This window comes from Oncorhynchus mykiss, chromosome 13 (genome assembly GCF_013265735.2).
Source record: "Oncorhynchus mykiss isolate Arlee chromosome 13, USDA_OmykA_1.1, whole genome shotgun sequence".
Classification (NCBI taxonomy): Eukaryota; Metazoa; Chordata; class Actinopteri; order Salmoniformes; family Salmonidae; genus Oncorhynchus; species Oncorhynchus mykiss.
In genome coordinates, this window is record NC_048577.1 from 53,327,467 (window position 1) to 53,582,466 (window position 255,000).

Here is a 255,000-nt window from a genome sequence, read left to right on the forward strand (position 1 = left end):
TCTGTGAGGTGTGGAAGCTATAAGACAAAGAGGCGGATAAAAAAGAGATCGAAAGCTGAAATTAAAGAAAGAGCAGACAGAGAGAGAGATTTGAGAGACCAAGAGAGAGCAGTGGATGAGAGAGTGAGAAAGCATAGTGAAAGAGAAGTGAAAGAGACAGAGAGATGATTTTCAGTCAGAGAGCGTCCCGGCCTCTTCAGCATTCCACAAGTTCACTTCCCTGGCGTGAATATTTGCTTATGGAATAGCCAAGCTAGCCTGCAAGTTTCCCTTAAAAGGCTTATGTTCCTACAGTTGGAAATGAGATGACTACTAGAGAGGGGAGAGAGAGAGAGAGAGAGAGAGAGAGAGAGACAGACAGACAGACAGACAGACAGACAGACAGACAGACAGACAGACAGACAGAGAGAGAGAGAGAGAGAGAGAGAGAGAGACAGAGAGAGAGAGAGAGAGAGAGAGAGAGACAGAGAGAGAGAGAGAGAGCGAGACAGACAGACAGACAGACAGACAGACAGACAGACAGACAGACAGACAGACAGACAGACAGACAGACAGACAGACAGAGAGAGAGAGAGAGATAGAGCGAGAGGAAATATCAATTATGGGGGAATGAAAGATAGAGGGAGATAAGGTGAGAGGGTGAGAAAATGAAAGGGAAATAAGGAGAGAGGGTGAGAAGGAGAACGGGAGATAAGGAGAGAGGGTGAGAAGGAGAAAGGGAGATAAGGAGAGAGGGTGAGAAGGAGGGTGAGAGAAAGAGACTGACACAAAAAGAGAGAGACAGAAAGAAAGTGGGAGAGAGAGAGAGCTGTGAAAAGCAAAAGGAAAACACTTTCTTCCAAGGTGATTATTGCCCAAGCCTCTACAGTAGCTACTGGCTAATACGTGGGCCGTAGCATTTTAGATAGTCACTAATAGCCCTGCTGACTGACTGATGCTTCCTGCTAGCTGTGACCCAGCATTCTAGTGGGCCTAACAGTCAGCCGACTACACCACCAATTATCATCGTTAAAATGTTATTTATATTTATTATGATGTTACATCTTGACCAGGGATCCCCCATCTTAAATTTAAAATTTAAAATAAGAATATGTGATCTTCATATTTGATCATAATGAGTGTTTAGTCACATTGTCCACAAACTGTTTAACATTCCAATGTGCATCTGGTTCATTTTATATGAATAGAAATTGGGGAGCTTGAAACTTTATAAAGTTTATGAGCCTCTCTGGTTGTGGTTTATGGCTGTTGGTTGTCGAGGTATGAGGCTGGTTGCCGTGTTTAATTAATGCGAAGGTATAAGAGTGCTGTGGGTGGAGGGATGAGGGAGAGGGGTATGAGGCGGGAGAAGAGGTTTAGAGGAAGAGGGGAGAGAGAGATGAGGTGGGAGGAGAGGGGAGAGGGAGAGGGAGAGGGGTATGAGGCGGGAGAAGAGGTTTAGAGGAAGAGGGGAGAGAGAGATGAGGTGGGAGGAGAGGGGAGAGGGAGAGGGAGAGGGGTATGAGGCGGGAGGAGAGGTTTAGAGGAAGAGGGGAGAGGGAGATGAGGTGGGAGGAGAGGGGAGGGGAGAGGGAGAGGGAGAGGGAGAGGGAGAGGGAGAGGGAGAGGGAGAGGGAGATGAGGTGGGAGGAGAGGGGAGAGGGGAGAGGGAGAGGGAGATGAGGTGGGAGGAGAGGGGAGAGGGAGAGGGAGATGAGGTGGGAGGAGAGGGGAGAGGGAGAGGGAGATGAGGTGGGAGGAGAGGTTTAGAGGAAGAGGGGAGAGGGAGATGAGGTGGGAGGAGAGGGGAGAGGGAGAGGGAGAGGGAGAGGGAGAGGGAGAGGGGGAATCTGTCTGAGAGCACTGACGGCAAATAGAACAACATCACTCATATTGATTCTATATCGCTGGTAGAAGTTGCAAAGATCTATGATCACCTTACCATCATCAAATCCCATCCTTAACCATGAAAGTTCAATTGAAAACTGTCCTTAAATCAGTGTTCAGCTCACTCACTTTGCAGCCCGGGAGGCTGGTGTGCTCCTCCAGTACAGTATAGGACACGTTTACCTTCACAGTGCTTTCAGTGTATTTAATCAATACAACTACAGCTTTTCACGTAATGTGGCAGTATTCGGTTTGATATTAAGTAACGCCATCTGTGTTTTATTTGAATTCATTTCTGTTGGCTTTAGAAAACTCAGCTCTCGTATTTTCAGTTTAGCCGTACTCATACGCTTCATGCAGTTTTACAACCTCTCTTGGTAACAGGGGTATTGGAGGTATTTGGGATCAAACATTTATCAAACATTTATGGAGGATGACTGGAGGATGACTGGAAGAGAGGAGTGCCTCCATGCTAAAAGCTCAACATCTGTATGTCCAAATAAGATGGTGAGTAATGCGTTTTTGAATTCAGTCACATATTTAAAAAATGTATGGGGTCATCTACTGTAAGAAGGGTCAAATTTGATTGGGTGTTTGGATTTTTTCGTAAGTGGAATTGACCATTCTCAACACTTAGATAAAGATTTAGCCTATTTTCCTCGTCATCAAAGCTTAAAACCGCAACACTTTGAGGGTGAAACATCTTACAGATCCTTAATCTATCAAAAAGCTGTTTCTATGTAACAGGCTGAATACAATTTTTTTCAAAGCAGGTAAAGAGTTAAAATCCTAAAATCAAATCAAATTTTATTTGTCACGTGCTCTGAATACAACCATACCGTGAAATGCGTACTTACAAGCCCTTAACCAACATTTCAAAATTTTTCAAAAGTAAGAAAAATGTGCTCAATAAACTAAAGGAAAAATAGTAACATAACAAAATAACAATAACTCGACTATATACAAGGGGTAACGATACCGAGTCAATGTGCAGGGGTACGAGGTAAATTAGATATGTACAGCACCAGTCAAAAGTTTGGAAACACCTACTAATTCAAGGGTTTTACTTTAGCCTTAAACAGAATTGCTCATGAAGGAGAAATACAATACAATATGTAGCTGCAGTTTTGGCCATAACACCTTACTCTGCCATTTTCAAAACAACAGTATAAGTGCTGCTGTAACCAGGCGTGGGTATCAGAAGTTCTCCCTCTCTCTCTGTCTCTCTCTCTCTCCACCCTACACTTCAGTGCCCACAACGGGCCACACTCATTGGAATGTTTATGCCCAGCCAGCTCTCCTGTATTAAAAGGGCATTGTGTAGCATGCCAACAGGACACAGGGGGGTTAGGTGAGAGATCAGGCCTCTACAGAGACTGGGGAGGGACATAATAATGTCATAATGCCTAAGCCTAACTTTAACCCTAACCTTAACCTTAACCACACTGCTAACCATAATGCCTAACCCTAACCTTAACCACACTGCTAACCATAATGCCTAACCCTAACCTTAACCACACTGCTAACCATAATGCCTAACCCTAACGTTAACCACACTGCTAATCATAATGCCTAACCCTAACCTTAAATTAAGACCAAAAAGCTCATTTTTTAATGAGTTTTACAATATAGACAATTTTAACATTGCAGATGGCCTATCTAAGAGGAAATCGCTCAGTTCTGCCTCGAGGACAAGACTCATGACAATAAATGTCAACCTGCAACCTGCACAAAACACTTTAGATAACAGTGCCATGGTATGGACTTTAGACACAGTACTACCATTATAGAGACCAATCCAAGGATTTTCTAGCAGGGTTGAAAAGCTAATAGCAATTGGGTAGTAACAATTTTGTTTTGGTATGTAGAAGTAAGACGATATACACTGCTCAAAAAAGTAAAGGGAACACTAAAATAACACATCCTAGATCTGAATGAATGAAATATTCTTATTAAATACTTTTTTCTTTACATAGTTGAATGTGCTGACAACAAAATCACATAAAAATTATCAATGGAAATCAAATTTATCAACCCATGGAGGTCTGGATTTGGAGTCACACTCAAAATTAAAGTGGAAAACCACACTACAGGCTGATCCAACTTTGATGTAATATCCTTAAAACAAGTCAAAATGAGGCTCAGTCGTGTGTGTGGCCTCCACATGCCTGTATGACCTCCCTACAACGCCTGGGCATGCTCCTGATGAGGTGGCGGATGGTCTCCTGAGGGATCTCCTCCAGGACCTGGACTAAAGCATCCGCCAACTCCTGGACAGTCTGTGGTGCAACAAACGTTGGTGGATAGAGCGAGACATGATGTCCCAGATGTGCTCAATTGGATTCAGGTCTGGGGAACGGGCGGGCTAGTCCATAGCATCAATGCCTTCCTCTTGCAGGAACTGCTGACACACTCCAGCCACATGAGGTCTAGCATTGTCTTGCATTAGGAGGAACCCAGGGCCAACCGCACCAGCATATGGTCTCACAAGGGGTCTGAGGATCTCATCTTGGTACCTAATGACAGTCAGGCTACCTCTGGCGAGCACATGGAGGGCTGTGCGGCCCCCCAAAGAAATGCCACCCCACACCATGACTGACCCACCGCCAAACCGGTCATGCTGGAGGATGTTGCAGGCAGCAGAACGTTCTCCACGGCGTCTCCAGACTCTGTCACGTCTGTCACGTGCTCAGTGTGAACCTGCTTTCATCTGTGAAGAGCACAGGGCGCCAGTGGCGAATTCTCTGGCAAATGCCAAACTGGGCTGTAAGCACAACCCCCACCTGTGGACGTCGGGCCCTCATACCACCCTCATGGAGTCTGTTTCTGACCGTTTGAGCAGACACATGCACATTTGTGGCCTGCTGGAGGTCATTTTGCAGGGCTCTGGCAGTGCTCCTCCTTGCACAAAGGCGTAGGTAGCGGTCCTGCTGCTGGGTTGTTGCCCTCCTACGGCCTTCTCCACGTCTCCTGATGTACTGGCCTGTCTCCTGGTAGCGCCTCCATGCTCTGGACACTACGCTGACAGACACAGCAAACCTTCTTGCCACAGCTCGCATTGATGTGCCATCCTGGATGAGCTGCACTACCTGAGCCACTTGTGTGGGTTGTAGACTCCGTCTCATGCTACCACTAGAGTGAAAGCACCGCCAGCATTCAAAAGTGACCAAAACATGAGCCAGGAAGCATAGGAACTGAGAAGTGATCTGTGGTCTCCACCTGCAGAACCACTCCTTTATTGGGGGTGTCTTGCTAATTGCCTATATTTTCCACATGTTGTCTATTACATTTGCACAACAGCATGTGAAATTTATTGTCAATCAGTGTTGCTTCCTAAGTGGACAGTTTGATTTCACAGAAGTGTGATTGACTTGGAGTTACATTGTGTTGTCTTAAGTGTTCCCTTTATTTTTTTGAGCAGTGTATTTGTCTGTGGATATATCCAATCCAGTATGGATAAAGAATATATGCAATACATTTTTTCGTTCTCATGAAAGTGACTGCCGTGTCATGAGAAAAGGTGTCTATACAAGTGTGTATGCTCAAGTAAATGGAACTCCTTTTTTAGAGTGAAAGCTTGTCAAACACTTGTCTACACACACACACACACACACACACACACACACACACACACACACACACACACACACACACACACACACACACACACACACACACACACACACACACACACACACACACACACACACACACACACACACACACACACACACACACACACACACACACACACAATGTCTTGTACAACTAACCTTGTGGACAAGGTGTCTATACAAGGTCTATACAAAGGTGTCTATACAAGTGCTCAAGTAAATGGAACTCCTTATTTAGAGTGGAAGCTTGTCAAACACTTCCACCTACGATTCATAGCTCTGCACACACACACACACACACACACACACACACATAACTCCAAGGCTTTATGGGTTTGATTGTAATGTAATTACACTGTCCATTCCACTCCATGGTTACTGTTTTATAATTTCACTCCAACGTCATCATTATCTCTCTGTGTCATTGTGATTAGATATCACATTTCCTCAACACTCCTATTATACACAGATACAGTTCCATGCAATCTAATTTCCCTCATCATTATGCATGACCTGTGTGTTGGGTCTGTGAACGTGTGATTGTGTTACCTTGTGATAGTGTCCAAATGTATCACATGAAACTGGATCTGAGAGGGCTTAACGGTGTTCTGGTTCAGTGGTTCAGAGCCTCTGGACCATATCCTCTATGGGGGTGCCACAGGGTTCAATTCTTGGGCCGACTCTTTTTTCTGTATATATCAACGATGTCGCTCTTGCTGCGGGTGATTCCTTGATCCACCTCTATGCAGACGACACCATTCTGTACACATCTGGCCCTTCTTTGGACACTGTGTTAACAAACCTCCAAACGAGCTTCAATGCCATACAACACTCCTTCCATGGCCTCCAACTGCTCTTAAATGCTGGTAAAACTAAATGCATGCTCTTCAACTGATCGCTGCCCGCACCCGCCTGCCGGACTAGCGTCACTACTTTGGACAGTTCTGACAGTTCTGACTCCTTCACTCACTGCCAAACATACACTCGTAAAACTGACTATCCTATCGATTCTCGATATCAGCGATGTCATTTACAAAATAGCCTCCAACACTACTCAGTAAATTGGATGCAGTCTATCACAGTGCCATCCACTTTGTCCCCAAAGCCCCCCACCATTGCTACCTGTATGCTCTCATCGGCTGGCCCCCGTTACATATTCGTCTCCAGGTCATCTACAAGTCTTTGGTAGGTAAAGCTCCACCATATCTCAGCTCACTGGTCACCATAACAATAACATAACCCATAGCACATATATCTCACTGGTCATCCCCAAAGCCAACACCCCCTTTGGCCGCCTTTCCTTGTAGTTCTCTGCTGCTAATGACTGGAACAAATTGCAAAAATCGCTGAAGTTGGAGACTTATATCTCCCTCACTAACTTTAAACATCAGCTATCTGAGCAGCTTACTGATCGCTGCAGCTGTACACAGTCCATCTGTAAATAGCCCATCCAACTATCTCCCTCATTCCCATACTGTTTTAATTAACTTATTTCTGCTATTTTGCACACCAGTATTTCTACTTGCACATCATCATCTGCACATCGATCCCTCCAGTGTTAATTTGCTAAATTGTAATTACTTCGCTACTATGGCCTATTTATTGCCTTACCTCCTTACCTCCTTCACAAAGCCACTTCCTTTCAAGGACTAAGGGAAGTCTCATAAAATAAAAACATACCCACTGGTGTGTTCGTTAACTCAAAAGTGGCATTCCTCCCAACCCACGATACATAACTGCTTCACCCATCAGCCAGCAAAGTGAATGATATTTCCTAGCGCTCTCGCTCACTGTCACCGAGAACATGAATTACTAGAACTGCTGTTGGCCACAGATCATGGTTTCCAACCCCACCCCGATACATTAGAATATATGAGTCATCCCAATACATTAGCAGATATGAGTCACCCCGATACATTAGAAGATATGAGTCACCCCGATACATTAGAAGATATGAGTCACCCCGATACATTAGAAGATATGAGTCACCCCGATACATTAGAAGATATGAGTCACCCCGATACATTAGAAGATATGAGTCACCCCGATACATTAGCAGATATGAGTCACCCGATACATCAGCAGATATGAGTCACCCGATACATTAGCAGATATGAGTCACCCCGATACATTAGACGATATGAGTCACCCCAATACATTAGAAGATATGAGTCACCCCGATACATTAGAAGATATGAGTCACCCCGATACATTAGAAGATATGAGTCACCCCGATACATTAGAAGATATGAGTCACCCCGATACATTCGCAGATATGAGTCACCCCGATACATTAGCAGATATCGATTCACCCCGATACGATACATTAGAAGATTTGATTCACCCCAATACATTTAGAGATGTATGCATCTGCACTGGTACTGGCGTCAAAGGCGTGTTCCAAATGGCACCCCATTACCTTCATAGTGCACTACTTTCCCCAATAGGGACCTTGTCAAAAGCAGTGTACTACATAGGGAATAGTATGCAATTTGGGATGTACCCAAAAAGTTCAGAAGGAGGGTGAGGAGGGTCCTAGGAAGCAGAGGGAGGGAGCCCTGCTGTATTTCACATGTCAGGGCGTGCTGGAAGAAAGAAGACTATCATTTAGTGGAATATTTACGAGCCGCAGGGTTCACGTCTCTGGGGAGGGAACCTAATAAATTGGAGTTTCAGAGGAGATTGTATCTCAATGAGCTCAAGAAGCTGTCGGTGGTTTTGTCTGAAAGTGGATGTGTTGGGGCTTGTGTTAGAGTGGTGGTGCTGGTGGTGGAGATACGCAGAGGTGGAAGACTACTTGGAATAGTTTGGTTCTAGTGAAGTAATTGTTGTTCAAGGAATCTGAAAGACAATACAGAGAAATTCTTGAGAGAGGGAGTGGAGCAAAGAGAAAGAGCGAGAGGGAGTTGTATTTTCTCTGTCTTATCACAAAGTCCACACTGAATCAGAGCATGTCCAGCCAAGTCTCTAACATGTCTCCACATGTCAATGCAACCAATAATGAGTCATTTGGGAGAGTTTGCATACTGTACCATACAGAACATTGATTACAATATGCTATACATGCGTACGGACATACAAACATGCATGTGTATTGGAATATAATTCTCAGTGGATGGGGAAAATGTGTGTAAAATCCAAATTCTCACTGGGAAAGCTTTGTAAGCTATATTGTATTTTATTTCTTTATTTGGCATGAAATATTCCGTTTTAATATGTGGCCTCTTATAGCCATTTCTCAGGGAGAGCTCTTTACTGCTAGAGATCTAGCAACACACGCAGGAATTCTCTACTGCTGAGCTAGACATGGTGCTACTGACAACACTATGGAATGAATAGAATAAAACAGAGAAATGTTAATAAAAAGATTTGACAGGACAATCAGCTGTCATTTCTATCAACCTCACAGAATGGTGAGGGATACAGGGTATATCAGTGGTGGCTGTTGGCACCTTAAATACGGAGGACGGCTCATAGTAATGGCTGGAAAGGAATAAATGGAATGGTCTCAAACACATAAAACATTTGGTTTCCATGTTGTTTGATACAATTCCATTCCAGAAATTATTATGAGACATCCTCCCGTCACCAGCCTCCTCTGGTGTATATGTGATCTGTGTGAAAGAGACATACAGTTGAAATCGGAAGTTTACATACACGTAGGTTGGAGTCATTAAAACTCATTTTTCAACCACTCCACAAATTTCTTGTTAACAAACTATAGTTTTGGCAAGTCGGTTAGGACATCTACTTTGTGCATGACACAAGTCGTTTTTCTAACAATTGTTTACAGACAGATTATTTCACCTATTATTCATTGTATCACAATTCCAGTGGATCAGAAGTTTACATACACTTAGTTGACTGTGCCTTTTTAAACAGCTTGGAAAATTCCAGAAAATGATGTCATGGCTTTAGAAGTTTCTGATAGGCTAATTGACATTATTCGAGTCAATTGGAGGTGTACCTGTGGATGTATTTCAAGGCCTACCTTCAAACTCAGTACCTCTTTGCTTGACATCATGGGAAAATCAAAAGAAATCAGCCAAGACCTCAAAAAATAATTTTAGTCTGGTTCATCTTTGGGAGCAATTTCTAAATGCCTGAAGGTACCATGTTCACCTATACAAACAATAGTACGCAAGCATAAACACCATGGGACCATGCAGCCGTCATACCGCTCAGGAAGGAGACGCGTTCTGTCTCCTAGAGATTAACATAATTTGGTGCGAAAAGTGCAAATCAATCCCAGAACAACAGCAAAGGACCTTGTGAAGATGCTAGAGGAAACAGGTACAAAAATATCTATATCCACAGTAAAATGAGTCCTATATTGACATAACCTGAAAAGCCGCTCAGCAAGGAAGAAGCCCCTGCTCCAAAACAGCCATAAAAAAAGCCAGACTACGGTTTGCAACTGCACATGGGGACAAAGATCAATACATTTTGGAGAAATGTTGTCTGGTTTGATGAAACAAAAATGGAACTGTTCGGTCATAATGACCATCGTTATGTTTGGAGGAAAAAGGGGGAGGTTTGCAAGCCGAAGAACCTCCCAAACATGAAGCACGGGATGCCAACATCATGTTGTGGGGGTGCTTTGCTGCAGGAGGGACTGGTGCACTTCACAAAATAGATGGCGTCATGAGGAATGGAAAATTATGTGGATATATTAAACAACATCTCAAGACATCAGTCAGGAATTTAAAGCTTGGTCACAAATGGGTCTTCCAAATGGACAATGACCCCAAGCATACTTCCAAAGCAAAATGGCTTAAGGACAACAAAGTCAAGGTATTGGAGTGGCCATCACATAGCCCTGACCTCAATCCCATATTCAATTTGTGGGCAGAACTGAAAAAGCATGTGCGAGCAAGGAGGCCTACAAACCAGCTCTGTCAGGGGGAATGGGACAAAATTCACCCAACTTATGGGAAGCTTGTGGAAAGCTACCTGGATGTGTGACCCAATTAAACAATTTAAAGGCAACGCTACCAAATACTAATTGAGAGTAAGTAAACTTCTGACCCACTGGGAATGTGATGAAAGAAATAAAAGCTGAAATAAATCATTCTCTCTACTATTATTCTGACATTTCACATTCGTACAATAAAGTGGTGATCCTAACTGACCTAAGACAGGGAAGCTTTACTTGGATTAAATGTCAGGAATTGTGATAAACTGAGTTTAAATGTATTTGGCTAAGGTGTATGTAAACTTCTGACTTCAACTGTATACACATAGTACAGTATGTACTTGTCCATATCAACACACACACACACACACACACACACACACACACACACATTTGCACTCACATACGCCACATAACATTTGAACAACAAAACTCCATGTACGTTCCATATTCATTTTCTACAATCATCACATTCAATCAAATGTATTTATAAAACCTTTTTTACATCAGCACAAAGTGCTTATACAGAAACCCAGGCTAAAACCCCAGAGAGCAAGCAATGCAGACGTACAGTAGAAGCACGAGGCAGGAACCTAGGAAGAAACCTAGAGAGGAACCAGGCTCTGAGGGTTGGTCAGTCCTCATCTGGCTGTGCCGTGTGGAGATTAAAGCACATGGCCATTAAGGCCAGATTGATGTTCAAGCTGTACAACCATTTGTAGATGACCTACAGGGTAAAATAATAATCACAGTGGTTATAGAGGGTGCAACAGGTCAGGAGCTCAGGAATAAATGTCAGTTGTTTTTTCAGAGCGAAGCATTCTGAGGTTGAGACAGTAGGTGCGGTAGAGAGAGAAAAAGGGAAAGGGAGAGAGAGGGGTGGAGACAGAGAAAGAGAGAGAGTGAGGGGAGAGGGTCGAAACAGCAGGTCTGGGACAGGTAGCACGTCCGGTGAACAGGTCAGGGTTCCATAGCCACAGGCAGAACATCAGAAACTGGATCAGCAGCACGACTAGGTGGACTGGAGACAGGGAGAGCCAGGAGCCGTCAGGCCAGGTAATCCTGAGGCATGGTCCTAGGGCTCAGGTCCCCAGAGAAAGAGAGAGAGAGATAGAGAGATAGAGAGGGAGAGAGATGGGAGAATTAGAGGTAGCATACCTAAGATCACACAGGACACCAGATAAGACAGCAGAACACTAGCCCCCAGCACATAAACTGTTGCAGTATAGATACTAGAGACTGAAACAGCCTTCAGAAAACTCTGAGCCCACCTGAACTCTCTTTACACACTCCCATTAATACTTTCTGACAAGGCTTCACGTCCCTGATGCTGTATGAAGGTTGTCATGGGAACAACAAGGAGAAGGGGCAAGGGAGTCTACTCACAGTGACAGAGATTGGCCAGGATTAAAACTCATCAGACAGTTGTGGCTTTGGCATGTTGATTGTCTCTCTCTCAAAACAAAACAGTGTTAATCTTTGTCAGGTCACATGGCCCGTAGCTTCCACAAAACAGTGGCATATACATCCAAGCCTGAGTTACCTAGTTCTCTCTTGCTGTAGTAGTGAGAATGATGTATAGTTCTCTCCTGTAGTAGTGAGAATGATGTATAGTTCTCTCCTGTAGTAGTGAGAATGATGTATAGTAAGGGGTAAAAAGTCTTACGGTAAATGATTTGCAGACTCAGGGGTTCTGCTCTCATGTCTGCCTCCCTGTAAGAGATTTATCACACAGTCTCACCACAAGTACACTACACAGCACTCAACACTACACACATCATACCATAGGCCATATAGACAGAGACAGAGACAGAGACAGAGACAGAGACAGAGAGAGAGAGAGAGAGAGAGAGAGAGAGAGATTGTGTTAGGGATAAGATTGTTTGCATGTGTGTTTCTCTATGTGTGTCTGTGCTCACATTTGGGTCCACCTTCCACGTGTATTTGTATGAAATTCAGAAGCCAGGGATATCAGGCCTCCTGTATGAGCTTAGAGCCAAACAGATTCTGATACCGTCTTTCTCTTAAATCCTTGTACGTATTTTTAGGCTAAGCAGTTGCCTCAGCTTTTTAGTCTGCATATATTGAATTGCATTTTCCAATATGATCCAAGCCTGTGTTGAAAAAATATATGTAGTCAGCAATGTTCTGCATTCCTTGGAGTCGGATATGTATATAATATCTCCCAAACAGCACACGGTTGCATGGGAGGGACGGTTAGAATGAACTCTTCATTGCTCTACGGTGTTTGCGTGCGGGTGTGTACTTTCGCTTTTTCAGTTGAGCCCTGCAGCATTGAATGTATGAACTTCATACCCCATTCCAGGGGTAATGCAGACTAGCAGATGTTACCTCAAAGCAGTGTCACTATGACACAACCACACCATAATAGACATGAGAGGGTGAACGTGTTCTATATTACTGAGTGTGACAGAGAAAGGGTAAGAAATAAGCAGAGAGAAACTCATAGAGAACACAAAAACAGAGACTCATTTTACTCAAGAACATGTTATGAAGAGAGAGAGATAGAGAGAGTCACACTCAGTCCATCATGACATAGAGAAAGTAAGAAAACGATAGACATCGTGATAGAGAAAGAGTCACAACCTCAGTCCATCATGACAGAGAAAGTAAGAGAACGAGAGACATCGTGATAGAGAGAGAGTCACAACCTCAGTCCATCATGACAGAGAAAGTAAGAGAACGAGAGACATCGTGATAGAGAGGGAGTCACAACCTCAGTCCAATCCATACATTAACATTCCAGCCACATCCCTAGGTGTTGACATGTCAGTGTGACACTGGGTTGGCTGGGCGTCTCCTGCTGCATGTCAACCCTACCCTGTCTGTCAGGGCTAATGGCTGGTGACCTCAGGCCTGCTGATATCCCTTATCTCTGCCTACTAATGATATGACGTCAGCCCATTCCATCGTGCAGACTGTAGCATAGTGACTGCCATATCTCTATTACCATGCCACACATCGCATCCACTGGCAGACTACTCATACTGTAAACAACACATTGTGTTCTCACTCCTTGTAGGCCCTATATGGAAAGTCAAGTTGCCCGTGTCTGCAAAGTAGCCCAATACAAACAGACGTAGGTTACAGTTGAGGGTTCTGAGGGTGATACATGCACACACTCATGCACACCTTCAAATAAAAGAGGAAGCCCACACCTCTAACACTTGACTGTTTTCCAGATGGACACTTCAGGACTCCTATTGTTGAGGAAAAACAAACTGTTGGTCACTTCAGTACACACCTCATACATGTCAGAACATTTAGGGTTGGTGATTTATAATTTAGGATATATATTAATAATAATCTGTATGTTTTTCTGGTGCACCTTAAATGAGCTACAGTATACCATTAATGCTCATATAGCTATTTTGGCCTTCTTATTTTGGGAATCTGCATTTTTGCATTTTGTGTCACTGCCTGGTACAGCAACTGCTCGGCCTCTGACCGCAAGGCACTACAGAGGGTAGTGCGTATGGCCCAGTACATCACTGGGGCTCAGCAGCCTGCCATCTAGGACCTCTACACCAGGCGGTGTCAGAGGAAGGCCCTAAAAATCACCCATCACCCACCCCTGTCATAGACTGTTCTCTCTACTACCGCAGCAGGGTAGCCTAGTGGTTAGAGCATTGGACTAGTAACCGGAAGGTTGCAAGTTCAAACCACCGAGCTGACAAGGTACAAATCTGTCGTTCTGCCCCTGAACAGGCAGTTAACCCACTGTTCCTAGGCCGTCATTGAAAATAAGGATTTGTTCTTAACTGACTTGCCTAGTTAAATAAAGGTAAAATAAATAAAAACCGCATGGCAAGTGGTACCGGAGCGCCAAGTCTAAGACCAAAAGGCTTCTCAACAGCTTTTACCAACAAGCGATAAGACTCCTGAACAGCTAATCAAATGGCTACCCAGACCATTTGCATTGTGTGCCCTCTCTTACGCTACTGCTGCTCTCTGTTTATCATATATGCATAGTCACTTTAGCCATATCTACATGTACATACTACCTCAATCAGCCTGACTAACCGGTGCCTGTATATAGCCTTGCTACTGTTATAGCCTCGCTACTGTATATAGCCTCGCTACTGTATATAGCCTCGCTACTGTATATAGCCTCGCTACTGTTATAGCCTCGCTACTGTATATAGCCTCGCTACTGTTATAGCCTCGCTACTGTATAAAGCCTCGCTACTGTTATAGCCTCGCTACTGTATATAGCCTCGCTACTGTATATAGCCTCGCTACTGTTATAGCCTCGCTACTGTATATAGCCTTGCTACTGTTATAGCCTCGTTACTGTTATAGCCTCGCTACTGTTATAGCCTCGCTACTGTATATAGCCTCGCTACTGTTATAGCCTCGCTACTGGTATAGCCTCGCTACTGTATATAGCCTCGTTACTGTTATAGCCTCGTTACTGTTATAGCCTCGCTACTGTATATAGCCTCACTACTGTTATAGCCTCGCTACTGTATATAGCCTCGCTACTGTATATAGCCTCGCTACTGTTATAGCCTCGCTACTGTATATAGCCTCGCTACTGTTATAGCCTCGCTACTGTATATAGCCTCGCTACTGTTATAGCCTCGCTACTGTTATAGCCTCGCTACTGTATATAGCCTCGCTACTGTTATAGCCTCGCTACTGTATATAGCCTCGCTACTGTTATAGCCTCGCTACTGTTATAGCCTCGCTACTGTTATAGCCTCGCTACTGTTATAGCCTCGCTACTGTTATAGCCTCGCTACTGTATATAGCCTCGCTACTGTATATAGCCTCGCTACTGTATATAGCCTCGCTACTGTTATAGCCTCGCTACTGTATATAGCCTCGCTACTGTTATAGCCTCGCTACTGTATAAAGCCTCGCTACTGTTATAGCCTCGCTACTGTATATAGCCTCGCTACTGTATATAGCCTCGCTACTGTTATAGCCTCGCTACTGTATATAGCCTTGCTACTGTTATAGCCTCGTTACTGTTATAGCCTCGCTACTGTTATAGCCTCGCTACTGTATATAGCCTCGCTACTGTTATAGCCTCGCTACTGGTATAGCCTCGCTACTGTATATAGCCTCGTTACTGTTATAGCCTCGTTACTGTTATAGCCTCGCTACTGTATATAGCCTCACTACTGTTATAGCCTCGCTACTGTATATAGCCTCGCTACTGTATATAGCCTCGCTACTGTTATAGCCTCGCTACTGTATATAGCCTCGCTACTGTTATAGCCTCGCTACTGTATATAGCCTCGCTACTGTTATAGCCTCGCTACTGTTATAGCCTCGCTACTGTATATAGCCTCGCTACTGTTATAGCCTCGCTACTGTATATAGCCTCGCTACTGTTATAGCCTCGCTACTGTTATAGCCTCGCTACTGTTATAGCCTCGCTACTGTTATAGCCTCGCTACTGTTATAGCCTCGCTACTGTTATAGCCTCGCTACTGTATATAGCCTCGCTACTGTTATAGCCTCGCTACTGTATATAGCCTCGCTACTGTTATAGCCTCGCTACTGTTATAGCCTCGCTACTGTTATAGCCTCGCTACTGTTATAGCCTCGCTACTGTTATAGCCTCGCTACTGTTATAGCCTCACTACTGTTATAGCCTTGTTACTGTTATAGCCTCGCTACTGTTATTTTTCACTGTCTTTTTTACTGTTGTTTCTATTTCTTTAGTTATCTATTGTTCACCTAATACTTTTTTTAAAGTGCACTGTTGGTTAGAGCCTGTAAGTAAGCATTTCACTGTAAGGTCTACCCACACCTGTTGTATTCGGCGCACGTGACAAATAAACTTTGATTTGATTACAAGGTGTCAACTTGTTCCTTTTTTCACATCTCATAGCTTCCCTCAAAAACAGTTACAGTTAGGACTGAGTGTCTGTAACTGTGAGATTATTTGATTTGCTTTATCTCGTGCCCACATGCTGCCAAGATGTTTTCCTGTGAACACAATTTATGTGAACACAATTTCTGTGAACATGAATTCTGTGAACACAGTAAAATAATAGACGGCCTCAGTATAGAAGTCGCAGTCAAGGACAGAGAGATCCTCATAGCTGTAAAATATGTTATCTACATTTTAATGAATCATCTCATCATCATGCATCATTAAACAGATCTTTTGGAAGAACCCACACCATCTATTAAATTACATTTCTCCAGTGGCCCATTTAATCAGAATCACGTGTGGGCGTTCACAACTGGTGATTGTGTAAAAGATGCGGTGCTTAGGCTCTATTATTAGCCGCATTGTCTCATCAGTTGTATAGAAAGACACTCCATAAACCATGTATAGGTAGAATGTGTAGACTAATATATACAGCACGTATTCTGTATCTATAGAATGTCTATGTATATATTAGTGAGTAACACTTTCATGGTCTCAGGTTGTACATCCTTTAAACAGGACCACCCACACTGACTGGGTCCCCTCTCCAAATTTAGGCCTGTTTTCACAATCCACTTCTCCCCTACACCCCCCTCTGCCCCTCTTTCTCCACTTCCCACCATAGCTCGCACTCAAGGTGTTATCGAGCTTGAGTTAGCTTGCCCCCAAGGCTGACAGATTTTTAACCCACGAGGGTAACATCTTTTTGGGGTTGGAACTAATCAGTAGCTCACCACTCACACACACACACACACACACACACACACACACACACACACACACACACACACACACACACACACACACACACACACACACACACACACACACACACACACACACACACACACACACACACACACACACACACACATCTACCCCTGACAGGACTCTGCTGGAATGGCACCACAGGCCTCCTCAGTGGCCTGGAGAAAGGCCATCCGTTCATGGGGTTTGTGATCATACACCTTCCACCGCCATGCTGAAAACAACTGCTCAGTGGGGTTTAGAACTGGGGAATATGGTGGAAGATAGTGAACTGTAAACCTGGGATGGTCATGGAACCAGTTGCAGATCTGAGCAGCCAGATGGAAACGTGTCCCAAATTAGAACATACATTTGCTGCTCAGGATCACCTGGCCTGCTCTGCTCTGGCTGAAAAGGTGTTCAGGAAATTAAGGAGATGGGCATTGTTGTATGGTCCAAGGGTGGCATGGCAGTGGAGAACACCATTGAGGCTCATATGGTGACATTTCCCCAGCGCTGGCCAGGTACAGTACCTCAATAATGGCGCGTTGACCAATGATCTTCCTTCCTCTCCTCCTCATCTTTCCTAAATTGAATCCTCATCTATGAATACGAGTTCCTGGGAGATGGGACTTCCATCCAACTCCATGATTCTCTGAAAGGACAGTAAATACTGTAATTGCTGTATAGTAAAGTTCACTGGCAACATCTCTAATGTTTCAAGAGTGTAGTACTACTACATTGCTTACTTGCACACCGTTTATCCTTCACTCTGGGAATTCCTTTCAAATGGGACTCTGTAGATGTGCTTCATCTGGAGATGGTGTTTCTGAAGGATGGAGGCTGTGGTTGATAAGCTCCCTCTGATGTTATGGAAGATGGCACGGTTTTCAATAACCTAACCTAGAGAATTGTGTGTTGTGTTTTGCCAAATGTTTGTTATACAATTGCAATCTGAGTGTAAAACATGGGCCAGTAGTAATGTAGATCTGGTGTCTGGTTCTGCTAAATGAGTTAAAAGTGTGGGTCATTGTGCCTCGTGGGCCAGTTTTAGTGTGTAAACAATTGGGCAAAAACGTTTAAGAAAAAAACTCTCCGTAAACGGTCGTGCCGTTTATATATACTCACACACGTCTGAGAGGGTGCTGAAAGGAACAGGAGGAAGCGTTCATGTCACCTCCTCATCAAAGGGTAATGACAGACAAAACAAAGGGGGTGAGATGCACACGAGGAAACACACAAAGAACCAACACACAGACATACACAAAGATACACATAATGCTCTACAGCTTGGCAGAGTAATGGAGAATGTGATGTAACAGAGTCAGTATTTCCCCCTGGCTGAGGCTTCAAGGGTCGTCAGTGTGATCAGAGTGAGGGGGCGATGGTGGGCAGGCCATGTTGCTGGGGAAAGGTCAGGGGAGCTTTAGGTCCAGTGGGAGAGAGGGATGGGGGAGAGGGAATGTGGATGGGACAGAGGAGGGGAGAGATGGAAAGAGGTAGGCAGGTTGGGGACAGGAGAGAGGGAGAAAAGAAAAGGTTGGGGAGAGGAGAGCAGAGAGAGGAAGGTTTGTGGGGAAAAGAGGGTAGAGAAGAAGAACCATAGGGTAGAACTGAGAAAAGGGTAAAGGGTGAATTGAGAAAGGTGGGAGCAAAAGGAATGAGAGATAAGTTGACAACACTGTCCACCCCCCTCCTCTCCTCTCACCCACTGCCCAGCAGTTGGTCAGGTTTCTGAGGGACAGGTGACGTTGGGTGAGTGTTTACTGGACATGTGACGCACACCAGAGCAGAGGGAATGTGTGGTACAACAAATGAGACGAGGGGGAGAAGAAGAGAGAGAGAAACAGAGACAGACAGACAGACAGACAGACAGACAGACAGAAGGGAAAGAGTTAAGCGAGAGAGTGAGAACAGCAGGCAGTGTGTGTTTGTCATCTGTGTAACAGTAGCCGGGGCTAAGGGGCCAAGGGGGATCTATAAAGAAGAGAAGGAGTGTTATATTACCCATGTTCCCCTGCTGCCCCCAGCTACCGTCACGCTCCACTAGGTGCTGATGTCACTCACTCACGTCCCAACACTCAGACACACACATTAAGACACGGATGCATGCACATAGTTACGAACGCACACACACACACACACAAGGACCCAGAATCAGACCCACATGCACGAATGTACTTACTGACATACTGTACACACACACACACCCCAGCTAGCAATGAGGAATTGGCCCAGAAGTGGCGCTCTTCCGGGGGGCTGGAACTGATTGAATTGCCCCGGAATGGCCTTTGATGGGGAGAACATCCACAACCTAGAGGACGTCCTCAAAATGAATGACTGCCCAGAATCGGCCCAAGTACATCAGGTCTTTTCCATCTGCCGGAATTCAGCAGACTTTTCTTTTGCATCTTACCAGAATCACCCCAGAAGCACCCCGATGCAATTTTAAATAAATGTATACAAAATTACCCGATTTAGTATTGAAATATTACTATTATACATTATATACATACACATTATACCCATTGACAAAAAAATGTTGAATACATGTACCCCCTTTTCGTCATATCCAATTGTCTTGAAGACAGGTTTCCTTCTCATCACCCGGAGAACACATCCCCACAGTGAAGCGTGGTGGCAGCATCATGCTGTGGGCATGTTTTTCATCGGCAGGGACTGGGAAACTGGTCAGAATTGAAGGAATGGACGGAGCTAAATACAGGGAAATTCTTGAGGGAAACCTGTTTCAGTCATCAAGAGATTTGAGATTGGGACAGAGGTTCACCTTCCAGCAGGACAATGACCCTTAGCATGCTGCTAAAGCAACACTCGAGTGGTTTAAGGGGAAACATTTAAATGTCTTGGAATGGCCTAGTCAAATCCCAGACCTCAATCCAATTGAGAATCTGTGGAATGACTTAAAGATTTCTGTACACCAGCGGAACCCATCCAACTTGAAGAAGCTGGAGAAGTTTTGCCTAGAAGAATGGGCAAAAATACCATTGGCTAGTTTAGTTTAGGTTTTTTTTCTTATTTCATGTTTGTCTCACAATAAAAAATAGGTTGAATCTTCAAAGTCATAGGCATGTTGTGTAAATCAAATGATACAACCCCCCCCCCCCTCAAAAAACAAAATATATTTTAATTCCAGTTTGTAACGCAACAAAATAGGAAAAATGCCAAGGGGGGTGAATACTTTCGCAAGCCACTGTAGATAGACAGGTGCCTTTCCAAATCATGTCCAATCAATTGAATTTACCACAGGTTGACTACAATCAAGTGTAGAAACATCTCAAGGATGATGAATGGAAACAGGATGCACCTGAGCTCAATTTTGAGTCTCATAGCAAAGGGTCTGAATTCTTATGTAAATAAGGTATTTTTTTTTAGCTAAATTTTTAATTGAATCTATTTTATAATAAGGCTGTAATTTAGGTGGTCTGAATACTTTCCGAATGCACTGTAATACTGTAGTTTTTACTGTAGTATTCTCCAGTATACTACAACATGCAATAGTAAGTATTACCCATGATTGAGGGATACTACAGTGTGTAGTATAGTATCCTATAGTATACTACAGTTTAGAATTCTCTAGTAAGTACTGTGGTATTCTATAGTAAACTAGTATTTTTTTCATGTGGGCAACTCACTCTCACATATTCACAATCCAACGCCCTCACATCCCTTTTATCCCCACACACACAGGTCTCCTACACTCTGATGCTCATCACCTATTCAATAACACTTACTCCCTCCTTCACATACTCACTAAACCACTCTCTCACTAACTCACCTATTCACTTCTTCATTCACCCACTCTCTTGTGTATAACCCCCTAGTCCTGTCTTCTGCTTCACTCACCTCCTCATACTCTCCTAGCTATCACACTCCCTAGGGCACATGAGAAACACTGCTTAGAGATAGGATAAAAAGATAGAGGGAATAGTCTGAGACAGAGAGTTGGAGAGAGAGACAGAGAGAGGGAGTAAGAGAGAGAAAACTATACATACCTTGGCCTAAACATCAGCGCCACAGGTAACTTCCACAAAGCTGTGAACGATCTGAGAGACAAGGCAAGAAGGGCATTCTATGCCATCAAAAGAAACATAAATTTCAACATACCAATTAGGATTTGGCTAAAAATACTTGAATCAGTCATAGAGCCCATTGCCCTTTATGGTTGTGAGGTCTGGGGTCCGCTCACCAACCAAGACTTCACAAAATGGGACAAACACCAAATTGAGACTCTGCACGCAGAATTCTGCAAAAATATCCTCCGTGTACAACGTAGAACACCAAATAATGCATGCAGAGCAGAATTAGGCCGATACCCACTAATTATCAAAATCCAGAAAAGAGCCGTTAAATTCTACAACCACCTAAAAGGAAGTGATTCACAAACCTTCCATAACAAAGCCATCACCTACAGAGAGATGAACCTGGAGAAGAGTCCCCTAAGCAAGCTGGTCCTGGGGCTCTGTTCACAAACACAAACACACCCTACAGAGCCCCAGGACAACAGCACAATTAGACCCAACCAAATCATGAGAAAACAAAAAGATAATTACTTGACACATTGGAAAGAATTAACAAAAAAACAGAGCAAACTAGAATGCTATTTGGCCCTAAACAGAGAGTACACAGCGGCAGAATACCTGACCACTGTGACTGACCCAAAATTAAGGAAAGCTTTGACTATGTACAGACTCAGTGAGCATAGCCTTGCTATTGAGAAAGGCCGCCGTAGGCAGACATGGCTCTCAAGAGAAGACATGCTATGTGCTCACTGCCCACAAAATGAGGTGGAAACTGAGCTGCACTTCCTAACTCCTGCCCAATGTATGACCATATTAGAGAGACATATTTCCCTCAGATTACACAGATCCACAAAGAATTCGAAAACAAATCCAAATTTGAAAAACTCCCATATCTACTGGGTGAAATTCCACAGTGTGCCATCACAGCAGCAAGATTTGTGACCTGTTGCCACGAGAAAAGGGCAACCAGTGAAGAACACACACCATTGTAAATACAACCCATATTTATGCTTATTTATTTTATCTTGTGTCCTTTAACCATTTGTACATTGTTAAAACACTGTATATATATATATATATAATATGACATTTGTAATGTCTTTACTGTTTTGAAACCTCTGTATGTGTAATGTTTACTGTTAATTTTTGTTGTTTTTCACTTTATATTTTCACTTTGTATGTTGTCTACCTCACTTGCTTTGGCAATGTTAACACATGTTTCCCATGCCAATAAAGCCCTTGAATTGAATTGAATTGAATTGAGAGTTATAGAGAGAGCGACAGAGAGAGGGAAAGACGGGGAGAGAGAGCGATAGAGTGAGAGATGGAGAGAGGGAGAAAGAGAGAGGGGGGAGTGAGAGAGATAGAGAGGAGTGAGAGAGAAAGAGAGAGAGAGAGAGAGATGGCGAGAGAGACAGAAAGAGAGAGAGAGAAAGAGAGAGTGAGAGACAGAGAGAGAAGGAGTAAAAGAGAGAGATGGAGAGAGGAGTGAGAGAAAAAGAGAGACAGAGAGAGATGGAGAGAGAGAAACATACAACCTATATTTATGTTGATTTATTTTCCCTTTCGCACTTGAACTATTTGCACATCGTTACAACACTGTATATATATAATATGACATTTGAAATGTCTTTATTCTTTTGTAACTTCTGTGAGTGTAATGTTTACTGTACATTTTTATTGTTTATTTCACTTTTATTTATTATCTATTTCACTTGCTTTGGCAATGTAAACATACGTTTCCCATGCTAATAAAGCCTTTGAATTGAAAGAGAGAGACGAAGAGAGAGAGAGGGAAACACAGTTCCATGTTCTCCTGCTCAGAAAACATGAAAAAGTGGGCCACAGAACAACACCCCCAATGCATACACCTAGACAGATAGATAGGACTGACAGGACTGTGCATTAAACCCAGCATAGATATAGAAGGAACCAGTCTCTCTCCACTGCACCCATATGGACATGACCTCCCTCACTCACGGAGCACATGGTGTTACGCTGAATACCATCCCCCTCTCAACCCCTCAGCGCTTCTGTCACACTCTACAAATAACTCACACAGGGTCCCCAGATACAGCCACACCCCCCTAGCATTGTTTATATGCTCTCACAACTTCTCATTGGTCGATACAGAGATGTCAATCATTGTTTACCTGCTCTCATGACCTTTTATTGATCGATATGGACTTGTCAATCATGTCCAAGCCCCGCCCAGTCCTGTGTTTTCTGTTTATTTGTGTGCGTTGTGTGTCTCCTGACAGTGCTGTAATGTGCTGTACTGTGCTGCGCTGGCTAGGAAAATGCCTACTGCAGCCGTGACTGTGAAATACTGCACGCTTCCACGGGCGGACAAGGGCACACACTCCTCATTCAGGGGCTTTAAATCACACAGCACTGGAGGAGGTACACACACAACATAAACACGTGAGTGCTCACATCCCCACTGCAGAATAGGTGAGAGGGTGATTTTTATGGTCCTGTTGTCCTCCTGTCCTCGTTAATGGTCAGCCCCTCCCTGCATCTGAACATCCTGTACCCAGAAACACAGAGAGTGAGGGTCAGTAATTGAAGAGAGGGAATCAGTCACTGCTGGACTGAACTGGACATGGGTGTCCATGAATTCCTCTATAGGGGCCAGAGTTCAAAACATGGTTGTATGTGTGTGTTTTGTGTCTGGTCAGGCTCTGTGGAGTAGACAGTGTTAAATGTCTGGCGGGACACGTGAGCATCTTTACATACATTAACAACAATAGCTGTGGCTGAACAGTTTGTGGAGAGACAAAGTTGGGAGACATTTTGTGCATGTGCTCACACAGAATTACGTAGGCATGCTCGCACACACAGGCTGCTGTACATACACAGGAAGTTCTCTCTCTCTCCTCTTCTCCTTCCTGTCATCTGCCCAGCCTCTCCCCTTTCCTATCTCCTTTAAAATCATCCCCTCACCCAATCTATTTTCCTATTCCATCTCCCCCCTCTCATTTTCTCATCTACCCTCTCTCACCATCTCTCTCTCTCTGACCTGGCTATTTGCCCTGTGACACTCCCCTCTCTGGCAGTAGGGCCAAGTCCCTCTTCTGTCACTACATATCATCACCCTCTCTCTTCTCACTTGGTTCTCACTTTTCACCCCTCCAACCCTCATCTGACTCCCTCATCCTTAGGGCTCAGTGAGAGATAGAGTTATGCTGGTTTCGAGGCAGGGTTAGACAGACAGATGGGATGGATGGTTGGACTAGAGAAAGGCACAGGCACCAGAGCCTCATCCCACCCTCTGTCTGAGACCACTAGACAGACAGGAAGAGAGAGACAGAGAGAAATGGAAAACACAGAGAGAACAGCTGGTCTGGTAATGTAATACTGTAGCCGAGTCTAACTCCATGTACTGGGAGATAGGGTAGGATAGACTGGGCTAGTCTGTGAGATAGGGGAGGATAGACTGGGCTAGTCTGGGAGATAGGGGAGGATAGACTGGGCTAGTCTGGGAGATAGGGGAGGATAGACTGGGCTAGTCTACCCCTTGACTGCTGTAACAACAGCCTACCACAGAGCACCATATTACCTAGTACACAGGATCTCTTTCTCTATCTCTGTATGTCCCACCGGAACAGTCTCTTTTTCTCTCTCGCCTCCCCCATCTCCCTCTGTGTAACGTGTGTGGGAGACGATCCGTGAGATCCACCTGATAACCAAGTATACCGTTACCCTGCTGCTGCTGTGGAGTCATCACCTGGAGAGCAGTTGGACCTACAGGCAGAAGAAGAAGGAGAGGAAGGAGAGGGAGGGAAAGAGATGAGGGGGTGGAACACAAAAACACAGATGTATCTACATAAACACTAGCTATAGCTGGCATGCCAGAGGTGTTCTGACTGTGTACCATAACTGTCTCTCTCTTCATAAACAGCATTAAAACGATGCAGACCAGGCTATTGGACGTCATAGGTGTTTTCCTAACAGAGTACCATCATCCCTCTGAGGCTGAACGAATGGCAACAGTAGCAGTAGCTCGCTTGGCTACATAACAGACTCAGAATCCCATCTCTGGTTATGCGTGACATCAGACACCCAAGCACGTCAGCATGCGTGTACATATGTCCGTAGGATAGACTGGGCACAGCCCCTGCATGGCTTATGAGAGGAGTTGGGTGGAGTAGGAGGTGGGGTAAAATTACATCATAATACAATTTCATGGAAGTCGTTTTTTAAGGTGCTGTAGCCCTTGACTGTGTGCAGAATAATGTTGCCCCCTACTGGCAGAGAATGGGACATGCATGGCACTAAGCTCTTAAAAATGTTAATGCTACATTGAATGCTGCTAATGGATTTGTGCCACTCATCTATCCATTTTTACTCCACTTTTTACAACACATTTGTCTCATTGAGATAAAAGTGAGAATGTATTGTTTTTACATGTAACTTCTGTATTTGAAATAGGTTATCACTAGGTTTAAGGTCACATTATAATTCATAATATATTAAGGGAAAGGGGGATACCTACCGGTAGTCAATTGTACAACTGAATGTCTTGAACTGAAATGTGTCTTCTGCATTTAACCCCTCTGAATCAGATATGTAGTATTTCTGTGTGATGTTATGCTTCCTGGCTGTCACCTGTGGAATGCATTGACGCACAACTGCTATGTTGACTTATAAATGTCAATCAAACAATCAATAAATGAATCAATCAGCTGAATCAATAAATCAACCGTCATGAATTCCCCATGAAATTGAGTTTAATAGATTGTTAAAAATAAGGCTATGATGCTGTTTTAGCAAACATTTACCAGGAGAAACCACAGTTATGGCCATACGGCTTTAGGGGCCCAGAGAAAGGCCTGGTACATACTACAGACCATCCTCTGGAGATACACACACGCACGCACGCGCACACACACACCCACACACTCAAATGCAAGCCACACACACATGCAGACATCTACCCACCCAAAACGGTGGCAGTTAACAAGGATTTGAACCAAACAATACTTAGCAGTGTTCTTTAAAAAAAACATGCATAGCTTGGTACCATGAATGTGTAGTTGTCCTGATCAGTCCACAGACGTTACAGGACTGTTTAGCGTTGATCCTTGTGTATTTTCCAGTTTCTATTGACCATGGTTTCATTTTATGGCACCATTATTACTGATCACTTTGAATATTCTCCTAGTATGTTTATTCATGTAGAAAGTTACATTCTGAACCACCGAGGCTCAATAAGAAAAATAAATACTGGAATGGCTACAACACGATGTGAACGTTATTTCTTCTGAATTGGAAAATAAATAGGCCGAGGCCTAACCAATCCCAACCCAGTTTTTTTTCCTTCAAATATATAAAAATGAAACACTTGTCTATTGGTTTTTCTGCTTTCGGATAACAGACACCATCAAAATACAGATTCATTTATAGAAGTGTCTCACAGACAACAAGTACAAAGAGCACAAAATCAAAAGTAAAAAAAGTTATTTGAATGCATTTGTAAAAACACAAAAACAAATGAAACACAAAGCAAACTTAGTTCTGTGTGGACAACGCAAAGCAAACTTAGTTCTGTGTGGACAACGCAAAGCAGACTTAGTTCTGTGTGGACAATGCTTTTTAAGGTGCAACGTAAACACTTACGCTCATTAATAAATTCCCTGTGAAATATACCATTTATCAGAGATGAAACCTTAAAAAATATATATTCATCATCAAATCATTGCTATTATGACTTTACTTAAAACCCCCAGAGAAGATGCAAATGGATAATTAGATAGATAGATACGAATGACATGTAATATTATTTTCATACTTCATTTTTTTTGTCCTTTGGTAACTGGGTACACCTTGACAGAAATAAATAGTCCGTTACACCCTTTTCCCCTAAAATAGTTAGCACATTTTTAGTATAAGTGAACATTACCACGGACGGGTGTTCTACTTCAAGCGGCCTACATTATGTTTAAAAGTGCCAGGGAGATCTAGCATGAGGGAAGACCCTAAATTGCAGCAGGAGCACATTTCCCCAAAATGGCGGAACAGAGAGTTTGGCCCAAAATGGCAGAGCAAGCAGACCTTTGGACGGAGATACAGTACAAGACTTCCCCATGCAGGCTGATACTAACTTCGACACCGTTACAATACTTCAAAGTGGATCTTTTCTCCCCGATTACTTCAAGAAAGTGAGGAAATAAGAAAGGCTTTTTAAAGTTTTGGAACATTACATCTCACAGTCCGTTCTACACACAGAGGTGCCCAAACATTGCTCACATTACCAACACCACAAAGGTAGCAAAAATAAATCTGTTTTGTTCAAAGGTTACGATCTAAAATGCTCGACACGGTAAAGGCGACAGTGAACCCACACACATACAGTCCCATATCAGAACTTTACAACATAAGATATCAATTCAGTGCAAAACACCTTAACCATTCCCTTTTGTCTTCTGCTTCTAAACATACAATACTGATGTTCCCTTATTCAGTGTCATCTTAAATCAATATAATGCAGTTCCTCATCTTTGTTGACTGTACTGTTATTTTAATTATTTGTTCATCCTGTGCCATTATTGTACGTGCAGTAAATATCATATAAGAAGTTTGCCTCACAGGAAAATGACGTTATTTGATTCTTATTGAACTATAGGAAGTACGTAGCACCGACACATGATGGTACAGTACATATGTAATAACCTGGCATAATAAGTCTGTCCCTTTAGAGTAACTGTCCAGTGTTTCCACATTTCAATGAAATATGACCTATAGTTAATGACAATATGAGTGAAATAGTTTTCCTAGTTTTAAAAATGTAAGTATGTAAAAAATAAATAAAAGCAGCTTTTCTATGGAATGGTGTGGACTTACCCCAACAACAGAATGGTGTGGACTTAACCCAACAACAGAATGGTGTGGACTTAACCCAACAACAGAATGGTGTGGACTTACCCCAACAACAGAATGGTGTGGACTTACCCCAACAACAGAATGGTGTGGACTTACCCCAACAACAGAATGGTGTGGACTTAACCCAACAACAGAATGGTGTGGACTTAACCCAACAACAGAATGGTGTGGACTTAACCCAACAACAGAATGGTTTGGACTTAACCCAACAACAGAATGGTGTGGACTTAACCCAACAACAGAATGGTGTGGACTTAACCCAACAACAGAATGGTGTGGACTTACCCCAACAACAGAATGGTGTGGACTTAACCCAACAACAGAATGGTGTGGACTTAACCCAACAACATAATGGTGTGGACTTAACCCAACAACAGAATGGTGTGGACTTACCCCAACAACAGAATGGTGTGGACTTAACCCAACAACAGAATGGTGTGGAGGTACCCCAACAACAGAATGGTGTGGACTTACCCCAACAACAGAATGGTGTGGAGGTACCCCAACAACAGAATGGTGTGGACTTACCCCAACAACAGAATGGTGTGGACTTACCCCAACAACAGAATGGTGTGGACTTAACCCAACAACAGAATGGTGTGGACTTACCCCAACAACAGAATGGTGTGGACTTACCCCAACAACAGAATGGTGTGGACTTACCCCAACAACAGAATGGTGTGGAGGTACCCCAACAACAGAATGGTGTGGACTTACCCCAACAACAGAATGGTGTGGACTTACCCCAACAACAGAATGGTGTGGAGGTACCCCAACAACAGAATGGTGTGGAGGTACCCCAACAACAGAATGGTGTGGACTTAACCCAACAACAGAATGGTTTGGACTTAACCCAACAACAGAATGGTGTGGAGGTACCCCAACAACAGAATGGTGTGGACTTACCCCAACAACAGAATGGTGTGGACTTACCCCAACAACAGAATGGTGTGGACTTAACCCAACAACAGAATGGTGTGGACTTAACCCAACAACAGAATGGTGTGGAGGTACCCCAACAACAGAATGGTGTGGAGGTACCCCAACAACAGAATGGTGTGGAGGTACCCCAACAACAGAATGGTGTGGACTTAACCCAACAACAGAATGGTTTGGACTTAACCCAACAACAGAATGGTGTGGAGGTACCCCAACAACAGAATGGTGTGGACTTACCCCAACAACAGAATGGTGTGGACTTACCCCAACAACAGAATGGTGTGGACTTAACCCAACAACAGAATGGTGTGGACTTAACCCAACAACAGAATGGTGTGGAGGTACCCCAACAACAGAATGGTGTGGAGGTACCCCAACAACAGAATGGTGTGGACTTACCCCAACAACAGAATGGTGTGGACTTACCCCAACAACAGAATGGTGTGGACTTACCCCAACAACAGAATGGTGTGGACTTACCCCAACAACAGAATGGTGTGGACTTACCCCAACAACAGAATGGTGTGGACTTACCCCAACAACAGAATGGTGTGGACTTAACCCAACAACAGAATGGTGTGGACTTAACCCAACAACAGAATGGTGTGGACTTACCCCAACAACAGAATGGTGTGGACTTACCCCAACAACAGAATGGTGTGGACTTAACCCAACAACAGAATGGTGTGGACTTACCCCAACAACAGAATGGTGTGGACTTACCCCAACAACAGAATGGTGTGGACTTACCCCAACAACAGAATGGTGTGGACTTAACCCAACAACAGAATGGTGTGGACTTAACCCAACAACAGAATGGTGTGGAGGTACCCCAACAACAGAATGGTGTGGAGGTACCCCAACAACAGAATGGTGTGGACTTACCCCAACAACAGAATGGTGTGGACTTACCCCAACAACAGAATGGTGTGGACTTACCCCAACAACAGAATTGTGTGGACTTACCCCAACAACAGAATGGTGTGGACTTACCCCAACAACAGAATGGTGTGGACTTACCCCAACAACAGAATGGTGTGGACTTAACCCAACAACAGAATGGTGTGGACTTAACCCAACAACAGAATGGTGTGGACTTAACCCAACAACAGAATGGTGTGGACTTAACCCAACAACAGAATGGTGTGGACTTAACCCAACAACAGAATGGTGTGGAGGTACCCCAACAACAGAATGGTGTGGACTTAACCCAACAAAAGAATGGTGTGGACTTACCCCAACAACAGAATGGTGTGGACTTACCCCAACAACAGAATGGTTTGGACTTAACCCAACAACAGAATGGTGTGGACTTAACCCAACAACAGAATGGTGTGGACTTAACCCAACAACAGAATGGTGTGGACTTACCCCAACAACAGAATGGTGTGGACTTACCCCAACAACAGAATGGTTTGGACTTAACCCAACAACAGAATGGTGTGGACTTACCCCAACAACAGAATGGTGTGGACTTAACCCAACAACAGAATGGTGTGGACTTAACCCAACAACAGAATGGTGTGGACTTACCCCAACAACAGAATGGTGTGGAGGTACCCCAACAACAGAATGGTGTGGACTTAACCCAACAACAGAATGGTGTGGACTTACCCCAACAACAGAATGGTGTGGACTTAACCCAACAACAGAATGGTGTGGACTTAACCCAACAACAGAATGGTGTGGACTTAACCCAACAACAGAATGGTGTGGACTTACCCCAACAACAGAATGGTGTGGACTTAACCCAACAACAGAATGGTGTGGACTTAACCCAACAACAGAATGGTGTGGACTTACCCCAACAACAGAATGGTGTGGACTTAACCCAACAACAGAATGGTGTGGACTTAACCCAACAACAGAATGGTGTGGACTTAACCCAACAACAGAATGGTGTGGACTTAACCCAACAACAGAATGGTGTGGACTTAACCCAACAACAGAATGGTGTGGACTTAACCCAACAACAGAATGGTGTGGACTTAACCCAACAACAGAATGGTGTGGACTTACCCCAACAACAGAATGGTGTGGGCATATACCGGTCATTAAAACTATTTATGTGAGTAGACCGCTGATTGGCCAGCTCATCCTCCTCAGGAGGATGACATCATCCTCAATGAGGAAAAGCAAGCATTTTTGAAACGGTCTGTTTGAGATACAAGTTTGAGGTGGAGGATTTGAAGTGTCAACAATATTATTTGAGTATGAGTTAACAGAATACAAACTTCTAAAAGTGAGATTTTCACTGGACAGTTACTTTAAAACACTGAGCTGCCTTTATACCGCAGTCGACTTCTAGAATGTGCTGCAGATATCTGGAGCAAGTGAAAACAACGGTTTGAAAAGGGCCCGGTGAAGTGCACTGCACTTAAAATGAGTGCACTTATCTATCCCATGTGCACTTATCAGGAGTTGACTTCACTGCTTCACTTTAACCTGGCAAACATTAGGCCCCAAATTCATGGATACATTTAAAACAGACACTAAAAGAATCCTTAGCAACAATGTAGTCATCCACAGTAGTAATAATAATATCAATAATAACAACTTAAAACCTAAGGGAGGGGCATGCGGGGGGGTTGTGCGACCGAGTAGTGATGTGGCAGTCTGTGATTGGCTCACTCCTGGCAGGAAGTGACTTGCCAGACGATGATGTGGCTGCGTTCTGGTTTGGCGGGGGTGGCCTGCTTCATGGTGGGCTCCGATAGGCTGCCATCCACCTCTCCTACATCATCACCTGTTGAGGAGAGATACGTCATATAATGTCATACCCACACACACACACACACACACACACACACACACACACACACACACACACACACACACACACACACGCACACACACACACACACACTCACCCATTCTGAAGTCGATGTAGCCTTCTCCTCCACTCATGACCAGGAAGGTTTTGGCAGGTTCAGAGGTCGCCATGTCAGACGATTCAGAGGCGGGGTCATCCGACCCAGAATCCCCTCCGGGCCCGGGGGACGGGATCACCTGACCTGGAACAGGAAGTTAAGTATTGAGTACTTCCTCGGTCAAGTTCAGGAAGAAAACTGAATGAAACAGGTAGGAAGGGACTGCCTGCGCAGAATAATTTTTATTTTCTGTTGCAAAATGTAGCACACCCTAATGATCACTACCCCTTGCTACTTACCTGGGACGGCTGCAAAGAACTTGACTGCATCTCTGTGTCCGTGGAAACACAGCTGTGCCTGTGCCATGGAACAGTAGGGCACGAAGCTGCCTGGCAAAGTGCTCTCCGTGCCCTCCTCACTGAACACCCGCACGGCACCGCCAGGGCGATTTGGCACTGCACCCGCTGTCTTGTTGGCTACAACGTCACAACAACAACAAGACAACTATAGAGTTAAAAACAAAACCTATAGAGTAATGATGTCAGGAAAAACTCCTGGCCTTAAATTAAGCATTTCTTAACTGTAATGTTTTGCGAAGTGAATCCATTTAGCTTGTTATCCATCCATAGCAAGCGGCACACTGCAAAGCCTCCATTATAAACTGGATGTTCGATCCCTGAATGCTGATGGACTGACAGCCATGGTATATCAGATCGTATACCACGAGTATGACAAAAATGTTTATTTGTACTGCTCTAATTACGTTGGTAACCAGTTTATAATAGCAAAAAGGCACCTTGGGTGTTTGTGGTATAGGTCCAATATACCACGGCTAAGGGCTGTGCCTAAGAACAGCAAGGCCATCCTGAAAACACATACAGTAGACCCAAAGCCAAGGTCACGCTGTAAACATGCTACACATGGAAAGGAAGGAGTCGTTATGAAATGAATGAATGGAGTGAAACATTTAGAAACAACACAGACAAGTTAAAACTAAAAGACATCAACAGAGCGACAATGACTGTGACTGCCCTGCCCTGCACAGACAATGAAGCAGTCAGTTGGGTCTGTTTGTTTGTCTAGCCGCATAGAGAGAAGCAGAAAACTAACTTAAGGAGAGACCAGAGACCCACTACTAGGATCAGAAACAACAGGCAGGGAGAGACCAGAGACCCACTACTAGGATCAGAAACAACAGGCAGGGAGAGACCAGAGACCCACTACTAGGATCAGAAACAACAGGCAGGGAGAGACCAGAGACCCACTACCAGGATCAGAAACAACAGGCAGGGAGAGACCAGAACTGACCAAAGAGCACAAACCAGGCCCAAATACACGGAGAGGAGGATAGAGAGAGAGAAGGGTAGAGAGAAAAGAGGAGAAGATGCAGCTATATGGAACTGACTAGGAATAGAAGCACTAGAGATAGAAAGGGCAAGACAGCAGGACAGAGGAGGAGGGACAGAGGGAGAGAAACAGAGTAGTAAAGAAAGGGAGAAGTCTGGTTAAGCTTGCTGTGTGATGGAGACTCACCCCTGAGGCCCCTCAGTAAGACTCCATGCTGAGGAGGACCTATAGCTTCAGTGAAAGAGGGAGGAGAGGAGGAGGGATATATGGAGCAGCGGAGGAGTAGAGAGTCTATGAATACCCACTCTCTCCTTTACAGACAGCTAATTGGAGCTGTTTCATTCACTGTATGAGTGTTAATTCAGCAGGTTGGTATTTATTGGGATGACTCATGTACTGAGGCAGCTCAGCAGGATAGCCACTAGCTGGCACAGCCACAGACATTAAACCCTAACTGTAACCACACTGCTAACCTTATGCCTAACCTTCAATTAAGACCAAAAAGCTCATTTCTGATAATGACTTTGTACAATATAGCCAATTTTGACTTTGCAGCTGGCCCATCAAGTGGAAATCGCTCAATAAACGTCAACCTGCATGAATGAATGGGCCAAGTTAAAGTAGATAAACCTTTTCACCATCCAACAACTTTATACAGTGGCTTAAAAAATATTTGTTGATCGTTGCGTTGTTATAAAACATGGTATTTTGAGGGACGTGAACATTTTCAAGGGGCAAGGAACAATGATTGAGGGAAGGTGAGGAGAGGAGGCCATCTTAGATGACTGAGATGTAGCTGGTATGGACTTACCTTCTGACAGCGGGATGGAGATGATGACACCATTTCCTGTTCCGACCCACAGACGGCTACAGGATATCATGAGGGCTGTGATCCTGACGAAGGAGAAGCCCAGTTTACCCGTACCTAGAGAAGGGGAGAGAAGAGAGGACAGGGTCATAACACTGCTTAAACTCATGCTAAATTGACAGTGTTACAGGGTAACAATGTACACTGAGTGTACAAAACACTTCCCATGACAGACTGACCGGGTGAATCCAGGTGAAATCTAGGATCCATTATTCATGTTAAATCCACTTCAATCAGCGTAGACGAAGTGGAAGAGACCGTTTAAAGAAGGATTTTTAAGCCTTGAGACAATTGAGACATGGATTGTGTTTGTGTGCCATTCAGAGGGTGAATGGGCAAGACAAAATATATAAGCATGGTACTGTTTTGATGATGTGTTTGATGTGTTTTTCGATTTCATTTGCATTGATGTCAGAGTGGTTAGAGGGACAATAGAGCCCTGAGTACCAGACCATTAGCGACCTGACGGTCGTTAGCGAGTTGGGTGCTACTGTACCAACGCATGTCCAGAGTGCATAAGAGAAGATTACTGTGAATCAACGGTCATGTGGAATTTGACCGAGGCCATGACTCATGACGCCGGTGTGGTAATACAGTAACTGCAACAGCCCTAAGCACAATCATTCACGTATTCCCCATGCATTCTATTGAAACAAAGTTATTTTTCATCTACCATCCTAAAACTCCTCTGCTTTGTCAATGTCAATACTTCATGGCAATAAAGTTGTATTGATTTAAACAGTGAGTCAATGTACAGTACCCAGCATCTTGGAGACGTAGGGCTCTATGTCGACATCCTGGAGGTGCTGGTAGGTGTGGGCGTGGAACAGTCTGAGGGTGGAGTCCAGGCGGATGGATACCCAGATCCCATCTCCCACCCAGGCCAGCTGACGCACCTGACTCTCCTTCCGGGGGTGGGCGTCAAACAACTTCTACACAGGAGGAAATAGAGAAAGTAGCATTATAACCATGTTAAACCACACTATATCACTATCAGATATTGCACAGACATCATGGGCCGATATACAGTGTATATTCTATTTGATTGTGGTTGTACTGTTGAGAGAATACATAAATGTTAGATCACAAGAAACATAAGACAATGAGATCTCAAAGGACAAAGTGGGCTGGAGTTATTCTAACCTATGTGGAATAAGTCACCAAAGGGCCTTTATCAATTTCATGGATGAAAGTCTTAAAAGTAGAACTACGACAATTAGAGCAACAAAACATCTTCAAACCAAAAGGGAGATTATACAATAACTTTAAGTGTCATTTTGTGAAACTTCCTTTTGGGTGTTTTGGAAAAGACTTCTAACAGCTGTGGGGAAAGTCATAAGGATTCCCATTTATCTAGCACTTTTCTGAAACACAAATCGCTTTACACTGTCCCCTCTTCTACCATCAGAAGGTTTCCAGTATAAACCACGTCAGATGATGTACCTCTATCCTCATGGCCCTGGGTTGGATGACGTAGATCTTGTTCCTGTAGCCACACCACACCTTGTCATGCACCACTGTCATACAGCGGATAGAGTGGTGCGGCCGGCCCAGGTCTAGTAGGTGGTAGTTGGTCAGATCCCACTGTCCCTCTGCATAGGGAGAAACACACACAAACTATATGCTTGTGACACAAAATGGCTGCCAAGCCGTTTTACTCCAGGGAGCATCACAATACAGGTTAACGTTTATTAGAGTCTGGTCCTGGAGGCAGAACTGAGTGATTTCCGCTAGATAGGACAGCTGTAAAGTCACAATTGTCTATATTGTAAAAATTCATATAAACACACATTTGCGTTTGGGTCTTAATTTAAGGTTAGGGTTAGGCATTAGGGTTAGCAGTGTGGTTACGGTTATGGTTAGGTTTAAATGAATTTTGTATTACTTTGTGGCTGGGCCAGCTAGAAGATTTATTACAAAAACGCTAACCTGCATCACAATATGGCTTGAATCAATGCATCCTTACCCAGGCCTCTGTGGAATATAGCCAACGTGCCATCAGCCAAGGCAACCAGGACTCTTCCTCTCACATGCCTGCAGACAGAGAGCACACATAGACATGTCTGGTGAGATATACATGGCCTGAATACTCAGTACAAGACATGTCTGGTGAGATATACATGGCCTGAATACTCAGTACAAGACATGTCTGGTGAGATATACATGGCCTGAATACTCACTACAAGACATGTCTGGTGAGATATACATGGTCTGAATACTCACTACAAGACATGTCTGGTGAGATATACATGGCCTGAATACTCACTACAAGAGATGTCTGGTGAGATATACATGGCCTGAATACTCACTACAAGACATGTCTGGTGAGATATACATGGCCTGAATACTCACTACAAGACATGTCTGGTGAGATATACATGGTCTGAATACTCACTACAAGACATGTCTGGTGAGATATACATGGCCTGAATACTCACTACAAGACATGTCTGGTGAGATATGCATGGCCTGAATACTCACTACAAGACATGTCTGGTGAGATATACATGGCCTGAATACTCACTACAAGAGATGTCTGGTGAGATATACATGGCCTGAATACTCACTACAAGTAGTGTCTGGTGAGATATACATGGCCTGAATACTCACTACAAGACATGTCTGGTGAGATACACATGGCCTGAATACTCACTACAAGACATGTCTGGTGAGATATACATGGCCTGAATACTCACTACAAGTACTGTCTGGTGAGATATGCATGGCCTGAATACTCACTACAAGACATGTCTGGTGAGATATACATGGCCTGAATACTCACTACAAGACATGTCTGGTGAGATATGCATGGCCTGAATACTCACTACAAGACATGTCTGGTGAGATTTACATGGCCTGAATAGTCAGTACAAGTACTGTCTGTCTCTCTTTGAGAACCTTTGTGTGTGAAATAATCAATAAATCATATCAATCATGTAGGGTATCAGTCAAAAGTTTGGACACACCTACTCATTCTTTAATTTGACTATTTTCTACGTAGAATAATAGTTAAGACATCAAAACTACGAAATAACAAATATGGAATCATGCAGTAACCAAAAAAAGTGTTAAACAAATCAAAATAGATTTAATATTTGAAATTCTTCAAAATAACCACTCTTTGCCTTGATGACAGCTTTGCACGCTCTTGGCATTCTCTCAACCAGCTTCATGTGGTAGTAACCTGGAATATATTTCAATCAACAGGCGTGCCTTGTTAAAAGTTAATATGCAGAATTTCTTTCCTTAATGCATTTGAGCCAATCAGTTGTGTTGTGACAAGGCAAGAACAGCTCAAATAAGCAAAGAGAAATGACAGTCCATCATTACTTTAAGACATGAAGGTCGGTCAATCCGCAAAATTTCAAGAACTTTCAAAGTTTCTTCAAGCGCAGTTGCAACAAACACCAAGCACTATGATGAAATGGCTCTTATGAGGACCGCCACAGGAAAGGAAGACCCAGAGTTACCTCTGCTGCAGAGGATAAGTTCATTATAGTAAAATACATTATATCAAAATGACTGTGTGAATTGGCCGAATTGCAGCAAAGAAACCACTACTCAAAGACACCAATAAGAAGAAGAGACTTGTTTGAGCCAAGAAACAAGCGCCAAGGACATTAGACCGGTGGAAATCTGTCCTTTGGTCTGATGAGTCCAAATTTCTGATTTTTGGTTCCAACCTCTGTGTTTTTGTGAGACGCAGAATAGGTGAACGGATGATCACCGCATGTGTAGTTCCCACCGTGAAGCATGGAGGAGGAGGTGTGATGGTGTGGGGGTGCTTTGCTGGTGACAATGTCAGTGATTTTTTTTTAGAATTCAAGCCACACTTAACCAGCATGGCTACCACAGCATTCTGCAGCGATACGCCATCCCATCTGGTTTGCTCTTAGTGGGACTATCATTTGTTTTTCAGCAGGACAATGACCCTAAACACACCTCCAGACTGTGTAAGGGCTACTTGACCAAGAAGGAGAGTGATGGAGTGCTGCATCAGATGACCTGGCCTCCACAATCACCTGACCTCAACCCAATTGAGATGGTTTGGGATGAGTTGGACTGCAGAGTGAAGGAAAAGCAGCCAACAAGTGCTCAGCATTTGTGGGAACTCCTTCAAGACTGTTGGAAAAGAGTCCTCAGAGTACTCACACTATGTTGAGGATGGAGTCCTTTAGCTTGATGGCGTGGAGACACTTCCTCCACCGAGCCACAGACGAGTGCACATACAAACTAGAGAGGGAGGAGACAAGAGAGGAGACAAAGATTAAGAAACACAATCCCCAAATAAATGGGGCTGATTTTCTAAAGATAATTATATGGATCAGGGTGCATAAAAAAAAATTAACAGAGAAATTACAAAAAATGTATAATGCATTTTTCTTTTCTTGACCAAAGAGATTCTACTGTATATTCCATACTCATTTATTTCTGTGTGGCCCTAGTGGCCCCTGGTGACCACTCCCTTGTCCTCACCATCCGTTCTGGGCCCCCAGCCACATGGTGGGCAGGGCGCTGCTCATCCTCTGGACGTCCTCCCCAGCAGGGAGCATGTCGTCGGGAAGAGACGCCTCACCCACCCCATCCTGGTCCCTGGGAGACAGAGAGAAAGAACAGGGCTGGTGAGCTTTAGTGTATCAAACACACATTAATCACTCATGTATAAAACCCAGTGCCTTAAACAAGGGACCAGAGTTGTCCCTGGTCAGGTCACTACTAACTAGTACTAGGTCAGACAGTCTCACCTCTGTGTGTCTGCAGTGGAGGACTCATGGTGACCGGCTCCCAGAGGGTCTGTGAACACGTGTTCTGTGTAGATGCCTGGCTGACTGACGACCAGCCCCTGGTTCTCCTCCCCCTCCTCTGTAGCCTCTGTGGCCTCTTCCGCCGTGGGGACCCCATCCTCTGCAGGACTGGGCTCTCTGGACAGATCCACTGTTGGGTGGAGGTAGGGGGAATTTGTAGAGAGAAAATATTACAGTAAGTATGCATTAGATACAAAAGGATGATTCAGGGTGGAACCCAGGGCATACCCCAGTTTTAATGTGTGTGAAAGTGTGAAAATGCCAACATTAAAAACCCCTCATTCAACTACTCCTGGTTGAATGAAATGGTATAGTTCTGGGCAGGAACAAATGCCTTCAAACCCTGTATCTCTCCAGGACTAGTGATGGAGGTGACCACTGCTATAATGTCCTGAACCGCGGCCAGTTCCTGTGTCTGTGTTACCTGAGCTGTGCTGGGCCGGGAGGTCATTGAGCCCTGCCCCGGCCATCTGGAGGACGGCGGTGGTCCCTTCCGTTGCCAAGGCGCCGTCGCTGCCCGCGGAGCCCAGACTGGCCACGCTGCCTGTCAATGACACGCCATCAACTGGCCCGGACTCCAGGTCCTGGGGTACAGGTAGCTCCTCCCCTGCAGGGTAGTCTGTCTCCAACACACCTGAGAAACAGACATGTGAAAACACACAGAAGTGAGCACACACACACAGTACCGTTTTATTCATTCCATTCAGACGTTACAATGACCCCTTCATCTGATTGAGGGTAACACCAGCCAACACTGACATACACAGACCCATCTTGAGACATTATGAGGAATTTTAATACTATAAATTCCTCATAAACTGTACACAAACATACACACACAAACTACACACAAACATCACACACACACCTGGTATGCTGGCGATGCAGAGGACGTGTGAGTTGCAGGCGTAGAAGCTGTCCAGCAGGTCAGAGGGCTGGTTGGCCTCCAGCACCATGACTTTAGTAGAGGAGTGGGTACTGGTACAGATCCACACCCTGCAGGACATCTCATCCTGCAGGCGCAGCTCCTTCTCCTTCTCCTGGTCACCTTTCTCCTGCTCCTGAAGCAAGGACAGGACAGACTGATCATGAGTAAGGACAGGACAGGCTGATCATGAGCAAGGACAGGACAGACTGATCATGAGTAAGGACAGGACAGACTGATCATGAGTAAGGACATGACAGACTGATCATGAGCAAGGACAGGACAGACTGATCATGAGCTCCATTATACCAGGACTAGTATGTATAAGGGCTAACAATGTTGACTCGACTGAGGCCTGTCATGATGGCTTGAGGCCAGTACTAGTAAATATGAGAGCTTTAACTTGTGTCTGTATGTATTACCATCCAGTCTGCTTTCTCCAGTCATTTACAGTACAAGCTCTCAAAAACAGCATTAAACTGTTTTAAACACACTTATATTGTATAAAGTTCCAGCATACAGTACTTTTGTTGACTGATATACAAGCTCTCTAAAACAGTCAGAAGTTTCCATATACTGTCCTGTGATCCTGATGAGACACCCTCCTTACGTCAAGGTGCTTAAGGTACGGGTACACCCCCCTTGGCCAACATGCTCAAAACACCTCCCCCTTACCTTGTTCTCTGTCTCTAAATGGTCCAGGCTGCTCACAGAGCCCTTCCTGCTCTGTCCTTCCAACATGGACCCTCCCTCTCTGATCTTCCCTCCTGACAGGTTCACACCCGCAGCACACCACAGCTGCAGACATATCAATCAATCAATCAAACAACGTACAATTTATAGAAATTGCATTTAAAAAAGCTCAATACACCACAGGAGGTTAGTGGCACCTTAATTAGGGAGGACGGGAACGTGGTAATGGCTGGAGCGGAATGAGTGGAAAGGTATCAACAACATCAAACACAAAGTTTCCATGTGTTTGATGCCACTCCATTTGCTCCATTCCAGCCATTATTATGAGCCGTCCTCCCCTCAGCAGCCTCCATTGCAAAACATGTATTATACTAGTGTATCACAACTTGGTATTAAAATGTTGCATTGTGCACAATAGTAATGTATGTTTTCACAGATCAAAATGAAGTTAACTTAATCACAGTGTGTGCTGTGCTCACCTTCATAGAAGCATCTTTCTGGTCCAGGGGCCTCAGGTAGACTGGCACAGGTAGATTCTTCTCTTTGTTCTCTGTTGGGCCCCCGTTCACTACCTGAAAGGACACACAAGATGTCATATAACAAATAAAAACTTGGATATGGTTATTATTGCGAACTCTCTCCCTCTCTCTCTCCCTCCCATCCCCTCCTCTCCTACCTTAGATTTGCTGGGTAGACTCCATCCGTGGGCCTGTACCTGTCCATCCTCCTTCTGCATGTGGGCTTTGACCTGTCTGTACTGGGCCCTCTTTTGCTCCCTACGGGACGGAGAGGCGCACGGGTCCATTCTGACAGGGAGACAGGACAAAAAGGGAATTTCATTACAAAAAATTACATTATGGGCCGGTTTGCTGAATCCTGTACTAGAAAGCACTGTCAAATGAGATTCTCCAATGAAAAAGCTTTGAGGTCCAGAAATATGCCCAATATGGGAAACAAGCCCTAGGAGTATATGAACGTTTGTGTAGCATGGTTATGAAGAGTTCTAAAATAGAACAGGTTATGAAGAGTTCTAAAATAGAACAGGTTATGAAGAGTTCTAAAATAGAACAGGTTATGAAGAGTTCTAAAATAGAACAGGTTATGAAGAGTTCTAAAATAGAACAGGTTATGAACAGTTCTAAAATAGAACAGGTTATGAAGAGTTCTAAAATAGAACAGGTTATGAAGAGTTCTAAAATAGAACAGGTTATGAAGAGTTCTAAAATAGAACAGGTTATGAACAGTTCTAAAATAGAACAGTTCTAAAATAGAACAGGTTATGAACAGTTCTAACCATCATAAGTAGTTGACCCACATATCCATGATTCTATTATAAGTGCTGTGTAATACATGGAGTGAATGACCATAGCTCAACATGGCAAAGGTCAAGAGAGGAATAAGGAGAGCTACAACATTACTAACACATGACAGAATGAGTGCTGTGTCACTACTCACTCCTCGTTGAGGAAGTCGAAGGCCTTGGACTTCTCGGTGGGGAACTGGGAGAAGGTGCTGCTCCTCTTCTTCATTCCCCCTCCTGCAGGGGGCATGTACTTCACCTCCCTCCCCTGGGACTCCGCCTTCTTCATCACTGCCGTGCTGGAGGAGGAGGGGCTAAAGAGGCGGCTGAAACTGCGGGGGGGAGAGAGAAACCATAGGGATGCGAAGGGGGGGGGGGGGGGGGGGGGGGGGTTGGTATAGGGAGGCGCAAGGCCGGGGGTCAACCACCAACCAACAGTAAACAGTCACCCACCACCACCACCATCACCTCAAGTATAGTGAAGTGAAGCATTCTGGGGATTTGGGTACGTTGATTAACAAAACCAAGGCCCACCCATCACAATACCACTCGTGGCCCCTTAACTGAACGGGAGTCATACATATTAATATATAGTATTATAAGCCTACATACAGTACACTAGTACTGTATATTAGGACACCTACACCTGTGTATTTCTGTGTTTGTATATACGTTTTGGCATATGTTATCTGAATGTCGATAGCAGATAGTAATCTGAAAGTGTGGGACAGATGGTAATCAAGCAGATAGATTTCAATAGACTGCATAACATGTGATTACAATGAGCTCCACAGGACAGTAAGAGGAAAGAGCCCCATGTTAAGACAGTTAATCACAGTAAAACTCACAGGGATGAAGGAGGACACCTCTGTCAGTTGATCAAAAGAAGCATGCAATTATATTTTTCATTATTTTCTTCATATGTCTACACATCATACTGTAATGGACAGTAGATCTTACAAGAGTGTGCATTAATAAAGAGTTGGACATATTTAAATCTCCGCACTACAACAGGTTATAGGCCTATTGCAGAACGAAGCACTTGTCCATACATTTTCCTGTAAACAAATACAACTTCTGAGAGGACATGAAGGAGGTACAATCAGCTGACATAGACCTCTCCCTCTCAGCAGTCTTTAAGCAGACTAGCAGGACGACATAAGGCAACAGGGTCAGGCGGGGGGGGAGGGCAAGAGAATCACATTGGACTGATTTGTTTGTGGATTGGATGGAAAACATGAAGAGTAGTACACATCCAGGATATGTCTATTGTTCAGGGGACTGTAGCAGACCTGGGTTGAAATACTATTCAAAATCCTTCAAAGACTTTGAACGTTTGCTTTAGGCTGCATGGACTGCCAGGTGGGTGAGATATACGCAGTTGGGAATTGTCTATTGGTTCCGTTGCAATAGGCAAGCTCAATCAAGCAAAGCTAAAGGATTTGATAGGATTTGAAATAGTATTTAAACCCATGGCTAGACTGTAGTTACTGTACCAAGGGGCAAGAGAGGGATGGCTATGATTTTTAAAACATTTACCTAAGACTGAACATTTAATAGCACATCCAAAAAGAAAGAAAACAGGGATGGAATTTCCAGAATGTTAGCATGTTGATAGTGTTGAATACATCATATCAGAAATGTATAGAATTCCTATGAGTTTTTTGGTACAGGTAGTCATTGAAGGAGAAATGCTTACAATTGCCAGATGCTGGATTTCTTCTTCTCAGTCAGGGAAGGGTTTTCTCTGGAGGCTCTGGTAAGACAACACAACATCATGTTAAAGGGTTTTCTCTGGAGGCTCTGGTAAGACAACACAACATCCTGTTAAAGGGTTTTCTCTGGAGGCTCTGGTAAGACAACACAGCATCATGTTAAAGGGTTTTCTCTGGAGGCTCTGGTAAGACAACACAGCATCATGTTAAAGGGTTTTCTCTGGAGGCTCTGGTAAGACAACACAGCATCATGTTAAAGGGTTTTCTCTGGAGGCTCTGGTAAGACAACACAGCATCATGTTAAAGGGTTTTCTCTGGAGGCTCTGGTAAGACAACACAGCATCATGTTAAAGGGTTTTCTCTGGAGGCTCTGGTAAGACAACACAGCATCATGTTAAAGGGTTTTCTCTGGAGGCTCTGGTAAGACAACACAGCATCATGTTAAAGGGTTTTCTCTGGAGGCTCTGGTAAGACAACACAACATCATGTTAAAGGGTTTTCTCTGGAGGCTCTGGTAAGACAACACAGCATCATGTTAAAGGGTTTTCTCTGGAGGCTCTGGTAAGACAACACAGCATCATGTTAAAGGGTTTTCTCTGGAGGCTCTGGTAAGACAACACAGCATCATGTTAAAGGGTTTTCTCTGGAGGCTCTGGTAAGACAACACAGCATCATGTTAAAGGGTTTTCTCTGGAGGCTCTGGTAAGACAACACAGCATCATGTTAAAGGGTTTTCTCTGGAGGCTCTGGTAAGACAACACAGCATCATGTTAAAGGGTTTTCTCTGGAGGCTCTGGTAAGACAACACAGCATCATGTTAAAGGGTTTTCTCTGGAGGCTCTGGTAAGACAACACAACATCATGTTAAAGGGTTTTCTCTGGAGGCTCTGGTAAGACAACACAGCATCATGTTAAAGGGTTTTCTCTGGAGGCTCTGGTAAGACAACACAGCATCATGTTAAAGGGTTTTCTCTGGAGGCTCTGGTAAGACAACACAGCATCATGTTAAAGGGTTTTCTCTGGAGGCTCTGGTAAGACAACACAGCATCATGTTAAAGGGTTTTCTCTGGAGGCTCTGGTAAGACAACACAACATCATGTTAAAGGGTTTTCTCTGGAGGCTCTGGTAAGACAACACAGCATCATGTTAAAGGGTTTTCTCTGGAGGCTCTGGTAAGACAACACAGCATCATGTTAAAGGGTTTTCTCTGGAGGCTCTGGTAAGACAACACAGCATCATGTTAAAGGGTTTTCTCTGGAGGCTCTGGTAAGACAACACAGCATCATGTTAAAGGATTTTCTCTGGAGACTCTGGTAAGACAACACAGCATCATGTTAAAGGGTTTTCTCTGGAGGCTCTGGTAAGACAACACAGCATCATGTTAAAGGGTTTTCTCTGGAGGCTCTGGTAAGACAACACAGCATCATGTTAAAGGGTTTTCTCTGGAGGCTCTGGTAAGACAACACAGCATCATGTTAAAGGGTTTTCTCTGGAGGCTCTGGTAAGACAACACAACATCATGTTAAAGGGTTTTCTCTGGAGGCTCTAGTAAGACAACACAGCATCATGTTAAAGGGTTTTCTCTGGAGGCTCTGGTAAGACAACACAACATCATGTTAAAGGGTTTTCTCTGGAGGCTCTGGTAAGACAACACAGCATCATGTTAAAGGGTTTTCTCTGGAGGCTCTGGTAAGACAACACAACATCATGTTAAAGGGTTTTCTCTGGAGGCTCTGGTAAGACAACACAGCATCATGTTAAAGGGATGTAGATAACTATGTCACTTCTCTGAACTATCCCTTCAACTCATTCATTTAAATTGGTAGAGCAAGGATAGAGCAGACGGATGATTTCAGAGTGGAGTCTCAGAGTGGAGCTTAAAGAGTGTATATGAAAGGGGTTGTGGAGAAGGAAACCCTTCACTAGGCAACATAGTATTATGTTTCATTCTATTTATTAACATTTGATCTCCAAAAATGTTGATTTACTTTTGAACATTATGGAAGTTGTTCTGAAACAATGAACTTTGACGTCACTCTGGGAACCAGTTATAAAGCAATATTACTATAGCAGAGGTCATGGAAACAACTGGAGCATATTACTATAGCAGAGGTCATGGAAACAACTGGAGCATATTACTATAGCAGAGGTCATGGAAACAACTGGAGCATATTACTATAGCAGAGACCATGGAAACAACTGCTGCATATTACTATAGCAGAGGTCATGGAAACAACTGCTGCATATTACTATAGCAGAGGTCATGGAAACAACTGCTGCATATTACTATAGCAGAGGCCATGGAAACAACTGGAGCATATTACTATAGCAGAGACCATGGAAACAACTGGAGCATATTACTATAGCAGAGACCATGGAAACAACTGGAGCATATTACTATAGCAGAGGTCATGGAAACAACTGGAGCATATTACTATAGCAGAGGTCATGGAAACAACTGCTGCATATTACTATAGCAGAGGCCATGGAAACAACTGGAGCATATTACTATAGCAGAGGCCATGGAAACAACTGCTGCATATTACTATAGCAGAGGCCATGGAAACAACTGGAGCATATTACTATAGCAGAGGCCATGGAAACAACTGGAGCATATTACTATAGCAGAGACCATGGAAACAACTGGAGCATATTACTATAGCAGAGGTCATGGAAACAACTGCTGCATATTACTATAGCAGAGGCCATGGAAACAACTGCTGCATATTACTATAGCAGAGACCATGGAAACAACTGCTGCATATTACTATAGCAGAGGTCATGGAAACAACTGGAGCATATTACTATAGCAGAGGCCATGGAAACAACTGGAGCATATTACTATAGCAGAGACCATGGAAACAACTGGAGCATATTACTATAGCAGAGGCCATGGAAACAACTGGAGCATATTACTATAGCAGAGGTCATGGAAACAACTGGAGCATATTACTATAGCAGAGGTCATGGAAACAACTGCTGCATATTACTATAGCAGAGGCCATGGAAACAACTGGAGCATATTACTATAGCAGAGACCATGGAAACAACTGGAGCATATTACTATAGCAGAGGCCATGGAAACAACTGGAGCATATTACTATAGCAGAGGCCATGGAAACAACTGGAGCATATTACTATAGCTGTCACGACTCCGACCGAAGGTGGCTCCCCTTCCCGTTCGGGTGGCGCTCGGCGGTCGTCGTCGCCGGCCTACTAGCTGCCTCTGATTATTTCCTCCCCCTCCCTTATGTGTTCATTGAGTGCACCTGTTTTGAATTCTGTATAATTAGTGAGGCTTTATTTAGTCAGCCGGCCCGCCTGGTTCCTTGTGCGGGATTAATTATTGTGACCTTCTGTGTTGTGTAAACTTGTGTGCACGTCTGTGAGTTACGTGCTTTCCCATTTCGTGGGTCTTTTCTGGACCGTTTAAGTCCCCCTGTTTGGGGCGTTTGTTTTGTTTACGCCCTGTGTTTTCGTGGGGTTGGCTTATGTTCACCGTTGTGGTGCATTAAAATAGCACTCCCCTGAACTCTCTGCTTCCTGCGCCTGACTTCTCACCCACTACACTCAGAACGTTACAATAGCAGAGGTCATGGAAACAACTGGAGCATATTACTATAGCAGAGGCCATGGAAACAACTGGAGCATATTACTATAGCAGAGGCCATGGAAACAACTGGAGCATATTACTATAGCAGAGACCATGGAAACAACTGGAGCATATTACTATAGCAGAGACCATGGAAACAACTGGAGCATATTACTATAGCAGAGGCCATGGAAACAACTGGAGCATATTACTATAGCAGAGGTCATGGAAACAACTGGAGCATATTACTATAGCAGAGGCCATGGAAACAACTGGAGCATATTACTATAGCAGAGGTCATGGAAACAACTGCTGCATATTACTATAGCAGAGACCATGGAAACAACTGGAGCATATTACTATAGCAGAGGTCATGGAAACAACTGCTGCATATTACTATAGCAGAGGTCATGGAAACAACTGGAGCATATTACTATAGCAGAGGCCATGGAAACAACTGGAGCATATTACTATAGCAGAGGCCATGGAAACAACTGGAGCATATTACTATAGCAGAGGCCATGGAAACAACTGCTGCATATTACTATAGCAGAGGTCATGGAAACAACTGCTGCATATTACTATAGCAGAGGTCATGGAAACAACTGGAGCATATTACTATAGCAGAGGCCATGGAAACAACTGGAGCATATTACTATAGCAGAGGCCATGGAAACAACTGGAGCATATTACTATAGCAGAGGCCATGGAAACAACTGGAGCATATTACTATAGCAGAGGTCATGGAAACAACTGGAGCATATTACTATAGCAGAGACCATGGAAACAACTGCTGCATATTACTATAGCAGAGGCCATGGAAACAACTGGAGCATATTACTATAGCAGAGGCCATGGAAACAACTGCTGCATATTACTATAGCAGAGGCCATGGAAACAACTGGAGCATATTACTATAGCAGAGGCCATGGAAACAACTGGAGCATATTACTATAGCAGAGGCCATGGAAACAACTGGAGCATATTACTATAGCAGAGGCCATGGAAACAACTGGAGCATATTACTATAGCAGAGGCCATGGAAACAACTGGAGCATATTACTATAGCAGAGGTCATGGAAACAACTGGAGCATATTACTATAGCAGAGGTCATGGAAACAACTGGAGCATATTACTATAGCAGAGGTCATGGAAACAACTGGAGCATATTACTATAGCAGAGGCCATGGAAACAACTGCTGCATATTACTATAGCAGAGACCATGGAAACAACTGCTGCATATTACTATAGCAGAGACCATGGAAACAACTGCTGCATATTACTATAGCAGAGGCCATGGAAACAACTGCTGCATATTACTATAGCAGAGGCCATGGAAACAACTGGAGCATATTACTATAGCAGAGGCCATGGAAACAACTGGAGCATATTACTATAGCAGAGGCCATGGAAACAACTGCTGCATATTACTATAGCAGAGGCCATGGAAACAACTGCTGCATATTACTATAGCAGAGGTCATGGAAACAACTGGAGCATATTACTATAGCAGAGGCCATGGAAACAACTGCTGCATATTACTATAGCAGAGGTCATGGAAACAACTGGAGCATATTACTATAGCAGAGGCCATGGAAACAACTGCTGCATATTACTATAGCAGAGGTCATGGAAACAACTGCTGCATATTACTATAGCAGAGGTCATGGAAACAACTGGAGCATATTACTATAGCAGAGGTCATGGAAACAACTGGAGCATATTACTATAGCAGAGGCCATGGAAACAACTGCTGCATATTACTATAGCAGAGGTCATGGAAACAACTGCTGCATATTACTATAGCAGAGGCCATGGAAACAACTGCTGCATATTACTATAGCAGAGGTCATGGAAACAACTGGAGCATATTACTATAGCAGAGGCCATGGAAACAACTGGAGCATATTACTATAGCAGAGGCCATGGAAACAACTGCTGCATATTACTATAGCAGAGACCATGGAAACAACTGCTGCATATTACTATAGCAGAGGTCATGGAAACAACTGTGGAAAGGATTTATATGTTGTATCCATAGTCCTTTGCCTATTCCATCATGTAGGTATCTGATTCTAGAAAGATATATATATATTGAGCCTCTCTCTCTCGTTAGCTAGCTGGCTATGGCTATCCAACATCGGAACTCTTCCTTGTCAAGGTAAGCTTTTGGTTTAATAAATGTATTGCCACGGGGCTCACCAGTATAACTGCTAAACTACTTACTGACTGTACACCGTAATGCATGATTGTAGCAGGTTTACTAACACATTAGTTCTGGTAGGTATGTGGACTATGACATTAGCTAACATGGTGACAACAATGTAGGCTTGGTGTAGTGGTTAGCGATCATTTGCGCCTGGGCACAGACAGCTGTTGTGTTGTGCAATGAAGTCCACAAGCGAAGGGAAAAGGTGAGACGAGGAGAGAACATGGATGTGAGAAGGAATCATACAACAAGCAAAGTGATTATGCTGTTTGTATGTGGCTTCTATGAAAGCAAACTGTGTTTGCGGGTGATCAGGGGTGTATTCATTCTGCCGATTCTGTTGAAAAACAAATCTTAAACGGAAGCAAGCGGGAAAAAATGGGGAATGTGAATGACATTTATCCAATATGCTGCAATAGAAATAAGGCCATGCTCATTAAAAATTGTCCTCCCTGATCTTAAATGGCACCGACCGCCACTGACTCAAGTGTATGGGCAGTGGCCTAGTTTCAAGTCTAGCATTCAGATTAAGAGGAAAGTCCTCTTAAAATGTGGAGATATAATTGACCAAATTGTTTAATTGGCCATATTGTTTAAAAATACATGGTTAGCTGAGGGATTGCATTGTATACTGGCTCTATTCGATTCCCTTCAATCCTACTCTCTCCTCTCCTCCTCCTCACCTGATCATCTCTGTCCACCTAACAGCCTCCTGTAATTCCATCAGTCTCTCCTTGTATTGGTTCCTCTCCATGAGGACTCTAGCCATCTCTACCCTGGTGAACCTCTTCCTCTGGGCTGTAGGAACGTCACTCTGGAACACCAGAGAGAGAGGGTGTTTTTAATTGGTCGGACATACAACGCACCAATCACAGTAACAAGCTGAATTTTAAGGAAGGTACATTTTGCAGCAATATCATAAAAATATACATTTAACAGTGATTACAATATAGAAAAGGGCACCACTATAGGACATGAAGAGGTACAGTCACATTATACAGGACAATGTTATACATATGGTAAGAGGCACTCACATCCTCTTCCTCGTTTGGCTTCCCTTTCACCTCCTCCATCTCCACACGCACTCTGGAAAAACAGAAGAATTGGTTCAATCAGGTTCATCAACAATATGCTATGCCATGTGTTCATGTTGACAGTTTACTCTTGGTGATTTCCCTAAAAACAGTCTTATAATTGGGGTGGCCATATTAATATGGTGTGTTGCTGTTGTCAAATCAAATCTGATTTGTCACATGCCCTGAATACAACAGGTGTAGAACTTACATGATCAGTTGTGTGTAGTGTGTTATCGTGTGTTGTTGTTGTTATTCACCCACTTCTTGAGCTCCTCCTCCAGCTCTCTGTTCTTCTCCTCCAGGTTTTTCCTGGTCTGTGTCACAGCGTCTAGTTCCCCCTGCAACACTTCCTTCTCACACGACAGCTCATCCACCCGCGCTATCAGGTCATTCTTCACCACATTCAGAGCGTTCCTACAGGAAACAAGGGGGGAAAGGAATGAATGTGACACCTTACAACACTGCATGCAAGATGTTTGTGTTATGTTGTGCTTCCAGTATATAGTCCGGTATAGTGGGATCTACAAAGCTAAATACATCTAAATATGGAATAGACTTTAGACCAGTTTAAAAGACTAATAACATTTTAATAACTTTGGGGGGTATACATTGAACAAAAATATAAATGCAACATGTAAAGTGTTAGTCCCATGTTTCATGAGCTGAAATAAAAGATCCCAGAAACAAAAATCTTCTTTCTCTAAAATGTTTGTGCTGAAATTTGTTTACATCCCTGTTAGTGAGCATTTCTCCTTTGCCAAGATTGTCCATCCACCTGACAGGTGTGGCATTTCAATAAGCTGATTTCACAGAATGATCATTACACAGGTGCACCTTGTGGTGGGGACAATAAAAGGCCACTCTAAAATGTAATTTCTTGTCACACAACACAATGCCACAGATGTCTCAAATTGAGGGAGTGTGCAATTGCCACGCTGACTGCAGGAATGTCCACCAGAGCTGTTGCCAGAGAATTTCATGTTAATTTCTCTACCATAAGCCACCTCCAACGTTGTTTTAGAGAATTTTGCAGTACAGCCAACTGGCCTCACAGCCGCAGACCATGTGTATGGCATCGCGTGGGCGAGCGGTTTGCTGATGTCGACGTTGTGAACAGAGTGTTCCACGGTGGCGGTGGGGTTATGATATGGGCAGATAACATGATGAGATATTGAGGCCCAATGTCGTGCCATTCATCTGCCGCCATCACCTCACGTTCCAGCATGATAATGCACAGCCCCATGTCGCAAGGCTCTGTACACAATTCCTGGAAGCTGAAAACGTCCCAGTTCTTCTATGGCCTGCATACTCACCAGACATGTCACCCCTTGAGCATGTTTGGGATGCTCTGGATCGATGTGTAGGACAGCGTGTTCCAGTTCCCGCCAATATCCAGAAACTTCGCACAGCCATTGAAGAGGAGTGGGACAACATTCCACAGGCCACAATCAACAGCCTGATCAACTTTATGTGAAGGAGATGTGTCACGCTGCATGAGGCAAATGGTGGTCACACCAGATACTGACTGGTATACTGATCCACGCCCCTACATTTTCTTTAAGGTATCTGTGACCAACGGATGCATTTCTGTATTCCCAGTCGTGTGAAATCCATAGATTAGGACCTAATGAATTTATGGAACTGTAAATCAAATCCTTGAAATTGTTGCATGTTGCGTTTATATTTTTGTTGAGTATAAACGTCAAATAAATCTAAAAGTACACCGATCTCAGTGTGTTTTTCTTACTTTGTCTCCATTAGTTGTGTGTTCTCCGTGATCAGGTTCTCAACCTCACGACCCATACCTGTAAACAAGGAGCAACACCAGCCAGGGGAGAAATTACCTCGTTTTCTGCTTTGTGTTCATACAACTGGAGTTTATAGAACAGCATGTGTAGAAGGCCTGGATAGATTATATTATGTATCAAATAGTTCTTAATCAACTATGAATAAATCAATATTTATGGAGGTGCATTTACTTCAATGGATGAACACATCGTCACATTGACTGACTTTAATATTCATATAGATATAATAAAGAATCAGTCCATTCAGGGTGTTAAATATCTCATAGTGACATATTTCTAAGAAGAACAAAACAGGGACAACCCCAACAGCCACCACACAGAACATGTTACATGTTGCAACAGAGTAGGATGGAGCGAGCGGGTGAGGTCTTACCGAGCAAGCTAAGGTCTGAGAAAACCATGCAATCCAAGTCAGGCAAGAGAACGAGAGAGAGGTGGAGAGAGTGAGACATGAGGTATGTATGAGAAACACAACGGAGGAATGAGAGCTAGGGTACTCCTAACATGCTAGTGGGGAAAGGAATGAGAACTAGGGTACTCCTAACAGGCTAGTGGGGAAAGGAATGAGAGCTAGGGTACTCCTAACATGCTAGTGGGGAAAGGAATGAGAGCTAGGGTACTCCTAACATGCTAGTGAGGAAAGGAATGAGAGCTAGGGTACTCCTAACATGCTAGTGGGGAAAGGAATGAGAGCTAGGGTACTCCTAACAGGCTAGGGGGGAAAGGAATGAGAGCTAGGGTACTCCTAACATGCTAGTGGGGAAAGGAATGAGAACTAGGGTACTTCTAACATGCTAGTGGGGAAAGGAATGAGAACTAGGGTACTCCTAACATGCTAGTGGGGAAAGGAATGAGTTACAGTTCTAGGGTAGAGAGACAGTTGGGAAAGCTTGAGAAGCTATAAAAACAAACACACAGACTAAAACTATTTCAGCTGTATAGTAAAAAAGGTGTTATTAAAGCTGTACGATGAGTTATTCTTCATGCTTATGGTGCATGTTAGACAGAAATCAGTATAACCAAAGCAGTTATATGAAGAACAAACATTTTCCAAATGCATTTAGCCCGTCTAACAGTTTTCATATGTCTGGTTTCATCTTGTGATCAACTTGTGTTTCCACTGTAATGCTAGCGAGGAGCGGGGGTCAAATGCAGGTCAAGGCAGTAGTAGTAGAGCAATGAGCTGAAGATATGAAGTGGTGAGAGGCCAAATGTAGAGCAGGCCAAATGTAGAGCAGGGATGGGCAACTGGTCCTGAAGGGCCACAGTGTATACAGGCAGGCTTTTGTTCCAGCCCAGCATTGAAACACACCAGATTCACAAAGCCTGATAAACTAGCCATGGTTTTCCAATATAGACCATGTTTGCTTTAATTAAGTCAGGTGTGTTAGGGTGGAGCAAAACCCTGCACCCACCACTGCAGATACCCATCCCTGGAATAGAGTTTTTCTCTGAGGGCATAGAGAGAGGTATCGGAGGAGAAATAACAAAGGAGAGGTTTTGAGGTCATAATACACACCAGAGTACTCCACTGGGGTTAGGGACAAGAGCCAGAGGAGAGGACATGACAAGGAGAGAGAGAGGCGGGTTAGACACTGATGGAGCTAACAGCAGAGAATGACTTTCAACTTATACAAGCAGAATTTCTAAATCCAGTTTAGCTTTGTTTTTACCTAACAGCAACGGTTATTTCACTTCAGTGCAACAGCCAGTGTGTATTAGTGAGCTGAATGTAGTACAATAGTGTCCGTTTATTGTCTAACTCAGTGGCCTGCTACTATAGTAATTCATGAGTTAGCATGCATTGAACACAGAAGCAGGAACCACGTAGGGAGGTCACCTGGGTAAACAACACACTCAGACACTCACAAGGGGTTAACACAAGTCATCCCAAAACTAGTTTAACTCCATCTGTCAAGAGACATTCCAAAACGAGTTTAACTTCATCTGTCAAGAGACATATTCTAAAGATACACTTTTAAATGAATCCAATTGTTGAACTTTGTAGTTGACAGTGTCACACAGTTTGTTCGTCCATTTTTTAAAATAGATAAATCTTCCCAGAGGTTGCTGTAATGTTGGGGGAAAATGAATATTGTTTCTTGAAGGTGTCAGGCTTAATTTCTTACAGAATAGCTTATTTAGAAACGGATCCTTGTGTTGTAATTCATTATCACAACGTTACTACAACATTACTAAAATAGCCACAGATCGTTAAAGGTGTTATATTTCATTAGAGTCACTAGTGTTATAACAATGTTACTACAATCCTAAACACTACACATCCTTGGAGGTGTTTTGCTGCTATAGGAAAGAGGTCTTTCCCTCGCTTACCCAGCAGGTCGGCCCCCTCGTCCACGTCTCCGATGACGTCCCCTATGCCTGCAGACGACAGCTCCGCAAACAGAGAGTCTGTGTTGCGGTCAAACGCCATGTTCTCAATGCCAATGCCTCCTTTGGTCGGGGTGCTGCATAGTGGAGGGATTATCAGTTAGCATTTAGCACATTGTACAGGAGTAATACCCAATGGTGATGGTTTTGTAGGGGTTACCTGGATGCTTTGTATCCACTGAGGTCCATGTCCAGTTCAGGGGTGGACTCAATGATGTCATGCACCTCTGAGCTATCCTCGTTCTCTGGCAAACCTACAGGACACATATCATACGGAATAGAATCAAATCAAAGAGACCTTCATTATGTGCTATTAGATCATCAAGAATGGATACAAAGACAAATCTCTCTGTCATCTACCATTATAATACTTGTCGTGAGGACTTAGTTGCAGTATCGTGAGTAACATTTCATACCCACTGATATTGACCTGTTCCCCAGTGCCGCCAGCAACTCCATGCTCTTACTGTTTGGCCCCTCCCCCTCCATGGCGACGTCTGAGGCCGTGGTGGACATGGGAGTGACCGACTTTGAGCCAAGGTCCGACAGCTCGTCCTGCAACCACAACCGATAGGGTCATCATAGAGGTCATAGAGAGGTCAAGAGTCAAAGGTTAACCCTAACCTTGACCTTGACCCATTTTCCTGAACTAGGGCCCAGAGTTTTTCATGGTACGGTCATGTGCGGAGGAAAAACTCCTGCCTCTAGTGCTAGGTACAGTAGAGACAGAACAGGAACTAAGGAACACAGGGACGTCACCATGGTAACAGGTCCGACAGGGGAGACACCACAACACCACAGCTCAGCCTGGCTTAAAGCAATCACACTGGAGCTGGGGACAAAACTAAACAAGCACTAGTTACAGACATTGAGGATACAAGTAGTACAGACAGAAACCCATAGCCTGTGATCCATCAACTTCCATTAAAAATGTATTCTATTATGAGTCAGTTAAGAACAAATTCTTATTTACAATGACGGCCTACACCAGCCAAACCTGGACAATGCTGGGCCAATCGTGTGCCGCCCATTGGGACTCCCAATCACAGCTGGATGTAATTCATTGTAGTGACGCCTCTTGCACTGAGATGCAGTGCCTTAGACCACTGCGCCACTCGGGAGTAAAGATGTTTCATTTTAATATATAACATTTCTTAAAGGTATTTATTTGAAGTGATGGCTTTTTCATTGGGAGAAGCTCTAAAAAACTGAAATTGGTATCCATTATTCTGTACAATAATCAAATATGAATTTGATGGTAGATTATCTATTTTGTGTAGTTTGAGCTCAGGACCAGGAACATGTTGACTGGGACAAGGAAGGGTAGAACACAGTCAACAGCTAATACACACTAATTCACACTTCACATCAGATCACAGGGTTCACATGGACTTCACAAGAGGTCAGAGGTCAACACAGAACATAAACCAATCATGGGCCCAGTGGGGAGTGCCATTCCTCCACTGAGAGACAACAACACAGAACACACACACAACTCAAAGGTCAGCTCATAACAGAAACAAACACAAGGTTAACTATGAATGACAACACAATAATAAGTGAACTAATCTCCAATGTTAAGTCTACATAGAGTACAATAAGATAGAAAACTACAGAGTGGAGTTCTACTGTGTAAAACTACAAAGAGTGTTATAACTACGAAGACTGTTATTTAACTATGGAGAGTGGTATGCATGCTAAAACTGTGAGATAACAACATACTGTGAGACAATTTGCTTCCAAGTTCACGTGAAAACAATGAAACGGAGCTAGGAAAGCAACAGCGTGTGTAAGAAGTACAGCTAGTACCATGCAGTTTGGCAAAATGAAACATAGAAGCTGAATGGAACCACGCCTTCCCCACTCTACAGACCACTGACTGATCAAAACAGCTCATTTTAGGGGGGAAACTAAATGGAGGTGATCATTGACTGTTCCTTTAGCTCACTGAGGAGGATCTATCTAGGATTTGAAGGGAAACCTGACATGGTTGCATTGGGCTCAGGTGGTCTGTGAAGTGAGGGACTTTGAATAATGCGCAAAGAGATGCTGCTTGCTCTGAAAAAATGAAACAGCACACTGAAGACAACTACTAAAGCCCACACACACACACAACATGGGGTCTCCATGGCATGTACAAGCGGGTTGCAGTGACACTTTTCTTCTCCACCACCACAGAGACAACTACCTTGCAGTCGTCTGGGAGAGAATTCCCCCAAGAGATCTGCAGCGTACTGTAACCATCCCTTTTCTCTGGGGGGTCGTCTGTATCCAACTGCTTGGGAAGAGAGATACAATGAAGAGGCGCATTTCTGCAGAAGCACTGAGGCAACACACACTGCCAAGCGTGCGTGTGTGTGTGAGTGTGAGTGTCGGTCTACATTGCTCACAGCTGGTGATGGCTGGCTGAAAGTCAAGGTTATTAGATTCAACATGTGGGAGGTTTTGAGGCGACCCACTAGCCCAGTGACTACCATCTCACCACAGCTGACTGAAGCCTATGAAGTCCAGTCACTGAACCATACAGAAGAACCCTACTTACATAGTCAAGAGTATTATTGTGTCAATGAAGTTTAGGGTTTGAGTTACTCACATACTGACTCTTTGGGTTGAACGCTTATGAGGTCGCCCTTATTTATGGGAGAACCCAAAAACCCTGAACACACTCGAATTACAAACTAAATCTGAAAATACATGTGTTCACATCCTCCATTGGTGGCTGCAAACTCTCTTTTCTATGTTCTTCAGTATGGGTAAGAGACGGGTTATTGCAATGAATGATTCCGATACCATTCTAAAAGTCCAGGCATCAGAAGCAGTGGTAATCTGGTTGAAATGGCACACAGCATTTGGTTCATGGCTGCGAGACATATGTTTGCAGTTTGAATTGACAGCTGGACGAGAGCAGTGCTTAATCAATGGTAGTGAGTGACCGATGGCATTTGTTAATGAACTCAGAGCAGTTCATCTGAAGAGAATACATGTCAGAAAACTATGGTCATGTCAACATGGGGTTTGCACATAACCCCCAACTTGTTCTTATGACATCATTTCAACCAGCTTTGAACGCTGGGACTGAGTATTTCTAGCCTATTTAAAGAAAACCAATACAGTCTAAGAGATCCCACCGTCACTACACTTACAGATCAACAATAGACGATTCCAAAAAGAAAAATCTATTTCTAGGTAGGCCACACCATAAAATGTTATGTAGTAGAACATTTTGACAATCAATACAACTCCTCATTTACAAAGAGTCAAAACATCCAATCACGTGCCGGCCTGCGCTCTCTCTCCCCCAGTGATTGGGTGCCTGCCAGCAGCCTCTCTCCCAGAATGTACCACGGCACAGACCATCTACCCCTCGTCACGGAGACAATGCCCCACTTCTGATCGAAGCGGAGCAGCAGCCGAAATAACACAGGCACCTTTAGGGCATCATCATCACTGAAGAGAAAAACAGATATGTATACAGACTCCATGCAGTAATATTCAAAGTGGTGATGCTTTTTCCTACCGCTTATGTAAAGGAACTGCAAAGCCCCGTTCAGGACGGTACAATAACACACTGTAAGTCTTTGTGACTGTGGGTCTGTGGGGGAGAGTGACGGCATTTGGTATACTACTGAGAATCTCATCCAACGCCAGAGAGCGATGATGTCATTATGTTACCATCTGACAGACATCGAACAGCATGAGGACAAATGACTAAATAAGGAGCCTTCTATCCTGCTAAGTTATGCATATTCATGAAGTTGGCCCTCTCTGAAACATGCAGGAGGGGAGGGTGGTTGTATGAATACACAGAAGCCCCTGTCAGATCCTTCTAGAAGACATCACAGAGGGGTGCCGACTCTCTCCCCTCTCAGAGCCCTTTCCAAAGGCCTCTTCATTAGGCATGCTAAGCGTGCCTAGTCCAAAGCCCTGTACTCTAAGCACATGAGGGGGAGGAAACAATAGGAGGCAGCCACTTTAGACTATTGAGGTGCACCCTTGCTCTCTCACACTGTGCATGATTAGTCCAAAGCCCCCCTTCTTGCAGAAAGAGGCATTTCAAATGTATTTCAACAGGGCCCTATAGCCTCACCCAGGCAGAAATAAACAGACTCATGTTTATTCAAATGTATCGGATCATTAAAATAGACAGTTTCATTTGCCCACTTTTTTTCTAGGCTGTGTCAATCACATCTCTGTGTATCTGTTATCGAGCCGTCCCCATTTCCCACCTTGAGGCTGGCATTGGAGCGCGGATGTTCCAGGTCGTTGAACCTCCAGGCCTCTGCGCCCGGCGTCTCAGACTTGGCCTGGAGGTCAGGGGTCAGAACTGCCCCCCCTCCTGACATGGGGAAGACACCCAGAGACATGGGACGCTCTTTCCTAGAGAGACAGAAGAGGAAGAGGGTCAGTCAGATTATACAGAGGAACATGTTGAGCATGACTGGCTACACTAACTACACTATAAATATATCTGGCCATTCGTGTTGACAACGTTTAAAAAACATTCTGATGAGCTAGTTAAAAAGATAAGACTCAAAGTGGGCTTCTTTTTTAGAAACAGATCTTGCCTCTCCCTAAACAGTAGGAAGCAGGTTGTACAGTCAACTTTACTGCCAGTTGTTGACTATGGTGACACCATTTACCAGAATGCAGCAGCCACTACTCTTAAACCTTTGGATGCCGTCTACCACAGCGCTGTTCGCTTTATCACAGGTGACAGTTTTAATACTCCTCACTGCATCCTGTATCAAAAGGTTGGCTGGTCCTCATTAAAGTCCCATAGATCACTTCACTATTCCCTTTTTGTTTACAAAGCTCTACTAAACAAATTAGGTGAATCCGCCTTCAGTTTCAATGCCCACGATTTTTGGAATAACCTGCAGAACTCCCAGTGTCCTGATTCCCTGGTTCCGCTAGGGCAGTTTAGGAGTCTAATGTTGAATTTGTTAAATAGGAATTGCATTTGTCTTGATTAAATGTCAACATTTACTCAGATGTTGAAGTTGTAGTTTTTTAAATTGTAATCTGTAGTTTTTATAAATGTTTTATTGGAATGTTAATGTTTGGTCTCAATGAGCTCCCCTGGTTAAATAAAACTTTTAAAAATATATACTTTTAGAATGTTCCAAGTCATTAAATTCCACCTGCTATAAATAACAGTTGTTACAATCATCTACAGGTAACTGCCAAAATAAAGGAAACACCAACATAACGTGTCTTAATAGGGTGTTGGGCCACCATGAGAACAGCTTCAATGTGCCGTGACATAGATTCTACAAGTGTCTGGAACTCTATTGGAAGGCTGTGACACCATTCTACCACAAGAAATTCCATCATTTGTTGTTTTGTTGATGGTGGAGGAAATACAGTCTCAGGCTCCGCTTCAGAATCTCCCATAAGCCGTGGTGGAAAAAGTACTCAATTCTCATACTTGAGGAAAAGTACAGATACTTTAATAGAAAACCACTCAAGTGAAACTCACCCAGTAAAATATTACTTGAGATATATATATATATATATATAAAATATACTTAAGTATCAAAAGTAAATGTAGTTGCTAAAATATACTTAAGTGTCAAAGTAAAAGTACAAACAATTTAAAAAATCCTTATATTAAGCAAATCAAACAGCAGTTTTCTTGTTTTTTTTATTCACAGATAGCCAGGGTCACACTCAAACACTCTGACATCATTACAAACAAAGCATGTGTGTTTAGTGAGTCCGCCAGATCAGAGGCAGTAAGGATGACCAGGGATGTTCTCTTGATAAGTGTGCGAATTGGACCATTTTCTGTCCTACTAAGCATTCAAAATGTAAGGAGTACTTTTGAGTGTCAGGGAAAATGTTTGGAGTAAAAAGAACATAATATTCTTTAGGAATGTAGTGAAGTAAAAGTCAATCACCGGGGACAAGCTTCCTGCCATCCAGGACCTCTATACCAGGCAGTGTCAGAGGAAGGCCCTAAAAATTGTCAAAGACTCCAGTCACCCTAGTCATAGACTGTTCTCTCTGCTACCACACGGCAAGCAGTACCAGAACGCCAAGTCTAGAACCAAGAGGCTTCTAAACAGCTTCTACCCCCAAGCCATAAGACTCCTGAACAACTAATCAAATGGCTATCCAGACTATTTGCATTGCCCCCCCCACCCCTTCTACTCTGCTGCTACTCTGTTATTATATATGCATAGTCACTTTAATAACTCTACCTACATGTACATATTACCTCAATTACCTCGACACTGGTGCCCCCGCACATTGCCTCTGTACCGGTACCCCCTGTATATAGCCTCCACATTGACTCTGTACCGGTACCCCCTGTATATAGCCTCCACATTGACTCTGTACCGGTACTCCCTGTATATAGCCTCCACATTGACTCTGTACCGGTACCCCCTGTATATAGCCTCCACATTGACTCTGTACTGGTACCCCCTGTATATAGCCTCCACATTGACTCTGTACTGGTACCCCCTGTATATAGCCTCCACATTGACTCTGTACCGGTATCCCCTGTATATAGCCTCCACATTGACTCTGTACTGGTATCCCCTGTATATAGCCTCCACATTGACTCTGTACTGGTACCCCCTGTATATAGCCTCCACATTGACTCTGTACTGGTACCCCCTGTATATAGCCTCCACATTGACTCTGTACCGGTATCCCCTGTATATAGCCTCCACATTGACTCTGTACTGGTACCCCCTGTATATAGCCTCCACATTGACTCTGTACTGGTACCCCCTGTATATAGCCTCCACATTGACTCTGTACCGGTACCCCCTGTATATAGCCTCCACATTGACTCTGTACTGGTACCCCCTGTATATAGCCTCCACATTGACTCTGTACTGGTACCCCCTGTATATAGACTCCACATTGACTCTGTACTGGTACCCCCTGTATATAGACTCCACATTGACTCTGTACTGGTACCCCCTGTATATAGCCCTGCTATTGTTATTTACTGCTGCTCTTAGCTCTTACTTTTGGGGGGGTATTTTCTTAAAACTTGATTGTTGATTAAGGGCTTGTATAAGAAAGCATTTCACTGTAAGTTCTACTACACCTGTTGTATTCAGCATTTCACTGTAAGGTCTACTACACCTGTTGTATTCAGCATTTCACTGTAAGGTCTACTACACCTGTTGTATTCAGCATTTCACTGTAAGGTCTACTACACCTGTTGTATTCTGCGCATGTGACTAATACAATTTTATTTTATTTGAAAAGTTGTCAAAAATATTAATAGTAAAGCACAGATACCAAAAAATGACTTAAGTAGCACTTTATTGTATTTTTACTTAAGTACTTTTTCATGCTCATCAACTCTGTCTCCCGAGTTGCGCAGCAGTCTAAGGAACTGCATCTCAGTGTAATAGGTATCACTACAGTCCCTGGTTTGAATTCCAGGCTGTATCACATCAGGCCGTGATTGGGTGTCCCATACGGCAGTGCACAATTGGCCCAGTGTTGCCCGGGGTAGGCCGTCATTATAAATAACAATTTGATCTTAACTGACTTGCCTAGTTAAATAAAGGTAAAAAACAATTTTTAAGTCAAATAATCAAACCACTCATCCCCTGTGGATGGGGACATTGTCATCCTATGGTGGCATAGCCATGGTAGCCAAAATAAAGGCCTGCCCAGAATATTTATGCATGATGGGATGTTAATTCCTTAATGATCTCAGGAAACAGACCCATGTGGAAGTACCTGTTTTCAATAGACTTTGTACCCTCATTTAATCAAGTGTTTCAATTATTTTGGCAGTTACCTGTATAACACCAAGCCTTACCTGACTCTGCCCACAGTTCCAGAGTCTGAAGTCTCTACTACACTCATATGGTGGAGCTTGATCCTCTCTACATGCTCCATGTAGTTATGTATCATCTGTAATGGACAGAACAGACAGGTTAGTTCTACATGCTCCATGTAGTTATGTATCATCTGTAATGGACAGAACAGACAGGTTAGTTCTACATGCTCTGTGTTGTTATGGATCATCTGTAATGGACAGAACAGAGAGGTTAGTTCTACATGTTCCATGTAGTTATGTATCATCTGTAATGGACAGAACAGACAGGTTAGTTCTACATGCTCTGTGTTGTTATGGATCATCTGTAATGGACAGAACAGAGAGGTTAGTTCTACATGTTCCATGTAGTTATGGATCATCTGTAATGGACAGAACAGACAGGTTAGTTCTACATGCTCCATGTAGTTATGGATCATCTGTAATGGACAGAACAGACAGGTTAGTTCTACATGCTCCATGTAGTTATGTATCATCTGTAATGGACAGAACAGACAGGTTAGTTCTACATGCTCCATGTAGTTATGTATCATCTGTAATGGACAGAACAGACAGGTTAGTTCTACATGCTCCATGTAGTTATGTATCATCTGTAATGGACAGAACAGACAGGTTAGTTCTACATGCTCCATGTAGTTATGTATCATCTGTAATGGACAGAACAGAGAGGTTAGTTCTACATGCTCCATGTAGTTATGTATCATCTGTAATGGACAGAACAGAGAGGTTAGTTCTACATGCTCCATGTAGTTATGTATCATCTGTAATGGACAGAACAGACAGGTTAGATCTACATGCTCCATGTAGTTATGTATCATCTGTAATGGACAGAACAGAGAGGTTAGTTCTACATGCTCCATGTAGTTATGTATCATCTGTAATGGACAGAACAGACAGGTTAGATCTACATGCTCCATGTAGTTATGTATCATCTGTAATGGACAGAACAGAGAGGTTAGTTCTACATGCTCCATGTAGTTATGTATCATCTGTAATGGACAGAACAGACAGGTTAGTTCTACATGCTCCATGTAGTTATGTATCATCTGTAATGGACAGAACAGACAGGTTAGTTCTACATGCTCTGTGTTGTTATGGATCATCTGTAATGGACAGAACAGACAGGTTAGTTCTACATGCTCCATGTAGTTATGGATCATCTGTAATGGACAGAACAGACAGGTTAGTTCTACATGCTCTGTGTTGTTATGGATCATCTGTAATGGACAGAACAGACAGGTTAGTTCTACATGCTCCATGTAGTTATGGATCATCTGTAATGGACAGAACAGACAGGTTAGTTCTACATGCTCTGTGTTGTTATGGATCATCTGTAATGGACAGAACAGACAGGTTAGTTCTACATGCTCCATGTAGTTATGGATCATCTGTAATGGACAGAACAGACAGGTTAGTTCTACATGCTCCATGTAGTTATGTATCATCTGTAATGGACAGAACATACAGGTTAGATCTACATGCTCCATGTAGTTATGTATCATCTGTAATGGACAGAACAGAGAGGTTAGTTCTACATGCTCCATGTAGTTATGTATCATCTGTAATGGACAGAACAGACAGGTTAGATCTACATGCTCCATGTAGTTATGTATCATCTGTAATGGACAGAACAGAGAGGTTAGTTCTACATGCTCCATGTAGTTATGTATCATCTGTAATGGACAGAACAGACAGGTTAGTTCTACATGCTCCATGTAGTTATGTATCATCTGTAATGGACAGAACAGACAGGTTAGTTCTACATGCTCTGTGTTGTTATGGATCATCTGTAATGGACAGAACAGACAGGTTAGTTCTACATGCTCCATGTAGTTATGGATCATCTGTAATGGACAGAACAGACAGGTTAGTTCTACATGCTCTGTGTTGTTATGGATCATCTGTAATGGACAGAACAGACAGGTTAGTTCTACATGCTCCATGTAGTTATGGATCATCTGTAATGGACAGAACAGACAGGTTAGTTCTACATGCTCCATGTAGTTATGGATCATCTGTAATGGACAGAACAGACAGGTTAGTTCTACATGCTCCATGTAGTTATGGATCATCTGTAATGGACAGAACAGACAGGTTAGTTCTACATGCTCTGTGTTGTTATGGATCATCTGTAATGGACAGAACAGAGAGGTTAGTTCTACATGCTCCATGTAGTTATGGATCATCTGTAATGGACAGAACAGACAGGTTAGTTCTACATGCTCTGTGTTGTTATGGATCATCTGTAATGGACAGAACAGACAGGTTAGTTCTACATGCTCTGTGTTGTTATGGATCATCTGTAATGGACAGAACAGAGAGGTTAGTTCTACATGCTCCATGTAGTTATGGATCATCTGTAATGGACAGAACAGACAGGTTAGTTCTACATGCTCTGTGTTGTTATGGATCATCTGTAATGGACAGAACAGAGAGGTTAGTTCTACATGCTCCATGTAGTTATGGATCATCTGTAATGGACAGAACAGAGAGGTTAGTTCTACATGCTCCATGTAGTTATGGATCATCTGTAATGGACAGAACAGACAGGTTAGTTCTACATGCTCTGTGTTGTTATGGATCATCTGTAATGGACAGAACAGAGAGGTTAGTTCTACATGCTCTGTGTTGTTATGGATCATCTGTAATGGACAGAACAGACAGGTTAGTTCTACATGCTGAATGTAGTTATGGATCATCTGTAATAGACAGAACAGACAGGTTAGTTCTACATGCTCCATGTAGTTATGTATCATCTGTAATGGACAGAACAGACAGGTTAGTTCTACATGCTCCATGTAGTTATGTATCATCTGTAATGGACAGAACAGACAGGTTAGTTCTACATGCTCCATGTAGTTATGTATCATCTGTAATGGACAGAACAGACAGGTTAGTTCTACATGCTCCATGTAGTTATGTATCATCTGTAATGGACAGAACAGACAGGTTAGATCTACATGCTCTGTGTTGTTATGGATCATCTGTAATGGACAGAACAGACAGGTTAGTTCTACATGCTCTGTGTTGTTATGGATCATCTGTAATGGACAGAACAGACAGGTTAGTTCTACATGCTCCATGTTGTTATGGATCATCTGTAATGGACAGAACAGACAGGTTAGTTCTACATGCTCTGTGTTGTTATGGATCATCTGTAATGGACAGAACAGAGAGGTTAGTTCTACATGCTCCATGTAGTTATGGATCATCTGTAATGGACAGAACAGAGAGGTTAGTTCTACATGCTCCATGTAGTTATGTATCATCTGTAATGGACAGAACAGACAGGTTAGTTCTACATGCTCCATGTAGTTATGGATCATCTGTAATGGACAGAACAGACAGGTTAGTTCTACATGCTCCATGTAGTTATGGATCATCTGTAATGGACAGAACAGACAGGTTAGTTCTACATGCTCCATGTAGTTATGTATCATCTGTAATGGACAGAACAGACAGGTTAGTTCTACATGCTCCATGTAGTTATGGATCATCTGTAATGGACAGAACAGACAGGTTAGTTCTACATGCTCTGTGTTGTTATGGATCATCTGTAATGGACAGAACAGACAGGTTAGATCTACATGCTCCATGTAGTTATGTATCATCTGTAATGGACAGAACAGACAGGTTAGTTCTACATGCTCCATGTAGTTATGTATCATCTGTAATGGACAGAACAGACAGGTTAGTTCTACATGCTCCATGTAGTTATGGATCATCTGTAATGGACAGAACAGACAGGTTAGTTCTACATGCTCTGTGTTGTTATGGATCATCTGTAATGGACAGAACAGAGAGGTTAGTTCTACATGCTCTGTGTTGTTATGTATCATCTGTAATGGACAGAACAGACAGGTTAGTTCTACATGCTCCATGTAGTTATGGATCATCTGTAATGGACAGAACAGACAGGTTAGTTCTACATGCTCTGTGTTGTTATGGATCATCTGTAATGGACAGAACAGACAGGTTAGTTCTACATGCTCTGTGTTGTTATGGATCATCTGTAATGGACAGAACAGAGAGGTTAGTTCTACATGCTCCATGTAGTTATGTATCATCTGTAATGGACAGAACAGACAGGTTAGATCTACATGCTCTGTGTTGTTATGGATCATCTGTAATGGACAGAACAGACAGGTTAGTTCTACATGCTCTGTGTTGTTATGGATCATCTGTAATGGACAGAACAGACAGGTTAGTTCTACATGTTCCATGTAGTTATGTATCATCTGTAATGGACAGAACAGAGAGGTTAGTTCTACATGCTCCATGTAGTTATGGATCATCTGTAATGGACAGAACAGACAGGTTAGTTCTACATGCTCCATGTAGTTATGGATCATCTGTAATGAACAGAACAGACAGGTTAGTTCTACATGCTCTGTGTTGTTATGGATCATCTGTAATGGACAGAACAGACAGGTTAGTTCTACATGCTCCATGTAGTTATGGATCATCTGTAATGGACAGAACAGAGAGGTTAGTTCTACATGCTCCATGTAGTTATGGATCATCTGTAATGGACAGAACAGACAGGTTAGTTCTACATGCTCCATGTAGTTATGGATCATCTGTAATGGACAGAACAGAGAGGTTAGTTCTACATGCTCCATGTAGTTATGGATCATCTGTAATGGACAGAACAGACAGGTTAGTTCTACATGCTCCATGTAGTTATGGATCATCTGTAATGGACAGAACAGACAGGTTAGTTCTACATGCTCCATGTAGTTATGGATCATCTGTAATGGACAGAACAGACAGGTTAGTTCTACATGCTCTGTGTTGTTATGGATCATCTGTAATGGACAGAACAGACAGGTTAGTTCTACATGCTCCATGTAGTTATGTATCATCTGTAATGGACAGAACAGACAGGTTAGTTCTACATGCTCCATGTAGTTATGGATCATCTGTAATGGACAGAACAGACAGGTTAGTTCTACATGCTCCATGTAGTTATGGATCATCTGTAATGGACAGAACAGACAGGTTAGTTCTACATGTTCCATGTAGTTATGGATCATCTGTAATGGACAGAACAGACAGGTTAGTTCTACATGCTCCATGTAGTTATGGATCATCTGTAATGGACAGAACAGACAGGTTAGTTCTACATGCTCCATGTAGTTATGGATCATCTGTAATGGACAGAACAGACAGGTTAGTTCTACATGCTCTGTGTTGTTATGGATCATCTGTAATGGACAGAACAGACAGGTTAGTTCTACATGCTCCATGTAGTTATGTATCATCTGTAATGGACAGAACAGACAGGTTAGTTCTACATGCTCCATGTAGTTATGGATCATCTGTAATGGACAGAACAGACAGGTTAGTTCTACATGCTCCATGTAGTTATGGATCATCTGTAATGGACAGAACAGACAGGTTAGTTCTACATGCTCTGTGTTGTTATGGATCATCTGTAATGGACAGAACAGACAGGTTAGTTCTACATGCTCTGTGTTGTTATGGATCATCTGTAATGGACAGAACAGACAGGTTAGTTCTACATGCTCCATGTAGTTATGGATCATCTGTAATGGACAGAACAGACAGGTTAGTTCTACATGCTCTGTGTTGTTATGGATCATCTGTAATGGACAGAACAGACAGGTTAGTTCTACATGCTCCATGTAGTTATGGATCATCTGTAATGGACAGAACAGACAGGTTAGTTCTACATGCTCCATGTAGTTATGGATCATCTGTAATGGACAGAACAGACAGGTTAGTTCTACATGCTCCATGTAGTTATGTATCATCTGTAATGGACAGAACAGACAGGTTAGTTCTACATGCTCCATGTAGTTATGGATCATCTGTAATGGACAGAACAGACAGGTTAGTTCTACATGCTCCATGTAGTTATGTATCATCTGTAATGGACAGAACAGACAGGTTAGTTCTACATGCTCCATGTAGTTATGTATCATCTGTAATGGACAGAACAGACAGGTTAGTTCTACATGCTCTGTGTTGTTATGGATCATCTGTAATGGACAGAACAGACAGGTTAGTTCTACATGCTCCATGTAGTTATGGATCATCTGTAATGGACAGAACAGACAGGTTAGTTCTACATGCTCCATGTAGTTATGTATCATCTGTAATGGACAGAACAGACAGGTTAGTTCTACATGCTCCATGTAGTTATGTATCATCTGTAATGGACAGAACAGACAGGTTAGTTCTACATGCTCCATGTAGTTATGTATCATCTGTAATGGACAGAACAGACAGGTTAGTTCTACATGCTCCATGTAGTTATGTATCATCTGTAATGGACAGAACAGACAGGTTAGTTCTACATGCTCTGTGTTGTTATGGATCATCTGTAATGGACAGAACAGACAGGTTAGTTCTACATGCTCCATGTAGTTATGTATCATCTGTAATGGACAGAACAGACAGGTTAGTTCTACATGCTCCATGTAGTTATGTATCATCTGTAATGGACAGAACAGACAGGTTAGTTCTACATGCTCCATGTAGTTATGGATCATCTGTAATGGACAGAACAGACAGGTTAGTTCTACATGCTCTGTGTTGTTATGGATCATCTGTAATGGACAGAACAGACAGGTTAGTTCTACATGCTCCATGTAGTTATGGATCATCTGTAATGGACAGAACAGACAGGTTAGTTCTACATGCTCCATGTAGTTATGGATCATCTGTAATGGACAGAACAGACAGGTTAGTTCTACATGCTCCATGTAGTTATGGATCATCTGTAATGGACAGAACAGACAGGTTAGTTCTACATGCTCTGTGTTGTTATGTATCATCTGTAATGGACAGAACAGACAGGTTAGTTCTACATGCTCCATGTAGTTATGGATCATCTGTAATGGACAGAACAGACAGGTTAGATCTACATGCTCTGTGTTGTTATGGATCATCTGTAATGGACAGAACAGACAGGTTAGTTCTACATGCTCTGTGTTGTTATGGATCATCTGTAATGGACAGAACAGACAGGTTAGTTCTACATGCTCTGTGTTGTTATGTATCATCTGTAATGGACAGAACAGAGAGGTTAGTTCTACATGCTCCATGTAGTTATGGATCATCTGTAATGGACAGAACAGACAGGTTCGTTTTACTTTTGGTACTTGAAATCTTATTCTTAGGAAAACAATACAGATAGGAAGAGTTCCCTATTTTCTACCTTTTCTCTCTCTCTCTCTCTCTCTCTCTCTCTCTCTCTCTCTCTCTCTCTCTCTCTCTCTCTTTACCTCTGTGTGTCTTTGATGGAGTGAGTTGAACTCCTTCTTCAGCTCAGACTCTCGCTCTTCCATCCTGCCGACTGAAGGAGAAGAGAAGAACGAACATCAGTCAGACAGTCAGTCAGTCAGATTATCAGTTTGTCAGACAGACAGTCAATCAGTCAGATTATCAGTTTGTCAGACAGTCAGTCAGTCAGATTATCAATTTGTCAGACAGTCAGTCAGTCAGATTATTAATTTGTCAGACACAGTCAGTCAGATTATCAGTTTGTCAGACAGACAGTCAGTCAGATTATCAATTTGTCAGACAGACAAGACAGTCAGTCAGTCAGATTATCAGTTTGTCAGACAGACAGTCAATCAGTCAGATTATCAGTTTGTCAGACAGTCAGTCAGTCAGATTATCAATTTGTCAGACAGTCAGTCAGTCAGATTATTAATTTGTCAGACACAGTCAGTCAGATTATCAGTTTGTCAGACAGACAGTCAGTCAGATTATCAATTTGTCAGACAGACAAGACAGTCAGTCAGTCAGATTATCAGTTTGTCAGACAGACAGTCAATCAGTCAGATTATCAGTTTGTCAGACAGTCAGTCAGTCAGATTATCAATTTGTCAGACAGTCAGTCAGTCAGATTATTAATTTGTCAGACACAGTCAGTCAGATTATCAGTTTGTCAGACAGACAGTCAGTCAGATTATCAATTTGTCAGACAGACAAGACAGTCATTCAGTCAGATTATCAGTTTGTCAGACAGACAAAACAGTCAGTCAGTCAGATTATCAGTTTGTCAGACAGTCAGATGATCAATTTGTCAGACAGACAGTCAGTCAGATGATCCGTTTTTCAGACAGACAGTCAATCAGATTATCCGTTTGTCAGACAGACAGTCAATCAGATGATCCGTTTTTCAGACAGACAGTCAATCAGATGATCCGTTTGTCAGACAGACAAGACAGTCAGTCAGTTAGTCTTTTCCAACGCCAGTCTAGTCAGCTGTTAAATGAGTAGCTGTTCTTATAAGGAAACACACAGACACAGAGGCTAACCAATGAGTCATTAGTAACACCATATTGTGACAAAAGGTAAAGCTTCAATGACCACACAAATAGAACTGCTTTGAACTGAGATAAAATACTTTCATATTCTTGTGTTTCCAGAGAGACGACTGTGTCTGTTATCAACGCTGTTATAGCCACTACAGCCAGCCCACATTATCAACATCTATTGAAAGCAGCCCAACAAGGAAAGATGTGGGACAAGCTATACTCTACTCCCTGTAATGACAATGATCTGCCACTAGGTGTCGTCGGTTCAACGGTAATAAGCCATCAGACACTAGACTGATGTGTGACGCCAATGGGGCGGGGAACTCACAGCACAGAGGAAGTAATCTCTCTCAAATGATTTTAAATAGGCCCGATTTAAGAGGTGACAAAAACCCCTAATCCTCCCATTAGTCTGTCTGGTTTAGCCTAAACCTGGCGTGGAGCAGCACAACAGCCGGAGAACAGCACAGGGATACTATCAATTACACTGACATTAACACTCTTCAAACGCTGCTGGGACACTGGGATAATGTTTGAATTTAAAATACTGCTGTGAGATTATAGTAAAGTTTGAATTGAAAATGACATGACTATTCTAGAGGGAATCTGTGTCTGTTTCTGATGTGAAAGGAAAATAAGGGCGGGGTATCTTCATGTGATGAATTGATATGTGCTGTTGATGTATACTGATCAAACAGAGCATCTCCACTCTGTGTCTAGATGAAACAGAGCATCTCCACTCTGTGTCTAGATGAAACAGAGCATCTCCACTCTGTGTCTAGATGAAACAGAGCATCTCCACTCTGTGTCTAGATGAAACAGAGCATCTCCACTCTGTGTCTAGATCAAACAGAGCATCTCCACTCTGTGTCTAGATCAAACAGAGCATCTCCATCCACTCTGTGTCTAGATGAAACAGAGCATCTCCATCCACTCTGTGTCTAGATCAAACAGAGCATCTCCACTCTGTGTCTAGATGAAACAGAGCATCTCCACTCTGTGTCTAGATGAAACAGAGCATCTCCACTCTGTGTCTAGATGAAACAGAGCATCTCCACTCTGTGTCTAGATGAAACAGAGCATCTCCACTCTGTGTCTAGATCAAACAGAGCATCTCCACTCTGTGTCTAGATGAAACAGAGCATCTCCATCCACTCTGTGTCTAGATGAAACAGAGCATCTCCATCCACTCTGTGTCTAGATGAAACGGAGCATCTCCACTCTGTGTCTAGATGAAACAGAGCATCTCCACTCTGTGTCTAAATGAAACAGAGCATCTCCACTCTGTGTCTAGATGAAACAGAGCATCTCCACTCTGTGTCTAGATGAAACAGAGCATCTCCACTCTGTGTCTAGATGAAACAGAGCATCTCCACTCTGTGTCTAGATGAAACAGAGCATCTCCACTCTGTGTCTAGATGAAACAGAGCATCTCCACTCTGTGTCTAGATGAAACAGAGCATCTCCACTCTGTGTCTAGATGAAACAGAGCATCTCCACTCTGTGTCTAGATGAAACAGAGCATCTCCACTCTGTGTCTAGATCAAACAGAGTATCTCCACTCTGTGTCTAGATGAAACAGAGTATCTCCACTCTGTGTCTAGATGAAACAGAGTTGAAGAGGCTAGAGGTTTTCATGGTGATGTTCTGGTACAGGGATAACCCTAGAATAATCTGGAAAGTCAGATAGTTGCGTACTGGGAGAATGATATAACATGGGAACATGGCACCACTACAACAAGGTCAACGGTACCATTTCCATGATGTAGCCGACTGGCACTAGGAACGCATGTCACACAAATCTGTGGTGGTGGGCCATTTATGATGATGTCATCGGACTGGCAGTGCAGTCCAGTAGTGGGTGCAGCGTGTCGTTATTCATGGGTCTTCATTACAGTATGATCAGTTCCTCTTTGGTGGATGAATTCCCGTTGATCAGCATAGCAGGGACCAATGAATTCATTCTATCTGACTGTAGATTACAGGATAAGGGCCCCATCCCCATCTCCCTAATTAACATCATCTCACTGTGGTGTTACTGATATTATATCAAGCCATTACACATCTCCTGAATGAGGGACCACTACTCCACATCACATAGAGGAGGACAGATTGTTCTGACTCCAGATTAGTTAGTTAGGTAGGTAGGTAGGTCTCCCTGTCTCAGGGCTAATTAGCCAGAGCCATATACTGCATGTGCTATACAACTGCACCCATATATCATGTATACTGTACATGTCTAGCCTGGTGTCTAACTGTTCCCACATATGAATGGATTGATTCATCACGGTTTTTAAGCATCAGTGCAGTGTATTACATTAACATGTACATTGTGGTGGAAATACAGTGCCTTGCGAAAGTATTCGGCCCCCTTGAACTTTGCGACCTTTTGCCACATTTCAGGCTTCAAACATAAAGATATAAAACTGTATTTTTTTGTGAAGAATCAACAACAAGTGGGACACAATCATGAAGTGGAACGACATTTATTGGATATTTCAAACTTTTTTAACAAATCAAAAACTGAAAAATTGGGCGTGCAAAATTATTCAGCCCCCTTAAGTTAATACTTTGTAACGCCACCTTTTGCTGCGATTACAGCTGTAAGTCGCTTGGGGTATGTCTCTATCAGTTTTGCACATCGAGAGACTGAATTTTTTTCCCATTCCTCCTTGCAAAACAGCTCGAGCTCAGTGAGGTTGGATGGAGAGCATTTGTGAACAGCAGTTTTCAGTTCTTTCCACAGATTCTCGATTGGATTCAGGTTCTGGACTTTGACTTTGCCATTCTAACACCTGGATATGTTAATTTTTGAACCATTCCATTGTAGATTTTGCTTTATGTTTTGGATCATTGTCTTGTTGGAAGACAAATCTCTGTCCCAGTCTCAGGTCTTTTGCAGACTCCATCAGGTTTTCTTCCAGAATGGTCCTGTATTTGGCTCCATCCATCTTCCCATCAATTTTAACCATATTCCCTGTCCCTGCTGAAGAAAAGCAGGCCCAAACTATGATGCTGCCACCACCATGTTTGACAGTGGGGATGGTGTGTTCAGCTGTGTTGCTTTTACGCCAAACATAACGTTTTGCATTGTTGCCAAAAAGTTCAATTTTGGTTTCATCTGACCAGAGCACCTTCTTCCACATGTTTGGTGTGTCTCCCAGGTGGCTTGTGGCAAACTTTAAACAACACTTTTTATGGATATCTTTAAGAAATGGCTTTCTTCTTGCCACTCTTCCATAAAGGCCAGATTTGTGCAATCTACGACTGATTGTTGTCCTATGGACAGAGTCTCCCACCTCAGCTGTAGATCTCTGCAGTTCATCCAGAGTGATCATGGGCCTCTTGGCTGCATCTCTGATCAGTCTTCTCCTTGTATGAGCTGAAAGTTTAGAGGGACGGCCAGGTCTTGGTAGATTTGCAGTGGTCTGATACTCCTTCCATTTCAATATTATCGCTTGCACAGTGCTCCTTGGGATGTTTAAAGCTTGGGAAATCTTTTTGTATCCAAATCCGGCTTTAAACTTCTTCACAACAGTATCTCGGACCTGCCTGGTGTGTTCCTTGTTCTTCATGATGCTCTCTGCGCTTTTAACGGACCTCTGAGACTATCACAGTGCAGGTGCATTTATACGGAGACTTGATTACACACAGGTGGATTGTATTTATCATCATTAGTCATTTAGGTCAACATTGGATCATTCAGAGATCCTCACTGAACTTCTAGAGAGAGTTTGCTGCACTGAAAGTAAAGGGGCTGAATAATTTTGCACGCCCAATTTTTCAGTTTTTGATTTGTTAAAAAATGTTGAAATATCCAATAAATGTCATTCCACTTCATGATTGTGTCCCACTTGTTGTTGATTCTTCACAAAAAAATACAGTTTTATATCTTTATGTTTGAAGCCTGAAATGTGGCAAAAGGTCGCAAAGTTCAAGGGGGCCGAATACTTTTGCAAGGCACTGTACTTCCCAGCCACTCATACGAACCACAGTGACTGTGGCCAGCTATGGGAGGGGCCTTTCTCTCTGCCTGCCCAACAGGCATCCGCAGGACAGCTATGTGGTCCTTCTCTGAGGAGTGGCGAGAGTGGGTAGGATGTAGACCGAGTTAGTGTGTTTAGAACGTTGGCTCACTCTGTTGGGTGGACTGGGTGAGAGGAAGAGCTGCATCTACGCAATATTCTGTTTCTTTTTGACAAAAGACAATGAACGGCATTGTCAAAGAAACCAAGAGTTGTGTCTGCAGATCAGGGTTGGGGTCAATTCCATTTTAATTCCAGGCAATTCAGAAAGTAAACCAAATTCCAATTTTCCTAACTGAAAAGCATTGAAGATAATTGGAATTTCAGTGTACTTCCAGAATTGACTGGAATTGAAATGGAATTGACCACAACCCTGCAGCAGATACACACCATGTCTAAACAGCATTCTAGTGTATCACTGTCCTGCAAAGTAACCACGGATCTGGAAGTCCACTCATCTTCTCCTCCATACAAGCTTCCCAATTGAAGTAAGAGGGCAAGTAAGAGATGATGCCTGCAGTCTAAGACTATCCACACAGAGTAGCTTGTGGGCAACTCTACACATAGAGTAGCTGTGGACTCTGCCCTGGTTGGAGAACGCATGAATTGACCCATGAATTATTCACCACAGACTGGGAGTGGCAGCAGCCAGGACAGCGTGCTCTACAGATGGTTAACTATATGAATAGGACTCGTAACTGTTTATACACACAGGGCGTGTGCCGTTACGATCTGCATTTCCCAGGCCTGGGTTGCCAGTCTGTTTCTGCTTTAGCAATTGTTTAGCATGACAACAATAAAGGAAATGGCTGAAGCAGGAACTGGCAGTCAGATTGTCATTTTCCTAAGACTGAAGAACAACAGCAGTATGTCAGTTTATGAAGCTATGGTTCTCTCCTCTTCAATAAGTCATTGCTAACAGAGGTTTGAGCTATCACATCACACTGTGGATGCATGTGTTCCCTAAAGGCACCGCATCAGACTCCCCTCCTAAATCCACCAATGGGATGTGGTGCCTGGCTGCCACTTAAAGAGGATGGGAGTAACAGTAATCCTGTAATCCCATTACTGTCACCCAAAAAGAGTGTGAATGAATGCGTAAGTGTGTGCGTGCGTGCGTGTGTGCGTGCGTCTAATTAATTGTCCGAGGGATTAATGGGAGACGAGAAAGGCAGAGGCAGAGAATATAATGGAAATACATTTGCACTGGGCTCCGTGGAGATGCTATATATGGACTGCTGTGTGCAAAATGGTAGGCATACCAATGATGTGAAATGCATGTATGTGGCTGTGTGGGTGGGTGGGTAATGTATGTGTGGATTCAGTGTGAGAGGGAGAGAGGAGAAACAGGAGTGAGATGGTGAATCTAAAACTACCTCCTCGCCCCTACCAAATCACTCCGTTGTCACGTGTTGCTCACGAAACTCTGAGGGTGACTTCCAGAGAGCGGCGAGGGGATCAATAAGCCCATCAACACCAGGACACACTCCTGACTTGAATGATGCAGTTCATGTTACCTTTTTAAATAATAAAACAAGCATGAAATTCAAATGAACAAATCCACCCTGTCGTTTTACAAAATCTAAACCTCAGCAACAGTTAAACATTTCATTTGGGTGTTATTTCTTCTTTTACATGTATCAAGTTTCGACATTAGACAAACAAATGCATTAGGCACGTCTCAAAAATAACTCAAAAATAACGCAGTGCTTTACGGGATTGCACATTGCTATGGATCAGGCAGTGTTGCAGACTCAGTGGAAGTGCCTACCGGAGGGGCTAATAAGCCCCTACACACCCTCACACCCTTTCACTCACTCAGCTTTGGGACACTAGTGCAAATGGCGGAGGTGCATGTGAACGCGAAGTGGAGGGTAAGGGGTCGATTTGGGATTCAGCCTGTGTGTGTGTGTGTGTGTGTGTGTGTGTGTGTGTGTGTGTGTGTGTGTGTGTGTGTGTGAGTGAGTGAGTGAGTGAGTGAGTGAGTGAGCGAGTGAGTGATGTGTAAACTTACTTTGGTCTGCATAGTTCTTGATCTTGAGCTCAAGCTGGCGGGAGTGGGACTCCATTCTGCCCACATGGTTCTGAAGGTCCTTCTTCTCCTGCTCCTGACTGTCCTCAAACTCCATGAACTTCTGCTCAGAGACACACAGAGAGGACTCTCAGTAACTCTCTCTCATCAGTAACATATACAGTCGTGGCCAAAAGTTTTGAGAATGACACAAATTTACATTTTCACATAGTCTGCTGCCTCAGTTTGTATGATGGCAATTTGAATATACTCCAGAATATTATGAAGTGATCAGATTAATTGCAATTAATTGCAAAGTCCCTCTTTGCCATGCAAAGGAACTGAATCCCAAAAAACATTTCCACTGCATTTCAGCCCTGCCACAAAATTACCAGCTGACATCATGTCAGTGATTCTCTCATTAATACAGGTGTGAGTGTTGACGAGGACAAGGCTGGAGATCACTCTGTCATGCTGATTGAGTTTGAATAACAGACTTGAAGCTTCAAAAGGAGGGTGGTGCTTGGAATCATTGTTCTTCCTCTGTCAACCATGGTTACCTGCAAGGAAACACGTGGCGTCATCATTGCTTTGCACAAAAAGGGCTTCACAGGCAAGGATATTGCTGCCAGTAAGATTGCAACTAAATCAACCATTTATCGGATCATCAAGAACTTCAAGGAGAGCGGTTCAATTGTTGTGAAGAAGGCTTCAGGGCGCCCAAGAAAGTCCAGCAAGCGCCAGGACCGTCTCCTAAAGTTGATTCAGCTGTGGGATCGGGGCACCACCAGTACAGAGCTTGCTCAGGAATGGCAGCAGGCAGGTGTCAGTGAATCTGCACGCACAGTGAAGCAAAAACTTTTGGAGGATGACCTGGTGTCAAGAAGGGCAGCTAAGAAGCCACTTCTCTACAGGAAAAACATCGGGGAAAGACTCATATTCTGCAAAAGGTACAGGGATTGGACTGCTGAGGACTGGGGTAAAGTAATTTTCTCTGATGAATCCACTTTCCAATTGTTTGGGGCATCCGAAAAAAAAGCTTGTCCGTAGAAGACAAGGTGAGCGCTGCCATCAGTCCTGTGTCATGCCAACAGTAAAGTATCCTGAGACCATTCATGTGTGGGGTTGCTTCTCAGCCAAGGGAGTGGGCTCACTCACAATTCTGCCTAAGAACACGGCCATGAATAAAGAATGGTACCAACACATCCCTCGAGAGCAACTTCTCCCAACCATCCACGAACAGTTTGGTGACGAACAATGCCTTTTCCAGCATGATGGAGCACCTTGCCATTAGGCAAAAGTGATAACTAAGTGGCTCGGGGAACAAAACATCAATATTTTGGATCCATGGCCAGGAAACTCCCCAGACCTTAATCCCATTGAGAACTTGTGGTCAATCCTCAAGAGGCGGGTGGACAAACAAAAAATAAAAAATCTGACAAACTCCAAGCATTGATTACGCAAGAATGGGCTGCCATCAGTCAGAATGTGGCCCAGAAGTTAATTGACAGCATGCCAGGGCGGATTGCAGAGGTCTTGAAAAAGAAGGGTCAACATTGCAAATATTGACTCCTTGAATCAACTTCATGTAATTGTCAATAAAAGCCTTTGACACTTATGAAATGCTTGTAATTATACTTCAGTATTCCATAGTAACATCTGACAAAAATATCTAGACACTGAAGCAGCAAACTTCGTGGAAATTAATATTTGTGTCATTCTAAAAAAAAATGGCCACGACAGTACACACACACACCACTCTCTCACACCACACACACACACACACACACACACACACACACACACACACACACACACACACACACACACACACACACACACACACACACACACACACACACACACACACACACACACACACACACACACACACACACACATTACATAATACAGTTTAAAAGAGACACTGCGAATATAGAGAGCAGAATTATTATTTGACCAAATACAGGACCACCCTGTACGTTATACAGAGGGGTACATGTGTAGCTACTGCCACAACATAGTCTAGACTACACTCTAAGAAGCAGGGATGTCTACTACTATGTTACATAGACAGACCAGGATCTGGAAGTCTTCTGTTCACCCGGAAATGCAGGTCCCCTCCACTCCCACATCCTCCTGGTGTGTCAGAGAAGTGTGTCCTGGACAGAAATCCAGTGTGTGTGTGTGTGTGTGCTTTCACATCCTGCCAGCTGTAATACTTTACTCTAGCCTGCTCTTCAGTCCTCTCCTTTCTTCTTTTCTGTTTTCACATTTATAGATGCATTGAAATTAGAGCTGCCTTCAGTACATCAGATAATGATCTTTTTTCATCATTAAACAAAGCCATAACATTCTATAGAATACATTTCTACCTGTAACGTTCAACACAGCTAGAAAGGCTGCAGCTAATCATCTGGCCACCATACTGTATTACCCAGGCCTTCTGTGCTCCTCTCCCCTAGAAGAACAAACCAGGGAGCACAGCGCCGCTGGAAAACGTGTGGCAAGACGGCATTTGCCCCAGTACTTCAATCTGGTGTGAATGCAGCGGCACTGAACACGTTTACCAGACAAATGTAATAGTTCACGTCATAGAAAAACATTTTGCAACAGAAAAGAAAGCAGGCATTTCTTATTGGGCAAGTTGACATAGTACCTTCCCCAATTTCAGCCCGTTTGCATGTTTAGTGAATAAAACCCTGTCCCTGGGATTTCATGTGGTAACCCCCACGCTCGCTGTGACAGGTGGATTCACTTGTCAGTCACAGTGGTCATCTAGCTACAGCCTACAGAGCCTAATTAACCACACCTCTCAACAACTATGTTTGGTTGCACCAGCACATAGTTTTTTGACTCTGCACTTGGTTTATTTCTTCGCTCACACTCCTCTCCAGTGTGGAATCCTGGAGCAATCTGACTTTGTGGTCTAGTGGAAACTAGAGCTCGACCGATTAATCGGAATGGCCGATTAATTGGGGCCAATTTCAAGTTTTCATAACAATCGGTAATCCGCATTTTTGGACACCGATCATGGCCGATTACATTGCACGAGGAGACTGCGTGGCAGGCTGACTACCTGTTATGCGAGTGCAGCAAGGAGACAAAGTAAGGTGCTAGCTAGCATTAAACGTATCTTATAAAAAACCATCAATCTTAACATAATCACTAGTTAACTACACATGGTTGATAATATTACTAGTTTATCTAGCTTGTCCTGCATTGCATATAATCAATGCGGTGCCTGTTAATTTATCATTGAATCGCAGCCTACTTCGCCAAACGGGTGATAATTTAACAAGCACATTTGCGAAAAAAAGCACTGTCGTTGCACCAATGTTGCACCAACCATAAACATCAACACCTTTCTTAAAATCAATACACAAGTATATATTTTTAAACCTGCAAATGAACACACATGTTCATGGAAAACAAGGCATGTGTGAATAAAAGCAGTTAATAAAAGCAGTTTAGTCATCTAAAACTATCTAGAATGATCCAATCTATAGCTAGCTAGCTAACAAAACTACTAATGTTAGCTTTAGAGTAGCCTTGCTAGATAGCTAGCTAGCTAACATTAGCTAGCTAGGTTGATGCAATCATGTAGCCAGCAGCTAACATTATGATTTAGACTCACTGAATAAATGTGTTTGGCACAGGATAAAGAAGATGAAACAATCTGCTGCTGCTACCCAAGGACAATGGATACGGAAGTTCCTGGAAAGTTTGTTAGTCCAGTAATGTTCATTGGCATATTATTTTATTTGCACTGCTGGTGATTATTCACAAAGGTTTGTGTTGCAAATTTCACTGTCTTAAAAGTAAAAAACCTACAAATTCCACCACAGAGCAGTCTACAGACAATATGAACACAACCATAAAGAGTGAATTTATGGAGTCAGGCACCACCAAATACAGAGACAGGCAGCCATCTTTTTCGACGAGCTAGTGCATAGTGACACCTAGTGATATGAACTGGTAATGCAGGTTTGGTTAGAATAGAGTGCAACAGAATGAGTAACATTCAATAAAATCTACTTCATGAAAATTATTATTTTCATGAAATATACATTATTTTCAATTAAAATGTTGAAATAAGTTGATTCAATAATTGAATATATGGATTTGACTGGCAATCAGTTCCTACCGTGAGTACTAGGGAACCAAAATATGCTGCTAAGGATGGACACAATAAAGAGGAAAGGAGAGAGGAGAGGATACATATGAGGAATCACAGCATTGAACATTCCATACCCCCATGATTCCTAACACCCCTCATCGGGACTCTGGTTAATGCGGTTCAACAGTTAGGTTGGGCCCTTAGGGCTCTGGTCAAAACTTGTGTACTATATATGGAATAGGGTGCCATTTGGGACACGGCCTGCCCTGTCATCATCTCCACTCTCCACTGCAGCACTTTAGTTATCTAATGTTGTTCTTCTGAACGAGGCCCCTTGGCCTACCCAGAGATACTTCTTGAACCGATGGTTAAAATTGCAAAATATGTTTTGGAGTACTACCAGTGTCAGTTTGTGTCATCTGAAACGTTGGTGTTTCATCGACCGTCTCATGTCCCAACAATGTGTTGTTGGAAGCAGTGCAGTGAGTCTAAGCAAGCAGAGTCTTTAAGGGTGAAATATGTTTTCACTGTCCATGGTCAAGAACATCTCAACTCAGGAAAAAAAAGAAACATCCTCTCACTGTCAACTGTGTTTATTTTCAACAAACTTAACATGTGTAAATATTTGTATGAACATAACAAGACTCAACAACTGAAACATGAACTGAACAAGTTCCACAGACATGTGACTAACAGAAATTGAATAACATGTCCCTGAACAAAGGGGGGGTCAAAATCAAAAGTAACAGTCAGTATCTGGTGTGGCCACCAGATGCATTAAGTACTGCAGTGCATCTCCTCCTCATAGACTGCACCAGATTTGCCAGTTCTTGCTGTGATATGTTACCCCACTCTTCCACCAAGGCACCTGCAAGTTCCCGGACATATCTGGGGAGAATGGCCCTAGCCCTCACCCTCCGATCCAACAGGTCCCAGACGTGCTCAATGGGATTGAGATCTGGGCTCTTCACTGGCCATGGCAGAACACTGACATTCCTGTCTTGCAGGAAATCACGCACAGTGGACGAGCAGTATGGCTGGTGGCATTGTCATGCTGGAGGGTCATGTCAGGATGAGTCTGCAGGAAGGGTACCACATGAGGGAGGAGGATGTCTTTCCTGTAACGCACAGCGTTGAGATTGCCTGCAATGACAACAAGCTCAGTCCGATGATGCTGTGACACACTGCCCCAGACCATGACGGACCCTCCGCCTCCAAATCGATCCCGCTCCAGAGTACAGGCCTCGGTGTAACGCTCATTCCTTCAACGATAAATGCGAATCCAACCATCACCCCTGGTGAGACAAAACCGTGACTCGTCAGTGAAGAGCACTTTTTGCCAATCCTGTCTGGTCCAGCGATGGCGGGTTTGTGCCCATAGTCGACACTGTTGCCGGTGATGTCTGGTGAGGACCTGCCTTACAACAGGACTACAAGACCTGTCCAGCCTCTCTCAGCCTATTGCGGACAGTCTGAGCACAGATGGAGGGATTGTGCGTTCCTGGTGTAACTCGGGCAGTTGTTGTTGCCATCCTGTACCTGTCCTGCAGGTGTGATGTTCGGATGTACCGATCCTGTGCAGGTGTTGTTACACGTGGTCTGCCACTGCGAGGACAGTCAGCTGTCCGTCCTGTCTCAGGCGTCTCACAGTACGGACATTGCAATTTATTGCCCTGGCCACATCTGCAGTCCTCATGCCTCCTTGCAGCATGCCTAAGGCACGTTCACGCAGATGAGCAGGGACCCTGGGCATCTTTCTTTTGGTGTTTTTCAGAGTCAGTAGAAAGGCCTCTTTAGTGTCCTAAGTTTTCTTAACTGTGACCTTAATTGCCTACCGTCCGTAGGCTGTTAGTGTCTTAACGACCGTTCCACAGGTGCATGTTCATTGAACAAGTATGGGAAACAGTGAAGTTATTTAGATTTTTATGAATTACCTTTGAAAGACAGGGTCCTGAAAAAGGGAAGATAATTTTTTTGCTGGGTTTATATGTGATGCATTGTGGGTAAATGGTGACTGACTAATTTACAAATAATAATGAGTAGGCCTAGTTACATACACTGCTCAAAAAAATTAAGGGAACACTTAAACAACACAATGTAACTCCAAGTCAATCACACTTCTGTGAAATCAAACTGTCCACTTAGGAAGCAACACTGATTGACAATAAATTTCACATGCTGTTGTGCAAATGGAATAGACAACAGGTGGAAATTATAGGCATTTAGCAAGACACCCCCAATAAAGGAGTGGTTCTGCAGGTGGTGACCACAGACCACTTCTCAGTTCCTATGCTACCGAGATGAGATCCTCAGACCCCTTGTGAGACCATATGCTGGTGCGGTTGGCCCTTGGTTCCTCCTAATGCAAGACAATGCTAGACCTCGTGTGGCTGGAGTGTGTCAGCAGTTCCTGCAAGAGGAAGGCATTGATGCTATGGACTGGCCCGCCCGTTCCCCAGACCTGAATCCAACTGAGCACATCTGGGACATTATGTCTCGCTCCATCCACCAACGCCACGTTGCACCACAGACTGTGCAGGAGTTGGCGGATGCTTTAGTCTAGGTCTGGGAGGAGATCCCTCAGGAGACCATCCGCCACCTCATCAGGAGCATGCCCAGGCGTTGTAGGGAGGTCATACAGGCACGTGGAGGCCACACACACTACTGAGCCCCATTTTGAGTTGTTTTAAGGACATTACATCAAAGTTGGATCAGCCTGTAGTGTGGTTTTCCACTTTAATTTTGAGTGTGACTCCAAATCCAGACCTCCATGGGTTGATAAATGTAATTTCCATTGATCATTTTTGTGTGATTTTGTTGTCAGCACATTCAACTATGTGAAGAAAAAAGTATTTAATAAGAATATTTCATTAATTCAGATCTAGGATGTGTTATTTTAGTGTTCCCTTTATTTTTTTGAGCGGTGTATGTTGATTTGTAGATGAGTCAGCCTTGGCTGTGTCTTTGCTTCACTAGGCTGGCCAACCATGATAATAACAACATTGTCAGACAACAACAGAAGGTTAGTGGTTTTATAACTTACACATAAAAAACTGTTACAAAGTATACTGTGTATAATGTTAAATGTAACCCTGCCTTACATAAAGCTTACAGAATTAATAGCAGAAGAGCATCATTAATCAGATGACATAAAATGTATACTTTCTACATTGAAACCTTTCTGTATTTATTTTTCAAAGTCCACTGCTTAACATTGTGTGTGTATGTGTGTGTGTAGAGTGTAATTCATATTTAAAGTCATTGTAACCATTCTTTGCATAACGCTCAGCCCTGCTATAGTAGTTCACTAAACTACAGAGTATATTGTCCATTGAAGTTGTTGTCTCTGGCTCTTTTGATATTATATTCACAATGAATAACAACAAGGTTTGTGATAGTGTGAGTCACCTCAGGTCAAGATGGTTTTCAATTCACATGAGCAGACAATTAAAAGCACAGGCCTATAGTCATAACACAGAGGAAAAGGGAAGCTATGTATAATAAGGCCTATAGTCATAACACAGATGAAAAGGGAAGCTATGTATAATAAGGCCTATAGTCATAACACAGAGGAAAAGGGAAGCTATGTATAATAAGGCCTATAGTCATAACACAGATGAAAAGGGAAGCTATGTATAATAAGGCCTATAGTCATAACACAGATGAAAAGGGAAGCTATGTATAATAAGGCCTATAGTCATAACACAGAGGAAAAGGGAAGCTATGTATAATAAGGCCTATAGTCATAACACAGAGGAAAAGGGAAGCTATGTATAATAAGGCCTATAGTCATAACACAGAGGAAAAGGGAAGCTATGTATAATAAGGCCTATAGTCATAACACAGATGAAAAGGGAAGCTATGTATAATAAGGCCTATAGTCATAACACAGATGAAAAGGGAAGCTATGTATAACAAGGCCTATAGTCATAACACAGATGAAAAGGGAAGCTATGTATAATAAGGCCTATAGTCATAACACAGATGAAAAGGGAAGCTATGTATAATAAGGCCTATAGTCATAACACAGATGAAAAGGGAAGCTATGTATAACAAGGCCTATAGTCATAACACAGATGAAAAGGGAAGCTATGTATAATAAGAATATTTTGTCATAGCCTACGAATAGGACCCAGAGTTTTACCTGACCAGGTCATGATCAGGAAAAACTCCATGCCCCAGAAAAGACACAGACGAATTTTGCCACACCACTTTTGAAGCAATGGTGCCACCTCTGAGGGAGCGGCCATTGTTTGCATCCATGTAGATTCATCGTGATTCAAAACATTGGTTAAGGATGAAGTATTACTTGCCACGTCTGTAAAGTGGCAGTTTATAACCACACCTTAGGGACGAATGTCGAACTGGAGTGAAATCTACTTACGCTCACTCACATTTCTATAAACAGTCAAACAGTGTATCATTTGTACAAAGGGAACTGTGTGATGAATTACTATATCATGGAGACTTTACTCCTCATAGTGGTGAGAAGATGCACACAGCTGAACACCCTTCTTTATTTTTCCAGGTTTGTGTTTTCGATTTGAGCGATCTGTTAATAAATAACAACAACAGATTCAATGTGTGGCAGAGGGGCCTATAAAAGCTGAAGAACACACACACATCCAGGTCCTTTTGCCTGATGAAGACCTAAAGGTGGGAACGTTGTTATAATAACATCACTTAGGAACATCAGCAGCAATGTGGCGTTTTCCTTTTTATATTTCACAGTGGCCTATAAGACATTAGGGGAACAGATGTTGCTCTTTATGTTCCAGATGTTGCTCTTTAAAATCCAAGAGGGTTTGACAAACCATTCCCTTGGAAACAGATTAGGTCAATATTGAGTAAAATGGGGAAGGTTTATGGTGCAACACCAGGCCCAAGAGAAGGTAATAGAAGACAAGGCACAGGGAAGTCTCTCCCTCTCAGTGAGCCCTGGCCATCACAAAGGATCACATGACCTGGAAATCCTAACCCACACAGCCAACAATAGGAAAACCTCGGTCCCCCCCCGCCTCCCCATCTGCATCTTTTCTGGGGAACACAAGGCTTCCTGGGATGAAGAAACACAAGGCGGGCTGGAGGAGTGTGTCTCACTGTTTCTGTGTCACAGCCTGGACAGAGCGGAGAAGCCTAAAACAGCACTACACGCTGAGTTTGGTCCAATGGGACTACAGAGAGACAAACGGTCCGAGTCACATCCAACTCTCCCTCACTATGACTCGGGGCCAGGCAGCAAGAGGTCCAACAAACACACACATGGACACAAACCAAAACACACACAGAAATAGGTCAAACCAGACTGGGCAGTGCTGCAAGTGAAGCCCCGCAGTCTTGAAGTTGTCTGTAACCACTGATCAAAGCTCAGTATAGTCATTTTGACCCCAAATGGCTGTGGTAAAAATTGTGGTAGGCTGAGCTGATCCTAGGTCTGCTGTAGGGGCAAGGCAACCTTTAGTTCTATGGTGATCGTTCTCCCCACTGAGGTAGGGTCATGACTCTGTGTATGGGCCTGGACAGATGCTAAGTTCCTCTTCTATTCCTGATGCCTATTTCTTTACTTTTACTAGAGGGAGGAGCTTAATATGTTACCTTTACTAGAGGAGCTTAAGATGCATATCCAAAGCAGTCGAAACGATGCAGGTCAGTCTGCTTTGGATGGAACTTCAACTGCTTTGGATGGAACTTTATTCTCACAGTATTATACACTCCAAATTATTATTATTATTTTTTTTACATATTTGAGTAGTAATGTCATGATTACTCAAGTAACAACTCATTCAGGATGATACAGTGAGAAAAGGTGTAACTACAGAAATAGCATGAAAGCCCTTCATACTGCAAGTGCCAGTAAAACCCAGTTCTGTTTTATCTCCCCTCGCTTGTCCTGTCCTCTTAATTCTGTTCTGTCCTTTCTCACCTCATCCTCTCCTCAACTCTCCATCCGATGAGCAGTCTTGATAAATTGCAGAGTCACTAAACCTGCTGCTTCTGAGGCAGAATACAGCATCTTCTCTATGTGTGTGTGTGTGTGTGTGTGTGTGTGTGTGTGTGTGTGTGTGTGTGTGTGTGTGTGTGTGTGTGTGTATGTCCAATGTACCTTGCCCGATTAGGAATGTTTGTCTCTATAACAAGAGGCCTAATTCACTTCTCATAAATGTAAATGTGTAACTACTCATTCATAAACCGTTTCAAGGGCTTTTCCTAGACTACAATAGGTAATTGCGGCCCACTTAGGGACGCTGTATAATAGCCTGACTGTATTTGTCTATACTCTTTTCTGATTACTGATGCTTTAGTTTAGAGCAGTGGTCACCAACAGATTCAAAATCACTTTGAGTCAAAATGCAATCCGAGATCTACCGCTCAGAATTTTTTTTTTACCTAAACCTATGCAATGTTAAGCAATTAAAAACAGTTCCGTAACAATGAGGTTTGTGAGGTGGCCTATAGACCCAATACATCATCACTGCATGTTGACTATGCAAAATTCTTGTGTCAGATACATCTTGGTGTCAGATACATTTTTACTCGTAATTTCTTGCCGACACCAACCAATACCAGGGGAGTGAAAAACTCATAATTATCAGATCCCATAAAACCGCTTTGCCAGCACAAATAGCCACACTCCTTTCATGACTCATTAATATCTTAGCATTACTTTTGTTAAATCATTAGTATACATTTTAAATAGCTTTTACAGATTGGATGTTTTACAAGAAAAGGTCATTTTATTCATGGTTGTTTCTATTGTTTTTAACAACATGTAGTTTTTAACAAATGTAAATGTAATATTCAAATGCTGTTTTTATGTGTATAAATGTTGTACAAATATAAATGATCTGTTTTTAAAGGAAATGTAATAATAAAACTTTTCCAAAAGGAAAACAATTATAATAATATATTATGGACTATTTTCTGGTCTTCCTACTTCACTCTTAACATTACTGTACTTTACTTTCATTTAAAAATATCCTAAACTTTGTAGTGCTCCTCATCATTTCCTTGATTTGCTGGTAGGGAAAAGTGGGGATCATTGTTTGAAAGTTGCTCGCTCACTATTAGTAAGGTGTGACTGGGGGAAGTTAGAACATATTTGATATTTTTATCTGTTATAGACCTGTTTGAGTTAGTGATCATTTGTAGAGTGGCTCTCTATCTGCCCTCGGCATGCATGTGTTACCATTCTGAATGTCTAAAGAATTAATATGTTCTCCTGAAATACTGTATGAACACAGTGGGCATTTTGAACTCTTATTATGGTGACAACGTGGGGTGTGCCGACGTAATCGGATTTACTCTTCATTACCCTTGTTTTTCTCAGACCATTTTCAAATTATGTTAAAACATTTTACGTACATGATCACACAGGTAATATAACATTTTAGGTCCATGATCACACAGGTAATAGAACATTTTAGGCCCATGATCACACAGGTAATAGAACATTTTAGGTCCATGATCACACGGGTAATAGAACATTTTAGGCCCATGATCACACGGGTAATAGAACATTTGTTGTATTACTTGCGGGGCACTGCTGAGTGAGCATAATATACAGCCTTTATTTACTGGGACTGATGGTCTGCATCTGATGGTCACTGAGAGGAGGGAAGGAGCAGCCATGAAGCTGCCTCTCACCTGACTTACCGTCCCTCCTCTCTCCCTCCCTTCACTGAAAAAAAGAGGACAGTCTTCCAGCTGATGGTCACTGAGAGGAGGGAGGGAGCAGCCGTGAAGCTGCCTCTCACCTGACTTACCGTCCCTCCTCTCTCCCTCCCTTCACTGAAAAAAAGAGGACAGTCTTCCAGCTGATGGCGAAACTTAAGTTGCACTGCATTATTTCTGCACCAATTCATGTTGTTACTCCTATGACCAGAGAAAGTGAAATATCCCTTCATATTAAAAAAGACACAAGCCTCTAATAATAACGGAATAATAATATGTCAATCATTATTATTATGTTGGTAACCCATTGTATAAAAGTGATTCAAAGCCTTCGAAGACAGTGTTTTGAGGATATATTGGCACGGTAACAACACCCGTTCCAATATATCCTCCAAACACCGGCTTCTCGAGCATTATCACTTAATTGAGAGGCTTTGAAGCCATACTGGCACTCCCTAGTAGGAGCAGTCCTCTATAGGAATTAATGGAATTCTACAGTATTTCCATTAAATGTTTCGAGAACAGAATTACATGGAATTAAGTAGGGGTCAGTAACATGTGTAGTCTCTTTTACAAGTGACAAGTACCAAGATGGTTTAAATACACCACCCCCTGTCAGTCATCCAGGATATATACACATCACCGGTCTAGACAGGAGCTAATGGTGTGTGAGAGCAGAACACAGGTGGGATGTTTCTGATGACATGATTGGATTTACCTTGACAGGAAGACAGTTCTCCCAGTGGCTCTGTTTATCTTTGGACAAAAAACAATATACTAAAGATATTTTCATGCAAAGTGATAAGCGGCTGACAGCTGTTTTTGCAGGCTACAGTAGCCAAGCAGGCAAACAGTCTGACAAAAAAAGAATGGATGGTTGACTGTAACTGGGGGCTACGTCCTCTCATGGCAACATCAAACGCGCACCTATATACTTAGAGGAGAAAAACATATCTGTCGCAGGCATGCTGTGTGTTAGTGCGTGATGAAATTGAGGCTACTGTGAATCAATCCACCATGGATGGGTAGGCTACTGTTAGCATGATGCTAAACTAATCACACAGTTACTCCTCTAACTGGGAAGCAGATATTACGAACGTGGCTCTCCTTCCACAATATAAGATTATTAGCCTCGTGGGTATCCCTTGTTGACAACGTTGCACCACGTGCATGTTCTACACTACACATAGACATCGGTAGGGATGCTTTGGTGATGAAAAACACTGGCTTGGGTGGCCTTGCAGCTAGAGGCTGCGTTTAAAATCCGCTGTCAATGTCCTCCATCTCACTCCCTCTCTCCGTCGTTCGCTGCCCGGACTCACCTCCTCTGCGTGTTTCCTCAGCGCTTTCTCCCGTTCATACTGCGTGATGAGCTGTTCGTTGTCCTCCTTTAACAGTTCTAGCTCCACTTCATGCTCCTGGTTTTCCGCGAACACCGAATCCAGGTTCTCCAGCACAGCCACGACGAGCGGCATCAGTTCTTTCACCACATCTTCGTCGTATTTTCCTATCAGTTTCTCAAACTCGCGGTAGATGGAGTTGGCCAGGCCCGATACCCGCTCCGACATCATAGCCGATGTCCCCGGGTCGTCCTGGTACACTACTCCGTCCTCCAACTCCATTTTCTTCCCTTCCTTGAACAAATAGGTCCTGTAAATAGGATTTACACTTACCCCGCCACTATGAATTCCGTTATTTTCTTTAAGAAAATCGAATGTGTATTCCCTTTAAAAGCTTCAATTGAAATGGCAATATACGTGTAATTGTCCCTCACTGGAAGCCTTCGATAGACGTGGATAATGTTTTCCCTCCGGTTCGGTCCTCTCACAACAGAGGTGCGTTCAGTTCACTTGAACGTTTGCTACGTTGCAGAACTGTTTGTACTGAACGACACGTTTTCAAAAACGTTTTCGTACGTTCTTGAACAGACTTGAGGTACGTTTGCTCCCGTTTGGTAGGTGTGGTGAGGTGTGACTTGGAGCAACGAGTGACGTTTTAAAGGGCAGTGGCCATGCTGACAGCGTTCCCGCAACCGTTATTATTATACATCAGTTTCCCCAACCCACAACCTCCACGTTATTCAACTGGTCGTTCAGTACCATTTCCGTTCAATTGAACGTTCCAGAACGTAAAAACTTGCTGAATGCAGCCCAGCTGAGTATGACGTGGTGACGTCACATTTTTAACGTGGACAATGTAGTTTTACCGAATATTTGTAGCCTACAATGTTAAGCCTAGGGCTAGTCATATGATATAGTCAAACACATTATAGTAATAACATAGTAATACGAAAGTATTAATAAAGGCATCTTTATTTAAATTCCATTGTCCTCAAAATACTTTAAGATCCTGCTCTAATAACGATTACATTTTAGTTATTTAGCAGATGCTTTTATCCAGAGCGATTTACAGTTAGTGCATTGACCTTAATAAGATAGCTATCAGTAAGTAAAGTAAGTAAAATTTTCCTCAATAAAGTAGCTAAATAATAAATAAATAAAATATACAAATAATATATGCAATAAATAACATATTTCTTCAATAAATTATACATTGTATAATTTAAACAACAGACAAAAACAAACCAACAGAAAAAACAAGTGGCAAAATTGTCCTACTCAATTATTATTATTTATTTTTACCTTTATTTAACTAGGCAAGTCAGTTAAGAACAAATTCTTATTTTCAATGAAGGCCTAGGAACAGTGGGTTAACTGCCTGTTCAGGGGCAGAACGACAGATTTATATCTAGTCAGCTCGGGATTTGAACCTTCCGGTTACTAGTCCAACGCTCTAACCACTAGACTACCCTGCCGCCCCAGGGTAAGCAAACAATGTGAAAGAAATGACCGGAAGTAGTAGCCTTCACTATTCAGTGGGGTTTTATGTGGCTGTATGACAGACCCACTTGTATTATGATTCAGTGTAGGCTAGTATAGGCTAGTGACTCTGGATAATGTATGCATCCCTCAGTTATCTTCAGTGTTGTAATAGCCTACTCAAGACCGGCCTAGGAGTGTCTCGGTCTTGTCTTGGTGTCAGATACATTTTTACTCGTAATTTCTTGCCGACACCAACCAATACCAGGGGAGTGAAAAACTCATATTTCAAATTTTCATATTTCAAATTATGTTAAAACATTTTAGGTCCATGATCACACGGGTAATAAAACATTTTAGGTCCATGATCACACAGGTAATAGAACATTTTAGGTCCATGATCACACGGGTAATAGAACATGTTAGGACCATGATCACAAAGGTAATAGAACATTTTAGGTCCATGATCACACAGGTAATAGAACATTTTAGGTCCATGATCACACAGGTAATAGAACATTTTAGGTCCATGATCACACGGATAATGGAACATTTGTTGTATTACTTGCGGGGCACTGCTGAGTGAGCATAATATACAGCCTTTATTTACAGGGACTGATGGTCTGCATCTGATGGTCACTGAGAGGAGGGAAGGAGCAGCCATGAAGCTGCTACTCACCTGACTTACCGTCCCTCCTCTCTCCCTCCCTTCACTGAAAAAAGAGGACAGTCTTCCATCTGATGGTCACTGAGAGGAGGGAGGGAGCAGCCGTGAAGCTGCTACTCACCTGACTTACCGTCCCTCCTCTCTCCCTCCCTTCACTGAAAAAAGAGGACAGTCTTCCATCTGATGGTCACTGAGAGGAGGGAGGGAGCAGCCGTGAAGCTGCCTCTCACCTGACTTACCGTCCCTCCTCTCTCCCTCCCTTCACTGAAAAAAGAGGACAGTCTTCCATCTGATGGTCACTGAGAGGAGGGAGGGAGCAGCCGTGAAGCTGCCTCTCACCTGACTTACCGTCCCTCCTCTCTCCCTCCCTTCACTGAAAAAAGAGGACAGTCTTCCAGCTGATGGCGAAACTTAAGTTGCACTGCATTATTTCTGCACCAATTCATGTTGTTACTCCTATGACCAGAGAAAGTGAAATTGATGGTTAACAAATCGAACAGTCTTTCATAATACAATCGGATGGTTTTTGTACTCACCTTCTCCTTTATGTACTTGCTCAGATAGATGTTTTTCAGGTCTTTCTTCACCAATGGACAGGCTTCATCCACTCTGGTGAGAATAACCATTTGGGGAATCCCTGCCAGAGCAAACTGTTTAATTCAGCAGTCCTTTTTCTCTCCAGGCAATGCGATGACGCTCCTACTCAAAGACATAGTACACCTACAATACTATTAGTTTGTGTAGCCATCAAAATAATAGCAATGTACAGTCATTTTCAGACCTGGGTTGAAATATATGTGTATTTGATCATTTTCTATTTAAATACATATTTTCTGTGTATTTGAGTATTTTAAATAATGTGGCCCAAATCAACTACTTCTATTGGAAGTATTTCAACGTTTTTTCAAATGATTGCGTAACACTTCATTTTCAGGTTCATTATTACATTGTGATTGCTGTAATAAGGATTTATTACAGTGTAATTCATTATAAGTATTGTAATGAATTGTGATAATTTATAGTTACACTGTAATAACAACATGATGCTTGTTCCCATGTTTGTTTCAAATGTAAAAGTTTTCGATAGCATCCCAACGCACCATTTTAGTCAGTGCTATCCAGGATTCCTTGGGACATCCTTACCCTAACCCTGACCTTTACCCATACACTTACCCATACCTTATAATTTGAAAGTATTTTCAAATACTTATTTCCAAATAGATTATTTCAAATACCAACCGGACCTGCTTCCAATGCATGGGAGTATAGAAGTATATTTGTATTTTTTTCAAATACATGCCAATACTTTACAAGTGTATTTCCAAATATATTCCAATATTCAACTACTTGTACTTTCAAATAAAATATATCAAAATACTGACTTCCAAATGACTTTTGAGATATCCTAAATAGTATTTGAACACAGGTCTGACACTAAAATTTGCACTCTCACCCATATCAGCGGCTCCTACTCCGATGTTCCTCATCTTCTGGATGACACCAATCAAGACAGCCATTTTATCAGCTGGTATGACACTGACCAGACAATGAAGTCTGTCCTCCGAACTGTGGGTATTTATGTAGCCAGGATCCTCTTCTGATAATGCTGATATGGGATTAAACTAGTCAAGAGTGAAAATTTAAAAAAAAATGTAATCAATACTGACTAACTGACTGTATCAGAGATTCCTTGTTGGTGATATAGTTTATCGCATTGTTTACTTTACCTTGTGGCCCTCTTTTATGTGGTTCTTTAGGGCCTTGATGATGTCAACCTTACACACACCTTTGACACTTTTCTCCAGACCCATGACATCATTGAACACCAATGGGAAATAGATTCCATGTTTTTCTTTTTTAGATTTTGTGGGTTTCGTACTGTAAAATAGGATGTGCATTTCTAATGAATTATACAATTTGATGAGTATGCACTGATAATTAAAATAAAATGGTTGATATTCACATCCATTTGCTTTAATATGTTATGGTTTCTCTCAATGGGTTTCATATAACACTTGCTTATAACTTACTGAACTAACTTACTTTTCTGGCAAAGCTTTCACCTGCAGCAGCGAAGTTGGCCAAGGTGATACTCGTAATGTGACCCTGAAACACACAATTGATGGAGTTGATGAAGCTATATTTTCCCGCTCCAGCTGGTCCGTGGAGGAGGAATCTGATAGTCTTCACTTAAGATTTCCAGGCACATAGTCTTTCAGTTCCTTAAGCATTTCCACTTCCTGACTGTCAGAGGGCAGTAGAGGACAGATTTAGAGAGGTAGACTCAGCGATACAATATCATGTCACAGCAGGCTTACAGAAAACAAAAACAAAATTCTAATCTTCCAAGACTGCCACATCATTTGGGTGATTTGTAATCTGTTGTTTTGACTTGTTTGTCGCCACTTTGCATGATGCTGTCACATCACGGAGTGTACCTTTAAGTTAATAAAAAAGCAATGGACTTGGAATGATGCCATTTACTTTATTGCATAATTTTCACGGGAGGTGGTCCTTGTACACAGCATTTTCAACTGACAATGATTTTAAAATATATTTTTCTCCCATTCATTTTCAAACGATCCCCCAGGGTGTGATCCTCCATTCCTTGTCAAAAACTATTAAACAAACATGCACTACTGGTCATAAGTTTTAGAACACCTACTCATTCAAGGGTTTTTCTTTATTTTTAAGACATCAAAACTATGAAATAACACATGTGGAATCATGTAGTAACCAAAAATTATATTTGAGATTCTTCAAATAGCCACCCTTTGCCTTGATGACATCTTTGCACACTCTTGGCATTCTCTCAACCAGCTTAACCTGGAATGCCTTTCCAACAATCTTGAAGAAGTTCCCACATATGCTGAGCACTTGTTGGCTGCTTTTCCTTCCGACTCATCCCAAACCATCTTAATTTGGTTGAGGTCAGGGGATTGTGGAGGCCAGGTCATCTGATGCAGCACTCCATCCCTCTCCTTCTTGGTAAAATTGCACTTACACAGCCTAGAGGTGTGTTGAAAAAACGAATTATAGTCCCACTAAGCCCAAACCAGATGGGATGGCTTTTCGCTGCAGAATGCTGTGGTAGCCATGCAGGTTAAGTGTGCCTTGAATTCTAAATAAATCACAAGACAGTATCACCAGAAAAGCACCCCTTCACAATAACACCTCCTCCTCCATGCTTTACGGTGGGAAATACACATGCGGAGATCATCCATTCACCCACAAAGACACAGGGGTTGGAACCAAAAATCTCAAATTTGGACTCCAATGGACAAAGATACACCGGTCTAATGTCCATTGCTCGTGTTTCTTGGCCCAAGCAAGTCTCTTCTTCTTATCGGTGTCCTTGAGTAGTGTTTTTTTTGCAGCAATTCGACCATGAAGGCCTGATTCACACAGTCTCTTCTGAACAGTTTGAGATTGAGATGTGTCTGTTACTTGAAACTCTGTGAAGCATTTATTTGGGCTGCAATTTCTGAGGCTGGTAACTCTAATGGACTTTCCATCTGCAGCAGAGGTAACCCTTTATTCCGGGAATTGTGGTCACAGGTAGGCAATGGTCATACACAAGTAGGCAGGTGAATCAAAACTAGGACTGACTGCTAGAACTGGTTCTCACAAACGAGCCAGGAAAAGGCTTAGTAGAGTCAAAATGCACAATGCCTCACAAAGGCACAATCAGAATGAACTGAACTAAATTAGGAGCTGATGAGACCAGGTGAGTAACTAACACAGGTGAAATCAATGAACAAAAATTAAAGACAGGGCTACATTCGTTCGGGAACACAAAGAAACAGGGATACATTCAAGAACACAACAAAACAGAATACAAGGTTCACTAAGAAAATAAGTACAGAACCTTACACAACTAACCTATACAAGGCAAAGGTTGTGCAGGTGATATAAACAGCAACATCTCTTCAAAGACAAAGTCCAATGTAATTACTGTACATAACACAGACTACCCACCCACACACTGACAAGTCTCTTACTTATACTTTCACTTATGATATTGGTGCATTTTATTTATCTGAGATTTTTTTACCCAGGTCTTCTCAGACTATGTGAGTGTAGTGTACAAAATGCTTCAAATGATGCAAAACATATTATAATCACACTTTTAGATTTTTACTATAAGTGCTCTATCTTGAAAACTACTGCTGATGCACAATTTGTTGGCTGCATATCAACAGTAGACTAATAAAAACAACACTAAAATGACCCTTAAAAATATGTGGTTAAACACCCAACTCTATAAAAAATAAATAACTAAATTATATTATGTTTGCCTAACGTCTGAATGTAACATAAAAAAAAAAAAATTAAGGAAAGAAATTGTCTGTAGCCTACCTCAAGAATCCCACTGATAAAATGCCCAAAAAATTAAATGTTTTTAACCTTCATTTAACTAGGCAAGGATAAGAACAAATGATTTTTTACAATGACAGCCTACCCCGGACAACACTGGGCCAATTGGGCACCGCCCTATGGGACTCCCAATCACAGCCGGATGTGATGCAGCCTGAATATGAACTAGGTGCTGCAGTGATACCTCTTGCAAAGAGATGCAGTGTCTTAGATCACTGCGCCACTCTGGATGAGGTCCTAAATAAGTGTCACGTTAAGACTGACATTCCTTTTTATACCTCTCTGACCAATGATGTACACTGACAAAAATATAAAAACAACATGCAACAAGTTCAAATATTTTACTGAGTTACAGTTCATATAATTAAATTAATCAACATATACAAATTAATTAGGCCCTAATCTATGGATTTCACATGACTGGGAATACAGATATTCATATGTTGGTCACACATACCTTAAAAAAAAGGTAGGATCTTGGATCAGAAAACCAGTCAGGTGTGGTGTGACCACTATTTGCCTTACGCAGCGCGACATATCTCCTTCGCATAGAGTTGATCAGGCTGTTTATTGTGGCCTGTGGAATGTTGTTCCACTCTTCTTCAATGGCTGTGCAAACTTGCTGGATATTGGCGGGAACTGAAACATGCTGTCATGCACGTTGATCCAGAGCATCCCAAACATGCTCAATGGGTGACATGTCTGGCGATTATGCAGGCCATGGAAGAACTGGGACATTTTCCGTATTGTGTACAGATCCTTGCGACATGGGGCCTGAAACATGAGGCGATGATGGCGGATGAACGTCATGACAATGGGCCTCAGGATCTCATCACGGTATCTCTGTGCTTTCAAATTGCCATCGATAAAATGCAATTGTGTTCGTTATGCCTGCCCATACCATAACCCCATTGCCACCATGGGGCACTCTGTTCACAACGTTGACATCAGCAAACCGCTCTCCCAAACGAAGCCATGCTCGTGTAGCGGGTTTCCTATGTACCACAGGATAACCAAGAAATGAAGAGCGACACCAAGGCTGTCTTTTAGGCTTTTATGTTGATCTGCAATAGTATTGTGAAAAGACAGGACAGGAACACATCAGTCTCCAATGCACCATCTGACAAGTTGTTCTTTCTCTCTCAGTGTTTTCTCGGACTCACACAATCACACTCATACATAAAGCCATAATGTATACTATAAAATAATAACCAGTCCTTAATACAGAGAATGTATAATCTTAATTATTAGACAATATAACCTTACCTGCAATAGTATTGTGAAAAGACAGGACAGGAACACAGTCTCCAATGCACCATCTGACAAGTTGTTCAACACAGGAACATGAAGAAAGGTAAAACACATATCCTGTCTCACATCCCCAATACATTGCTAGGTGCTTTCAGTGTTGACAGTAGCAAAATACAACAACTCATGTACAAAAACACTGCAACATAAACAAGTTACAACGTGAAATCGCCTCTATTCCATTCGGACCGTAGAGAACCAAACTACATCTCCCATAATGCAACGCCAGCACCAGTTGGCAGCTCAGCTAACCGTCTGCATCACAGAAAGGCATGCTAGCTAGCAACAGCAGCACTTTTAGCACTCTGTAAACTATATTAATAACAACAATAAACTCTGAAAGTTACATGTTTCAATAGTCTCACACTACCATATAACAATATCTACAGCATTAACCTTGGGATGTTTTATTTATTTAACGTTATGGACTTCTACAAAGGAGTAATCTGCAACACATACCTTTCTCTCTCAGTGTTTTCTCCGGCTTATTCACCAGCAGGTTCCTCTGAGACCAGCCACCAGCTGATGAAACTGTGGATTTGCACAACCAAGGAATTTACGCACAAACTGACAGAAACCGTCTTCAGGGTCTTGAAGTTCGGCATTGTAACCAACTTCAGTGCACACCTTCGATGGCATGCTGGAGAAGTGTGCTCTTCACTGATGAATCCCGGTTTAAACTGTACCGGGCAGATGGCAGACAGCGAGTGTAGTAGAGTTAAAATTGTTATTCCATCAAACTTCAAATTAATAGTACACAACGCAGAACAGAACAACCAGGTTGAGGGTCAGTGGCAAAAGCCCGTGAACAGGAATATTCCAAGTTCAGACGGAATCGGGGAGTCAGATCGCTATGATCGCCAGGAACTTTACTTTTAGTGTCTATTTTTAATTGTTGCGCTACTGGTGCTGCCTGTTGATGTTAGGTAGGCAGATACAGTAGGGGTTTTGTTTCATTAAATGTATTTTATTTAATCTGGGTGCTTGTGTCACCTACTAACACAATGGGTACTACCCGTAGCTCCCGTTCTCCTCAGTCCAAGCCGGATGTGGAGGTCCTGTGCTGGCGTGGTTACACATGGTCTGCGGTTGTGCCAAATTCTCTGAAACGACATTGGAAGCGACTTTGCCCACTGGTTGAGAAATGAACATAAAATGATGTGGCAACAGCTCTGTTGGAAATTCATGCAGTCAGCATGCCAATTGCGCGCTCCCTGAAAACTTGAAACATCTGTTGCACTGTGTTGTGTGACAAAACTGCACATTTTAGAGTGGTCTTTTATTGTACCCAGTGCAAGCTTCTTGATATGCCACACCTGTCAGGAGGATGGATTATCTTGGCAAAGGAAAAATGCTGACTAACAGGGATGTAAACAAATTTGTGTACAAAATGTGAGAGCGTACAAGTACTTGGGAGTATGGTTAGACAGTACACTGTCCTTCTCTCAGCACATATCCAAGCTGCAGGGTAAGGTTACACCTAGACTTGGTTTCCTCTTTCACCCCGTCTGCCAAACTAACCCTGATTCATATGACCATCTACCCATATATCAATTTATAGATCGGCAGTTAAGGGTGCTCTCGAGCGGCTAGATGTTCTTTACCATTTAGCCATCAGGTTTGCCACCGATTTATCACTGCACTCTGGAAACTGGCCATCACTGTATACCCGGAGCAAGACCCACTGGTTTATGCTTGTTTACAAAACCCTCTTAGGCCTCACTCCCCCCTATCTGAGATACCTACTGCAACCCCCATCCTCCACATACAACACCAACACCTGTCACGCCCTGGCCTTAGTATTTTGTGTTTTCTTTATTATTGTGGTTAGGCCAGGGTGTGACATGGGTGATTTATGTGGTTTGTTTTGTCTAGGGGTTTTTGTAGTTTATGGGAATGTGTTTAGTTAAGTAGTCTAGGAAAGTCTATGGTTGCCTAGAGTGGTTCTCAATCAGAGGCAGGTGTTTATCGTTGTCTCTGATTGGGAACCATATTTAGGCAGCCATATTCTTTGAGTATTTCATGGGTGATTGTTCCTGTCTCTGTGTTTATTGCACCAGATAGGGCTGTTTCGGTTTTTCACGGTTCTTGTTTTGTAAATTATTTGTATCTTTCATTAAAGAACCATGCTGCATTTTGGTCTTCCTCTCTTTCACCAGAAGAAAACCGTAACATGTTCTGCCAGTCACATTATCTTAACCTTTTACTGCAGTGGGCTAAATCAGGGTCACAGTGTTTCTTGGTAGTCTTAAACAAATCTATTTTGAAAAAAAAGTATACACCTCACACACAAACTCAGCAAAAAAAGAAACGTCCTCTCACTGTCAACTGCATTGATTTTCAGCAAACTTAACATGTGTAAATATTTGTATGAACATAACAAGATTCAACAACAGACTGAACAAAGGGGGGTCAAAATCAAAAGTAACAGTCAGTATCTGGTGTGGCCACCAGCTGCATTAAGTACTGCAGTGCATCTCCTCATGGACTGCACCAGATTTGCCAGTTCTTGCTGTGAGATGTTACCCCACTCTTCCACCAAGGCACCTGCAAGTTCCTGGACATGTATGGGGGAATGGCCCTAGCCCTCACCCTCCGATACAACAGGTCCCAGACGTGCTCAATGGGATTGAGATCTGGACTCTTCGCTGGCCATGACAGAACACTGACATTCCTGTCTTGCAGGAAATCACACACAGAATGAGCAGTATGGCTGGTGGCATTGTCATGCTGGAGGGTCATGTCAGGATGAGTCTGCAGGAAGGGTACCACATGAGGGAGGAGGATGTCTTCCCTGTAACGCACAGCGTTGAGATTGCCTGCAACGACAATAAGCTCAGTCCGATGATGCTGTGACACACAGCCCCAGACCATGACGGATCCTCCACCTCAAAATCGATCCCGCTCAAGAGCACAGGCCTCGGTGTAACGCTCATTCCTTCGACGATAAACGCAAATCCGACCATCACCCCTGGTGAGACAAAACCACGACTCGTCAGTGAAGAGCCCTTTTTGCCAGTCCTGTCTGGTCCAGCGATGGTGAGTTTGTGCCCATAGGCAATGTTGTTGCCGGTGATGTCTGGTGAGGATCTGCCTTACAACAGGCCTACAGGGCCCCAGAAATGTCCAGGAACTTGCAGGTGCCTTGGTGGAAGAGTGCCTCACGGTTGGGATGGTGTTCTTCGGCTTGCAAGCCTCCCCCTTTTTCCTCCAAACATAACAATGGTCATTATGGCCAAACCGTTCTATTTTTGTTTCATCAGACCAGAGGACATTCTCTAAAAAGTATGATCGTTGTCCCCATGTGCAGTTGCAAACCGTAGTCTGGCTTTTTTATGCCGGTTTTGGAGCAGTGGCTTCTTCCTTGCTGAGTGGCCTTTCAGGTTATGTGGATATATAAACTTTTGTACCTGGGGACAAAGATCGTACTTTGTGGAGAAATGTAAACAGTCAATAACACAAAAGAAAATAAAAATAGAAAGATCTATCTACAGTGTGTGCAAATGTAGAAGAGCAGGGAGGCAGGCAATAAATAGGCCATAGAGGCGAAAATAATTACAATTTAGCATTAATATTGGATTGCAGAGGATGTGCAAGTAGAGATACTGGGGCGCAAAAGAGAAAGAGGGTAAGTAATAATATGAGGATGAGGTAGTTTGGTGTGCTATTTACAGATCGGCTGTGTGATCGGTAAGCTGCTCTGACAGCTGATGCTTAAAGTTAGTGAGGGAGATATAAGACTCTCTATTTTTGCAATTCGTTCCAGTCATTGGCAGCAGAGAACTGGAAGGAAAGACGGCCAAAGTAAGTGTTGCCTTTGGGGATGACCAGTGCAATATACCTGCTGGAGTGCGTGCTTCGGGTGGGTGCTGCTATGTTGACCAGTGAGCTGAGATAAGGCAGGGCTTTACCTAGCAAATAGATGACCTGGAGCCAGTGGGTTTGGCGACAAATATGTAGTGAGGGCCAGCCAACAAGAGCATACAGGTCGCAGTGGTGGGTAGTATATGGGCTTTGGTGATAAAACGGATTGGACTGTGATAGACTACATCCAGTTTTCTAAGTAGAATGTTGGGGGCTATTTTGTAAATGACATAGCCAAAGTCACGGATCGGTAGGATAGTTAGTTTTATGAGGGTATGTTTGGCAGCATGAATGAAGGATGCTTTGTTGCGAAATAGGAAGCCGATTCTAGATTTATTTTTGGATTGGAGATGCTTAATGATGTGAGTCTGGAAGGAGAGTTTACAGGCTAACCAGACACCTAGGTATTTGTAGTTGTCCACATATTCTAGGTCAGAACCGTCCAGAGTAGTGATTCCAGTCGGCGGGAGGGTGCGGGCAGCAATCGGTTGAAGAGCATGCACTTAGTTTTACTTGCATTTATAAGCAGATGGAGGCCACGGAAGGAGAGTTGTATGGCGTTGAATCTTGTATGGAGGTTTGATAGCACAGTGTCTAAAGAAGGGCCAGATGTATACAGACTGAAGTCATCTGCATAGAGGTGGATCAGAGAATCACCAGCAGAAAGAGAGACATCATTGATATACTGTATACAGAGAAAGAGTCGGCCCGAGAATTGAACAATGTGGCACCCCCATAGAGACTGTCTGAGGTCCGGACAACAGGCCCTCCGATTTGACACACTGAACTCTGAGAAGTAGTTGGTGAACCAGGCGAGGCAGTCAACGCTCCCCATCCAACATGACTGAGCTTGAGAGGATCTGCAGAGAAGAATGGGAGAAACTCCCCAAATACAGGTGTGCCAAGCTTGTAGCATCATACCCAAGAACGCAATGCTGTAATCGCTGCCAAAGGTGCTTCAACAAAGTACTGAGTAAAGGGTCTGAATACTTTTGAAAAATATAATATTTCAGTTTTTTTATTTTTTATGAATAAGCACAAATTTCGAAAACCCTGTTTTTGTTTTGTCATTATGGGGTATTGTGTGTAGATTGATGAGGGAAATAACAATTTAATAAATTGTCTTATCTGTTTAATCCAGGTTTCAGTCTAATGACCTTCATCAAGATTTATCTTCTAACATTTCTTTCTATTACTTGATTCCATGTTCATGTGAAAAGGAAGCACAGATTAGAGATGTCTGAGGTCTCTAACAGACGTTTGATGTGATCATGTGATTTACTAAAAGAGCGTAGCGAGAGGGGGACATCTCTCCAAAACCAAAACCAACAAAAACCAAACAAAAGACAATCGTCTGAGACAATGATTTATATACAGTGCCTTGCAAAAGTAATCATATCCCTTGAATTTCTTCACATTTTATTGTGTTACAAAGTGAAAACCTGTTCCCGAACCAACTCCTCCCACTGCTGCTGGCCTTTGCAGATTCTGCCATTATGCTCCGTTGTCGGTAATGTGCTTCACCAGGGGGTCGGCAACCTTTTCCATTTGGAGTGCCAGTTTATCTTACCATATCTACCGATCTGCTTGCCAGTTATGATTTTAATATGCACATTTTCGTGGAACAGTTTAATTTGTTTTATTAATAAAGTCATCATATCGCAATCATTGTCATGTGATTAATTTAAATTATATCTAAATCTAAATGAAAATTATTCAAATCTTTAAGTAACTTCTATTGCCATTCCCAATTATGTAAAATAACTAAAGCCAACAAATGAAAACATTGTATAAAATATTCTGGACCCTCAGAGTTTCCGGCACCAGTGAGTTCTGGACAGACACAGCTGTAGGCTATTTGCACAAGGAATAAGAAGTAATCAGGTAGGCCTATTTTATGACAAATAATGTGTCCGCTCAACAATGACAACTGTAAAAGACTAATAATAATATATTGAATACATTAACAGAAATTACAGTCACCAAACAAACAATGTAGATTAGAAATTCTGGGAATTAACGGTAAATGTACTACTAGTGATACTGGTGGGACATCCCCGATGCCTCTGCAATAGATTAGTCCACTGAGACAGGCGTCAATCAAGACATGCCATAAAAAAAACAGCTGGACTAAACAATTCGACTACCAATAGCATATCGACCAATTAATCGACCAGTCGACTAAATGGGGTCAGCCCTAATCTACATGCATCCTCAGTTACCTTGTGGGGTTATTTTGAGAGGGATATTTTTGATGAAGTCATCTGCAAAGTCCACCATCTGCCTCAGTGCTCTCAATAGCAGCACATCCATGTCTTCATTCAAGTCAATTTCCTCATGGTAGTTCTTCACAGGCAGGATGCAGTTCACTGGTACTCCCAGTTTGGCACTGCACTGCTCCATCTGCAATGAAAGAATACAGTTGGAATGCAATGGAATGAGCTGTAGCTGTCATGGATCTCCCCGGTACTGCTGCTCATTCTGTTCACCAGGTCCGGAGGTCGACGCCACCGGCCTTCTAGGTTTCACTGAACTGGTTCATTACCACCAACCCCAGACTGTCTAATTATGCACACCTGGTTCCTATTTCCCCCTCATTAGTAATTGTATATATGTGCCCTCTGTTCACCGTTGTATCGTTAGTTATTGTTCCCATGTCCGTTGGTTGTGTGAGTACCTATGCGTTGGTTCAGCGGTTGTGCTGCGTGTTTTGTGCATTGTGTATTACGGGTCCCGTGTCGTTCTACGAGGTTTACCCTCGCTCTTTTGTTTGGGTACATCCCAGTGTTTTCTATACGTGTTTGTTTTGGGTGTATTTAAAATCCATATTATGTATTCCTGCACCTGTCTCCAAATCCTTTATACCAGTGTGACAGTAGCCTATATCTATATATACACTGCTCAAAAAAATAAAGGGAACACTTAAAACAACACAATGTAACTCCAAGTCAATCACACTTCTGTGAAATCAAACTGTCCACTTAGGAAGCAACACTGATTGACAATAAATGTCACATGCTGTTGTGCAAATGGAATAGACAACAGGTGGAAATTATAGGCAATTAGCAAGACACCCCCAATAAAGGAGTGGTTCTGCAGGTGGTGACCACAGACCACTTCTCAGTTCCTATGCTTCCTGGCTGATGTTTTGGTCACTTTTGAATGCTGGCTGTGCTTTCACTCTAGTGGTAGCATGAGACGAAGTCTACAACCCACACAAGTGGCACAGGTAGTGCAGCTCATCCAGGATGGCACATCAATGCGAGCTGTGGCAAGAAGGTTTGCTGTGTCTGTCAGCGTAGTGTCCAGAGCATGGAGGCGCTACCAGGAGACAGGCCAGTACATCAGGAGACATGGAGGAGGCCGTAGGAGGGCAACAACCCAGCAGCAGGACCGCTACCCCCGCCTTTGTGCAAGGAGGAGCAGGAGGAGCACTGCCAGAGCCCTGCAAAATGACCTCCAGCAGGCCACAAATGTGCATGTGTCTGCTCAAACGGTCAGAAACAGACTCCATGAGGGTGGTATGAGGGCCCGACATCCACAGGTGGGGGTTGTGCTTACAGCCCAACACCGTGCAGGACGTTTGGCATTTGCCAGGCATCAGCCTGTAGTGTGGTTTTCCACTTTAATTTTGAGTGTGACTCCAAATCCAGACCTCAATGGGTTGATAAATTTGATTTCCATTGATAATTTCTGTGTGATTTTGTTGTCAGCACATTCAACTATGTAAAGAAACAAGTATTTAATAAGAATATTTCATTCATTCAGATCTAGGATGTGTTATTTTAGTGTTCCCTTTATTTTTTGGAGCGGTGTATGTATGTGTGTGTGTCTAGGGCTTATTGTCTTATAATAAAGAATTCTAGTATGGAAGCATTTTTTTTACTCACCTTCTCCTTTATGTACTTGCTCAGATAGATGTTTTTCAGGTCTTTCTTCACCAATGGACAGGCTTCATCCACTCTGGTGAGAATAACCATTTGGGGAATCCCTGCCAGAGCAAACTGATTTAATCCAGCAGTCCTTTTTCTCTCCAGGCAATGCAATGATGTTCATACTCAAAGACACAGTACACCTATAATACCATTCGTTTGTATAGCCAACAAGTACTACTAAACAACATTTTGCCCTCTTACCCATATCAGCGGCAGCTAGTCTGACGTCCCTGATCTTCTGGATAACACCTCCACTCAAGAAAGCCATTTTATCAGCTGGCATGACAATGACCAGACAGTGAACTCTGTCTTCTGAACTGGGGATCTTTATGTAGCCAGGATCCTCTTCTGATAATGGTGACATGGGATTAAACTAGCCAAGGATGAGGAATACAAATGTGTTCTAATCAATACTAACTGACTGAAACAGATTCCTTGGTGATATTGTGTTTTACTTTATTCACATTACCTTGTGACCCTCTTTTACATGGCCCTTTAGGGCGTTGATGATGTCATCCTTATGCACACCTTTGCCACTGCTTTCCTGCAGACCCATGACATCATTGAAGACAATGGGGTAGTAGATTCCATGTTTCCCTTTTCCAATTTTGTGGGTTTGGTACTGTAAAATAGGATGTGGCATTTCTAATGAATTATATGCAGATTTGAAAGCATTGCAATTTTGAGTTTGCAGTAATAATTCAGAATAGTTCATAGGCATTTGTGGTAATGTTGTGGTTTCAATCAATGGGTTTCATATAACACTTGGTAAATAACTAACTTTTTTGGTGAAGCTTTCACCTGCAATAGCATTGTCAGCTAGTGCAATGCTGGTAGTGTGACCCTGAAAGACACTGTTGATGAAGTTGATAAGGCTGGACTTGCCCGCTCCGACTGGTCCATGGAGGAAGACTCGGATACTCTTAATTTCAGGGTTTCCGGGAACATAGTCTTTCAATCTCTGCAGTATTACCTCTTTCTGACTGTCGTAGGGGAGTAGAGAACAAGTTTAGAGGTAGACTCAGCAACATGACACAGCAGGCGGTTTCCTGCTTACAGAAATCAACAGCATGTGCCAAGACTGACACATAAATTGGGAAGGCATAATTTGTGATGAGCCAGAAGTGGCCGTTTTGGTTGGTTTGCAGTCTGTTTTATTGTTGTTACTGCATGTCTGTAAGCAGGAAGTCGCCCCATTTGTATGATGCTGTCATATTACAGAGAGTACCTTTTAAACAAATAGACGCACTTGGAATGATGCCATTTAGTTAAATGTTAAGTTTCGATGGGAGGTGAACAGTGTACACAGTATTTTTAAACGTACCCCCAGGGTGTGATCCTCCATTCCTTTTCAAAAACTGTTAAACAAACACATCTAGATATAAATGCAATATACTATGATATACTACTATGACCTTGGATCATACTAACAAAACAAACTCTAAATAGTACCAGATAGGGGTTCTTTGGCTTATAACCATAGCGGAAACCTTTTTGGTGCTATATAGAACCCTTTTTTGAAGGTGATATGAAGAAGCTACATAGCACCAACAAAGGGTTCTGCTATGGTTACAACTCTTTTGGAACTTTATAGAAGAGCTTTTATGCTTCTTTATAGAACTTTTATGGTGAAAGTTTATTTATAGAACCCTTCTCCATCTGCAATGTTCTTTGTAGATTCATTTGATCCATGGTTATACAGGGTTTTATTCTGGTCAGCCATTTTATATTGTTAAAATTCCATAGCTAATGTGTTAATTGACAAGTTGAATCATGTGAGCTACCACTGGAACAGCTGAGAGTTCCTGAGGAGAGAATCGAAAACCATTTAGTCAACTGTTCTCTATTTTTTTTAATTTTTTTTTTACATTTATTTAAAACATGCAGTGAAACCGCTCAACATTTACATCACATTGTCATCTAACAGACTCCCATCCAGTGACCCACAGAAGCAACCAGGGTCAACACCCTGCTCAAGGGCACGTCGACAGATCTCCCACAAGGTCAAAAACGGGGACCCGAACCAGCGACCCATCAGCCCAAGCTCGCAACCGCCAGGCCACCAGCTCTCCAAGATCCCCCCCTGCCCTTCAACCCAATCTTTTCCATAAATACGGGTCTTTTATCGAACAGCACATTTGAATTCAGCCATAGTATTTGTTGTATCTTTTCAGGGGGATGAAATGTAAATTGTAGCCAGCTCTGCAATGTTAGTTTGAAAAAGAGAGATACTTTGAAAAAAGTTCAATTTTCAATTAATTGGAAATGGGACATGGCAATCTGCACAAATGCAAAAATGACATTTTTAAACAATGGATGAGCTTTTCTTAGTAATCTACTTGAGAACAATTTCAATGGCCATAATGATTAAATATGGTGACAGTGGACACCCTTCTTAGATGTTTCATGTTTATCTATTATTTATTGTAGTTTCCGTACATTATCTCCAATGTATCCTCCATGTAAAAAACCTGTCTGATCAGAATGAACAATACCTGGTAAATCCAGGTGTGTACTATGCATTTCGCTAGTATTTTTGCATCACAACATTGAAGTGCTTCCAGTTTTTTAGACAGACTGGATCATTATATTTGCCACCTGGGTCTTGTTTTAATAATAGTGACATCAGAACTTCCTGGTGTGTACCTGACAGACCACCATTTCTATAGGAGTAGTTTAAACAAGAAAACAATGGAGCTTTTAGTATGTCTAAAAAGGCTACTGGTATTCCATCAAGCCCTGAGGTTTTTTCAGAATGAAAGGATTTAATAGCCTCAAAAGTTATTCCTCTGTAAATTGGGCTTAGCGCTGATCTTTTTGTACATTTGTTAATGTTCAATTTTTTATTATTTGGAAATAATTACTTACAGTAAATGTCATTCAGAGGGTCAGGAAGAAATGGAAAAGTGAACATCTGCTTAAAAGATTTAGCTTCCTCTTTTAAAATAAACTCAGCAAAAAAAGATTGTAAAAATGTGTACAAATCTAAATAACGTCACAGATCTTCATTGTAAAGGGTTTAAACACTGTTTCCCATGCTTGTTCAATGAACCATAAACAATTAATGAACATGCACCTGTGGAATGGTCGTTAAGACACTAACAGCTTACAGACGGTAGGCAATTAAGGTCACAGTTATGAAAACTTAGGACACTAAAGAGGCCTTTCTACTGACTCTGAAAAACACCAAAAGAAAGATGCCCAGGGTCCCTGCTCATCTGCGTGAACATGCCTTAGGCATGCTGCAAGGAGGCATGAGGACTGCAGATGTGGCCAGGGCAATACATTGCAATGTCTGTACTGTGAGACGCCTAAGACAGAGCTACAAGGAGACAGGACGAACAGCTGATCATCTTTGCAGTGGCAGACCACGTGTAACAACACCTGCACAGGATCAGTACATCCGAACATCACACCTGTGGGACAAGTACAGGATGGCAACAACAACTGCCCGAGTTACACCTGGAGCGCACAATCCCTCCATCAGTGCTCAGACTGTCCGCAATAGGCTGAGAGAGGTTGGACTGAGGGCTTGTAGGCCTGCTGTAAGGCAGGTCCTCACCAGACATCACCGGCAACAACGTCGCCTATGGGCATAAACCCACTGTCGATGGACCAGACAGAACTGGAAAAAGTGCTCTTCACTGACGAGTCGCGGTTTTGTCTCACTAGGGGTGATGGTCAGATTCGTATTTATCGACGAAGGAATGAGCATTACATCGAGGCCTATACTCTGGAGTGGGATCGATTTGGAGGTGGAGGGTCCGTCATGGTCTGGGGCTGTGTGTCACAGCATCAAAGGACTGAGCTTGTTGTCATTGCAGGCAATCTCAACGCTGTGCGTTACAGGGAAGACATCCTCCTCCCTCGTGTGGTACCCTTCCTGCGGGCTCATCCTGACATGGCCCTCCAGTATGCCAATGCCACCAGCCATACTGCTCATTCTGTGCGTGATTTCCTGCAAGACAGGAATGTCAGTGTTCTGCCATGGCTGGTGAAGAGCCCGGATCTCAATCCCATTGAGCACATCTGGGACCTGTTGGATCGGAGGGTGAGGGCTAGGGCCATTCCCCCCAGAAATGTCTGGGAACTTGCAGGTGCCTTGGTGGAAGAGTGGGGTAACATCTCACAGCAAGAACTGGCAAATCTGGTGCAGTCCATGAGGAGATGCACTGCAGTACCTAATGCAGCTGGTGGCCTCACCAGATACTGACTGTTACTTTTGATGTTAATTTTGACCCCCCTTTGTTTAGGGACACATTATTCCATTTCTGTTAGTCACATGTCTGTTGAACTTGTTCATTTTATGTCTCCGTTGTTGAATCTTGTTATGTTCATACAAATATTTACACATGTTAAGTTTGCTGAAAATAAACGCAGTTGACAGTGAGAGGACATTTTTTTTTTTTCTGAGTTTATAATTCAGAGAATCATAGATGACTCCGTGTTTATAATATTATTTTTGGAGATTCAGGAAGAATTTGGTGAATTTTTCTCCATTTGCCATCCAGTTTGCTTTATTTTTGTAATAGATTACATTAGATCTTTCTTGAATAAGTTCCTCCAGTTATTTTTGTTTTTCCTCTAACTTATATTGTATCTCTGTAGTATCATTTGTATTGCTATCTATCTGTACTATTAGTTAATGTATTTCCCTTGTTAATCTTGTCTCCTTAGACAGACACTGCTTTTGTATTATTGATGAAAATGGAATTGAATTACCTCTGAAGGTACATTTAAAGGTATCCCAAACAATAAGGGATTTGCTGAACCTACAGTACCAGTCAAACGTTTTCGACACCTACTCATTCAAGGGTTTTTCTTTATTTTTACTATTTTCTACATTGTAGAATAATAGTCAAGACATCAAAACTATGAAATAATACGTATGGAATCATGTAGTAACCAAAAAAGTGTTAAACAAATCAAAATCTATTTTCAAATACAGATTCTTCAAAGTAGCCACCCTTTGTCTTGATGACAGCTTTGCACACTCTTGGCATTCTCTCAACCAGCTTCATGAGGTCGTTACCTGGAATGCATTTCAATTAACAGGTATACCTTGTTCAAAGTTAATTTGTGGAATTTCTTTCCTTCTTAATGCGTTTGAGACAATCAGTTGTGTTGCGACAAGGTAGGGTGGTATAGAGAAGATAGTAAAAATTGTATAAATAAAGAAAAACCCCGGAATGAGTAGGTGAACCAAACTTTGACTGGTATTGTATATTGCACTGGGAAAATTCTGTTATAAATTATTTTGTCTTCATTAAAAATAAATTGTCCTCCAGTAAACTTTGGGTAAATTTCCAATATCCTTGTCGACGTGAAAATTCTATGAGAGTTATGTGAAGGCCAATTAGATAATTATCCGATCACATTCTGTCTGCTATTAAAACTTTTTAAACCTTTGATGCAAGAGAGAAAGAGACAAGAAAGTAGTCAAGATGACTAGCTTGATTAAGTCTCCTTCATGTTTATCTCACTAGTCTCCAAATATCCACTATTTCTAATATGTCCATAATATTTGTGATTTCCTTAAGGGTACGGTGATAATAGTTTATAGAGTGATTTCCATTACGGTCCATTCATGTACTTAACACTGTGTTATGGTCTCCCACAATAGTGATTTGATTGTTTGTTGCCTGTAAATTCAATAAATTGGTATAAATATTTTCGAAGAAGTATGGATCATCCTGATTTGGACCATATAGATTAATGAGCCAAACCTTTTTTCATCCACAACCGTTCTCAATTGACACAAGGTTATGCGACTCTTTCACAAGACACTGTCACTGGCCATAGTCATATAATATTTGAATAAGCTACCTCCCCTACATTTGAAGTGTCACTAAAAAAGCAAAGAACCCTTTTGTGAACTGCAAAAAAACATTGAAGAGCTCCAAGGGTTTTTTGAGTCATTATGATTCCACATAGAACCACCAACCTTCACATTACAATTTTGTGTGTGCGTCCTGATGTATTATGAAAACGTTTTTTTTGTGAATTTGATGGTTTATATGTTTGTATTTTTATAAGTAAATGGTCCTGTAGTGAGCAAATAAAGAGGTTGGCATAAAATCATGTGCCGAGCTGCTATGATGCACCAGACACATAGGACGTGAACTGAGTTCAACTGATACAGGAACAGAGACAGCATACTGTACATACAAACACACTACAACTTACCTGCAGTAGGGATAGGTGGTGTAGTTGATTTAAACAGCCACATCCCTTTAAAGACAAAGTCCAATGGAGTTACTGTACATAAAACAGACTACCCACCCACACACCGATCAGTCTCCAACTTTTATTACACTTCTGTCTTGTCTGCCACAATTTCTGTAAACAGGTGTGACTCTAACTAACTGTATCACAGACTCAGACCTGGGGTCAAATAGATACTGTCCAATACTTCAAATTTTCAGGGGCACTTTATTTCGCTACCCTAATGAAGGTCAACCAAGACTGAAACAATAGTTAAAATATCCATTCATTTGTTGTAATCAAGATTACCTGTGTGCTGGAGTATTTTATGTAGCTAATATTTTTTACCCAGGTCTGCTCAGACTATGTGAGTGTTGTGTGCAAAATGCATCTTAATCACATTTTTTTAGTGCTCTACCATTATCTTCAAATATTTTTTATTTATTTATTTTACTAGGCAAGTCAGTTAAGAACAAATTCTTATTTTCAATGACAGCCTAGGAACAGTGGGTTAACTGCCTGTTCAGGGGCAGAAGGACAGATTTGTACCTTGTCAGCTCGGGAGTTTGAACTTGAAACCTTCCGGTTACTAGTCCAACGCTCTAACCACTAGGCTACCCTGCCACCCCATATTACTACTAATGCACAATTTTCTGGGACCATATCAACATTGGACAAATTAAGAAAACACTAAAAGATACATTTTGAGTTAAATATCCCTTTAAAATAAGTGGTCAAACACTGTATCAAAATAAGTAATTATATAATGTATGCCTAATTTGTAAACATAACACCAATGATACAATTATTATAATATAAAATAAACAAATTGACAAAAAATGGTCTATACCTGTTATCCAAAGAATAAGATCTCTCAAGTATTCAATGATGTCTCAAATAAGTGTCAAGGCTATATTGACACTACTTTTCACACCCCTCTGACAATATATATATTTATATTTTTTGTGTGTCTGCATCATGCATGTCCATCTTAATTTATACTATGCGCTTCTGGTAAATCACATGACTTCTATAAACCAATGAATGAAGGTGCTTGATAAAAAATGCTAAACTGGAAAAACAGGAAAAAGACCAGATCCAGATGGAGCTAATAAATCACATGACTTCTTTAGACCTCACACTCCTCAGTTAGATCTATCTAATCTTAGACAGACATCAAGTCTAACATGTGCTTGCTGTTGCTATGAATTTAAAATCAAGCTAGTAACAGAATATATTTCAGAAAATAATTCCTGATGAAAGTCATTAGAAAGAAACATGGAAAAAGCAGATTAATAAAATCATAAATGATGCTATCAGAGCACACAAATGTTGGACAATCATTTGACCAGTTTTGTCACAGGAGGATTTAATTATTTAACAAACATATATATATATATATATATATATATATATATATATATATATATATATATAACTTCTAAAAGGAAATCTGTTTTTATATGCTATTACCCGCAGAAATACATTTTTTGGTGGGTTTCATATTGTAAAAATACAATGCAAAATTACAACTACATTATGTATAAATACCACAGGAGTTTGGTGGCACCTTAATTGGGGAGGTCAGTCTAGTGGTAATGGCTGGAGCGGATTAAGAGGAATGCGATAAGATGGTTTCCATGTGTTTGATGCCATTCAATCGCTCAGTTCCAGCCATTATTATGAGCCGTCCTCCCCTCAGCAGCTTCCACTGATAAACACCATACTAAATGCGGAAGACACATTTCAGTTGAATGCATTCAGTTGTACAACACTAGGTTTCCCCCCTTTCCCCACTGATCCCCCCCTTTCCCTACTGGCCGACTCTTTTCTCTGTATACGTCAATGATGTCGCTCTTGCTGCTGGTGATTCTCTGATCCACCTCTACGCAGATGACACCATTCTGTATACATCTGGCCCTTCTTTGGACACTGTGTTAACAAATCTCCAGATGAGCTTCAATGCCATACAACACTCCTTCCGTGGCCTCCAACTGCTCTTAAATTAAAGTAGAACTAAATGCATGCTCTTCAACCAATTGCTGCCCGCACCCGCACACCCATCTAGCATTACTCTGGACGGTTCTGACCTAGAATATGTGGACAACTACAAATACCTAGGTATCTGGTTAGCCTGTAAACTCTCCTTGCAGACTCACATTAAGCATCTCCAATCCAAAATTAAATCTAGAATCGACTTCCTATTTCGCAACAAAGCATCCTTCACTCATGCTGCCAAACATACCCTCTTAAAACTGACTATCCTACCGATCCGTGACTTCCGGAGTCTTGTCTGGCAACGAAACAGATATTCAACCTCATTTACTGCCGTTTTAAGAAACATAGCGGATATGGCTGACTTGCTTAAACTAATGTGGTTTCTACTGAAAATTGAGATGTACAAACTATGGCATAAGGGATAGACGAGTGGATAAGAGGCAATACGTAATTTCAATTAAGACATTAATGAGCAAGTTAAGACTTTTGAAATGTACAGGACAGAATTCAGAACATGGGCTGTTCTTACAGTATTCTCCTTGTACACCAAGTCAGAACTGTAGGATAAATAAAGGGGGTGTATAAGCAGACAATGAAATCTCTTTTGCCCCGCCGTGTACACTAGCATGTGGTGCCGTGCGGTGAAACACCACTTCCCATTTATTATCAATGGAAGAAAAGCCTTGGGAAGTAGAGAGGGCGGGGGACCATTGGGTGGCATAAACGTGGTGTGGGAGGATGTGAAACAGAAAAAAATCTTTATGCAAATCACCTGCGTTGACCACTTGGCTATGACCAATCATATCGAGTGGTTCCCATGACTAATTTGACGGTATGCGACCCTGGGCTGGAGACATTCTTCAGGAAAGATGGCTGACAAAAATACTAGGATGGAAGCAAATGTAAGTAATTAAAACGTCATAACGAATCATGCAACAAAATGTACAGTTAAGAGGAATATGTTAGTTAATGTAGAGACAAAGTTCATTTATGAAAATCTCTATTTAGCAAGCTAGCTGACTAGCTAACGTTAACCAGCTAGCTAACGTTAGCATCCTATCCAGCTAGCTAACATTATTATCATAGCCACCTAGCTAGAATTCATAACATAAGTTTTGCAGATTTTGTAACATATTGTAAATTTAGCAAATTCATAACATATAGTATGTTTTGCAAATTTGATGTATATAATACAAATTGTTATTCCTAACGTATCATACAAAATGGGTGATGGACATCCACAAATTAATACATACCATACGAAACATAACATACATTCTAAATTGAGTGTTGTGGATTTACTTGCTTAATAATACAAGTACTGTGTACATTGTAGGGCACTGTCTGCAAACTCCCTCCATCGGCAAGTGTGCAGAGCAGCCCCCAAACAAGACTTGTCTTGAGGCTACCCCACATAGCCTAGCCTTATGGAATACGGGGTCCTCGATTTGCTATATCAAGATGAAACACTGTTTTACAGCCTGTGTTTGTAATGGCTGCTCAGTGAAATGACCTGTCCTGATTTGTCATAAAAACTTTAATGAGCAAGCCTTCCTTCATGAACTGGCCTCTGTAAAATGGTATAGAATCAGCTTGATCCCCTCTGTCGAAGATGCTTGGACCTTCTTTTTCGATATTTTCAGTGGTATTGTTAACAAACATGCCCCCATAAAGAAAATTAGAATTAAAAACAGGTTCAGCCCCTGGTTCGACCGTGATCTTGCAGAATTACTCCACCTCAAGAATTGCATTTGGCGAAAGGCTCGGCACACGCATCTTCAGTCTGACTGGCTCTCATTCAGGCAAATGAGAAATAAGTGCATTCAGGCTATCCGGAAGGCCAAAGTTAGTTACTTTACGGAGCAGTTCTCTCTCTCTGTGGGTCTAACCCCAAGAAGTTCTGGAAAACGGTTAAAGACCTGGAGAATAAACCCTCCTCCTCAAAGCTGCCCATGTCCCTTAATGTTGATGATGTGGTTGTTTACTGACAAGAATCACATGGCTGAGCTTTTTAATCACCACTTCATTAAGTCAGGATTCCTATTTGACTCAGCCATGCCTCCTTGCCCGTCCAACATTTCCTCATATCCCACCCCTTCTTATGCGACTATCCCCGATGCTTCTCCCTCTTTTTCCCCTGCCCAGCTACAAAGTTTCTCCCTTCAGGCAGTCCCTGAGTCTGAGGTGCTAAAGGAGCTCCTTAAACTTGACCCCAAAAACACATCTGGGTCAGATGGTTTAGACCCTTTCTTCTTTAAGGTTGCTGTCCCTATCATCGCAAAGCCTATCTAAACCTTTTTAACCTGTCTCTCCTTTCTGGAGAGGTTCCCATTGCTTGGAAGGCAGCCACAGTTCATCCTTTATTTAAAGGGGGAGATCAAGTTGATCCTAATTGTTATAGGCCTGTTTCGATTTTGCCCTGTTTATCAAAAATGTTGGAAAAACTTTTCAATAATCAACTGACTGGCTTTCTTGATGTCTATAGTATTCTCTCGGGTATGCAATCTGGTTTCCGCTCAGGTTATGGATGTGTCACTGCAACCTTAAAGGTCCTCAATGATGTCACCATTTGCCCTTGATTCTAAGCAATATTGTGCTGCTATTTTTATTGACTTTGACACAGTAGACCATTCTATTCTTGTGGGCCGGCTAAGGAGTATTGCTGTCTCTGAGAGGTCTTTGTCCTGCTTTGCTAACTACCTCTCTCATGAGTACAGTGTATAAAGTCTGAAAATATGTTGTCTCAGCCACTGCCTGTCACCAAGGGAGTACCCCAAGACTCAAATATAGGCCCCACGCTCTTCTCAAATTACATCAACCAACATAGCTCAGGCAGTAGGAAACTCTCTCATCCATTTATATGCAGATGAGACAGTCTTATACTCAGCTGGCCCCTCCCCAGGTGTTGTGTTAAATGCTCTACGACAAAGATGTCTTAGTGACCAACAAGCTTTCTCTTCCCTTAACCTTGTTCTGAACACCTCCAAAACAAAGGTCATGTGGTTTGGTAAGAAGAATGCCCCTCTTCCCACAGGTGTTATTACTACCTCTGAGGGTTTAGAGCTTGAGGTAGTCACCTCATACAAGTACTTGTGAGTATGGCTAGACGGTGCACTGTCCTTCTCTCAGCACATATCAAAGCTGCAGGCTAAATTTAAATCTAGACTTGGTTTCCTCTATCGTAATCACTCCTCTTTCACCCTAGCTGCCAAACTATTCAAATGACCATCCTACCCATGCTAAATTACGGAGACATAATTTATAGATCGGCAGGTAAGGGTGCTCTCGAGCGGCTAGATGTTCTTTACCATTCGGCCATCAGATTTGCCACCAATGCTCCTTATAGGACACATCGCTGCACTCTATACTCCTCTGTAAACTGGTCATCTCTGTATACCCATCGCAAAGACCCCCTGGTTGATGCTTATTTATAAAACCCTCTTAGGCCTCACTCCTCCCTATCTGAGATATCTACTGCAGCCCTTATTCTCCACATACAACACCCATGCTGCCAGTCACGTTCTGTTAAACATCCCCAAAGCACACACTTCCCTGGATCGCTCCTCTTTTCAGTTCGCTGCAGCTAGCGACTGGAAAGAGCTGCAACAAACACTCAAACTTGACAGTTTTATCTCAATATCTTCATTCAAAGCCTCAATCTTTGACACTCTTACAGACAGTTGCGGATGCTTTGTATGATGTCTTGTTGACTCTACCTTCTTGACCTTTGTGCTGTTGACTTTGCCCAATAATATTTGTACTTTGTTTTTGTGCTGCTATCATGTTGTGTTGCTACCATGTTGTTGTCATGTTGTGTTGCTACCATGCTGTGTTGTCATGTTTTGCTGCCTTGTTGTGTTGTTGTCTTAGGTCTCTCTTTATGTAGTGTTGGGTCTCTCTTGTTGTGATGTGTGTTTTGTCCTATATTTATATTGTATTTATTTATTTAAAAAATTAATTCCAATTATTTTTGTGTCCAGACTACCCTCACTCTCACTGAAGGGGATATATCACACACAGTGAACACACTCAGCATAGAGATCTTCCATATTGTTATCTATTGGCTGCCTGGGCTCTTACATAATTTAGATATTTTACTTTCGTATTACAGTATCATATGATTTCCCAGAAACAGGTGCAGTTCTCATCAACAGTTATGTAATTTTATCTGTGAAGAAAGGGATGTAGTATTTGCCTCAAGACTGCAGGGTTGCAGTCCAAGCCTTGATTCTGTCTGTTGTCCTTTGTATAAGATTCTTTTTTTTTGTATTTTTTTAGACTGACCACTGTCTATTCCTCAATATGTACACTTGGGGAGAAGGGTAGATCATTTGGATGCAAATTTATTGAATGTGTTGTTTGTTCTATTAGTTCTATTTCTATGTATCAGTCACACATGCTTTTCAGTCCTAGTAATTTTTGTTCTTTGCATTTTACACCTTTTTGTTAACCTCGCGATAGTTCACACACAGCTTCAAACCAGTCGGCACACTTCCTGACCGGTAGATAACGAACAAAGTAGTAAAGGATTAGAAAGGAGGTTTTAGTTGTTCTTAATGTTTGGTTCTTTAGTCCGTAAACTGTGATTGACTAGACACTCCAGTACAGTAAGTGGCGGCATTCAACGATAACGTTTGTTTGCGGACCGCCATAATATTATAGAAGAAGAAGGTAACGAACAGTTTTGCAAAACGTTTGGATTAGTAGCAAACTACACGATTAGCTGTGTTAAAATTAAAATCGTGTGGAATTGAGGAGTAACTCAATGTGTTGCTCGCTTTTTTAGCTAGCAAGTCGTTGGAAATAGCTTTAGCTATTCAGCTAGGCTAACGTTAGTGAAAGTAAACAAACCAGGAAACCCAGCTAACTGTTACTACTAACGCTAGCTGATGTGTCATCAAGGCGCTTTGCTGAAATAGACTTATAAGTGAGCTAGCTAGATATTCGGTATTCATATGTGTGTCTCCATGAGAGGTGGCTAAACTATGTGACATAGTGACATTTATTTATTTGTAAATGTATCCCTCACCCCCTCCTCCCCTTATCCTCTTCTTCCAATTCTTCTGTGCATGATAGAAACCTAACAATGCAGTGCAACACTGTGACAACTATCCCCAAAGGGCTACTGCAGCTTCGAGACAGTTTGAGTAGCATGATGGACAGCCTTTACAAAGACCCCAAGGTAACAGTGCACCATGTCTCCTCTTCAGCAACACTGTTAAAAGCTCTTGGTCTAACAGTAACAGACATGTATTACTTCTTAATAGGACAGTAGGTAATGTGAAGCATGTTCATGACCCTTCGCTCTCTCCTCAATAGGTGGCAGCTCTGATGAACACATCAATGGGGCAGTACCTCAATGGCCACCCATTCTTAGCCCTGGCTGTGTTGGTATTTGGCTCCATGGCCACTGTACCCATTGGGATTTTCCTGACCTTTGCCACTGTTACATTCATTGGTGCCACTGTGGGTTTCGTTTTATTGGAGGGTAAGTCCCTACACTATCTATACAATACCTACTGTCCACTACTACAGTGCCAATACACTCTTCCCAGCTGTGTAGTATAACAACTAATCTGAATGCCTGTCTATCAGGGACAATGATGGTGGCTAATACTGAAACCCTTTTTTACTCATGTTTTTCCTCATTAATCCTCCCTCCTCCCTCCAGTGTTTCTGCTATCCCTAGGAGGGGTCAGTCTGCTGTGTGTGCTCTCTGCTCTGGCCATCCTCTCCATCCTGGTCTCCTTGGTCCTTGGTGCCTGTTACATTACCTCTTACAATGTGCTCAACTTCTACTACAGCCAGCGGTATCAAAACACACAGCCTGGAGTAAAAACACACACACACACACAGAGGCCCTTCATTTGAGATTCTAATTTTCTCCCTCTTTCTTTCTCTTTTTCACCCAGTGTCAGTAGGTGGAGCCTGCGACAAATATAACAGTCATGGAACAAGATGGGTGTGTTCAACTTAACACATTATTTGGTTGATGAACAAAAACTCCTAACCGACAAGTTTTTGTTCATCAACCAAATAATGTGTTAAGTTGAACACACCCATCTTGTTCCATGACTGTTATATTTGTATTCAGATTAGTTGTCATCTACTTTGTGCATGACACAAGTAATTTTTCCAACAATTGTTTACAGACACAGATTATTTCACTGTATCACAATTCCAGTGGATCAGAAGTTTACATACACTAAATTGACTGTGCCTTTAAACAGCTTGGAAAATTCCAGGAAATTATGTCATGGTTTTATAAGCTTCTGATAGGCTTGTTGACATAATTTGAGGTGTACCTGTGGATGTTTTATTTTACTAGGCAAGTCAGTTAAGAATTGACGGCCTAGTGGGTTAACTGCCTCTTCAGGGGCAGAACGACAGATTTGTACCTTGTCAGCTTGGGGGTTTGAACTTGCAACCTTCCGGTTACTAGTCCAACACTCTAACCACTAGGCTACCCTGCCGCCCCATGTATTTCAAGGCCTACCTTCAAACTCAGTGCCTCATTGCTTGACATCAGGGAAAAATCAAAAGAAATCAGCCAAGACCTCAGAAAATAAATTGTAGACTTCCACAAGTCTGGCTCATCCTTGGGAGCAATTTCCAAACGCCTGAAGATACCACGTTCATCTGTACAAACAATAGTATGTAAGTATAAACACCATGGGACCACGCAGCGGTCATACCGCTCAGGAAGGAGACGCGTTCTGTCTCCTAGAGATGAATGTACTTTGGTGTGAAAAGTGCAAATCAATCCCAGAACAACAGCAAAGTACCATGTGAAGATGCTGGAGGAAACCGGTACAAAAGTATCTATATCCACAGTAAAACGAGTAAAATATCGACATAACCTGAAAGGCCGCTCAGCAGGGAAGAAGCCACTGCTCCAAAACCACCATAAAAAAGCCAGACTGCAGTTTGCAACTGCACATGGGGACAAAGATTGTACTTTTTGGAGAAATGTCCTCTGGTCTGATGAAACAAAAGTAGAACTGTTTGGCCATAAGGGCCATCGTTATGTTTGGAGTAAAAAGAGGATGCTTGCAAGCTGAAAAACACCATCCCAACCGTGAAGCATGGGAGTGGCAGCATCATGTTGTGGGGGTGCTTTGCTGCAGGAGTGACTGGTGCACTTCACAAAATAGATGGATTCATGAGGAAGGGAAATTATGTGGATATATTGAATCAACATCTCAAGACATCAGTCAGGAAGTTAAAGCTTGGTCGCAAATGGGTCTTGGAGTGGCCATCACAAAGCCCTGACCTCAATCCCATAGACAATTTGTGGGCGGAACTGAAAAAGCATGTGCGAACAAGGAGGCCTGCAAACGTGACTCAGTTACACCAGCTCTGTCAGGAGGAATAGGCCAAAATTCACCCAACTTATTGTGGGAAGCTTGTGGAAGGCTACCCAAAACGTTTGACCCAAGTTTTACAATTTAAAGGCAACGCTACCAAATATGAATTGAGTGTATGTAAACTTCTGACCAAATGGGAATGTGATGAAATAAATAAAAGCTGAAATAAATCATTCTCTCTACTATTATTCTGACATTTCACATTCTTAAAATAAAGTGGTGATCCTAACTGACTTAAGACAAGTAATTTTTACTAGGATTAAATGTCAGGAATTATGAAATACTTAGTTTAAAGGTATTTGGCTAAGGTGTACTTTAACTGTATCATACAATGTTGTTTCTCATAAGTTTAAAGTGTCCCTTTAATTTAATACTCAAGTTGTTTGTTCTCTCCCCTACTTTAAAATCTGTCAGAGATGAAGAAGCCTATGGAAAGGGAAGCCGGAGGTTTAAGGAGCTGCAGCGTCAGTGATGGAGATGGCCTTCTACAGACACAATCGTATACTGATCACTGCACTGCAGTCCTTTCACTGGCAGATAGGGGTTCCTCTAGACTCAAGAACTAGATAGAGTAAAACCTCAGGTTGACTTTTCATTAAAGGCCCAATGCAGCTGTTTTTATCTCAATATCAAATAATTTCTGGCTAATAATTAAGTACCTTACTGTGATTTGTTTTAAATGAAAACAAACAAAAAATGCTTCTTAGCAAAGAGCATGTTCTCAAGCAATAATTGTTTAGGTCTAAGTGGGGAGGGAAAAACTGAAACATATGTTATTGTCAGAGACATTTGGAACTCTCTTTCTTATTAGTCTATAAACTAATTTACCGCCAGGTGATGTCAACAGGCAGGCCACATTTTCAGTCCACCAAAGCAGGCTGAAATTTCAGGTGGTCTTTTCAAACAGCTCTTGCACTGAAAGGGCATCATTTTCACAATTGCACAGTATTATTCCAACATCATCGTCTGGAAATATTTATAAAACAGAAAAATCTTTGACTGGGCCTTAAACTAGAAAAGTATCCATTATCCAAACAGCCCAATGGAATCATCACCATTGATACAAGTATTAATATTTCTTTATATGATTCTGGAGGTTGTATAATTTCACCTGACTGAATGTAGGCACATTGATTGTTGATTTATTTTATTGCATTATAGCATTTGTACTAATATCTCTATTTTCTTGATCTTTCTAAGGGTTAAGAGTACAAAGATGTATATTTGATACATAAACATAGTTTAAATTCAAGCTGCTATCGGTTGCTAGTCTGATTGTCAGATGTTACATGCAATGAATGCACCTTGGTTTTATTGTCCATTTGCAATGGGGAGAGGTTTAAGAACCTGTAATGGTAGAAATGATTTGTTAAACAAAGCCCATTTAGAACATGGCAGATGACCAGGTAGCACTGCAAATAATATACCGGTTACTGCTACATTGTATTTGACAATCTGTGTATTCTGGAAACAATGTGTGCAGTATGCTATAATCCATATTGTACATTTGCCAAAGATTTTTCTTAAATGTGTTCCTCTAGTTTTTATCCACATAGGATTAATAACAGGTCAGTCTTAAGTTTCAAATCTGTGGTCCATTTGAAAAGTGGGAGCTAGTTTCTGTTACTAAGATCATGTCAGTTTGTGTGAATCAGAAATGTAAAGTATGCACTAATAGAGAGTGACTGATTTGTATCAAAGTGTTTTTATATGTATTCAATTTAATGTACCTTTTCTCTGAAGATTAGTGGTGAGATGTTACTTTGATGGAATGTTACAAGTAAATCACTTCAACTGCACTAAATTGATTTGCTCTAGAAAGCCAGTGTCTCAATATTGTAAGACATTTTTCTAATGTACAAACGTCATTTGTAATGATTGACCCAGATTTGTAGTTCTGGCCTTGAGCAGTTAAATGTTCTGTATTGTCATGTTTAATGTGGACCCCAGGAATAGTAGCTGCTGCTTTCACAACAGTTAATGGGGATTCTAATAAAATAATACAAGTAATTCTAAGTACTTACCATTTTTTTGCCTAATCCTTTTCTAGCTGTCTGTACATAGGTGGTGTTTCACATTAACAAGGTAAAATTGTACTTTTTCATAAAAAGTTTATTGGAGGCGAGGTTGTATCACAGTTATCATGCAACTTAAAACAAAAGAAGCTATAGGAATGACAAATGAAAAGACTATAGGGGTTTATTTAGCTGGAAAAATGGGTCAAATCTCAACATTTAACTCAAATGCATCTATACCAAACACCATATCTCACACGCATTCCCCCTGAACACTGTTCTAGAATATCATGTATATTTCAATGGGTCTTTTTACCTCTGTGACAAATGACTGCATCTTAATTTAAACAGCTAAACAAACTGACCATGTAAGGTGATTACAGTATTCAATCAAATTAACCTTAGTCTATGACTGCATTGAAAACAAACCAAATAGCCCTGTCGGGAAGCACATTTACTGATACGGACCCCTAAATTACTTACAATCATCCAATGTTGAACAAGCTGAGCCTGGGCCTAAGTAATGCAATAAACTCTTCTTTTGGTTGGGGATGTGAAAGGTGATATGTATCATGTTAAGATGGGAACTTCATCTTAGAAAGGCAAGTATGTACATAAATGGAGGACACCAAGATGAAGAATTTATGCTTTCAAATTTGACAACTGCAGTGAAGGGAATTTTACCAAAAATGTCAAAAAGGGCAACTGGAAAAAAAAATATATATTGGGCAAAGGGTTCTATAAACACAAGAACCCAGAAGTGGGCTTTGCAGGATTACTTTTTCAAGAGAGGAGTGCAAACTGAGATATCCAAATGAAAGAGCACCTACAAAACACAAGTAAATGTAGTTGTGAATAATAAATTGGCCAAGGGGGTACAGTCATGTAAAAACAATGTATGAAAAAATAGCAAGACATAAAATCATTACATAATACTCCTTGACACATCGTTTCCATCTTAATCATAAAGACTACATTTTTGTATTTCATTTTGAAGTTTGGCATGGTACTTTGTATTGAGTCAACCCTAATCAATACAATGCATATTGAGCCATCAAAGAGCACACCTCACATGTCTATTTTTTGAACAGCAATGAGAAAAGGTAAGGCAATATGCTAAAAATAGATATCTGATGACTGCGTGAAGACCTGGGATGACCTCTCATTCAGTTTGAGCCGTTTGTTGTTTACCAGTTCAAAGTTATTCATGAAGAAGACTAGTGTTTTCCCCCTTGAGTCGCTCTGTCTCTCAGGCATCTTGCTCGGCGGGGTTCTGTGATGTCATCTCCACGCACCCTGAGTCTGCTGGAAGACACGGGGTCTCCGTCTGAACCTCTCATGCTGGCAGGCTCAGCTTCTTTCCTTTCAGCACTGAGGATTGAGATACATGTCAGAGGGTCCAATGATTAAAAAAATATATATATATTTATATTTCCCTTGCAGTGTGCCGACTCCTGTGTACTACAACATTCAAAGTGTATCTAGATAGATTATAACTCATTTAGGATAGGATGTAGTCCTACAAACTCAAACATCAATAATTTACTAACTCTATTTGATCAATGTACCAATCAGGCTTCAGGAAGAAGCATAGCACAATTACAGCAGCCATTTAAAATGAAATCACTGAAGCCATTGACAAAAAACAGCACTCGGTCTCACTTTTTATTGATCTCTAAGGCTTTTGATACAGTTGATCATGCTATACTAAGGCAGAGACTGTTGAGTGTAGGTCTTTCGGAGCATGCAGTTGCATGGTTTGCTAACCTTCTCTCTGATAGAACTCAGTGCACTCAATTTGACGGGCTTATATTTGTTAAATTGTCTGTCTTGAATGGTGTGCCCCAAGGCTCTGTACTTGCTCCACTCTTATTCACATAAATGATTTAGACAAAAATGTCCAAAATGCACAACTTCATTTTTATGCTGATGATACTGTTATTTACAGTTGTGCCTCGTCTCTTACAAAAGCTTTCCAGAACATGCAAACTGCTTTTTATACTGTTCAACATACCTTGTGTCAATTGAAGCTTATCCTCAATACTGACAAAATTAAACTAATGGTGTTCTCTAATGCAAGAAATAGACCTCTGAACCTTTCACCTATTACTACCTGTCAGGGTAAGGAGATTGAAGTTGTAACCTCATAAATATCTTGGAATTTTAATTGATGACAGCCTCTCTTAAAATAGCATATTCAACAACTTACAAAACAATTGAAGCTGAAATTGGGATTTTATTTTAGGAATAAGGCCTTTTTTTTTTCTTTTGAAGCCAGAAGGAGGCTAGTGTCAGCTACATTTATGCCTTTACTAGACTATGGGGATATTTTATATATGAATGCTTCCGCTCAGTGTTTGAGATCAATTGACACTCTTTACCATGGCACTTTGAGATGTATTTTAAACTGCAAAACCCTTACGCACCACTGCACTTTGTATACCAGGGTAGGCTGGCCTTCTCTAGTCACTGGTAGACTTATTTACAAAGCCATTTTGGGTTTACTACCTTTTTACTTGCGCATTTTTATTGTTCAGAAATGTGGTGGGTACTCTCTTCGTTCGCTGGACTTTATCCTGCTAACTGTTCCAAACGTCCAAACTGAATTTGGTAAAAGGGCTTATATGTACTCTGCGCCATCGTCTTGGAACACCTTACAAAATACTTTTAAACTGGAAGTACACCCGATTGGTGTTTTTAAATCACTGATGAAGGATTTTGAGGCTGATTCCCTGACCTGTCAATGTTTTTAATTTGCTGTTTTATACTCTTGTGAATTCAATGGTTTTTACTAGATTACTTGTAGTTTTTCATGTTGTCTGTCTGTAATTTTTTTGTAATGACTTGATGCTGCCTATCTTGGCCAGGGCGCTCTTGAAAAATAGATTTTAATCTCAATGAGCCCTTCCTGGTTAAATAAAGGTTGAATAAAAAATAAATAAAAAAACTCCAACAAAGCTTACTTACGCATACATAAAATACCAGATGGTCAAACAGCGAATACACAGATGGCAGAACATAAATCAGAGGTGGACACTCACCTTTGGTGACATAAAGGTAGAAGAAGTCACAGTAGAGGATGGTCTGCACCATGCCGGCCACAATGGCGATCATGTCGAAGAAACCCTCGAAGTAAAAGCGCCAGATCCAGTTGAAGAGGTACAGGGCCCGGTAGAGACCCAGGAAAAACAGGTAGTGGGTGGTGATGGTCTCCGCCTCGCCCGTCTTACTGATCATGAAGAGCTGGGGCAGGATGGCCACCGACTCCAGGTAGATGGAGAATGTCCACAGGATCTGATAGAAAGACAAACACACAACACTGTATATTAGCCATTAATCTCATCCGCCAGCTCTATCACAACTGACCATGCGGAATAGGTTAAGTAAACATCAACTAGGGCTTCTCCTTCATATGTAATGTAAATGTCTCTAACCTCTAGGAAAGAGAAGTCATGGTTGACCAGGCAGGCGAGGCCCCCTACAGGAACCACCAGGAATTCCATTCGGAAGCTGTCATGGTTCCCATCATAGGTGGCCTTGAACTTCATGTAGATCAGGTAGACAGTGGCGTAGGCACAACCAATGTAGATCACCTGCAGAGAAGAGTATAGGGAGAAAATGAATGTATCCCATGTTAAGGGCGGCAGGGTAGCCTAGTGGTTAGCGTTGGACTAGTAACCGAAAGGTTGCAAGTTCAACTCCCAGAGCTGACAAGGTACAAATCTGTTGTTCTGCCCCTGAACAGGCAATTAACCCACTGTTCCTAGGCCATCATTGAAAATTAGAATTTGTTCTTAACTGACTTGCCTAGTTAAATAAAGGTCAAATAAAATGGTGCTGAGAAGAAAATAGTAGCACAGTCTCTCATAAGGACTAGGGCCAGAATAAATCTACAGATAGAACCCCCAGAGAGATTTGGTGAGGACATTGTCAATTGCTTATGCAGACGACTAAGGGATTCTATGCCTAGCCCAACTTAATCTTAACACTTCATCTATACTATGGAGAGAAGGAAAGGAAGGCTCAGCCATCCTCTTACCTTCATGGTGGTGTTGTAGAGGGAAATGAAAGAGGTGAGGAGGTCCAGGTAACGAGTAGTGAAGACCAAAGCAAACAGGATCTGGCTCTTCCCAGAGATACCTGGATGGGACAACCAGTTTAACAACAGTAGGACTGATAAGACCTGGGAATGAAATAAGAAATTCTTCTTCTAGTTTTGCATCACTTCAAGAACAAGTTCTGGAAGAATGGCAAGTCCTTCACAACTTCTGAAATTTGCAATCCCCTTCTTCCTTTGCAAGCCCCTGCCCAGTCAGAGAGCTGCAAGTGTGATAGTATCTTATCAACAGTAGTTGGAAATGTGAGTGAGACAAACCCATGTCTGACTAGAGGGTCTAGTCTGATTGCTGAAACTACATCAAGAAATGCAGCAGCATCTCAAGACCAGGGTGATCACTCTGCAACTAATGCATCTCCATGTAGGCCTAATCGTAATGTGCACAAGACATCTTATTTATTCCATATATTACAGTGACTGGTATTAGAAAAAAAACAGCAGATCCTAATGCCTCAAAGGCAAATGAATCCGATGCAAACAAGGTTGATGAGAGAAACGTGTGCGAGTGTTTAGAATTTACGATGTGTTCAGCTAATTTGACACATACATTTATAAGTGTCGACTACTTTTGAGTGAGAATGCATTGATTCCTTGCCACCGAATTTAATTTCGTGAGACTTTCAAGAATGCCACGTCAGAGTCCAGATCTAACAATCAAACGCCTGGCTACATTGAGTGAACTCGCATGCCAGACTGTTGCAGAAAACAAGGTGACACTAGACGGGATGTTTAAACAAAAGTTATTCATAAATGCCTCATCTGAAAGCAAGGTACAGTGTCCAAACCTGCATCACTTTATGAGCAATCGATTTTTTTAAATCGTCGACTATTTGGGCTGTTACACGTAGCTAGCTAATGAGATACCGTAGCTAACATGTTTTGCATAGGTGGCAAACCAGATATTCAATGAAGGCTTTGATTAAACAATAACCATGTAGCTACTTTAAAATCAGAGCAATCCAAGTTGCCGCGCTAGAATAGACAGTTAGCAAGTTGACATGCTACTGTGGTGAAGTAGCTAACATTCAACCAATTCAAGCTCACTAGCTAGCGAACACTCCAGTGCACACAACATGATCTGCATGTTTCATGATATATATATATACATACACATACACACTGATCAGCACTTAAAATGCCATTCGTTGCTTGTTTGTTCTGTAGCTACCAGCTAAATATATATACTATCCATGTTAGCTAGCTGTCTACAGGGATCTAAACTACAGCTAACTAGATGCGTTGGAATATGGGCAGACGGCTAACTAAATACATGAGTAGACAGCACATAGCCAATAAGTCATTTGAAGAAATATACATTTTAGTGGCTAATATACTCACCAGCACACGACCTGGTTTTCCATATTTTCAGCAGGAGAATGATGATAGCTGCCAAGTGAGAGAGGTCTCCCGTTAACCTGAAGATGTTCATTGCTAGAGCTGATGCCTTCTTTTGACACCGGTGAAAATGACTTAAAGTCTTCTGTTAACTTTTTCCTGGTTTAAACTAGCTTTCTAGCTAACTTATTTAACCGGCTTCACTATCCCTTTTTTGATGCAACGAGTTGAAATATGGCGATAGGGCAAGTCGACGTGGAAGGGGGCGTAAGAAAAACGTAAATTACACAGCAAATTGGGTTCGGATTGGATACGGTGGTTTGAGTGACACCTGTGCTAAACACGCCCTCCATTGGTAAGAATTTCTAGTTGAATAAACGCAATGTGACTGTCATGCCAGGGACTTGAATTTGAAGATCAGCGAACAGATTGATTCTCACATCTCGCTGATGCTGCAACACGAGAAGACAGTTTTGACTGACAACTGTGAGAGAATTTGTTTGGGATTACAACACCAAACACATAATGATGAGATACTTGGTAAACAGGATGGAAAACTGAGAGAAGTGAAAACATCCATCTTCCTGTTCTGTCTATTGCACACTTAAGTCATGAGATCACAGCGCGCACACACACATATCGTGTCAACATTATGTTTTCATCAGAACGGATTTGTCAGTGTTCTCCTCTATCACGCTAATTAATCTCGACAGCCGGTAAGAACATATCAGCTAAATTAAATGTATCATATCAGCTAAATTAAATGTGATCAAATATCAGATTAAAACGGTTATGATTCCATATTAGCTTCACTTATAACGATTGAGAGTACAACTTTATGATTATACGTGTATCTCTTTTTACTCCAGTCATCATGGAGAAGAAGGAAAACTGCCCCCCAGGGTTATCGTTACACCAGCCAGACGATATCATTTGGCGGATAGGGGGTCAGTCAGCCTCTCTCCCCTGTAACATCGCATATGATACCAATAGGAACATTGATTTCCTCTGGTTCGTCTTCAAGCAGGACGCTCACCACTCGGTCGATCTGATAACCCAGCAACACAAATACAGCCTGGAGAGAAACAGCCTAAATATCAACTCACTCCAGGCCAATGACAGCGGGGTGTACCACTGTGCTGCCTTGTTTAGAGACGTGGTATGCAGCGGGGCACAGGAGATAGGGCAGGGCACCACGCTGGTGGTGAGAGGTAAGAGCATAGAATTAAAAAGAACATGTGTCATTTGAAATTATTACTCATAATTTAATGTATCTCTATGGGTAAGAGTGTTTGGGGTAGCAAGTGGGACTTTTCAGTTCTACTCAAGTTTTGCCTTTACAACCATATGAAGTGCCAGTTCTCCTGTGTGCTTTCAGAGAGGGGCGTGCAGATGACCTGGCATGTTTTGCTGTGGCTGCTGTTTGTCCTGTTAGTCTTGTACAGTCTGGCAATACTGATTCTGATCATTCGTAAGAAGGTAAGCTATTGTATTACTCTAGATACATGCATATAATGATCATTATGAATTGGTTGTTGTTTGAGATGTAACAGAGCACAAAATATATTGCCCAATCATGCAACCATCATAATCATCTAGTCTACATTGGATTCTAACCTGCTCATTCTACACTAGACTGGGAAAGACATTGCCGTTTGCAGAGGCACACAGAAGAGTGACATCCAGGTGCAGTCTTCTCTTTTGTACTGCCTCACTGAAGTTGTTCATGATGTCTTACAGAATACTTGATACCAGCACAATGTGCAATGTGTTCTCAATATTTAGTTTCACCATGTTGTGGAAAGCCCAATGTCTTAAACAAGGAACAGCTCTATTTCTAAGCCCTTGCTATCATTGTTTTGTAAGAGGGGGTATTCCTCTTCAGTAAATTCCTAGTAAAATCCTCAGTCTCACAATGTTGAGACTTTAATGTATGTTTACATTGCAGAAAGACAAGGAAATACAACACTTCTTAGTTGTTATTTACCACTGGGATGTAACCACTTTGTTTGCTGTTCATTCTCTCTTACAGAAGAATAAAGTTCGAGTACAGTTTGGTGCTGTTGTGCAAGAGCTGTACGGTAAGAGGAACTTACGAAGTAACAAGAAAAACCCCAACCACAGTGGCCCTGCTCAAAACAAGGTACGGGATCGTCACATTGCATTTTCCTAATATGGCTTATTGGCTTTCCTAATAAGTATGAGAGAGGCTAGGAAAGTGCTTAGATTTTATGTTAATGTTATGACTCAGTTATATCAACCGGTTTTCAATTGACTAAATAATCACACCTTGTTCTTAAGCAAACTCTTCTCTATCAACACATCTAATCTACACCATGTTGACTCTACAGCTGATAAACTCAACTGAATCGTCTTGCAGGTTGAAAGCCCCCACTCCAACCATCCAGAGGACATTTACCAAAACCAGTGACTCAACAAAAAGAAGAACCACTAATGACAGCTACTTCCCTACACAGACTGATCTTCAGGCGGGAGACTATAAACGAAGGACACTGCTGACCTGCAAAACGACTAACCAAAATCTAAAACTGACCCTTAGCTTAACCAAAGAGAGTAACCAGACAAAAACAATCTCGATTTATTGATAAACTTCAAATTAATCAGAAAGAAAAACAGAAGTCCCTCTACTGAATCTGAAGTTCACCTATTTGAATATCCACATTTTTTTTGTCCATGTTTCAGTTTGAAAAGTCAACGTAAATAACAGTGCAAGTTATTTGAAGGCGTATTGTTTTTAAATGGAAACAGTGTAAAAGGACACGTAGGAAACATTCCCCAACAAATGAATGCAAATCATTTGAATGACAAGTAATAGCATGTTTGTTTGGTATTAACTATTTAGACAAAGGCACAACATCACAATGGTTCAGGTCCCATGATAACAGTATGTAGTATACACAATGTCAAAGAAAATATCTGTTTTACATTCAATTTGTTTGGAGAACAAAGTCTGAGAACTAATAAACTATGTGAAAGTAATCTGATGCTACAATATCCCTCAAACTTGGTTAAGTCATACAGTTTCCACAGTAACTAACATAATATTATTGCATAGAGTAATAGCAGACTCAGGTACTGTGCTCCTGCTACCAGAGTTAAGGTCAGTACCATTCCCTTCATTACCACCAGACAAGTTCACCGACAAACATAACAAACACATACAGATGGAGTGTTTTCTTCTGCAGTACCCTCCGGCCATTACACACCCATGTTCCCTTTAGGAGTGCTGCAGCAACCTATCAAGTCTTAAAAGACAGCATAGTCAGTGACTCATAAACAGCATAAATTGAGTGACTCAGCCGTCAATATACATGGTGTCCACGGTGTGACTGCTGCGTATTGAGAAGGGCTTCCAGGCGAAGACTTGCAGGGCGGCGATACACATGGGCACCACACACACCAGGTAGAACATGGTGGTGTGGAGGGCCTCCAAGTCACTGCAGGGGAGGAGTAGGACATTATTCAGACAGTACAGGATCTGTTACAAGATATAGAAGAGCTACTGGAAATGTGTTGTCATGAATTCAACCAGTGAGTCTGTGTATCAAGACAATTCATAAAAATTACATATAATAATGCTATGACAGAGATACATTAAAGTAACGTATAATTAACTACCATGTCGTAGAATAAATGCAGTTGCTTTCCATGGGTTCACTGACACAATTAATGTAACATGTCAATGCAGCTATTTCACCACTAGGGGGCGTAAGCAGTCATCTCAGTAAGCGTAACATTAGAGTTCAAGCTTTAACCCCAGCAAGTTGTCAAACATTACATCTACGGATAACAATGTGTGATATCGGCACCTGAAATGAATCAAATGCTGCTTTAATTCAGCCGGTGACTCGCTGGCAGTGAACCAATCCTAGATAATTCCTACTCCTACAGCTCCAAAAGACACTAGGCCGTAACAGTAAGACTGGTTTTGTCAGGCTAAAGTTAATTTGCATGCTGGCAGAGCAAACATGGATTATAGCTAATAATGCAAAACACAGAACAGGATCTTAAATGGTCGTCCTTGATAGTCTAAAGTGCCTTCCTCGCCTCACTTATCTGAAGACAGATCAGATACAAGCAAAATGGATGTCTACAGGGAATTCACTTTCACCTGTTCAGTACTCACCACAATAATACAATTAGCAAAAAGGAGATAAGGAGTGGACATTTAAGACTATTGAGACGCAGCCCTTACCTGGGGTTTGCATCCCTCCCAGCAGCCCTTACCTGGGGTTTGCATCCCTCCCAGCAGCCCTTACCTGGGGTTTGCATCCCTCCCAGCAGCCCTTACCTGGGGTTTGCATCCCTCCCAGCAGCCCTTACCAGGGGTTTGCATCCCTCCCAGCAGCCCTTACCTGGGGTTTGCATCCCTCCCAGCAGCCCTTACCTGGGGTTTGCATCCCTCCCAGCAGCCCTTACCAGGGGTTTGCATCCCTCCCAGCAGCCCTTACCTGGGGTTTGCATCCCTCCCAGCAGCCCTTACCAGGGGTTTGCATCCCTCCCAGCAGCCCTTACCTGGGGTTTGCATCCCTCCCAGCAGCCCTTACCAGGGGTTTGCATCCCTCCCAGCAGCCCTTACCAGGGGTTTGCATCCCTCCCAGCAGCCCTTACCTGGGGTTTGCATCCCTCCCAGCAGCCCTTACCTGGGGTTTGCATCCCTCCCAGCAGCCCTTACCAGGGGTTTGCATCCCTCCCAGCAGCCCTTACCTGGGGTTTGCATCCCTCCCAGCAGCCCTTACCTGGGGTTTGCATCCCTCCCAGCAGCCCTTACCTGGGGTTTGCATCCCTCCCAGCAGCCCTTACCGGTTGTTTGCATCCCTCCCAGCAGCCCTTACCTGGGGTTTGCATCCCTCCCAGCGTCCTTCAGGTTCTCATAGCCAAACTGGTTTAGGATGGAGACCACCAGCATAGGAGCCAGAGACTGGGCTGGTTTAGTGAACAGAGCATTGGTCCCAAACACCATGGAGGAGAGGGGGGAGCTGTAGAGGACAGAGGGAAAGGACACAACAAGGCTTTAAAACTTGATCCACTTACTTTGACGTCATAAGGATATAACAATGACAATAATAATCATGGATTGGAATGATTGGATTTATATTTTCCATCAAGGGCTCAAAGCGCTTTTAGCTCTACCCTTGCTAGTGTTTATCTCCGTCACTGTGTTTACATTCCTGTCTGTGTACTGTACGTGACTTACAGAGATGCACATTGATTGTAACCTTTTGTAAGAACATACAGCCTCTGTTACTTTTGTAATGTTAGGTAGGTGCCCTTCCAAGGGAGGCTGTTAGGTACTGTAGCACTGCCAATTAAGCTCAGTGTTAGCCTACAGAACACACCTGAGAGAGTAGTTCTATTTCTGTCTATCTGTAATGGATGGCTGGGCGGGTGGAGGTCACTGTGTGCTGATGTGGCACTATTATAACTGTGCTGTCACACAGCAGACCTGGGTTTACCTGCGCTTGTGTCTCTGAAGGTCTGAGTCGATAATGTCAGCCAGAGGCAGGTTAAACAGACTGAAGGCTGCCTGGACAAGGACCCTTAATGGCGACAAAGAGACTATATATTTTTTTTTTTTACAATTAAATAGTGTTTGTATGATAAAGCAAACAGTTGTAAAATGGCACTGTTGTATATCCAACTCATGGAGCAAATCATGTTACTGAATTACATAACTGACATTGATATATGTGGAAATTTACTGTCATTAATGCCAGTGGCTACAATAACATATAAATAGATGATATAATAACATTACAATGACAATACCATAACATAACTTCTTACATGTTAGCGGTCAGGAAGAATGCCAGGATGTAGTAGTGATGTGGCCCCAGCACCAGCATGACGGCAGCCATGCCAGCCTCCACGTAGAAGGTGAGCAGGATGATCTTGTAGTAGCCTAGGCTGTGGAGCAGGCTCTGACTGCTCAGCACAACCAACTGAGAGAGATGCACCACAGAGAGATGACAATAAGATACAGTAAGTAACACTATTGGAATAAATCAATGAGGCAATGCTATAAAATAGGTGGTCTAGTGTGTGGTCAGCACTTGGCAACGCACTCAATGCAATACATTGGTGATGCTGAGTGAGGTTAGTGACTCCCTCCACTCAGTATAAAGTGTTTTGAGCTGTGGTATGTTACCTGAGGACAGATGAAGCCAGCTCCATACATGAAGCTCTTGGCCAGAGACGGAAGCACGTTTGGGGGTATCAGATGCTCGGCGAAGATCATAGTGAAGTTATTACAGAATGCCACCATGAAGACCTGGAAAAAGTGCAAAGGATAGGAAATATAAATGCAATGGTCAGCTGTGGTACACACTCACATGTCCCCATTAACAGAACAAACCACATTCTGTGCCCCCATTCAGTGGCTGTATCCAAGTCTTTTTCTCTGACCTGAAAGAAGTTCATGAGCACAAAGAGCTGGAAGTCCCTATTGGTCAGGATCTGCAAGGTCATAGAGGTCACCAAGGAGAAGGAAAGAGTTGATTGGCCAGAACCTTGGTAGTTTGACCTCTGTGCTGACCCTTTGGTGTCAAAGCGGCTCTCGCTGTGTAGGCCTGTGTAGATCATGCAGCCACAAGCCAGAACGGCCACCAGGACAGTGAAGCCCTGGAAGGATGGGAAGTCATCCATGTTCTGGGAGTGGAGGCTGCAGAATAGAACACTGGAGGAACCTATAAGTGACGCCACCTGGGGAGAGGAGGGGGAAGAGGAGACAAACGTGAGAACACTTTACTGACTTCAGACAACAAAATAAATACCATATACAGGCTAAAATGAAACATGTAAAAAAACACTACACAAAACACCTCCCTTTCCTACCTGGTTGTATTTAATGAGTCTCAACCTGCTCTGGTGGTGGCCTGATATCTCTGCAAAGAGGGCGCACTGCGCCAGCAACACAAACGTCAGCATCCCGTCGAACGCACACAACGCCACCATCAGGTGGACGCCGCTCATCCAGTCGCCGGGGGCGTACTCTCGCCATGGAAACCAGGCGAGCAGAAAGGCGATTGCATAGAAGGGAGCACCATACAGAATGGAGAGACGACGTTGAGAGCAGCACGGTACGTGGGAGTTATCCTGCAGGTAGCCGAACAGAGGGTCGTTCACTGCGTTCCACACCATGTACACCACCTGTCAAGATGAAGGGATGACATAATTATTGTCTTGTTTGCATATAAATGTGTATCTCAAAGTTGCAAATATTGCACAATTGCCCAAATTACACATGTCAAAGGACTGTATATGCGGTCATGTGTTGTTCGTTCCACTTAATAAAGTGTGAGCAAGCTGCATGACCAATAATACCATTGTACGTACATTCCTCACTACCATTGAGCATTGACATATCATTCAATTATTCCCATTTTGAATTGACATACTATTATTGGGCAGTGCACAATGTTGGCCTATTATTACACAAGTGCACCATAGTCATATGGCCCGAAGGCTACAGTTGCTGTTTAACAAATAATAATGTGGTTCGGTTACTGGCCCAACACTCTAACCACTGGGCTACCTGCCTCTCATAAAGTTTACAGTATCTGTTACTGTAGTACAGTACTCACTTGTGACTGATGGAAAGCTCCTTCTGATATCTTGTACTTGTTGAGGAACAGCTTGACATAGTAGAAGCTGAATATGCTGTTCATCATGCCTGCTCCCAGGGTGGTCATGGAGTAAGCCACGGCGGCGGGGTGAGCCCCCAGACTTGCCAGGTGCCCTAGGATGTTCAGGCCGCCGAAGGTGCGAACACCTGCGGCTGGTTTCTCCACGGTCATGCTTGGTGGTGGTTTAATTTCCCCAGGCTACTCACTTTGATCTAATTACCACAGACTTGCAAATTGAGTCGAGTGTCACTTGAGTGAAAGGTGAGTTTATAGAAACGGAGTTCACAGCTATTCATATTCCATGGCAAAAGTGCTGCAGTCGAGCGCAGGATTTCTACTATTTCAGCTTGGTCAGCAAACAGACTTTGCAATTACTAATTAAGATAACCTCACTGATGAATACACAATCACAACTATGTGTTAATATAAAATAACAACATTATGCTCCTCTCCTCGATTGCAGCTATCAAACCCGTTTCTGTAAATGCGGAAATAGGCGGGGCAATAATTCATGTGACCGAACCATAACAAACAAACATTGGACAAAAAGGTGCTCTGGTCCCACCTACTTTCTAATTATTGGTCAATGAAGTGTCATTAAAAAAGTAGTGTTGCTTTTTACTTAGGGGCTGAGTTCGTTCTCCGGCTGCGCAGATTGCCACGTTGCTGCAGAAAGACACCAGAGGATATTGTCTGGTCACTCCAGGCTGTTTATCACACCGGTGTTTTACGATTCTGCCGGGTGGAGCGTGCACTCTATTGGAATAAAATTGTCAGTGGAAATGCTGACCGATATGATAGTGGAGGAAGAGTTTGAACTCAAGGATGAGGAGCCATGGTATGGCAAACAGGACCTTGAGCACGGTAAGAGACTTGTGTTGCGGGCGTTGAAGGGAGGGATAGCTTGGTTGCGTCCTAAACAGCCGCAGCTGAGAGGGAACAATCACCAGCCTCCTATTGCAATACGACTCCACTATTCTACAGTCATCTGAGGTTACAGATTGGAAAATAATTACAAGGTTATTTTAAACTGTCCTAGACAAAATCAGTGAATAGCCTCACGGTTATTGCACGTAGGCTGATTTACATTTTCAGTGGCAGACATGCAATTAATTGCCAACATTGCAACCGCAAGTCTCAAAGGATACCATTTTCATAGACCCACATCCATTCCATTTTGAAAACACATTTTTTTAAATTAAAGTCTCAACAAAATGAGTGATTTGTATCGAACACATTATCTTATTGTAAATGGTAACACTCTTGTGACACTCACACAGTCAGTAATAGTGGGGTCTATATTGAGAATTACTGAGAACCTTCTTGTTGCCAGGATATCCTGAGGCTGTCACTTCCCATGTGTTGATTGTTGTGTTTTGTGTGTGCAGGCTACAGTTTTTGTGGTTTGTTTGGGCACTATTTGCATGTATATGTGTACTGCATGATTATTGTGCACCTACCTGTATGTTGTTGATCATGACACTCATTACATTACGTGGCTGGCTGCAACCTGGTCTCAGAGCATTTTGTATTATTCTGTATGTAAATCCAATATACTCCATTTAGTATGATACGTTTCGTATATTATGTATTAATTTGTGGATGTCCATCACCCATTTTGTATGATATGTTCGGAATTATAATTTGTAATGTTATGAATTTACAAAATGTACAATATGTTATGACTTTACAATATATGTTACGAATTCTAGCTAGGTGGCTAGGATGCTAACGTTAGCTAGGTTAGGGGGTTAGTTTAAATGAAGGGTTGGCTAAAGGGGTTAAGGTTAAGGGTTAGCTAACATGCAAAGTAGCTTAAAGTAGTAAGTAGTTGAAAAAGTTGCTAAAATACTCAAGTTATTCGCAATGAGATTCGAACTTGCAACCTTTTGGGTTGCTAGACGTTCTCGTTATACAAAACAAAAGGTTAAATTGATACACCTTTATTTTGTTAGGGTTCCCACACAGCCATATTTCCATGTTACAGTGCTTGTTTACAGAAAACAGGTGGACTACCTGTGCAAATTAGCTATCTGCGTCTCCGAACACGTGTGTAAACGGAAGTCAGACGCCACAAACGTGTTGTCACTGAAAAATACTGTCGGCTGCAACTGTGTTAAAACCGCTTAAATCTGTGTGCAGTAAGTGTGTATTTTGCGTTTGGAAATAATATTGATGTGATATGAAAGTAGATGGATTTATGTTTCTAGAACCATACTGCAATTGAGAATCGATTTAGATTGAGTTTTGGGCTGTTTTGGCTTCCAGAGCCAATTCACCTTTAAACAGAACATGTAAGGACCTTGGACTAAAAGGAGTAATGTTAGCCCAATATTGGACTGAAGGAGCCTAACATACTGTGTGTACACATTTGTGAAAGTGTGAACTGATCCATGTTTAGTGTGTGTATATGTCACAGTGATAATCGTACTCTCCTTGCGTTGTGTTTTGTCCAAATAAATCACCCCAGCCAGTGGTCCCAGTTGAGCATTATTTATTATCTGTTGTTAAATAGGAAAGAGCACGTTAGTTGTGCAGTGCTTAATGATGTTGATGGCTGTCGATGGTAAAATCTGTAGCATGAAAACATCTGTTAGCAGTGGGCGTATGTGACCATTACATCGGTGCATGCTAGCTAACACACTTATTTATATACAGCAATCGTATACCAAAGCACATCCCAGAAAGCCACTCAATCCCGAACAGGTACCATATACCCACACATGTATAAATCAGCAACACATTGTAAAATATAGAAAACAGTATTCAGAACGTGACCTACCCCTTGCGTCACATTTTCATACTGGGGAGACCTGACGTTCGCGATCTCCCCCTTTCTGAAAGCGGGGCCAATAACAACAGGCCTTATTGTCATCGGAATTGAACCAACCAATAAGAATGTTTGAACATTAAATGCACCTTTCTTTAGAGGCAAGTTGGAAACATAACCACCCTGTTACATGTACAATGAATGTGTTTTGTTTGCCTGTATCTATTTACAGATCTCCATTTGGCGGCTCAGCTGGGTAAGACCCTGCTGGACCGGAACCATGAGTTGGAGCAGGGGCTGCAGCAGATGTACTCCACCAACCAGGAGCAGCTGCAGGAGATTGAGGTAGCTAGTCTAAATATAATCATACTAGGCCACTGAGAGCCTAGCATGTGCTTACATACTAGGCTTACAATACAATACAAACACACACACCACATTGTAGGTTACAATTTGCCACTGATTTAGAATCAGTCGGCAATATAAGATGTGTAATATGAATTAATCACTTTTTAAACCTTGCTCTGAAGGTCACTATGGCTGGAATATTGCTTGTTAATAAATTACCAGTTGCAGATACTGTACTACTGGAGTAGCCCTACATTCATTCACCAAACTGACTTGGTCTTAGCTAACCTGTCCTTCGGAAAGTATTCAGACCCCACAACTTTTTACACATTTTGTTAGGTTACAGCCTTATTCTAAAATGTATTGTTTTTTTCCCCCTCATCAATCTATACATAATACCCCATAATGACAGCAAATTATTTTTTTTTCTTCTCAATTTTGGCTAATTCATAAAAAATAAAACACATTTACATAAGTATTCAGACTCTCAGTAGTGTAACGACCCTGGGTTTATAAGCACTGATATCGACTCTTCTGCATGACCATGCTTTTGTGGCACAGTCGATAGCGCACTGGACTTCGGGCTAGAAGGTCGAGGGTTCGAGGCCTGCTCTCTGCCTGTTTCATTACATTGGTGTTAGAAGGGATCAGACCTTGCATCCACGACAGCAGTGCGTGTGCTTGGCCGGTGAGCGTAGAGTCGCAAGCTAGCGCGAGGACACGCTCTTTGAAAGGAGGGAGTAGTGTAACGACCCTGGGTTTATAAGTGCAGATATCGACACTCTATTTGTGGCGTTTATCCCATTCTTACTCAAGCTCTGGATTGGGACAGCTATAGCTGCACAGCTATTTTCAGGTCACTCCAGAGATATTCAAGTCTGGGTTCTGGCTGGGCCACTCAAGGACATTCAGAGACTTAAGACTTGTCCTTGGCTGTGTGCATAGGGTCATTGTTCTGTTGGAAGGGGAACCTTTGCGCCAGTTTGAGGTCCTGAGCACTCTGGAGCAGGGTTTCATCAAAGATCTCTCTGTACTTTCTCTTGATCCTGACTATTCTCCCAGTCTCTGCTGCTAAAAAACACCCCCACAGCATGATGCTGCCACCACCATGCTTCCCCATAGGGATGGTGCCAGGTTTCCTCCAGACGTGACGCTTGGCATTCAGGTCAAAGAGTTGAATCTTGGTTTTATCAGACCAGAGAATATTGTTTCTCATGGTCTGAGTCCTTTAGGTGCCTTTTGGCAAACTCCAAGCAAGCTGTCATGTGCCTTTTACTGTCAGTGACCATCGGGTTCTTGGTCACCTCCCTGACCAAGGCCCTTCTCCCCCGATTGCTCAGTTTGGCAGGGTGGCCAGCTCTAGGTGGTTTCAAACTTCTTCCATTTGAGGATGGAGGCCACTTTTCTTGGGGACCTTCAATGCTGCAGAATTGTTTTTGGTACCCGTCCCCAGATCTGTGCCTTGAACATGCCCTGTCAACTGTGGGACCTCTTTATATATACAGATACAGTGCCTTGCGAAAGTATTTGGCCCCCTTGAACTTTGTGACCTTTTGCCACATTTCAGGCTTCAAACATAAAGATATAAAACTGTATTTTTTTGTGAAGAATCAACAACATGCGGGACACAATCATGAAGTGGAACGACATTTATTGGATATTTCAAACTTTTTGAACAAATCAAAAACTGAAAAATTGGGCGTGCAAAATTATTCAGCCCCCTTAAGTTAATACTTTGTAGCGCCACCTTTTGCTGCGATTACATACCTGTAAGTCGCTTGGGGTATGTCTCTATCAGTTTTGCACATCGAGAGACTTTTTTTCCCATTCCTCCTTGCAAAACAGCTCGAGCTCAGTGAGGTTGGATGGAGAGCATTTGTGAACAGCAGTTTTCAGTTCTTTCCACAGATTCTCGATTGGATTCAGGTCTGGACTTTGACTTGGCCATTCTAACACCTGGATATGTTTATTTTTGAACCATTCCATTGTAGATTTTGCTTTATGTTTTGGATCATTGTCTTGTTGGAAGACAAATCTCCGTCCCAGTCTCAGGTCTTTTGCAGACTCCATCAGGTTTTCTTCCAGAATGGTCCTGTATTTGGCTCCATCCATCTTCCCATCAATTTTAACCATCTTCCCTGTCCCTGCTGAAGAAAAGCAGGCCCAAACCATGATGCTGCCACCACCATGTTTGACAGTGGGGATGGTGTGTTCAGCTGTGTTGCTTTTACGCCAAACATAACGTTTTGCATTGTTGCCAAAAAGTTCAATTTTGGTTTCATCTGACCAGAGCACCTTCTTCCACATGTTTGCTGTGTCTCCCAGGTGGCTTGTGGCAAACTTTAAACAACACTTTTTATGGATATCTTTAAGAAATGGCTTTCTTCTTGCCACTCTTCCATAAAGGCCAGATTTGTGCAATATACAACTGATTGTTGTCCTATGGACAGAGTCTCCCACCTCAGCTGTATATCTCTGCAGTTCAACCAGAGTGATCATGGGCCTCTTGGCTGCATCTCTGATCAGTCTTCTCCTTGTATGAGCTGAAAGTTTAGAGGGACGGCCAGGTCTTGGTAGATTTGCAGTGGTCTGATACTCCTTCCATTTCAATATTATCGCTTGCACAGTGCTCCTTGGGATGTTTAAAGCTTGGGAAATCTTTTTGTATCCAAATCCGGCTTTAAACTTCTTCACAACAGTATCTCGGACCTGCCTGGTGTGCTCCTTGTTCTTCATGATGCTCTCTGCGCTTTTAACGGACCTCTGAGACTATCACAGTGCAGGTGCATTTATACGGAGACTTGATTACACACAGGTGGATTGTATTTATCATCATTAGTCATTTAGGTCAACATTGGATCATTCAGAGATCCTCACTGAACTTCTGGAGAGAGTTTGCTGCACTGAAAGTAAAGGGGCTGAATAATTTTGCACGCCCAATTTTTCAGTTTTTGATTTGTTAAAAAAGTTTGAAATATCCAATAAATGTCGTTCCACTTCATGATTGTGTCCCACTTGTTGTTGATTCTTCACAAAAAAATACAGTTTTATATCTTTATGTTTGAAGCCTGAAATGTGGCAAAAGGTCGCAAAGTTCAAGGGGGCCGAATACTTTCGCAAGGCACTGTATGTGCCTTTCCAAATCATGTCCAATCAATTTGAGTGTCTACAACTTGATTGGACAAATCTCAAGCATGATCAATGGAAACAGGATGCACATGAGCTCAATTTCGAGTCTCGTAGCAAAGGGTCTGAATACTTATGTAAATAAGGTATTTCTGTTTTTTATTTGAATCCATTTGCCAAAATGTCTAAACCTGTTTTCACTTTGTCATTATGGGGTATTCTGTGTAGATTGCTGAGGATTTTTTGTTTGTTTTGTAGTTAATCCATTTTAGAATAAGGCTGTAACATAACAACATGTGGAAAAAGTCAAGGGGTCTGAATACTTTCCAAAGGAACGGCACCTGTCCTGTATGTAAACAAAAACAGGACTTCGGTGTTCAAAAGCAATAAGAAGCTTAGCTCAACTGTATGACGTCATTAGGAAACAACCCTACGCACAGACCAGCAAGTCCACCAATGGGAGCCGAAAGTCCACATTGACAAATCTCTCCCGCAAATCTCTTTTCTTGTCAGGCTCTTCCGATCGTTAGTTTCCTCTTGTTAAATGGGATCAAGTGAAAGCCTGTCTGGATTAGCTCATTACTTAATTGGTCCTTGGCATGGTGCATTGCATGGACAGGTATTTGTCTAACTATCTTTAAGGCACCTTTAGGACACCTTTCACCTCCTCTCTGTAAGGAGAGCAGTGGCCAACGGCTTTATGCTTCCTTCAGTAGCCAAAGGCTTAGTCAAGGTAGTGAACTTTCACATAGTTACTACTGATGTTATCCTGCCTCTCAACACAGAGTATCTAAGGCTGTGTTTAGACAGCATAGCCTAAGAGAACTTGGTGCGCAAATGCTCTTTCCTGCCTCGCACCTCATGATATATGATGGTGTGTTTAACGACCTACATTTTGGGGATGCCTAATAGTACCCTCACTATATTCACGGGATGTATCCTGCTGAGTACTCACACACACATGTTCTCATTTAGGGTGGTGGTACAAACAACATTATATTTTCATATCAGACCTTTCTGCCTTTCCTCCATCATCCTGACTAGTGACCACTTAAGTATGAACTCCTTGCTTGTTCACAAGGGTCGACTTGCGCTATAGGCGCCGGGTATGCGGCACAGGTCTGATTTGTACAGTAATTTCCAAACAAATAAGTATGAACAACATATCTGTACAAAGATTAGAGAATATGTGCACTGCGCAGGTGCTAGCTTTGGGCGACCATGGTGGAACAAGCAGTATGTGTTCGGTGAGCAGTCTCAACGAGTTCACACAAACAGGTGATGCATTCAAAGGGTGTTCAGGTGCAAACGTGTTCGTTCAGCACACAACCAACCACAGGGGATTTTAACATGAACCAAAAATGGCAATTCCACAGTAACAGAATGATGCTGAGACTCCCAATTTTCCACTTTCAAATGTACGTAAAATAAAAACCAATGATCGCAAAGTTAAAAAAATAAAACGTACAACTTCATGTACAAGGACAACTTTTAACAATTTCCACAGAAAATTACAAAAACACATTTACTTGAAGAACAGTGCAGAGGCAACGTTTGGTAACAGAATGACGGCACAGACCATCATTCTGTTACCGTGGAATAGCCCAAGAGGAGCCTAAGACCAGGTACAGACACCACATATAGATATGGTCAGATACATGGGATTACAATTCTAAGCACTGAAGGCATTGGCCTCATAATAAGCACTGTAAAGAATTTTAAGGTCCTTTGTTGACCAGCTGTCAGTTAGATGGTCTCTCCAGTAATTAAAATAGAACGGTACAGTCAGTAATAGTCGGACATCCTGGGGTTAAACGTCAAGACAGAGGTCTTAGACTAGAGGGTTAAAACCTCTACAGGATCGGTGCCCCCCCCCTCCCCGCTGGACGGTTGAGCTAACGTGCGCTAATGTGATTAGCATGACGCTGTAAGTAACAAGGACATTTTCCAGGACATAGCTATGTCTTATATGGGCATAAAGCTTAAATTCTTGTTAATCCAACTGCACTGTCTAATTTACAGTACCTAATACAGTGAAATAATACCAAGCTATTGTTTGAGGAGAGTGCACAGTTATGAACTTAAACGTTTCAATTAACCGATTTAGGCACATTTGGGCAGACTTGATACAACATTTTGAACAGTAATGCAATTGGATCAGTCTAAAACTTTGCACATGTACTGCTGCCATCTAGTGACCAAAATCTAAATTGCGCCTAGAGTTCTAAGTCATGTAATGGGCTTATTCTTGCATTTCAACGATGATGGAACAAAAAGAGACCGCATGTTTTTTTATTTGTATTATCTTTTACCAGATCTATTGTGTTCTATTCTCCTACATTAATTTCACATTTCCACAAACTTTAAAGTGTTTCCTTTCAAATGGTATCAAGAATATGCATATCCTTGCTTCAGGTCCTGAGCTACAGACAGTTATATTTGGGTATGTCATTTTAGGTGAAAAATGGAAAAAAAGGATTGGATCCTTTAACAGAGGAATATAGGCTTTTTATTTTCAGGTAATGGTTAGATAGATATGTAAAGTTCAAGGTACTATTGTCACCTATTCAACTACTGTGACTGTTACTCATCTGTCAGTATTGTGACACTGCTATTGTTTTTCACTTTGGACTCTTAAGATCTTTGTACATTTTTGACTGCAAGATCAGTAAAGTATCTTGTAATTGTAATTATTCGCCTACCTCCTCATGCCTTTTGCACACAATGTATATAGACTCTATCTTTTTTTTCTACTGTGTTATTGACTTGTTTATTGTTTACTCCGTGTAAATCTGTTATCTGTTCACACTGCTATGCTTTATCTTGGCCAGGTCTCAGTTGTAAATGAGAACTTGTTCTCAACTAGCCTACCTGGTTAAATAAAGGTGAAAAAAATAATTAAATAAATCTTTCACATGTAATTGAACCAGCTCAAAGTTCCATTGATGTATTTTTCAACTGAAGTGTCTCTCTGAAGGAGATCCCTGAGTGATGTGGGTTAGGGCTTTATCCTCCTATGCCTCGTCTGCCAGTCAGTTAATATCAAAATCTAATGATTTGAATTAGTCGTGATGGTTAAGCCTAAATTCGAGGGCACACGGGGATCACTTAGGAGTCCTTCAACAAGTGGCAGTGACCCATCCTGATAATGCTAAGTGGTATATGTCCCAGCTCCATGCTTGCATAAAGTATTCTGGTCACAAAGCCACAGTGTTTTGCCAGTTCAAAAGTGTGTTCGGTGCTACTGGTCCTCTTCACTGACCTGTTTCGTAATGGATCATTGTTCTGAGAATCGAAGAATGAGAGGACTTGCATACTGTAGCAGTCATAATGGAACCATAATTATATGCTTGATCAATACTTACATACAGTAAAAACTCTATCACCTGACAAATGCTGGACCATATTAGTGGACCCAAAAACTGTTCTATCCATCCTATTTCAATGGCAATTACCTTTGACCTCCTCCCAGTACCTGACTAAGCAGGTGGATTTGCTGAGGCAAATGAATGACCAGCATGCTAAGGTATACGAGCAGCTAGATGTGGCGGCCAGAGACCTGGAGCAGGGCAACCACAGGCTGATTCTGGACAACCGCGTCGCCCAGCAGAGGATCAACTGGTGAGACTCAGGACTTTGATTCCTTTCTGAAAATAGTAGCTGTAAACATTTTTACCCCCAGTATAAATACTTAGATGCCAAATTTACTAAGAGGCAAGGTTTTGGCTAAATTAATTTTCTCCACAAAGCTCAGTAATTCGAACCACTTCTATGCTTGTCCTCTCTCTCAGCCTGACAGAAACGATCAACAGTCTTGAGACCCACATGGAGGACTTGCAGACCCAGGTGGAGGAGCTGAGGACAGCCCAGTCTGACCGGAGCAGGAGAGAACTGGCCGAACAGAGACACAATCTCGGAGCACAGAGTGTGTCCTGCCTCAAGGAGCTGTATGACCTGCAGAAAGACAAGTGAGTATGTGCATGTATGTGTCCTGCAGCTGTGCAATTGAACCTGGTTCCAACAAACCGCTAATGTTATTGTTAGTCTAAAACATCCATTCCGCCACAGAACCAGATGTGTTCAGCTTTATTCAGCTCAAATCAATGTTGATCAATTTAATTCTCATCTCAACCATGCAAACCAAGACTAGGCTGAGAAGAGAGTAGATGGAGATGCAAACCAAATGAGCTGGCCTTATTCTGCAGTGGGAATGGTCACCGTGAACACTAATTTCCTGCACTCGGATTATAGTAACTAAACAATTTGGAGATTATGTGCATGCTAAGAGAGGGAACACAATAACAAACAATAAACAGAGGAAGTTACCATAAATGTTATTTTTAAAGTACAGTAACAAGCATGTGCCTTGAAAGGAATGTTCTACTTCAGCTAGCCTGAATGTTTGTCACTGGCCAAGTTATAGTACATCATTCCAGGAATTGTGCGTCTGGCCTTTCTGAAAGTTTTTATAGAAACTGCACTATCAATCATCAATGGTGTCAAACCAGCAGTCATAGAGCCTCTTCTCATCTCTTCCCCTTCTAGTGATCTGCATACTGTGTATTCCCTTTCAGTACATATTAAGTAAAGGAGACAGGCAGAGAGACACTTGACTATTGAGATGGGTCCATAGTCTAATGACTATGTATTACCGCCATTATCAGCCGTGTGCTGACTGGGCGTCCCCAGGTCACCCAGACCCAGACCACCTAATCTGGGCCAAGGCTTTTCGGACATAATACCCTGCAGATAAATCTTTCAGAGGAGGTTAAGTCTAGCCTGTATACACACACTAACATACACACATAGTTTAGTAGCCTGTTTTAGCATGCAATACAAAACCACTGATAAAGCACATACAGTACCAGTCAAAAGTTTGGACACCTACTATTCAAGGGTTTTTCTTTATTTGTACTATATTCTGCATTGTAGAATAGTAGTGAAAACATCCAAACTATGAAATAAAACACAGGGAATCATGTAGTAACCAAAAAGGTGTTAAACAAATCAAAATATATTTGAGATTCTTCAAAGTAGCCACCCTTTGCCTTGATGACAGCTTTGCACACTCTTGGCATTTTCTCAACCAGCTTCACCTGGAATGCTTTTCCAACAGTCTTGAAGTTTCCACATATGCTGAGCACTTGTTGGCTGCTTTTCCTTCACTCTGCGTTCCAACTCATCCCAAACCATCTCAATTGGGTTGAGGTCGGGTGATTGTGGATGCCAGGTTATCTGATGCAGCACGCCATCCCTCTCCTTCTTGGTCAAATAGCCCTTACACAGCCTGGAGGTGTGTTGGGTCATTGTCCTGTTGAAAAACAAAGGATAGTCCCACTAGGCTCAAACCAGAAGGGACGGCATATCACTGCAGAATGCTGTGGTAGTCATGCTGGTTAATCAACCCCACATCAATGGGTCCTTGGGACCATAACACAGAGCATATAGCTTCTAACTCCTCTTCCTGTTCCTAAGTGTGCCTTGAATTATTCTAAATAAATCACTGACAGTGTCACAAGCAAAGCAGCATCACACCACCTCCTCCATGCTTCACGGTGGGAACCACACATGCAGAGATCATCCGTTAACCTATTCTGCATCTCATAAAGACAAGGCGGTTGGAACCAAAAATCTCAAATATGGACTCATCAGACCTAAGGACACATTTCCACCAGTCTAATGTCCATTGCTCGTGTTTCTTGGCCCAAGCAAGTCTCTTCTTAGTGGTGTCCTTTAGTAGTGGTTTCTTTGCAGCAATTGGACCATGAAGGCCTGATTCACTCCGTCTCCTCTGAACAGTTGATGTTGAGATGTCTGTTACTTGAACTCTGAAGCATTTATTTGGGCTGCAATTTCTGAGGCTGGTAACTCTAATGAACTTATCCTCTGCAGCAGAAGTAGCTCTGGGTCTTTCCTGTGGCGGTCCTCATGAGCCAGTTTCATCATAGCCCTTGATGGTTTTTGCGACTGCATTTGAAGAAACTTTCAAAGTTCTTAATTTTCTACATTGACTGACCTTCCACATTGGCTGATGTCTTAAAGTAATGATGGACTGTTGTTTCTCTTTGCTTATATGAGCTGTTCTTTCTATAATATGGACTTGGTCTTCTACCAAATAGGGCTATCTTCTGTATACCACCCCTACCTTGTCACAACACAACTGATTGGCTCAAACACATTAATTAAGAAAGAAAGAAATTCCACATATGAACTTTTAACTAGGTACACCTGATCATTTAAATGCATTCCAGGTGACTACCTCATGAAGCTGGTTGAGAGAATGAGTGTGCAAAGCTGTCAAGGCAAACTGTTGCTACTTTGAAGAATCTCAAATATAATATATATTTGATGAACACTTTTGTTGGTTAATACATGATTCCAGATGTGTTGTTTCATAGATTTGATGTCTTCACTATTATACAATGTAGAAAATAGTCATAAAGAAAAACCCTTGAATGAGTAGGTGTCCAAACTTTTGACTGGTACTGTACATGATAAAAAACAGGCCTCTATAACCACATTCACCATCGTGTTGAACCTTTAGTCCTTTCCCTGTCCCAGGTACATGGCCTATGAGAGCCTGCGTGTGGAGCATTCCTGGCCAGCAAGGAAGGAGTCCTGTCAGGACCCAGACCCCGATGAGGAGAACTCTGTGCTCCAGCGCTCCATCCAGACCCTGCAGGCTGTTCTGGCCTCTGAGCGGGGGAAGCGGGAGGCAGCGGAACAGGAGACTGAGCTGACTGCCAGGGAGAACGGGGCTCTGGAGCAGCGGCTGGCCCTGCTGGAGGGCTGCCGGGCTAGGCAGAGGGAGCTGGAGGCAGAGGTGGAGGAGCTACGGCAGCTGTGGCAGGCCGACTACGCCAACAGGTACGATCATGACACTTTCTAATCATACTTGGTACATGTTGTTTGTATATTCGGCATAATAAAGACAATACTCTACTCCACCAGCGTCAGGAGACCTGACCGGCTACTGCTGCCTGACACTGTCTTCTTCGCCCCAGAGGAGAAGCCCAGTCTGGTACAAAAGGAGGAGGAAGTGGGGGAGCAGGGGAGGCGCAGCCTGCAGAGGTGCAACAGCGAAAGTGTTCTGAAGGGGACACTAGCAGACGACATCCGGCGGGGGCATGAACGTACATGTATCAGAAGAGCAGAGGCGGTGAAGCAGAGAGGAATCTCCCTGCTCAATGAGGTGGACGCCCAGTATAGTGCACTGCAGGTAAAGGTTTTCATTTCTCATTATTGCATAATCAACACAAAGACCGAGGGTGAAACTATTTCCATTTGTCTACGATGTGCCCTATGAATAAGAATGACAAACAAAAGGTCTAGGAGGTGAAGCAAATGACATTTTTATGCAGTAATTTGAGTTTGTTATACAGTGTGGAAAGTTGCCGATGAGTGACTGAACGTTTGCCTCCTGCAGGTCAAATACGAGGAGCTTCTGCGGCGCTGCCAGCTGGGGGCAGACGGGCTCAGTCACAAGGCCGTGCAGACACCCCACAGTTCCCACGGCACTGTCAGTTACCCCCAACGGCGCCTCTCAAGCTCGGCCACCTCCATCGGGCTCCCAGCTGTCCCAGAAGACAACGGGCCTCAGCCGGAGTACAAGGCCCTTTTCCAGGAGATCTTCACCTGCATCCAGAAGACCAAAGAGGACCTAAGTGAGAACAAGTGGCCGAGTCCGGGTCATTGACTCTGGGGACAGTGATGGCAGTATGTGTTCTTTCTGCACCTTTGAATGGACTGCTCAATAGGATATTGCTATAGGAGAGGGCCTCAAATAGCAGATTCCAAAGGGTGTTTTGTGTGTGTGTGTGTGTGTGTGTGCGCGCACGTGCACTAACACCTGTACCTCTTATACAACATGTGCCCTGTTGTCTCCTTCAATCCTGTCAACGCTATCACCTCGACACGCTCCAATGGTTTCATAAGCACTTTTCTTATCTACCGTCCATCCCTTTGACTACTTTCCATCCCTATCTACAAGTTTGTTTTTGACGCAAACATTTCCAGGTCAAAGGTTGATAAATGGATTGTTTGAGTCCTGATGCTATCACCTCTTAGCATCCGACTGCTCTTATGCCTCATTTAGCTCGATTAGATGGCACCACCTCTTCACTTGAAGTCAATGGGTGCAGTAATATTAGCAACCAGGGTTTTTCTATTCTTTTGTTTTCTACTAAATTCAAGTAACCATAGCAATTAGAATGGTATGTGTATGTACCATAGATTTGGTCTTGCAGCTTAATGAGTAGGCCTACGCTGGGTTTGAAAGTGTTTGTTTGTACGCTGTTACCACGTACAGAACCACCACTGTACAGATCTTGGACTTGCTTAGACTATCTAGCAGTCTGTGTTCAATCCACTTAGTGTTAAGTCTGTCGTGGGAGCCATACCTTTTGTGCACACTGTACATATTGCCAAATTATAGATTTAACTACATTTGTGTACCTTTTTATTATGCCAACTTAAGAGTACTCGACAAGATGGAGTACTTTATAGATGCACTATATATATCTATATCTCCACACAAAAGTATGTGGATACCCCTTCAAATTAGTGGATTTGGTTATTTCAGCCACACCTGTTGCTCACAGGTGTATAAAATCGAGCACACAGCCATGCAATCTCCATAGACACACATTGGCAGTAGAATGGCCTTACTGAAGAGCTGTGTGACTTTCAATGTGGCACCGTCATAGGATGCCACCTTTCCAAAAGGTCAGTTCATCAAATTTCTGCCCTGGCAGAGCTGCCCCGGTCAACTGTAAGTGCTGTTATTGTGAAGTGAAAACATCTAGGAGCAACAACGGTTCAGCCGCGAAGTGGTAGGCCACACAAGCTCACAGGACGGCAACGCCGAATGCTCACTACCGAGTTCCAAACTGCCTCTGGAAGCAACGTCAGCACAATAACTGTTCGTCAGGCGCTTCATGAAATTTCCATGACCGAGCGTGGGTTTCCATGACGGGAGCGTAAGATTGCCAATCGTTGGCTGGAGTGGTGTGAAGCTCGACACCATTGGACTCTGGAGCAGTGGAAACGCGTTCTCTGGCGTGATGAATCATGCTTCACCATCTGGCAGTCCGACGGACAAATCTGGGTTTGGCGGATGCCAGGAGAACGCTACCTGCCCCAATGCATAGTGGCAACTGTAAAGTTTGGTGGAAGAGGAATAATGGTCTGGGGCTGTTTTTTAAGGTTTGGGCTAGACCCTTCAGTTTCAGTGAAGGGAAATCTTAACGCTACAGCATACAATTATATTTTAGATGATTCTGTGCCTCCAACTTTGTGGCAACAGTTTGGGGAAGGCCCTTTCCTGTTTCTACATGACAATGCCCCAGTGCACAAAGTGAGGTCCATACAGAAAGGGTTTGTCGAGATTAGTGTGGAAGAACTTGACTGGCCTGCACCGAGCCCTGAACTCAACCCCATCGAATGCCTTTGGGATTAATTAGAACGCCGACTACCAGCCAGGCCCAACATCAGTGCCTGACCTCACTAATGCTCTTGTGGCTGAATAGAAACAAGTCCCCACAGCAATGTTCTAACATCTAGTGGAAAGCCTTTACAGAAGAGTGGAGGCTGTTATAGCAGCAAAGGCGGGACCAACTCCATATAATGCCCATGATTTTAGAATGAGATGTTCGACGAGCAGGTATTCCTGTACTTTTGGTCATGTAGTGTATTTATGGAGGTTGGGCCTATAGTAGTCAACATTGATTTATAGATAGATTGGCCTGTAATACTAGAGAATCATAAGTGAACACTGGAAAAGGCCCAGTCTGTTCTCACTGTTTCATGGTCATTTGTGTAATGTGTGTCCCTATAGCTACCTCTGCCAACAGGACACATCGCGGCTTTGCACTGACCGATGGACACTTAAATACTTTTTTTAAAAAAAATGTATTTGACAATTATTTCGACGATGAGATGGTATTTATTTCTCTGCTAATATTTGTCATTTGTCACTGTATTCCAGATCTATAATGTGATTGTTGTTGTAGCGAATGCTGATTCAGAAGTTCATTGGCTTTGAGTTTGACTGACACTGAGGTTCAAAGTATGATAAGGTGCTTCTTAATTGAATGTGAAACTTACGTTTTGTAAGTGGATGTGTTAACACAACAGAAAAAAGAAGATATATGATTAAGGTTGCAGTGAGTTGTCTTTTAATTTGTGGATCCCTCAACCAAAGGTGCTTAATCTCAAAGCCCTAAATATGGTAGACTGGTGGTTCTCTGCTCAGCAATATCCTGCCTTTAGACCACAACAAATGAGGGTAGGCGCAGTGGAGTCGGTCATACAGACACTGAGACACTTCAGATAACCAAGAACAAGAGGTCAGATCAATACATATTTTTTCCATCTCAAGTCCAATGCTTCTCGGTGTCTGGTATGCCAGATGGGTTTACTGTTTCTTACTTGTGATGGACTGAAAAGTAGAAACACAAAGCCTGTCAATATTCACTTCCTTTTTGCTCCATTCAAAATACTTGTCTACTTGGTGTCTCAGGGCAGACGTAAGGAATATAAATAATATGTTGACAAGGAGATACATAAAAGCAGCAGGACTAGAGTTGTGTGTATTAGATGAAAATACCATCTGGATTAGATGATCAGTAGCCAAATGGTCAGCTGAGGAATGACCTGTTATAGCCTACTTTGTTTCAGGAGTTTATTCAGAACAGGAAGATAGACCAGGGGATCAGTTAGAACTTGTTCTATGTTCTCTGTTGTAGATTCACATCACCTCCATGACTGTTCTGTTTTGAATAAACCCCATAACAGTCTCTGGGTTCAAAATGCAGCTGTACATCAACAATGGTGGACTTCAAGTTGCCCTTTCTCCCTCTACGACCAGGGTCCATTATGACGTTACTTATCCTGGACCGAGACTCAAACTTGACTTCCATTTTGTGTTTTACATCAAATTACAACTTGAAATGATATTATTTGGCTGAACTATTTGTTAATTCTATACTTTGATATAATGAAAATGAGAACTATTACAAATGGCAATTTCATAGTAATATACAACTGTAATTAATGCAGCCTATATAGTAAGATGTCATAGATCAGCATTACAAGTGTTCTCCATGATGACTAACACGTGCTTACAGTGAACCAATAAAAAAAATAATTGTGCCAGAGGTGTTATGATTCTTTCCCATACAACAGCCTCATAGAGAACATGCCCAAGCAAACGTGGGTTATATGTTGGCTAGATAAAATTGGCTTCATAGATTTATACCATCGTGTCACTGCATAGTTACATGGAGGGCTGTCTCAGCCAGCCCTCCTTCCATGTTTTAATGTCTAGTATTAAATAGGGCACGTTAATCTCCCGCAATAGTCATTTGAACTGACAAACTATAGTGAGAAAATGGTGAGAATCCATCATAAAGGGTACAAAGTAGACAACCGTCACATGTAGACCTACAGTACTCTTAAAATGGCCTCTTAAAGGAAACCCATTTTTTGTTATATCGTATTTGTGTATCTCTGAGCGATGCTCTATCGATTCTCGGAGTCATTTTAATGTTTTCATGTGTATCTGAGCTATTCGCCGTTCAAGCAGGCAGAAATACAGCCGGTACGACGACTTTTGTGTCATACAGTATATTACATATTCTGCTTTACATGTATTATAGGACAAATTAGTCATTCTGATCAAGGGACAAATCTCGCCCCCCACCCCCAAATTCTGAACGAGCACCTCAGTCCTCAAATGTCCTTGAGGATCGCCTCTCAGGCCAATAATAGGGCTTTGTCTTCCAGACCGCTAATAGCTTTTACATAACGGCTAGTTTCCTGCCCTACTCCCAACAACCCCCAAATCCACTAACCCTCCATAAAAGGGGATTACATGCTAATCTCGGCCATAAAGAGACTGTCTTGGAAAGACTCTGTGGACACTGAGAGAACTGTGTGCTGGCTTTCAAATCAATCTGCAGTTGAAACCTACGTTTGGTTGGGAGACCGTATGAAATTGATTTCTGATAAAAGATTGCAATGGAAAGGCAACGTATGTTCTCTTCAGGCCTGTAAGAACTTCAGTGTAACACAAAGTGGAGACTCAAATGTATCAAGGTGCTCCTATATACATGTCAAATGTATTCTTATTACATTCCAGCTTGGATCCAGAACGCCATTCCAATATTTTGGCTAGCTGGACTGAGGTGTGGGAGTCAATGTTATGCACGCCCTCATGCCTCTCTGTCCCAAATGCATAGCTGTATGTCTCCGTTCATTGTATAGACTCCACACTGCATTCCTCAGCTCTGTGACCTCAGCAGAGAACATATGCCAGGTGGAACTCAACAACACCCAGAGGTTGTCCTGTCCTCAAGATTTACAACACTGTGGAAAATGTAAAGAACATGTTTTTGTGATTCAATTTCTAATGAATTCTGCACTGTGTGATAATCCTATAACATTACAGTAGGCTTACCTACTCTAATTATCTATAGAGATGAAATCAAATTCTATTGGTCACATACACAGCAGCTGTTGTTGCGAGTGTAGCGAAATGTTTGTGCTTCTAGTTCCGACAGTGCAGTAATATCTAACAATTCCACAACTACCTTATACACACAAGTGTAAAGGAATTAATAAGAATATGTACATATAAATATATGGATGGGCAATTACAGAGCGGCATAGGCAAGATGCAATATATGGAATAAAATACAGTATATACATATGAGATGAGTAATGCAAGATATGTAAACATTATTAAAGTGGCATTATTAAAGTGACTAGTGATCCATTTCTTTGAATGGTGAATGATTTCAAGTATGTATGTAGGCAGCAGCCTCTCTGTGTTAGTGATGGCTGTTTAACAGTCTGATGGCCTTGAGATAAAAGCTGTTTTTCAGTCTCTCTGTCCCAGCTTTGATGCACCTGAACTTACCTCGCCTTCTGGACGGCAGCGGAGTGAACAGGCAGTGGCTTGGGTGGTTGTTGTCCTTGATGATCTTTTTGGTCTTCCTGTGACATCGAGTGCTGAAGATGTCCTGTAGGGCAGGTAGTTTGTCCCTGGTGATGCGTTGTGCAGACCGCACCACCCTCTGGAGAGCCCTGCGGTTTTGGGCGGTGCTGTTGCCTTACCAGGTGGTGATACAGCCCGACAGGATGCTCTCAATTGTGCATCTGTAAAAGTTTGAGGGTTTTAGTTGACAAGACAACTTTCTTCAGCCTCCTGAGGTTGAAGAGGCACTGTTGCACCTTCTCCACCGCACTGTCTGTGTGGGTGGACCATTTAAGTTTATCTGTGATGTGTACGCAAAGGAACTTATGAGAGCGCTTTAATTTCAGTCCATTTGTATTGAAAATAAAACAATATAGAATGGGAAAAATGTATAATTTATTTCCTGCTGCTATTGCCTACACAAACTACACTATTTGCTTGCAGTGCATTTCATTGGACAAAAAGCTTACAGCACCTGGTCTTCCCAGGCAGTCTTCCATACATGTACTAACCAGGCCCAAATCTGCTTAGCTTCTGAAATCAGGCGAATTCAGACTGGTATGGCCATAAGCGAAGGAATGATGCAGCTGTAAAACCTTTTGAGGATCTGAGGACCCATGCCAAATATTTTCAGTCTCCTGAGGGTGAATAGGTTTTATCGTGACCTCTTCACGACTATCTGGGTGTGCTTGGACCGTGTTAGTTGATGATGTGGCACCAAGGAACTTGAAGCTCTCAACCTGCTCCACTACAGCCCATCGATGAGAATGCGGGCGTGCACGGTCCACCTTTTCCTGTAGTTCACGATCATCTCCTTTGTCTTGATCACATTGAGGGAGAGGTTGTTGTCCTTGCACCACACGGTCAGGTCTCTGACATCCTCCCTATAGGGAGATCTCAACGTTGTCGATGATCAGGCCTAACACTGTTGTGTAATCAGCAAACATTTATTGTTTTGTTCATGGTATCCAATTGGTAGTAACAGTCTTGTCTCATCGCTGCAACTCCCGTATGGACTCGGGAGAGGCGAAGGTCAAGAGCCGTGCGTCCTCCAAAACACAAACCAAACAAGCCGCACTGCTTCTTGACACAATGCCCACTTAACACGGAAGCCAGCCGCACCAACGTGTCAGGGGAAACACTGTGCGACATTGTCAGCAACCACTGCACTCAGCCCGTCGCTAGCGCATGATGGGACAAGGACATCCCTGCCGGGCAAACCTTCCCCTAACCCGGACGACGCTGGGCCAACTTAATGATGGTGTTGGAGTCGTGCCTGGCAGTGCTGTCATGAGTGAACAGGGAGCACAGGAGGGAACTGAGCACACACCCCTAGGGGCCCCCGTGTTGAGGATCAGCATGGCAGATGTTGTTACCTACCCTTACCACCTGGGGGTGGCCCATCAGGATGTCCAGGATCCAGTTGCAGAGGGAGGTGTTTAGTCCCAGGATCCTTAGCTTAGTGAGGGGCTTTGAGGGCACTATGGTGTTGAAAGCTTAGCTGTCGTCAATGAACAGCAGTCTCACATAGCGGTTCCTTTTGTCTAAGTGTGAAAGGGCAATGTGGGGTGGAATAGAGTTTGCATCATCTGTGGATCTGTTGGTGTGGTATGCAAATTGGAGTGGGTCTAGCGTTTCGAGGATATGTTGATGTGAGCCATGACCAGCCTTTCAAAGCATTTCATGGCTACAAACATGAGTGCTACAGGTCGGTAATCATTTAGGCATTAATTTGCCCAAGAGAATCATAACACATTAACAAAATGATTCAGTGATTCGTATTTCCATGCACATGGCACAGGAGTGCCCAGTCTTTGTGCATGCCTGTCTGTGAGCATACCTGCGGAGCGCGCGCATGTCTACACTTTGTGTAGCCGTTAGTGCTGAGCCTAATTATAACCTTCTTCTGGTAGAGGAGGTTATATTTCAATTAAAAAGGTGTGCTTTTGAGAGCGAAAACCTGGAGAAGCAGGTCTTGTGGGGGGGGGGGGGGGCATATCCTATGTTCACACTTATGACAACTTCATGGACTAGGACGCGCCCACACGGAATCCAGACTTTAAACCGAAATTCAACAATATTCAAAAATGTTTTGAACTAAGGAGGAAATCAACTAAATCCTTTCAACTTGTTAGAAAATGCATTCATTTGCCCAAGAGAATCATTAGACATCAACAAAATGCATCAGTGATTCGTATTTCCACGCAACTTTCAGAAACAGCACAGGACTGCCCAGTTTCTGTGCGCATGCGTGCGGAGCGCGCGCAGGTCTACACTTTGTGTAGCCGTTAGCGTTGAGGCTAATGATTACCTTCTTCTGGTAGAGAAGGAAAGGCTTCCCACAAAAACCTTCTCAATCAAATGTTAACTGCAAAGTAGCCTATGCCAGCTTGGCAGAATTATATCATCATTATTTGCATCAATCCAGTGGCCATTTGTTTTGCAAACTCCGCAATCACATGAGCGCTACAGCAACACCGCTTAACCAAACAAAGGTCTCTTCCTGGCGCACACTTGCGTTTAAAGGGTAACTACACCCCAAAATCGATATGTCTTCAATTTTTCCCAGACCTCAAAAGTGGTCTCCTGCTAGGGTTTTAAATGTTGTCGTGGACATAGAACATCCAATCGTGTTATATTTCGATTAAAAAGGTGTGCTTTTGAGAGCGAAAACCTGGAGAAGCAGGGATAAACGGTAAACCGGGAAATGTAAACGGAGGAGAGGGGGAATTTTTTTTGGGGGGGGGTCAGGCAAAACATTGAAGGGATTTTACAGGGCCCTAATGGACGACAGACATTGACAGTCTAAAAACAAATGCTGAATGTAGTGCCTACATTTCGAGGGAAACGCACTGTCCATGATTGGATTTGATCAGGGCAGGGCAGCACTAACAAACTGCATGTAGTCCAATAAAAAGACACAACATTATTAGGGCGATAAATAAAAGGCAGTTGCTCCACGCATGACACAAGAGTACCCTCTACTGGAGCAAAAAGCTTACAGCACCTGGTATTCCCAGGCGGTCTCCCATCCAATTACTAACCAGGCCCGACCCTGCTTAGCTTCCGAGATCGGACGAGATCGGGCGTATTCAGGCTGGTATGGCCGTAAGCGAAGGGAACCCTCTTGGTACACTATATAAAGTCAATGTGCCGCTCATTCATCGGGAGACAGAGAAATGTCCACGTTGTGACACACTGACAAAGCTCAAACCTTGCTTACATTTCCTTTCCAGCCCATATATTTCACTCTTGTGGGGGGGGGAGAGGGCATATCCTATGTTCACACTTATGACAACTTCATGGACTAGGGCCCTATATAATACGGAATCGCGGAATCCAGACTTTAAACCGAAATTCAACAATATTCAAAAATGTTTTGAACTAAGGAGGAAATCAACTAAATCCTTTCAACTTGTTAGAAAATGCATTCATTTGCCCAAGAGAATCATTAGACATCAACAAAATGCATCAGTGATTCGTATTTCCACGCAACTTTCAGAAACAGCACAGGACTGCCCAGTTTCTGTGCGCATGCGTGCGGAGCGCGCGCAGGTCTACACTTTGTGTAGCCGTTAGCGTTGAGGCTAATGATTACCTTCTTCTGGTAGAGAAGGAAAGGCTTCCCACAAAAACCTTCTCAATGAAATGTTAACTGCAAAGTAGCCTATGCCAGCTTGGCAGAATTATATCATCATTATTTGCATCAATCCAGTGGCCATTTGTTTTGCAAACTCCGCAATCACATGAGCGCTACAGCAACACCGCTTAACCAAACAAAGGTCTCTTCCTGGCGCACACTTGCGTTTAAAGGGTAACTACACCCCAAAATCGATATGTCTTCAATTTTTCCCAGACCTCAAAAGTGGTCTCCTGCTAGGGTTTTAAATGTTGTCGTGGACATAGAACATCCAATCGTGTTATATTTCGATTAAAAAGGTGTGCTTTTGAGAGCGAAAACCTGGAGAAGCAGGGATAAACGGTAAACCGGGAAATGTAAACGGAGGAGAGGGGGAATTTTTTTGGGGGGGGGGTCAGGCAAAACATTGAAGGGATTTTACAGGGCCCTAATGGACGACAGACATTGACAGTCTAAAAACAAATGCTGAATGTAGTGCCTACATTTCGAGGGAAACGCACTGTCCATGATTGGATTTGATCAGGGCAGGGCAGCACTAACAAACTGCATGTAGTCCAATAAAAAGACACAACATTATTAGGGCGATAAATAAAAGGTAGTTGCTCCACGCATGACACAAGAGTACCCTCTACTGGAGCAAAAAGCTTACAGCACCTGGTATTCCCAGGCGGTCTCCCATCCAAGTACTAACCAGGCCCGACCCTGCTTAGCTTCCGAGATCGGACGAGATCGGGCGTATTCAGGCTGGTATGGCCGTAAGCGAAGGGAACCCTCTTGGTACACTATATAAAGTCAATGTGCCGCTCATTCATCGGGAGACAGAGAAATGTCCACGTTGTGACACACTGACAAAGCTCAAACCTTGCTTACATTTCCTTTCCAGCCCATATATTTCACTCTTGTGGGGGGGGGAGAGGGCATATCCTATGTTCACACTTATGACAACTTCATGGACTAGGGCCCTATATAATACGGAATCGCGGAATCCAGACTTTAAACCGAAATTCAACAATATTCAAAAATGTTTTGAACTAAGGAGGAAATCAACTAAATCCTTTCAACTTGTTAGAAAATGCATTCATTTGCCCAAGAGAATCATTAGACATCAACAAAATGCATCAGTGATTCGTATTTCCACGCAACTTTCAGAAACAGCACAGGACTGCCCAGTTTCTGTGCGCATGCGTGCGGAGCGCGCGCAGGTCTACACTTTGTGTAGCCGTTAGCGTTGAGGCTAATGATTACCTTCTTCTGGTAGAGAAGGAAAGGCTTCCCACAAAAACCTTCTCAATCAAATGTTAACTGCAAAGTAGCCTATGCCAGCTTGGCAGAATTATATCATCATTATTTGCATCAATCCAGTGGCCATTTGTTTTGCAAACTCCGCAATCACATGAGCGCTACAGCAACACCGCTTAACCAAACAAAGGTCTCTTCCTGGCGCACACTTGCGTTTAAAGGGTAACTACACCCCAAAATCGATATGTCTTCAATTTTTCCCAGACCTCAAAAGTGGTCTCCTGCTAGGGTTTTAAATGTTGTCGTGGACATAGAACATCCAATCGTGTTATATTTCGATTAAAAAGGTGTGCTTTTGAGAGCGAAAACCTGGAGAAGCAGGGATAAACGGTAAACCGGGAAATGTAAACGGAGGAGAGGGGGAATTTTTTTGGGGGGGGGGTCAGGCAAAACATTGAAGGGATTTTACAGGGCCCTAATGGACGACAGACATTGACAGTCTAAAAACAAATGCTGAATGTAGTGCCTACATTTCGAGGGAAACGCACTGTCCATGATTGGATTTGATCAGGGCAGGGCAGCACTAACAAACTGCATGTAGTCCAATAAAAAGACACAACATTATTAGGGCGATAAATAAAAGGTAGTTGCTCCACGCATGACACAAGAGTACCCTCTACTGGAGCAAAAAGCTTACAGCACCTGGTATTCCCAGGCGGTCTCCCATCCAAGTACTAACCAGGCCCGACCCTGCTTAGCTTCCGAGATCGGACGAGATCGGGCGTATTCAGGCTGGTATGGCCGTAAGCGAAGGGAACCCTCTTGGTACACTATATAAAGTCAATGTGCCGCTCATTCATCGGGAGACAGAGAAATGTCCACGTTGTGACACACTGACAAAGCTCAAACCTTGCTTACATTTCCTTTCCAGCCCATATATTTCACTCTTGTGGGGGGGGGAGAGGGCATATCCTATGTTCACACTTATGACAACTTCATGGACTAGGGCCCTATATAATACGGAATCGCGGAATCCAGACTTTAAACCGAAATTCAACAATATTCAAAAATGTTTTGAACTAAGGAGGAAATCAACTAAATCCTTTCAACTTGTTAGAAAATGCATTCATTTGCCCAAGAGAATCATTAGACATCAACAAAATGCATCAGTGATTCGTATTTCCACGCAACTTTCAGAAACAGCACAGGACTGCCCAGTTTCTGTGCGCATGCGTGCGGAGCGCGCGCAGGTCTACACTTTGTGTAGCCGTTAGCGTTGAGGCTAATGATTACCTTCTTCTGGTAGAGAAGGAAAGGCTTCCCACAAAAACCTTCTCAATCAAATGTTAACTGCAAAGTAGCCTATGCCAGCTTGGCAGAATTATATCATCATTATTTGCATCAATCCAGTGGCCATTTGTTTTGCAAACTCCGCAATCACATGAGCGCTACAGCAACACCGCTTAACCAAACAAAGGTCTCTTCCTGGCGCACACTTGCGTTTAAAGGGTAACTACACCCCAAAATCGATATGTCTTCAATTTTTCCCAGACCTCAAAAGTGGTCTCCTGCTAGGGTTTTAAATGTTGTCGTGGACATAGAACATCCAATCGTGTTATATTTCGATTAAAAAGGTGTGCTTTTGAGAGCGAAAACCTGGAGAAGCAGGGATAAACGGTAAACCGGGAAATGTAAACGGAGGAGAGGGGGAATTTTTTTTGGGGGGGGGGTCAGGCAAAACATTGAAGGGATTTTACAGGGCCCTAATGGACGACAGACATTGACAGTCTAAAAACAAATGCTGAATGTAGTGCCTACATTTCGAGGGAAACGCACTGTCCATGATTGGATTTGATCAGGGCAGGGCAGCACTAACAAACTGCATGTAGTCCAATAAAAAGACACAACATTATTAGGGCGATAAATAAAAGGCAGTTGCTCCACGCATGACACAAGAGTACCCTCTACTGGAGCAAAAAGCTTACAGCACCTGGTATTCCCAGGCGGTCTCCCATCCAAGTACTAACCAGGCCCGACCCTGCTTAGCTTCCGAGATCGGACGAGATCGGGCGTATTCAGGCTGGTATGGCCGTAAGCGAAGGGAACCCTCTTGGTACACTATATAAAGTCAATGTGCCGCTCATTCATCGGGAGACAGAGAAATGTCCACGTTGTGACACACTGACAAAGCTCAAACCTTGCTTACATTTCCTTTCCAGCCCATATATTTCACTCTTGTGGGGGGGGGAGAGGGCATATCCTATGTTCACACTTATGACAACTTCATGGACTAGGGCCCTATATAATACGGAATCACGGAATCCAGACTTTAAACCGAAATTCAACAATATTCAAAAATGTTTTGAACTAAGGAGGAAATCAACTAAATCCTTTCAACTTGTTAGAAAATGCATTCATTTGCCCAAGAGAATCATTAGACATCAACAAAATGCATCAGTGATTCGTATTTCCACGCAACTTTCAGAAACAGCACAGGACTGCCCAGTTTCTGTGCGCATGCGTGCGGAGCGCGCGCAGGTCTACACTTTGTGTAGCCGTTAGCGTTGAGGCTAATGATTACCTTCTTCTGGTAGAGAAGGAAAGGCTTCCCACAAAAACCTTCTCAATCAAATGTTAACTGCAAAGTAGCCTATGCCAGCTTGGCAGAATTATATCATCATTATTTGCATCAATCCAGTGGCCATTTGTTTTGCAAACTCCGCAATCACATGAGCGCTACAGCAACACCGCTTAACCAAACAAAGGTCTCTTCCTGGCGCACACTTGCGTTTAAAGGGTAACTACACCCCAAAATCGATATGTATTCAATTTTTCCCAGACCTCAAAAGTGGTCTCCTGCTAGGGTTTTAAATGTTGTCGTGGACATAGAACATCCAATCGTGTTATATTTCGATTAAAAAGGTGTGCTTTTGAGAGCGAAAACCTGGAGAAGCAGGGATAAACGGTAAACCGGGAAATGTAAACGGAGGAGAGGGGGAATTTTTTTTGGGGGGGGGGTCAGGCAAAACATTGAAGGGATTTTACAGGGCCCTAATGGACGACAGACATTGACAGTCTAAAAACAAATGCTGAATGTAGTGCCTACATTTCGAGGGAAACGCACTGTCCATGATTGGATTTGATCAGGGCAGGGCAGCACTAACAAACTGCATGTAGTCCAATAAAAAGACACAACATTATTAGGGCGATAAATAAAAGGCAGTTGCTCCACGCATGACACAAGAGTACCCTCTACTGGAGCAAAAAGCTTACAGCACCTGGTATTCCCAGGCGGTCTCCCATCCAAGTACTAACCAGGCCCGACCCTGCTTAGCTTCCGAGATCGGACGAGATCGGGCGTATTCAGGCTGGTATGGCCGTAAGCGAAGGGAACCCTCTTGGTACACTATATAAAGTCAATGTGCCGCTCATTCATCGGGAGACAGAGAAATGTCCACGTTGTGACACACTGACAAAGCTCAAACCTTGCTTACATTTCCTTTCCAGCCCATATATTTCACTCTTGTGGGGGGGGGAGAGGGCATATCCTATGTTCACACTTATGACAACTTCATGGACTAGGGCCCTATATAATACGGAATCGCGGAATCCAGACTTTAAACCGAAATTCAACAATATTCAAAAATGTTTTGAACTAAGGAGGAAATCAACTAAATCCTTTCAACTTGTTAGAAAATGCATTCATTTGCCCAAGAGAATCATTAGACATCAACAAAATGCATCAGTGATTCGTATTTCCACGCAACTTTCAGAAACAGCACAGGACTGCCCAGTTTCTGTGCGCATGCGTGCGGAGCGCGCGCAGGTCTACACTTTGTGTAGCCGTTAGCGTTGAGGCTAATGATTACCTTCTTCTGGTAGAGAAGGAAAGGCTTCCCACAAAAACCTTCTCAATCAAATGTTAACTGCAAAGTAGCCTATGCCAGCTTGGCAGAATTATATCATCATTATTTGCATCAATCCAGTGGCCATTTGTTTTGCAAACTCCGCAATCACATGAGCGCTACAGCAACACCGCTTAACCAAACAAAGGTCTCTTCCTGGCGCACACTTGCGTTTAAAGGGTAACTACACCCCAAAATCGATATGTCTTCAATTTTTCCCAGACCTCAAAAGTGGTCTCCTGCTAGGGTTTTAAATGTTGTCGTGGACATAGAACATCCAATCGTGTTATATTTCGATTAAAAAGGTGTGCTTTTGAGAGCGAAAACCTGGAGAAGCAGGGATAAACGGTAAACCGGGAAATGTAAACGGAGGAGAGGGGGAATTTTTGGGGGGGGGGGGTCAGGCAAAACATTGATGGGATTTTACAGGGCCCTAATGGACGACAGACATTGACAGTCTAAAAACAAATGCTGAATGTAGTGCCTACATTTCGAGGGAAACGCACTGTCCATGATTGGATTTGATCAGGGCAGGGCAGCACTAACAAACTGCATGTAGTCCAATAAAAAGACACAACATTATTAGGGCGATAAATAAAAGGCAGTTGCTCCACGCATGACACAAGAGTACCCTCTACTGGAGCAAAAAGCTTACAGCACCTGGTATTCCCAGGCGGTCTCCCATCCAAGTACTAACCAGGCCCGACCCTGCTTAGCTTCCGAGATCGGACGAGATCGGGCGTATTCAGGCTGGTATGGCCGTAAGCGAAGGGAACCCTCTTGGTACACTATATAAAGTCAATGTGCCGCTCATTCATCGGGAGACAGAGAAATGTCCACGTTGTGACACACTGACAAAGCTCAAACCTTGCTTACATTTCCTTTCCAGCCCATATATTTCACTCTTGTGGGGGGGGGAGAGGGCATATCCTATGTTCACACTTATGACAACTTCATGGACTAGGGCCCTATATAATACGGAATCGCGGAATCCAGACTTTAAACCGAAATTCAACAATATTCAAAAATGTTTTGAACTAAGGAGGAAATCAACTAAATCCTTTCAACTTGTTAGAAAATGCATTCATTTGCCCAAGAGAATCATTAGACATCAACAAAATGCATCAGTGATTCGTATTTCCACGCAACTTTCAGAAACAGCACAGGACTGCCCAGTTTCTGTGCGCATGCGTGCGGAGCGCGCGCAGGTCTACACTTTGTGTAGCCGTTAGCGTTGAGGCTAATGATTACCTTCTTCTGGTAGAGAAGGAAAGGCTTCCCACAAAAACCTTCTCAATCAAATGTTAACTGCAAAGTAGCCTATGCCAGCTTGGCAGAATTATATCATCATTATTTGCATCAATCCAGTGGCCATTTGTTTTGCAAACTCCGCAATCACATGAGCGCTACAGCAACACCGCTTAACCAAACAAAGGTCTCTTCCTGGCGCACACTTGCGTTTAAAGGGTAACTACACCCCAAAATCGATATGTCTTCAATTTTTCCCAGACCTCAAAAGTGGTCTCCTGCTAGGGTTTTAAATGTTGTCGTGGACATAGAACATCCAATCGTGTTATATTTCGATTAAAAAGGTGTGCTTTTGAGAGCGAAAACCTGGAGAAGCAGGGATAAACGGTAAACCGGGAAATGTAAACGGAGGAGAGGGGGAATTTTTGGGGGGGGGGGGTCAGGCAAAACATTGAAGGGATTTTACAGGGCCCTAATGGACGACAGACATTGACAGTCTAAAAACAAATGCTGAATGTAGTGCCTACATTTCGAGGGAAACGCACTGTCCATGATTGGATTTGATCAGGGCAGGGCAGCACTAACAAACTGCATGTAGTCCAATAAAAAGACACAACATTATTAGGGCGATAAATAAAAGGCAGTTGCTCCACGCATGACACTACCTCTACTGGAGCAAAAAGCTTACAGCACCTGGTATTCCCAGGCGGTCTCCCATCCAAGTACTAACCAGGCCCAACCCTGCTTAGCTTCCGAGATCGGACGAGATCGGGCGTATTCAGGCTGGTATGGCCGTAAGCGAAGGGAACCCTCTTGGTACACTATATAAAGTCAATGTGCCGCTCATTCATCGGGAGACAGAGAAATGTCCACGTTGTGACACACTGACAAAGCTCAAACCTTGCTTACATTTCCTTTCCAGCCCATATATTTCACTCTTGTGGGGGGGGGGAGAGGGCATATCCTATGTTCACACTTATGACAACTTCATGGACTAGGGCCCTATATAATACGGAATCGCGGAATCCAGACTTTAAACCGAAATTCAACAATATTCAAAAATGTTTTGAACTAAGGAGGAAATCAACTAAATCCTTTCAACTTGTTAGAAAATGCATTCATTTGCCCAAGAGAATCATTAGACATCAACAAAATGCATCAGTGATTCGTATTTCCACGCAACTTTCAGAAACAGCACAGGACTGCCCAGTTTCTGTGCGCATGCGTGCGGAGCGCGCGCAGGTCTACACTTTGTGTAGCCGTTAGCGTTGAGGCTAATGATTACCTTCTTCTGGTAGAGAAGGAAAGGCTTCCCACAAAAACCTTCTCAATCAAATGTTAACTGCAAAGTAGCCTATGCCAGCTTGGCAGAATTATATCATCATTATTTGCATCAATCCAGTGGCCATTTGTTTTGCAAACTCCGCAATCACATGAGCGCTACAGCAACACCGCTTAACCAAACAAAGGTCTCTTCCTGGCGCACACTTGCGTTTAAAGGGTAACTACACCCCAAAATCGATATGTCTTCAATTTTTCCCAGACCTCAAAAGTGGTCTCCTGCTAGGGTTTTAAATGTTGTCGTGGACATAGAACATCCAATCGTGTTATATTTCGATTAAAAAGGTGTGCTTTTGAGAGCGAAAACCTGGAGAAGCAGGGATAAACGGTAAACCGGGAAATGTAAACGGAGGAGAGGGGGAATTTTTTTGGGGGGGGGGTCAGGCAAAACATTGAAGGGATTTTACAGGGCCCTAATGGACGACAGACATTGACAGTCTAAAAACAAATGCTGAATGTAGTGCCTACATTTCGAGGGAAACGCACTGTCCATGATTGGATTTGATCAGGGCAGGGCAGCACTAACAAACTGCATGTAGTCCAATAAAAAGACACAACATTATTAGGGCGATAAATAAAAGGCAGTTGCTCCACGCATGACACAAGAGTACCCTCTACTGGAGCAAAAAGCTTACAGCACCTGGTATTCCCAGGCGGTCTCCCATCCAAGTACTAACCAGGCCCGACCCTGCTTAGCTTCCGAGATCGGACGAGATCGGGCGTATTCAGGCTGGTATGGCCGTAAGCGAAGGGAACCCTCTTGGTACACTATATAAAGTCAATGTGCCGCTCATTCATCGGGAGACAGAGAAATGTCCACGTTGTGACACACTGACAAAGCTCAAACCTTGCTTACATTTCCTTTCCAGCCCATATATTTCACTCTTGTGGGGGGGGGAGAGGGCATATCCTATGTTCACACTTATGACAACTTCATGGACTAGGGCCCTATATAATACGGAATCACGGAATCCAGACTTTAAACCGAAATTCAACAATATTCAAAAATGTTTTGAACTAAGGAGGAAATCAACTAAATCCTTTCAACTTGTTAGAAAATGCATTCATTTGCCCAAGAGAATCATTAGACATCAACAAAATGCATCAGTGATTCGTATTTCCACGCAACTTTCAGAAACAGCACAGGACTGCCCAGTTTCTGTGCGCATGCGTGCGGAGCGCGCGCAGGTCTACACTTTGTGTAGCCGTTAGCGTTGAGGCTAATGATTACCTTCTTCTGGTAGAGAAGGAAAGGCTTCCCACAAAAACCTTCTCAATCAAATGTTAACTGCAAAGTAGCCTATGCCAGCTTGGCAGAATTATATCATCATTATTTGCATCAATCCAGTGGCCATTTGTTTTGCAAACTCCGCAATCACATGAGCGCTACAGCAACACCGCTTAACCAAACAAAGGTCTCTTCCTGGCGCACACTTGAGTTTAAAGGGTAACTACACCCCAAAATCGATATGTCTTCAATTTTTCCCAGACCTCAAAAGTGGTCTCCTGCTAGGGTTTTAAATGTTGTCGTGGACATAGAACATCCAATCGTGTTATATTTCGATTAAAAAGGTGTGCTTTTGAGAGCGAAAACCTGGAGAAGCAGGGATAAACGGTAAACCGGGAAATGTAAACGGAGGAGAGGGGGAATTTTTGGGGGGGGGGGGTCAGGCAAAACATTGAAGGGATTTTACAGGGCCCTAATGGACGACAGACATTGACAGTCTAAAAACAAATGCTGAATGTAGTGCCTACATTTCGAGGGAAACGCACTGTCCATGATTGGATTTGATCAGGGCAGGGCAGCACTAACAAACTGCATGTAGTCCAATAAAAAGACACAACATTATTAGGGCGATAAATAAAAGGCAGTTGCTCCACGCATGACACTACCTCTACTGGAGCAAAAAGCTTACAGCACCTGGTATTCCCAGGCGGTCTCCCATCCAAGTACTAACCAGGCCCGACCCTGCTTAGCTTCCGAGATCGGACGAGATCGGGCGTATTCAGGCTGGTATGACCGTAAGCGAAGGGAACCCTCTTGGTACACTATATAAAGTCAATGTGCCGCTCATTCATCGGGAGACAGAGAAATGTCCACGTTGTGACACACTGACAAAGCTCAAACCTTGCTTACATTTCCTTTCCAGCCCATATATTTCACTCTTGTGGGGGGGGGAGAGGGCATATCCTATGTTCACACTTATGACAACTTCATGGACTAGGGCCCTATATAATACGGAATCGCGGAATCCAGACTTTAAACCGAAATTCAACAATATTCAAAAATGTTTTGAACTAAGGAGGAAATCAACTAAATCCTTTCAACTTGTTAGAAAATGCATTCATTTGCCCAAGAGAATCATTAGACATCAACAAAATGCATCAGTGATTCGTATTTCCACGCAACTTTCAGAAACAGCACAGGACTGCCCAGTTTCTGTGCGCATGCGTGCGGAGCGCGCGCAGGTCTACACTTTGTGTAGCCGTTAGCGTTGAGGCTAATGATTACCTTCTTCTGGTAGAGAAGGAAAGGCTTCCCACAAAAACCTTCTCAATGAAATGTTAACTGCAAAGTAGCCTATGCCAGCTTGGCAGAATTATATCATCATTATTTGCATCAATCCAGTGGCCATTTGTTTTGCAAACTCCGCAATCACATGAGCGCTACAGCAACACCGCTTAACCAAACAAAGGTCTCTTCCTGGCGCACACTTGCGTTTAAAGGGTAACTACACCCCAAAATCGATATGTCTTCAATTTTTCCCAGACCTCAAAAGTGGTCTCCTGCTAGGGTTTTAAATGTTGTCGTGGACATAGAACATCCAATCGTGTTATATTTCGATTAAAAAGGTGTGCTTTTGAGAGCGAAAACCTGGAGAAGCAGGGATAAACGGTAAACCGGGAAATGTAAACGGAGGAGAGGGGGAATTTTTGGGGGGGGGGGTCAGGCAAAACATTGAAGGGATTTTACAGGGCCCTAATGGACGACAGACATTGACAGTCTAAAAACAAATGCTGAATGTAGTGCCTACATTTCGAGGGAAACGCACTGTCCATGATTGGATTTGATCAGGGCAGGGCAGCACTAACAAACTGCATGTAGTCCAATAAAAAGACACAACATTATTAGGGCGATAAATAAAAGGCAGTTGCTCCACGCATGACACTACCTCTACTGGAGCAAAAAGCTTACAGCACCTGGTATTCCCAGGCGGTCTCCCATCCAAGTACTAACCAGGCCCGACCCTGCTTAGCTTCCGAGATCGGACGAGATCGGGCGTATTCAGGCTGGTATGGCCGTAAGCGAAGGGAACCCTCTTGGTACACTATATAAAGTCAATGTGCCGCTCATTCATCGGGAGACAGAGAAATGTCCACGTTGTGACACACTGACAAAGCTCAAACCTTGCTTACATTTCCTTTCCAGCCCATATATTTCACTCTTGTGGGGGGGGGGAGAGGGCATATCCTATGTTCACACTTATGACAACTTCATGGACTAGGGCCCTATATAATACGGAATCGCGGAATCCAGACTTTAAACCGAAATTCAACAATATTCAAAAATGTTTTGAACTAAGGAGGAAATCAACTAAATCCTTTCAACTTGTTAGAAAATGCATTCATTTGCCCAAGAGAATCATTAGACATCAACAAAATGCATCAGTGATTCGTATTTCCACGCAACTTTCAGAAACAGCACAGGACTGCCCAGTTTCTGTGCGCATGCGTGCGGAGCGCGCGCAGGTCTACACTTTGTGTAGCCGTTAGCGTTGAGGCTAATGATTACCTTCTTCTGGTAGAGAAGGAAAGGCTTCCCACAAAAACCTTCTCAATCAAATGTTAACTGCAAAGTAGCCTATGCCAGCTTGGCAGAATTATATCATCATTATTTGCATCAATCCAGTGGCCATTTGTTTTGCAAACTCCGCAATCACATGAGCGCTACAGCAACACCGCTTAACCAAACAAAGGTCTCTTCCTGGCGCACACTTGCGTTTAAAGGGTAACTACACCCCAAAATCGATATGTCTTCAATTTTTCCCAGACCTCAAAAGTGGTCTCCTGCTAGGGTTTTAAATGTTGTCGTGGACATAGAACATCCAATCGTGTTATATTTCGATTAAAAAGGTGTGCTTTTGAGAGCGAAAACCTGGAGAAGCAGGGATAAACGGTAAACCGGGAAATGTAAACGGAGGAGAGGGGGAGTTTTTTGGGGGGGGGGGTCAGGCAAAACATTGAAGGGATTTTACAGGGCCCTAATGGACGACAGACATTGACAGTCTAAAAACAAATGCTGAATGTAGTGCCTACATTTCGAGGGAAACGCACTGTCCATGATTGGATTTGATCAGGGCAGGGCAGCACTAACAAACTGCATGTAGTCCAATAAAAAGACACAACATTATTAGGGCGATAAATAAAAGGCAGTTGCTCCACGCATGACACTACCTCTACTGGAGCAAAAAGCTTACAGCACCTGGTATTCCCAGGCGGTCTCCCATCCAAGTACTAACCAGGCCCGACCCTGCTTAGCTTCCGAGATCGGACGAGATCGGGCGTATTCAGGCTGGTATGGCCGTAAGCGAAGGGAACCCTCTTGGTACACTATATAAAGTCAATGTGCCGCTCATTCATCGGGAGACAGAGAAATGTCCACGTTGTGACACACTGACAAAGCTCAAACCTTGCTTACATTTCCTTTCCAGCCCATATATTTCACTCTTGTGGGGGGGGGAGAGGGCATATCCTATGTTCACACTTATGACAACTTCATGGACTAGGGCCCTATATAATACGGAATCGCGGAATCCAGACTTTAAACCGAAATTCAACAATATTCAAAAATGTTTTGAACTAAGGAGGAAATCAACTAAATCCTTTCAACTTGTTAGAAAATGCATTCATTTGCCCAAGAGAATCATTAGACATCAACAAAATGCATCAGTGATTCGTATTTCCACGCAACTTTCAGAAACAGCACAGGACTGCCCAGTTTCTGTGCGCATGCGTGCGGAGCGCGCGCAGGTCTACACTTTGTGTAGCCGTTAGCGTTGAGGCTAATGATTACCTTCTTCTGGTAGAGAAGGAAAGGCTTCCCACAAAAACCTTCTCAATCAAATGTTAACTGCAAAGTAGCCTATGCCAGCTTGGCAGAATTATATCATCATTATTTGCATCAATCCAGTGGCCATTTGTTTTGCAAACTCCGCAATCACATGAGGCTACAGCAACACCGCTTAACCAAACAAAGGTCTCTTCCTGGCGCACACTTGCGTTTAAAGGGTAACTACACCCCAAAATCGATATGTCTTCAATTTTTCCCAGACCTCAAAAGTGGTCTCCTGCTAGGGTTTTAAATGTTGTCGTGGACATAGAACATCCAATCGTGTTATATTTCGATTAAAAAGGTGTGCTTTTGAGAGCGAAAACCTGGAGAAGCAGGGATAAACGGTAAACCGGGAAATGTAAACGGAGGAGAGGGGGAATTTTTTTTGGGGGGGGGGGTCAGGCAAAACATTGAAGGGATTTTACAGGGCCCTAATGGACGACAGACATTGACAGTCTAAAAACAAATGCTGAATGTAGTGCCTACATTTCGAGGGAAACGCACTGTCCATGATTGGATTTGATCAGGGCAGGGCAGCACTAACAAACTGCATGTAGTCCAATAAAAAGACACAACATTATTAGGGCGATAAATAAAAGGCAGTTGCTCCACGCATGACACAAGAGTACCCTCTACTGGAGCAAAAAGCTTACAGCACCTGGTATTCCCAGGCGGTCTCCCATCCAAGTACTAACCAGGCCCGACCCTGCTTAGCTTCCGAGATCGGACGAGATCGGGCGTATTCAGGCTGGTATGGCCGTAAGCGAAGGGAACCCTCTTGGTACACTATATAAAGTCAATGTGCCGCTCATTCATCGGGAGACAGAGAAATGTCCACGTTGTGACACACTGACAAAGCTCAAACCTTGCTTACATTTCCTTTCCAGCCCATATATTTCACTCTTGTGGGGGGGGGAGAGGGCATATCCTATGTTCACACTTATGACAACTTCATGGACTAGGGCCCTATATAATACGGAATCGCGGAATCCAGACTTTAAACCGAAATTCAACAATATTCAAAAATGTTTTGAACTAAGGAGGAAATCAACTAAATCCTTTCAACTTGTTAGAAAATGCATTAATTTGCCCAAGAGAATCATTAGACATCAACAAAATGCATCAGTGATTCGTATTTCCACGCAACTTTCAGAAACAGCACAGGACTGCCCAGTTTCTGTGCGCATGCGTGCGGAGCGCGCGCAGGTCTACACTTTGTGTAGCCGTTAGCGTTGAGGCTAATGATTACCTTCTTCTGGTAGAGAAGGAAAGGCTTCCCACAAAAACCTTCTCAATGAAATGTTAACTGCAAAGTAGCCTATGCCAGCTTGGCAGAATTATATCATCATTATTTGCATCAATCCAGTGGCCATTTGTTTTGCAAACTCCGCAATCACATGAGCGCTACAGCAACACCGCTTAACCAAACAAAGGTCTCTTCCTGGCGCACACTTGCGTTTAAAGGGTAACTACACCCCAAAATCGATATGTCTTCAATTTTTCCCAGACCTCAAAAGTGGTCTCCTGCTAGGGTTTTAAATGTTGTCGTGGACATAGAACATCCAATCGTGTTATATTTCGATTAAAAAGGTGTGCTTTTGAGAGCGAAAACCTGGAGAAGCAGGGATAAACGGTAAACCGGGAAATGTAAACGGAGGAGAGGGGGAATTTTTTTGGGGGGGGGGTCAGGCAAAACATTGAAGGGATTTTACAGGGCCCTAATGGACGACAGACATTGACAGTCTAAAAACAAATGCTGAATGTAGTGCCTACATTTCGAGGGAAACGCACTGTCCATGATTGGATTTGATCAGGGCAGGGCAGCACTAACAAACTGCATGTAGTCCAATAAAAAGACACAACATTATTAGGGCGATAAATAAAAGGCAGTTGCTCCACGCATGACACAAGAGTACCCTCTACTGGAGCAAAAAGCTTACAGCACCTGGTATTCCCAGGCGGTCTCCCATCCAAGTACTAACCAGGCCCGACCCTGCTTAGCTTCCGAGATCGGACGAGATCGGGCGTATTCAGGCTGGTATGGCCGTAAGCGAAGGGAACCCTCTTGGTACACTATATAAAGTCAATGTGCCGCTCATTCATCGGGAGACAGAGAAATGTCCACGTTGTGACACACTGACAAAGCTCAAACCTTGCTTACATTTCCTTTCCAGCCCATATATTTCACTCTTGTGGGGGGGGGAGAGGGCATATCCTATGTTCACACTTATGACAACTTCATGGACTAGGGCCCTATATAATACGGAATCGCGGAATCCAGACTTTAAACCGAAATTCAACAATATTCAAAAATGTTTTGAACTAAGGAGGAAATCAACTAAATCCTTTCAACTTGTTAGAAAATGCATTAATTTGCCCAAGAGAATCATTAGACATCAACAAAATGCATCAGTGATTCGTATTTCCACGCAACTTTCAGAAACAGCACAGGACTGCCCAGTTTCTGTGCGCATGCGTGCGGAGCGCGCGCAGGTCTACACTTTGTGTAGCCGTTAGCGTTGAGGCTAATGATTACCTTCTTCTGGTAGAGAAGGAAAGGCTTCCCACAAAAACCTTCTCAATGAAATGTTAACTGCAAAGTAGCCTATGCCAGCTTGGCAGAATTATATCATCATTATTTGCATCAATCCAGTGGCCATTTGTTTTGCAAACTCCGCAATCACATGAGCGCTACAGCAACACCGCTTAACCAAACAAAGGTCTCTTCCTGGCGCACACTTGCGTTTAAAGGGTAACTACACCCCAAAATCGATATGTCTTCAATTTTTCCCAGACCTCAAAAGTGGTCTCCTGCTAGGGTTTTAAATGTTGTCGTGGACATAGAACATCCAATCGTGTTATATTTCGATTAAAAAGGTGTGCTTTTGAGAGCGAAAACCTGGAGAAGCAGGGATAAACGGTAAACCGGGAAATGTAAACGGAGGAGAGGGGGAATTTTTTTGGGGGGGGGGTCAGGCAAAACATTGAAGGGATTTTACAGGGCCCTAATGGACGACAGACATTGACAGTCTAAAAACAAATGCTGAATGTAGTGCCTACATTTCGAGGGAAACGCACTGTCCATGATTGGATTTGATCAGGGCAGGGCAGCACTAACAAACTGCATGTAGTCCAATAAAAAGACACAACATTATTAGGGCGATAAATAAAAGGCAGTTGCTCCACGCATGACACAAGAGTACCCTCTACTGGAGCAAAAAGCTTACAGCACCTGGTATTCCCAGGCGGTCTCCCATCCAAGTACTAACCAGGCCCGACCCTGCTTAGCTTCCGAGATCGGACGAGATCGGGCGTATTCAGGCTGGTATGGCCGTAAGCGAAGGGAACCCTCTTGGTACACTATATAAAGTCAATGTGCCGCTCATTCATCGGGAGACAGAGAAATGTCCACGTTGTGACACACTGACAAAGCTCAAACCTTGCTTACATTTCCTTTCCAGCCCATATATTTCACTCTTGTGGGGGGGGGAGAGGGCATATCCTATGTTCACACTTATGACAACTTCATGGACTAGGGCCCTATATAATACGGAATCGCGGAATCCAGACTTTAAACCGAAATTCAACAATATTCAAAAATGTTTTGAACTAAGGAGGAAATCAACTAAATCCTTTCAACTTGTTAGAAAATGCATTCATTTGCCCAAGAGAATCATTAGACATCAACAAAATGCATCAGTGATTCGTATTTCCACGCAACTTTCAGAAACAGCACAGGACTGCCCAGTTTCTGTGCGCATGCGTGCGGAGCGCGCGCAGGTCTACACTTTGTGTAGCCGTTAGCGTTGAGGCTAATGATTACCTTCTTCTGGTAGAGAAGGAAAGGCTTCCCACAAAAACCTTCTCAATGAAATGTTAACTGCAAAGTAGCCTATGCCAGCTTGGCAGAATTATATCATCATTATTTGCATCAATCCAGTGGCCATTTGTTTTGCAAACTCCGCAATCACATGAGCGCTACAGCAACACCGCTTAACCAAACAAAGGTCTCTTCCTGGCGCACACTTGCGTTTAAAGGGTAACTACACCCCAAAATCGATATGTCTTCAATTTTTCCCAGACCTCAAAAGTGGTCTCCTGCTAGGGTTTTAAATGTTGTCGTGGACATAGAACATCCAATCGTGTTATATTTCGATTAAAAAGGTGTGCTTTTGAGAGCGAAAACCTGGAGAAGCAGGGATAAACGGTAAACCGGGAAATGTAAACGGAGGAGAGGGGGAATTTTTTTGGGGGGGGGGTCAGGCAAAACATTGAAGGGATTTTACAGGGCCCTAATGGACGACAGACATTGACAGTCTAAAAACAAATGCTGAATGTAGTGCCTACATTTCGAGGGAAACGCACTGTCCATGATTGGATTTGATCAGGGCAGGGCAGCACTAACAAACTGCATGTAGTCCAATAAAAAGACACAACATTATTAGGGCGATAAATAAAAGGCAGTTGCTCCACGCATGACACAAGAGTACCCTCTACTGGAGCAAAAAGCTTACAGCACCTGGTATTCCCAGGCGGTCTCCCATCCAAGTACTAACCAGGCCCGACCCTGCTTAGCTTCCGAGATCGGACGAGATCGGGCGTATTCAGGCTGGTATGGCCGTAAGCGAAGGGAACCCTCTTGGTACACTATATAAAGTCAATGTGCCGCTCATTCATCGGGAGACAGAGAAATGTCCACGTTGTGACACACTGACAAAGCTCAAACCTTGCTTACATTTCCTTTCCAGCCCATATATTTCACTCTTGTGGGGGGGGGAGAGGGCATATCCTATGTTCACACTTATGACAACTTCATGGACTAGGGCCCTATATAATACGGAATCGCGGAATCCAGACTTTAAACCGAAATTCAACAATATTCAAAAATGTTTTGAACTAAGGAGGAAATCAACTAAATCCTTTCAACTTGTTAGAAAATGCATTCATTTGCCCAAGAGAATCATTAGACATCAACAAAATGCATCAGTGATTCGTATTTCCACGCAACTTTCAGAAACAGCACAGGACTGCCCAGTTTCTGTGCGCATGCGTGCGGAGCGCGCGCAGGTCTACACTTTGTGTAGCCGTTAGCGTTGAGGCTAATGATTACCTTCTTCTGGTAGAGAAGGAAAGGCTTCCCACAAAAACCTTCTCAATGAAATGTTAACTGCAAAGTAGCCTATGCCAGCTTGGCAGAATTATATCATCATTATTTGCATCAATCCAGTGGCCATTTGTTTTGCAAACTCCGCAATCACATGAGCGCTACAGCAACACCGCTTAACCAAACAAAGGTCTCTTCCTGGCGCACACTTGCGTTTAAAGGGTAACTACACCCCAAAATCGATATGTCTTCAATTTTTCCCAGACCTCAAAAGTGGTCTCCTGCTAGGGTTTTAAATGTTGTCGTGGACATAGAACATCCAATCGTGTTATATTTCGATTAAAAAGGTGTGCTTTTGAGAGCGAAAACCTGGAGAAGCAGGGATAAACGGTAAACCGGGAAATGTAAACGGAGGAGAGGGGGAATTTTTTTTGGGGGGGGGGTCAGGCAAAACATTGAAGGGATTTTACAGGGCCCTAATGGACGACAGACATTGACAGTCTAAAAACAAATGCTGAATGTAGTGCCTACATTTCGAGGGAAACGCACTGTCCATGATTGGATTTGATCAGGGCAGGGCAGCACTAACAAACTGCATGTAGTCCAATAAAAAGACACAACATTATTAGGGCGATAAATAAAAGGCAGTTGCTCCACGCATGACACAAGAGTACCCTCTACTGGAGCAAAAAGCTTACAGCACCTGGTATTCCCAGGCGGTCTCCCATCCAAGTACTAACCAGGCCCGACCCTGCTTAGCTTCCGAGATCGGACGAGATCGGGCGTATTCAGGCTGGTATGGCCGTAAGCAAAGGGAACCCTCTTGGTACACTATATAAAGTCAATGTGCCGCTCATTCATCGGGAGACAGAGAAATGTCCACGTTGTGACACACTGACAAAGCTCAAACCTTGCTTACATTTCCTTTCCAGCCCATATATTTCACTCTTGTGGGGGGGGGAGAGGGCATATCCTATGTTCACACTTATGACAACTTCATGGACTAGGGCCCTATATAATACGGAATCGCGGAATCCAGACTTTAAACCGAAATTCAACAATATTCAAAAATGTTTTGAACTAAGGAGGAAATCAACTAAATCCTTTCAACTTGTTAGAAAATGCATTCATTTGCCCAAGAGAATCATTAGACATCAACAAAATGCATCAGTGATTCGTATTTCCACGCAACTTTCAGAAACAGCACAGGACTGCCCAGTTTCTGTGCGCATGCGTGCGGAGCGCGCGCAGGTCTACACTTTGTGTAGCCGTTAGCGTTGAGGCTAATGATTACCTTCTTCTGGTAGAGAAGGAAAGGCTTCCCACAAAAACCTTCTCAATGAAATGTTAACTGCAAAGTAGCCTATGCCAGCTTGGCAGAATTATATCATCATTATTTGCATCAATCCAGTGGCCATTTGTTTTGCAAACTCCGCAATCACATGAGCGCTACAGCAACACCGCTTAACCAAACAAAGGTCTCTTCCTGGCGCACACTTGCGTTTAAAGGGTAACTACACCCCAAAATCGATATGTCTTCAATTTTTCCCAGACCTCAAAAGTGGTCTCCTGCTAGGGTTTTAAATGTTGTCGTGGACATAGAACATCCAATCGTGTTATATTTCGATTAAAAAGGTGTGCTTTTGAGAGCGAAAACCTGGAGAAGCAGGGATAAACGGTAAACCGGGAAATGTAAACGGAGGAGAGGGGGAATTTTTTTGGGGGGGGGGTCAGGCAAAACATTGAAGGGATTTTACAGGGCCCTAATGGACGACAGACATTGACAGTCTAAAAACAAATGCTGAATGTAGTGCCTACATTTCGAGGGAAACGCACTGTCCATGATTGGATTTGATCAGGGCAGGGCAGCACTAACAAACTGCATGTAGTCCAATAAAAAGACACAACATTATTAGGGCGATAAATAAAAGGCAGTTGCTCCACGCATGACACAAGAGTACCCTCTACTGGAGCAAAAAGCTTACAGCACCTGGTATTCCCAGGCGGTCTCCCATCCAAGTACTAACCAGGCCCGACCCTGCTTAGCTTCCGAGATCGGACGAGATCGGGCGTATTCAGGCTGGTATGGCCGTAAGCGAAGGGAACCCTCTTGGTACACTATATAAAGTCAATGTGCCGCTCATTCATCGGGAGACAGAGAAATGTCCACGTTGTGACACACTGACAAAGCTCAAACCTTGCTTACATTTCCTTTCCAGCCCATATATTTCACTCTTGTGGGGGGGGGAGAGGGCATATCCTATGTTCACACTTATGACAACTTCATGGACTAGGGCCCTATATAATACGGAATCGCGGAATCCAGACTTTAAACCGAAATTCAACAATATTCAAAAATGTTTTGAACTAAGGAGGAAATCAACTAAATCCTTTCAACTTGTTAGAAAATGCATTCATTTGCCCAAGAGAATCATTAGACATCAACAAAATGCATCAGTGATTCGTATTTCCACGCAACTTTCAGAAACAGCACAGGACTGCCCAGTTTCTGTGCGCATGCGTGCGGAGCGCGCGCAGGTCTACACTTTGTGTAGCCGTTAGCGTTGAGGCTAATGATTACCTTCTTCTGGTAGAGAAGGAAAGGCTTCCCACAAAAACCTTCTCAATCAAATGTTAACTGCAAAGTAGCCTATGCCAGCTTGGCAGAATTATATCATCATTATTTGCATCAATCCAGTGGCCATTTGTTTTGCAAACTCCGCAATCACATGAGCGCTACAGCAACACCGCTTAACCAAACAAAGGTCTCTTCCTGGCGCACACTTGCGTTTAAAGGGTAACTACACCCCAAAATCGATATGTCTTCAATTTTTCCCAGACCTCAAAAGTGGTCTCCTGCTAGGGTTTTAAATGTTGTCGTGGACATAGAACATCCAATCGTGTTATATTTCGATTAAAAAGGTGTGCTTTTGAGAGCGAAAACCTGGAGAAGCAGGGATAAACGGTAAACCGGGAAATGTAAACGGAGGAGAGGGGGAATTTTTTTTGGGGGGGGGGGTCAGGCAAAACATTGAAGGGATTTTACAGGGCCCTAATGGACGACAGACATTGACAGTCTAAAAACAAATGCTGAATGTAGTGCCTACATTTCGAGGGAAACGCACTGTCCATGATTGGATTTGATCAGGGCAGGGCAGCACTAACAAACTGCATGTAGTCCAATAAAAAGACACAACATTATTAGGGCGATAAATAAAAGGCAGTTGCTCCACGCATGACACAAGAGTACCCTCTACTGGAGCAAAAAGCTTACAGCACCTGGTATTCCCAGGCGGTCTCCCATCCAAGTACTAACCAGGCCCGACCCTGCTTAGCTTCCGAGATCGGACGAGATCGGGCGTATTCAGGCTGGTATGGCCGTAAGCGAAGGGAACCCTCTTGGTACACTATATAAAGTCAATGTGCCGCTCATTCATCGGGAGACAGAGAAATGTCCACGTTGTGACACACTGACAAAGCTCAAACCTTGCTTACATTTCCTTTCCAGCCCATATATTTCACTCTTGTGGGGGGGGGAGAGGGCATATCCTATGTTCACACTTATGACAACTTCATGGACTAGGGCCCTATATAATACGGAATCGCGGAATCCAGACTTTAAACCGAAATTCAACAATATTCAAAAATGTTTTGAACTAAGGAGGAAATCAACTAAATCCTTTCAACTTGTTAGAAAATGCATTCATTTGCCCAAGAGAATCATTAGACATCAACAAAATGCATCAGTGATTCGTATTTCCACGCAACTTTCAGAAACAGCACAGGACTGCCCAGTTTCTGTGCGCATGCGTGCGGAGCGCGCGCAGGTCTACACTTTGTGTAGCCGTTAGCGTTGAGGCTAATGATTACCTTCTTCTGGTAGAGAAGGAAAGGCTTCCCACAAAAACCTTCTCAATCAAATGTTAACTGCAAAGTAGCCTATGCCAGCTTGGCAGAATTATATCATCATTATTTGCATCAATCCAGTGGCCATTTGTTTTGCAAACTCCGCAATCACATGAGCGCTACAGCAACACCGCTTAACCAAACAAAGGTCTCTTCCTGGCGCACACTTGCGTTTAAAGGGTAACTACACCCCAAAATCGATATGTCTTCAATTTTTCCCAGACCTCAAAAGTGGTCTCCTGCTAGGGTTTTAAATGTTGTCGTGGACATAGAACATCCAATCGTGTTATATTTCGATTAAAAAGGTGTGCTTTTGAGAGCGAAAACCTGGAGAAGCAGGGATAAACGGTAAACCGGGAAATGTAAACGGAGGAGAGGGGGAATTTTTTTTGGGGGGGGGTCAGGCAAAACATTGAAGGGATTTTACAGGGCCCTAATGGACGACAGACATTGACAGTCTAAAAACAAATGCTGAATGTAGTGCCTACATTTCGAGGGAAACGCACTGTCCATGATTGGATTTGATCAGGGCAGGGCAGCACTAACAAACTGCATGTAGTCCAATAAAAAGACACAACATTATTAGGGCGATAAATAAAAGGCAGTTGCTCCACGCATGACACAAGAGTACCCTCTACTGGAGCAAAAAGCTTACAGCACCTGGTATTCCCAGGCGGTCTCCCATCCAAGTACTAACCAGGCCCGACCCTGCTTAGCTTCCGAGATCGGACGAGATCGGGCGTATTCAGGCTGGTATGGCCGTAAGCGAAGGGAACCCTCTTGGTACACTATATAAAGTCAATGTGCCGCTCATTCATCGGGAGACAGAGAAATGTCCACGTTGTGACACACTGACAAAGCTCAAACCTTGCTTACATTTCCTTTCCAGCCCATATATTTCACTCTTGTGGGGGGGGGAGAGGGCATATCCTATGTTCACACTTATGACAACTTCATGGACTAGGGCCCTATATAATACGGAATCGCGGAATCCAGACTTTAAACCGAAATTCAACAATATTCAAAAATGTTTTGAACTAAGGAGGAAATCAACTAAATCCTTTCAACTTGTTAGAAAATGCATTCATTTGCCCAAGAGAATCATTAGACATCAACAAAATGCATCAGTGATTCGTATTTCCACGCAACTTTCAGAAACAGCACAGGACTGCCCAGTTTCTGTGCGCATGCGTGCGGAGCGCGCGCAGGTCTACACTTTGTGTAGCCGTTAGCGTTGAGGCTAATGATTACCTTCTTCTGGTAGAGAAGGAAAGGCTTCCCACAAAAACCTTCTCAATCAAATGTTAACTGCAAAGTAGCCTATGCCAGCTTGGCAGAATTATATCATCATTATTTGCATCAATCCAGTGGCCATTTGTTTTGCAAACTCCGCAATCACATGAGCGCTACAGCAACACCGCTTAACCAAACAAAGGTCTCTTCCTGGCGCACACTTGCGTTTAAAGGGTAACTACACCCCAAAATCGATATGTCTTCAATTTTTCCCAGACCTCAAAAGTGGTCTCCTGCTAGGGTTTTAAATGTTGTCGTGGACATAGAACATCCAATCGTGTTATATTTCGATTAAAAAGGTGTGCTTTTGAGAGCGAAAACCTGGAGAAGCAGGGATAAACGGTAAACCGGGAAATGTAAACGGAGGAGAGGGGGAATTTTTTTGGGGGGGGGGTCAGGCAAAACATTGAAGGGATTTTACAGGGCCCTAATGGACGACAGACATTGACAGTCTAAAAACAAATGCTGAATGTAGTGCCTACATTTCGAGGGAAACGCACTGTCCATGATTGGATTTGATCAGGGCAGGGCAGCACTAACAAACTGCATGTAGTCCAATAAAAAGACACAACATTATTAGGGCGATAAATAAAAGGCAGTTGCTCCACGCATGACACAAGAGTACCCTCTACTGGAGCAAAAAGCTTACAGCACCTGGTATTCCCAGGCGGTCTCCCATCCAAGTACTAACCAGGCCCGACCCTGCTTAGCTTCCGAGATCGGACGAGATCGGGCGTATTCAGGCTGGTATGGCCGTAAGCGAAGGGAACCCTCTTGGTACACTATATAAAGTCAATGTGCCGCTCATTCATCGGGAGACAGAGAAATGTCCACGTTGTGACACACTGACAAAGCTCAAACCTTGCTTACATTTCCTTTCCAGCCCATATATTTCACTCTTGTGGGGGGGGGAGAGGGCATATCCTATGTTCACACTTATGACAACTTCATGGACTAGGGCCCTATATAATACGGAATCGCGGAATCCAGACTTTAAACCGAAATTCAACAATATTCAAAAATGTTTTGAACTAAGGAGGAAATCAACTAAATCCTTTCAACTTGTTAGAAAATGCATTCATTTGCCCAAGAGAATCATTAGACATCAACAAAATGCATCAGTGATTCGTATTTCCACGCAACTTTCAGAAACAGCACAGGACTGCCCAGTTTCTGTGCGCATGCGTGCGGAGCGCGCGCAGGTCTACACTTTGTGTAGCCGTTAGCGTTGAGGCTAATGATTACCTTCTTCTGGTAGAGAAGGAAAGGCTTCCCACAAAAACCTTCTCAATGAAATGTTAACTGCAAAGTAGCCTATGCCAGCTTGGCAGAATTATATCATCATTATTTGCATCAATCCAGTGGCCATTTGTTTTGCAAACTCCGCAATCACATGAGCGCTACAGCAACACCGCTTAACCAAACAAAGGTCTCTTCCTGGCGCACACTTGCGTTTAAAGGGTAACTACACCCCAAAATCGATATGTCTTCAATTTTTCCCAGACCTCAAAAGTGGTCTCCTGCTAGGGTTTTAAATGTTGTCGTGGACATAGAACATCCAATCGTGTTATATTTCGATTAAAAAGGTGTGCTTTTGAGAGCGAAAACCTGGAGAAGCAGGGATAAACGGTAAACCGGGAAATGTAAACGGAGGAGAGGGGGAATTTTTTTTTGGGGGGGGGTGTCAGGCAAAACATTGAAGGGATTTTACAGGGCCCTAATGGACGACAGACATTGACAGTCTAAAAACAAATGCTGAATGTAGTGCCTACATTTCGAGGGAAACGCACTGTCCATGATTGGATTTGATCAGGGCAGGGCAGCACTAACAAACTGCATGTAGTCCAATAAAAAGACACAACATTATTAGGGCGATAAATAAAAGGCAGTTGCTCCACGCATGACACAAGAGTACCCTCTACTGGAGCAAAAAGCTTACAGCACCTGGTATTCCCAGGCAGGTCTCCCATCCAAGTACTAACCAGGCCCGACCCTGCTTAGCTTCCGAGATCGGACGAGATCGGGCGTATTCAGGCTGGTATGGCCGTAAGCGAAGGGAACCCTCTTGGTACACTATATAAAGTCAATGTGCCGCTCATTCATCGGGAGACAGAGAAATGTCCACGTTGTGACACACTGACAAAGCTCAAACCTTGCTTACATTTCCTTTCCAGCCCATATATTTCACTCTTGTGGGGGGGGGAGAGGGCATATCCTATGTTCACACTTATGACAACTTCATGGACTAGGGCCCTATATAATACGGAATCGCGGAATCCAGACTTTAAACCGAAATTCAACAATATTCAAAAATGTTTTGAACTAAGGAGGAAATCAACTAAATCCTTTCAACTTGTTAGAAAATGCATTCATTTGCCCAAGAGAATCATTAGACATCAACAAAATGCATCAGTGATTCGTATTTCCACGCAACTTTCAGAAACAGCACAGGACTGCCCAGTTTCTGTGCGCATGCGTGCGGAGCGCGCGCAGGTCTACACTTTGTGTAGCCGTTAGCGTTGAGGCTAATGATTACCTTCTTCTGGTAGAGAAGGAAAGGCTTCCCACAAAAACCTTCTCAATCAAATGTTAACTGCAAAGTAGCCTATGCCAGCTTGGCAGAATTATATCATCATTATTTGCATCAATCCAGTGGCCATTTGTTTTGCAAACTCCGCAATCACATGAGCGCTACAGCAACACCGCTTAACCAAACAAAGGTCTCTTCCTGGCGCACACTTGCGTTTAAAGGGTAACTACACCCCAAAATCGATATGTCTTCAATTTTTCCCAGACCTCAAAAGTGGTCTCCTGCTAGGGTTTTAAATGTTGTCGTGGACATAGAACATCCAATCGTGTTATATTTCGATTAAAAAGGTGTGCTTTTGAGAGCGAAAACCTGGAGAAGCAGGGATAAACGGTAAACCGGGAAATGTAAACGGAGGAGAGGGGGAATTTTTTTGGGGGGGGGGTCAGGCAAAACATTGAAGGGATTTTACAGGGCCCTAATGGACGACAGACATTGACAGTCTAAAAACAAATGCTGAATGTAGTGCCTACATTTCGAGGGAAACGCACTGTCCATGATTGGATTTGATCAGGGCAGGGCAGCACTAACAAACTGCATGTAGTCCAATAAAAAGACACAACATTATTAGGGCGATAAATAAAAGGCAGTTGCTCCACGCATGACACAAGAGTACCCTCTACTGGAGCAAAAAGCTTACAGCACCTGGTATTCCCAGGCGGTCTCCCATCCAAGTACTAACCAGGCCCGACCCTGCTTAGCTTCCGAGATCGGACGAGATCGGGCGTATTCAGGCTGGTATGGCCGTAAGCGAAGGGAACCCTCTTGGTACACTATATAAAGTCAATGTGCCGCTCATTCATCGGGAGACAGAGAAATGTCCACGTTGTGACACACTGACAAAGCTCAAACCTTGCTTACATTTCCTTTCCAGCCCATATATTTCACTCTTGTGGGGGGGGGAGAGGGCATATCCTATGTTCACACTTATGACAACTTCATGGACTAGGGCCCTATATAATACGGAATCGCGGAATCCAGACTTTAAACCGAAATTCAACAATATTCAAAAATGTTTTGAACTAAGGAGGAAATCAACTAAATCCTTTCAACTTGTTAGAAAATGCATTCATTTGCCCAAGAGAATCATTAGACATCAACAAAATGCATCAGTGATTCGTATTTCCACGCAACTTTCAGAAACAGCACAGGACTGCCCAGTTTCTGTGCGCATGCGTGCGGAGCGCGCGCAGGTCTACACTTTGTGTAGCCGTTAGCGTTGAGGCTAATGATTACCTTCTTCTGGTAGAGAAGGAAAGGCTTCCCACAAAAACCTTCTCAATCAAATGTTAACTGCAAAGTAGCCTATGCCAGCTTGGCAGAATTATATCATCATTATTTGCATCAATCCAGTGGCCATTTGTTTTGCAAACTCCGCAATCACATGAGCGCTACAGCAACACCGCTTAACCAAACAAAGGTCTCTTCCTGGCGCACACTTGCGTTTAAAGGGTAACTACACCCCAAAATCGATATGTCTTCAATTTTTCCCAGACCTCAAAAGTGGTCTCCTGCTAGGGTTTTAAATGTTGTCGTGGACATAGAACATCCAATCGTGTTATATTTCGATTAAAAAGGTGTGCTTTTGAGAGCGAAAACCTGGAGAAGCAGGGATAAACGGTAAACCGGGAAATGTAAACGGAGGAGAGGGGGAATTTTTTTGGGGGGGGGGGGTCAGGCAAAACATTGAAGGGATTTTACAGGGCCCTAATGGACGACAGACATTGACAGTCTAAAAACAAATGCTGAATGTAGTGCCTACATTTCGAGGGAAACGCACTGTCCATGATTGGATTTGATCAGGGCAGGGCAGCACTAACAAACTGCATGTAGTCCAATAAAAAGACACAACATTATTAGGGCGATAAATAAAAGGCAGTTGCTCCACGCATGACACAAGAGTACCCTCTACTGGAGCAAAAAGCTTACAGCACCTGGTATTCCCAGGCGGTCTCCCATCCAAGTACTAACCAGGCCCGACCCTGCTTAGCTTCCGAGATCGGACGAGATCGGGCGTATTCAGGCTGGTATGGCCGCAAGCGAAGGGAACCCTCTTGGTACACTATATAAAGTCAATGTGCCGCTCATTCATCGGGAGACAGAGAAATGTCCACGTTGTGACACACTGACAAAGCTCAAACCTTGCTTACATTTCCTTTCCAGCCCATATATTTCACTCTTGTGGGGGGGGGGAGAGGGCATATCCTATGTTCACACTTATGACAACTTCATGGACTAGGGCCCTATATAATACGGAATCGCGGAATCCAGACTTTAAACCGAAATTCAACAATATTCAAAAATGTTTTGAACTAAGGAGGAAATCAACTAAATCCTTTCAACTTGTTAGAAAATGCATTCATTTGCCCAAGAGAATCATTAGACATCAACAAAATGCATCAGTGATTCGTATTTCCACGCAACTTTCAGAAACAGCACAGGACTGCCCAGTTTCTGTGCGCATGCGTGCGGAGCGCGCGCAGGTCTACACTTTGTGTAGCCGTTAGCGTTGAGGCTAATGATTACCTTCTTCTGGTAGAGAAGGAAAGGCTTCCCACAAAAACCTTCTCAATGAAATGTTAACTGCAAAGTAGCCTATGCCAGCTTGGCAGAATTATATCATCATTATTTGCATCAATCCAGTGGCCATTTGTTTTGCAAACTCCGCAATCACATGAGCGCTACAGCAACACCGCTTAACCAAACAAAGGTCTCTTCCTGGCGCACACTTGCGTTTAAAGGGTAACTACACCCCAAAATCGATATGTCTTCAATTTTTCCCAGACCTCAAAAGTGGTCTCCTGCTAGGGTTTTAAATGTTGTCGTGGACATAGAACATCCAATCGTGTTATATTTCGATTAAAAAGGTGTGCTTTTGAGAGCGAAAACCTGGAGAAGCAGGGATAAACGGTAAACCGGGAAATGTAAACGGAGGAGAGGGGGAATTTTTTTTGGGGGGGGGGGTCAGGCAAAACATTGAAGGGATTTTACAGGGCCCTAATGGACGACAGACATTGACAGTCTAAAAACAAATGCTGAATGTAGTGCCTACATTTCGAGGGAAACGCACTGTCCATGATTGGATTTGATCAGGGCAGGGCAGCACTAACAAACTGCATGTAGTCCAATAAAAAGACACAACATTATTAGGGCGATAAATAAAAGGCAGTTGCTCCACGCATGACACAAGAGTACCCTCTACTGGAGCAAAAAGCTTACAGCACCTGGTATTCCCAGGCGGTCTCCCATCCAAGTACTAACCAGGCCCGACCCTGCTTAGCTTCCGAGATCGGACGAGATCGGGCGTATTCAGGCTGGTATGGCCGTAAGCGAAGGGAACCCTCTTGGTACACTATATAAAGTCAATGTGCCGCTCATTCATCGGGAGACAGAGAAATGTCCACGTTGTGACACACTGACAAAGCTCAAACCTTGCTTACATTTCCTTTCCAGCCCATATATTTCACTCTTGTGGGGGGGGGAGAGGGCATATCCTATGTTCACACTTATGACAACTTCATGGACTAGGGCCCTATATAATACGGAATCACGGAATCCAGACTTTAAACCGAAATTCAACAATATTCAAAAATGTTTTGAACTAAGGAGGAAATCAACTAAATCCTTTCAACTTGTTAGAAAATGCATTCATTTGCCCAAGAGAATCATTAGACATCAACAAAATGCATCAGTGATTCGTATTTCCACGCAACTTTCAGAAACAGCACAGGACTGCCCAGTTTCTGTGCGCATGCGTGCGGAGCGCGCGCAGGTCTACACTTTGTGTAGCCGTTAGCGTTGAGGCTAATGATTACCTTCTTCTGGTAGAGAAGGAAAGGCTTCCCACAAAAACCTTCTCAATGAAATGTTAACTGCAAAGTAGCCTATGCCAGCTTGGCAGAATTATATCATCATTATTTGCATCAATCCAGTGGCCATTTGTTTTGCAAACTCCGCAATCACATGAGCGCTACAGCAACACCGCTTAACCAAACAAAGGTCTCTTCCTGGCGCACACTTGCGTTTAAAGGGTAACTACACCCCAAAATCGATATGTCTTCAATTTTTCCCAGACCTCAAAAGTGGTCTCCTGCTAGGGTTTTAAATGTTGTCGTGGACATAGAACATCCAATCGTGTTATATTTCGATTAAAAAGGTGTGCTTTTGAGAGCGAAAACCTGGAGAAGCAGGGATAAACGGTAAACCGGGAAATGTAAAAGGAGGAGAGGGGGAATTTTTTTTGGGGGGGGGGTCAGGCAAAACATTGAAGGGATTTTACAGGGCCCTAATGGACGACAGACATTGACAGTCTAAAAACAAATGCTGAATGTAGTGCCTACATTTCGAGGGAAACGCACTGTCCATGATTGGATTTGATCAGGGCAGGGCAGCACTAACAAACTGCATGTAGTCCAATAAAAAGACACAACATTATTAGGGCGATAAATAAAAGGCAGTTGCTCCACGCATGACACAAGAGTACCCTCTACTGGAGCAAAAAGCTTACAGCACCTGGTATTCCCAGGCGGTCTCCCATCCAAGTACTAACCAGGCCCGACCCTGCTTAGCTTCCGAGATCGGACGAGATCGGGCGTATTCAGGCTGGTATGGCCGTAAGCGAAGGGAACCCTCTTGGTACATTATATAAAGTCAATGTGCCGCTCATTCATCGGAAGACAGAGAAATGTCCATGTTGTGACACACTGACAAAGCTCAAACCTTGCTTACATTTCCTTTCCAGCCCATATATTTCACTCTTGTGGGGGGGGGAGAGGGCATATCCTATGTTCACACTTATGACAACTTCATGGACTAGGGCCCTATATAATACGGAATCACGGAATCCAGACTTTAAACCGAAATTCAACAATATTCAAAAATGTTTTGAACTAAGGAGGAAATCAACTAAATCCTTTCAACTTGTTAGAAAATGCATTCATTTGCCCAAGAGAATCATTAGACATCAACAAAATGCATCAGTGATTCGTATTTCCACGCAACTTTCAGAAACAGCACAGGACTGCCCAGTTTCTGTGCGCATGCGTGCGGAGCGCGCGCAGGTCTACACTTTGTGTAGCCGTTAGCGTTGAGGCTAATGATTACCTTCTTCTGGTAGAGAAGGAAAGGCTTCCCACAAAAACCTTCTCAATCAAATGTTAACTGCAAAGTAGCCTATGCCAGCTTGGCAGAATTATATCATCATTATTTGCATCAATCCAGTGGCCATTTGTTTTGCAAACTCCGCAATCACATGAGCGCTACAGCAACACCGCTTAACCAAACAAAGGTCTCTTCCTGGCGCACACTTGCGTTTAAAGGGTAACTACACCCCAAAATCGATATGTCTTCAATTTTTCCCAGACCTCAAAAGTGGTCTCCTGCTAGGGTTTTAAATGTTGTCGTGGACATAGAACATCCAATCGTGTTATATTTCGATTAAAAAGGTGTGCTTTTGAGAGCGAAAACCTGGAGAAGCAGGGATAAACGGTAAACCGGGAAATGTAAAAGGAGGAGAGGGGGAATTTTTTTTGGGGGGGGGGTCAGGCAAAACATTGAAGGGATTTTACAGGGCCCTAATGGACGACAGACATTGACAGTCTAAAAACAAATGCTGAATGTAGTGCCTACATTTCGAGGGAAACGCACTGTCCATGATTGGATTTGATCAGGGCAGGGCAGCACTAACAAACTGCATGTAGTCCAATAAAAAGACACAACATTATTAGGGCGATAAATAAAAGGCAGTTGCTCCACGCATGACACAAGAGTACCCTCTACTGGAGCAAAAAGCTTACAGCACCTGGTATTCCCAGGCGGTCTCCCATCCAAGTACTAACCAGGCCCGACCCTGCTTAGCTTCCGAGATCGGACGAGATCGGGCGTATTCAGGCTGGTATGGCCGTAAGCGAAGGGAACCCTCTTGGTACACTATATAAAGTCAATGTGCCGCTCATTCATCGGGAGACAGAGAAATGTCCACGTTGTGACACACTGACAAAGCTCAAACCTTGCTTACATTTCCTTTCCAGCCCATATATTTCACTCTTGTGGGGGGGGGAGAGGGCATATCCTATGTTCACACTTATGACAACTTCATGGACTAGGGCCCTATATAATACGGAATCACGGAATCCAGACTTTAAACCGAAATTCAACAATATTCAAAAATGTTTTGAACTAAGGAGGAAATCAACTAAATCCTTTCAACTTGTTAGAAAATGCATTCATTTGCCCAAGAGAATCATTAGACATCAACAAAATGCATCAGTGATTCGTATTTCCACGCAACTTTCAGAAACAGCACAGGACTGCCCAGTTTCTGTGCGCATGCGTGCGGAGCGCGCGCAGGTCTACACTTTGTGTAGCCGTTAGCGTTGAGGCTAATGATTACCTTCTTCTGGTAGAGAAGGAAAGGCTTCCCACAAAAACCTTCTCAATGAAATGTTAACTGCAAAGTAGCCTATGCCAGCTTGGCAGAATTATATCATCATTATTTGCATCAATCCAGTGGCCATTTGTTTTGCAAACTCCGCAATCACATGAGCGCTACAGCAACACCGCTTAACCAAACAAAGGTCTCTTCCTGGCGCACACTTGCGTTTAAAGGGTAACTACACCCCAAAATCGATATGTCTTCAATTTTTCCCAGACCTCAAAAGTGGTCTCCTGCTAGGGTTTTAAATGTTGTCGTGGACATAGAACATCCAATCGTGTTATATTTCGATTAAAAAGGTGTGCTTTTGAGAGCGAAAACCTGGAGAAGCAGGGATAAACGGTAAACCGGGAAATGTAAAAGGAGGAGAGGGGGAATTTTTTTTGGGGGGGGGGTCAGGCAAAACATTGAAGGGATTTTACAGGGCCCTAATGGACGACAGACATTGACAGTCTAAAAACAAATGCTGAATGTAGTGCCTACATTTCGAGGGAAACGCACTGTCCATGATTGGATTTGATCAGGGCAGGGCAGCACTAACAAACTGCATGTAGTCCAATAAAAAGACACAACATTATTAGGGCGATAAATAAAAGGCAGTTGCTCCACGCATGACACAAGAGTACCCTCTACTGGAGCAAAAAGCTTACAGCACCTGGTATTCCCAGGCGGTCTCCCATCCAAGTACTAACCAGGCCCGACCCTGCTTAGCTTCCGAGATCGGACGAGATCGGGCGTATTCAGGCTGGTATGGCCGTAAGCGAAGGGAACCCTCTTGGTACACTATATAAAGTCAATGTGCCGCTCATTCATCGGGAGACAGAGAAATGTCCACGTTGTGACACACTGACAAAGCTCAAACCTTGCTTACATTTCCTTTCCAGCCCATATATTTCACTCTTGTGGGGGGGGGAGAGGGCATATCCTATGTTCACACTTATGACAACTTCATGGACTAGGGCCCTATATAATACGGAATCACGGAATCCAGACTTTAAACCGAAATTCAACAATATTCAAAAATGTTTTGAACTAAGGAGGAAATCAACTAAATCCTTTCAACTTGTTAGAAAATGCATTCATTTGCCCAAGAGAATCATTAGACATCAACAAAATGCATCAGTGATTCGTATTTCCACGCAACTTTCAGAAACAGCACAGGACTGCCCAGTTTCTGTGCGCATGCGTGCGGAGCGCGCGCAGGTCTACACTTTGTGTAGCCGTTAGCGTTGAGGCTAATGATTACCTTCTTCTGGTAGAGAAGGAAAGGCTTCCCACAAAAACCTTCTCAATGAAATGTTAACTGCAAAGTAGCCTATGCCAGCTTGGCAGAATTATATCATCATTATTTGCATCAATCCAGTGGCCATTTGTTTTGCAAACTCCGCAATCACATGAGCGCTACAGCAACACCGCTTAACCAAACAAAGGTCTCTTCCTGGCGCACACTTGCGTTTAAAGGGTAACTACACCCCAAAATCGATATGTCTTCAATTTTTCCCAGACCTCAAAAGTGGTCTCCTGCTAGGGTTTTAAATGTTGTCGTGGACATAGAACATCCAATCGTGTTATATTTCGATTAAAAAGGTGTGCTTTTGAGAGCGAAAACCTGGAGAAGCAGGGATAAACGGTAAACCGGGAAATGTAAAAGGAGGAGAGGGGGAATTTTTTTTGGGGGGGGGGTCAGGCAAAACATTGAAGGGATTTTACAGGGCCCTAATGGACGACAGACATTGACAGTCTAAAAACAAATGCTGAATGTAGTGCCTACATTTCGAGGGAAACGCACTGTCCATGATTGGATTTGATCAGGGCAGGGCAGCACTAACAAACTGCATGTAGTCCAATAAAAAGACACAACATTATTAGGGCGATAAATAAAAGGCAGTTGCTCCACGCATGACACAAGAGTACCCTCTACTGGAGCAAAAAGCTTACAGCACCTGGTATTCCCAGGCGGTCTCCCATCCAAGTACTAACCAGGCCCGACCCTGCTTAGCTTCCGAGATCGGACGAGATCGGGCGTATTCAGGCTGGTATGGCCGTAAGCGAAGGGAACCCTCTTGGTACACTATATAAAGTCAATGTGCCGCTCATTCATCGGGAGACAGAGAAATGTCCACGTTGTGACACACTGACAAAGCTCAAACCTTGCTTACATTTCCTTTCCAGCCCATATATTTCACTCTTGTGGGGGGGGGAGAGGGCATATCCTATGTTCACACTTATGACAACTTCATGGACTAGGGCCCTATATAATACGGAATCACGGAATCCAGACTTTAAACCGAAATTCAACAATATTCAAAAATGTTTTGAACTAAGGAGGAAATCAACTAAATCCTTTCAACTTGTTAGAAAATGCATTCATTTGCCCAAGAGAATCATTAGACATCAACAAAATGCATCAGTGATTCGTATTTCCACGCAACTTTCAGAAACAGCACAGGACTGCCCAGTTTCTGTGCGCATGCGTGCGGAGCGCGCGCAGGTCTACACTTTGTGTAGCCGTTAGCGTTGAGGCTAATGATTACCTTCTTCTGGTAGAGAAGGAAAGGCTTCCCACAAAAACCTTCTCAATGAAATGTTAACTGCAAAGTAGCCTATGCCAGCTTGGCAGAATTATATCATCATTATTTGCATCAATCCAGTGGCCATTTGTTTTGCAAACTCCGCAATCACATGAGCGCTACAGCAACACCGCTTAACCAAACAAAGGTCTCTTCCTGGCGCACACTTGCGTTTAAAGGGTAACTACACCCCAAAATCGATATGTCTTCAATTTTTCCCAGACCTCAAAAGTGGTCTCCTGCTAGGGTTTTAAATGTTGTCGTGGACATAGAACATCCAATCGTGTTATATTTCGATTAAAAAGGTGTGCTTTTGAGAGCGAAAACCTGGAGAAGCAGGGATAAACGGTAAACCGGGAAATGTAAAAGGAGGAGAGGGGGAATTTTTTTGGGGGGGGGGGTCAGGCAAAACATTGAAGGGATTTTACAGGGCCCTAATGGACGACAGACATTGACAGTCTAAAAACAAATGCTGAATGTAGTGCCTACATTTCGAGGGAAACGCACTGTCCATGATTGGATTTGATCAGGGCAGGGCAGCACTAACAAACTGCATGTAGTCCAATAAAAAGACACAACATTATTAGGGCGATAAATAAAAGGCAGTTGCTCCACGCATGACACAAGAGTACCCTCTACTGGAGCAAAAAGCTTACAGCACCTGGTATTCCCAGGCGGTCTCCCATCCAAGTACTAACCAGGCCCGACCCTGCTTAGCTTCCGAGATCGGACGAGATCGGGCGTATTCAGGCTGGTATGGCCGTAAGCGAAGGGAACCCTCTTGGTACACTATATAAAGTCAATGTGCCGCTCATTCATCGGGAGACAGAGAAATGTCCACGTTGTGACACACTGACAAAGCTCAAACCTTGCTTACATTTCCTTTCCAGCCCATATATTTCACTCTTGTGGGGGGGGGAGAGGGCATATCCTATGTTCACACTTATGACAACTTCATGGACTAGGGCCCTATATAATACGGAATCACGGAATCCAGACTTTAAACCGAAATTCAACAATATTCAAAAATGTTTTGAACTAAGGAGGAAATCAACTAAATCCTTTCAACTTGTTAGAAAATGCATTCATTTGCCCAAGAGAATCATTAGACATCAACAAAATGCATCAGTGATTCGTATTTCCACGCAACTTTCAGAAACAGCACAGGACTGCCCAGTTTCTGTGCGCATGCGTGCGGAGCGCGCGCAGGTCTACACTTTGTGTAGCCGTTAGCGTTGAGGCTAATGATTACCTTCTTCTGGTAGAGAAGGAAAGGCTTCCCACAAAAACCTTCTCAATGAAATGTTAACTGCAAAGTAGCCTATGCCAGCTTGGCAGAATTATATCATCATTATTTGCATCAATCCAGTGGCCATTTGTTTTGCAAACTCCGCGCTCAAACAAAGGTCTCTTCCTGGCGCACACTTGCGTTTAAAGGGTAACTACACCCCAAAATCGATATGTCTTCAATTTTTCCCAGACCTCAAAAGTGGTCTCCTGCTAGGGTTTTAAATGTTGTCGTGGACATAGAACATCCAATCGTGTTATATTTCGATTAAAAAGGTGTGCTTTTGAGAGCGAAAACCTGGAGAAGCAGGGATAAACGGTAAACCGGGAAATGTAAAAGGAGGAGAGGGGGAATTTTTTTGGGGGGGGGGGGTCAGGCAAAACATTGAAGGGATTTTACAGGGCCCTAATGGACGACAGACATTGACAGTCTAAAAACAAATGCTGAATGTAGTGCCTACATTTCGAGGGAAACGCACTGTCCATGATTGGATTTGATCAGGGCAGGGCAGCACTAACAAACTGCATGTAGTCCAATAAAAAGACACAACATTATTAGGGCGATAAATAAAAGGCAGTTGCTCCACGCATGACACAAGAGTACCCTCTACTGGAGCAAAAAGCTTACAGCACCTGGTATTCCCAGGCGGTCTCCCATCCAAGTACTAACCAGGCCCGACCCTGCTTAGCTTCCGAGATCGGACGAGATCGGGCGTATTCAGGCTGGTATGACCGTAAGCGAAGGGAACCCTCTTGGTACACTATATAAAGTCAATGTGCCGCTCATTCATCGGGAGACAGAGAAATGTCCACGTTGTGACACACTGACAAAGCTCAAACCTTGCTTACATTTCCTTTCCAGCCCATATATTTCACTCTTGTGGGGGGGGGAGAGGGCATATCCTATGTTCACACTTATGACAACTTCATGGACTAGGGCCCTATATAATACGGAATCACGGAATCCAGACTTTAAACCGAAATTCAACAATATTCAAAAATGTTTTGAACTAAGGAGGAAATCAACTAAATCCTTTCAACTTGTTAGAAAATGCATTCATTTGCCCAAGAGAATCATTAGACATCAACAAAATGCATCAGTGATTCGTATTTCCAAGCAACTTTCAGAAACAGCACAGGACTGCCCAGTTTCTGTGCGCATGCGTGCGGAGCGCGCGCAGGTCTACACTTTGTGTAGCCGTTAGCGTTGAGGCTAATGATTACCTTCTTCTGGTAGAGAAGGAAAGGCTTCCCACAAAAACCTTCTCAATCAAATGTTAACTGCAAAGTAGCCTATGCCAGCTTGGCAGAATTATATCATCATTATTTGCATCAATCCAGTGGCCATTTGTTTTGCAAACTCCGCAATCACATGAGCGCTACAGCAACACCGCTTAACCAAACAAAGGTCTCTTCCTGGCGCACACTTGCGTTTAAAGGGTAACTACACCCCAAAATCGATATGTCTTCAATTTTTCCCAGACCTCAAAAGTGGTCTCCTGCTAGGGTTTTAAATGTTGTCGTGGACATAGAACATCCAATCGTGTTATATTTCGATTAAAAAGGTGTGCTTTTGAGAGCGAAAACCTGGAGAAGCAGGGATAAACGGTAAACCGGGAAATGTAAACGGAGGAGAGGGGGATTTTTTTTTGGGGGGGGGGGTCAGGCAAAACATTGAAGGGATTTTACAGGGCCCTAATGGACGACAGACATTGACAGTCTAAAAACAAATGCTGAATGTAGTGCCTACATTTCGAGGGAAACGCACTGTCCATGATTGGATTTGATCAGGGCAGGGCAGCACTAACAAACTGCATGTAGTCCAATAAAAAGACACAACATTATTAGGGCGATAAATAAAAGGCAGTTGCTCCACGCATGACACAAGAGTACCCTCTACTGGAGCAAAAAGCTTACAGCACCTGGTATTCCCAGGCGGTCTCCCATCCAAGTACTAACCAGGCCCGACCCTGCTTAGCTTCCGAGATCGGACGAGATCGGGCGTATTCAGGCTGGTATGGCCGTAAGCGAAGGGAACCCTCTTGGTACACTATATAAAGTCAATGTGCCGCTCATTCATCGGGAGACAGAGAAATGTCCACGTTGTGACACACTGACAAAGCTCAAACCTTGCTTACATTTCCTTTCCAGCCCATATATTTCACTCTTGTGGGGGGGGGAGAGGGCATATCCTATGTTCACACTTATGACAACTTCATGGACTAGGGCCCTATATAATACGGAATCACGGAATCCAGACTTTAAACCGAAATTCAACAATATTCAAAAATGTTTTGAACTAAGGAGGAAATCAACTAAATCCTTTCAACTTGTTAGAAAATGCATTCATTTGCCCAAGAGAATCATTAGACATCAACAAAATGCATCAGTGATTCGTATTTCCACGCAACTTTCAGAAACAGCACAGGACTGCCCAGTTTCTGTGCGCATGCGTGCGGAGCGCGCGCAGGTCTACACTTTGTGTAGCCGTTAGCGTTGAGGCTAATGATTACCTTCTTCTGGTAGAGAAGGAAAGGCTTCCCACAAAAACCTTCTCAATGAAATGTTAACTGCAAAGTAGCCTATGCCAGCTTGGCAGAATTATATCATCATTATTTGCATCAATCCAGTGGCCATTTGTTTTGCAAACTCCGCGCTCAAACAAAGGTCTCTTCCTGGCGCACACTTGCGTTTAAAGGGTAACTACACCCCAAAATCGATATGTCTTCAATTTTTCCCAGACCTCAAAAGTGGTCTCCTGCTAGGGTTTTAAATGTTGTCGTGGACATAGAACATCCAATCGTGTTATATTTCGATTAAAAAGGTGTGCTTTTGAGAGCGAAAACCTGGAGAAGCAGGGATAAACGGTAAACCGGGAAATGTAAAAGGAGGAGAGGGGGAATTTTTTTGGGGGGGGGGGTCAGGCAAAACATTGAAGGGATTTTACAGGGCCCTAATGGACGACAGACATTGACAGTCTAAAAACAAATGCTGAATGTAGTGCCTACATTTCGAGGGAAACGCACTGTCCATGATTGGATTTGATCAGGGCAGGGCAGCACTAACAAACTGCATGTAGTCCAATAAAAAGACACAACATTATTAGGGCGATAAATAAAAGGCAGTTGCTCCACGCATGACACAAGAGTACCCTCTACTGGAGCAAAAAGCTTACAGCACCTGGTATTCCCAGGCGGTCTCCCATCCAAGTACTAACCAGGCCCGACCCTGCTTAGCTTCCGAGATCGGACGAGATCGGGCGTATTCAGGCTGGTATGGCCGTAAGCGAAGGGAACCCTCTTGGTACACTATATAAAGTCAATGTGCCGCTCATTCATCGGGAGACAGAGAAATGTCCACGTTGTGACACACTGACAAAGCTCAAACCTTGCTTACATTTCCTTTCCAGCCCATATATTTCACTCTTGTGGGGGGGGGAGAGGGCATATCCTATGTTCACACTTATGACAACTTCATGGACTAGGGCCCTATATAATACGGAATCACGGAATCCAGACTTTAAACCGAAATTCAACAATATTCAAAAATGTTTTGAACTAAGGAGGAAATCAACTAAATCCTTTCAACTTGTTAGAAAATGCATTCATTTGCCCAAGAGAATCATTAGACATCAACAAAATGCATCAGTGATTCGTATTTCCACGCAACTTTCAGAAACAGCACAGGACTGCCCAGTTTCTGTGCGCATGCGTGCGGAGCGCGCGCAGGTCTACACTTTGTGTAGCCGTTAGCGTTGAGGCTAATGATTACCTTCTTCTGGTAGAGAAGGAAAGGCTTCCCACAAAAACCTTCTCAATCAAATGTTAACTGCAAAGTAGCCTATGCCAGCTTGGCAGAATTATATCATCATTATTTGCATCACATGAGCGCTACAGCAACACCGCTTAACCAAACAAAGGTCTCTTCCTGGCGCACACTTGCGTTTAAAGGGTAACTACACCCCAAAATCGATATGTCTTCAATTTTTCCCAGACCTCAAAAGTGGTCTCCTGCTAGGGTTTTAAATGTTGTCGTGGACATAGAACATCCAATCGTGTTATATTTCGATTAAAAAGGTGTGCTTTTGAGAGCGAAAACCTGGAGAAGCAGGGATAAACGGTAAACCGGGAAATGTAAACGGAGGAGAGGGGGATTTTTTTTGGGGGGGGGGGGTCAGGCAAAACATTGAAGGGATTTTACAGGGCCCTAATGGACGACAGACATTGACAGTCTAAAAACAAATGCTGAATGTAGTGCCTACATTTCGAGGGAAACGCACTGTCCATGATTGGATTTGATCAGGGCAGGGCAGCACTAACAAACTGCATGTAGTCCAATAAAAAGACACAACATTATTAGGGCGATAAATAAAAGGCAGTTGCTCCACGCATGACACAAGAGTACCCTCTACTGGAGCAAAAAGCTTACAGCACCTGGTATTCCCAGGCGGTCTCCCATCCAAGTACTAACCAGGCCCGACCCTGCTTAGCTTCCGAGATCGGACGAGATCGGGCGTATTCAGGCTGGTATGGCCGTAAGCGAAGGGAACCCTCTTGGTACACTATATAAAGTCAATGTGCCGCTCATTCATCGGGAGACAGAGAAATGTCCACGTTGTGACACACTGACAAAGCTCAAACCTTGCTTACATTTCCTTTCCAGCCCATATATTTCACTCTTGTGGGGGGGGGAGAGGGCATATCCTATGTTCACACTTATGACAACTTCATGGACTAGGGCCCTATATAATACGGAATCACGGAATCCAGACTTTAAACCGAAATTCAACAATATTCAAAAATGTTTTGAACTAAGGAGGAAATCAACTAAATCCTTTCAACTTGTTAGAAAATGCATTCATTTGCCCAAGAGAATCATTAGACATCAACAAAATGCATCAGTGATTCGTATTTCCACGCAACTTTCAGAAACAGCACAGGACTGCCCAGTTTCTGTGCGCATGCGTGCGGAGCGCGCGCAGGTCTACACTTTGTGTAGCCGTTAGCGTTGAGGCTAATGATTACCTTCTTCTGGTAGAGAAGGAAAGGCTTCCCACAAAAACCTTCTCAATGAAATGTTAACTGCAAAGTAGCCTATGCCAGCTTGGCAGAATTATATCATCATTATTTGCATCAATCCAGTGGCCATTTGTTTTGCAAACTCCGCGCTCAAACAAAGGTCTCTTCCTGGCGCACACTTGCGTTTAAAGGGTAACTACACCCCAAAATCGATATGTCTTCAATTTTTCCCAGACCTCAAAAGTGGTCTCCTGCTAGGGTTTTAAATGTTGTCGTGGACATAGAACATCCAATCGTGTTATATTTCGATTAAAAAGGTGTGCTTTTGAGAGCGAAAACCTGGAGAAGCAGGGATAAACGGTAAACCGGGAAATGTAAAAGGAGGAGAGGGGGAATTTTTTTGGGGGGGGGGGTCAGGCAAAACATTGAAGGGATTTTACAGGGCCCTAATGGACGACAGACATTGACAGTCTAAAAACAAATGCTGAATGTAGTGCCTACATTTCGAGGGAAACGCACTGTCCATGATTGGATTTGATCAGGGCAGGGCAGCACTAACAAACTGCATGTAGTCCAATAAAAAGACACAACATTATTAGGGCGATAAATAAAAGGCAGTTGCTCCACGCATGACACAAGAGTACCCTCTACTGGAGCAAAAAGCTTACAGCACCTGGTATTCCCAGGCGGTCTCCCATCCAAGTACTAACCAGGCCCGACCCTGCTTAGCTTCCGAGATCGGACGAGATCGGGCGTATTCAGGCTGGTATGGCCGTAAGCGAAGGGAACCCTCTTGGTACACTATATAAAGTCAATGTGCCGCTCATTCATCGGGAGACAGAGAAATGTCCACGTTGTGACACACTGACAAAGCTCAAACCTTGCTTACATTTCCTTTCCAGCCCATATATTTCACTCTTGTGGGGGGGGGAGAGGGCATATCCTATGTTCACACTTATGACAACTTCATGGACTAGGGCCCTATATAATACGGAATCACGGAATCCAGACTTTAAACCGAAATTCAACAATATTCAAAAATGTTTTGAACTAAGGAGGAAATCAACTAAATCCTTTCAACTTGTTAGAAAATGCATTCATTTGCCCAAGAGAATCATTAGACATCAACAAAATGCATCAGTGATTCGTATTTCCACGCAACTTTCAGAAACAGCACAGGACTGCCCAGTTTCTGTGCGCATGCGTGCGGAGCGCGCGCAGGTCTACACTTTGTGTAGCCGTTAGCGTTGAGGCTAATGATTACCTTCTTCTGGTAGAGAAGGAAAGGCTTCCCACAAAAACCTTCTCAATCAAATGTTAACTGCAAAGTAGCCTATGCCAGCTTGGCAGAATTATATCATCATTATTTGCATCAATCCAGTGGCCATTTGTTTTGCAAACTCCGCAATCACATGAGCGCTACAGCAACACCGCTTAACCAAACAAAGGTCTCTTCCTGGCGCACACTTGCGTTTAAAGGGTAACTACACCCCAAAATCGATATGTCTTCAATTTTTCCCAGACCTCAAAAGTGGTCTCCTGCTAGGGTTTTAAATGTTGTCGTGGACATAGAACATCCAATCGTGTTATATTTCGATTAAAAAGGTGTGCTTTTGAGAGCGAAAACCTGGAGAAGCAGGGATAAACGGTAAACCGGGAAATGTAAACGGAGGAGAGGGGGATTTTTTTTTTGGGGGGGGGGGTCAGGCAAAACATTGAAGGGATTTTACAGGGCCCTAATGGACGACAGACATTGACAGTCTAAAAACAAATGCTGAATGTAGTGCCTACATTTCGAGGGAAACGCACTGTCCATGATTGGATTTGATCAGGGCAGGGCAGCACTAACAAACTGCATGTAGTCCAATAAAAAGACACAACATTATTAGGGCGATAAATAAAAGGCAGTTGCTCCACGCATGACACAAGAGTACCCTCTACTGGAGCAAAAAGCTTACAGCACCTGGTATTCCCAGGCGGTCTCCCATCCAAGTACTAACCAGGCCCGACCCTGCTTAGCTTCCGAGATCGGACGAGATCGGGCGTATTCAGGCTGGTATGGCCGTAAGCGAAGGGAACCCTCTTGGTACACTATATAAAGTCAATGTGCCGCTCATTCATCGGGAGACAGAGAAATGTCCACGTTGTGACACACTGACAAAGCTCAAACCTTGCTTACATTTCCTTTCCAGCCCATATATTTCACTCTTGTGGGGGGGGGAGAGGGCATATCCTATGTTCACACTTATGACAACTTCATGGACTAGGGCCCTATATAATACGGAATCACGGAATCCAGACTTTAAACCGAAATTCAACAATATTCAAAAATGTTTTGAACTAAGGAGGAAATCAACTAAATCCTTTCAACTTGTTAGAAAATGCATTCATTTGCCCAAGAGAATCATTAGACATCAACAAAATGCATCAGTGATTCGTATTTCCACGCAACTTTCAGAAACAGCACAGGACTGCCCAGTTTCTGTGCGCATGCGTGCGGAGCGCGCGCAGGTCTACACTTTGTGTAGCCGTTAGCGTTGAGGCTAATGATTACCTTCTTCTGGTAGAGAAGGAAAGGCTTCCCACAAAAACCTTCTCAATGAAATGTTAACTGCAAAGTAGCCTATGCCAGCTTGGCAGAATTATATCATCATTATTTGCATCAATCCAGTGGCCATTTGTTTTGCAAACTCCGCAATCACATGAGCGCTACAGCAACACCGCTTAACCAAACAAAGGTCTCTTCCTGGCGCACACTTGCGTTTAAAGGGTAACTACACCCCAAAATCGATATGTCTTCAATTTTTCCCAGACCTCAAAAGTGGTCTCCTGCTAGGGTTTTAAATGTTGTCGTGGACATAGAACATCCAATCGTGTTATATTTCGATTAAAAAGGTGTGCTTTTGAGAGCGAAAACCTGGAGAAGCAGGGATAAACGGTAAACCGGGAAATGTAAACGGAGGAGAGGGGGATTTTTTTTTGGGGGGGGGGGTCAGGCAAAACATTGAAGGGATTTTACAGGGCCCTAATGGACGACAGACATTGACAGTCTAAAAACAAATGCTGAATGTAGTGCCTACATTTCGAGGGAAACGCACTGTCCATGATTGGATTTGATCAGGGCAGGGCAGCACTAACAAACTGCATGTAGTCCAATAAAAAGACACAACATTATTAGGGCGATAAATAAAAGGCAGTTGCTCCACGCATGACACAAGAGTACCCTCTACTGGAGCAAAAAGCTTACAGCACCTGGTATTCCCAGGCGGTCTCCCATCCAAGTACTAACCAGGCCCGACCCTGCTTAGCTTCCGAGATCGGACGAGATCGGGCGTATTCAGGCTGGTATGGCCGTAAGCGAAGGGAACCCTCTTGGTACACTATATAAAGTCAATGTGCCGCTCATTCATCGGGAGACAGAGAAATGTCCACGTTGTGACACACTGACAAAGCTCAAACCTTGCTTACATTTCCTTTCCAGCCCATATATTTCACTCTTGTGGGGGGGGGAGAGGGCATATCCTATGTTCACACTTATGACAACTTCATGGACTAGGGCCCTATATAATACGGAATCACGGAATCCAGACTTTAAACCGAAATTCAACAATATTCAAAAATGTTTTGAACTAAGGAGGAAATCAACTAAATCCTTTCAACTTGTTAGAAAATGCATTCATTTGCCCAAGAGAATCATTAGACATCAACAAAATGCATCAGTGATTCGTATTTCCACGCAACTTTCAGAAACAGCACAGGACTGCCCAGTTTCTGTGCGCATGCGTGCGGAGCGCGCGCAGGTCTACACTTTGTGTAGCCGTTAGCGTTGAGGCTAATGATTACCTTCTTCTGGTAGAGAAGGAAAGGCTTCCCACAAAAACCTTCTCAATGAAATGTTAACTGCAAAGTAGCCTATGCCAGCTTGGCAGAATTATATCATCATTATTTGCATCAATCCAGTGGCCATTTGTTTTGCAAACTCCGCAATCACATGAGCGCTACAGCAACACCGCTTAACCAAACAAAGGTCTCTTCCTGGCGCACACTTGCGTTTAAAGGGTAACTACACCCCAAAATCGATATGTCTTCAATTTTTCCCAGACCTCAAAAGTGGTCTCCTGCTAGGGTTTTAAATGTTGTCGTGGACATAGAACATCCAATCGTGTTATATTTCGATTAAAAAGGTGTGCTTTTGAGAGCGAAAACCTGGAGAAGCAGGGATAAACGGTAAACCGGGAAATGTAAACGGAGGAGAGGGGGATTTTTTTTTGGGGGGGGGGTCAGGCAAAACATTGAAGGGATTTTACAGGGCCCTAATGGACGACAGACATTGACAGTCTAAAAACAAATGCTGAATGTAGTGCCTACATTTCGAGGGAAACGCACTGTCCATGATTGGATTTGATCAGGGCAGGGCAGCACTAACAAACTGCATGTAGTCCAATAAAAAGACACAACATTATTAGGGCGATAAATAAAAGGCAGTTGCTCCACGCATGACACAAGAGTACCCTCTACTGGAGCAAAAAGCTTACAGCACCTGGTATTCCCAGGCGGTCTCCCATCCAAGTACTAACCAGGCCCGACCCTGCTTAGCTTCCGAGATCGGACGAGATCGGGCGTATTCAGGCTGGTATGGCCGTAAGCGAAGGGAACCCTCTTGGTACACTATATAAAGTCAATGTGCCGCTCATTCATCGGGAGACAGAGAAATGTCCACGTTGTGACACACTGACAAAGCTCAAACCTTGCTTACATTTCCTTTCCAGCCCATATATTTCACTCTTGTGGGGGGGGGAGAGGGCATATCCTATGTTCACACTTATGACAACTTCATGGACTAGGGCCCTATATAATACGGAATCACGGAATCCAGACTTTAAACCGAAATTCAACAATATTCAAAAATGTTTTGAACTAAGGAGGAAATCAACTAAATCCTTTCAACTTGTTAGAAAATGCATTCATTTGCCCAAGAGAATCATTAGACATCAACAAAATGCATCAGTGATTCGTATTTCCACGCAACTTTCAGAAACAGCACAGGACTGCCCAGTTTCTGTGCGCATGCGTGCGGAGCGCGCGCAGGTCTACACTTTGTGTAGCCGTTAGCGTTGAGGCTAATGATTACCTTCTTCTGGTAGAGAAGGAAAGGCTTCCCACAAAAACCTTCTCAATGAAATGTTAACTGCAAAGTAGCCTATGCCAGCTTGGCAGAATTATATCATCATTATTTGCATCAATCCAGTGGCCATTTGTTTTGCAAACTCCGCGCTCAAACAAAGGTCTCTTCCTGGCGCACACTTGCGTTTAAAGGGTAACTACACCCCAAAATCGATATGTCTTCAATTTTTCCCAGACCTCAAAAGTGGTCTCCTGCTAGGGTTTTAAATGTTGTCGTGGACATAGAACATCCAATCGTGTTATATTTCGATTAAAAAGGTGTGCTTTTGAGAGCGAAAACCTGGAGAAGCAGGGATAAACGGTAAACCGGGAAATGTAAAAGGAGGAGAGGGGGAATTTTTTTTGGGGGGGGGGTCAGGCAAAACATTGAAGGGATTTTACAGGGCCCTAATGGACGACAGACATTGACAGTCTAAAAACAAATGCTGAATGTAGTGCCTACATTTCGAGGGAAACGCACTGTCCATGATTGGATTTGATCAGGGCAGGGCAGCACTAACAAACTGCATGTAGTCCAATAAAAAGACACAACATTATTAGGGCGATAAATAAAAGGCAGTTGCTCCACGCATGACACAAGAGTACCCTCTACTGGAGCAAAAAGCTTACAGCACCTGGTATTCCCAGGCGGTCTCCCATCCAAGTACTAACCAGGCCCGACCCTGCTTAGCTTCCGAGATCGGACGAGATCGGGCGTATTCAGGCTGGTATGGCCGTAAGCGAAGGGAACCCTCTTGGTACACTATATAAAGTCAATGTGCCGCTCATTCATCGGGAGACAGAGAAATGTCCACGTTGTGACACACTGACAAAGCTCAAACCTTGCTTACATTTCCTTTCCAGCCCATATATTTCACTCTTGTGGGGGGGGGAGAGGGCATATCCTATGTTCACACTTATGACAACTTCATGGACTAGGGCCCTATATAATACGGAATCGCGGAATCCAGACTTTAAACCGAAATTCAACAATATTCAAAAATGTTTTGAACTAAGGAGGAAATCAACTAAATCCTTTCAACTTGTTAGAAAATGCATTCATTTGCCCAAGAGAATCATTAGACATCAACAAAATGCATCAGTGATTCGTATTTCCACGCAACTTTCAGAAACAGCACAGGACTGCCCAGTTTCTGTGCGCATGCGTGCGGAGCGCGCGCAGGTCTACACTTTGTGTAGCCGTTAGCGTTGAGGCTAATGATTACCTTCTTCTGGTAGAGAAGGAAAGGCTTCCCACAAAAACCTTCTCAATGAAATGTTAACTGCAAAGTAGCCTATGCCAGCTTGGCAGAATTATATCATCATTATTTGCATCAATCCAGTGGCCATTTGTTTTGCAAACTCCGCAATCACATGAGCGCTACAGCAACACCGCTTAACCAAACAAAGGTCTCTTCCTGGCGCACACTTGCGTTTAAAGGGTAACTACACCCCAAAATCGATATGTCTTCAATTTTTCCCAGACCTCAAAAGTGGTCTCCTGCTAGGGTTTTAAATGTTGTCGTGGACATAGAACATCCAATCGTGTTATATTTCGATTAAAAAGGTGTGCTTTTGAGAGCGAAAACCTGGAGAAGCAGGGATAAACGGTAAACCGGGAAATGTAAACGGAGGAGAGGGGGATTTTTTTTTGGGGGGGGGGGTCAGGCAAAACATTGAAGGGATTTTACAGGGCCCTAATGGACGACAGACATTGACAGTCTAAAAACAAATGCTGAATGTAGTGCCTACATTTCGAGGGAAACGCACTGTCCATGATTGGATTTGATCAGGGCAGGGCAGCACTAACAAACTGCATGTAGTCCAATAAAAAGACACAACATTATTAGGGCGATAAATAAAAGGCAGTTGCTCCACGCATGACACAAGAGTACCCTCTACTGGAGCAAAAAGCTTACAGCACCTGGTATTCCCAGGCGGTCTCCCATCCAAGTACTAACCAGGCCCGACCCTGCTTAGCTTCCGAGATCGGACGAGATCGGGCGTATTCAGGCTGGTATGGCCGTAAGCGAAGGGAACCCTCTTGGTACACTATATAAAGTCAATGTGCCGCTCATTCATCGGGAGACAGAGAAATGTCCACGTTGTGACACACTGACAAAGCTCAAACCTTGCTTACATTTCCTTTCCAGCCCATATATTTCACTCTTGTGGGGGGGGGAGAGGGCATATCCTATGTTCACACTTATGACAACTTCATGGACTAGGGCCCTATATAATACGGAATCACGGAATCCAGACTTTAAACCGAAATTCAACAATATTCAAAAATGTTTTGAACTAAGGAGGAAATCAACTAAATCCTTTCAACTTGTTAGAAAATGCATTCATTTGCCCAAGAGAATCATTAGACATCAACAAAATGCATCAGTGATTCGTATTTCCACGCAACTTTCAGAAACAGCACAGGACTGCCCAGTTTCTGTGCGCATGCGTGCGGAGCGCGCGCAGGTCTACACTTTGTGTAGCCGTTAGCGTTGAGGCTAATGATTACCTTCTTCTGGTAGAGAAGGAAAGGCTTCCCACAAAAACCTTCTCAATGAAATGTTAACTGCAAAGTAGCCTATGCCAGCTTGGCAGAATTATATCATCATTATTTGCATCAATCCAGTGGCCATTTGTTTTGCAAACTCCGCGCTCAAACAAAGGTCTCTTCCTGGCGCACACTTGCGTTTAAAGGGTAACTACACCCCAAAATCGATATGTCTTCAATTTTTCCCAGACCTCAAAAGTGGTCTCCTGCTAGGGTTTTAAATGTTGTCGTGGACATAGAACATCCAATCGTGTTATATTTCGATTAAAAAGGTGTGCTTTTGAGAGCGAAAACCTGGAGAAGCAGGGATAAACGGTAAACCGGGAAATGTAAAAGGAGGAGAGGGGGAATTTTTTTGGGGGGGGGGGTCAGGCAAAACATTGAAGGGATTTTACAGGGCCCTAATGGACGACAGACATTGACAGTCTAAAAACAAATGCTGAATGTAGTGCCTACATTTCGAGGGAAACGCACTGTCCATGATTGGATTTGATCAGGGCAGGGCAGCACTAACAAACTGCATGTAGTCCAATAAAAAGACACAACATTATTAGGGCGATAAATAAAAGGCAGTTGCTCCACGCATGACACAAGAGTACCCTCTACTGGAGCAAAAAGCTTACAGCACCTGGTATTCCCAGGCGGTCTCCCATCCAAGTACTAACCAGGCCCGACCCTGCTTAGCTTCCGAGATCGGACGAGATCGGGCGTATTCAGGCTGGTATGGCCGTAAGCGAAGGGAACCCTCTTGGTACACTATATAAAGTCAATGTGCCGCTCATTCATCGGGAGACAGAGAAATGTCCACGTTGTGACACACTGACAAAGCTCAAACCTTGCTTACATTTCCTTTCCAGCCCATATATTTCACTCTTGTGGGGGGGGGAGAGGGCATATCCTATGTTCACACTTATGACAACTTCATGGACTAGGGCCCTATATAATACGGAATCACGGAATCCAGACTTTAAACCGAAATTCAACAATATTCAAAAATGTTTTGAACTAAGGAGGAAATCAACTAAATCCTTTCAACTTGTTAGAAAATGCATTCATTTGCCCAAGAGAATCATTAGACATCAACAAAATGCATCAGTGATTCGTATTTCCACGCAACTTTCAGAAACAGCACAGGACTGCCCAGTTTCTGTGCGCATGCGTGCGGAGCGCGCGCAGGTCTACACTTTGTGTAGCCGTTAGCGTTGAGGCTAATGATTACCTTCTTCTGGTAGAGAAGGAAAGGCTTCCCACAAAAACCTTCTCAATCAAATGTTAACTGCAAAGTAGCCTATGCCAGCTTGGCAGAATTATATCATCATTATTTGCATCACATGAGCGCTACAGCAACACCGCTTAACCAAACAAAGGTCTCTTCCTGGCGCACACTTGCGTTTAAAGGGTAACTACACCCCAAAATCGATATGTCTTCAATTTTTCCCAGACCTCAAAAGTGGTCTCCTGCTAGGGTTTTAAATGTTGTCGTGGACATAGAACATCCAATCGTGTTATATTTCGATTAAAAAGGTGTGCTTTTGAGAGCGAAAACCTGGAGAAGCAGGGATAAACGGTAAACCGGGAAATGTAAACGGAGGAGAGGGGGATTTTTTTTTGGGGGGGGGGGTCAGGCAAAACATTGAAGGGATTTTACAGGGCCCTAATGGACGACAGACATTGACAGTCTAAAAACAAATGCTGAATGTAGTGCCTACATTTCGAGGGAAACGCACTGTCCATGATTGGATTTGATCAGGGCAGGGCAGCACTAACAAACTGCATGTAGTCCAATAAAAAGACACAACATTATTAGGGCGATAAATAAAAGGCAGTTGCTCCACGCATGACACAAGAGTACCCTCTACTGGAGCAAAAAGCTTACAGCACCTGGTATTCCCAGGCGGTCTCCCATCCAAGTACTAACCAGGCCCGACCCTGCTTAGCTTCCGAGATCGGACGAGATCGGGCGTATTCAGGCTGGTATGGCCGTAAGCGAAGGGAACCCTCTTGGTACACTATATAAAGTCAATGTGCCGCTCATTCATCGGGAGACAGAGAAATGTCCACGTTGTGACACACTGACAAAGCTCAAACCTTGCTTACATTTCCTTTCCAGCCCATATATTTCACTCTTGTGGGGGGGGGAGAGGGCATATCCTATGTTCACACTTATGACAACTTCATGGACTAGGGCCCTATATAATACGGAATCACGGAATCCAGACTTTAAACCGAAATTCAACAATATTCAAAAATGTTTTGAACTAAGGAGGAAATCAACTAAATCCTTTCAACTTGTTAGAAAATGCATTCATTTGCCCAAGAGAATCATTAGACATCAACAAAATGCATCAGTGATTCGTATTTCCACGCAACTTTCAGAAACAGCACAGGACTGCCCAGTTTCTGTGCGCATGCGTGCGGAGCGCGCGCAGGTCTACACTTTGTGTAGCCGTTAGCGTTGAGGCTAATGATTACCTTCTTCTGGTAGAGAAGGAAAGGCTTCCCACAAAAACCTTCTCAATGAAATGTTAACTGCAAAGTAGCCTATGCCAGCTTGGCAGAATTATATCATCATTATTTGCATCAATCCAGTGGCCATTTGTTTTGCAAACTCCGCAATCACATGAGCGCTACAGCAACACCGCTTAACCAAACAAAGGTCTCTTCCTGGCGCACACTTGCGTTTAAAGGGTAACTACACCCCAAAATCGATATGTCTTCAATTTTTCCCAGACCTCAAAAGTGGTCTCCTGCTAGGGTTTTAAATGTTGTCGTGGACATAGAACATCCAATCGTGTTATATTTCGATTAAAAAGGTGTGCTTTTGAGAGCGAAAACCTGGAGAAGCAGGGATAAACGGTAAACCGGGAAATGTAAACGGAGGAGAGGGGGATTTTTTTTTGGGGGGGGGGGTCAGGCAAAACATTGAAGGGATTTTACAGGGCCCTAATGGACGACAGACATTGACAGTCTAAAAACAAATGCTGAATGTAGTGCCTACATTTCGAGGGAAACGCACTGTCCATGATTGGATTTGATCAGGGCAGGGCAGCACTAACAAACTGCATGTAGTCCAATAAAAAGACACAACATTATTAGGGCGATAAATAAAAGGCAGTTGCTCCACGCATGACACAAGAGTACCCTCTACTGGAGCAAAAAGCTTACAGCACCTGGTATTCCCAGGCGGTCTCCCATCCAAGTACTAACCAGGCCCGACCCTGCTTAGCTTCCGAGATCGGACGAGATCGGGCGTATTCAGGCTGGTATGGCCGTAAGCGAAGGGAACCCTCTTGGTACACTATATAAAGTCAATGTGCCGCTCATTCATCGGGAGACAGAGAAATGTCCACGTTGTGACACACTGACAAAGCTCAAACCTTGCTTACATTTCCTTTCCAGCCCATATATTTCACTCTTGTGGGGGGGGGAGAGGGCATATCCTATGTTCACACTTATGACAACTTCATGGACTAGGGCCCTATATAATACGGAATCACGGAATCCAGACTTTAAACCGAAATTCAACAATATTCAAAAATGTTTTGAACTAAGGAGGAAATCAACTAAATCCTTTCAACTTGTTAGAAAATGCATTCATTTGCCCAAGAGAATCATTAGACATCAACAAAATGCATCAGTGATTCGTATTTCCACGCAACTTTCAGAAACAGCACAGGACTGCCCAGTTTCTGTGCGCATGCGTGCGGAGCGCGCGCAGGTCTACACTTTGTGTAGCCGTTAGCGTTGAGGCTAATGATTACCTTCTTCTGGTAGAGAAGGAAAGGCTTCCCACAAAAACCTTCTCAATGAAATGTTAACTGCAAAGTAGCCTATGCCAGCTTGGCAGAATTATATCATCATTATTTGCATCAATCCAGTGGCCATTTGTTTTGCAAACTCCGCGCTCAAACAAAGGTCTCTTCCTGGCGCACACTTGCGTTTAAAGGGTAACTACACCCCAAAATCGATATGTCTTCAATTTTTCCCAGACCTCAAAAGTGGTCTCCTGCTAGGGTTTTAAATGTTGTCGTGGACATAGAACATCCAATCGTGTTATATTTCGATTAAAAAGGTGTGCTTTTGAGAGCGAAAACCTGGAGAAGCAGGGATAAACGGTAAACCGGGAAATGTAAAAGGAGGAGAGGGGGAATTTTTTTGGGGGGGGGGGTCAGGCAAAACATTGAAGGGATTTTACAGGGCCCTAATGGACGACAGACATTGACAGTCTAAAAACAAATGCTGAATGTAGTGCCTACATTTCGAGGGAAACGCACTGTCCATGATTGGATTTGATCAGGGCAGGGCAGCACTAACAAACTGCATGTAGTCCAATAAAAAGACACAACATTATTAGGGCGATAAATAAAAGGCAGTTGCTCCACGCATGACACAAGAGTACCCTCTACTGGAGCAAAAAGCTTACAGCACCTGGTATTCCCAGGCGGTCTCCCATCCAAGTACTAACCAGGCCCGACCCTGCTTAGCTTCCGAGATCGGACGAGATCGGGCGTATTCAGGCTGGTATGGCCGTAAGCGAAGGGAACCCTCTTGGTACACTATATAAAGTCAATGTGCCGCTCATTCATCGGGAGACAGAGAAATGTCCACGTTGTGACACACTGACAAAGCTCAAACCTTGCTTACATTTCCTTTCCAGCCCATATATTTCACTCTTGTGGGGGGGGGGGAGGGCATATCCTATGTTCACACTTATGACAACTTCATGGACTAGGGCCCTATATAATACGGAATCACGGAATCCAGACTTTAAACCGAAATTCAACAATATTCAAAAATGTTTTGAACTAAGGAGGAAATCAACTAAATCCTTTCAACTTGTTAGAAAATGCATTCATTTGCCCAAGAGAATCATTAGACATCAACAAAATGCATCAGTGATTCGTATTTCCACGCAACTTTCAGAAACAGCACAGGACTGCCCAGTTTCTGTGCGCATGCGTGCGGAGCGCGCGCAGGTCTACACTTTGTGTAGCCGTTAGCGTTGAGGCTAATGATTACCTTCTTCTGGTAGAGAAGGAAAGGCTTCCCACAAAAACCTTCTCAATCAAATGTTAACTGCAAAGTAGCCTATGCCAGCTTGGCAGAATTATATCATCATTATTTGCATCACATGAGCGCTACAGCAACACCGCTTAACCAAACAAAGGTCTCTTCCTGGCGCACACTTGCGTTTAAAGGGTAACTACACCCCAAAATCGATATGTCTTCAATTTTTCCCAGACCTCAAAAGTGGTCTCCTGCTAGGGTTTTAAATGTTGTCGTGGACATAGAACATCCAATCGTGTTATATTTCGATTAAAAAGGTGTGCTTTTGAGAGCGAAAACCTGGAGAAGCAGGGATAAACGGTAAACCGGGAAATGTAAACGGAGGAGAGGGGGATTTTTTTTTGGGGGGGGGGGTCAGGCAAAACATTGAAGGGATTTTACAGGGCCCTAATGGACGACAGACATTGACAGTCTAAAAACAAATGCTGAATGTAGTGCCTACATTTCGAGGGAAACGCACTGTCCATGATTGGATTTGATCAGGGCAGGGCAGCACTAACAAACTGCATGTAGTCCAATAAAAAGACACAACATTATTAGGGCGATAAATAAAAGGCAGTTGCTCCACGCATGACACAAGAGTACCCTCTACTGGAGCAAAAAGCTTACAGCACCTGGTATTCCCAGGCGGTCTCCCATCCAAGTACTAACCAGGCCCGACCCTGCTTAGCTTCCGAGATCGGACGAGATCGGGCGTATTCAGGCTGGTATGGCCGTAAGCGAAGGGAACCCTCTTGGTACACTATATAAAGTCAATGTGCCGCTCATTCATCGGGAGACAGAGAAATGTCCACGTTGTGACACACTGACAAAGCTCAAACCTTGCTTACATTTCCTTTCCAGCCCATATATTTCACTCTTGTGGGGGGGGGAGAGGGCATATCCTATGTTCACACTTATGACAACTTCATGGACTAGGGCCCTATATAATACGGAATCACGGAATCCAGACTTTAAACCGAAATTCAACAATATTCAAAAATGTTTTGAACTAAGGAGGAAATCAACTAAATCCTTTCAACTTGTTAGAAAATGCATTCATTTGCCCAAGAGAATCATTAGACATCAACAAAATGCATCAGTGATTCGTATTTCCACGCAACTTTCAGAAACAGCACAGGACTGCCCAGTTTCTGTGCGCATGCGTGCGGAGCGCGCGCAGGTCTACACTTTGTGTAGCCGTTAGCGTTGAGGCTAATGATTACCTTCTTCTGGTAGAGAAGGAAAGGCTTCCCACAAAAACCTTCTCAATGAAATGTTAACTGCAAAGTAGCCTATGCCAGCTTGGCAGAATTATATCATCATTATTTGCATCAATCCAGTGGCCATTTGTTTTGCAAACTCCGCGCTCAAACAAAGGTCTCTTCCTGGCGCACACTTGCGTTTAAAGGGTAACTACACCCCAAAATCGATATGTCTTCAATTTTTCCCAGACCTCAAAAGTGGTCTCCTGCTAGGGTTTTAAATGTTGTCGTGGACATAGAACATCCAATCGTGTTATATTTCGATTAAAAAGGTGTGCTTTTGAGAGCGAAAACCTGGAGAAGCAGGGATAAACGGTAAACCGGGAAATGTAAACGGAGGAGAGGGGGATTTTTTTTTGGGGGGGGGGGTCAGGCAAAACATTGAAGGGATTTTACAGGGCCCTAATGGACGACAGACATTGACAGTCTAAAAACAAATGCTGAATGTAGTGCCTACATTTCGAGGGAAACGCACTGTCCATGATTGGATTTGATCAGGGCAGGGCAGCACTAACAAACTGCATGTAGTCCAATAAAAAGACACAACATTATTAGGGCGATAAATAAAAGGCAGTTGCTCCACGCATGACACAAGAGTACCCTCTACTGGAGCAAAAAGCTTACAGCACCTGGTATTCCCAGGCGGTCTCCCATCCAAGTACTAACCAGGCCCGACCCTGCTTAGCTTCCGAGATCGGACGAGATCGGGCGTATTCAGGCTGGTATGGCCGTAAGCGAAGGGAACCCTCTTGGTACACTATATAAAGTCAATGTGCCGCTCATTCATCGGGAGACAGAGAAATGTCCACGTTGTGACACACTGACAAAGCTCAAACCTTGCTTACATTTCCTTTCCAGCCCATATATTTCACTCTTGTGGGGGGGGGAGAGGGCATATCCTATGTTCACACTTATGACAACTTCATGGACTAGGGCCCTATATAATACGGAATCACGGAATCCAGACTTTAAACCGAAATTCAACAATATTCAAAAATGTTTTGAACTAAGGAGGAAATCAACTAAATCCTTTCAACTTGTTAGAAAATGCATTCATTTGCCCAAGAGAATCATTAGACATCAACAAAATGCATCAGTGATTCGTATTTCCACGCAACTTTCAGAAACAGCACAGGACTGCCCAGTTTCTGTGCGCATGCGTGCGGAGCGCGCGCAGGTCTACACTTTGTGTAGCCGTTAGCGTTGAGGCTAATGATTACCTTCTTCTGGTAGAGAAGGAAAGGCTTCCCACAAAAACCTTCTCAATGAAATGTTAACTGCAAAGTAGCCTATGCCAGCTTGGCAGAATTATATCATCATTATTTGCATCAATCCAGTGGCCATTTGTTTTGCAAACTCCGCGCTCAAACAAAGGTCTCTTCCTGGCGCACACTTGCGTTTAAAGGGTAACTACACCCCAAAATCGATATGTCTTCAATTTTTCCCAGACCTCAAAAGTGGTCTCCTGCTAGGGTTTTAAATGTTGTCGTGGACATAGAACATCCAATCGTGTTATATTTCGATTAAAAAGGTGTGCTTTTGAGAGCGAAAACCTGGAGAAGCAGGGATAAACGGTAAACCGGGAAATGTAAACGGAGGAGAGGGGGATTTTTTTTTGGGGGGGGGGGGTCAGGCAAAACATTGAAGGGATTTTACAGGGCCCTAATGGACGACAGACATTGACAGTCTAAAAACAAATGCTGAATGTAGTGCCTACATTTCGAGGGAAACGCACTGTCCATGATTGGATTTGATCAGGGCAGGGCAGCACTAACAAACTGCATGTAGTCCAATAAAAAGACACAACATTATTAGGGCGATAAATAAAAGGCAGTTGCTCCACGCATGACACAAGAGTACCCTCTACTGGAGCAAAAAGCTTACAGCACCTGGTATTCCCAGGCGGTCTCCCATCCAAGTACTAACCAGGCCCGACCCTGCTTAGCTTCCGAGATCGGACGAGATCGGGCGTATTCAGGCTGGTATGGCCGTAAGCGAAGGGAACCCTCTTGGTACACTATATAAAGTCAATGTGCCGCTCATTCATCGGGAGACAGAGAAATGTCCACGTTGTGACACACTGACAAAGCTCAAACCTTGCTTACATTTCCTTTCCAGCCCATATATTTCACTCTTGTGGGGGGGGGAGAGGGCATATCCTATGTTCACACTTATGACAACTTCATGGACTAGGGCCCTATATAATACGGAATCACGGAATCCAGACTTTAAACCGAAATTCAACAATATTCAAAAATGTTTTGAACTAAGGAGGAAATCAACTAAATCCTTTCAACTTGTTAGAAAATGCATTCATTTGCCCAAGAGAATCATTAGACATCAACAAAATGCATCAGTGATTCGTATTTCCACGCAACTTTCAGAAACAGCACAGGACTGCCCAGTTTCTGTGCGCATGCGTGCGGAGCGCGCGCAGGTCTACACTTTGTGTAGCCGTTAGCGTTGAGGCTAATGATTACCTTCTTCTGGTAGAGAAGGAAAGGCTTCCCACAAAAACCTTCTCAATCAAATGTTAACTGCAAAGTAGCCTATGCCAGCTTGGCAGAATTATATCATCATTATTTGCATCAATCCAGTGGCCATTTGTTTTGCAAACTCCGCAATCACATGAGCGCTACAGCAACACCGCTTAACCAAACAAAGGTCTCTTCCTGGCGCACACTTGCGTTTAAAGGGTAACTACACCCCAAAATCGATATGTCTTCAATTTTTCCCAGACCTCAAAAGTGGTCTCCTGCTAGGGTTTTAAATGTTGTCCCAATCGTGTTATATTTCGATTAAAAAGGTGTGCTTTTGAGAGCGCAAACCTGGAGAAGCAGGGATAAACGGTAAACCGGGAAATGTAAACGGAGGAGAGGGGGAATTTTTTTGGGGGGGGTCAGGCAAAACATTGAAGGGATTTTACAGGGCCCTAATGGACTAAATTAATAAATAAAATAACAGTTGTTCCATCACGAAATGGATCAAGAATACACTATTGGAGCAAGAAGCGTTCAGCAACTGATATTTTTCTGCTGTTTTCAGCGATCTATTTTTTTATTTGGAAAAAGTATAAGGAGGACAAGTATAGTGAGAAGTAGCCATGTAACACATAAAAGTTGATGTATGTTCATTTTGCTTACATTTACAGTACATTTAGGCTATTTGTATATTTTCAACTAGTGGGCAATATAAGTACTTGACTTCTAACAAATTCTATTATTTCATAAGGCAGTCAATATTCAACAATTGCCTGGTTATGTATTATAGTATCATATTAGCAATTTTAGCCTTGACATGAGCACAAACAGGAAAATGACACATAAATAACATGAAAGTAGGCTATGAACATCCAAGTTTGAGGTCACTTAGCTCACACGATTATTCTCTTTTGACAACCTTAGGGGGTGCACTGTTCCTGGAGGTACTGCAATACCAGGTCGATGTGTGGAATGCACGGGGCAAGCCCCTATTCCATCTCACCGCAGTGCTGTCAGGCCGTGGCCGCCGGGACCTTAGGTGTTGTGGGGGTCTCGACCCCCCTTTGCCTGGGGTCGAGGCCCCCTTTCTTCTCTACCACCCCAGAGCATCAGTGGCAACCAAAACCACTGCCTGGGTGTTGGTCTCTACCCGTTTTCCTACCAGCAGGTTGCAGGAGGACCTTCAGACGCCATATAGCATGAGCATTAGGGGGCATTCTCTTACACAGCCTTGAGGTGTGTTGGGGCATTGTGCTGTTGTAAATCAAATTATAGTCTCACTAAGCGCAAACCAGATATAATGACTTATCGCTGCAGAATGCTGTGGTAGCCATCTATGGTCATTACAATTGATGAGATACGTCAATTAATTTGTCGAATATACATTTGAAGACATTTGAATATCATTTAATATTGCATGAAATGTACAAAAGTCCGCTGAACGTGTCATTCGTAAAATTTTAATGTTATATACCATAAAATTGTATTCGTGTTCGTTGAGGTAGCGTGGCCGAGTGGTCTAAGGCGCTGGATTTAGGCTCCAGTCATTTCGATGGCGTGGGTTCGAATCCCACCGCTGCCAGAAACTGTCTTTTTTTTCATTTTGAAAAATCTATGCAAAACGGACATTACAGACTACTTAACCTTGACGTCATTTCAACTGCAACCTTTTATGGTGTTGCTGTATGATTTGTGGATTATGCAATTGCTCCCTCATGTTGTGCATGTATCATAGTACATACAGTCTAGCATTTGAAAAAGGTTAACGAGTCTTTTTCTGGAGGCAGAACTGAGTGATGTCACCTGATATAGGCAGTGGTGTAAAGTACTAAAGTAAAAATACTTTAAATACTCCTTAAGTCGTTTTTTGGGGTATCTGTACTTTACTTTACTATTTATATTTTTGCGAACTTTTACTTTTACATCACTACATTCCTAAAGAAAATAATGTACTTTTTACTCCATACATTTTCCCTGACACCCAAAAGTACTCGTTACATTTTGACATAAATGGACCAAATCACACACATCAAGAGAACTTCCTTCTTCATCTCTACTGCCTCTGATCTGACTCACTAAACACAAATGCTTTGTTTGTAATTATGTCTGAGGTTGGAGTGTGCCCCTTGCTGTCCGTCAATAATTGTTTTACTTTAGTGCGGAGCCCCTAGTCCCACTGTACAAAGGAGTCCCAACTCCCACACATGCAGTGACCACACCCAGTATAACCAGCGTGTCCAGAGATGCAACCTCTCTTATCATCACTCAGTGCCTGGGATAACCTCCACTGTACCCGCACCTCACCATACGCCTCTCTGCACATTATTCCCTGAATCTATTCTACCACACCCAGAAATCTGCTCCTTTTATTCTCTGTCCCCAAAGCACTAGACTACCAGTTTTGCTAGCCTTTAGCCGTACCCTCATCCTACTCCTCCTCTGTTCCTCGGGTGATGTGGAGGCTAACCCAGGCCCTGCGTGTCCCCAGGCACTGTCATTTGGTTTCATGCATCTCAACATCAGAAGCCTCCTCCCTAAGTTTTTTTTACTCACTGCTTTAGCACACTCCGCCAACCCTGATGTCCTTGCCATGTCTGAATCCTGGCTGAGGAAGGCCACCAACATTTCTGAGATTTCCATACCCAACTACAACGTTTTCCGTCAAGATAGAACTGTCATACTTTCCAGGTCTTTGCCCAAACAGTTCGAGCTTCTAATTTAAAAAATGAATCTCTCCTGAAATAAGTCTCTCACTGTTGCCATCTGTTATAGACCCCCCTCAGCTCCCAGCTGTGCCCTGGACACTATATGTGAATTGATTGCCCCCCATCTGTCTTCAGAGTTCGTTCTGTTAGGTGACCTAAACTGGGATATGCTTAACACCCCAGTAGCCTTACAATCTAAGCTAGATGCCCTCAATCTCACACAAATTATCAAGGTAACCACCAGGAACAACCCTAAATCTGTAAACATGTGCACCCTCATAGATATTATCCTGACCAACTTGCCCTCCAAATAAACCTCCGCTGTTTTGAATCAGGATCTGAGCGATCACTGCCTCATTGCCTGCATCCGCTATGGGTCCGCTGTAAAACGACCACCCCTCATCACTGTCAAACGCTCCCTAAAACACTTTTGCGAGCAGGCCTTTCTAATCGACCTGGCCCGGGTATCCTGGAAGGATATTGACCTCATCCCGTCAGTCGAGGATGCCTGGTAGTTCTTTAAAAGTAATTTCCTCACCATCTTAAATAAGCATGCCCCATTCAAAACAATGTAGAACTAAGAACAGATATAGCCCTTGGTTCACTCCAGACCTGACTGCCCTTGATCAGCAAAAAAACATCCTGTGGCGGACTGCAATAGCATCGAATAGTCCCGCGATATGCAACTGTTCAGGGAAGTCAGGAACCAATACACACAGTCAGTCAGGAAAGCAAAGGCTAGCTTTTTCAAACAGAAATTTGCATCCTGTAGCTCTAACTACAAACATTTTGGGACACTGTAAAGTCCATGGAGAATAAGAGCACCTCCTCCCAGCTGCCCACTGCACTACAGCTATGTAACACGGTCACCACTGATAAATCCATGATAATCAAAAATTTCAATAAGCATTTCTCTACGGCTGGCCATGCTTTCCTCCTGGCTACCCCAACCCCGGCCAACAGCTCCGCACCCCTCGCAGCTACTTGCCCAATCCTCCCCAGCTTCTCCTTCACCCAAATAAAGATAGCAGATGTTCTGAAAGAGCTGCAAAACCTGGACCCGTGCAAATCAGCTGGGCTAGACCATCTGGACCCTCTCTTTCTAAAATTATCCACTGCCATTGTTGCAACCCTTATTACCAGTCTGTTCAAACTCTCTGTCGTATCGTCCGAGATCCCCAAAGATTGGAAAGCTGCAGCGGTCATCCCCCTCTTCAAAGGGGGTGACACTCTAGACCTAAACTGTTATAGACCTATATCCATCCCGCTCTGCCTTTCTAAAGTCTTCGAAAGCCAAGTTAATAAACAGATCACTGACCATTTCAAATCCCAACGTACCTTCTCCACTGTGCAATCCGGTTTCCGAGCTGGTCATGGGTGCACCTCAGTCATGCTCAATGTACTAAACGATATCATAACCACCATCGATAAAAGACAGTACTGTCCAGCTGTCTCCACCGACCTGGCCAAAGCTTTCGACTCTGTCAATCACTGTATTCTTATCGGCAGACTCAATAGCCTTGGTTTCTCAAATGACTGCCTCGCCTGGTTCATCAACTACTTCTCAGACAGAGTTCAGTGTGTCAAATCGGAGGGCCTGTTGTCCGGACCTCTGGCAGTCTCTATGGGGGTACCACAGGGTTCAATTCCCGGGTTGACTCTTTTCTCTGTATATATCAACGATGTCGCTCTTGTTGCGGGTGATTCCCTGATCCATCTCTACGCAGACGACACCATTCTGTATACATCTGGCCTTTCTTTGGACACTGTGTTTTAACTAACCTCCAAACGAGCATCAATGCCATACAACACTCCTTCCGTGGTCTCCAACTTCTCTTAAATGCCAGTAAAACCAAATTCATGCTTTCAACCGTTTGCTGCCCATACCCACCCGCCAGCCCGACTAGCATCACTACTCTGGACGGTTCTGACCTAGAATACGTGGACAACTACAAATACCTAGGTGTCTGGCTAGACGGTAAACTCTCCTTCCAGACTCATATCAAACATCTCGAATCCAAAACCAAATCTAGAATCGGCTTTCTATTTCGCAACTAAGCCTCCTTCACTCACGCCGCCAAACTTACCCTAGTAAAACTGACTATCCTACCGATCCTCGACTTCGGCGATGTCATCTACAAAATAGCTTCCAATACACTAATTAGCAAATTGGATGTAGTCTATCACAGTGCCATCCGTTTTGTTACCAAAGCACCTTATACCACCAACCACTGCGACCTGTATGCTCTAGTCAGCTGGCCCTCGCTACATATTCGTCGCCAGACCCGCTGGCTCCAGGTCATCTATAAGTCTATGGTAGGTAAAGCTCCGCCTTATCTCAGCTCACTGATCACGATAACAACACCCACCCGTAGCACGCGCTCCAGCAGGTATATCTCGCTGGTCATCCGTAAAGCCAACACCTCCTTTGGCCGCCTTTCCTTCCAGTTCTCTGCTGCCAGTGACTGGAACGAATTGCAAAAATCGCTGAAGCTGGAGACTTACATTTCCCTCCCTAACTTTAAATTTCAGCTATCTGAGCAGCTAACCGATCGCTGCAGCTGTACATAGTCCATCTGTAAATAGCCCGCCCAATCCATTTGCACACACTGTATATAGACTTTCTTTTTTTCTATTATGTTATTGACTGTACGCTTGTTTATTCCATGTGTAACTCGGCGTTGATGTTTCTGTTGCAGTGCTTTGATTTATCTTGGCCAGGTCGCAGTTGTAAATGAGAACTTGTTCTCAACTAGCTTACCTGGTTAAATAAAGGTGAAAGAAAAAAGAAAAGAAAAAAAAAAGAAAAAAAGAAAATCTGCTTTAATTAATGTAAGGAATTAGAAATGGATTGTACTTTTACTTTTGATACTTAAGTATATTTAAAACCAAACCCTTTTAGACGTTTACTCAAGTAGTATTTTACTAGGTGACTTTCACTTTTACTTGAGTCATTTTCTATTAAGGTATCTTTACTTTTACTCAAGTATGACAATTGAGTAATTTTTCCACCACTTGTAAAACCAATTTTTGGTCTTAATTTAAGGTTAGGTTTATGCATTAGGGTTAGCAGTGTGGTCACGGTACGGGTTAAGGTTAGGGTTAGGCTAAAAATCAGATTTGATGACTTTCTGTCCCATTGTCACAAAACGACAAACAGTTGTGTTTAGTAAGGCTTTATTTCTGTTCATGTCATTCAGCAAAACATATTATTTAATAACTGTTTCATATTGCAATATTTGAATTGAAGAAAATTGGAAGAGCACTGGGAGCAATTAAATATTTCTCAGATACACACCATAAACATAAAAACTATTCTTAATACAAAATAGTAATTGGCATTCAACATAGAAAGGCTTTCTCTTTTTCCCAAAAGCTTATAAAATGACTATGACTGGTTGATTTAATCCTACAGACTAAATGTGAATCACAACAAATCCCTCACCAAAGAAGATGAGGGGGGGGAGCATGCATTATTATGAATGACAATCAACATATTTATATATATATACAGCACCAGTCAAAAGTTTGGACACACCTACTCATTCAAGTGTTGTTCTTTATTTTTATTTATTTTTCATATTTTCTACATTGTATAATAATAGTGAAGACATCAGAACTATGAAATAACACATGGAATCACGTAGTAACCATAAAAGTGCTAAACAAATCAAAATACATTTTATATTTGAGATTCTTCAAAGTAGCCACCGTTTGCCTTGATGACAGCTTTGCACACTCCTGGCATTCTCTCAATCAGCTTCACCTGGAATGCTTTTCCAACAGCTGAGCACTTGTTGGCTGCTTTTCCTACACTCTGCGGTCCGACTCATCCCAAACCAAACCATCTCAAATTGGTTGAGGTCGGGGGATTGTAGAGGCCAGGTCATCTGATGCCACACTCCATCACTCTCCTTCTTGGTTAAATAGCCCTTACACAGCCTGGAAGTGTGTTAGGTCATTGTCCTGTTGAAAAACAAATGATAGTCCCACTATGCACAAGCCAGATGGAATGGCGTATCGCTGCAGAGTGCTGTGGTAGCCATGCTGGTTAAGTGTGCATTAAATTCTAAATTAATCACAGACATTGTCACCAGCAAAGCACCCCCACACCCTCACACCTCCTCCTCCATGCTTCATGGTGGGAACCACACATGCGGAGATCATCCATTCACCTACTCTGCGTTTCACAAAGACACACCAGTCTTCTCAATTTGGTTGATCTCCATATGTGATATTTCATAGTTTTGATGTCTTCACTATTATTGTACAATGTAAAAATAAAGAAAAACCCTTGAATGAGTAGGTGTGTCTAAACATTTGACTGGGACTGTATATATATATATATATATATATATATATATATACAGTATATAAACATCAATGCAAAGAGGAATCCTTTTTACTAAAACTAAAATGTTAAATTTCTAATTTCACAGAAAGTCATACCATGTAGTACTTTTTAAGTCTGTACTGTACTGTACTGTATTCACATTATGATTCTCTGGTTCAATATATTAGAACCTCTTTCTCAAGAAAATAAACCCAGAGATATGATATACTCCGCCCTATGGAAGGCAATAGGGTTTGAACAAAGCACCATATTATTTCAAATATTCTACATACTATACATTTGATAATCATCCATCTACAGCCTTAGTCAACTGTATGATAACATGATATACCATGATAAACATTATAGAAGGGAGGAGTTGCTAGCATTAGGTCAACAGTATGTGTTATATTCATGTGGTCTTCTATGTGTATCTAGATGTACACTATGCATGCTTTCTATCATTGCTTTTAGCTTGATGTAAGGCCAAGACCATAGGTGTCCAGAAAGGCGGCTAACAAATAAAACGTATTAGTGAGTGCATTAGCTGTGTTTGATTTGGGTTGGGTCTTAGTGGGCTGTTACTTAAGTTTTAGCCACAGTAGCTACCTAGTGATCCCAGGGCCAGGAGCAAAGTAGGAGGACAGCCAGGCTGAACCCCAACACCAGCAGGAGCAGGGGAACAGTCCGAGAGGGGCCTAGGGGGGAGGGCCTGGAGCGGGATGGTCGGGACCGTATGTACTGGTCCACTGAGTCCCCCAGGCTGTAGCGTCTGGGGCAGTAGCCCAGGTCTCGACGGGCCTTCTCGATCTTGAAGGTGTGGCTCACTGCAATGTTCCTCACCTAAGAGGATGCAGAAAAGATTCAGGGAAATGGTTGTTAGGTACCTGACTGTCTCTGCATTCAACAAAGTTAACTGTCTTGGTTGTTAAGACTTGACCCGTTGGTTAAAGCAGAAACAGACTGGCACCCAACACCCAGTTAAAGGAAATAGAGTTAAACAAGCTGTTAAGGAGAAGAGTGTTAGTGGTCTGTACTGTGCCCCTGTCTCTCGCCCCCACCTCTTTGCCATGAAGGCAGCTTAACAAACTCAACAGCACTCCTTCACTCTTGCCCAATCAGGGTGCTCTGAGATGGGCATAGCGCTCAGTACAGCCTGGGAGGCAGGTTAGGAGCTCTGGAGCTTCAAGGGAGTTTGACTCCATGCTAATGTCTTTGAATAACCTCAGTTTATCAACATCCTGCCCCCCCGTGTGAAGGATGTCTCGCTGGTCCCTATATCCCCTTACTGCACAGAGGATACGATGTCTGCATGGAAAATACCTGTAGTGACAGAAGCTCTCAGACAAACCCGGTGGCTCAGTGTAACACAGAGATTCAACAAGTTTCCTATTGTCTCGCTGGGGTAAATCCATTTTAATTCACTTTTTGACAGCACCCCTTTTGATGTGAACGAAACCTTCCATACATATTTGCCTTCCATACAAGTTCTCAGAAAGATACTTTTTGAACCTGAATGTAAAAACATTCAAGATATAAAGTTGCTCCAAGTTGCCCCCTTTTGCACACCCCACCATACCATGAGACATCCATGTCTTCATCACTGGAAAAGATAAACGGTTGAGATTCAAATAATTTAAAAGCTCATGAACAGGATTTCAAACTATTGAATAATAATAATAATAATGTTTTTTTATAATATATTTTTCTATTTCTTAACCATTAATGTCAATTGTCTAAATATCTGCATATGTTGCGGTTCAGACCCTATTTACATAATCTGAGATTTTTGTGTTGTGCCCACCATTAAAAACTATACTTTTGAAAGAAATTATGAAATAGTTTGACAACCCTTTTCATAAGCTTTTAAATAATATCAATCTCAACCGTTTATCTTTTCCAGTGATGAAGACATGGATGTCTCATGGTATGGTCTGGTATGCTTAACCTTGAACACTTTTACACTATATATACAAAGGTATGTGGACACCCCTTCAAAATAGTGGATTTGGCTATTTCAGCCACACCTGTTGCTGACAGGTGTGTAAAATTCAGCATACAGCCATGCAATCTCCACAGACAAACATTGGCAGTAGAATGGCCTTACTGAAGAGCTCAGTGACTTTCAACGTTGCATCATCATAGGATGCCACCTTTCCAATAAGTCAGTTCGTCAAATTTATTCCCTGCAAGAACTGTAAGTGCTGTTATTGTGAAGTGGAAACGTCTAGGAGCAACAACGGCTCAGCCACAAAGTGGTAGGCCACAAAAGCTCACCGAACGGTACCGCCGAGTGCTGAAGTGTGTAGCGCATATAAATCTTTTGTCCTCGGTTGCAACACTCACTACCGAGTTCCAAACTGTCTCTGGAAGCAACGTCAGCACAATAACTATTCGTCTGGAGCTTCATGAAATGGGTTTCCATGGCCCATGCAAACATGTATGGAATGTTGTGTTTAAAACAACAGCGATTGAATTCAAATGGATTTACCCTTTAGAGACTTAGCATGTATGTATCTCTGTACACCTGTCTGTCTCTGACGGACCACTGACTGCTGTCTCCTGTTAGCCCAGCAACAGGACCGTTGAGCAGAGTAGTGATGTTGTCCAGTAATGGTTCAGGTTAGGAGATAACCCTAAAGCAAGGGAACTAGTTGGTGTTGAGCCTGCAATGAGGTCAGTTCCTGTGTCCCCAGTGTTGAACTTCCTGACCCAGTCAATAGGGGTAGATGTTGGCTCTAAGCACAGATCTAGGATTACCTTACTGTAAGTCACAGACAATCCTATGAGGAGTAAAATAATGTCTGACCCTGGATCAGTGATTATGGGGAAACTTCTCCCTACTCCATCCCACCCTTCCAGGAGAAATACACACAACAGGCTAATATTTTATTCACAGGACAATTATCGATCTCCCGGTGGCAGCCGCCAGAATGTCTGACTGAAGCAGCTCCTGGACCAGCAGCCCTGTGGGTACGGCTTTGGTTTCTGTCTCATCACACATTCATGAAGTAATACCTTCTTGGGTACGACAGATAGCAGCTCCTACTACAAACAGCTCCTCGGGCCCTCCTCAGTGCCAGGGCAGGATGTATGCAATACTACTGCCATCAGTATGGCTGCTTTCCATTCCAAAAACATATTTTTCTACCTCCTTTTACAGACCTTGAAAGGTCGGAGATGTGTGACATCAGATCTGGGTTCAAATACTATTTCAACTATCTTAATTACTTTCACATACATTTGAAGTAAGTATTCAGATATATTTCATTTGAAAAGACAAGTCATCAGTTCCTCTCCTGACTGCATCTCAATAGTCTCATCAATGGTCTCATCAGTTCCTCTCCTGACTGCATCTCAATGGTCTCATCAGTTCCTATCCTGACTGCATCTCAATGGTCTCATCAGTTCCTCTCCTGACTGCATCTCAATGGTCTCATCAGTTCCTCTCCTGACTGCATCTCAATGGTCTCATCAGTTCCTCTCCTGACTGCATCTCAATGGTCTCATCAGTTCCTCTCCTGACTGCATCTAATTGGTCTCATCAGTTCCTCTCCTGACTGCATCTCAATGGTCTCGTCAGTTCCTCTCCTGACTGCATCTCAATGGTCTCGTCAGTTCCTCTCCTGACTGCGTCTCAATGGTCTCATCAGTTCCTCTCCTGACTGCATCTCAATGGTCTCGTCAGTTCCTCTCCTGACTGCATCTCAATGGTCTCGTCAGTTCCTCTCCTGACTGCGTCTCAATGGTTTCATCAGTTCCTCTCCTGACTGCTTCTAAATGGGCTCATCAGTTCCTCTCCTGACTGCTTCTAAATGGGCTCATCAGTACCTCTCTTGGCAAACAGTATAAAGAAGCATCGTTTCTCCATCTTCCAACGAATTCATGAAATCTCTCATTTTTGATTGACCCTGATCCAACAACGTTTTCTTGCAAGTGTGGTGAGGAAGGTTGGTCCTCACATCAGTGCTTGGCTGCAATGTAAAACTGAGAAGGGAGAAAGGAGGAAAGAAGAAGAATGGGTAAAAAGGCAGAGTAAAAATGGGTGAGAAGTGAGAAGAGGGGTTAGGTGTAGAGGTGTAGAGGTGTTAGGTGTAGAAAGCGCTATGAAAGCGTTATGAAGGTAGGTAGGTAGGCAGGTAGGCAGCCAGGCAGGCAGGTACATATAGATAGGTATGTAAGTAGTAGATAGGTACTGTAGATACATAGCTGTACGCTTACCTCATTTCTGGTGAAGAGCAGAGGGATCTCCACTATTGGCCTCAGAGCCAGGTGTAAACATTCCATCAGAATGGCTGTGAAATACACACCTCAGATGAGGAGGGAAGACAGCAGCATGGCAGGTCTGAGCTACGCGCAGCGTACTATTACAACAGTTTGGCAAGTATGAAACTGGTGTGTATCCTGACAGATTGTGGCTGGTGTTGGGCATGATCAGCGTCCTGTTACAGCAGCGTGGGTATTTGTGTGTGTGCGTGCGTGTATGTGTGTGTGTGAATGCGTGCCCGTTTGTGTATCCTACCTGCTGAATAGACCAGTGAGACAGGCAAGTGTATCAACGGTCGGCTGTACCCCAGCTTCTCAAACTAGAGAGGAGGGGAAAGACAGAGGGGATATCAAAGACCAAGACAAGATAAACTATATGTGTTAATCACCCAAAGAATATATAGAGTTACTCACCAGTGGTGTTAACCATTCAAACAGGTTGACAGATTCCCCGTCATTGATGAAGTAGGCCTGTCCACTCTGAGGGAGAAAGGTTGATATTACTATGTATACACCCCCACCCCAAACACACACAGGCTTAAATATGTACAATGTCTACAAATGCCACTTGAAGGTAGAACAAACAAGTGCTGAAACGATCATTGGTATCCATGGAGATGGTGAGTAGTAGTAAACTCACAGCCACACAGTTCCTCTTGGGTGTGAGGCTCTCAGCAGCCAGGATGTGGGCCAACACCAGGTTGTCCACATGGACCCAGTTCATCTTAGCCTGGCGGTTTCCAAAGCTAAAACTGAACAACCGGCGCTCCACATTCACCTGGGGAGAGAGAAGAAGAAGTGGAGAGAGAGAGAGAGAGCAAGAGAGAGAGCAAGAGAGAGAGAGAGCAAGAGAGAGAGAGAGCAAGAGAGAGAGAGAGAGAGAGCAAAAGCGAGAGAGGGAGCAAGAGTGAGAGAGAGAGAGCAAGAGAGAGAGCAAGAGCGAGAGAGAGCAAGAGCGAGAGAGAGAGAGAGCAAGAGAGAGCAAGAGAGATACAGATACAGATACAGTCTAGGTTAGACTGTATTGTTGTGCTGAGAGTATGTCTGTTCCCATGTGAGTGTGTTTGGGGTTGTGTACGTGTGTCAAGGCATGCATGGGTTCGTGTGTGTACAATGGTCTGACATTGAGTGAGGGGAGAGGTAAACTGTATTAGGGGAAGAAAGATTAAAAGGCCTCTAAGCAGCTTTCCCTATAGTGAACCGGGAACTGCAGCATCCCAGCCCTGTTCAACCCAGCCCAGCATAGAGTATTCCTTCCCTACATTCTCCCCAGGGGAGAGAGAGAGAGGGGTGAAACAGGATACCTTAAGAGGGTCCATTAATAATATATCCTCACCAGGTACACATTCTGCCAGCCGATCTAAACCCTAAGAGAACCTCTATACCTGACAGAAGGGCAATGAGACTGGGCTGTCATTTTATTGTGCCACCCACACAATGAAATAGTACACAGACATTTATCCCTATGGTGCCGCCGTCTTGGATGGAAAGTGACAAATCAGGTGGAATGTAGAAATGTCTCAGTTCTTTTCATTGTGATTCTATGTGGTAGGTAGGTGTACGGACACTCACCATAACCCTGTGTAGGTGTCGTCTCTCTTCTGGCCCGTAGATGCCTGAGGGTCTCAGAACACAGGTCCGCAAGAGACCCCCACCTTTAAAGAAGAGAATGGCATTGAATAATGAAGTAAATCTGGCAACACTGAAAGTTTGTTACAAATGAGTTACTCCACCGTGTAATTACTTATAACTCAGTCTAGAAATGTAAATTCCACTTAACTGCAAGATAGTGTACTATGCAAATGTATGTAGGTTACTGTAATACTGTATGTAAGTAGTAGTAATAGTTCATCAACATATATAATATGCTAACCTTTGCTTCAACCTGAACCCATCTTCCAGTGTTAATATATTTCCTCTACATCCCGTCTTAATAAATGCATGAATGGTCCAGTAATGACATAGCGTCATGCTCCTAGCTTAGCTTAATATATAATGACATAGCGCCATGCTCCTAGCTTCATTTAATATATAAATAAGTGGTCATAGATAGGGGGTTAGGTTTCCCCCAAGGAGGGGCTGAAGGCATCACACCTATTTAACCAAGTACTCACTGGAATCACACTAACGCAGTAAGATAATTCCTACACACCTTTGAGAGAGATGAACTGTACATGGGTTTATGTTAATGTAAACATTGTGTGTGTATTAATGTCTCCTGTGATTCTGACTGTCAGTTTTACAGTAAGCATGTACCTGACATCTGTCTGTGACGAGAGTCTGTACTGCATGTCTGGTACTACTGCTACTAACTGTGTGTCTCTGTGTGTGTAAGTACATCCCTGTGTGTGTGTTGCTTGAGACAAAACGGTGTCAGGTGAACACTGCTCTCCAGTCTCAAGTGGCATTGTGCTTTCCAGCTCTAAATTGAACTGGTGTCAGCAGGTCCAGTTGGATTAGGTTGCACACACATGGAAAGCTTGGTTTCCAAGCCAACCTCACTCACTCACAAATACACACAAGCACACACACACACACACACACACACACACACACACACACACACACACACACACACACACACACACACACACACACACACACACACACACAGACAGAGTTTGGCTGTGGAAACATGCAGCATCCATTCATACACACTGAGAATCATAAGACAATGTCAAGGACCTGAACACACCATTTCCATTTGAGGATATCATCACTGTCTTGATGCTGTAAGTAGCCCCCATCCTATCACCTCAAGACCATGCCAGACAAAGTCACAGTGTCTCTGCCATTGACCCAGAATTAAAATAATAGATCTAATACTGTATATCTTCATTCTATTTCTAGGGTCTCTTACCTTTGAGTGAGCGTCCATTGGCTGTTAGGACCATCTGGTCAGAGATAGATTTGGTCCTGGAGTAGTGGTCTATGTGCTGGGACAGCAGAACGCATCATATATATTCATTTCAATCCATGTGTTTTATTATTTCCTAAGACATAGCCATCAGAGGACCTATTCATTGTTACTGCTGCTGCTGAGGAAAGCACAGGTAACTGCCAGAATAAAGGAAACACTTGAGTAAATGAGGAATACAAAGTATATTTAAAGCAGGAGCTTCCACACAGGTGTGGTTCCTGAGTTAATTAAGCTATTAACGTCACATCATGCTTAGGGTTATGTATAAAAATACAGAGCTGTTTTGATGGCAGTCTCAGACTGAAGTATGTAGTGAATGAGAGCAGGGGAAGAATTCAGTTTGAGTCATCAGGCAAGTGTTTTCCACCACCATCAACAAAACACCAAAATATGGAATTTCTCGTGGAAGAATGGTGTTCCATCCCTCCAATTTAGTTCCAGACACTTGTATAATCTATTCCAAGGAGCATTGAAGCTGTTCTGGCAGCTCGGAGTGGCTCAACACTCTATTAATTAATACATTTATGTTGTTGTTTCCTTTATTTGGGCAGTTACCTGTATGTCCTTCAGAAGGGGTTGCAAGATAGATGCATGTCAGAGGTGTGACACCCATACTGTACACACCACACACACTCACTCTCTCTTACACACACCCCACCAGTGTCAGGTTGACAGGCTTTGAGCCTCCAAGCTATCCTAAACTGTGTAACTCTACTCATGTGGGACTTATACAGTCATGCACAGCCATGTAAGCTGGAAGGAGTAGCTCTGGGAGAAGATTACATTCATGAGCTTCCTTTATCAGCCTGGTTCTGGATGTCATGTACACCATGTGAGCTTCAATCTCAAGGTTGACTGTAAAACATCACATAGCAAAGGTGCCCAGTCCTTTAACCAAATGTATGTACCACATGAAAAGTAAACTATCAAAAAAGATCAAAAAAGTTGTGTTTCCATCAACCCAGAGCAAACACGTATTCTATATAGACACAGTAAAGCTAGCCTGGGTAAAGCAGATAGTAAGCTGCACTCACTATCATTCAGTCTGCTTTACCCAGGCTACAGTAAAGCTGCTCCTCATTGGGACATCCTGTTCTTACTCACCATGTCCAGGGGCACACAGGGCAATGAGTCCTCGTCGCCCTCCTCTATGGGTTTGCCAGCAAACGTCACGTTGATCGTACTGGTGTAGACCAGCCTGGTGATGCCCTTCTCCACACACACTGAAACAAGCACACACACACAGACAGGGTTATCATTGGGCCAAGTCATTTAACTGACAACGCATTTTTATTTAGGAGTTTATTTCATTTTCTAAACCTGGGTCATGACTCAAAAGCCTATTAGCCCACTGAGCTCAAGCCTAGTCATGGCCTAGCTCTGGGAGTTAACACAAGTCTGTAGGTCTTGGACAAGGAGACTGTTCTACACCACCTCCAACTACATTTAGCAGGTATTTTATGGCTGCTCATATATGGCTGTACTGTTACACTGCACCCCATTAGAAGCCCTTCAACAGGTCTCTTTCACTATTTCATCATAGGGGCCAAACGTTTACACATTATTGCGAAGAAGGGCCAAAAATGTTCCACCTCCTAGGACGTCTTGTGCCTATAAAAAGGTATTTACAAACAGTATGTTGTGCAAAGATAATACTGTATGTAATGTAAAGAATGTGTTGTTCATCTAAGAAACGGTCTACCTGTCTGTGGGAGAGGGGAAGCTGATGAGTGTGACAATAGTTGAAGAGTGAGGTAAGGAGGGAGGGGAGGAAGGAGGGGAGGAAGGAGGGGAGGAGGGAGGGGAGGAAGGAGGGGAGGAGTGAGGGGAGGAAGGAGGGGAGGAGTGAGGGAAGGAGGGGAGGAGTGAGGGGAGGAAGGAGGGGAGGAGTGAGGGGAGGAAGGAGGGGAGGAGTGAGGGCAGGAGTGAGGGGAGGAAGGAGGGGAGGAGTGAGGGTAGGAGTGAGGTGAGGAGGGAGGGAGGAGTGAGGGAAGGAGGGGAGGAGTGAGGGGAGGAGTGAGGTGAGGAGGGAGGGGAGGAGGGAGGGGAGGAGTGAGGGGAGGAAGAAGAGGGTAGGAAGGAGGAGAGGAGGGAGTGGAGCTTGTTACCATTAATGACGTTGTTCGTCCCTCCGACGTTGACCGACTCCACCTGCTCTTTCCTCAGCTGTGAGACACAGAACAGAATAACTTTTAACACGGTTTGTGTGGGAACTAATGTGTAATGTGTAACTAATGTGTAACCCTAAATCCGGAACCACGGGCACCCTCTTAGATATCATCCTGACCAACTTGCCCTCTAAATACACCTTTGCTGTCTTCAACCAGGATCGGAGCGATCACTGCCTCATTGCCTGCGTCCGTAATGGGTCCGCAGTCAAACGACCACCCCTCATTACTGTCAAACGCTCCCTAAAACACTTCAGCAAGCAGGCCTTTCTAATCGACCTGGCCCGGGTATCCTGGAAGGATATTGACCTCATCCCGTCAGTAGAGGATGCCTGGTCGCTCTTCAAAAGTGCTTTCCTCACCATCTTAAATAAGCATAACCCATTCAAAAAATGTAGAACTAAGAACAGATATAGCCCTTGGTTCACCCCAGACTTGACTGCCCTTGACCAGTACAAAAACATCCTGTGGCGTTCTGCATTAGCATCGAATAGCCCCCGGGATATGCAACTTTTCAGGGAAGTCAGGAACCAATATACACAGTCAGTTAGTTTCAAACAGAAATGTGCATCCTGTAGCACTAATTCCAAAAAGTTTTGGGACACTGTAAAGTCCATGGAGAATAAGAGCACTTTGCCAAAGTGGATCCCTACAAATCAACTGGGCTATACAATCTGGTTCCTACAAATCAGCTGGGCTATACAATCTGGATCCCTACAAATCAGCTGGGCTATACAATCTGGATCCCTACAAATCAGCTGGGCTATACAATCTGGATCCCTTCAAATCAGCTGGGCTATACAATCTGGATCCCTACAAATCAGCTGGACTATACAATCTGGTTCCTACAAATCAGCTGGGCTATACAATCTGGATCCCTACAAATCAGCTGGGCTATACAATCTGGATCCCTACAAATCAGCTGGGCGACACAATCTGGATCCCTACAAATCAGCTGGGCTTTACAATCTGGATCCCTACAAATCAGATGGACTATACAATCTGGATCCCTACAAATCAGCTGGGCTATACAATCTGGATCCCTACAAATCAGCTGGGCTATACAATCTGGATCCCTACAAATCAGCTGGGCTATACAATCTGGATCCCTACAAATCAGCTAGACTATACAATCTGGATCCCTACAAATCAGCTGGGATATACAATCTGGATCCCTACAAATCAGCTGGGCTATACAATCTGGATCCCTACAAATCAGCTGGGCTATACAATCTGGATCCCTACAAATCAGCTGGGCTATACAATCTGGATCCCTACAAATCAGCTGGGCTATACAATCTGGATCCCTACAAATCAGCTGGGCTATACAATCTGGATCCCTACAAATCAGCTGGGCTATACAATCTGGATCCCTACAAATCAGCTGGGCTACACAATCTGGATCCCTACAAATCAGCTGGGCTACACAATCTGGATCCCTACAAATCAGCTGGGCGACACAATCTGGATCCCTACAAATCAGCTGGGTTATACAATCTGGATCCCTACAAATCAGCTGGACTATACAATCTGGATCCCTGCAAATCAGCTGGACTATACAATCTGGATCCCTACAAATCAGCTGGGCTATACAATCTGGATCCCTACAAATCAGCTGGGCTATACAATCTGGATCCCTACAAATCAGCTGGGCTATACATTCTGGATCCCTACAAATCAGCTGGGCTTTACAATCTGGATCCCTACAAATCAGATGGACTATACAATCTGGATCCCTACAAATCAGCTGGGCTATACAATCTGGATCCCTACAAATCAGCTGGGCTATACAATCTGGACCCTTTATAAAGTCCCTTCAAAAAGTTAGTAAATCTCCTGCTATATGACCACTGCCTTCAGCCTGTCCTTACCCACCAGCCAAACACACAGACAAGCTTTCTAAGTTACATAATCATCTCCTAGCTGACTGTAAATATTTCAGAGTGAGAGAGAGAGACTCAGTATCAGGCAGAGAGGGACTAGAGACACAGGTGATACTACAATGTGAACAGTTGAGTTTCACCAACAAAGCCTCCATTCAATATGTTATAATTTATCCTACTCTGGAACCCATAGACAGGCATCCCTTCCATCTCTGCCACACGCCACTCAAGTCGTTGCATTTAAGACAAAAGATTTACTCTGTACTGTATTCTTTGAACAGTGTTACAGGAGACCAGCGACTATGAGTGATGGTCTTTGAATTGTTTACATTCCCAGTCAGCTAAATGAATAAAGAAAGTAGAAGGGTTAAATTCTACCCTCCATCTGTTCAGGAACTCACCTGTTCTGGGCCTGACATCCCATAGGAAGCGGTGTGGAATATACAGTCGACCCCCTCACAGATCTTATACAGAGAATCATAGTCCCGGATGTCGCTCTGCAAGGGGACAAAATCAGTATTATGAAAGACAATGATATGCTGTGTTTTTTCCTCTACCCTATGACTGTACTTCACTGTTATACAGTATGTAATATAACAGTATGATAAACCATCGGATCTAACTGTCTCATGTTAGAAATAGTCAAGCCTTTGTTGTATTCATATTAGAAAGAGCGGCTCTGATATTAAAGTGTCAGTAATGTGAGGAAACATTTGACATAATTCATCCAGTTCCTGCTATGGAACTCTCCGGCGTCTTTTCACGGTGAACTATCTTGCGGGGTAAGATGACAGCTTGAACATATAGTACATGGTATGTCCATATATTAGCCAATGATTAGTAAGTACAATTAAGTTAAAGTGCCATGAAGGCTGCACCTGAAACCTGAATCAGAGCCCTGGCCTCCTTCTGTCCTAGTCAACACCTGGCACCCTCAACTAGATCACTTACCTGTGTCTTTATACCTGAGCCATGTATACCCAACCTTATTAGCCCCGTCTACCCTGGGGTATATGAGGAGAAATACTACACTAAAGACACTTGAATTTCAATGTATCCCCCTGATAACATACAGTGTTCTCTCTCTTTACTTTTTCAATTACAATCTTAACAAACCAAGTGGGGGAATTTCAAAGTAGTAATCATTCAGGAACAATGATCAAAAACAAAAGCAGTGGTGTGAAGTACTTCAGTAAAATAACTTTAAAGTACTACTTCAGTTGTTTATTGGGGATCTGTACTTTACTTTACTATTTATGTTTTGGCCAACGTTTACTTTTACTTCACTACATTCCTAAAGAAAATAATGTACTTTTTACTCCATACCTTTTCCCTGACACCCAAAAGTACTCATTACATTTTGATAGAAAAATGGTCCCAATTCATACATTTATCAAGAGAACATCCCTGGTCATCCCTACTGCCGCTGATCTGGCGGACTCACTAAACACAAATGCTTCATTTGTAAAATGATGTCTGAGTGTTGGAGTATGACCCTGGCTATCCGTCAATATATATATTTTTTTAATTGTGCCATCTGGTTTGCTTAATATACGGAATTTGAAATTGTTTATACTTTTACTTTTGAGACTTAAGTACATTTGAGCAGTTCCGTTTACTTTTGATACTTAAGTACATTTAAAACCAAATACTTTTAGACTTTTACTCAAGTAGTATTTTACTGAGTGACTTTCACTTTTACTTGAGCCATTTTCTATTAAGGTATCTTTACTTTTACTCAAATATGACAAATTAGTACTTTTTCCACCACTGAGCAAAAGGAAAGCAACGGGGGATGAATCTTAACTTTAACTTTGTCAAGCATTGATGACAGTGAGATACTAAGTAAACATTTGAAAGTTGAAAGTTAGGATTTGCCCCGAAGTGACTAGTGCGTCTACTCTACCTACCTGATGGAAGACAGTACCGTCTGGAGTATCCCACTGTGGCTTGTGAAGATCCAGCAGCACCACAGACACTCCCTGGCTGACCAGAGCTCTCCCAAGCCTCAACCCGAAATAACCTGCTCCCCCGGTCACCAGCACCCTGCCTGTCCCCATCCCTGCCCCTCTCAAGGCCTGATCAGTCACTTCATCCAGGCGGGAGGCTGGACACTCTGGGCTGCTGCACCAGGCACCCACCACCCCATTGGTCCTGTGTCGGGAGGCTGGAGTTGGGGTTGAGGTTAGGTCTGGGGCTGGTCGGCTCACCCAGGACTGGAGCTGATGGTTGAGGTGGTGGTTGTGGAGATGTCTATTAGCCTGTATACGGCACCCAGCACTTCCTGGGACAGGCAGGGGGACACAGGGGTAGGGCAGCTGCTCTACCTGGCACAGAGAGCCTCTGTTGTCCTTCATACCGGGGCCACACAACTCCATTCAGACTCCTCTTGGGATAGATGGAATTCGGAACCCTGTGAGTGACAGGGGGTTCAAATAGTAGCTACCTCATCATTACAGCTATTCTCCATAAGATACACAGTAGCCAACTTCATCGGATATAACTAACAACATTTTCTTTGCCAATTAATTTACATGAACAGACTATAAAAAAATATCAAAGAAATACTAATTCATTTGATGGAGTAATCAATAGAGTAAAGTACATGACTAAAACAAGTTTGACTGTGAGTCAGTCTGTACACTGACTCATCTCGGAGAGCGCTGCAGATACAGACACAAACTCTAGTTATTTTATCTCAAATGTCGCGTAAGAATACTAGTTCTGTGATAATATTTCCTTCTATATACAACACTGGTGATTTCCTACGACAAAGTTGAGTCGAAAGTATGGGTTTTAAACACTGATACACAGCCAAAATACGCAGATTCTAAATGTTTTATTTTCTAGTGCAATTATATTGCATATCTTACAACAGTCTTAAAAGAAACATACAATATCCCATCAACCATCTAAATAAACCAAAATATAGGCCTACCCAGTGATGCGCGGATCTGGTTGCCACATTAGTTTCCATTGTAAATTATGTCACTAAAACGACTTTGGTAAATAGGCCTACTGTACCTTTCAACGTACTGTCATGTATCTGCTTATGTCCATTGAATACATATCATTAAAAGATCCCCCTTTTTATATTTTGACACCCCTCTCGCAGGTCCCTGCAGTCTACTCTGACAACCTTGCCTGACAATCACTTGTGGCTTCACCTGAGACGCGTTACCGTAGGGTCTAGATGAAACACGCACGCTCTGACTAAGATCATGTTTCACAGGTACAAAATCAGCAAATGTACATAATACCTATTTGTCATTCCTCCTCCACAAACCTCACCCCTCTCCTAGTCCTGTCTCAACCCTGCACTTCTCAAGCGTCAACCCTTCTCCTCAAACCCCTCTGACGCCCACCCAACTCCCCGGCATCCTTCTGCAAGTGCTGGCTCAGCTGCTTGCTTCTTGATGAAACCGTAACACCTTAAAGCAGGAATCAGGCAATCAGCGGTTTAAACAATACCAAATACTTTCCCCGCTCATGTTTTGGTAAAAAGCTTAGGGTCAGGACTGGAGAAATATAACCACTCTCAAATTCAGGACTGGCAATTCATGATATCAACATTATAGTTTGATTATGTTTTGAGGCTGTATAGTGTTTGTTTACATTTACTTTGTTTACTAACACTGGGGTAAAATAAGCTTATATTTTGGGTTCTGATGGGGTATGACAGTTGAACTAAGCACATTGGACATTTCTAAGTTATATTCTTCAAGAATCAATGGGTACATATAATTAATTTACAAGTCCAAAATGGATGTAGCAACTGCACATTACCTCTTAAAATGTCATATTTACTGGGAAAGCTTTCCCAACCCTCATTCTTTCATTGTAATGTGTCATGTGTGTCGACCCAGTGCTTGGGAAGTGAACAGTATGAAGCCATGTTGACTTGTCAAAAATGTCCTTTTGACACAAAGATCCTGATGAAATGTGGGATGATTGGGTTTTCAGTGCTGTAAGCAACCTTCCGGTTAAGCAACCTTCCGGTTACTAGTCCAACGCTCAAACCACTAGGCTACCCTGCGCCCCAATAATATTCATATTAGGCATGTTCATATTTGGCATGTTCATATTAGACATGTTCATATTAGGCATGTTCATATTAGACATGTTCATATTAGACATGTTCATATTAAACATGTTCATATTAGACATGTTCATATTAGACATGTTCATATTATTTATAACAGACATCATGGAATCATTTGTTTTATTCATGTCGATATGTTGATTGGTACATAGAAACAATATAACACAATAAGGTTATTAGCTGTTTTTAGTTCAAACTAGAGAAACAATACCAAGCAGTCAGCCCTGCCTCTTTAGGCTGTACAGTGTTTGTTCACATTTACTTTTTTTTACAAACATTGGAGTAAAACAAGCTTTCTGATGGGTATGACAGTTGAAGTAAGCTCATGAGACATTTGTACAGTACATTATATTCTTCAAGAATCAATGGGTATATATAGAAATAATTTATAAGTAAAAAATGGATGTAGCAACTAAGCATTCTAGTTTTAAATTAAGAAAAGCAGAGGTTTGTCAATCTGAACAAAGCATACTGCACACCCAAATTAGGTCAAATAGAAGAACTGTGTACAGTATATGGTTAATCTGACAAAATTCATGCACACCAGTTTTAATCTCTTAACAACCACTTTCTTCTATATTGAGTCATTGAAAATCTAAATTACAAATGCGTATATAAAATCATTGAAGTCAAATTCTTGGGTTTACAGTAATCTAGTCTGTTTGGTTGATTCTTGTTGTTTCCTCTGGATTCTTCTTTTCCAAAATGATTTCCCTGTCAAAAACAGGTCAAGGTCAGTCATGGACAAGTTTTTATGCCACATTAAACCCATTTGCTCACTGTAAGACAAACCTGAAGACCTGTGCCTGCTTCCGGAAATGTCTCAGTTTGTCAATTTCCTGAGCCAGTCTCCTCAAGTCATCTCCCTCGAGGGCCGGCAGGGTAGGTTCCTGTTGGAATCAGTTCACAATAGGTCCCTCAAACTTGAATATCTGTCTCTACTGTGTACTCATCCTCCGTACCCCTGACTGGTATGAGACAGGGAAAGCTGGTTCAGTGTTTGACTAATAGCATAGAGGCTATGCCGCTCAGGTGTGTATACATGCGTACGTGTGTTTGTGTGCGCGTGTGTCTACTCACGTCTCCATCACTAAGGCCCGATTCCAACAGCCCACTGAGAGCATCCACATTGTCATGGCAACGGTGGTACCGACCCCCAGTTTGGTGAGCCAGTTTTTTCAGAAAGTCATTGGCTGAGCTGTCAGAAGTGTAATAGTGGGTCGTAGTGAGCGTCATCGTGTAATAGATTAAATGTACAAATCAATCAATGTACAATCATATAGTCAGACCTGTCTGTGCAGTTGAATGAGACAGTGTGGATAGTAATGTGGTTCCCTGTGGTCAGTCTCTCCGTCTCTTTCAGCACCAGGCTGCAGCTGGAATCTGGCTTCCCATCACTCAGCAGGTACAGGCCCACACTGTCCCCAAACCCACAGCCAGTCTGAGGAGCATACATACAGAGGTTATAACATGACAAGGAGCATACAAACAGAGGTTATAACATGACATATATAAATATAATTGGTTAACATGACATATGCCATGTACCAAGAAAAGCAGGTACAGGCCCACACTGTCCCCAAACCCACAGCCAGTCTGGGCAACATAGAAACGGAGGTTATAACATGACATAGCCAGTTACTACTTAAACCCGTCACCTGCAGGGCCTCCAGAGTGTTGGTTCCCCCATGGGTGTTGAGCTGATATGCCCACTGCACCGCGTCGCGGCACGCCTCCTCTGTAGGCTCCTGCAGTGCCGGACGCCACGCCTTCACCCCCTCGGAGAACGCCAGCAGAGAGAACCTGGGACACAGTCAGAGAGGGTGTCTGGGGTTAGATATGACAATAACAAATGGGTGTCTGTGTAGCAGGGGTGAGATGGTTTTATGAACATAATGAACCTAAGTTACAGTAGTCACAACCACAGAACTAGAATAAGATTGTATTTATATTTCTACTGTCACCATTGCCTGTAATTTCCCTCTATGAAACAGACAGATGGATAGAAAGAGAAACGTGAGCCTGTTTGTCTAGGCCAACACAGAGTTCCTTTTTCATTCTTTTTCTGGGATAGTCAACAGTGGAAGTGTTCAGGGGTAAGGAAAGCTTTTTAGGTTTAATTTACCTGACTGTGTTGTGATGCAGCTGTTCCCAGATGAGAGAGGCCAGCTTGGTCTTCAGCTCCCCCAGGCAGGGAGCCATGGAGCCGGACACATCCAGCAGCACACACACCTCCCTCTCCAGCACCGCCCCAAACACACGCCTGCTACCTGGGGAAGAAGTGAGCGGAAGGAGCCAGACACCAGGGTTCATTCAACCTTCAATCGGGCATTCATAGATATTCCAGTATTTTGGTACCATATAATTAGAATGACTATAACAGAGAGAGACAGACAAGATACAGAGACAGTGACAGAGACATAGAGCGAGAGAGAGGCATACCGGAGAGCAGCCATTGCAGCCTCTGCATGTAGCGCAGCAGGAGTCTCTCAGTCTGAGTAAGGTACTGTTTTAACTCTCCTGGAGTCAGCTGCAGGTGCTTCACCATCCCCTGAAACAACAACCACAGACAGAGAGAGACATGAGGCTCAGACCAGCATGGGAGTGGATAGATATCTGGTTGGATAAGCTGATATCTTTATTATTTATAATAAAATGTAATTATTTTTTCGCCATTTGGCCGCATTGGACATTTGTACTCGTACTTGAACTTAGTTGCTAGCATTTTCATTTGTATTCATGCCAAAATATGTTATTGAAGCCATTCTCCTCTGACTCACATTGATGTGGACACTGGGGAAGATGGAGCAGTATTTGGCAGACACTCTCTTGAGGACCGAAGGGACCAGCTTCTTATGATGAGTACAGTCAGGTCCAGACACCAGCTTATAGATGTCAAGCTTCTGCCTCTTAATACTGAACCTCTTCAGCCACTACAGGCCAGGGCCAAGAGACATATGAGAAAAAATGTATCTTGGCCCCTCCCCCCACACACATTTTTAGCACCCCCACACCTTATCAGAGCGACTTATAATTAGAGCATTTAAATAAGACGGCTGACGTTAGATGAATAGATCATTCTAGAAGAAAAAGAAACGCACACCTATTAGGCGAGGTGCTGGCTAGCGGAGTGGAAAACTTGAAAATAAAGGAGGGCACACTATGTGCGGCTCTCCTTTATTTTCAAGATGAATGCATATCTGATACTGCACCCGTTTGGTCGAGCAGATCTCTTCCTGCTTTGGCAGAGTCACTAAGGGGATGGACTTTCGGACACTTTTAGGTTTGGGGTAAGACTTGAACACCACACCTAGGTCAAGACAAGAGGGAAAATACAATCACAACCCAAAAAGTCAACACGCACACACGCACGCACGCACACACGCACACACGCACACACGCACACACACACACACACACACACACACACACACACACACACACACACACACACACACACACACACACACTTACCCAAGTTACCATCTTCCAGGTAGAACACAGACTGGGTGACCTGAGAAGGCTTCCTCTGCTTGGCTTTAGTCTCTACTGGACCCCAACCAGTCATGGGCTGTACTGAACGAGACACAAGAAACAAACAAGCTAACTTATAAAAGGCTATATCAATTTTACATCATACAATCATTTAAACTTGAAAAAAACACTCATCCTTTGTATACAAACTATAAAAACATCTGCAGTTTTGTATTATCAAAACACAACAGTTCATCTCATGTGTGTATCCCTGGGAAAACAAAAATAAAAAAAATAACAACAATAACAACAAGAAAGCTAGTCTGAAGTAAACGGGTAACGTTTTAGTAGAGGTCAAAAATAGAGCCGAGTCATCCTTCATTCATTCATTACACTGAGGGGAGAAACCCTAACCCTGGCTGACGGGGTGATGATGTACCTGAGGGGAGAAACCCTCACCCTGGCTGACGGGGTGATGATGTACCTGAGGGGAGAAACCCTAACCCTGGCTGATGGGATGATGATGTACCTGAGGGGAGAAACCCTAACCCTGGCTGACGGGGTGATGATGTACCTGAGGGGAGAAACCCTAACCCTGGCTGATGGGGTGATGATGTACCTGAGGGGAGAAACCCTAACCCTGGCTGACTGGGTGATGATGTACCTGAGGGGAGAAACCCTAACCCTGGCTGACGGGGTGATGATGTACCTGAGGGGAGAAACCCTAACCCTGGCTGATGGGATGATGATGTACCTGAGGGGAGAAACCCTAACCCTGGCTGATGGGATGATGATGTACCTGAGGGGAGAAACCCTAACCCTGGCTGATGGGATGATGATGTACCTGAGGGGAGAAACCCTAACCCTGGCTGACGGGGTGATGATGTACCTGAGGGGAGAAACCCTAACCCTGGCTGACGGGGTGATGATGTACCTGAGGGGAGAAACCCTAACCCTGGCTGACGGGGTGATGATGTACGTGAGGGGAGAAACCCTAACTCTGGCTGACGGGGTGATGATGTACCTGAGGGGAGAAACCCTAACCCTGGCTGATGGGATGATGATGTACCTGAGGGGAGAAACCCTAACCCTGGCTGACGGGGTGATGATGTACCTGAGGGGAGAAACCCTAACCCTGGCTGACGGGGTGATGATGTACCTGAGGGGAGAAACCCTAACCCTGGCTGACGGGGTGATGATGTACGTGAGGGGAGAAACCCTAACCCTGGCTGACGGGGTGATGATGTACCTGAGGGGAGAAACCCTAACCCTGGCTGATGGGGTGGTGATATACCAGGTGAGAATCCCTAACCCTAGCTGACGGGTTGATGATGTACCAGGTGAGAATCCCTAACTCTGGCTGATGGGGTGGTGATATACCAGGTGAGAATCCCTAAACCTGGCTGATGGGGTGGTGATATACCAGGTGAGAATCCCTAACCCTGGCTGATGGGGTGGTGATATACCAGGTGAGAATCCCTAACCCTGGCTGATGGGGTGGTGATATACCAGGTGAGAATCCCTAACCCTGGCTGACGGGGTGGTGATATACCAGGTGAGAATCCCTAACCCTGGCTAATGGGGTGGTGATATACCAGGTGAGAATCCCTAACCCTGGCTGATGGGGTGGTGATATACCAGGTGAGAATCCCTAACCCTGGCTAATGGGGTGGTGATATATCAGGTGAGAATCCCTAACCCTGGCTGATGGGGTGGTGATATACCAGGGGAGAATCCCTAACCCTGGCTGACGGGGTGGTGATATACCAGGGGAGAATCCCTAACCCTGGCTAATGGGGTGGTGATATACCAGGTGAGAATCCCTAACCCTGGCTGACGGGGTGGTGATGTACCAGGGGAGAAACCTCATTACTGAGAAAAACAAGTGACTGCTAGGCTGTGTCCCAAATGCCACCCTATTTCCTATATAGCCCATAGGGCTCTGGTCAAAAGTAGTGCACAATATACAGTCAGTGGTGGAAAAAGTACACAATTGTCCTACTTGAGTAAAAGTAAAGATACCTTAATAGGAAATTAGTCAAGTAAAAGTGAAAGTCACCTAGTAAAATACTACTTAAGTAAAAGTCTTGGTATTTGGTTTTAAATATACTTAAGTATCAAAAGTAAATGTAATTGCTCAATTATACTTAAGTATCAAAAGTAAAAGTACAAGTATCACTTATTTCAAATTCCTTATATTAAGCAAACTAGACAGCATCATTTTCTTGTTTTTTTATTTACGGAAAGTCAGGGGCACACTCCAACAGTCAGACATCATTACCAAACAAAGCATTTGTGTTTAGTGACTCCGCCAGATCAGAGGCAGTAGAGAAGTGTGTGAATTGGACCATTTTCCTGTCCTGCTAACCATTCAAAATGTAACGAGTACTTTTGGGTGTCAGGGAAAATGTATGGAGTAAAAATTGCTATATTTTATTTAGGAATGTGGTGAAGTCAAAGTAAAAAATATAAATAGTAAAGTACAGATACCAAAAAACTACTTAAGTAGTACTTTAAAGTATTTTTACTGAAGTACTTTACACCACTGTATACAGTACCAGTCAAATGTTTGGACCCCTATTCATTTTTTAAATATTTTTAAAACAATTTTCTACATTGTAGAAAAGTAGTGAAGACATCAACGCCTTGAAATAACACATATGGAATCATGTAGTAACCAAATAAGTGTTTTATATATGCATTTTAGATTCTTCAAAGTAGCCACCCTTTGCCTTGATGACAGCTTTGCACACTCTTGGCATTCTCTCAACCAGCTTCATGAGGAATGATTTTCCAACAGTCTTGAAGGAGTTCCCACATATGTTGAGCACTTGTTGGCTGCATTTCCTTAACTTTGTGGTCCAACTCATCCCAAACCATCTTAATTGGGTTGAGGTCGGGTGATTGTGGAGGACATTTAAGTGGAGGACAAAGCATCCCCACACCATAACACCTCCTCCTCCATGCTTTACGGTGGGAACCATACACGCGGAGAACATCCGTTCACCTACTCTGCGTCTCACAAAGACACGGCGGTTGGAACCAAAAATCACAAATTTGGACTCATCAGACCAAAGGACAGATTTCCACCGGTCTAATGTCCATTGCTCGTGTTTCTTGGCCCAAGAAAGTCTCTTCTTCTTATTGGTGTCCTTTAGTAGTGGTTTCTTTGCAGCAATTCGAACATGAAGGCCTGATTCATGCAGTGTTCTCTGAACAGTTGATTTTGAGATGTGTCTGTTACTTGAACTCTGTGAAGCATTTATTCGGGCTGCATTCTGAGGTGCAGTTAACTCTAATGAGCTTACTGCAGCAGAGGTAACTTCGGGTGTTCCTTTCCTGTGGCGTTCCTCATGAGAGCCAGTTTCATCATAGTGCTTGATGGATTTTGTGACTGCACTTGAAGAAACTTTCAAAGTTCTTTAAGTTTTCCGGATTGACTGGCCTTCATGTCTTAAAGTAATGATGGACTGCCGTTTCTCTTTGCTTATTTGAGTTATTCTTACCATAATATGGACTTGGTCTTTTATCAAATAGAGCTATCTTCTGTATACCACCCATACCTTGTCACAACACAACTGATTGGCTCAAAGAATTAAGAAGGAAAGAAATTCCACAAATGAACTTTAACAAAGCACACCTGTTAATTGAAATACATTCCAGGTGACTACCTCATGGAGTTGGTTGAGAGAATGCCAAGAGTGTGCAAAGCTGGCATCAAGGTAAAGGGTGGCTACTTTGAAGAATCTCAAATTTAAAATATATTTTGATTTGATTAACACTTTTTTGGTTACTACATGATTCTATATGTGTTATTTCATAGTTTTGATGACTTCACTATTATTCTACAATGTAGAAAATAGTAAAAAATAAAGAAAAACCCTTGAATGAGTAGGTGTGTCCAAACTTTTGACCGGTACTGTAGGGAAAAGGGTGCCATTTGGGACAAATGCACTAGTCTACTCTTCACATATTTAAAAGCATCTTGAAGATACAAAGCATCTGTAGAGAGAAAGTTAAAGTGAAGGTCAACAAAGCAGTTGGAAATACGGGTAACTCCTTACCGAACCAACATGGATTTAATTCCTCATGTAAAGGACTTTGATGAAATGGAGCCATCCTCCATTTGTTTAATAGTTTATTAACGTTTAGTCTGGCACTCACTTTGACTGGGGTTGGGACAGGAGCAGCAGTGAACTGGTACTTACTGCACTCGCTGTGGTACAGAAAGGTGACAGTTGCTCTGTCTGGCATTCCCTGCTCTAGCCCCTGCCTGACACTCACCTGAGATAGAACCTTCACTCCACTAAACTGTTAGTCACCCACGGGGGAAGTTAACCTAGATACCGCTGGTAAACTTCCAGCCTGGCATTAAAACTGATTCAGTCTGGCTTAACCAGGCTAGAATGCTGACTCACCCGGTGGGATAGTAGATGTGGCACTGCTGGGACGCCATGCGAGAGCCTTCTGAGAGGAGGAATGCTCGTTTGTTCGGCCTTCCTTCATTTGCTGTCAGCAGAAAATAAAAACGTATGTAAACCTTCACTTGGAGTGGTGATATGCAGTATAAAGCATCATAAAACCTTGATTTGCATGACATAAAGTGTCATAATGCCCTACATATGTTTATATAATCTTCATATTTCCCTACATATGTTTATATAATCTTCATATTGCCCTACATATGTTTATATAATCTTCATATTGCCCTACATATGTTTATATAATCTTCATATTGCCCTACATATGTTTATATAATCTTCATAATGCCCTACATATGTTTATATAATCTTCATAATGCCCTACATATGTTTATATAATCTTCATATTTCCCTACATATGTTTATATAATCTTCATAATGCCCTACATATGTTTATATAATCTTCATATTGCCCTACATATGTTTATATAATCTTCATAATGCCCTACATATGTTTATATAATCGTCATAATGCCCTACATATGTTTATATAATCTTCATATTGCCCTACATATGTTTATATAATCTTCATAATGCCCTACATATGTTTATATAATCTTCATAATGCCCTACATATGTTTATATAATCTTCATATTGCCCTACATATGTTTATATAATCTTCATATTGCCCTACATATGTTTATATAATCTTCATAATGCCCTACATATGTTTATATAATCTTCATATTGCCCTACATATGTTTATATAATCTTCATAATGCCCTACATATGTTTATATAATCGTCATAATGCCCTACATATGTTTATATAATCTTCATAATGCCCTACATATGTTTATATAATCTTCATATTGCCCTACATATGTTTATATCATCTTCATATTGCCCTACATATGTTTATATAATCGTCATATTGCCCTACATATGTTTATATAATCTTCATATTGCCCTACATATGTTTATATAATCTTCATAATGCCCTACATATGTTTATATAATCTTCATAATGCCCTACATATGTTTATATAATCTTCATAATGCCCTACATATGTTTATATAATCTTCATATTGCCCTACATATGTTTATATCATCTTCATATTGCCCTACATATGTTTATATAATCGTCATATTGCCCTACATATGTTTATATAATCTTCATATTGCCCTACATATGTTTATATAATCTTCATAATGCCCTACATATGTTTATATAATCTTCATAATGCCCTACATATGTTTATATAATCTTCATAATGCCCTACATATGTTTATATAATCTTCATATTGCCCTACATATGTTTATATAATCGTCATATTGCCCTACATATGTTTATATAATCTTCATATTGCCCTACATATGTTTATATAATCTTCATATTGCCCTACATATGTTTATATAATCTTCATAATGCCCTACATATGTTTATATAATCGTCATATTGCCCTACATATGTTTATATAATCTTCATAATGCCCTACATATGTTTATATCATCTTCATAATGCCCTACATATGTTTATATAATCTTCATATTGCCCTACATATGTTTATATAATCTTCATATTGCCCTACATATGTTTATATAATCTTCATAATGCCCTACATATGTTTATATAATCGTCATATTGCCCTACATATGTTTATATAATCTTCATATTGCCCTACATATGTTTATATAATCGTCATATTGCCCTACATATGTTTATATAATCTTCATATTGCCCTACATATGTTTATATAATCGTCATATTGCCCTACATATGTTTATATAATCTTCATATTGCCCTACATATGTTTATATAATCGTCATATTGCCCTACATATGTTTATATAATCTTCATATTGCCCTACATATGTTTATATAATCTTCATATTGCCCTACATATGTTTATATAATCTTCATAATGCCCTACATATGTTTATATAATCGTCATATTGCCCTACATATGTTTATATAATCTTCATAATGCCCTACATATGTTTATATCATCTTCATAATGCCCTACATATGTTTATATCATCTTCATAATGCCCTACATATGTTTATATCATCTTCATATTGCCCTACATATGTTTATATAATCTTCATAATGCCCTACATATGTTTATATAATCTTCATAATGCCCTACATATGTTTATATAATCTTCATAATGCCCTACATATGTTTATATAATCTTCATATTGCCCTACATATGTTTATATAATCTTCATATTGCCCTACATATGTTTATATAATCTTCATATTGCCCTACATATGTTTATATAATCTTCATAAATGCTTTCATGCGGTCTTATGTAGCATCGACACAAAACATTATAACATCCACTCCATATTTATTAGCATCCTACTTTGTCTCGGCCCAAGATGAGGCATTTCTAAAATAATCTTTCATCTGATATTCTGTTTGTTAGTTGAGAGTTAAGAAAGAAATGGTGAAAGTGCTGTTTGATGTTGAAATGAGAGAGGACAAAGAAGAGAAAATATCATTGTGTGTGTTTGTGTGTTCGTACATCCGTGCGTATGTGTGTGCTCTAACCAGCCTGGCGAGGGTGAGTGCTGTGGGTCGCGGTGGGGGCAGTGGTCTGTCTCTGCGTCTCCAGGCCAGGGGAGACTGGGCCGGAGCTTTGTCCCCAGGAGAGAGATCCTCCCCAGGGCACCTACAGTCAGACTTCTGGGTCAAGGAGTCCACCAGCATGGCGCTCTGGAGCCACACACAGAAATACAGGTCATCCTTTAACTAGCAATGGATAGATTTGCAATGACAGTCTTACAATGTTAAAGTGGTTGAATATTTTTTTCTCCATTAAAATAATGTAAACAGAATACCTTACAGTATGTTGTCAATACATATGACTAGTATCTGAATCTAAATGTTTTGAGTAGTTTAGGACAGATCTGTGTGTAAGCCGTTGTTGTTGCTGCTGTTTAGCACTCTCCCTTCCCCATGCTGTTCCAATCTCACCTTCTGCCAATAATTAGCAGCCCTCTCCATCTCTCCAATCAGAGCAGTTATGTCATCGCTCTCCAGGATGCCTGCAGTGAGAGGACAGGACAGACCAGGGCTCAGGGTTTCCACCCAGCATCACATACACACACACACACACACACACACACACACACACACACACACACACACACACACACACACACACACACACACACACACACACACACACACAACATGCATACATACACACACACACACACAGACAGACAAGCAACATGCATACATACACACAGACAGGCAACATGCATACATACACACACACACAGACAGACAAGCAACATGCATAAACACACACACACACACACACACACACACACACACACACTGTTGAATAGGCCATTAGCTGGGGGATAAGTGGGTTCACACAGCTGGCTGGTAGCCCCTCCAGGAAGTAATCACCTCTGTGGTGGGTAAGTGTTTCTACTTCTACTGTCATCACTGGTGCTCATTTCGTCAAGGTGCCACTTGATAGTGGAGTAATCTATTTTTCCATGGCACTTTTTGAAGTCTTCATGAAGATTGTGTGTGTGTGAATTCTCGCGTACCTGTCTCACTGATCCAGTGGAAGCGTCCGTTGCCAGCTTGTGCCAGTTCCCTCAGTGCCCCCGCAGTCTCCTCCCTGGTGGCATGGTGAGGTGGAGGGCAACCCCCCGTCTGTGCCTCTGTCTGTCCCTCTGTCTCCTCTCCAGTCAACAGACAGATGTGGAGACGTAGAGGCCGGCCACTGCAGCACTCTGACACATATGAAGACACCGTTGCCTGGGAACAGAGCAACAAGAGACTTGTTCTGGATTGATTGTCATTCATTTGACTTTTCGAGATAATATTTTTTTTTAAATAAAAAAATAATTCTCATGTTCATAGAAACACACAGCTGCCAGACAACAAGCACGGGCATATGAATATGTAGGCACATTATATCAGTGACACCTAGCTAGTGCATTAACTCGCTTCCAGCAGCAGAGGGCACCAGAGGGAAGCATGTCTCTATTATAGTGCCCTGTTGGGATGAAGTGCGACCAGTGTAACAGTATGGTTACTCTCTGCGGCTAAAGAACTGATTTCAGATCAGCTGTTCCTATACCAGTTCTAATGTTCACCATCATGAGTCATCATCACCTATTGATATAACTGTTGCTAGGACAGTGTCATACAATTTCCTGGTCAGGCAATCCGCTTGTGAAGAGGTAGAGGCCCTGGGTGAGAGGGGGGGACGGAGGGAGAAGAGGAGAGGGAGAGAGAGAGAGAGGGGGTGCCCCACTATTGAGGTCCCCCTCCAGAGGCAGCCTCAGAGCAGCCAAGGTGTTCCTGCTCCCTGAACACTGTAAACCCTGGACCCACCTGGAGGAGAGAAAGAGACACATGGTCAGAGCCATACGCATCCGTGTGCAGCCACGCAAACACACATGCAAGCATGCTTGTACGCACACTCACTAATACAAGCAGATGCACAAAGGCACATGCACATGCACACGCAAACGCACACACACACACCATCAAACAAGCAACGCGTCAATACAGGGTTAAGATTGAATGCTACTACACCGGCTCTGACGCTCGTCAGACATGGCAGGGCTTGAAAACTATTACGGACTACAAAGGGAAACCCAGACGCGAGCTGCCCAGTGACACAAGCCTACCAGACGAGCTAAATGCCTTTTATGCTCGCTTCGAGGCAAGCAACACTGAAGCATGCACGAGAGCACCAGCTGTTCTGGATGACTGTGTGATAACGCTCTCAGTAGCCGATGTGAACAAAACCTTTAAACATGTCAACATTCACAAAGCCGCTGGCCAGACTGATTACCAGGACGTGTACTCAAAGCATGCACGCACCAACTGTCAAGTGTCTTTACTGACATTTTCAACCTCTCCCTGACAGAGTCTGTAAAACCTACATGTTTCAAGCAGACCACCATAGTCCCTGTGCCCAAGGAAGCGAAGGCAACCTGCCTAAATGATTACCGCCCAGTAGCACTCACGTCGGTAGCCATGAAGTGCTTTGAAAGGCTGGTCATGGCTCACATCAACATCATCCTCCCGGACACCCTAGACCCACTCCAATTCGCATAACATCCCAACAGATCCACAGATGACGCAATCTCAATCGCACTCCACACTGCCCTTTCCCACCTGGACAAAAAGAAAACCTATGCGAGAATGCTGTTCATTGACTACAGCTCAGCGTTCAACACCATAGTGCCCATGAAGCTCATCACTAAGCTACGGATCCTGGACTTCCTGAAGGGCCGCCCCCAGGTGGTAAGAGTAGGCAACAACACGTCTGCCACGCTGATCCTTAACACTGGTGCCCCTCAGGGGTGTGTACTTAGTCCCCTCCAGCCCCCATTAACATAGACGAGGCTGTAGACGAGGCTGTAGCGGGTCGAGACTTTCAAGTTCCTTGATGTCCACATCACCAACAAACTATCATGTTCCAAACATACCAAGACAGTCGTGACGAGGGTACAACCAAACCTATTACCCCTCAGGAGACTGAAAAGATTTGGCATTGGTCCCTAGATCCTCAAAAGGTTCTACAGCTGCACCATCGAGAGCATCCTGACCGGTTGCATCACCGCCTGGTATGGCAACTGCTCGGCATCTGACCGTAAGGCGCTACAGAGGGTAGTGCGAACGGCCCAGTACATCACTGGGGCCAAGCACATCACTGGGGCCAAGCTTCCTGCCATCCGGGACCTATATAATAAGTGGTGTCAGAGGAAAGCCCATAAAATTGTCAGAGACTCCAGTCACCCAAGTTATAGACTGTTTACTCTGCTACCACACTGCAAGCAGTACCAGAGTGCCAAGTCTAGGACAAAAAGGCTCCTCAACAGCTTCTACCCCCAAGCCATAAGACTGCCGAACAATTAATAAAATCGCCACCGGACAATTTACATTGACCCCCCCTCCCTTTTGTACACTGCTGCTACTCTCTGTTTATTATCTATGCATAGTCACTTCACCCCCACCTACATGTACAGATTACCTCAACTAGCCTGTACCCCCGCACACTGACTCGGTACCGGTGCCCCCTGTATATAGCCTCGTTATTTATATTCTTATTGTGTTACTTTTTATTTTAGTCTACTTGGTAAATATTTTCTTAATTCTTCTTGAACTGCACTGTTGGTTAAGGGCTTGTAAGTAAACATTTCACGGTAAAGTCTACACTTGTTGTATTCGGCGCATGTGACAAATAAAGTTGGATTTGATTTGATTTGATACGGATGCACAAATACATGCACGCACACGTGCACACACACGCACACACACACACTTTGAAATACTTTTGAAAGACATCACTGCATAGCATGTGACTAAAGCACTATGTGAAATCTCTCCAGTCTCCATACAGGCAGATAACTGCCTCTCTCCTGAAGTAGAGCTAGAGACCAGGGAAAGAGAGAGAGAGAACAGCCTCTCTCCTGAAGTAGAGCTAGAGACCAGGGAAAGAGAGAGAGAGAACAGCCTCTCTCCAGAAGTAGAGCTAGAGACCAGGGAAAGAGAGAGAGAGAACAGTCTCTCTCCTGAAGTAGAGCTAGAGACCAGGGAAAGAGAGAGAGAGAACAGCCTCTCTCCTGAAGTAGAGCTAGAGACCAGGGAAAGAGAGAGAGAGAACAGCCTCTCTCCTGAAGTAGAGCTAGAGACCAGGGAAAGAGAGAGAGAGAACAGCCTCTCTCCTGAAGTAGAGCTAGAGACCAGGGAAAGAGAGAGAGAGAACAGCCTCTCTCCTGAAGTAGAGCTAGAGACCAGGGAAAGAGAGAGAGAGAACAGCAAAGAGCCCTCAAAAGCAGAGACACCATACAGAAACATCAGACCGCCTCACAGCCAGGCTTACACATACACACACACACACTTTGGGGACCTTACTGCCAGGCTTACACATGCACACACACACACTTTGGGGACCTTACTGCCAGGCTTACACATGCACACACACACACACACTTTGAGGACCTTACTGCCAGGCTTACACATGCACACACACACACACTTTGAGGACCTTACTGCCAAGCTTCCTGCAGGTTCTCTGGTGAGGTGAGGGCCAACCTCTCCCTCCAAGCTCTGACAGCTGAGCCGAACCTGACAGAGGACAGAAAGACAAGTAGAACACAGTGGAGTTACTATACTACACACTGTATAGTACTACAGAGAGGAACACAATGACAACCTTGAAACAACGTCTTGTATGGTAGAAGAAGGAACTCTGTCAAACGTGTACAACTGATCTGAGAGAGGACAGGATATGTCTTCTTCAGACTGATAGTGGGGAAGAGAGAGAGAGAGTGATGACAACTTGAAACCGAGGAATGAAGAATGTTAAAGGTGAAGAAGTTCTAGAGATATGGGCGCCACATGCCAACTTGAATCAAAGCAATGTGGAGGACTGATATTAAAAACTATAACACGTAGTAGAGGGGTGAAGACCGGAAACATATCAACCTACAAGCATATTAACATATTATACATTCATCTCACATGTATGAAAGGAAAGAAAGAGTGAAAATATACAGTACAGGGACTCACACACACATTCATACTGACTCTACACACACACATTCATACTGACTCTACACACACACATTCATACTGACTCTACACACACACATTCATACTGACTCTACACACACATATTCATACTGACTCTACACACACACATTCATACCGACTCTACACACACACATTCATACTGACTACACACACACATTCATACTGACTCTACACACACACATTCATACTGACTCTACACACACACATTCATACTGACTCTACACACACACATTCATACTGACTCTACACACACACATTCATACTGACTCTACACACACACATTCATACTGACTCTACACACACACATTCATACGGACTCTACACACACATTCATACTGACTCTACACACACACATTCATACTGACTCTACACACACACATTCATACTGACTCTACACACACACATTCATACTGACTCTACACACACGCATTCATACTGACTCTACACACACACATTCATACTGACTCGACACACATTCATACTGACTCTACACACACACAATCATACTGACTCTACATGTAACGGATGTGAAATATCTAGCTAGCTTTCGGCGGTACGCGCTAAATAGCGTTTCAATCGGTGACGTCACTTGCTCTGAGACCTTGAAGTAGTAGTTCCCCTTG

The 255,000-nt window shown here is 43.1% G+C and overlaps 9 protein-coding genes, 47 non-coding genes and 1 pseudogene across 70 annotated transcripts in view; 4 read left to right on the top strand and 53 right to left on the bottom strand.

Annotated features, from left to right (window-relative positions):
* Positions 1-30,893: 30,893 nt before the first annotated feature.
* On the bottom strand, positions 30,894-90,264 carry LOC110539023 (C-Jun-amino-terminal kinase-interacting protein 4). 6 transcript variants are annotated; one of them, XM_036941480.1, is made up of 33 exons: positions 89,775-90,264; positions 76,665-76,785; positions 69,585-69,655; positions 62,314-62,408; positions 58,745-58,895; positions 56,707-56,793; positions 54,935-55,073; positions 54,679-54,772; positions 54,462-54,595; positions 53,647-53,658; positions 52,501-52,515; positions 52,067-52,124; positions 50,581-50,733; positions 50,278-50,329; positions 49,927-50,057; positions 43,425-43,481; positions 41,881-42,057; positions 41,102-41,231; positions 40,905-40,997; positions 40,408-40,530; positions 39,676-39,868; positions 39,232-39,441; positions 38,748-38,937; positions 38,479-38,595; positions 38,155-38,235; positions 35,969-36,036; positions 35,446-35,594; positions 34,763-34,934; positions 33,946-34,059; positions 33,321-33,365; positions 32,087-32,263; positions 31,788-31,931; positions 30,894-31,663 (listed from the first exon to the last, which is right to left on the bottom strand). In XM_036941480.1, the coding sequence occupies exons 1-33, from the start codon at positions 90,072-90,074 to the stop codon at positions 31,545-31,547; spliced, it is 3,972 nt and encodes a 1,323-aa protein (XP_036797375.1). In that variant the 5' UTR covers positions 90,075-90,264; the 3' UTR covers positions 30,894-31,544. The 6 variants fall into 6 exon arrangements, with proteins under 6 accessions (XP_036797375.1, XP_036797379.1, XP_036797376.1 ...); XM_036941484.1 differs by lacking the exon at positions 56,707-56,793; XM_036941481.1 differs by lacking the exon at positions 52,501-52,515.
* A 12,301-nt stretch (positions 90,265-102,565) lies between these two features.
* Positions 102,566-112,609, bottom strand: LOC118938325 (interferon-induced protein 44-like). The gene is made up of 8 exons (XM_036941486.1): positions 112,477-112,609; positions 111,609-111,653; positions 106,747-106,780; positions 106,204-106,405; positions 105,892-106,044; positions 105,624-105,795; positions 105,378-105,478; positions 102,566-103,890 (listed from the first exon to the last, which is right to left on the bottom strand). The coding sequence occupies exons 2-8, from the start codon at positions 111,649-111,651 to the stop codon at positions 103,702-103,704; spliced, it is 894 nt and encodes a 297-aa protein (XP_036797381.1). The 5' UTR covers positions 111,652-111,653; positions 112,477-112,609; the 3' UTR covers positions 102,566-103,701.
* Positions 112,610-117,868: 5,259 nt separating this feature from the next.
* On the top strand, positions 117,869-123,007 carry LOC110538743 (lipid droplet assembly factor 1). 6 transcript variants are annotated; one of them, XM_036941498.1, is made up of 5 exons: positions 117,880-118,295; positions 118,701-118,806; positions 118,944-119,112; positions 119,296-119,456; positions 121,406-121,642. In XM_036941498.1, exons 2-5 carry the CDS (start codon positions 118,711-118,713, stop codon positions 121,409-121,411), a joined length of 432 nt encoding a protein of 143 aa, XP_036797393.1. In that variant the 5' UTR covers positions 117,880-118,295; positions 118,701-118,710; the 3' UTR covers positions 121,412-121,642. The 6 variants fall into 6 exon arrangements, with proteins under 6 accessions (XP_036797388.1, XP_036797389.1, XP_036797390.1 ...); XM_036941497.1 differs by having other exon boundaries at positions 117,890-118,295; positions 119,296-119,434; positions 121,406-123,007; XM_036941493.1 differs by lacking the exon at positions 121,406-121,642 and having other exon boundaries at positions 117,869-118,551; positions 119,296-119,546.
* Positions 123,008-123,087: 80 nt separating this feature from the next.
* LOC110538745 (ER lumen protein-retaining receptor 2) lies at positions 123,088-128,725 on the bottom strand. Its single transcript, XM_021625707.2, has 5 exons — positions 128,462-128,725; positions 127,046-127,146; positions 126,441-126,599; positions 126,048-126,300; positions 123,088-124,377 (listed from the first exon to the last, which is right to left on the bottom strand). Exons 1-5 carry the CDS (start codon positions 128,550-128,552, stop codon positions 124,343-124,345), a joined length of 639 nt encoding a protein of 212 aa, XP_021481382.1. The 5' UTR covers positions 128,553-128,725; the 3' UTR covers positions 123,088-124,342.
* A 144-nt stretch (positions 128,726-128,869) lies between these two features.
* LOC110538736 (immunoglobulin superfamily member 6-like) lies at positions 128,870-131,155 on the top strand. Of its 2 annotated transcripts, XM_036941490.1 has the most exons (6): positions 128,871-129,174; positions 129,328-129,669; positions 129,837-129,937; positions 130,094-130,144; positions 130,491-130,601; positions 130,839-131,155. In XM_036941490.1, the coding sequence occupies exons 2-6, from the start codon at positions 129,333-129,335 to the stop codon at positions 130,887-130,889; spliced, it is 651 nt and encodes a 216-aa protein (XP_036797385.1). In that variant the 5' UTR covers positions 128,871-129,174; positions 129,328-129,332; the 3' UTR covers positions 130,890-131,155. The 2 variants fall into 2 exon arrangements, with proteins under 2 accessions (XP_036797386.1, XP_036797385.1); XM_036941491.1 differs by lacking the exon at positions 130,094-130,144 and having other exon boundaries at positions 128,870-129,174.
* Positions 131,045-136,548, bottom strand: mfsd13al (major facilitator superfamily domain containing 13a-like). Its single transcript, XM_036941487.1, has 8 exons — positions 136,063-136,548; positions 135,314-135,628; positions 134,885-135,181; positions 134,628-134,750; positions 134,267-134,421; positions 133,936-134,019; positions 133,315-133,458; positions 131,045-131,916 (listed from the first exon to the last, which is right to left on the bottom strand). Exons 1-8 carry the CDS (start codon positions 136,273-136,275, stop codon positions 131,775-131,777), a joined length of 1,473 nt encoding a protein of 490 aa, XP_036797382.1. The 5' UTR covers positions 136,276-136,548; the 3' UTR covers positions 131,045-131,774.
* Positions 136,549-136,743: 195 nt separating this feature from the next.
* On the top strand, positions 136,744-150,818 carry cdr2a (cerebellar degeneration-related protein 2a). The gene is made up of 7 exons (XM_036941489.1): positions 136,744-136,968; positions 139,107-139,219; positions 145,821-145,969; positions 146,140-146,316; positions 148,910-149,215; positions 149,300-149,567; positions 149,775-150,818. The coding sequence occupies exons 1-7, from the start codon at positions 136,887-136,889 to the stop codon at positions 150,042-150,044; spliced, it is 1,365 nt and encodes a 454-aa protein (XP_036797384.1). The 5' UTR covers positions 136,744-136,886; the 3' UTR covers positions 150,045-150,818.
* A 4,969-nt stretch (positions 150,819-155,787) lies between these two features.
* Positions 155,788-155,896, bottom strand: LOC118938683 (annotated as a pseudogene).
* Positions 155,897-158,319: 2,423 nt separating this feature from the next.
* Positions 158,320-158,438, bottom strand: LOC118938680. The gene has a single exon (XR_005035886.1). It is a non-coding gene; the product is annotated as a 5S ribosomal RNA (ribosomal RNA).
* A 1,168-nt stretch (positions 158,439-159,606) lies between these two features.
* Positions 159,607-159,725, bottom strand: LOC118938648. Its single transcript, XR_005035854.1, has one exon. It is a non-coding gene; the product is annotated as a 5S ribosomal RNA (ribosomal RNA).
* Positions 159,726-160,893: 1,168 nt separating this feature from the next.
* Positions 160,894-161,012, bottom strand: LOC118938659. Its single transcript, XR_005035865.1, has one exon. It is a non-coding gene; the product is annotated as a 5S ribosomal RNA (ribosomal RNA).
* Positions 161,013-162,181: 1,169 nt separating this feature from the next.
* Positions 162,182-162,300, bottom strand: LOC118938670. The gene has a single exon (XR_005035876.1). It is a non-coding gene; the product is annotated as a 5S ribosomal RNA (ribosomal RNA).
* A 1,169-nt stretch (positions 162,301-163,469) lies between these two features.
* Positions 163,470-163,588, bottom strand: LOC118938681. Its single transcript, XR_005035887.1, has one exon. It is a non-coding gene; the product is annotated as a 5S ribosomal RNA (ribosomal RNA).
* A 1,168-nt stretch (positions 163,589-164,756) lies between these two features.
* Positions 164,757-164,875, bottom strand: LOC118938565. Its single transcript, XR_005035774.1, has one exon. It is a non-coding gene; the product is annotated as a 5S ribosomal RNA (ribosomal RNA).
* Positions 164,876-166,037: 1,162 nt separating this feature from the next.
* LOC118938560 lies at positions 166,038-166,156 on the bottom strand. The gene has a single exon (XR_005035769.1). It is a non-coding gene; the product is annotated as a 5S ribosomal RNA (ribosomal RNA).
* Positions 166,157-167,325: 1,169 nt separating this feature from the next.
* Positions 167,326-167,444, bottom strand: LOC118938576. The gene has a single exon (XR_005035784.1). It is a non-coding gene; the product is annotated as a 5S ribosomal RNA (ribosomal RNA).
* Positions 167,445-168,606: 1,162 nt separating this feature from the next.
* On the bottom strand, positions 168,607-168,725 carry LOC118938677. Its single transcript, XR_005035883.1, has one exon. It is a non-coding gene; the product is annotated as a 5S ribosomal RNA (ribosomal RNA).
* A 1,161-nt stretch (positions 168,726-169,886) lies between these two features.
* LOC118938587 lies at positions 169,887-170,005 on the bottom strand. Its single transcript, XR_005035795.1, has one exon. It is a non-coding gene; the product is annotated as a 5S ribosomal RNA (ribosomal RNA).
* A 1,163-nt stretch (positions 170,006-171,168) lies between these two features.
* LOC118938598 lies at positions 171,169-171,287 on the bottom strand. The gene has a single exon (XR_005035806.1). It is a non-coding gene; the product is annotated as a 5S ribosomal RNA (ribosomal RNA).
* A 1,169-nt stretch (positions 171,288-172,456) lies between these two features.
* LOC118938609 lies at positions 172,457-172,575 on the bottom strand. Its single transcript, XR_005035817.1, has one exon. It is a non-coding gene; the product is annotated as a 5S ribosomal RNA (ribosomal RNA).
* Positions 172,576-173,743: 1,168 nt separating this feature from the next.
* Positions 173,744-173,862, bottom strand: LOC118938620. Its single transcript, XR_005035827.1, has one exon. It is a non-coding gene; the product is annotated as a 5S ribosomal RNA (ribosomal RNA).
* Positions 173,863-175,030: 1,168 nt separating this feature from the next.
* On the bottom strand, positions 175,031-175,149 carry LOC118938631. The gene has a single exon (XR_005035838.1). It is a non-coding gene; the product is annotated as a 5S ribosomal RNA (ribosomal RNA).
* Positions 175,150-176,317: 1,168 nt separating this feature from the next.
* Positions 176,318-176,436, bottom strand: LOC118938641. The gene has a single exon (XR_005035848.1). It is a non-coding gene; the product is annotated as a 5S ribosomal RNA (ribosomal RNA).
* A 1,169-nt stretch (positions 176,437-177,605) lies between these two features.
* On the bottom strand, positions 177,606-177,724 carry LOC118938646. The gene has a single exon (XR_005035852.1). It is a non-coding gene; the product is annotated as a 5S ribosomal RNA (ribosomal RNA).
* Positions 177,725-178,892: 1,168 nt separating this feature from the next.
* Positions 178,893-179,011, bottom strand: LOC118938647. The gene has a single exon (XR_005035853.1). It is a non-coding gene; the product is annotated as a 5S ribosomal RNA (ribosomal RNA).
* A 1,170-nt stretch (positions 179,012-180,181) lies between these two features.
* Positions 180,182-180,300, bottom strand: LOC118938649. Its single transcript, XR_005035855.1, has one exon. It is a non-coding gene; the product is annotated as a 5S ribosomal RNA (ribosomal RNA).
* A 1,168-nt stretch (positions 180,301-181,468) lies between these two features.
* Positions 181,469-181,587, bottom strand: LOC118938650. Its single transcript, XR_005035856.1, has one exon. It is a non-coding gene; the product is annotated as a 5S ribosomal RNA (ribosomal RNA).
* Positions 181,588-182,755: 1,168 nt separating this feature from the next.
* Positions 182,756-182,874, bottom strand: LOC118938651. The gene has a single exon (XR_005035857.1). It is a non-coding gene; the product is annotated as a 5S ribosomal RNA (ribosomal RNA).
* Positions 182,875-184,045: 1,171 nt separating this feature from the next.
* Positions 184,046-184,165, bottom strand: LOC118938682. The gene has a single exon (XR_005035888.1). It is a non-coding gene; the product is annotated as a 5S ribosomal RNA (ribosomal RNA).
* Positions 184,166-185,333: 1,168 nt separating this feature from the next.
* Positions 185,334-185,452, bottom strand: LOC118938652. Its single transcript, XR_005035858.1, has one exon. It is a non-coding gene; the product is annotated as a 5S ribosomal RNA (ribosomal RNA).
* A 1,170-nt stretch (positions 185,453-186,622) lies between these two features.
* LOC118938679 lies at positions 186,623-186,741 on the bottom strand. Its single transcript, XR_005035885.1, has one exon. It is a non-coding gene; the product is annotated as a 5S ribosomal RNA (ribosomal RNA).
* A 1,171-nt stretch (positions 186,742-187,912) lies between these two features.
* LOC118938653 lies at positions 187,913-188,031 on the bottom strand. The gene has a single exon (XR_005035859.1). It is a non-coding gene; the product is annotated as a 5S ribosomal RNA (ribosomal RNA).
* Positions 188,032-189,200: 1,169 nt separating this feature from the next.
* LOC118938654 lies at positions 189,201-189,319 on the bottom strand. The gene has a single exon (XR_005035860.1). It is a non-coding gene; the product is annotated as a 5S ribosomal RNA (ribosomal RNA).
* Positions 189,320-190,488: 1,169 nt separating this feature from the next.
* On the bottom strand, positions 190,489-190,607 carry LOC118938655. The gene has a single exon (XR_005035861.1). It is a non-coding gene; the product is annotated as a 5S ribosomal RNA (ribosomal RNA).
* Positions 190,608-191,776: 1,169 nt separating this feature from the next.
* Positions 191,777-191,895, bottom strand: LOC118938656. Its single transcript, XR_005035862.1, has one exon. It is a non-coding gene; the product is annotated as a 5S ribosomal RNA (ribosomal RNA).
* Positions 191,896-193,064: 1,169 nt separating this feature from the next.
* Positions 193,065-193,183, bottom strand: LOC118938657. Its single transcript, XR_005035863.1, has one exon. It is a non-coding gene; the product is annotated as a 5S ribosomal RNA (ribosomal RNA).
* Positions 193,184-194,352: 1,169 nt separating this feature from the next.
* On the bottom strand, positions 194,353-194,471 carry LOC118938658. The gene has a single exon (XR_005035864.1). It is a non-coding gene; the product is annotated as a 5S ribosomal RNA (ribosomal RNA).
* A 1,140-nt stretch (positions 194,472-195,611) lies between these two features.
* LOC118938678 lies at positions 195,612-195,730 on the bottom strand. Its single transcript, XR_005035884.1, has one exon. It is a non-coding gene; the product is annotated as a 5S ribosomal RNA (ribosomal RNA).
* Positions 195,731-196,900: 1,170 nt separating this feature from the next.
* On the bottom strand, positions 196,901-197,019 carry LOC118938660. The gene has a single exon (XR_005035866.1). It is a non-coding gene; the product is annotated as a 5S ribosomal RNA (ribosomal RNA).
* A 1,139-nt stretch (positions 197,020-198,158) lies between these two features.
* Positions 198,159-198,277, bottom strand: LOC118938661. Its single transcript, XR_005035867.1, has one exon. It is a non-coding gene; the product is annotated as a 5S ribosomal RNA (ribosomal RNA).
* A 1,134-nt stretch (positions 198,278-199,411) lies between these two features.
* On the bottom strand, positions 199,412-199,530 carry LOC118938662. The gene has a single exon (XR_005035868.1). It is a non-coding gene; the product is annotated as a 5S ribosomal RNA (ribosomal RNA).
* Positions 199,531-200,669: 1,139 nt separating this feature from the next.
* LOC118938663 lies at positions 200,670-200,788 on the bottom strand. Its single transcript, XR_005035869.1, has one exon. It is a non-coding gene; the product is annotated as a 5S ribosomal RNA (ribosomal RNA).
* A 1,171-nt stretch (positions 200,789-201,959) lies between these two features.
* On the bottom strand, positions 201,960-202,078 carry LOC118938664. Its single transcript, XR_005035870.1, has one exon. It is a non-coding gene; the product is annotated as a 5S ribosomal RNA (ribosomal RNA).
* Positions 202,079-203,248: 1,170 nt separating this feature from the next.
* On the bottom strand, positions 203,249-203,367 carry LOC118938665. The gene has a single exon (XR_005035871.1). It is a non-coding gene; the product is annotated as a 5S ribosomal RNA (ribosomal RNA).
* A 1,169-nt stretch (positions 203,368-204,536) lies between these two features.
* On the bottom strand, positions 204,537-204,655 carry LOC118938666. The gene has a single exon (XR_005035872.1). It is a non-coding gene; the product is annotated as a 5S ribosomal RNA (ribosomal RNA).
* Positions 204,656-205,794: 1,139 nt separating this feature from the next.
* On the bottom strand, positions 205,795-205,913 carry LOC118938667. Its single transcript, XR_005035873.1, has one exon. It is a non-coding gene; the product is annotated as a 5S ribosomal RNA (ribosomal RNA).
* A 1,170-nt stretch (positions 205,914-207,083) lies between these two features.
* On the bottom strand, positions 207,084-207,202 carry LOC118938668. The gene has a single exon (XR_005035874.1). It is a non-coding gene; the product is annotated as a 5S ribosomal RNA (ribosomal RNA).
* Positions 207,203-208,341: 1,139 nt separating this feature from the next.
* On the bottom strand, positions 208,342-208,460 carry LOC118938669. The gene has a single exon (XR_005035875.1). It is a non-coding gene; the product is annotated as a 5S ribosomal RNA (ribosomal RNA).
* A 1,134-nt stretch (positions 208,461-209,594) lies between these two features.
* Positions 209,595-209,713, bottom strand: LOC118938671. The gene has a single exon (XR_005035877.1). It is a non-coding gene; the product is annotated as a 5S ribosomal RNA (ribosomal RNA).
* A 1,170-nt stretch (positions 209,714-210,883) lies between these two features.
* LOC118938672 lies at positions 210,884-211,002 on the bottom strand. The gene has a single exon (XR_005035878.1). It is a non-coding gene; the product is annotated as a 5S ribosomal RNA (ribosomal RNA).
* Positions 211,003-212,141: 1,139 nt separating this feature from the next.
* LOC118938673 lies at positions 212,142-212,260 on the bottom strand. The gene has a single exon (XR_005035879.1). It is a non-coding gene; the product is annotated as a 5S ribosomal RNA (ribosomal RNA).
* Positions 212,261-213,394: 1,134 nt separating this feature from the next.
* Positions 213,395-213,513, bottom strand: LOC118938674. Its single transcript, XR_005035880.1, has one exon. It is a non-coding gene; the product is annotated as a 5S ribosomal RNA (ribosomal RNA).
* Positions 213,514-214,653: 1,140 nt separating this feature from the next.
* Positions 214,654-214,772, bottom strand: LOC118938675. Its single transcript, XR_005035881.1, has one exon. It is a non-coding gene; the product is annotated as a 5S ribosomal RNA (ribosomal RNA).
* Positions 214,773-215,913: 1,141 nt separating this feature from the next.
* On the bottom strand, positions 215,914-216,032 carry LOC118938676. Its single transcript, XR_005035882.1, has one exon. It is a non-coding gene; the product is annotated as a 5S ribosomal RNA (ribosomal RNA).
* A 1,984-nt stretch (positions 216,033-218,016) lies between these two features.
* trnal-uag lies at positions 218,017-218,098 on the top strand. Its single transcript has one exon. It is a non-coding gene; the product is annotated as a tRNA-Leu (tRNA).
* Positions 218,099-223,593: 5,495 nt separating this feature from the next.
* Positions 223,594-237,200, bottom strand: sdr42e2 (short chain dehydrogenase/reductase family 42E, member 2). The gene is made up of 11 exons (XM_036941499.1): positions 236,702-237,200; positions 235,193-235,288; positions 232,849-232,906; positions 231,845-231,963; positions 230,681-230,756; positions 229,393-229,475; positions 228,461-228,598; positions 228,235-228,300; positions 228,077-228,140; positions 227,776-227,849; positions 223,594-224,397 (listed from the first exon to the last, which is right to left on the bottom strand). The coding sequence occupies exons 1-11, from the start codon at positions 237,167-237,169 to the stop codon at positions 224,164-224,166; spliced, it is 1,476 nt and encodes a 491-aa protein (XP_036797394.1). The 5' UTR covers positions 237,170-237,200; the 3' UTR covers positions 223,594-224,163.
* Positions 237,201-238,996: 1,796 nt separating this feature from the next.
* Positions 238,997-255,000, bottom strand: part of vwa3a (von Willebrand factor A domain containing 3A) — a 31,010-nt gene continuing 15,006 nt past the window's right edge. For 3 of the 4 annotated variants that reach the window (XM_036941501.1, XM_036941500.1, XM_036941502.1), the window contains 16 exons: positions 253,835-253,909; positions 250,975-251,161; positions 250,366-250,579; positions 249,776-249,846; positions 249,350-249,514; positions 246,786-246,876; positions 242,368-242,469; positions 242,106-242,203; positions 241,674-241,826; positions 241,336-241,444; positions 241,019-241,163; positions 240,552-240,696; positions 240,183-240,334; positions 239,974-240,091; positions 239,686-239,783; positions 238,997-239,607 (listed from right to left, as the gene is read on the bottom strand). In XM_036941501.1, coding sequence (XP_036797396.1) covers positions 239,547-239,607; positions 239,686-239,783; positions 239,974-240,091; positions 240,183-240,334; positions 240,552-240,696; positions 241,019-241,163; positions 241,336-241,444; positions 241,674-241,826; positions 242,106-242,203; positions 242,368-242,469; positions 246,786-246,876; positions 249,350-249,514; positions 249,776-249,846; positions 250,366-250,579; positions 250,975-251,161; positions 253,835-253,909 — 1,984 coding nt within the window. In that variant the 3' untranslated portion in view covers positions 238,997-239,546. Of the gene's footprint in view, positions 239,608-239,685; positions 239,784-239,973; positions 240,092-240,182; positions 240,335-240,551; positions 240,697-241,018; positions 241,164-241,335; positions 241,445-241,673; positions 241,827-242,105; positions 242,204-242,367; positions 242,470-246,785; positions 246,877-249,349; positions 249,515-249,775; positions 249,847-250,365; positions 250,580-250,974; positions 251,162-253,834; positions 253,910-255,000 lie in introns of those variants that run through there. The other variant, XR_005035598.1, reaches the window with a different exon arrangement.

Bases quoted from the DNA above. Each gene is read 5' to 3' on its own strand.
- LOC110538745 (XM_021625707.2), bottom strand. From the start codon at position 128,552: ATGAACATCTTCAGGTTAACGGGAGACCTCTCTCACTTGGCAGCTATC. The intron at 127,147-128,461 runs GTGAGTATATTA...TGTCCCATCCAG, and splicing joins GAAAACCAGGTCGTGTGCTG to GTATCTCTGGGAAGAGCCAG. The intron at 126,301-126,440 runs GTTAGAGACATT...TCTTTCTATCAG, and splicing joins ATGACTTCTCTTTCCTAGAG to ATCCTGTGGACATTCTCCAT.
- LOC110538743 (XM_036941493.1), top strand. From the start codon at position 118,711: ATGCAGTGCAACACTGTGACAACTATCCCCAAAGGGCTACTGCAGCTT. The intron at 118,807-118,943 runs GTAACAGTGCAC...TCTCCTCAATAG, and splicing joins GCCTTTACAAAGACCCCAAG to GTGGCAGCTCTGATGAACAC. The intron at 119,113-119,295 runs GTAAGTCCCTAC...TCCTCCCTCCAG, and splicing joins GGGTTTCGTTTTATTGGAGG to TGTTTCTGCTATCCCTAGGA.
- mfsd13al (XM_036941487.1), bottom strand. From the start codon at position 136,275: ATGACCGTGGAGAAACCAGCCGCAGGTGTTCGCACCTTCGGCGGCCTG. The intron at 135,629-136,062 runs GTGAGTACTGTA...TCATCTTGACAG, and splicing joins GAGCTTTCCATCAGTCACAA to GTGGTGTACATGGTGTGGAA. The intron at 131,917-133,314 runs GTAAGGGCTGCT...CCTCCCCTGCAG, and splicing joins GGGAGGGATGCAAACCCCAG to TGACTTGGAGGCCCTCCACA.
- sdr42e2 (XM_036941499.1), bottom strand. From the start codon at position 237,169: ATGGAGTTGTGTGGCCCCGGTATGAAGGACAACAGAGGCTCTCTGTGC. The intron at 228,599-229,392 runs GTGAGTGTCCGT...CTCTCTCCCCAG, and splicing joins GACACCTACACAGGGTTATG to GTGAATGTGGAGCGCCGGTT. The intron at 224,398-227,775 runs GTAAGCGTACAG...GCATCCTCTTAG, and splicing joins TGCTCTTCACCAGAAATGAG to GTGAGGAACATTGCAGTGAG.
- cdr2a (XM_036941489.1), top strand. From the start codon at position 136,887: ATGCTGACCGATATGATAGTGGAGGAAGAGTTTGAACTCAAGGATGAG. The intron at 136,969-139,106 runs GTAAGAGACTTG...ATCTATTTACAG, and splicing joins CAAACAGGACCTTGAGCACG to ATCTCCATTTGGCGGCTCAG. The intron at 146,317-148,909 runs GTGAGTATGTGC...TCCCTGTCCCAG, and splicing joins TATGACCTGCAGAAAGACAA to GTACATGGCCTATGAGAGCC.
- LOC110539023 (XM_036941480.1), bottom strand. From the start codon at position 90,074: ATGGAGTTGGAGGACGGAGTAGTGTACCAGGACGACCCGGGGACATCG. The intron at 38,236-38,478 runs GTGAGGACAAGG...CTCCCTCTCTAG, and splicing joins CTGGGGGCCCAGAACGGATG to TTTGTATGTGCACTCGTCTG. The intron at 36,037-38,154 runs GTGAGTACTCTG...CTCTGTCTGCAG, and splicing joins GACTCCATCCTCAACATAGT to GCATGTGAGAGGAAGAGTCC.
- LOC118938325 (XM_036941486.1), bottom strand. From the start codon at position 111,651: ATGTGGCTGTTTAAATCAACTACACCACCTATCCCTACTGCAG. The intron at 105,796-105,891 runs GTAATGTGAATA...ATCCTTGGCTAG, and splicing joins ATGTAAAAGAGGGTCACAAG to TTTAATCCCATGTCACCATT. The intron at 103,891-105,377 runs GTGAGTAAAAAA...CTTTCATTGCAG, and splicing joins GCAAGTACATAAAGGAGAAG to ATGGAGCAGTGCAGTGCCAA.
- LOC110538736 (XM_036941490.1), top strand. From the start codon at position 129,333: ATGGAGAAGAAGGAAAACTGCCCCCCAGGGTTATCGTTACACCAGCCA. The intron at 129,938-130,093 runs GTAAGCTATTGT...ATTCTACACTAG, and splicing joins TTCTGATCATTCGTAAGAAG to ACTGGGAAAGACATTGCCGT. The intron at 130,602-130,838 runs GTACGGGATCGT...ATCGTCTTGCAG, and splicing joins GTGGCCCTGCTCAAAACAAG to GTTGAAAGCCCCCACTCCAA.